This window comes from Centrocercus urophasianus, unplaced genomic scaffold (assembly GCF_019232065.1).
Source record: "Centrocercus urophasianus isolate 14NV4802_14NV808 unplaced genomic scaffold, USGS_Curo_1.0 seq_14, whole genome shotgun sequence".
NCBI lineage: Eukaryota > Metazoa > Chordata > Aves > Galliformes > Phasianidae > Centrocercus > Centrocercus urophasianus.
In genome coordinates this window covers 42656260-42879075 of record NW_024884586.1, presented here as the reverse complement: position 1 = coordinate 42879075, position 222816 = coordinate 42656260, and the positions used below count along the sequence as shown (strand labels likewise).

Sequence of the window (222816 nt, the reverse complement as noted above, 5' to 3'; positions counted from 1 at the left end):
ACGCGTGGTTTGAATGGGTTCTATACAAAGCCCCCGGTGCCAGGGCTGGGGGATAGGGGACGCTGAGGGTATGGGTTCGTCTGCGGGGCTCCGCGGGATGGCTGCTGCTCCGGGGGGAGTGAAGCACCTCAGCGGTGTGCTGAGGGAGCCTCGAGGAAACCTGAAGCGGCTGAGGGCAGGAAGCAACTTTTGGGGAGAGCCGCCAGGGCGGGGCACCGGGGTCACCTGACGGAGCGGGGCGGTACCGCGGGCGCCCCCTGGCGGCAGGGCGGGTAGCGGCGTAGCGTGCGATGAGACGGGTCCGGCCGAGGCTCGTAGCAACGGCCGGCAGCCCGGCCTCTCTTCCCGTCAGGAGCCTTAAAGCTCGTCTCGGGGCCCGCACCCCATTCCCCCCACGTTCCCGTTGTGCTAACGAGGCCCCGCTGCGCCTGGCAGAGCCCAGCTGCCCGTGGCCTGGGAGCCCGGTGGGACACGGGGGATCGGGGCTGCCGCGAAGTGCCGTCCCGTAGCCGCACGTGAGGCTGTGGTGCTGTTGGGCCGCTCACGTGATGCTCCCAAAAATTGGGAGGGAGCCCACGAGAGGCAGCGGAACGAGCAGCCTCAGTGCCCGCTTTGTCCTCTCCTCCTTCCCTGAGCCGCCCATTGAGGCGCCCCATGCGCTCTGAGCGGCGTTGCCGGGGACCCGGGGCCGTCCCGGCATTGGGCGCAGCGCACCAACTGCGGGCAGCGCTGGGCCGAGGTGAAACAATACATAATCGTGTAAAGCAGCTTGCGGGGCGTGCCTTTTATTTGGATTTTAACTTCTGTGGCAAGTTGTTGGTTTTTTTTTTTTTTTAATTATTATTTTTATTGGCCCACGCAATTAAACCTGCAGTCTGACTGCAGCGGTTATCTCCTATCAGACAAACTGCCCCGGCCGCTCCCCTCCTCCCTCTGCCATTTTAATCCAAGAGAATTTGCACAGGGGGAGGGGGAAGCGGCCACGGGCGCTGCGGCTCCGCACGGAGCTCTTCCTGCGCAGATCCCAACGCGATGTCGGCGTCTTGGCAGTTCCTCCTGGGGGGCCGCGCTCACCTCCGCCGGTCGCATTCTCCGTTAAAATCAGGAAAATAAATACGTGTGTAATCATTTCTGAAACGCGTGTTAGTTTATTTCGGAGCGGTGACCTCGGTATTTACTTTCTCTTCTGCGCTCGCTGTGCACCGTGTGTGCACACTGACAAATGGGTGATCGGTTCCTTCTGTGCACGATACATGGGCACATGAATATTAAATCGACATGGTATTCATCTACTGCACACACACACAAGTTTATTTACACTCCACAAGTATAACTTTTTCTAGCTCACAAACCCAAACTTTATGACAGCGACTCTTGGTGTCACTACCTTAACAAATATCAGTTCTAAATCAGGGGATAGTGATGTCCTTAAACCCCAGCACTGGCAGCTGCAAGCATTTCCTGGTGCAAAGTGTATTGCTTCTTCAGTGCGGAATATGTTTTTATGGTACACAGAAGTATAAGCATGGCAGAATATTTGTTCTCAGTCACTGTGCCCTGATATTTCTGCTCCAAAAACCGCATGGTCAGGAGGGGAACACTTGATTTTTCATTTAAAATTGAGCCTCAGTGACAAAGATTCAGTCTGCCCTACAGGTCCCACCCGGAGCCAGGCTGACATGTATCTCAGCCTTCAGTTCAGGCCTGAAGCTGGAGAACAGCTGTACTCTCACTGAGACACTTGCACGCAGCTTTGCAAATCAAGGCCTAATTTTGGGCTTCCTTCACTTCCTCCTCCTTTGCTCATAGCTGTCACCCACTGAAGCTTCAGAATGAAAGTCTGCATCAGTTGCACAAAGCATAACATGACTGCAATGTTTGAGTTGATGAAAGCAGTGCATGGCACAGACCTCTCATGCATTGTCTCCCTGAAGGCTTGTGCCACACACAGTTCTCGTAGGAGCAGGCTGCATGGTGATAAGAGCCACCACAGCAAAGCCATCAATGGGACAGGAGCACCCTGCTGCTCCCCAGCCTCACTGCTCCCCGGGCAATGGGTTGGGAGATGCCCTGGCACAGGCAGACCCTGTCCCATCTCACTTGGGTGCAGGGATGTGTGTGTGTGTGTGTGTGTGTGTGTGTGAGTCACAGGGCAGGAAGTCCGAGGTCTGTCACATTACAGCCACTTTGCATGTGTCACAGCCATCGTGCAGGCTAACAGCACTGCCTGCAGTCTGACGAGTTTCTCTCAAGCCTCTCTGCAGAAGCTGTGAACTTTGATGCTGATGAAGCTTTTTGTTTCTAACCATTGAGAAAGCTTTCACGTTTGTTTGTGCTTCCTTGTAAACAGCGCTGGGTTTCTTTCTCATCCCAAACCCTCGATGCTCTGCATGAGTGTCCTGACACAGCGTGGCAGATTCAGCATTTCTCTGGAAGCAAACTGAAAAATTCTTTTCTGGCCATAAAGAAAACTCTGCACCAAGTGTAGGCGACTGTGTACACAGAGCCTGTACACAACACACAGAGTTGTATTTTATTTTTCAGCCCCAACAGTGAACACACTTTCTGCAGTTTCTGAATGCTGCAAATGCTAGAAAAGCAAGGTTTGAAGCAACAAACCCAGCCCCCCAGCTCACCTCACTTGCTCTGGAGATACCTGATGTTTAATCTTCATTCTTTTGGAGCCAATGAGGAGGAAACCCCATGAGCAACGAGAAACTCTGGTAGGTGCAGGGTCTTGCTTCCCTGCATGGATCCCACCCTTTGGCCACGTCCCTACAAGGGCCTGCATGTATCATGAGGCTTGCCAGGCTCCCTAAGGCATGTGGGATGGCTGTGAGGAGTTCCATATCAGCACTGAGTCACCTGAATCCCCTGAGCTTGACTGGGGCTCTGGACATAACTGTAACTGAGTGATTAATCTGCCCAGATATCAAATCAAATGGGGGGGAAAGTGCAGTGTTGTTGCTGTATGTTTGCTGCAGCCAAACAGGTTGGACCAGGCAGGACTGTCTTTTTAAATAATTTACTGAAATTCGGTTATCTTTGTCAAGGGAAAAGCTGCTTGCTTTGCCAACTTTTAAATGAAAAAAAACGTTATGGCCGTTAACCCTCTGGGTCCTACAAGTAGAACACAGCTGGAGTAAAACACAGCAGGAATGCCTGGCAGTGAACAGATTCCACACCCCGGACAAAAAGCAAAGTGTTTGCTGCTTATTTCTTGCTTTCCACCCTGACCAGATTAGCTCTGTCTGCACCAGGACAGCATTGCTCTTGGCACAGCCACCTCACTGACAGCTCTCGCAACAAAGGGTTACAAAAAGTAAAACTGCTCCCCTTCGTTGGAGTGGTGAAAAGCAGCTCTCACCTCTTCTGAATTGTGTTTTCCTTGAGAAAAGGCACATTGAAAATGCTTACCCCAGTGAGAACGTACGTGTGTGTTTACACGGCTGTATACAGATATGTATATGTACATATACGTATGTATATACAGATGTATTTGGTTGCTAGCAGCAGAAGGCACAATTAATCACCCTCTGGACTGATTGTTTTTAATACTGGAAGGCTGTTAATCAGGAAAACATGACCCTTAGAACGAGATGTTCATGGAGCCAACAATGTGCGTGTGTTTTTTTTCTGGTGCTGAACTGCTGCTAAAGCAGAGCAGAAATCAGGTTTACAGTCTTTTACGTTAGAACTTGCTCCAAGTTTGACAACAACTTCAGCTAGAATTTGGAAGGAATGTACAGGAGCTGATGTCCAGTTCTCTTTGGTTTCAATGGAACTTTGGTGTTCGAAAGTCTGGAGGCATTTAGATTCCTGAAGATATGAACAGTTACTATGTGGAAATTATATAAAAAAAAATAACACTTCTGCTGAAAAATCCCAAGGGCCATCTAATTTCATTTTAATGTAACTAAAAGACCTTAAAAATCTGTCCTTAAATCTCCTGCGCTCCCCTGAAAATTCTTCCTTTCAGCCTAATTTTGGAGAGGGAGCAATAAAGGCAAATTTTAATCCAAATTTTTATTTCCCTGAGAGAAAGGCTCATATCCTGCAGCAAGGCAGAAGCTGGCAGAAACAAAAAAACAAACACAAGGAGGGTGGTGGTGGGGTGAGAGGATGCAGGAGGAGGGCCATGTGGCAGCCTGCAGAGACCAGGGGTCTGCAGCAGTGGAACAGCGTGTGGGGCTGGCGCAGCTCCTGGCTGACCCCAGAGGAAAAGCACAATGGGCTGGCACTGGGGAGGAGAAATGCTGCATGGGCAGTGGCTGGCAATGCCAGGAGGACGGAGCAGACGTATCTTGAGGAGGGCAGAACTGTGAAGAGCTTCCCATCCAATCCCAACCCAGTAAGGTGTAAACAAAACCCCCATTATTTCATTTTGGTCACGAGCTTTCTCATAGCTCACAAAACCAAGGGGAACAGGAGTCACACATCTGTGCACTGAGAGCTTCCTCAAGCAGGGATCAGGTTCCCAGGGCATATGGCCTTCCCTAGCACCCTGTGTTGCTCTCCTTTCTCTTGGGAACATCTCTCTGCTAATTAAACATGAGGTTGCTGCAGAGCCCTGTTTGTCCTTGATGCCCAAAAGCAAGCTGATTTCCTTAAGGCTTTGGAAATGCACCTCCTGTCTGCTCCCCACCCCACACCTCTGAGCTGCCAAAAGAAGAGAAAGTAGAAAGTGGTGACAGGGTGACATGGGAGCATTAACCCCCCATAGCTGGTGCCTCCTTAGAGAAACTGAGCCTGTATTACAAGGAAGGGCAGGCAGACATTCTTTTCCTTCCTGAGGAGGAGGCACTTAGCAAAATCAGTGCAGAAAGCCTTGGATAGCCGATGGTTTTGCTCCACTCCATTCTGTGTCTAGGTAGAGAAGATCTATATCAGAACAGGAGCATAAGTTGCAAAGAGAATCATCATTCCTTAGAAAAATGAGGGGATGAAGATTTTTGTTTGGGAGCTGCTTCATCATAGCAGTGACTGCAGTGAGTGCAGAGCTGGTCCGGAAGACACCACTCACTTTCTATAAACTTCTTCAATTTCTCTCCGCCGTCATCTCAGCAGTGAGGCAGCTGGTGTGGTTAGATGTCAGGAGATGGTGTTGTGGGGGACAGCTGCCATGGTATTTAGGGTGACTGGAGTTTAGAATGAGAAGTCCACACAATCCCCTCCAGGGAGCTCTGTGTCACAGGACCCACTGGGAGAAAGATTGGATGCCGTACAGTCCGGGGGTTAACAGTTAATGCTAAGGCAGGTTTTTTTGGTTTTTGTTCGTTTGTTTGTTGTTGTTGTTTTTTAAAAAAAAGGTTCACAATACAATTCCTTGCACTTCAGCATTTAAATCAACATTTTTTGGAGTGGTGGAAGCAGCTTTCCTCAGGAGCAGTCTGGCATTCCCATGGGAAGGGAAATAGAAACTCACCTGCAATTGCTCTCCTAGCATGTAGTCATAGCTTCAAGCTAACCTCTCTAAGAGAGAGTAGAAACTCAGAGCTCCAACCTTTGATGTAATACGTTCTCCTCCATTTATTCCGCATGTAATCTGGATATTTCAAATGCTGCTGATGGCTGGGGGGAGGAGCAAGAAGTCAAAGCTCATTCTTCACTGCTATTTATATAAAGAAACACTTCAACACATGAAAACCTGGAAAAGAAAAGAGAAAATCAATGCAACCTCAATTTGGCAGCAAGTGAGGGATTAATCAGCAACTAAAACAATTTGAGAAAATGCCACGACTTCAGTTGCATGGGCGTAAACCTTCAGTATACAGATCCAAACCTGCTCAGAGGCACCGGGTGGCTCTGGGTTAATCCCGGCTGAGTTCCAGGCACAGGGAGCTGCCCCCCCTGTCCGTGCCTGCAGCACAGGAGCGATGTTAGAAATGACTGTTTCCACACTGGCTGTCATGACTTAGAAGGAACAGCCGCGGCCTGTTGCTTAAATGTGAACAATGTTCTCTCTTTTTGAATGTGGATTTTTCATACAAGGGGAACTAATGGCTCTCCCAGAGCAGTTCTGGTCTATCTTGTCAATTTGGTTTCTAGTCATGCGTGCTAAGTGAATTTTTATAGCTGAGCTAGGAGTCCTTAAAAGCAGGCCTTACACTGGAAATGCAGATGTGCCTTGCTGTGGGTTGTGATAGGAGAGCATCCCCACCCCTGGGGAACCAGAGCCTGGAAATCAGAATTCCCTTTTTCGGTGCAGAGAACGTGACTCCCTGGCGCTCTTTCATCTGCACTGAAAGGCAGGAAGGAGAGACAGAATTATCCCCTCATTACAATAATGCTCCTCACACTTTCCCCAGCTACTCTCTGCAGGCGTTAGCAGAGGGCCCTGGCTGCCAGAAATGCCGAATACCTACAGCTCCAGTTAAAAGCAGGCAGAAAGCAGAGAGCTCAAAGCTCTACAAATCAGACCCACAGAGAGTTAACCAAAGGCTTTTGTAATAAAAATAATTAATTAAAAAGAAAAAAACAGACTCAACTTTATTCTTTACTGAGTGACTTTATTCTTTAAAGTGAGAGCTTTGTTTTTGAAATAAAACTATATTTTACTGTCTGATTCCTCTTATGGCCTCCCCACTGTAAGCTGAACAGCACACAGACACACATCAATACATTTACCTGCTTACTTTGCTTCTGGAAAAGACAACAAACAGTCTCAGTCATCTTCACATCCAGCAAAAAAAAAAGTAGCTGACTTTTTCCACCCATTCAGTGCCAATTAAGATGTGAAATGCAGATGATCTGCTATTCAGTAAATGTCCCAGTCAGTCGTGTTGTGCAGAGTGGATACACGCCCACATTCAGTGGCAACCTGAGCCTATTCTGACACTGGTAAAAGCGAGAGAGTAGAGGCTATAAAACCTTATTACTTATTTATTTAAACAGCGTAGCCTTCCTTCATCTCATGTCTCCTTATGGAAAACCCATGTGACATGTAACTTCACAGGACGACACCATCCGCAGGCACACCGCCTCCACGGGCATCACTGCCTTTGTACTGATGTGCAGCAGCTGGGGATCTACCGGAGCATTCCGGGCAAGCGCCCACCTCTCCAGGCACAGCTCCATGGCTCCCAGCAGCTGCCCCACGCCCTGCAGCCTCCCCGTGCCGCAGCAGCATCTCCTCCCTCCTGCAGGTCCATGCCGAGCGCCCACTGCCCGGTGCTCGCGCAGCAGAGAGCCAGACCTGCACCAGGCCCTTCGGATACTTACAAAGGAAAATCTTAACAGCATCTGTGAATAGAGTTTAAGAGAAAGGAACAAAATAATACCACTTATGTTAACAGATTGAAATGGTAGCTATGGTGACCACAGACAAAGAACAAACCGTTTTGACTGAATTCAGTCAATTCCTTCTGACAACAAACTGCAAGAAAAAGCAAACTTTTTAAAATCCATAATGAAGCCGTTACAGCAAATCCATTTGTCTCTGTTTGTCTTTTTTTGCATTTTACCTTTTACTGTCAGCTATTGCACAAAACCTGTTAGTCATGAATATAGTCAAATGCATTCAGTCTACCAAAAACGGGGATTTTCTTACTGTAAAAAAAAAAAAAAAAAATTCATTGTCTGCATTTTCAAAACAAAAGGCAAGGAATAGTTACTGTAAAATGACAGACATTCATAATTCACAGCATGGGTTTTGCAGAATCAAGGCTTGTTTGTAACAGCTGGATTGCTTTCCCTGTCCTGATGTGCAACCAGTGCCTGGAGCCACTCCCTGCCCTAGGGGTGTACTCTTGTGCCAGATTTCTCCTCAGCCTGGTGGCTGCCCTTCTGGCCAAGCCTGGGGGAGTGCAGCTGAGCTGGGAGAACGTGGGGAACAGCAAGGCAGGAGCTGGAGGCTGATCCAGTGGCAGCATAGCACAGTTCTGGGAGTGATGTGGAGCTGCCCACGTGCTTGTCAGCTTCCACCCTGAGAAGCTACAAGGGGCCAGCAAAGGATGAGGAGGAAAAAGAGGAAGAGGAGGAAGAGGCTCTGGTGTGAACATCAGGATGGAGGCTCCAGATCTCGGGGAGACATCATCACTGCCGATCCATCCTGAGACCACTTGGGTATTCCCAAAGCTTGCTGCCGGCAGTGCAGAGCTGCTGTCAGCGCTGTGCTTAATCTTTAACTCACTGTGCACAGTGCCTTCAGCAATACCTTACAGGCTGCAACATCCACCCAGTATAGATTTGTAACATAGCCGTGTTTTTGATGCTCAGGAGCAATAACTAGATGTTTCTGCAGTGTGCTGACCCTCACAGCCCTAAGCCAGCATTTTCGTCTGCTTAACTTCATCATTCTCTAAAGTACACCTCCCAGCAAACCAACAAATGAGCATAAAACCACAAACATTATATCTGTCACAGGGCCAGACGGGGCTGCTGCCCACAGCAAGACAGCCCTACAGCCCCACTTAGGGCCCCATGTCGAGGCCTTGCATGTCTTCAATTTCACTCTCGCCTGTTCAGAGGGCAGGTCTGTGGGGGGAAGGCAGGCAAAAAGGAAAATACCACTGCTCGCTCATGTGTCCCATTTTTTTACAGAAACAGTAAAAAAATAAAAATACAAAATAAAAAAAAGGTTCCTTTGATTTTATGTGCAGTAAACCCTCACTAGATGGCTCCTTACAGCAAGCGAATCAGTCCCCACAGAAACAGCACCACCAGGAGTGATGGGGACACAGCAGGCCCAGCATCTCCAGCACACCCCAAACGCCTTTCCTTATTGCTCCTAACTCAGCCCATTTCACATTCAGCTTTCACATTCATCCAGGCCCTGTGCTGCTGCAGGTGGACATCACACTCCTCAGAGAGCTCAGAAATGCCCCTAATAGTGCAGTGCTGTTTGCAGGGTGCCCCCAGCTGCCAGCAGCACTCAGCCTCTCACATCGCTGCGCACTGCAAGGTTCGCTGGCTGTGCCCTCATTAGCGAGCAGCGCTAATTGATGTCTGTCCCGCCTTGAGATACACATGAGTACTGCGTGCTAGAAGTCTGGCGTACAGATAGAGCGATTGTAGCTTTGCTGCAGTCCCTGCAAAGTGGTGGGGATGAGGCCAGAAATGCGGCCCGCTCTGCTGTGCAGAGACCTGCTTGGCTTCTTGTTGCTGAAAATCAGCACAGATAAACGCAGTGAACCAGGTCATAATCAACCCTAATGCAAATACCCGGATTAGAGAACTACAGCAATTACGGTAAATAAATCGCTGGAAGAATTTCATTATAAATGCTCAAAAGAAGATGCTCGCCATCTCGCAAACAAGCAAGAACCACGCCACACCAATTCAACAACTCACTAATAAAGTCATATTTGATCATCTAATTAATGGAGCTGTTATCTCTCCATAACAAATTGGGACTTTCAGACAGCTAAACATTTGTCTTCTGCTAAGGATGGACTTTTCTATCTTAGCATTCCCTTGAAACAGTTGTTTAACTCAGGCCTTAAAGACTGGATTAGAAGAGAATATTGTTTGCTTCTCATCATGCATACAAGTTTTACCGCCGACATCCTTGCCGCTAACAAGCTATTTAACAGACTCAGTGGTGGCAAAGCCCACAGATTGCCCAAGTGATGTTGCCACAGCACCCAGGGAGGAATTTTTACAGTATTGGATTCAGCCGGCACTTTATGGCTGCAGCCCAGGGTGTGGGCAGGGATCCTGGTGACGAAGCTGCCGTTGCCCCCCAGCACAGAGAGCTCCCTGCCATGCTCTTCCTTGTCAGAACAGGGAAGAGGAGAGGCCTCTCTGAGAACTGTTAGACCCAGCCACGTCCCCGCGGCAGCACCTCAAGCACTATCGGCCCCTCCATCCTTCCTCCATACAGTGCACGCAGCAGCAGGGCATGGGTAGGGCTCTTATCTCAGCTTGCTGCAGCCCCAGCCCTTCTGCAATCAAATGAAAATAAACAGAAAGAAAAAAATGTTCAGCTTCATAAGCCTTTTTTTTTTTTTTTCATGTGTAAATTATGTATCGCACTCATTACAGGAAAAAGGAAGATGTAGACTTGGAAATCAGCTGTGGGCTCCTCCATTTTCCCTACAATCGTGCAAGTGTTACAGCTGTACACACAGGAGACTTTCTTTTTTTTTTTTTTGTGTGTGCAGCTTTACACCAAAATAAAGGCCACAGTTGTTCTCGTTGGTGATTAGGCTCAGTTCTGTGCCTCTGGGAATGGGGAAGCACCCAGACTCAGAGGAGCACAACAGTTAATGAGTCCTTTCTTTGAAGAAGGGAAATTTTTTCAAAGTATTTTTTCAGAGCTGGGGGAAGCAATGCAGAGGCTGTACACACATTTTCTGCAGGAGGAGGCAGGTAAAGCATCACCAGCTGTGCCTGCTGAGCAGCAGCCCCTCACCGAGTGCTGGACCCTGCACTGGCAGCTAGCAGCACAGGATCTGGGCCGGGGCACCGTGCCGGACCTCAGCAGGGCCTCCAGCAACTTCTTTTTTTTTTTTATTAATCCTGAATTAATACCCAAGCTTCAAAGGCATGGATTTAGAGGGGGGGGTCTCTTCATGCAGATACTGTGTGTCCTGGAACAGATCCTTTAGTTTTGTGATGAGCTGGAGTTGAAGATATTTGTATTCAAATCCTCATTTAGGCTCTAATGCTCTTTAGTGTTGGATACAGGGATTTTAGGTTGGAAATGGCACATTTGACTTTACTATCACCCCAAACAGACAATCAGAATTTAAGCTGCTGTTTCTCTCCAGCCTTTTCATGCTGCTCCCAACAGTCTCCCAGAAATTGGAGTGACTCTGCTGCATTTACTCTACTAATAAAATATATTTTGCTCTATGTTCTTCCCCCTACCTTCTCCTCAAGTCTAATGCTGTCAAATAAAATCAAGGTTTTCGTATGTAAAATGGTTATCAGCAGTTCAGGTTTTACTTACAGTTCCTCAAACAGGCTGCAGGGAAGCTACATAGGAAGAAGTATAAAATAATAGTATATGCTCCAGTACAACCTGCAAGCATCATGCTGTACAGAGTGTCCTTTTAGTGTTTTCCATCTTTACTGATGATAACAGCAGTGTCTCTATTCATTTTGCTGGATGTTAAAAATAAGACTGCATTTTGCTGTTATGAACAGTGAAATTACCTGGTGTGGTGCTCGGGGTAATTCAGAATGCACCCACATCTCAGACAACCTGGCTGCTTTCTGTGTCCACTCCACTGCCTGCGGCCCCCAGCCTGTAGCACCAAACAGCCCTATCCACAGCCCTCACCACAGCCTCCCAGGGCTTCACAAGCTCACATTGCACTCTTATGTGTCAGCTCTGGGTATGAAATAGCTGAAAATTAGGGCAAAGTACGACACTGGATTGCTGCAGTCAGGGGCTGGTGGAGCTGTGGTCCAGTCCAGGTGCATGACAGCATCCTTCTACATGTGCGCTGTAGGAAACCTCCATCCAGAGGATGCAACGCACTGAAATCCTTGGCTGTGCACAAAAGATGCACAAAGGATTCGTTTGGAACTCACTCATAACTCTGCTCATCTCTTTTATTGCTGGTGGCTCTAGGAACAGCAGCAGCTCTCCTTAGCTCTCCAGTAAGGGATTCATTCTCAAGCACACACTCTGCACAGCCAGATCTGTTGTGTTCATCAGACACAGACTTTTCCCCCAGATATTCACAGCTGTGCTGGACACCTGATTTAGAAGCTCTGGTTGTGCCATCAGCAGCCAGAAACATCCCACTAAATCATCTTGTCTGCTCAAAGCAGGTGTGTGCAGCTCATGGAGCTAACTGCTCACTGTGCCATTGCACACCAGTGTTAGTGCTGGCCACTACTGAGCCAAAGGAATGCCAGCACCAGGGAAGGTAAGGGTTTGCTTGCAGAAAAGGCACAAATAAGAAAGTGAGTGTGTATGTATGATTGGGGGTTCCCTCATATAAATCATTTACCACCAATTGACCCAGCCCTGGATTTTAATTTATAATTGTCCTCTTGGTGTGCTCCACATAGAGGAAATGTTGGTATTAACCAAAGGTAATTCGCGGCACAGCTGGGAGGGGGATTATTTTGCCAGTAATAACTTCCTTTAAATATGGAATTGCGATCAAAGCAACGTGGTTCTGATTTTTCCTCTATTTTTAGCTTTGTAGTATGTTTCTTCTTAACAGTAAGTTAACATTATAAGCATGCTGTGAATTTCCAATATAGCAAAGCTTTAATAATTTGCAGCAATAATTATTCCTGCTTCTGTCTCCAATTCAATTTGGTGTGGAATTCCCATCTCCCACCACAAAGCTTAGCTCAACAGTATCTGTGTGAGACAGGCTATGAAACGAGTTTGCTGTAATGGACTTCATTAAGGGACAGCCAAATTACTTTCATCTGTAATCTATTTTAAATGGCAAAAAGGGCTTTTCAATAAATATTTTTCCTTCCAAAGTTATCCATCTCAGTGGAAAACGGGGAATGGTTGTTCAGTTGTTTTTTTTTCTTTGTTTTCATAAAAAGGTTTCAAGATGATTTTCTGGATTTGTTTTGATTTGTGATTCCTTTTTTCTTTTCCTGAAGCACCAAACCATGCCAGGAGTGCTTGTGTTTTCTCCTGCCCCAATGTCACCTGCTGGGTGCCAGCCACTGCTAGACCTGGGTGGCCACCAGTGTGTGGATTTGGTGGCCTCAACCCACTTTCACCAAGCGCCCAAGCAGGGATCCACTCAGCATCAGCACATAGATGCTATCTGAGGACCCATTAGCCCCAACCCAAACAGTGAACACACATGGACCAATAACAAGCAGTGGGGAGAGTCTTAGCCAAGCCCTATGCACAAGGGTGTATTGCTCCCCCACCAAATGAAAGCCTTTACTTAGTATTTAGCTTTGTAGCAGGAAGCCTCTTCGGCCTGCTCCTAAAAGAGATGTTACAGTTAATTTAGTGTAAAATTATCACCTGCTGTACAATAAAACAACAAACTGCAGTCAAATAATCTCTTAATAAATGAAAATGTGTAATAAACTGTGTCAGCACCACAGAGAGTTGGCAAGGCTGAATACCCTAAAGGTACCAATCCAAACAAATTCGCCATACAATATATGGCCTGTGTCATTTCTGGTTCTTATCAGGGATGATTCATCTGGGAATCCTTGGCGCTGGTTTTTACATCTAAAGGCCAGGCAGTTATTATAATGATATCATTTCTGCTGCATTAATTAAACATAATGCATGTAAGCCCCTTTATAGGGGTCCATAAATTCATTGTAAACATATGCTGTATGTGCAATCTATGAAATGCAATGAAGAGTCTCATGATCATCTCTCTTTTCCGGAGTTTGAAGGGAGGTCTAATGATTGGCATTGAAAAAAAAATAAAAATAGCATAAAGGCAAGCCTAACATTGCCCTGCAAACATTAAAACTATGCCTATGGATGGAAACCCAGGTGCCTGTCAGTGAGGGGGGAAGCAGGAGGAAGCACAAGTGCAGGTTTGAGCTGGCCATGGAATCATGGGAACAAAGTACTGCTTTCCCTGCTGCAGGCTTGGTATATGCAGCTGAAAAATAGTCTGTGTTGTTCTCAGTACCTAACTTCATGTTAAGTACCACTCACTAGTCCCATCATAATGCAGTTCCCGCTAGTACAAACAACCCCAGCCCATCAGTTTCTGGTCTGGTACCATAGGCAGAAGAACAACCCTTCCAGTCTACCACCTCACACATCTTCCAAACTAGTCCTCACATCTTCAGGCAGAAGGCCTCAAAACCCCTCAGATCCCCATCTCTCCATGGTGCCCTCTGCAGAAGAGCTGTGGAGGAGTCCCTCCGGGGTTCAGGATTGAGGGAAGGAGACTGATACAGTCAGAAGGCTCTAAGAAGATCTTATAGAGGCCTTCCAGTACCTAAAGGAGCCTACAGAAAGGATGGGGAAGGACTCTATTGAAGAGAGTGGTGACAGAACAAGGGGCAATGGCTTTAAAATAAAAGAGGTACATAAATCAGACACCAGGAAGAAATTCTTCTTTATGAGGACAGTGAGGCCCTGGCACTGCTTTCCAGAGAGCTGTGGGTGCCCCATCCCTGGAGGTACCCAATGCCAGGTTGGAAGGGGCCTTGGGCAGCCTGAGCTGGTGCACCCAAGGCAGGAGGTTGGAACTTGATGGTTTGTAATGTCCCTTCCTACCCAAACCATTCTAAGTTTCTGTAGTTTTGGCTGGGCACCCAGAGGAAAAGCAGTGTAATTCAGTCTCCAAGACAACTGGCACCATTTGGCACATCCAATTTCCCAGCTAGCAGGTAGTCATGCCACCCCTTAGCCCCCATAAAGACCCATAGAAGTCTGGGTACAGGGGAAAAGGTCCAGAAGCCATAGGGTAACCACAGTGTCCACCCTACATCTCTTCCAGGGCACACACCACAGAAGGCAGCACTGAGGGTGAAAGGAGCTCCTCTCATTGCTGCCACCTCACTGCCTTTCATTAAATGGAGGATCCCACCAGCAGATGGGGAGTCACCAGACCACCCCATCTGTGGCATGAGAGCCAACAGGGTGTCCATGGAGCAGATCTGGAGGCATGAGTTTGTTCATGGCACTCTGTCACAACTGCAAAATGCATGTCCAGCATCTGTGTGTTGTCCCTGAGAGGCAGAGACCCATCACTCACACAGAGGAAATTAAAATGACAGCTAGAGATGTCCCCTGCACCCAACTCCCTCTTTAGGAAACTCCCCTTCCGCGCCAGCTCTCTGAGTAAACATCCTCCAACAGCCTCCATCTCTGCCCTTGCTGGACAACTTCCTCACCAGGCAACATAAGCAAAGCCTTTTCTTCAAATTGGGTTAAAGTGAGTAAAAGATAAATAAAGCGTTTTTCCTCAGTGACATCAAACACTGTTAATAGAATTGATGAGTGGAATGCGTGAGCCCTGCCCAACTGCAGGAGCAGGCTTCACACTGTCCCCATTCCCATCTCAAAGAGATGAGGGTTGGGGCTGAGATGGCTCATGGCACCTTTTGCACATATTTAGGGATATTTTGTGCCCTAAACCCCCAGCTCCTGGAGTTATAAGAACATTGAGAGATATTGCTCTTAAGAAAAAAAATGAGAGAGGCTTTTAGATCTTGTCCTTGCTGAGAAATCCAGGAAAACAACAGACAAACAATTCCTGAGCACATGAGATTTGGCTCAGCAATTTCACCACTCAGAACAGCAACCAGCACCGTGAGATCCGCCTCATTCATCCTCAGCCACAGGGACCAGCAATAGGACTCTCTGCTGGGCTGCCCAAACCCTGCCAGGAGCACAGCAGCCACCCCACGGGTTTGATCTGGATGGAGCAGCCACGAAGATGCATCCAAAGGGGTGGAAGAAGGAAGCTAAGCAGTCCCAGATGCCACTGCTCAGCATTTTATCCCGGTGTCCTGGCACCACGACAGCCAGCGGACTCCGACCCTTTGCCGGCGCCACAGCTGCGCCCATCCCAGTGGTTGTCCCCATGCCACGCAGCTCCAGCCTGCTTTCTCCTTCAGCTCTCACCTCTCAGATATATGTGAGATTACTGCCTTTTCCATGGACAGGGTGATCCCAGAAAAAGCTGGAAAACAGCCAGCGCACAAAGTGACAGCTCAAAACAGCAATGCATGGGAGAGCCTTGGAAGTCAATCACGGTATGAGGTTGGAAAAAGCCACTAAGGTCATCTAGTCCAACCATCAGCCCATCACTGCCATGCCCACTAACCATGTCCATTGGGGTTTGTGAGCTCCACAAAGTATTCTCCTTCTGAAGGCAGAGGGGAGGGATGAATGACACAAACTTGTTGCTGTTACGGTGGTTCTTGGACACAAAGAGCCCTTCAGCCCCACGCCGCACACTGGCTATGGAGATGGGCATCACGCAGATACCCATAGCTGCTGCTCAGCAACAGCCAGCACCTCAATGCTGAGACAGCACAAAAATCACTAAAAGATGGACGTGACAGAAAACCTGTCCCCACCCAGAACAGCTGAGGTGACAACAGGGTCACATCACCTCACCGACCACCAGGACAGCGCTGCAGCACAGCCCCATGGGCAGGAAGCAGCCAAGCTGGGAGCTGAGAGGCCCAGTGCCACTGCAGCTATGTCCATGCAGGCAGCAGGGCTCCGTGTGTGTGTGTGTGTGTGTGTGTGTGTGTGTGTATGCGTGTGTACAGCATGTGGCTCCACATCCTCTCACTCCTCTGCATCTGCCTGCTAGAACAGTTAAACTGCCCAGCTCGCTATGGCTGCACTTCATCATATATCACACAGCCCTCCTTGCGCCTGCATGCTCTGCCGAGGTTCGCTTTCCTCAAAACATCCCTCTTTACTCAACTAGAAGAAAAAATGTAATTCAACTGGGGGATGACGTTTGGTATTTTTCTATTTGGCTTTCTATTTCTTCTGTTTTTTCCCCTCAAGCTAAATCAAGCCCAGGCAGCAGAATTACTTCAGCTTACAATTAATTCCTTTATTAACTCTTTAGGGGCAGGAGAGAGGGAATGAGAGTGGTCTGGAGCCCTGAAATGACGAAGGTCAGAAAGAAGGGGCCATGGCCCCCTTATGCCAGGGCTGTCTGATAGCAATAGGACAAGGGGCTTTAAAGTGAAAGAGGGGAGATTTAGATTAGATATTAGCTGAAACCTTTTTTTGCTCAGAGGGTGTTGAGGCCCTGGCACTGCTGCCCAGAGGGCTGTGGGTGCCCCATCCCTGGAGGGGCTCAAGGCTAGGCTGGATGGAGCCCTGGGTGGCCTGAGCTGGTGGGGGACAGCCAGCTCATGGCAGGGGTTGGAGCTGGATGGGCCTTAAGGTCCCTTCCAACCTGAGCCATTCTGTGATTATGATTCTCTGTGCTATGGGAATGGCCATTAATAAATAGGGTTATTATTCCTGCTGGCACTTCAGTTGTATGTGAATTTAAGCACTAGGTTTGATACTGAACCATGATGTTAAAGTCATTAATTAAAGTTAAGCAAAATTAAGTAGAAATGGGGAAAGAGTTTGAAGCAAAGCATTTTTTGAAATTTTCAGGGGGGGAAAAAAAAGCAAAAAAAACAACGGGAGTTACTCAGTTTTAATTTCCCATAGGTTTCAGCCGTTCTGGCATCACTGGGTTCTTGCATGCACTGTGAAAGAACCCCAATGCTCCCACTATGAGCTGCAAGGCTGAGACAAACACCAAAGGTTTCACTCAGCCTTCCTCTGCCTCCAGATCAGCTGCACCCCCTGCTGCAGGCACTCACCTCAGGGCAGAGGTGCGGGAGGGTTTTCTCACACCGATCCCCAGGCAGGAGTTGCTGCACAGCTCCAGCTGAGCGCATGGGACTGCGCTGCACTCCCACTCCCAAATCTGCAGCCAGAAGCCCACAGCTGCATCCCGTCTTTCCTAGCAGACTGTTTTTTTCCTCTCTGCTGACTGCAAGCCTTGCATGGAACAAAAGCTAACCAGAAGCAAAACCAGAGAAAATGCAAAAGGCCCCTTCCCATCTGCACTTTGCTGAGCTACATGGATATTTCTCATTCTATTTTACCCCAGACCCAGTTATAGTAGGGAGCAAAGGGGAAGTTTAAGTGATGTAGAAGCTGCTAAACATTTTCACCAGGTCTGGTGAAAATGCACGTACATAAAATGAAAATCACAAGAAAAAAAAGCAATAAAATAAACATACACAGTGCAGCCTACAAGGCAGCCAGGGCAGCCAGCCATCAGGTACAGGGAGAGCCTGAAAAATTAGGACTTCTTGAATGAGCCCTGAGTTCCCCTGCTCACAGCCTGCAGCAGCACACAGCACTGCTTTGCAAGCTGGGAAAAAGCAGCAGCCAGGAGCTCTGTACGTGACACAGCCACCAGGACACAACCAGATTGGCAGAACTGGAGACATAGGTGCTCACTGGTGTCATCTGCCTACAGTGGGTCCCACTCCGCAAGGCTGCCATGCTTTGTGTTCTGCACTGAATTTCTTTCCCAGCTGCATCTAGGGGCTCCGCATCCCAGGCACAGAGTCATTAAAGATGGAAAAGACCTCTAAGATCATCTAGTCCAACCATCAACCCATCACTACCATTTTTCCTCTTGGCTAACACTGCTTGTCCACACCATTTGAGTCCTTAAGCCCTGCTGTGGGCCCAAAACCTGACCATCCCTTAGATAAACACTCTGGTGCAAGGCCAGGTAGGATGGCGTCCCTGGGCAGCCTGATCTGCTGGGGGCAACCAGCCCACAGCAGAGGCATGAAACCAAGTGGGTTTTTAAGTCTCTTCCAACACAAACCATTCATGATTCTGTGCTATTTTCCCTGATTTTTTGCAACTCTCACAAATTTCCCAAGCACCTCCTATGGAGCTCCTGCTGCCCTGCAGCAGTTCACTTTTCTCCTGCCAGCGCTGGGGCAGAGCACCACTTTCCCAAGAGCCCCCCAGCAGACTCACCTGTTGGGCTGCTCTACTGCCCTCAGGCACAGCAGGGCTCCTCCTGCTCATCACAGCACGTTTCAGCTGTGCTTCTTCATGAGCAGCAGCAACCGCCCCAGCCAGGAAAAAGGGGGAATTTCCAGCAGCCAGCTGCTGCAGGGAATCAGCAGTGCATATTCTGGGGATGAGGCAGCAGCCTAAGAGGAAGCAGGAGGGACAAGAGCAGCAATCCTTCCTTCTTAATGGCGATGATTCATTCACAAAAGTTAACTAAGTGAAGTTTTTCTGGAGAACGCAGCAAGGTTTGTCCCTGCTTTTAAACATATACATATATAGTTTTCATTCAGAAAGAGCTGTTTCTAAATTTTCCATTGGGTGTTTGCAGTTTCCTTGGGGCCACTTTTCCCACAAAAACCTTCAGAAAGGCAAAGGGGGAGGGAATGACAAGAGAAGGCTGTGCAAAAGCTCCCGCAAGCTAACAAAGTCACTACATAGCTCTGCAATGGAAACAGCATTTTTATTATTTTCTAAAGATCTCACGCTACCTTCTCGCTTCATTGACTTTTAGGAAATTTGGGCATATTTCCATCTGGGCCTGTTTCCAAGGAGCTCCAGCAGTTGTTTACAGCATCAATTTAGGCCTAGGGAGAGGCCAGGCCTAACGTTCCCTTCTCCAACATGGAACTCACTCCCAGGGGGATGCACATAGTTTGCAGCATCCCCTGCTGAGCCCCTTGAACCCAACAGATCATGTCTGGTGCCCAGAAGTGGATGGGGAGGTGGGATTGGGAACATCAGCCAGAGCACTGCAGAGCTGTGGGCATTGGTTGTGCCTTCCTTCAGCTACTCACAGCTCTCCGTACCTAAGATCATAAAATAGGACTAGGCTGAAACACAGCACTCTCACCTTAGCTCCAGAGCTTGCAGCTGAACCTTAACTACTCCTCCCAGCTGTAGATCATAAATCAGCCTGTCTGTCAAAAGCACACAGGTTGGGTTGAAGTAGAAATTTCTGTGCAGCCAAATCTGGAGGAGATGAAAGTAAAGAAAAGCAAACCACAGAAGGAAAATAAAGTACATAATGCACTGAGCTGGAATTAATGTTGCTCTCCTGGCAGCCTTCAGGAAGGTCTCCCAGCCCCTCAGATCATTCCCAAGGTGCTGCCCAGGAGGACAGCTGTAGAGTGGGAACACAGCGCGTTCCACTGAAACCTGGATGGAGAGGTGGCTGTAAACGGTGAAACTGCATCTGGAGCATATAAAGGCTCCAGCTGTCCTCCTGCTCGCTTTTTCTCCTATGGACAAAGGTCACATTGCTCAGTCACGGCAGTGTTTGGGATATGAGGTGTGGGATGGTATTGCTGCAGGACGAGGACGCTGTGGAAGGGGAAGTGCTCACAGAGCAGAAGGGTTCAGATTGCAGCCAAGGAAACATGTCTTAGAGCTTACACATTTTATAACCACACCACACGGTTGCTGGCCAGCTGCCACCACAGCTCACTAGCTCTGACCTCACAGCTGGCAAAACCCTGAGCATTTCATTGATAAGTGCCCACCTCCCTCCTCACCTCTCCCCACCTCCAACAGGGCTGTTCCTTTCCTGCTCTGCCCAAGCCGCTGCAGCTAAGCGCAGGCTATTTGCTACCCCTTACACCCCTTTCAGTTTTCACTTTTTAGTGAAAACATGAGTGAGCCTCAAACCAGAGGCCACCAGGGAGCTGCTCCTGCCCTGCCACTGCCATCCCCATCCCCATCCCACCCAGAGGCCTCTGCTCATCCCCACGGCCATCATCCAGCATTGTGCCATTTCCTCACTTCTCCCTCTCCCACACCAGATCATGTTGCCCTCTAGTGGATTTAATATTATTAAAAAAAAAAAAAAACAAAAAAAAAAAAAAAACAATTTTTTTGGGTGGGAAAAATAAAAAAAAAAAAAAAAAAAAAAAAAGGCAGCCAAGTGCCTGTCACTGCTCAGTCCCATGAAAAGTAAAGCAGGTTTTACGGTAGGGTGAATACAATTTACAAGCACCCCACAACACAAGACAGAGACCTCTGACACATCATCTGGACCTCCAGTGCTTCTAGGGCTGAAATCTCTGTTGTCCACAGGCTGCTGTCTTTTGTACAAGCAAGCAACAAGAGATGTCTCTCCTCTCAGCAAGGAGAAATTTAAGTGAACGGTTACCAACCTCTAAAATGCAAATTTTTTTTGAGGAAAGGAAACACTACAGCTATGCAACCAATGTGGTGGGTTAGAAACAAAGCAATTGCTGCTCACTGCTCCAGTCTGCCAGGGGGCCAATTGCACTGTTCCCACACTGGCATCTGATGAAAAAAAAAGCAAAATATCCCCACTCACAAAAAGATTTCAAAGGATCTTGCGTGAGCCACAAACCACTGGGACGCCAGCCCCTGTCTTCTGGAGTAGCAGCATAGCTGAGAGCTGCCAGCTTCACCCTCTGGGAACTGAGCATGCCATCCCAAGACCAAGCCCTCAAGCCATGGTTCAGACCTGAGAAGCTCAAGGAACAGCCCCTTCCCCAGCCATGTTTTCAGAGCAAACTCTATGGGACCAGGTCAGCCACAAAATGCAAAAGGCATTTGCAGATAGATGTGATAGATGTCCATGGCCCCAACACCTTGATTTCCTTTGATAAACCAACCCCAAGTCCAGTAATGGATCAGCGTGGATCTCAGCACACTTACTGCAGTAACTCTGAGAGTTACTTCAGCAGAGAGTTAGGCTAACAAGTCAGCTCTCCACTGTGGTCACAGGTCAGACTCACCAGGGCTTGGTGGAAAATCAGCACAAAGGAGAGGAGAATCAAGCCTTCATGCGACTCCTCCGCTCAAAGGAATTAAACTAAAAAAAACACAGATATTTCCACCCCACAGTTCAGCACAAACCAGTATCCTCCTGCACACCAAGATAAGCCTCAACCTCCCCAAGAGATCACTGGCCATGCTGGGAGCATCATCCCGTTTAGCTTTGGAGAGATGGTCACAGTCAGAAGACTTCGGGCCTCTTGCAGGTCTCCCTCTGGATGCCATTTAACAATTCTGATCAAAATATCTTTTCCTGTGGGGTTTGGGACATTGGATGGCTGTCACCAAATGATGACTGCAACTCAGAGTAATTCATCATGAGTATTTGCTGAGGGGAAACTCATCCAGGCTCAGACATTGACTGGAGCTTGCTGGGGTTGGCACCAACTTTTGACATGAGGATTTCCCCCAACACTCCTCCTGAGGGGACTCTGGGCATTACCAGCCACTGGACATCAGCTTCCCCCAGGAATCTTCCCATCTTCTTTGCTTACTCCAGCACTCCACTTGTTCCTCCGCCGCCCAGGTCAGAGCATACTGGAAAATCAGTGTATTTTCCATCACATACTTAATAATAAGGAATAAGTCATCCCTAAACTTCTCAGCCATTCTACTAGTGCTAAGTAGTGACAGCATTTATCTCCAAATATCCTGAAAGCAAAATTTTTAAGAAGTCCCAGACAGAGCAAGAATTCAGCAGACATATGATATCTGGGACACCGAATCTGAATTTGGAACAAATCAGTTGCCTTCCTGCTTGCCCTTTGCAATCCACTTTTCCAGAAGTAGCTGCTTGCGTTTCCAAGACAACAGGCAACTTTTCTACATCTCTCATGATGTGAGAACTTACATCAGCTCCTGTGGGAGATCCGACAGAAGGAACAAAGGCCATGGAAAGGAGAAGCATTCCCTTCAATACAAGCCTCAGAGGGCACAATCAAGGATGGCAGTGCATTGGCAAAGCTGCCCAGAGTTGTGGTGGGGTCATCGTCCGTGGAGGTGCTCAAGAACGGTGCAGATGTGGCACTGAGGGACATGGTCAGTAGGCATGGTGGGGATGGGTTGGACTGGGTGACCTATGAGGCCCTTTCCAATCTTAATGATTCTATGATTCTATCCACAAGTTGAGAAGGAGAATGCTTTTCTATTTCAGTCCATTTTATTCAATGAAAAGTTTCCAAACACATTATTAGTCATGAAAACTTTGATATGAATTCAACTAGTGCCTAGTTAGGTCTCCTAAGCCATGGATAGAACCTCATTTCATCTGATCATTACTTGCAAAATTAGTTCTGTGGGCATACCGCCTCCTTGGGGAATCAGACAAGTTGAGAAAATTTCCCTCAAGGGAATCACTGGTTGAATCTGAATATTAAATTTTCTTCTCAATTTCTGCTCTAACTCTCTAGTGCAGTTTGAGCACACAGTTGCAGACATGAAGCACACTATATTTATCATCAAGATGAAATTTAGATTTTGTCTGGGAACTCACAGTGGCTGAGCTGCTGGAAGTGTGCTTTCCTTCCCACCTCAGAGCAATGGCCCATTCCCTTCCTTACCTTGAGGGCATCGTGCACATACATCGTGCATAGGGATGGTTGCATAATGCCCATAATGCCCAGGCGCTTGGCAGAACAGCTCCCCACACAAGTGGTGCTGTTGGGATGCCAAGGGCTGTGTCTTCACAGCTCTAAATTGCAGGTGCCCTCAGGTAAAGCCCAATTCTGAGGCTAGATGAAACAACCAACTATGGCTGTGCAGCTCCAAGAGCAGAACTCACCTCAGAGGAGCCCCTGGTGAAACCAGTAGCAGCTCCAAGAGCGAAGCACATTTTTACACACACAAAAGGCATAAAACACCAGCATTTGCTGAAGAGGGATGAACTCACCTGTGCCAGGGCACTTGTCAGTGCCCCAGCAAGAGGAAGGATTCCAGTCCCCGGGGCACTTAATCAGGCATTTAAAATAATAAATCTTATTACAGTAAGCACATTACTGTTAAGCCTTCAGCTGTTAGCATTCAGCCGTTGTTGGAAGGGCCAGATCAGCCACACATCAGCCTAAAAGCAATGCACCTAAAGCAGCAAGACACTCCATTGGAGAGCAATAGTTGCTCCGGACTCAGCTCAGCCAGCACTGGTCCCTACAGCAAGCAGTGCCAGCACCACAGGAACTTGTCACTGTGGGAGGCGTTCTCTAGGTCCATCTGCTGCAAACATACCTTCCCTCACCCAAACATCCACCAGCACACCAGCTCCACAGTTCCCAGTTCAGAATAACCCAGATAGGCAGGTTGTCCCACAGAGGGAAGCATCTCACACTGCACTCACTGTCATTAAGGTGCACAGAGCTCCTCAGTTCTTGGACATCACCCAGGCTCTGCTTCTCCAACACTGGAAGCACACTGAGGCTTTGCCAGCCTTAGTCTAGGCTCTTACACCTCTGGGAGATGGAAGCACACCTTCATCCTCCAGGCTAGACAAAGGTTCCTTACAGGAAATGCTCAGCCCTCCAACAGAAAGCACTAAAATCCCAGCTCGCCTCCAGCCCAAACCCCAGGATGGCCACCCAGCCCCCTGAACATACCAGCACCTCCCCACTAGGAAACCCAAACCAGCCCCCCCTTCCTTTGGGGTGTCCTCTATAGCCAACAATAATAGCTTACAGCAATCACATGGGGGCCCACCTGCCTAAAGGAAAGCTTTGACCACCTGATTCCCACGGCTCTGGTGAGGAATTTAGAATGAAAATATCATTAAATTTGGAAAAGACCACTAAGATCATTCAGTCCAACCCCCATCCAGCCCTGCCGTGCTCACTGACCACGTCCCTCAGTGCCACATCTCTACAGAGCTTGAACACCTCCAGGGACAGTGACTCCCCACCACCCTGGGCAGCTGTGCCACTGCATCACTGCTCTTTTGGAGAAGAAATTTTTCCTAATACCCCACCTGAACCTCCTGTGGTACTACTGGAGGACAATAATCTTACAGAACCAGGCAGAAATCCTGTGGGTTACACTCCCACCACCTATTCTTCCTTGTGTCGAGGGTTGTTACTTATTTTCCAAAAGGTTTTAATGTTGGTCAGCCTTTCATGTGCCATTTGTTTAACACAGAGGTTACTGTGAATGTTCTTTTTGATACTATCAGCTGTGATTCTAATGCTTCAAGATAGCATCAAATTATCTAATGTTAAGTAAAAAATAATGTTTTGGGGGGGGATGTCTTTTAATTTCCATGTTTTGCCTTTCTGGAGCAAAATTATAAGCGAAAAATTGAGAGCTGGAGCAGAATTTAAAATAAAAGCTGAGCTTTTAAATACTGGGAATGGAGATCCTGGGGCTCAGAAAAGATCCTTGAATACTTGAAGCCAGAACAGCTTTACAAGAACCAGCTGTGCTGAAACCATTCACCTCACTTTTTGCACACAAGGTAGGAATCTGCATTTGTGAAGCATTGTATGTGATGTGAGCACCCAACGGGAAAGGAACAAGAAAAATTCAACCCTTATTGAGTGCGAGGAAATGCAAGCAGGGCGTCTGCTGATTGACTCAGCTTGTGACGGATGCTGTCATCATTGTCACTTACTTGATTTCCTTCTCTCCCCATAACTTTAAGCTCTGCAGCTCTGCAGAGAGCTCTCTGCTGCTTTTCTAGAGAGGAATGACACTTCATTTCCACAGGAGCTGCTCAGGCAAAGGGCTGCTTTATGGCAGGGGGGGGCTGGTTTCTTTACATTTCCTCTCTCTTGTTTCACAAGGGACAGAAGAGATGTGTAAGGGGTGAGTGCCAAGAGGGCCTCAGAGGCTGTTACCCATCCGTGTGCTCAGATCAGCGTGAAAGCTGCAAAACATTGCTGGCTTCAGGAGTGAGCCCACTATGAGAAACAGCTGCCTGCTCAGTGTGTTGGAAATGGGCAAGTAAGGTGAGACCCATGCCATAGAACCATGCAGATCCAATTTCATGTCACTGCCCAGGATGTCTCCTTCCCTAGCAAACAGGCTGAGAAGCTCTCCTTGGTTTCTTAGCACCGTGGCTATTCCTGTTGGGGAAACCTAGGGAACCCTTCTGTATTGTGTGCTCTTAGTTCTTACTGACAGCCCCAATGGCAGAAGGTCCCCAAAATAGCCCTTGCAGTGCACATGTGCCTTCTCTCACCCTGGGAGAGAATACCCACTGGAGCCAGCAGGGGCGATGCACGCAGCCCTGACCCCACTGCCTTGCCCTGGAGGAACCTCCTGAGCCCTACAGCAGCAACAGGGCTGGCAACAGTGGGGTCTCTCCCAGGGAACCTTTCCCAGGCCATGTGGGTCAGCAACAATGACAAAAACAGCTCAGTCCCATTAAGTATGAGTCACACATCCTGTGACAGCCTCCGTGCAGTCCCTCTGGGAGACAGAACTTTGGGAAACACCACCTACCACTGGTTCCATAGCCCCCAAAGCTGTGCCACTCAGCTGAGTGCTGCCCAGCAAATTACTCTGCTGAGAGAAATCTAGAGAAGCAGAGTTGGTTGGCCCCCAAAAGCAGAGCCCAGCCTTGTGCTTACTTCACTGGGAGCTGTTTTATACACCATCGTCCTGCTGGGGAAAGTCCCATGCTAGAATAAGAAGTCTGATGTGAGGTAGTACTGGTGCTTGCAGGCTGGGTTTGAGGGTTCTGAGATGTTCACTGAAATATTTTTGCAGTGCATCGATGCTACCTGAGCAGCCTGCAGGGTGCAGAACTGTTTTTTAGAAAGTCTCCAGCTGTTCAGGATGAATGAGGCTATCAAAACAGCTTTAGTGTATGTGGTGTTCAGCCATTTGGAAAGGCTGAATGAAATCCAGCAGTGAGAAAAATCTTGATTTCACTTCCAGTTTAGCACTTTAAGGACTGATACGGGATTACTCTACACGAATGTGCTGGTATCAAACGCTTTGGCTTCAGGCCCTTCCCTGAGCAATTGGTGTCTGCAGGCCCAGTTCTCTTGGCCACACCAGGCTGGTATCACAGACTGCTTCTGTCCAGCTCTTCTCCCAGAAACACATTCCAGCCCTGGCCTACATGGGTGAAATTCACATGCAGAGCTGAAGCCAGGCCAGCCTGTTTGGGGCTGGCTGTGCTCCTGCAGATCTACTCCAGAGTGCTGTTCTCAGCCTGTCACTGCAAAGAGCACATAGGATTTGGGGATCGGAGAGAGGAGATGGCTCTGGGACCACTGAGAGCATGTGGAGATACGTATTTGTGCATTAGTTAAAGCCAAACACATGGAATAAGTGAACTCTAACATGAGTGTGTTTTTTTTCCTAGAAACCTAGGAGTTTTCTACGCAAAACTTTTCTGATCATGTTCAAATGCAGGTACCTCATATCTGCTGTGCTCCCATCCTTTAGTACAGTCAGCTGGCATCCCAGTGCAAAGCTCTGTTTCTATAGGGTCGTTCCACTGTGAAGCCGTTTCCAATAGTTTAAAATTAGTTACAGATTTATAAACAATCACATATTTACGTAAGGAGAGGGATATTTTTTTTTAAATAAGCATTTAATAAGACACTTGGAATATGAACTGGCCATGTTTGAGTATTTTGTTCATTTTATGGTGTTTCTGCCCATTTGTTTTACGGGATCTGGGGAGTGCAAGCTAAAAATGAGGGCTTATAAGAGGTTATAAAAGAACAGAATGGTCGTATTTTTCATGGCAGTTTGAACAGGCTGAAAAAATAACAGCAGTGCTTTTTATTTGCATTTTAGCCAACAGTTTTCAGCCAAAGGTAGAAATAAAGGCACACACACCCCAGCCTGATCTTGCTGAGCATTGCTTTTCCTAGCACTGTTCTGACTGTCCTCTCCCAGACATCACACAGGCCTGAAGCCCATGTTAGCTGAACCCTCTATGGGTCAGGTGTCCCAACACCACTGTGCAGATGCACGTGGCACTTCTGTCCACCGGATTCAGGTTGGATACTGGGAAAAATCTCCTCTCAGAAGGAGCACTGAGGCATGGGAACAGGCTGCCCAGGGAGGTGGTGGAGTCACTGTCGCCAGAGGTGTTCAAGAATTGTGGAAATGTGGTACTGAAGGATGTGCTCAGTGGGTATGGTGGGATGGGCAGCTGGTTGGACTGGGTGATCTTACAGCCTTCTTTCCGGCCTTCATGATCCCATCATTCTACGTTTTCAGGTCTTCAGCAGGCACCGTAAGAACAAAGAAAGCCCACGTCTATTGGTCACCTGGGGACAACCATAGCAGGGGTCTCTGTGGCCCAGACACAGACAAGCACAGACTGGGAGGACCCCACTGTCACCAAGGGCTGAGCTCGCGGGCAGGCCAACGCTCAGGCTCCTCGCGTGCAGTCGGTCACACGTCTCACACGGCAAAGTGCCGAAAACAAGAGAATTCATTGTGAGCCTCGTGTTTGTAGTCAGGCCTGTCCTCTTGTTTGCAAGCAGGGTTATTGGTGCCACTAGGAGCCATTCCCCTGATGCGGCTGGAAACAAAGGCTCCCTTTTCAGGGCTGTTTATCCAAAGCAAAGAGGGATGTGGGAGGAGGTGGGGAAGGCAGGGACAGGACATCCCCCAGGCAGGTCCTCCCATGGGAGATGAGGTGCCTTTGGGCTCAGAGGACTGGGGAGAAACAGCCCCAACTCAGTTTGCCCCACAAGCTCTCCTCTCCCACCATGCCTTCCTCAGCACCTAGTGGCACATAATATATTTGTCACAGTACATGTGGAGACAGGGGAGAGGTTTTGCAGGCTTGTTTTTCCCAGGATAGCATTAGAAAGCTGCTTCCTCCCTGTTAGGGCCCCTGTCTGCTCCATGCGAGCTGAGCAGCATGTGGGCTCCGAACAGACCCAATGGAAATCCACCAACGGGTGTGTTAGACCATGCCTGGACACTTAATATAGTGGGAGAGACAGTGAACATGACATTTAATTATGGGAAAGAAAAACGAAGTCTTTTACCCTGCATTTGGCATTCTCCCAACACCCAGAGTTAATTGTTAGGAGGGTATATTAGAAGGCAATGAAGGAGAAGATTGAAAACCCCGATTAAGCCAAGTTCCTGAAAATGCTGTATTTATTGAATTTTGCATGAGAATACAGAGACTGGGCCTTGCCAAGGGCCGTGCCAGCATCCCACTGAGAGCTCAGGGCTCTGTGTTTGTTGGGGGCACGAAGCTCCGAGCCCCACTCTTTTGGTGGGATGGACAAGCCTTGCTGCAGTCCCAAAATGGGGCAGGTTGGGTTGGGTCTGCTAGGACAGATGCTCCTGAAGAGTGGGCCAACCCTGGTGTGGGTGATGCCCAAGGCCACCACTTTGCCCAGAAACTCAGTTCTCCAAAAAAGAATCTTAAAGCAGGAGGAGGACCAAATTTTTACAGTCTGACAGTGATAAAACAGGGCAGCATCAGATTCTATTGGAGCAAGTAGCTTTTAAGCAGCTTTTTTCTCGCCTTCTTGCCTTTTTTTTTTTTTTTAGCATGAAAATCCACACCAATAAATGCAATCCGGCTCGTGCTATACCTGCAGTAGCCTTACATTTACTGCAGGGGGTAACCTTCGGCTGCTGATGCACTGCTCCTGCAGCAAAGCAGGTCGGAGCAGACATCAGGAGGAAGCTCTGCTGGAGGAGCTCTGGTGGTTATAGCTCTTCATTTAACGAAAGTGACTGCTGGTTATCCTGGTTTCAGATAGCGTAAAAAAATGATCGTGACATATTAAAAAGGCAGAAAAAAATCCAGTGTTTGGAGTGGGTAACTAAAATGATTATCTTGCAATAGATTGCAAATTAGAACATCTATTTATTGAGGAGCCCAGAACATGACATCACCCTGAGCATGACCACAGGAGCAGCCTGCTGTCCCCATCTCCCCACTCGGCCACGACCCCAAAGAGCACAGCAGTGTGGGCACAGCCACAGGCACATGCTGGGATCTGCTGGGAGCCTTACCACACAGCACACAGTACCTCCCTCCCACTTCTGTCATCTTACAGAACAACAGAGCAACACCCAGAGCCCACAGATGCCAGCAGCAACTTAAGAAAAACTGCTTTTATTCTATGCAAGTAACCAAAGACCTTGAACCCTTATCTGACACATCACAAGGACAACAGAGAAAGGTGCTTGAGCACTGGCCAAACTGTAGGTCTTTTCTGCTCCATAACGCATGTGGTTTGCAAGAGCAGCCTGTCTTTGCATGAGCTGTATGAAACTCTGGGAACTTCTGTTGCTTGCACAAAATCCCACCCCTGGAGCTATATGGAACTCACCGTCAGCACCTTTCCTGCCCCATCCCATTGCTGTGACATTTATAAGGAAGGACTGTGCCCAGGTGCCACAACCCCCACGTGTACCCCAGCACCGCTGCTCAGGGTCACAGGACAGGTCAGGGAGTGGAGCCGACCTTTCTGCCATGCAGCAGCCAGGCTCGGGTGTTTCTCAGCTCGCTATTTATACCGGGCTCCTGTTTATAGCTATTTTGGTTTTGTCACCCATTTCTCCTCTTTACGTAACCTTTTCTGCTCTCTTGTATTTCTGTTTTCTGTGCTGGAGGCACAGCAGGAAGCAAAGAATGCCATGAAGTGCAGGCAATACCTGGGAGTGTGAGCCCACGGCTAAATTCGGGGCACAGCACAGCGTTCCATGACAGCCTCTCGATAAAATGCATACACAGAAGCGCTGGGGGAATTCTGGCAGGGATAACCATGTCGTGATACCTCAGCCACTCACTAAGCCACGAAAAGACAAACGAACAGGCAAATCTGACCAGACAGCAATGATAATTTCAGTGGCAAAAGCAATGGAGAGCTGCATAAAATGATGTTACCGCAGAACCCTGCAGGTAAAAGACGCTGCCACCTGGATTGTGGACGTCTTTACACACAGAAGATTACCTTCTCATCTCCACATAGAAGACAGCTACTGATTTAGGAAAAGAAATATCCAAATGAGGAACCCTGCTGTGAGCTCTCTGTGGTCCAACCTCCTGATTATACTCGGATTTGAAAATTTCATTAGAAAACAATTACAGAGAAACCGGAAATATCAGGGAGGCTTAATCAACAGACCCGGGGGATTTCTTGGCAGCAGAGCAGCCCCAGGCACTGCTAGAAGACTTCTGAGTGCGTTTTTATGAAATGAAAGGGGAAGAAAGATTTCTTTTAAGCAGCACTTCACAGCAAAAGGGCGTTTGACTGATAAATCAATATTCTTTTTCAACATGAAGCAAGCAGATTTCCTGTTTCACTGCGCATGATGAAGCCTACAGGTGCTGCTGGAGCTGCCTGCAGCCTCCTCCACCAACAGGAGGAGCCCCCCAAAGCACTGGCCTTTCCCTCACCCCCCTTTGTTATTTCTGCAAACCCGATGGCAGCCAAGAGCTGAGAGAATGAACAAATGGGAATAAAAATAAGCCCTCAAAGATATGCAAAGCATCCACTATTTTTTTTTTTTAAATCCCCCTGCTTGGCCATATATCCATCATGTTTTACAGTTCTAACAGCAGAAGGATTTAGACAACAACAGCAGCCCAAATGCAGGCCTGGGGTGAGCATGACGACACATAGACCTGCTTCTAAGTGGAAGAGCCATGGCCTCTTCCTAGACCGCAGCACCTCATCCTGTGCCCAGCTATGAGGCCAGAGCAATTTCAGTCCGAACAGCTGGATCCCTCGTGGGCTGCAGACGGCTGCAGGCCCACCAAGACCAAACAGATGCTACATCAAATGCAGCGAACCCAAGTGGTTCAGGCCTGGTGATGGAGCGGGTCATTTTGGAGCCCTGCTCACATCCCTGCTATAAAAGCCTTGGGGTTAGAAACGATGGGTTTGGTGAAAAGCATCTTCAAGGAGCGGTGGGAAGATTTCTCTCTTCCCGGCTTTACCTCACTGCCACCAAACCTCACCTAGAAAAGCAGACCCACCAGCCCTGACAAATTGAAGGTGCTCCAGAAAGTGGGGGTCTGTGAGCACACGGCTCACACTGCACACCTCTGTACCCCGCGGCATCAGCGTCCCTGAGGGCCCCAGCAGGCTGATAACCACAAGTTTCATCTGAGCCAATTATAGCACATTATAAATAGAGGATCCTGCTTGTTTGGGAACCGGCAAGAAGCAGGCGGTGGGTTCTGCTTCTGCAAATAGCACCTGGACCTGGGGCGGGCAGGCGGGCTTCAGGCAGGGAGAACAGCAGTGAAAGTGAGAAGGTCCCCGGCCAGGAGCAGGCGTGGGCATCAGCAGGGCTCTGCTCACTGCTGCTGGGAGCACTGCTGGGGAGGGCCCGGCCTGCCTCGAGCCTTTCAAATCAGCACATTTGAATAATCACACATATACAAGCAGGTGCTTTTGCAGTATTTTTAGGCAGGTTCATGGTGTACAATGCAGAAAGCAAGCAACTTATTGGTCCGTTCCCTACAGCTTGATTCCCAGGGAACCAGAGGGTCACAGATTCACCCTGAGTTCAATCAGGCTCTCACTTGGAGCAATTTCCCATAGAGAAGGCACCTTCATTGCAAAACGCTGCATCCTTTTTCTGGCTTTTTAATATGATTGATTTCTTTGGTGTTTTGTCTTTCAGGTGCAGAGAGAGAAATGCCCGGCGCGATGTCAGCATCCACACACCACAGGTGCTCTTTCCAAAAGCGGAGCACTAAATGCCCGCAAAGCACCAGCTGGGTGCTGCCAAGGTAGCAGAGTCAGGCTGCATTTGGGGCAAGGGAGGCAGGAGCTCGACCACCCTTCCCCCCAGCCCTTGGCTTTAGCTGTGCCAAGGCCGGGCTGCTCTATCATTATGATAAGGGTAATCCAGTTAGGCAAACACATCAAACAAATAGTCATTCATGATTGCAGACTTTGTCTAGGCAAATGTAACCCCAGGATAAAAATGTGCTGAACGTACAGTCCTGTGGCACGGACACTGACCAGGGGCACACTGGGGTCCCTTGTGCCCCAAGACCCTGTGCAGGGCTGATCGAGGCTCAGGGCAAAGCCTGGAAGTGCCCCAGAACCACCCCAGAATGCCCTTGTCCTCCTTCCCCTTCACTTCTAGCACAGAAGAGGACAGATGACTCTTATGTCAGGCTGTTTTGATTCTATATTTATGTCCTGCCTTAGGCTCACAATGTTCAGCTCAGATGCAATTCAGTCTGGTCATATTAATACAGCTGGGACAATATTTTTAACAAGCAGCATCAAGCTGATGGCCACAGCCATCGATGGATGCCAAGAGCCCATGGACCCCAATCCCTTACACAACAGAGCTCCCCAAAAGACATCCAGCCCCTTTGGTCTTCTAAGGGACAGGCACATTTTTAAGCTCCCCCTCCTGTAATAGATTGGGTTAAATTCAGTCTCAGCCGTGGTTCTGTGCTGGTTTCAGAAATGATGAACATGGCTCACTTATCACAGGTGACAAAATCAAGGCTCAACAAGGAGTAGTCACTGACCCAGCCAAAAAGGATGCCCGTGGCCTGTGACCAAACCTGAGGGCCTGAGATTGCAGACAGACATGGAGGACCATCTCCTCCTCAGGCTGGCTTAAAAATAATGGGTTTCAAAGCCTAAAATCTGGGTTCTGCTGAAGAACCCCCACCCAGCCAGGCTGACGTCTGGGAGCAGCTTGCCTTCATGGCATGGTCTTCACCCCAGAGCTGGGGGAGCCGTGTCCTGGCCAGAACAGGAGGCTTGGAGCTGTGCTCAGATTCCCATTTGTCTCTGCATCCCAAGGATGCAGGTTTTTGAAAGGGCGTCATATCAACAGCCAGGAAATGAAGGTAGTAATAAGAGTAGGCTTAGTAATAATAGTAATAATAGTAATAAGAGAAGGCTTGTTCACCCTGCTGTTCCCAACACAGGTTTTCTTTCACGCTGTGGGTCAGGAAGGAGCTGACCCCAATCCTACCGAAAAGAAAGCAACCGGGCCAGGATTACGGGACTTCAGGCTCTGTAGCAATGATTCACACCGAGCTGAGCCAGGAAGCAGAACAGCACAAAGGAGTGAGGAGGAGACTCTAGGCTGAGGGAGGGAGCCATGGTTGATGCTTTCGGCAGGGGCTCAGGGTCAGCAGTGATGCCACGACAGCCGCAGCCATGACACAAACACAGGCCGCCGGGAGAAGGACAAGCAAAGGGGATGCTGCTGGGAGGGCATCCATACAGCTGCAGTAGGAGAAGGCCACACAGCATGAGCATTGCAGCCCAGCAGCTCCCTGCCAACCCCTCACCCGCTACTTCTCTTCAAGATGTTGAAGTTCAGCTAAGCAGGACGCCAGGTTTCCGCCTGAGTTGTTGACAAAGCCTCCAGGGGCTTAAAGCAAACCTGCAGCTCTGCCACTCCAGCACTGCGGCCTGGGGGCTGTGTCCAAACACTGCTGAACTTTGGTCCTGAGCCTGCTTGCAATAGGGGGAACTGGTAAACGTTCAGCACCAGACTAGCTCAGAAAGCCTGACACCCGCATTGTTCTGCCTCTTCAGAACTGAGGGATGCATTAATCGCCCTTTCTTTATCTCCTACTCAAGAGCAATGCTAAACATTAACTACGTTCAACAACGTCGTTCACATTGGCTATTCTGATATTGCCCTTAATAACATCCACAATCATGCCCATTAAGTCACTGGCCAATATGTTACCACAGGTAACACACAGCACCCATTGCAGAGCTTTCCCCTTTGTGCCACGTGGGCCTTGGGGCAGCGAGCGGCCTTATGCTGCTCACTGGATGGAGGAATCATAGAATCATGGAATGGCCTGGGTTGAAAAGGACCACAAAGATCATCAAGTTTCAACCCCCCTGCTATGTGCAGGTCACCAACCACCAGAGCAGGCTGCCCAGAGCCACATCCAGCCTGGCCTTGAATGCCTCCAGGGATGGGGCATCCACAGCTTCCTTGGGCAGCCTGTTCCAATGTGTCACTGAGTGAAAAACTTCCTCCTAATATCTAACCTAAACCTCCCCTTTCTCAAACCTTCCCTCTTGTCCTATCACTATCCACCCTCATAAACAGCCGTTCGTTCCCCCTCCTGTTTTTATGCTCCCTTCAAGTATTGCAAGGCCACAATGAGGTTTCCCCAGAGCCTTCTCTTCTCCAAAATGGAAGGCTCGATGTGCTGGAGGAAGGCAAAGGAGAAGGAGCTGCAAGAGGACGTGTCAGAGTTGTGCTGACAACCAGTTGTGTCTCCATCATGTGCCAAGCAACCTGCGATAAGCCCTCTCATAGCCAGATAAGTAATAAGATCAGTTACTTAATCCAAAGTGATTAAACCCAGGCGGGAATGCAAACAAACAAGCCTGTCCATGCGTCCACAGGTAACATACACATCATGGTCACACTCAAACCGGGGTATCAGGCTCTGTCACTGCAGGCTGTGTCAGGGCGCAGGTCACACTCTTCCTCCGACACAGAGCAGTCCCGGAAGGGGCCGCAATTACCATGGCAGGTTACGCACGGCGCGGATGCGTCGGGCACACCCGGGCACCAGCAGCCCCCCGCGAGGCCTCAGCCGCAGAGCCGGGATCCCCCGCCCCGCCCCCTGCGCTTCTCCCCGCCCCCGGCCGTCCGCGCGCCCTCCCAAGTTTCTTGGAACTTTGCCTCCCGTGACGCACGCGGCGGTGCAGCGCCCCGTCCTCTCCCCGCAGCCAATGGGCGCTCGGGGGGCCGGGGCTGCCGCCAATCGGCGGCGGATGGACAGTTCCCGGGTCCTGACCGACCTTCACCGCCCGGGGCGGGGGGTGGGGATAAAAGGCCCCGGCGGCGCCGCGCCGCGCTCTGGCCCCACCGCGACGCGCCGGCACGGGACTCGGCGGCGAGGTGAGTGCGGCGCGGAGCCGGCAGCGGGAGAGCGTCCCGAGCGGCGGGGGTCGGAGGGAAGGGGGGCGGCGGAGAAGACGCCGGGTTCCCGCAGACGTGGGGGTGGGGGGGGTGTTCCGCTCTCCGGGGTGCGGCGAGGCGGCCCCGGCTGCCCGGCTTCTCACGGCGCTCCGCTCCCGCAGGTCGGTGCCGATGCGGTCTCTGCTCGCCGGGCCGGGAGGAAGCCCCCCGCCATGCCTTGGAGCCTGCGGTGGGTCGGCGGCCGGGGCGCCCAGTCGCAGAAGCAGTGCAAGAAATCGTCCTTCGCCTTCTACCAAGCGGTGCGCGACCTGCTGCCCGTCTGGTTCCTGGAGGACATGCGGACCATGGAGGTCTTCCACTGGGAGGACGGGGGCAAGGTGAGCCTCTACTCGCCCTCCGAGGCACTGCTGTACGCCCTGGTACATGACCACCAGCCCTATGCCCGGCACCTGCTCGCTAAGTTCCCTCAGAGCGCACTGGCCGTGCCCAGCCAGAGCTTCAGCTGCTGCCAGGCCTCGGCCCCTCACCTGGCCATGGCCGTCCGCTACAACCGCGTCCGCATCCTCTTCCGCATCCTCAAGGCCGTGCAGGCCTTCCCACCAGCAGAGCGGGCCGCCCACCTGGACCGCCGGGGCTGCAGCCGCGTGGAGGGTGGCAAGACGGCCCTGCACCTGGCCTGCGAGCTGGTGCAGCCCGAGTGCCTGCTGCTGCTGCTGGGGCACGGCGCATCGCCCTGCCTGCGTGACGCCGTGGGGAACACCCCCCTGGACACCCTGCTGCAGCAGGTAGGCCAAGCACCAGGGGCCAACATGCGTGCCAAGCTGCTCTGCCTCGACTGCCTCTTCCTCTTCGTGCCTCAGGACCTGCGGTTCGCTATGAAGCAACAACTGCTGGATGACCGGCAGCGGTGGCAGGACTTGCTGGGGGAGAGCCGGTTCCGCTGCCTGGTGGGCCTGGCTCCCTTGTCACTGTTTGTCGGAGCCATGCGTGTCTTGATCAGGACCATTGCACCCGAGCACTTCCCCGAGGCTCTGGACGATCTGCCTCTGCCGCACTTCCTAAAGCCTTTGGACTTGAAACTGGAGAGCTAGAGGGGATCTCCTGCCCGAAAGACTCGTGCTGGAAACGTCCCGGTGTGCAAAGCTGCCCCTGCGGCAGCCAAGTACCTGTTTTAATTGGAACTGTCTTTTTTAAAACAACTGTATTTGGCACTTTACAATATATTTTATTTAAAGATCCTTTTGGTGAGGTGAGGTCTGTACTGCATTTTATAATAGCATTACACAGCCTGTACAAACGGATATGGGGGAGAATATATTTGTAAATACGTCTAAATAAAACAGCAGCAGATATGATCCAAAGTATCAATCAAGCAGCTGAAAACTCTAAAATGGCACGTGCCTGCCGACAGCACACGGGGAGAATCTGCTAGTTAGGATTTCCCTGTTACATAAGCTGAGCAGTCCTGGAACAGGATGACTCCTTTTTAGCAGCTCTCCTAATACATCTTGGCAGGGATGTGGGCTTTTTCTTTAAAGGCACAGATGAAAACTTCCTAATCTTGTACACAAAACTAAAGAGAAGACACTATTAAAACCTCCTTAAACAAGGCTGGCAGGGACATGCAGCTGAGCCAATTGTATCTTAAAACAAGCACAAATAGCAGTTGGCTTCCTTGCAGTGTTCTTTCTGTTCCTTGGGGAGACCCATGCTGAGGGCAGGAGCAGAGAAAAGCTGGCCAGAGTTGTTCCTGCTCTCACAGCCAGGACTAGAAAGCTCTCTCTTCCTGCTGCAGGGTGAAGTGCCATCACTTCAGGGCAATGAGGAGGCTGGCATGGGGCGTGCAGGAGGGTCAACCTCTGCCCCAATGAGAGGGATTTACTTGGATGTGGCAATCTGGCAGCTTTTCATGCAGATTCCAACTCCCAGTGCCTGTCCCCCGAAAGTGGTAATGACTCTGGTTCAAATACCCCTTATGAGATGCTCCAAGGTATGTGAAATGCCCTCACAGCTGCTCCAGATAGAAAACTCCTCTAGGGGCAAGGTCCTGCTGCAAAGCTTACGTCCCGAGTAAAGGGTGCAGCATTAAATTCTTTGCTCTGCAACCTTTACTCTGCACAATCCTGGGCAGCTGTGCTGCTTTGCTCCTGTAAAGCTGGCACTGCCCCTGCCTGCTCTATGGGAGTGAGCTGTGCTGGCTCTACCATTTCCATGATGGAAATCTCTCCCAAGCTGCAGCACTGCCTCTATTGTTGGAAGGCAGCAGTGAAACTGTAGGGTTTTGTTTTGATGCTTCAAGTTGTAGCCACGGAGCAATTTGCCACTTGAACTATTTTAGCAGTGCAGTTCCCTTCAGAATCATACAGAACTGATGCACTGAGGGCTAAGAGGCCACATTCAAAATATTAGTTTCTTTATTCATGAATTCATCTTGGTTAGAAAAAAATAAATTATAGAATGAGGTGCTATGTTATTCTTTCTTCAGCAGAAGAGCGGTATTTCATCACTAAAAAATATCTCCATACTGCCCACACACTAAAAGATTAGCCATACCTCTGAAATTTGAGATGTAAGGAAGAAGATTGCTATTCTTAAACTGATAGCACTGAAAACGCTTCCTAGAAGAGCAAACGTTCCTTGGGAAGCCAAGAAATTCAGGCTCCACGTTGGAAAGCATGTAACAGCTCTAACTATTCTCTCTTCAGCTAACGTGTTGGTGATAAAAAATACAAAACTCCAAGGAACTTATCCCTCTCTTAGCAGCTTAATGAAAAAAAAATCCATGTTGTTAAATTTTTCATTGGAGTACATTTTCTCCAGCGCTTTTGGAATAATGCTGTGGAACTCTTCCAAGACCAATGAAAAGTGCAGCAGTCAGAGCTAACTTGCACATGGAAAGTGTGCGGAGGTCAGGGAGGAGGCAGAGATGGGGGGGCTGGGAAGGTCCCACCAGCTTTCAGGTAATTCACTTTAGCAGACTAATTTACTTTAGCAAATGGAATGCGTTCCCCCCTCAATAAGGTGCGATGGGTCCAAAGTCAGCTAATTGCTGTGCCCCTCCTGTTATTCTAGGACAGAAGTCAAGCCTGTCGCTGCCTTGCTGAGCCCATGCTGGGATTACTCTGCTGAAGGTCACTGACAGACCTCACCACGCACGCCTTGCCAATGTGTCTGGTATGCTTCATCTAGCAACGTGGGCAAACCGCACCGGTGACTGCACATGTCACTCACCCAGCTGGGTCCAGGCTTGCCTTCAAACAGTCACAGCTTGGAAAGAGGCTGGGGCTTCTCAGCTTTGGAAACAGAAGTCCACTGTTTGGCCGCAGAGCAAGCAATAGCAGCAACAGCTCATCTCACAGCGACTTGCCAGCGCGCCTATCCTACACCACCAGGCCCCTGACACCACTGTCAAGCTGAATAAAGCAAACTGGGGTGGTCATTTCATCTCTGCAGATGAGCACTGCCAGTACTAGAGTCAGAGAGCTGACCACAAAGTGAGGGTAAGGAGATTCACCACGTCCTAACACCACAACAGCCCACAGGTAAGGACATAAGATCTTCTGTGTGACCTCACAGATTAATGCAGGCACAGAAGGCATTTTGCTCATCTGTGGGAAATGCTTTCAAATGCATACGCAGCTATACAGAGAGCCAGTATTCTTGAAAAGCTTAGTTATAGCCAGCTCTTCTGAAAAGCCTTCTATCATGAAACAACAGGAAAGATAACAAAGAATTCCCATGTGTTACACTTTAAAATAAGAACATTGCTACCCACCTTTTAGTACAAACCGATTTTATTTGCTAAGAAGGCCTGAAACAGTCTGATTCTGAAAGAAAGGGGAAGAAGCAGTTTTCCTCTTTGCAATCAACACCTCTCTGCAGCTCCTTTAAGTATTTTGGGAGTCACAACATTTGGCCTGCCCAGCACCTGCCAAAGGAGCTCAAGCCTATTTTGATTGTGCACAGCTCAGTTAAAAGGTGGATTTAGGATCTTCAACAGTCTTCTTTTACCCAAAAGATTAAGAACTTAAACTGATGAGAATACAAAACTGGGCAGCTTACTGTAAAGGGTGTTTTTAAAACTACATAACATCTGCCTCAATGCAACTCCCTGATGTATTTTTCTGGTATAAAAGCAGGATTGTACCATAGGCTGGTAGGAGTGCTGCCAGAGGCAGGCACCTTCCACTCAGCAGAAGATGCAGGTGTTACACACCTGAAAATAACTCCCCTCATGAAGATGCACAGTAATGGAATATCACGCTCCAAATCCGCTTAACACAGCACAATGAGAACCCACTGCAAATAGATGAGCATTTCAGAGAGAAAGAGGGCTGTTAATGAACAGGCTCCTCCGTGTGGACAACTTCTGCAAACTGAACCAGACAGGCATCCAGTTGAGAACAGGATGCTGAGCACAGACAGCTGCAGGCAGAGGCCGTGGCTATGGCAGAGCTGTAGTTAGACTGCTTTGAAATGAAGCTGAAAGTAGGAAGCACAAAGATCCAGTAAAAAGGCATGTAAAGACAGTGACAAGAAGTGGGACGTGGTGCCAGGTTTGTTTCCTAATCTCTGTTTGTCCCCTGTCTACCATTCAAGTTGTACGGGTTTTTGACTTGCAATGTAACAGATTTATTGACATCAGCACATTATTGGGCATTGCATCAGCCATCTTCAGATCAATGCCCCTAACAAGACAAACAAGGCACCCAAGCCTTGTGCTTAATATTTAAACTGTAAATCCTTGCAGACCAACTTTCCTAACACCTTTGTGGCAGTACCTCCATCACTTGCTGATGCCAGAAGCTCTCTGAGGTTGATGACTGATAAAGTGGTCACTCCTCCACCTGTGCATGTGAAAAAGAAACTGCCAATTCCTTGCTCAGACCACATATATCCATCATGTACTGTCAAATGCAAGAATCACATCTATAATTTTGCAAGGCTGCAGCTTGCACTGATTTATTCCTGCACCTTCCATCAAGCAGGTATGCATACATGAACAGCATGAGAATGGAAGGAGCAGACCTCTCTTGCAAAACACATTTCATCATTCACAGCAGGAAACAGAAATACAACAGTTTGCAAACAAGGAAACAAAAAAGCACACACTCAAAAAAAAAAAAACAAAAAAAAAAACATCCCAAAACAACAGAGATTGTTCACTGCTACAAAAAGAAATTCAACTGGGATAAAAAAGGTTTCTTATCCTCTCATTGGCCTCTGAAAGGACTGATATCTCTTTGCTACCAATTGATAAATAGAAAGATCACATAAATCAACAACGCAAATCTTCAGGAGCCTCAGATGATGACAGATTGGTCACATTTACAGATCATTGCTGAGGTCTGTGGGTTTTGATCCCTGTATACAAGTCCAGTACAGTCTTAGATGAGCTCTCCCCTTCAGGAGAAGCATTTAGCCCCAAAATTCAGGCCTGATGCAACTCACCCTGACTCATGGTGAAATACCTACATAGCTGGGACATGAGGCAGGACCATGGACCCATCTGCCCTTCCCTATGTTCCCTATTCAGGGCCAACATGAGGGCAGAAAGCTCCACAGATCCCAGCAGGGAGGTGAGCAGGGAACCAGGCCAGCCAAGCTTTCCCTTAGGCACCTCTGCTAAAAGCAATGGAAGGAGGCCAAAGGAAGAGAGAGAGGCCATCACTTCTAGGCAGAAAGCACTTGGCTGCACATTTCTGCCAGGACAGGCAGCAGCCTTCCAGCTCTGGAGAGAACATCAGGGAACTGCTGGGCTCTGATTCAGCCTCAGCACCACAGCTCAACTTCTGCAGCCCAATGGCTCTGATGACAAAGTGCCCATCTGCCCATCTCTTCTCACACACCAGCAAACAGGCAGCATCTTCAGACTCTGGTTCAATTTGGAAGACTGAGTATGCCCATGTTCTCTCCATTCACACAGCTTCCCTGTCCATGACTGCCCCTCTGCCCCTCCGTTCCAGCCATGGTAGTAATTACTGTTTTGATGTAGGGTGTTCTTTTGTCATTCTGCTGTTAACTCTTTCAATGGTCCAAGTTACAGTAAACATGTTAGAGCATTTCACACTTATATTTTTAATGCAGTGTCAAATGTTCAAAGCAGAATTTTAGAACAAAGCCTAAAAGTTTAAGTAATTTCTAACTCACTGCAATCGAGTCCCTTGAGCAGCCGAGTTCTGAACGTCCTTTCCTACAAAACTATCTGCTAGTGCTCCAATGCTTTCTCACACTCCTGTAACAAGGAAAGCTATGAGTTAGTGACTCAAAGTGAAAGGCAGAGGGATGCAGAAGCTCAAACTTATTTCAGTTTGTTGTTAATGACCACACAGGCAGGACTACAGTCAACAGCAGGCTGACAAAACAGTCTTGAGCTGAGTGAGGGAGGTGACTTAAGTGGCTGCTTGTCTTAGGGCTGGGAAGCCACCGCATCTGCAAGGAGACAGGACAGACACAAATATTTTCAGGCTTGCCCAGCAGGAGGGATGCTAGGACCTTAGGGACCACAGAGCTAAGGAAATGCACTGACAACACCACAGGGCTTCACTTGACAGTGAATAAGATGGATGGGTAGACCTCTGCCAGTGATAGCTGCAGCAAACACCTGGCCCCAGCAGTGTGACAAGAACCATCAGTGAACTCCAATGCTGGAGAGGGAAACATGCTAACAGAAAAAGAGCAGCATGCTGTCAAGTTTGTTGTCTTCAGATGCCCAAGGTTTGACTCAGCAGCAGCACTGGGGATGTGGTTATACCAAGAACGCCTGGGCAGAAAAACACCTTCTGAGACAGACGTGAGGTAAGGAGTTGCTGGGAGACAAGACCAGTGAGTCAGTTGCTGATTCACTCATTGGATAGAATATTTCAAGGACAAAACCTCAGTGCTGTTTGTGCATGTATTGCTCAGGTTGTCTCCCCTATGGAGAAGTCGAGAAGTGGCTGTCCTGTTGGAGCTCTGTACAGCCAGGCAAACCACGGGGCCAAGCACCACAACATCTGTGCTGTGAGGACCTGAGGCCTTCATCTTTTGGTACCACGCAGTATCAGCTATGCTTTGGTACCACACAGCTATCAGCCATCACATCTCCTCCCCTACCAGTTTACTGAGTACACAAAACAGTTGCAATCCCAGCTCCTCAGATAGAGCTTTTTCCTCAAGTGATGTCAGCAAATGCTGTTTATCACCAGAGGTCTCTGGCTCAATAATCACCCTGCGGTGGCTGGTAATCTTCAAGCTGCACACAGCAAGCTGGCAGTCTCATTCTTGTCCTGCAACAGTCTGGTCTATGCTGTCCCTGCAAACAACATTTTTGCTTGTACAAGTCAGAGAGCTGTCAGGCAAACATCTTTTCCTATTGCCCAGCTAAGCCTATGGGGGCAGAAAAGAGTCACAATTCTCTGTGCTCTGTTCTAACAGCAAGACTAAGTTCCAGCTCTCTTTCTACTTCTGCTGAATGATGGGAGGTGAAGAAAGGAGCAGCAAATTCCTTTGTTGCCCTGACATCGAGGGAGTGCCAGGCAAAAGGAAGGAGTAATGCAGAACTTGGCTCTGCCCATCTCCGACTCATGGGAAAAGTGTTGCTTAGAGAATGCTCCGCTTTCTAGGGGATGCTAAGCAGCACTGAACATTCACTTCGGGAGGTGACAGATCCCAGCTGGTAGTCTGGATCTGCGTGCATTCACCTTTTCAGCATTTACAGTTCATGCATGGAGAAGTAGTACTGCACTGTGCCAAAGCTTGGGTATTGAGCTGCAAGGGGATTCAGAAGTCTTTTGTTCCAGAACCGAAAGAAACTCCTTCCTGCCCACTGCTTGGCATTCGATGCTTTAGAAACTGGTTGCTCAGATACCAAACAAATCTTGTGCAGGCTCCCTGTTAAAACAAAAGCAGAGAAATGTATGTAACCATATCCCTGCTTTAGGCTGTGACCATACCAAGTTCTATTTGTTACTTTAGGCCACAATGAAGCTTTTCTCAGACACAAACCTGACACTGATGCAGTGACTCTGCAGGAGACACTCTTTGCAATGGGATGCACACTGAACCTTCACTCTTACAATGGGATGTTATAAGCAACACAAGTATCTCTGATGGCCCAGGCATTAACTATAGCGTGGCAGAGAGACGTGTGCCCTACCTTTGTTAGCTGGTCTCTGTGAAGAGACAAGCCCACTTAGCTATCTGAGCCAATGGCTTTTAGTTTGGCTAGTGGGCTGTGCTGTGAGAGCAAGACTTGAGCCCAGAACCTACAGGGAACCCATATCCTTTCAAAACATTAAGCTCTAACATGACTGTGGCATTTTTGGCTGCCTTCCTAGTTTCCTCATCTCTGCAATGGGAAAACACTGCTTTGTTGCTCACTCTTTGTTGCACACTGTAGAATGTACTTGTCCTGACTGTCGTGCTGTCCTCAAGCATACACCCTTGCTGTAAAATGCAAGCTTGACACTCAGCTGAACTTCTGGTTAATGAGTCACATCACCCTGCTCACCAACCAGGTTTATGCCTTTCTGAGTAGTGTTTGGAAACCACTCCTGAGGACAGGAAGTCTGTCAGCAGCAAACCTTCAACTTCTACTTTCTGTTTGCGTGCCCTCTCTCTTCACCTGACTATAGGTAAAGACAAATTGTTTGCTTCAGAGAGCGCTGCTGCCCAAAGGAGACATGGAGAATGATGTGATGGCTCACTTTGGTGCAAAACAGAAAATAACAAATAAAGGGTAACATGACATAGCTCAGGCCTGATGAAAACAAAAGCTGATGCTAGACACGAGCATCCACTTGTGGAAGGCTAACATCTGGGAAGAAAGATTATAGAAGCTAGCACCTAGAGCCTGCCAAAATGACATCAACGCGAGACATGCATATTCTGCACCTTCAAAGGCTCTTTCTGCTAAGGGCACTTCCATCTACCAAACAGAACAAAAAGGCACAAATACTTAGAAAAGAAAACAAAATGACACTATTTATATAGAAAAAGAGAACAACAGTCAAGCAAAACAAGAAAAGATTCAGTGGCTTAATGGGTGTTCTCACCCCTTGATATCCTTATGAGGATTGTTTCTTCCCTTTATCCAGTGCTAAATGACTCACAGAATGGAACTGCCACCATTTCCTATCAAAGACAGTAGCAGAGCCTAAATAGCAGGCCTATTACGAGGACATATTTCCTGCCATTAAGATTCTTCTTTGCTCACTCTTCTTCTGTAGGCCAGAATTATTCTCTTTAGCATCCCCTGAAACCATCATATCCCTACCCCAAGTGGCATCCATGTCAAAACTTTGAGTCATTGCCAAGAAGAAACACTTGGTACCTGGCTCTCACTTCAAACAAAGTAGATGCATTTATTTTGCAAACTCTCCTGCCTGGGATGGTTTCCAAAAGCATCCTTTGTTTGGCTGAACACAAGCAGAGCTGCCTCTAAAGATATCATATGGTGATATTACCTTAGATCTTACTAATAATGTTCCCAAAGCCATATTCATGTCCATGGTAGTGAGAGCTGTCCCTATAGATTTATATAAGGCAAAATATGAAAGACAAGTGTTCCAACATTCCCTACTTGTCTGGCTGTGTTTAGGCCCTAATAAGAACTGGTCCTAATAGATATGACAGCAGAACTCAGGGACTGAACAAAGCAGACCTTTTTAAGAGGAAACTGAACTCATCTTGTTCCGTATGCTTTGAAAACCTCATCTGAAAAGACATGGGCTCTCTTGCTCATTAAAAAAAAAAACAACCAAAAACACACTTCACTTCCCATTTTAAAAGTTCACTATTAAGATCAGGTTTAAGATGCTACCATATTGCAAACAGCCACTGGTGAACACTGGTGAAAAGTGCTGCAAAGGACTATGGACAACGGTGCATCAGATCATGGTTGGACTAGATGATCTTGTAGGTCCTTTCCAACTTTGTGATTCTATGATCAGAAGTATCACAAAACTGTATTGGCATTAACTTACATTTACACAATTAGCAGAGCTTGAGGAGGAGCAGCTCTGCTGCCTCCTTGAACCTTAACTCTTGGTGCAGAGCGATTAAAATAACAAGATGGGAAGGGAAGGCCACAAACAAAACACTAAGAACAGCCTCTACAGAGTCCTGTGTTCTCCTCCCAGACTGTGTTGTATGGGCACCATGTAATCATGCAGTTACGCATGGAGGATGGGAGAAAGCACCCTGTACCGGGAAAGAATGGGATGAAAAGAAGTCAGCAGGTTTTAAGAGCAACAGGATTCCACTCTCCAATTTATCTGTTCTCAACACAGACAAACATTTCAGATTTCTATTGTTGTTCTTTAGAGTGAACACCTCATGCTGACAGTACATTGTTAAGCAGCTAATTAGAACTGAAGCCTGAGATCTTCCCTACACAAGTACCTCTGGCATCAATGTTAATATTTAAGAAGGTTGGCATTATTATTACAATAATTGTAAAGTGAATTAACAGTGGTAAACCTGTTATTTCAAAGCATTTCACCAATCACTGCCAGTGCTCTCCCTAACTTAAAGTACTTGACTTCCACTACAGCACAGTGGAACTTGGTGCAGATCTGCTGGTTCATGTTCGTTACCCCAATTTGGAGTGCTGGGCACAGCTCATGGAGGGAACAGACTACACAGCCCATCTGTTGAGGCAGAGCACAGATTCTGCAGGACAAGCGTGGGAGCTGAGCAAATAAAATCTCCGTCATTCTAGCACTCACCCTACTTTGCACTTCAAGTGATCAGCTGGCTGCTCTGTCCCCTCTGACAAGCAGGGATTGTGGGGTTCCTTGCTGGCAGCTGCATTCCACCCCCTGCAGCACAAATGAATTCATTCTTTTTCAGACATGCCCCGGCTGCTTCCCCAGGCGCTTGCAGCAGGCAGCCTGCTGGGCGCTTCCCTGGAGATTCCCTCCAAGTCTTTTAATTTTTCTGATTGTGCTCTAATTAGCTTGACTTTTCATCTGACCCAGGTGAGCTTTGCTGAATTTACCCAGCACATGGCTAGGCAAGATACAGCATTGTAACAATCTCAGATAGGAATCATCCGCTGTGTATTCTTACTTTGTGCTTTACAGACGTAACATCTCTACCATTTCACCATTCCAATACAAGATAACAATAATGCACATGTTCTTCCTGGAAGAGGCTCACTGTACTGATTGGGTCCCAGGTCTACAACACCAAACCAAAGTCAACTTGTGGAAAATCAAGATGGTAAATACAGGATGTTGATGAATTTCTGTAGACATCTTTTAGCATGAAGTCTTCAAGCACAAGCGTTGAAAACTGAAGACTTTTTCCTTTTGCTGTATCTGCTGTAAGAGAATCTCAGCTAAGGTCATGAAAGATGTATTAGAAAAAAAAAATCACTGATTAATTCTATATTGGATAGAAAGAGTGAATAGTATCTTCATCTGGCACTGTTCACATGTGCACTATTTGGTGCCTCTGTCAGGCTACAAAACTCAGCACGTTTTAGTCATTTCTGAAGGCCAAAAATAGGGCATTTTTTAATCTGGGGGAACTTATAACACTACAAAATATCAAAATCATTAGCTACTTATTTAGATATTTATTATCATTAATGTCAGCTTTTAGAAAACTTAAATATATTTGATTTCTAAGTTCACATTTCATTGGAATATAACGTTTCTCAAACAGATCTTTACTACCTGTACAGTTTTTCCCCCACCAGCATCAAGTAGGATTTTAATGGCTAGTGTAACAGCTTTAATAGATGTACTGAAACAGCCTTTGAGTCAGACAACCTCAAAAACCAAGCAAATCATAACAGTGATTTCACCTAGCTTCCACTGTGCCACGGTCTGCAACTGAACCCCAAACCTCTCTATCTTCATTTTGAGTGATGAGGAAGCCACAGTTATTTCTGTGATAAACCTGGATATCACCATTCAGCAATGCAGGCAGATTATTTAATTTATTTAGATATGTTAATTGTTATCAGTAGAGCTCTGGCTACAGTAATTCACAGAAGATAATGACTGCAACTCAACTTTCACTTTCCACTAATTAAAATCCAGTCCTCTAGATTACAAGTTCGCTTCTGTTCTGGGAGAGTGCCATGGTTATTTCTAATTGGAGTAACTTAGTATCAACCAACCAGGGTGATCTACTTAGTTTGGCAAGGGATAGCTCTCTTTGCTGATACTTGGTGCCATAATATATGCCAAGTTTTACTTTCAGGAAGGCTATAAGGGGAATAAAACCTGCACCTCACATTCTATACTTTAATTAAGTGTCTTTAATTAAGATCTTTTTACTCATGAAGGCAGGAATAGGATATGGATAGGCTGGTTAATGGAAAAACTAAGGACCAGAGATTTTTCACCAAAGTAATTAGTAGACCTGCATATCTTCACAGATTATTTATACTTCTGTAATGGCTAATTAAAAAGGCAAACCCACAGGCATTCAGGCAACTGAGCTGCAGGCCTTTACATTCATAACATAATTTACTGAAAATCTACCCAGGACTCCAATAGAAACAACCAGCTCACTCATTAAGGGAGCATTTGTGAGGAAAGCGAAAAGATAAGCCAGAATGCCATGCTAGTCTGAAATAAGCCACGGGTGCCTTTGAGACACCTGAGCACTCAGCTGTCGGGAAAGGAGAGTCAGAGTTGTGATCTCCTGATAGTCACACGTCTGGGAGGAAGTGGGTTTCTTGTACATTGCACCAAAGATGCTCTTTGCAGAGGTGTACACACTTATTCCAAATTCTCTGTGCCTGTATAAATAAACCTATCTTTCAATGATGACATAAAGTCATAATTAAATATCCTTATTATCATTTTCTTAGCAGTAAACAGCGTTTCCTAACAACTGTATTATCTCACTTAAGCAATTAAAGTATTGTGACAATTTTAAGTGAAAAACTTGCTTTGCACCATGTAACATTATTTCATTCTACTTTTTATTGCTGCAACACAGAAAAACCAGTGTTATTTATGTATCTACACGGGTGTTTCACACCAACTCACCTTGGGTATCTGAACTTCCGTAAGTGCTGACATAAGGATCATTGCTCTATAACAGAACAGGCTGATGCTGTAAAGAAGGCTAGAATTTCCCTGCAGGAACCAACAGAGGCAGATTAACCAGTTTGTCAAGATAAAAGCTATGGTAATTAGTAAATACACGGCCATCAGAATTTGAACAGGATTCTTATAGCTGGAAGCAGGCATCAGCATCAGAATTGTCATTAAGTATGACTATACCTTCTTGTGAGAAGCTACACAGGTCTGGGCTCTGTCAGAAAACAGCTCTCCTGTGTGGGAAATGAAGCCAGGGGAGCTTTATGTGTCTCAGAAGCAGTTACAGTTAAAGGCCAGAATGACAGGAAGCCTTCAGGTAAGCTCTGATATTGTAGAATGCAAAGAAGGGTATGGTTACAGTATCAGGTACAATCACCTGTTTTCTGCTTGACCATTTTTTACCATTTTATCCTGGGTAATAGTAGGATAGAGGTTTCATAAGCAGGTCTTTCTTCAGCAGCAAGACAGCTTCCAGACAAACAGAACTCTTTGCGAACCATACGACAGATGAGTCTTACCACAGTACTTTATTTCTTAAAAATCTAGTTTATTGCACTTGTCTCAAAGCACAAACAAAACAAAAAAACTAAATACAGAAAAAAAGGGAAAAAATATACCCTAGTTTTATTAAAGCTACCCTAAAAAGTAGTCTGAAAAGAGCTCTTGACACCAATTTAATATTAATGACCATAGCAAGATACGGTATTATACAGTAAACAAATAACTAGCAAGCTCAAACCATTACTAAGATGACTTTGAATAATGTAATAGAAAAGTGTCACTATTAGGTAATGCCATTGTACTTAAGCACCTGGAGCTTGGCAAGGTGCAGAGAAGTACTTATATTTCTGCTCCAAAGTGGCTGACATAGGAGCTGCCAAAATATACTTTTAAGGTAAATTTCAGCATCTTTGGGGTCCTCAAGATACCAAGCTGTGCTTGCAGAAAACAGACTGGGTTACTTCATGAATCAATCCATTACCATCCACTGCCAGACTGGCTAAAAAAACAAACAACAAAAACAACCTTCTGGAGTAATCACCATGTATAGATATACTGAGGCAAACATCTAATTTGTAAAAGGGAAATAAATCCTTCTTCCCTGTAAGACTGTAAGATCAGACTGAGACCTCACAGCCAGTATCAGAAGTGGTACTAAAAAAAATAACAACACAACGTGACACAACTTGGCTCTCTCTCCACAGATGTACATTCTCACCTTGCACCACGTTTGTTCCAAGTTTAGTGCAGTACATGCACGACCTATTCTGAAAAAGAACAGAGGTTAAAAAGAAAACATCCTTCTCCATATGTGCTAAGTTCTCAAAACAGAAACATCCCCACAATTTAACACCCGGCCTTTTTCTGAAGCTGGCTCATTTACAGTATTGGTTAGCAGCTGCTTAAACATTCTGATGATTTGTATGCTTAGAACAAATAGAAAATAACTCTTCCACCTACTTACTGAACTCAGGTTCTCTCATCTATAGTTCTATTGCTTAAAAAAGATGAGGTATCTTTCAGAGAAGATTTAAAGAAAAATAAACTGCAATGACTAACTTAGGTTACTTCCCAGTTCATTACATACTTCTGCTGCAACATCTGTACGCATAAGACACTTCAAAATTTAGCTAACATAGCTAAAAGTTACAATATTGTTAAGTATTTTCTCACAATATCTCAATCTTAATGGGATATACAGGTAATTCTATCAATTACCATTTTACTTTTAATACATCTGTGTTTGGTACTCAAAACAATTTGAGTCCAGAGGTTAAAGCACTGGCTGGAGGCACAAACGTAGCACAACAGGTATCATGAAAGCTACTCTGTACATTCCTACTTTGTACTAGAAACTCAACATGCAACTTTCTTCTTTTCCAAAGTGGGACTTACCCCTTAAAAATTGTCAGCTCCCTGATGGCTGCATGAAATGGGGAAAAGTTCCCTTGATATTATGTGCAATCCAAACTTCTCATGCTAGAAACAAAATTTCTAAATGCTGAATGTTAGTATAGCCTTACAGACGTTTACATGGAAATGGACCAAACTAAGCTCATTTCAACACTGTGAAATCAGGATGTTCTAAGATCTCTCTAGGAAATACCTTCCTTTATTTTCTTCCATGCTGCAAGAGAAAAGTCATTCTAAACATATACAATAGTTGAAGAGCATTTCTAACAGTTTGGAGTTCCACATAAAAAAAGAAATTGAGAAATATTTAACGTTTCTGATGTAGAGAAATATTTAATGCAATAGAATTTCTTCTCAAAGTAAGTACACATGTATTAGTGTGCATGCTACTGTGAAATAGTCACTTTCACTGCTAATCAGATTAAGTTAAAGAGTTATGTTTTCCAAAGGAGCTGCTACAGTAGTACAGTATAACTGCAGTATGCCACATCTAAAGAGTCTCTCAAGAGAGACTGGAACAAACATCAGAACTCACAGCTTAGAGGCTATTTAACAGGTCAGTTTTTTAATACAAAAGTGCTAATATCACAAGGTCCAGTATGAGTGGCTTTTACATCCAACATTCTGTACATACATTACAGAAGTTCTATATGCCCTTCTATTTTTTTCACTGCTTCACAAGCTTGAAGGACTTCATATCACTTCCCATTCATCTTCAAAATCATCAGGGTGAAGCAGAACAGAAGTATCATTTTTCTGCTGGTTATGGGAATGGCTAAAGGTCTTAGTGAGGCGCTGGAGAAGGGATCCTGAAGTACTGATGGCCCACAGTTCATCCAGAGGGGTCACTGTAAAGCATGAATTAGACATCTTATAATAACAGTAGAAGGGTCCAGTAACATTAGGTAAATAACATTTAGATATTTTTTTTTTTTCTAATTGTACCTAGGGAAGGTTTTTACTGATGTGATAAAAGCTCCTCGATGAAACTGCCAGGCCATGAAGCTCTCCCTGCTTATGGTCAGCTTGAACACCATCAGGCAGAAATCAAAGCAGACATCACAATGCTTTTGAATTAGCACATAGAACCCACTTGCCTGTTAAACGTGCGACACTTCCAGGAATCTTCTTCCAGTAGTCACCTGCTGGATTCTTGTCAGTAATACCGTAACGACGAGCCACATCTCCGTTCGGACAGCGTGCCCAAACGGTCCTTGTACTTACAGCCAGCTCACATGCCTGCAAACCTAAAGATAACCATCAAAAGGCAATAATCACAAGCTTTCTTCTGTACTAAATATACTCACTGAAAAGCTTAATAGGACGGCAAGACTGTAATATTTTTATATCCTCTCACATTAATATTAGAAAGGCACTCTCCGTTATAAAAGGCAGACAGAAATAACTAAATTTCCCTGTACGCTTCCTAAGAAAGGATTGGCAAGATGACAATGCAGGACTGCATTTTTCCTTCCGCTAACTTCAGGGGAGCAGAACAGAGAAGCTTCAAATAGCATCTGAGCTTCTGGCCCTGTGTAAACAGAATATAAGAATGAAGGCCACTTGCAGTACACAGAGCACTTACAAAGAAGAAGGCTTTTTCATTGTGGACTTTGTAGACATGGCATCTATCTACTGACCATACTGATCTCACAGTGTGGATACACTCTGCTCTGTGGCCACAGCCAGAAGCAATGACCAGATAGTCTTTACAAACCTATTTCTGGAACCTCCACTGTATTTTACTACCAGATGGTAAAATCTGAAATTTACAACATTAGTTTGCCTAAAAATGGTTAACATCATAGACGTTGTGGGCATCAGCGTTTGGTTGGTTTTGGTTTTTTTTGTTGGTTTTTTTCATTCCTCCTCACAATAAAGCAAGTTCTCTGCAACTGAAGTGCCATGCACTTTGAAATATCTTTACAAAGCAGACAGCATCAACAAATAGTTATTTAAAAAGGAGCAACTAAGATTTAATTTTACATAAATGCAAGGCAAAAATATAATTACTTAAATCAGAATGCATCCAGAACACAGGATTAACAGAAAGATGTGCAAAATAACATTAAGTTCCTGTTAGCCACATCTAGATGGAAACTCCTGTGTTATATCACTTTTCAATACAGAACTTCTGAAAGCACAGTGGTTTCCTATTGCTTAGGAACACTACTTTAATCCTAACTCAAAGGTAAATGTGGCATTTATTAATCCAGCAGCAGCAGCCTGAAATAGCACACAATATAAATTCATGCCAGAATCAGATTTCTCTTCAGTTAACTATACAATGTGTTTAAGTAAAATCAAGATCTTCTTTCACAGACAATCCTTATCAAATGCTTCACAGACGTTTCTATAAATAAACATACATGATTGCTGAGAAACATCTCTGATTTATGCATTACTACCAAACTGAAAACGCAACATGGATAAAAAAATCACAGTGAGCAAACAGCAGAAAGCACAAGGAATTCATGCCTTAGGTTTGGTTTTTTTTTTACCTGGTACATGCTCCCAGTCGGTGCCTACAGGCATTTCCTCTGTAATTCCCACTCGTACATGGACATTCCATTTGCTGTCAATGGCCCACAGCATCTGATCGTTTGGACTTGAGTGAATGCTGACCAAGTTGATTCCTACTGGCTATAAAATTCAAGTGCAATATTTAAATTTAGTACATATATATATATACATATATATGTAGGTCTGAATGTCTCATCTCAGCAACGGTACAGTGAACTGCCCTCTTCCCCATATGTCATTTTATAGGAATACAACTGTGGAATTCACCACAGCCCACTGCAGTACTGGAGCAGCCACACCTGTAGAATATCCACACCATTATCTATTGGCAAGCCCAAGTGACACGCTCTTCCCATTCTCCTTTATTCTATTTGCTCTGATGGAAATCTGTCTTAACTACTGGCAAAAATCAGTTTTACTGACCAAAGAATTTTAAAGAGATCAAAACAACAATGATAATTTCGTGGCTGATATATTTAGCTAACAGGTTTAGCGAATGCAAATATCCCTTTGGTGGTGGGGAGGGAAGGGAAAGCCACACACTTTAAATAAAATGCAGGTAAGAAAAGGATTTTTCTCCCCGTCAGCTCAAAAAATGTTCCACCAGAGACAACAGTAAGATGCCCCGAAATATGTCATCATCTGACAGAAGCACTGCATTTCTCACAATAACCTCACAGGCCTAAGCTCAACAGCCAGTGTGACAAACCTAAGAGCAAGCTGCTCTTTGTGCATATTAACATACAAAGAGGAATACAGAATCATAATCTCTGTGTTTATAAGAACACGCAACCCAATGCCAGATGGCCTTCTGTGTACATAACAGTTACCTGCTTTGTTCTTGCTTTTGAAATTGTGCTGCTAACATGGGTCTGATCCAGTTATAACTAAGTTTGACTTGAAACTCCAAACCAATCCTGTCTATTTAGGTTTTAAGACCTTTGACAGACTGTCTTCTTGTGTTTGTGCTCTCATCAGGTATTTGCACATGCTGGAAGCATGGAGCTGGTAGAGACTTGAAGAAATGTTTGCATTTCTGGTCACAGTAAATTGACAAAGGCTGCAAGTTGAACACTTACAGAAAAATGCTATTTGTATTGAACAGTAAAGAATACATAGAATATATAATTACCTGGTTACTTTCAAGTTGTTATTCTGTCATGTCACAAATAAACTACTAGATTGCAAAAAAAAAAAAAAAAAACCAAAAAAAACAACCAAAAACACCAGCAGAAAAAACAAACAAAAAAACATCCTCCAACACCATCACCAACCCTCCCCCCCATCTCCCATGAGCTGACATTGAAAAAAGGGAAAGAAAAAAATAAAATAACCCATGGAATATGCCCTGTCTTGCTGCCTCTACACCTGCAGTCATCCTCACACCTGTTTCCCTTCCTCTTTTCCTCCCTCTTTTCTAATTTGTCTCTATGATTACTTTGATTCTGGCTCCTTCCTTCAGCTTGCTCACCTCCCCACATCACTGCCATGCAGTGCATCTCACCACAGTGCTGTTTCCATCTTCATCACATCACTCTCTGTATTTCTGATGTTGTGGTCCCTGCTTTCAAGGAAGCTGTGCAATTAGTAACAGCTTATGCAGACTGAGTACAAACTGTGAAGAGCAGCCTGGTGTGACCCTTGTTACTGATCTGTTGGGATCTATGCACCTTGCTCTCCACTCTCCCATATCAGGAAATCATTCCTCTCTTCCTCTATCGTTTGCCTAAAGGAGAGCTCCCTTAGAAATAACTGGAGGAATATTTTCATCCAGAAAGACTTATTGAGTGCTTATACCTAGGTTCTAAGCCTATGCATTACTACAGAATTGCTGGTACTACAAGCTAGGTAAAGCAAATAAAGTATCCCAAAGGGGTTGCATGAAAGGAGTTGCACCACAGAGAGCTAGACAGCTTCTGCTTCAACTGCAGGCTTAAGTATAATCAAACTACCTCTACCCAACCCTGCAGCACTGATGTATCCAAGAAATAAATGGAATTTATGGAGTCCTAATAAATCTACAAGCTTGGACAAAAATTTTTGTCATTCTTTGGCTTTCTTTAAATAAACTCCTGTTCTCTTTTTGAGTTTTCCCACTTCTCTGGATATTCTGCTTTTGGTTACTTAGTTCTTTCTGACAAACTTGCATCAAGGAAATAATCCTCCTACTCACTGTCATTACAAAAGATCCAGGCAAGACTGTGATGGCAGCATTCAGTGCTCTTAGAAGAGAAGCCCCTACACCAGTGCAGCTTTCTGATGTGCCACTGGCAGTAGAGGACAGGACCTATAGGACAGCTGGTGATGTGGTGATACCCAATAGCTCTGGGAACAAAGCAGTGACAAGACACCGTGAAACAGGGACAGGCAATTCTGAGAGGTGTTAAACACACCAGATGGCTACACATCCTCCACAAACACACATCCTCCTGTCCTCTGGTCTTGCACCTTACTTACAAGAACCTCAGTCTCTCTCCATCTTTTGCTAACAAAGATTTCCCAATACATCATGTACTGCCACACAAGCCAACTATGTACTTTTCAGTTCTTCAAGTTACATGCTAAGAGCTGTGAATATCTTAATTGTCTGCTATAAACAAGAATCATGAAAAATAGTCTGCTAGCACTAACATGTCTGATGACAAAACAGTGCTGACAAAATGAAGTAAACTTGAAGTTGCCCATTAACCTTGTAATTCTACACAAATCATTTCCATTCCTTTTGCAGACCACCAAGAAATTTTCAGTGCAAGCCCTCTGTTTAAACAATGGAATCAAATAAAATCTAAAATAAAAACTAATGCAGCCTTCCGTCCCTGAACTACTACTCAGAAGTCCCGTCTTGCTGTAGTTGCTTCAGTCACAGATGAACCCAAAACAGTTCCCTGTCAAGGAGAGTGCATGCATCACCAAAAAGGCATCAGAATGCATTCCAAGTCACTATTCAGACATATATTGGCAGGCCTCCACTATCTCTTTTCTACTGCAAATACCCAGGATGAGAAAGACTAAACATAATATTCTCAGTCTCATTAAGTCCCTTTTCCCTCTTTTTTAAGATAATGGTTTAGTGGTTGCAAGCAGCATGGGTGTTCTACTCGCATTCAAAAGACAGAAAAACCTTCAGATCCTCCAAGGCCAGGATGAAAGAGTATCACATCTGAGATATTTCCCCCACTATCAAGCACTATCCGTAGATCAGACTAATATGACTATTTTGATTGCTAACAGACATCCAGACCTTATAAAGTAGCATGACAAAGAAAGAATACAACTTAGATTCTGTAATATAAACCTGACTGCTGCACGTTATTTTCAGAGCTTCATTTGAAAGATAGTGAAAATGTTTTACAACCACTAAATATCAAGAAAGCACAAGCAATGTGAGAGCAGTACCAAACAGAATGGTTTGCACTCAGTCTTCAAGGAGAGCAGATTGCTAAATTAATTACCTCTTTTTTTCTCTGTAGAAAAGTTCAAGGCAGTATACAAGAGCAGGAAAGATTACGAATCTATGTTTAGTCTTCCTGGAAGCCACGTGTTTTTCAGTAATGCTGCCATAGAATTGTCAGAGATTATTTATTGACTCGAAAACTAGAGCATTCTTTTCCTCGGAAGCCTTACAACAAGCAGCATGACTCCTTCCTCCACTTTTAGACTTCAGTGAGTAAACAGACCACAGTCTTAGCTCCATACCTCCAGTTAACGGCTAGTGCAACCAAGAAGAAAGGGCAAGAAGGCATGGAGTCTGTTCTCTTGACGTTGGTCGACTTTTAGTTCTTATCCCAACCATTTTCTCACAGAAATATGCAAGAGACTACAACACATGGCATCAATTCCTAGAAAAGGTCACATCAAACCCATGTGACTATTCAACACACTAAAGCTCCAGCAGGTCCATAACATGTTTCCAGAATATTTAGTACAACAGCTGCTTCTTACAGGCAATGAAAATTATTATAATAACGCAAAGCATTACAGCACTAGCTAAAAGAAACACAAGCTGACTGCAAGAGCTCAGATTTGAGGCTGCTAGTGGTATTGAGCAACTGAAAGCATGAAAAGGAAAGCTTCTCACTGTTTCTGTTTCAGTGTTAGTTAAGTCTTGTCAGAAAGCAAATAAAGATTTTTATTTCAGAAGGATTTGGAAAAATCGTCTGCTCGGTTTTCTGAGTGTGTGTCATTTTGTGTATCCTTTTAGTGCACCAAGGCTTCTGGTGCTGATAACAATTGCTATCGAATGTGACAGGCTACATGTGTGCTTTCCTGAACATGATGATAGCAATGCCTTAAAACAAGTACCAGAAGGCTCCAAAGCAGTAAAATACAGTGAAATACAGTGACAACAGTTGCTCCTGACTTGCAATAAAAAGGAAGACAGTAAGCACCGAACAATGGACATGAAACAACTTTAGTAAAATGCTTAAAGTGCATTTCTGTAATGTACAAGAAAGTTGCATGTCTATGGAGAATAGTATATATTTGAAGTTAAACACTGTGGCATTCTGAATAAGCTAAGCAAAACACTCAGCAGCAGGAGCTTTGATCCCATATGCTTATTTGCAACCCACCTCAATACTGCTAGTGTGACTGCTGCCAATTGCAGTTTTCCTTTACATCTTCTTGAAAACAGTGGGGAGAGGATTTCCTGGAGGAATGGCTCTGGGAGGCTTCGCATGAGTAAACATATATGGAACAACAGACCAGTCTTGTCTACAGGTAAGTAGAAGGCCTCATGTTTTGCATCTCAATCTAACTATAATTGACCTAATGAAAGATAGTTCCTGTACAGCTCTCTTCTCAGCATCACCCCAAAGTAGAATTCACAGCAGTGCACAAAGACATCTACACAACAGTTAAGCAGAGCAAGCTATTCTGTGCTAGCAAAAACAGTCTGGAAAGAACAGTCATGTGGATTATGCACCAGAAATAATAGTTTTCCACAGCAAGTATTTTCAACACTAGTGTGGATGATTCTGAAGTATAAATGACAAAGCATTCCCAGCAGAAAAAATTCCTCACCCTCCTTGCATAATTGTTTCAAAAGAGCCCCTATTACAGTTCAGCTTTGATTTTGGCATCTATTAAAAAAAAAAAAAAAGTGCTCATCACTTCCTCCTGTGAAGCACGACTTAACAGAGAACCGGCCTTAACAGGAACCTCACCAAAAAATGCAACAGCAAAGCAGGGAAGAAAGTCTCCAGATTAGTACTGTGTGTTCTGTACGGTAAGCTGAGCTCAAAGATAGGAAAGGAAACAAAGATCTGGCAACCATTTCTAACTGACATTTGTAAGGCATAACCACTCTCCTTATGCTGAACATAGATTATGAAAACTGAAGGTTTAGAAAAGAAAGGAAATCCACTGTGCACTCATTTTTGCACACAGACAGAATGGCATAGAAATTAGTAAAATTTCAAATGCTATTTCTAACAGTTGCTCCTTAGTTTTAAGAATTTTTGAATAACAGTGAAAGGGTGAACAATCCATAACTTAGCTTTGTTCCTTTAGTGTGTGTATATGGAAAAGATAGAATCTTTACTGATCTTGGGGAAGCTATCTGCTCTCAATTGCGATATCAAGCTTAAAACAGAAAGGCAATTAGTTGGCTGTTTATGGGAACAGTAATCAACGATTCTCTAACTTGAAAAGTCTATATTGCAAGAGTTCATTTTATGGCAAACTGAGTTAAGCAGCACTCTGCTGCCGACCCCGGGAGCTACAAAGAATCAAAAAAGCTTTATGCAGCAGTTGAGCAGCAAATGTCTTTTCAAATAACTTCCTTCCACCATTTGGACAGATATTTAAATAAGCCTCTTGATTTAATAAAAGAGCTTTTACAATTTCATTTTCTATAATATTTTGCTTATGAAAGAGCACGGAGTAGTAATTAAGCAAATTGCAATTAATAAAATGTTTATTTTTAGACTAAGATAGATTGTTTACAAGAAATAGACTGCAACTCATTACAAATATTTGTCCTCATCTTTGCATCCATTTCCATCCATCCACTCTTAAATAAAAGTTCTACTTATCTAACAGAACCCTTACTGTAGATTTTAAAAAGCATTTCTCAAAATCAGATTTTTCTTCAGCACCTTTTTCAGTATGTGCCCAAAATCAAACTCCAAACTTATTAAGAACTACTTTCAAAGGGACCTTCAACTTTTAGAGATCTGTCAAAACAATGTTTCAGGTGAAAGTAATTTTTAACTTCTAATCAACCTGTGCTTTACAATAACCCATGTTAGTCTTACTGACTGTATCAGTCTTTTCTCTGGTTTCTGACTGTTTCTTTGGATGACAAATTTAAAAAGCATTACATTTAATGAATATACGTGCAGCCTCATACACACACACTCCATAATATCTATGTTAATATTTATGCTGCTTGCTCAGTATTTGTATTTTATTATGTATTTATGTTACTAATTATGTATTTATGTAACTAAATGTGAATGTAAACCTTTTAAAATGACATTTATTTATAATTTATCATATATTTGTATCATGGCATTTATTTATACTAAATACAATTACATTTAAAGTAAATGCAGACAATGGTTTTATTTTGAATATTAAGAGTGGAATGAAAAACACTTTTAATTTCCTAGACTAAAACCATTTCATCAAGGAGTTTTGATCAGCTTTGTCAATGCCTTTAAAGCTGCTTCCGAAAAGCAGCTTAACTACATAATTTTGACATTTAAACCACAGAATAAAACGGATGAAGTGCAGAAGACTACAAGACTATATAACTACTACTGTTCACGATACTGTAGTATCATCAATCACTTCTTTCTCTCATCCACAACTTCAGAAGACGGGGAGCAGAGAACACAAAACGCTGCTTTTCATGAAGAGATACTGCAGTCAGGACTTATGAAGGGAGCAAAACAGTGAGAACAGCTCCGGTCCAGATTTTGAAAAAGCCATATGGAATCACAGAACAAAAACTGAACTGGAATTATATTCACTGTTTTTGCATAAAATCTAAACAGAGCTATTGTCCCTGAGTACATCTGTGAAGCTGTGCAATAGCAGATGCTGCTCAATTACAGCACTCCTCAAACAAGAAGTGACACTGTGCAAGCAGAGCCTATAGCTGCTCACGAGTCATGAGATCTGGGATATGGCAAGTCACATCAGTTTTGACATTTACTAGGGAACAAAATATCCGCAGTCGGTTTTAAATTATGTTATTTGAGAATGCTCCTGCACTTAAAGCAAGTGAAAGGTAATTTCCATTTCCTTCTTCAAGCAGAAAATGACCGAATCGCTCACAAATACTTCTTACAATCCTTCTGCTGTTGTGAAGATAAAGTGATGCAGCATGAATTATGTCAAAGTCAATTAAGGAACAGATAGCAGCTACTAAGAAGCAAATATTCTTCACTGAACAGTCCACTTCTCAGTCATTTGTTGTATATGTTATCCAAACACTGAGCTAGGATTTGGAGATAATTTTCAAGTTCACGTTCTCTTATTTTGCATTTAACCTTTGCAAAAGCATGGATGGTTGCTCCCTCAGTACTTTAATGATTTGTTTCTATGTGCTGGAATTGTCTCAAAACAAGCATGTAATCCACAAGTTTTCATCTCTGCAAGCAATGTTTGAATATTTGCCCTTTTATATTGACTCATTAGAGGTTGCAATGTCAGGAATTGGCATGATAACAAAAAGAGAATGACAGTGCTCCAGGTGGCAGAAGGTTATCATTTTGGAAGGCAACATCCAAAACGACTGCCCGTCTTCCTCAGCAAGCTGAAAGAAGTAACCTGATTTTCAACCTTTTCCAATTAAAGACTTTCTCCATAAGGAAATCACTGCTAAAGCCAAAGCAAATCCCACCTTCTTGCAAACACCTTTGCATTGAGCAGTTTAACCAATTTCTACAGATTAGAGAATGCAGTCAGTACAGACAAAATAGTGTCACTGTTTTAAGGTTTCATGTTATTTTCCTGGATAAACAAATCTCTGCTAAGAAGATACTGCACAAATTTATATCTCTGCCTCTCTGCAGCTCAATTAAGTGGAATATGTTCCACCCCCTTTTAAGAGTATTATTCTTAGCCTCCACTTCCTGCTGCCCTGCACCCTCTTAACAAGCAAACAACAAACATCCATTCTCCAGCAGTTAAATCTATCCCTTGTTGTATCACTTAAGTCATTTAATACTTATCAGCCTGTTCTGTTATTCTGCAAAACAAGATATAATTTCTCTAGGCTTGATTGACACATCCCCAACACAGAACTAGCCTAACCAGTGCTGTGCTGATGAGGTGCAAAGCTGCAGTTTCATGTCCTGGCCCCTCTTTGCTGCTATAACCCAAGATTGACAGAAGTAACTTACTTTTGCTTATCTCCTAGCAGCCAAAGAGAATGGTGTTAAAAAAACCAAACAAAACACACACACACAAAACTACTGCAACTACACTGCCAGAGACTTACTTTTATGTCTTAGTGTGATCTTTTAAAAGTACCACATATTTCAAAATCTTCAGAAGAAATTCTGTAACACTACAGAATGTAAATCAAATGTGCAAACAAGTCTAGTGCTCCTAGATCAGCAGACAGCTCAACTGATTTTGTGCCAAGGAGCAAAGAATGAAATTGGTACTCAGAGGTCAACTCTCTTACAGCAGTCCCAAACCATGATACAGAATTACAACCATTTCACAGCTTGACTTCCTGAGCATTTGAGCAGCACTGAGGTTTAAGAAGAGATTAAACAAGAAAACAGACACTGGAGAAAATTATTTTGTCCACTCTGTATTCAGAAAATATGGTCCTAGGATACTTTAGAAGGCTTTTTTCCACCCTGATCCTCCCAGTTGGCAGGTAGAAAGGATCCCTTACTTGCATGCTCTGAGAACAAGGGAGGAAAAGAAATGCAGTTGAACTGAACAGTTCTAACCACTGGGTGATAAGAAAAGTCCCTGGATCCAGGCACTGCACCCTGGCAAGCATCCCAGACTCACAAGGGTGAGAATAAAGGATGAGGCAGGAGGCACTATGCCATGAGCAAAGCCTTCCCACACCCTCTGCTTAATGCTGCTTTCTAGTCCAGCCTCTTGCCTAGCAAACAAGAAGGTATTCCATACACACTTCAAGGTTGCATTTTCCTACATGCCTACAAAGCTGCTGCATTACTATTAGAGAAATTTTTGGCTAAGAAAAAAAGTTTCCACTTTCGGAAAAAAGTGACTTGTAAGGCTTAGATGCATTTGTAATAAGGCAGCACATTCAGAGTACGTTGTACTGACTCTTCGACTGCAGGGTTGGTTCTCTCTTGTGAAGATAAGTAAATGTTGAAACTGAACATGTGAGGCAAAGGTTTAAGACATACCATTAAAATCTGGCCCTATTGTTTTCCTTAAGTGTTAACTTATTCCTTTTTCAAAGGCATAGGGCTACAGCACTGTGTTATAAAGAATTCAAATCAACATTTTACCTGTATAGGCGGCTCAATCATTATCCATGCAGGAAGCATCAAGCTCGGGTTAAGAGGTTGGGTTCCTACACGGAAATAAACACCGCCACTGGTGTCACACGCCCAAACGTGCTGATTTCCACAGGCCAGGCTGATCAGCTTCACAGCTCCTAACAATAAAAAGGCTGTTAGCAACCTGGCGTTTTAATTTCACATTCGGTTAATAATGCGCACTTTCATTACTGCATACAATGATGAAAACCAAGCGGTACTACACGTGAGGTATTTTTCTCTTAAATTTAAAAATAAATATCTATAGTCACAGGATACTGCCACCTCTAAAGCACACTGTGAGTATGCTATTAAAATAATCGAATTCAAGCAGAGGAAAAGTTCTGTAACAAATGTTATCAGTGTCTAGACAAACTTTCACATGACCTAATGTGAACTTCTCTCTGTATCTGGCCATGCCTATGTATTTTTCACAGTGTTCAGCCATACATTCAGCAATGAACATTCCTAATGCTACCAGTACTTTAAAAAATACAAGAGCACATGGATCGTACATCTCTGTGTTAACATTCCAGTGTCACATTTCTAAATAAAGGAGCTGGTTTTCAAGTGGGTTTATATTCCATGTACATATCTGTTATTTATTACATCTATGTCAGAAGCACACCAGTATTTTAACTCTGTGCAAGTCAAACACAATGAAGACAAAGTTCCCAAATAAGTAAGTTTTGGAATTATTATTATTATTTCTTCATAAACAAATCACACCCATCAGTCTTGTTACTAAAAGTTGGTAAAGACAGAACTGCTAGCTAAGAGCCAGCTGGAACTCTTTCACGTTCATTTCAGAATAGCCATGTGATGTAATATATGTAACACTTCATTTATTTATTTGTTTTCTTTATTTTGCCTTCCAGCACTGGGACAACACAATGCTAAGTAATGGAAAACATGTTCTACAGAAAGAGAGACTCAACCAGTGCAGATACACCACAGAAGGAATGCTCTGGTCGCACTCCAAACTAAAGACTAAAAATAGGCCTTGCTGGTTGATTGAACATGCCAGCACCTCTTGGGGTATCCCATTCTTGGTAACAGTTTTCTATTTTGCGATGTGAATCTGGGAACAAAACCCTGTAAAGTACATCACTCAAGGAGAGGGTTCGATTCTATCCCATAAGAAGGAGTTTAAAGACTTATTCATGCAGAAGGCAATATTCAGGAAGGCTTGCTGGGGCAAGGAACAGGCAACAAACAGGACTACACAGCTTCTATCCTTTAGTCAACTGAAATTCTAAATATCTCAGCATCAACCAAAATTACTTAACTTTCTGAATCAATGGAATTTGAATTATCTCACCCTAGAACTCCCTTTCATCGTCCATCTTCCTATTGGGGAATGGCATATCATACAAAACCATACAGACAAACTTCAACTGCTTTGGGTAAGAACGTTCAGCACAACTTCCTGCTGCAGGCAGAGGCTTCACACTCAGCAACAAAGTCCAGCTTTTATTTAAAACGTTATGATTCCTTGGAACAAAGTACAACTGCTAGTAATGGCTTTGCCACATGATGTCTCAGCTGTTGAAGTGTTCTGATCCAAACAAGCCCTCAGACATGGAATCACATATCACCTACTCGGCATAGCTGATTTATTTACGTCTACAGTACAATTTGATATTCAAAAATGCAGTCCTTATGTAAATGTTTTGGGGTTTCTCTCTCTTCCCACTTACTGCTTTTACATTAGGAGAAGGTCGTGCTAACCACATTCAACCACTGTTTAGGAAAAAGTAGTGCAATTCAGAGACATTTTTTATAATTAAGGCCTAAAGGTCACTCTACTGTGCTTAGAAACCTTGACAGAGGAGCCCTAATCAATTTACTAGATAGTACTCCCAGTACATAGCATATAGGCAAGAGGAAGGTACTACCAACAGAATACTAATATTTACATGTAACTGATGGCAACACGATCATTTCCACAGAGAATTCTGAATTTCACTTTACAGCAACTTGCTCTGCTTTTCTCAATTTACAGTCCTAACATTTCAGGAGTGAGAACAGACACACATTTGAACTATATATAAGTAGCAATAATTCTCTGGATTTCTTCAGTCCCATTAGTGCAATACAAGTCTGAGATTACAACAGTGGCTATGCAGCAGTGACCTACCAGATGCAATTAACTGGAAAAAAAGCAGGAAATTTTCTTCATACTTACTAATTAACCCACAGTACCAAGTTAGGCAAAATGTCTGAATTATTTCCTGGCCCCAGATTTCCGCAGTCTCACCAGAGTGTGCCACAAAGCTATCAGGAACAGCTGAATGTGATGGCTGAACCCCAGAACTGCTGAAGTCAGTACACCAGGTATTACAGTCTGCTAGCACTGACTGCCTTTACCAATGTTTTGAGATTTGCAAACAACATCAAGGAGCTATTACTTCAGTTTTGCAGCTATTATCTAAACTGCTGGAAAGCAATGGCATCTTGAGGAAAATTCTAATCTCTACTGAGCAAGATGAGAAGGACGGTACAGACAAACCTACCCTGTAGGTCAGTAAAGACAAAAGGTGTCAGATATTGCTTAAATTATGGTAAAATCAGTGATTTGGAACCCATTTATCAGGTCTGGAGAATATGTTTTATGACTGGTAGATAAATTCTTTTTAAAAGATGTTATTAGAAAAGTTTCAGGTGAAGTATACAAGTGATAAAATTGCTTATTGGGACAATCATGAATACTGCAATTAAAAATGGAAAAAATACAAAACAGCTTAAATTTATTCTAGCACAGAGTCTCCCCTTCTTTTACATTCTCTTGAAATAGGAATGCAGGTTATCAGAAAGAGAAGAGAGTATTCTAACAATCGAATTATCAAAGAAATAAATCCAATTAGAATACAACTGGTGAAGCTGGCAAGTGGCCAGAACTACTCTTAACTCTGATGCAAAGAGCCAAACAGTGAGGATATTTTAACGATCAAAATGTAGTCAGACAACCTTGCTCCTGTTCCTAACCAAATAAAAAGGGCAGTTAACCAGTAGCACATTCTCAACGTTATGCTGAATCATGAGATCACTATCAACTCAAACATAAGAGTGTCATCAGCTGTATCATCTACGAATGATGCAATTCTTACAGCACAGTTTTTCTTTACCAAGATCCCAATGAAGCTCTGGTCAGTGTTAAGAACGCATTTACCCACAAAACGCAGGGCCTTCAGTAGGGAACTGCCCAGGGCCATGTGATTATGGGTACCCTGCTTATAGCACAAGAAATATTTAAAGCTGCTGGTATATCTGCACAGCATGGTGTCAGGCTGAATGGTCTCAAACTTTAAAATGGTAAGTAGCACAAAGGCATAAAAAGTATCCTGCAAACAGAAATCATTGTTTGAAAGCATTCACAGATCGGTTATCATGTTCTTTGGCCCTCTGCTGCAAAGCAATACTTTATGGTAAAGTACTGTTTAATCCAGTAAATGTAATATTCCAGATCAAGAAAACAAAGACATACCTGAAAGAAAACACTGTCTTATTAGAGTTAATAGATAGCCTACTCAATAAAAATGCCATACCTAGTTGTGAGAGATCCAGTTTTGTCCAGTGCATCCCTGTTGGACAGCTGGACGAAAGAGTTCTGATAAATATCTGCCCAAGACTGTCCAAACCCCAAATGGCATCCTGGCAGGCAGAATAGTGCACCATTTCAGTCTCTGGTGGCAGCTGCACCGTAGAAGGACGAAACTGAGGACTCTGATCACTGACACAAAACAGATCCTTGTTGCTTTGGCACAGCCACAAAAAGCTTCCTATGGTAAGGAGATTTCTGTTATTAAAATCATTCCTAATCTACTCTGAGAAAGTTAATTCTTCCTCTGAAAATGATCTGTACATTTGAAGACAGAAATAAAGATCTTAATCTAAGACTTCCAAGTACAAATAAGCATCCTAAGTGCTTATTTAGGCACTGAAATACTCCCCCCTTACATCAAGTAAGTTGCAAATGATCTCACTTGAAAAACCTTCTCACATGAAAAAACTAAAATGGAGAAGGCACACATAAGAGTGCACTGTTTTCCCTTCTTTTTTTTACTTGCTTTCTTGGTAATTGCTTTTGAAAAGCCAGCATACCTTCCCAGTTCTATATTATACACGTTTGCCAATAAAGTTAGTGTATTCAGCTGCAATTGTTAGCAACTGCATTACCCAACAGCAGAATTCTTTCATGTCAGCAGCACAGTTTTACCAATAAAATGTCAAGCTCTGCTGCAACAACTGCACTGACAGGAAAAGTAGTTGGTTAGCACAGGCACTGCAGCAAAGCATGTTCCAGGATTTCATACCACAGATTCTGGCAATGCATGCTGCAGCAAGCTACAAAGCTCCTGTTCCTAAAGGACTACTTATTCTCTATTGGATGTCACTGCACCAAAGTCAGAATGATATAACTTCATGTCCACTAGTTTTTCAGATCATTCCCATCTTACTTCAAACATTTTAAACCCCTGTATACAAAAAAAAGGCAACCAAAACCTGAGGTAACTCAATGTATTTGATTACTTACACTATCAATTCCACTCTAATTAAAATTAGGCCTTACAGGCCCACACTGTTGATTCACTAACCTTCTTTAGATGAAGCTGGGGAAGCCAACACAAAAACCCATTTTGTGGCTGAAGCAGTACCACGAGGCACAATATTATTCCAGTAAGTGCCTGAAAGGAAAGAACAGCGTCATTAGTATGAAAGTCAATTTTCTGTTACAATTCAAATATCACCTAGACACAATTTTCTGCACCAATCTTTCAGTAGCTGTTTTTTGGAAAGAAAATTGCCTCAACACATGCATATTGCTTATGGTGCGTTCACACAGGATTTGGATTCAGGAGAAGAGAAGAGAAAAAAAATCGATGGTCTTCAACAGGAGACCAAATGGATGATGAGTTTAAATAGACAGTAGTACATGCCTGTCCTTAATGTTTATCTACTTTAAAAATGTACTAAAAGAAAGTTCTATTTGGGGAAATATATCTGGAAAAATAAAGTATTGCTCCATTATTGCTGTAATACCATAACAGGGCTGTTCTGTGTAGTCACACTGATCCTGAACTGTGATCCATTATGCCTACATATAACAGGAACAGTAGCGTAAGACTGCCTTCGCACCCAAGAGTAGAGACAAACACAAGTACTAACAAGAGTAACTTGTGTACAGTCCATTTGTGTACAATGAATTTGTCATGAAAAACATTTCCCTTTGGATGGGAAAGCATTCAGACTGTTTGCTAAAGATACGGTTTTCAAACATGGAGTTGCTTTGTTGAAGCTGCCCTGACTCCCCACGGATTACTCCTGTGGTGATCGAACTGTAGTTTAGTTACTTTCTCCTGTTTATTTTTTTTAATTTGGAAACATTAGACTCAAATCACACTAACCTATTAGGTTTCCCTTTGCCACATGGAATTCATTTTTGCCTGAAGAGATCCAGACTCCGCTGCCATTAACTCCAAGGAGGCTGGGTTGACACTGAAGCTGCTGTGACCAAAACGCCATTCGAAGTTTGTCAGCCACTTTCTCCACAGGTGCCTGAGCTGCTGTTGCCACTGAATGTGTGGCCTGGATAATTGTCTGGAACAGGCTGCACTGGTCAAACACTACATAATCAGTGATGCTTACCTGGAAAAGAAAAATGTTACTGATGACTAACTAAGCTTTGGGGTGAAAGACAGAATATTCCACTAAATTATCAAATATTCCATTTATTTGAGTTTGTTTTCTGTACAGGAAATCTATCACAAGATTAGAAGACTTCTAAGTGTTGGAAGAGAAAGAAATATATGGTACACTCTGATTAAGCAAGTCTTGATAATAAACCACAAGCCCCTCCTACCTAACAATCTACTTTAAAATCTGCACTTTAACAAAGTCCTACATTTTGAGATGACTGAACATCATCTCTCTCCAACTAAACCTCACAAATTAAGAGGTGGAATTCCAGTTCACCAAAAGAAAGAGAGAAACCTGCACAGCATAGCAATTTAAGTCACATGGCAAAAACCAGGTAGGAAGAGGTCTAAATGATCAATTGCATAAGTTTTATCACGGTCAATTAGGATGATAATGTCTGGGTACTCCCAGAAAGGAAAGAAATGCTTGAGAGCACAAGAAGAAAAGCAGTCTAAGCTAAGGTGTCAAGCTACATGTAGCACTGATACAACTTGGCAGACCACTTCTTGTATTCTTGAAAGCTACCATGATGCTGCTCTGGATGACCATGGAATACTTGTTTTCCTCTTTTCTGTAACATGAAAAGGGATTTCAGCCACAGTCATCCTGAAGCTTTAATACAGTGAATAAAGAATACTTTTATTTATTGTGCAATTCATTACATTTTATGCTTAGAAACTTGTGAGAAAACAAACCCTGGGCAGAAGATTAAACTGAAAGCAAAATTAAAAAATGAAGTAAATAAATAAATGCCTACTTGCCACCAATGGTTGTCATCTCCTTGGGGTTTCTTTGAAACTATACCAGTTCTGAACCACAGATTTCCATGGATATCCAAAGCCCACAGTGTCTGTTGATCTCCAAGGGTTATACACACTGGTTCCAAAGCTTGCATTTCACTGGAAATGCAAATCAGAATAAAATTTAAAAACTCCGCTTCAAATTTAGGCCTGTGGTGTTTTCAGGAAGCTGCTAACAGCAGTTCAAACTGTAAAAGCTCAAAAATACATTTGATTTCAAACTTTCAGCTATTGTCACGCAAACTAATAAATTTGAATGATCACAAGTAAAAACCATTCAACAACAAAATACAACTCCTTTAAAGATCTTTAAAGATTGAAACTCCAAAACATAACAATAAGACAAAAACTAAATTGTTCAGTAGTTAATTAAAAAAAACAGCTTAAGTTTTTGGTAAAGCAGCTCCATGAATATATCTCCTTCAATTTCCTCACCCTACTCACAGATCAATATTAGCAGTTCAGGTATCATAAATAGAAAACTGAACCTAACTACAAAGCAGAGATAAATACTGAGTTGGACTGCAAGTTTCCTGCAAAATAAATCATCTTTAAGTTCAGAAGGTCAATGGTATCAGATGATCTTATCAGGCATTTAACAAGTAGGCAACAATGCCATCTCTTTCTGAGAAATTTTCTCGAAAACTTAAAAACAAATATGGATTTCTTTCTGCTATTTTATTATGAAAAAGAAGAACATTAAGCATACGTAAGTTGTAGGCCAAGCAAACATCTTCTTTAAGTAAACTGACTAAATGATATGCAAATTTCAGATTTGAACAGGACACTGAATGTATCTTTAGTCTCTTCAAGAAGAGTCAAGTACCAGATTGGGAGGTAACAAGTTGGAACTTCACAACAGGTTATTCAGGAGGAAATAAAGTCATATGACTGCAAGAACTGGAATTTCTTTCTATACTTGCTTCATGCTGATGTTACAAGAGACTGTATTCCTGATTCTCAAAGCCAGCAGTAAACACTTGGAGCTTTTAAATTTATCACAAACTACCTACTCTGAACACAGGACCAACTAGGAAGCAAAATAACAATTACCCAGAGTGTCTGTAAAAAATTTGTGACTGGAAAGTAGAAAAGCTGTGGGCAAGACAATGCTAAGATTCAGTCTCTGAAAAAAATAGCTCAGTACATTAAAAAGTACATTAAAGCCATTAGAGCATAGATTAAAGAAAGTATTCCATCAAAGAAGACATGTTATCACACATTATTAGGAGTCTTTTAAGCATTGTTCTCACTTTCCTAAAATTTCTTTTAACTGAATTATTACTTCTGTTTACAGTGGTTTCTTTCGCTGCATAAAAGCCATTCATCAGACAGAAAAACACTGGATACATCTCCACAAAGACTGAAAGGAGATACGTGTGCATATATACAGACATATAATACCCACATGCTACCCACAGCCAGGTTCAGATAACAAGTTTGCAAACATCAAGGAGTTCTAACACTTCCGTGTTTTCACAACTGGTTTCATTCTGGTTACGAAGCTGGCCTGCTGCAGCACCGTTACCTGACAATATCGCTCTTCCACTGCTCTCCTTCAGGACAAAAGCTGCGGACTCCCTCCCGGTAGAGCAGGGCCCGCTGCTCACTCAATGCCCACACAACATTATTTCTGGATGTAACCTGCGACAGTGGATAAGGGCAATCAACCTTTACTGCTCTGGCACAAGGACGATCCACACTCAGGCCTAGAAATCAGAAAAGGAGGATTGCTTTACAAACTTGGACTTTTTTGCAACTGAAAGAGAAAATGCTACCAACAGGGAAAAGAAAAAAAAAAGAAAAAGCTGGGGGAAATATCTCTGATGTTAACACCTCTCATTTGATCACTGTTGTCTTGATAGTCCGCTCTTTTAATCAACTATTAATCACTTCCTCTAATATCGCTGGATTTCTATTTAAAGAAATAAAACATTGTGCATCCTTCAACATCTTGCAGAGCCTATGAGTCCTGCGCCACCATTTCTGTTCCTTTTCTCCCTCTAGTGTCAGTATCAGGAATTTCCATTTACGAAATGTGTTAAGACTTCAGAGAAGCACTGAAGACAACACCACAAGAGTTTTTTGCCCCAAACGTGCCAAGAAGAAACAACCTGATCTGCATAGAGGCAGCTGAACAATTTCAGAAGAGCCTAGCACAGCAAGAAGCACTGAAAGGAGAGAGGTGCTGGTAGATTACAGGCAGTTTGCATCTTTAAACCTATAACCTGGAGGAACGCGCTTCTTTTTTACAATTACACTGAGGACAGATTTACACACCTACATGAAACAGCCTAGCAGATCAAGCTCTTGCTTAGTCTTCTCATGCTTCTAACTCAAAAAGCAGATCATAGAACAGACCCTCCTAGAGGCCCTACTAAGGCACATGGAAAACAAAGATGAGGTGATTGGCGGCAACCAATGTGGATTCACCAAGAGCAAATTGTGCCTGACAAACTTGGTGGCCTTTTATGATGGAGTTACAGCATCAGTGGATAAAGAGCAATTGATATACTCTACATGGACTCATGCAAAGCATTTGATCCATTCACTCGATGAGGAATTGGCTGGATGGTCACGCTCAGAGAGTTTGGTCAGTGGCTCAATGTCTAAGTGAAGACAACTGATGAGTGATATTCCTCAGGGATCAGTGCTGGAACCAATGTTATTTAACATCTTTGTAGGCAACATGGACAGTGAGACTAAGTGCACCCTCAGCAGTTTTGCAGATGACACCAAGCTGAGGGGTGCAGGTGACATGCTGAAGGAAAGCGATGCCATCCAGAGGGACCTGGACAGGCTCGAGAGGTGGGCCCATGAAGTTCTCATGAAGTTCAACAAGGCCACGTGCAAGGTCCTGCAACTGTGGCTATCCCAAGCATAAATGCAGGCTGGCAGAGAACTGCTTGAGAGCAACCCTGAGCAGAAGGATTTGGGAGTGTTGGTTGATGAAAGACTCAACATGAGCTGATAATGTGCACTTATGTGAACTCAGAAAGCAAATGGTATCCTGGGCTCCATCAGAAGAGGGATGGCCAGAAGGGACAGGGAGGTGATTGTCCCTCTCTACTCTACCTTTGTGAGGCCCCATCTGGAGTACTGCATCCAGGTCTGGGGCCCCGGACACAAGAAGGACATGGAGCTGTTGGAAAAGGTCCATAGGAAGAACACAAAGATGATCAGAAGGTCGGAGCACCTCCTCTTATAGGGAGGGGCTGAGAGAGCTGGGGCTCTTTAGCGAAGAGGAGGATCCGGGGGGACCTTATAGTGGCCTTCCAGTACCTGAAGAGGGTCTAAAGGAAAGCTGGGGAGAGACTTTTTATAAGAACATGTAGTGACAGGACAAGAGGAAATGGCTTTAAACTGGAAAAAGGTAGATTTAGACTAGATTTCAGGAAGAAATTTTTACTGTGAGGGTGGTGAGATACCAGTTGTCCAGCGAGGCTCTGGCTGCCCTCTCCTAGAAACTTTTAAGGCCAAGGCTAGATGGGGTGCTGAGCAATGTGGTCTAGAAGGAGGTGTCCCTGCAAATAGCAGGGGGGACTGGAACTAGATGATCTTAAAGGTCTCTTCCAACTGAAATCATTCTACAATTCTATGAAGAAGGAATAGACTCATAACTGTATGATATTTTAGAATAACAAGACAATTGCTAAATTCCAAACATCCATTAGAGTGCGGGGAATGAAAAGATCCTAAAGAAGCAACTATCATCACTAGTTGCCTCACATTAACAAGACATATACTGAGAATTTATTTTTGGCAATGATAAATTTAGAAGCCCAAGAATAGCAGAATGCAAGCTGATTTAATCAAACCAATCTCTCACAGGGAAGCAAAATATTGATTAAAACCCCTACAGAGCCCTGTATGACTGGCATCGAGTTCACTCTCTATCACTGTTAGCCATGCCTATTGGCAGTATACATGTGACCTTGGGCAGGCCACTTGACTTCCCTCTAACTACCAAGCACACTAAAAGAAAATAATTTAAGAGCAGAATGTATTTGAAATAACGCTATCCAATTTTCTTGATCAAAAAGAATTTCAGTATTACACTACAGCAAGTAAATCTACAAGAGAAATTAGAAAACAAAAGCTAAATGGAAGATAAGAATTTTGACAGCTACTTAGAAATATTATCCTATATTAATATATTTTATTGGTTTTTCCTTTACTCATCGTCCTCTTACTTGTACAACAATTCCTTCAGCACACTGTTTGTGATTTTTCTCTATCAGCTCACTTCTCTGTGCAAATTCCCCTTGCCCAAACTTCATCCTAGAAATGGACTTTCCTTTAGCTGCATGTATCTAGCCTGAATGCTCTCTGCAGAACATCTTCCAAATGTTTTCTCCTCTTTGTGTTGAAGCAGATAAATCTAAGGCCATCGCTTCAAAGCTCCTACTGCACTACCACTATCTGATCCTTCCTCATTCATAGCCAGTGACAAAGCAGCTCTAGACAGCTGCTCCCTAGCCCCTTCCATTCCTCCACGGACCATTTCTCAACACTTCTGAATCCATTCATGGTCTTCCATCGCACACTACCTTCCTTTCATTATCAACTGGTGTATTTTATCTCCAACAGATTACTGTTTTCAAAACAAACAGCTTCTGCTTTCACTCGCACTGTCTCCCCTACACTTGAATTTCTTGTCAACATCCATACACTATCTAATTTCATCTCAAATTCCTACTTAAAACCGCATTAAAACCCTTCAAGCAAGCAAACAAAACCCACTCGAGGATCACTTGTTTTAGTGCACCATGCCATCTTCAAGGCAAGAAAACTATTTCAATATTTTCTGCAATCCTTTTTTCATTTATCTGTATCCACCCCATGTCTCTTTTTTACAAATCCTCCATATCACATGTACTCCGCTTAACAAAAAGAACAAGTGGAGATGAATTGGTTTACTCAGCAGCCCCACATAAAATCTCACAACTGTTTCTAAAGACTTCTTAAGATGAAAAGGTGTTTGTTTCTATGTTTTGACTGCGAATAAAAGTTTAAAACCAATTGCAATTGTTTAATAGACTTGAGCACTAGAATTTTAGCCTGCAAAAATCAAAAAGTACCTGTTTGTAGATACAGATCTCCATTTGTTCTGATAATCCAGGCAGTGTCATCACTTAAAGCTACAAATACAGCCTGAGGTAAAGCCTCGTACCAGTGCCGTTTTCCTTTTATAGTCACTTTTCCACAAGCAAATGCTTTATTAGTCTTCTGTTCAATCTTCCAGAGAAGAGCCCCTGTATGAGAAATAAATAGAGAGAACACAAAATCACTAAACAATTACCACAACAGAGATGCTGACTTGTCCCACCCACACCTTAACTGACGCATAGGAAAAACAACTGCTAAACTAAAATGCAAGATTTATAAACCCATGCAATTTCTTTTTAAAGGCAAGAGCAGAACCAGTAGCCAACTTCTCTAGAAATTCCTGAAATGCATTTATCATTATAGATTCCACGTGATTTTTAAGTGTTTAAATGAAAATCACTTCTTAGTTATATACACTGAAAACTAACAACCAAAACTTCACATCAGGATAAAATGAGCCCACTATTAAAAGATTAAGCTTACAGCCTGTCTCCCCACTAGGTAGTATATCCTTGGCACATCTACAGAGACACTGATAATGTCTGCAACAAATCCTTTCACAAAAACTGTACTTCCTGATTTCTAAAAAAGCATATCAAGAGGGGATAATTGTACTCCTCCCACTTTTCACAAATACTAATAGTTTTAGCAACCCAAATTGTAACTTTGTTGGATCGGTGACAAAGACCTGAACAGGCTGCACCATGCCATACACCAGTGGGCAGTGCTATCACCTGTCTACTTCTCAGCATATCACAAGTAGACAAAACTCAAAAACACAACTGCACGAATCCATCTTAGGTGCTTTCTTCAATTAGAAAAAGAAAAGCAAATGAAATTCCAAATTTAACTACTGCTTAGCATCCATGCTGGTTCATACCAGAGTAATATATTATATTAACTTTCTTTGAATAATTCCTGAAAGCAGGATTTGATTCCATTTTGACTCTTGTGTTAATACGCTCATGTAAATATATCCAATTCCAAAATTGTGAATACTAGAAATCCACATGGGCTCAACACTGGGCAAGTTCCTGGAACTGAGGGGATAACAGATTGACAGAAATGGTTAGGCCACCACCAACTGCAATCTAAAACTACTGAGGGCAAATGTCAGACATGCTGGCCCTATTTCTTTCCTGCAGGCATCTGCCTTTGTCCAGTTTCAAAGACATGATACTGAGCTGGATGAATCTATACTCTCACCTAATACAGCCATTCCTGTATTTTTTTTTCCTAGAACAAAAGCCAACTACAGGTTCAAAGAAAAAAACCTTTCTTCTTAAACCAGACAGCAAATCTTCTACACAAAGCAAAGACTGATTTGCTTTTAGAGATGACAGAGGAGGAAGAGTAATGGCAGAGCAGGAAGTCTATAGTTTAGAAAATAGCAAGGGAACTTCTGTTTGCATACCAATCCTGAAGTAATCTGAATAGCTAAAAATGATGCAAGTTCATCACCAAAGACCACCAGCTAAATTAAGCTGGTATGCAGATGTACTGAAGATGCAACCATATGCTTTGAGTTTTTCCTCATCTAATCAAATAACAGCTAAGTATTAAAACATTAAAAAGCAAAGGGAATGCACAGTTCTATTAAGGTTCTGTATTTATGAGGTTACAGTGAAGTACAAGCCAACCAACCTGAAGGGGAAACTGCCACCTGCTGGACTCCATCTTCAAACTTCTGCCACCGCAGCCCAGCAGCTGGAAGTGCACTGCAATACAGGCTGCCTCTGTAGTCCAGGCACCAAATATACTTCTCTGAGACGGCCAGGCTCAAGATGCCATAGCCAGGGCCAGAGTATCCCATCCAGCTCTCTGCAAACTAAGAACTGTACAGTCAGCACAGTGGCAGATGTCTTTCAACTGCACAAGAAAATGGCTGTATAAGCACGAGCAGCTGCCATGTTGTTGATTTTAAAAAACACTAAACTTAAAGTTCTTATGTACCTTAATCAATAAGTGCCTAGGGTAAAAACAAAACTACATTTATCACTGTTTTCTAACATACCATGTACTGCAAACTAAAAATCCTACAACAAAAGTTATAGCAAAAAGAAAACTAGATCATAGAATCATACAATTATAGAATGGCCTGGGTTGAAAAGGACCACAATGATCATCTAGTTTCAACCCCCCTGCTTTGTGCAGGGCTGCCAACCACCAGAGCAGGCTGATGCTGTCATCTGCATATGTGACCCGTATTGTAAGCATCTACACAGCATTTCTAAACATTTCAGAATATAACAGCCCAAAATTAATTCAAAAAGGCAAAAAAAGGCTTCTGTACTTTGGGCTGTAGCTATGACTAAATAGGATGCTATCAACTTAAAACTCATTTCTTGACAAGTATTTGGTCGATCTCAGCACACGGAACAATTAAGACCTCTGCTAAAACTCCTTGTGGTTTTTTTTTGTTTGTTTGTCTGTTTTTTTTCCGTTTTACAGACTTCACAGTTAATTTTTGTACTTCTCTTCCATAATCTATAAGAATATTCCTACTTCTATGGCTATTTTTAAGTCATAAAATAACAATTAAGAAAAGAGGGGTAACAGGAGAAGGAAACACACCAGCGTTTAAAATAGCATTAACTGCTGTCTGTGACACAAAGAAAGATAAATCCTCATTCTGAGTATTTGCAGGCAAAATGAACATTAGCCAGATCCATCCATGAAAGATAACCAGCATTAAATTCCTAGCAAAGTTAATGGAAGTTTGGAGCACTATCTTGCAGGACTGGGACTACTGGAGGCCTAACAAAGAGCAGCCTTTAAGCATGACTGCTTCTCACTCTTTAATGGATGTGCTTGTGACACAACTTTTTTGTCCAACTGGAAATCACAATAATGGTTATGAAGACAGTACAGCTTCTCCAGCTTCTAAGGACTCATCCACCATTCGGAAGTCTGATACATCACATTTCATAAGAGTCATGACACATATTGCTGCTTTGGTTTTATGTTTTACTTGTTGAACTAAGCAAAAAGAAAACTGCCTCCCTAAAGATATAAAGAATAGTCATCACATGCAAGTGTGCTCTTTTTTTTTTTTTCTTTCTTCAAAATGTTGAGATTTAAAATATTTTTAACTAAATTGAGAACATATACCTGATCAGATTTTGACAGCACCATTTCATCTAGGCTTATCCTGGCTGTATCCTGGGAACCAGGCTCAGCACCAACTTCAGGCACACTAGTCTCTGAGGATGAATATGGTAATCCATGTCCATAAATATCCTCTTCATCACTTGAGGCAAATTCCTCCTCTGCCTTACTTTCACGAGTGTTTGTTATCCACTCAGCAGTGCTAGTACTAGATTTAGCTTTGATTACACTTTCAAAATTCCATCCAGAAATGGAACTATGCTCTGAATCAACACCTTTAGAGATGTCAAAGTGGTGAACAGAAGGAACTGACAGAGCACTGTCTGTTAGAGAATGCTGCTGTTGGTCTTCCCGACCAGTTTCATCACTTTCATTCAGCGTTGGTGATGTCTGAACACCAAGTACACTGCTACATTCCAAAAGCATTTGGTCAGGCTGTTCAAAACATTTTTCACCATCCTGCAGCTTCATTTTATCTAGATTTTCATTTAATTTACACAATGTACTAAAATCCTGTTCTTCTTGGCCTAGCTTTCCAAGACAGCCTTCACTGCTTGCAGAAAACACACAATGGTTATTTTCAGTGACAACAGTGCTTGTTAAGTCTTCTGTGAGGATGGGAGGAGAAACAGATGTCAAAGCATCTATAATTGTGGATGTACCCATGCCACTGTCACTGTTGGGAAGTTTCTGTAAGTCAACTGTATCTCCATTTTCTTCATTAGATAGTACAGTTGCAGACTCGGGAGACTGTAGGACACTAAATGTTTCTGACCCGTTATCTTCCTGCAGGACTGTATTGGACTCCACGCTGAACATGCTTTCCTGATCTGGAGACCCAGTACTCAAATGATCAATGCTTCCACTCATGAGGCTGGATGTCATGGAAAATGAATCTGCGTTCACTGAATGCGGGCTGTCACCAGAAAGCTGACGCTCATAATTGGGTGCACCTTCCAGGGAGATGTGGTTCCTCTTGGCTCCACTGTCTGTTCTCACAATAAATAAAAAAATTTAAAAAAAAAAGGAGAGAGGAGGAGGGCATGAGTCATATTAGTAAGATTTAATTAATATTTTTATTGGTGCTAAGAATAGAATTAAATCTACATTTTGGCATACTGATTAGTTTTTCTACTTAAACACTAAATGATACACACAAAATCAAAGACAACTGAATAACAAAACATTTTAAAATTACAACATCCACATAAAAAAACTCTCAGAATATTTAACTGTTTACACTCTCTCGATAAACTAAAAAAGAATGGCTGAGAAATAGTGTCAAATACTTTTGGATGAATAGGTATTACACAAATCCAACAAAACTGGAAGTAGAATCCTACTGTATATTACCAACAGCTATATCTTACAATATTAAGCATGTTTACATAAAGCAAAACAAACTTAAAAGGAATAAAATAAACAGATCTGAAAAGAAAGGTATCATCAATGTATTGATTTCAAAGCAGGCATTCGTCCTAAAAGATAAAAGGCCCACCACAACCATTCCAAATATGTCAGATCTTAGATTTTACATGAGAATGCAAGATAAACAAAGCACATCTAGAATGCACTCGCGTGAGATGTACCAGATGTGACATTTTCTAATAATGACCAGAGGCAGGCAAAGTTCTGCAAGGCTTACCTTGTTTCTTCTTCTTTTTCTTTTTCACTTTAATTGGCTTTACAATGAGTTCCTGATCAAAGTCTTCAGAGCTGATAGCACTGAACCGTTGTGAAGAAAGCTGACATTCTCTCTGAGCTTCCGAAAATTGGTCTGCACATATCATAAAACTAGAGCCACTGTCCACAGAATTTACTGAACTGCTCCTGCTTCTTGATTCACTTGCTACAGAGCAGCCCCTTTTTCTTGTTTCATTGCTCAAGTCTCCCACTCTATCAAAGCTTTTTTCCAATATTGCTGGAGTTTCCAGATCATCTTTCACTGAAGAGTCTCTTTTATCACCAACAGCTGAGGGAGAAGTAACTATTTTTTTATCTGTTTCCACTGAAGGGCTGGATGATGCAGATGCAACAACTGGTATCGGCGTCAGCAAATGAGGACTTGAATCTGTTGAAGGATTCAGCAGTTTTGAACTCCCATCTGAAACTGACCAAAAGAAAAATAAAGGTATAAACACTAGGGTGTCAACTTGGTTGGAGAGTGCTCAGAGAAGGGAAGCTTCATCCAAAAGTATTTCATCTAAATGCACAACATTTCAATTACATATACATGTACAGTGTAAATTTCATGCAAGTAAATCTATATTAAGTTATGTTAGTAAAATCAATCCTCCAAAGTCCAAATCCATCAAAGCCTTATTAGAAAATTCTGCTTTTATGTTTACACAAAGAGAATGGCTACAGGTCTTTAGAGTGGAAGACCTAACCGTGTTATGTACTGAAGTACCATCACCTATTTTCAACTTTTTCAAACATTCAGTATCTTGAGCAAAATAAACCTAAACAACGATAACAAACAAACAAGAAACAACAGAAAACATCCACCAAGATCAAGGAAAATTGACCAGATCAAATCACTGTGGTAATAAGAAGAAAATATGTTTCAAGAAGACTCTTCCCAACTATGCTTGGAAGTTAAGAATAGAATAGTAAACGGTCCCTAGAATTTTGTGAGTGTTGAACCACTTAAATGACCAAAGCTATCACTAAGCATGAGGATCAAACTAAGTCCTCTAGCATCTCTAACATCCAACAGATCTTCACAGCATATCTGCTAGCATTTTGCTAATAGAAAGCCGAGACAAGAGATTTTTAAATACATAAGTAATCCTTCTGTGAGTCTAACATGCTGGATAATGTGTTTATATATATACTTTTTTTTTAATGAGGAGAAATCAGCCAGCATCATCATTAAGGAAATATTACTAATCCTTTTTACAGAGTTCTAGGAACACAGATGCTGAGCTCGGATGTCACCAAATAAGAAAAGAAAGCCTTCAAATTATTTTTGGAGATTTCATGAATATTCTTTGGGTGCTTTGCCAGTTCTTTCTTAGTCATTGCTGGGAAGGCTGATATTTCCTCTGGAACACAAGTGATGACAGGTGGAACAAAATCATCCCACTCAATTATCGCCAACCCAAACAATTGAGTAGGTAGATAATCAAGATTGTGAAAGCAGATTGCTCAAGAAACACTGTTGAGAATAAAGATGCTTGGTAAGGAAAATATTGATCAACTCTCAAAAAAATACAATTAATTTCTTAATGCCTTCACTCTCAAGACAATAGAGACAGACGAGCAGATAAATCAGAGCTCTAAATACAGTCTTCTGGAGAAAGAAAAAAAGAGCAATTCCAGAGAAACTAGTAGGTTGGGTTGTTTTTTTTTTCCCAGTAAGCAAATACATACCAACATAAAACCAACCCCAAAGGTATGACAGACATCACGTTCCACAAGGCACATACTCAAGTTTGCTACGTTGTACAAACCTAGTGATGACAGTCCTTCAGGTCTGCTTGAAATTCTTATGATGTCTCTATCTCCCTTCAAGAGAAAAATCTCATTGCTGGTGCAGGACACAGACACAATATCACCATATCCTTCCAATCCACCAATCAAAGCCTATAAGGAGTTACCAAATACAGAAATAATTGGCTACAGTCCATTGTTACAATACATATCATATCATACAATCCATCATATCATACAATCCATTGTTTGGACAAGATTAGGCTCTTAACAAATTGTTCACTGAAATTTAACTGACACAGACAGTTAGAGGATGTTAACAAAAAGAAAATAAAAAAGAAACAAGAAAGCACGTTGCAACTCTGGCATAGCTCAATTTTTGTACTCATTTCCATTCTAATGCCACGAGTTTAATCACTTCTGTCTCAATTAGAAGCAATCAATTACTTCAATAATACATAATTCGGTGGCAAAAAAAAAACCAAACTACTCGTGTTTGATATCATTTATACAAAAAGATATTAGCTTGCATTCATTTTCATATGCATTTTTAAAAGACAAAATAGCAGCTTTTTTTATAGGAAATAAAATCTAATGCTAGTTTTTTGGCTGACACCAACAGTTGTAGAAAGGAAATAAATAGTTCCAGGCATATCTTCTAGGCATAAAGTTTCTTTTTGCATGAACTACTACATTTTATATTTATATATGCTTTTCTAAGTTAATATCTGGCCTGAAAGCTTTAAATACATTTTTGTTACATTTAATATACAAATATTGTGAGTATATCCTTGCAACGACAACCTGAAGAGGGAGAAAACCTTTTTAGGATTTGGCATGAGTCTAAACCATAGGAGTATGAGGACACAACCCAAAAAAGTCCCACAACATAGCATGAACAAAAGCAAGAAACAGAATATGCACCCATAAAATTCATCTACCTGGTTCACGGTGTCTAATAAATAGATGCTGTACTCATTCCAGGTCAGCACCCATCCTTCTCGAAAAAAGCATGAAACAAGGCCAAGGTGTTTCTCTGGGGAGCTGTAACCTCCTCTGTCGGGTGGTTCCAAACGAGGATACAATTCAAAAGTTTGTATTCCTCCAGCAAATAAATCTTTCAAGATGAACGTGGCCTGAACAGTTCCATGAACATCAGATTTCCAGAGGCGAAGCCCAGGTCTGGCAGCAAACAGCGTCAGATCAGTCTGCTTACAGAGGCCAGGTATAAAACATGCTCCAAATTTGCCACTGCTAAAATACAAAACAAGAATGTATTTTAAAAGCTGTACACACAACACGGAAACAAATGTTAAGACTAATAAACTTACTCATAAATATACAACTGCAGGTTATCAACATTAAAAATGTTGTTCAATTGAAGTATTCCATCAAATGTCTGAAATACATATAAAACAAGAACTGTACTACCAAGTAACATGGGTTTTCCCTCAGTTTGAGGTGTCAGACATCAAGTCTGTTAGACAAGTGACCCCCCCCTCCAACACGACTCACAGCCCCGACACCACTCTGTCCATCCTAGAAAGATCCTACTATGCAGCCATCCTTCTCTCAGTATTGATGAAAACAAGCAAAACTCCACTACAGAACGCTAAGAAACTGACAACCTCTATTTGCAAGGAACAGATCTCAGCTGTTAAAATCTTTGCATATAAAAGCACTATCACTGAAAAAGTAAAAAAGTAAGAGGGTCCTTGGTGTTCATATCATTATCCGTACGAAACATTTGTTATAAACCCCCTCTAAGGAGTCACTTTCCAATGTTTCCAGATGCAGTCAGTCATGCCGATCCAATACCAAGTATCCTCTTCTTCCATAACCCAGAATGATAACACAATAAAAGATGCCAGGAAGCCATACTAGAAGTTCCTAGCCTTAAGTGATTACTATACACATTCCTTTTAATTCACTTTGGGGTGTTAAAAAAACCCAGAAATTAAGTCACTGACTGCATTAGGTAATACATCATCCACGAGACAGACCACTGTTTACAATGGTTGCTCACCCCAAGCCACAGTGAAGAGTGAGGGACTGCAAAGTTTAACAGTGCTTTCAGTTTAGACAAGAAAACACCTTAAATAATTTTTGCATTGCAAACAAAAAGACTGTAATACATTTGCAACCAACTTTCTAAGTAAGCAGAATTGTCATTTCACGTTTGAGCATACATGGCTAGTCTAACTGCATTTTTTGTAAGTGGACTGCTCTGTTCTATTAATTTCACTGCTTAGGTCACCCCTTCTATAATCCATCCTGAAAAGCTAGAATTAACTAATGTGCCTGCATCAAGATTTTATGAGGGTTACTTTTTTCTGGGCTGTGTTCCAACTTGCTTGACAGATCTCTCTTCCGTGTAAAATAGTATGGTTCGTTGTAAAGTGGAGACAAGCAGCACTTTCTGGTTGTAATCCAACTGGACAATCGAAGATGGCTCTTCCAGCACAAGGCTGGAGTTGCAAACACCCTTTTAAAGATACATGAAATTAGTAACAGTCAAACTTTCTAAAAAACATACGATAATAACAAACGCTTTAAGCAAAAGAACACACCCAAAAATGTTAAAACACGCAAAAAGCGACTTTTGGCCTGCTGTTCCATCATGTTCACTTATTGAACACAAAGTTACTTTATGCAGACAAGAGAGTTGTTAGATAGCATGCGACTGCTGGTATGCACAATGAAATTCAATTTCCCTGGGAATTTAGCTTATTTCATTTGAACTCAACAGAAACCCTCAAATATGTATTTTCTTTCTTCTCCTCCACTGCCAGGCTACAGGAAGCAGTGACAACTGTTACGTTTGGTGACATTAAAACTTTCTGTCATATTGGTCATTGGCAGTCCTAGCTCACCCAAGAATCACAGATAAATCAGGACGGCTGCTGTTTTCATATGTGCGAAGAAAAGTTTAAACAAGTTAGTACTTGTTATGTTGACATCCCAGGTCCATATTAATTCAAAAATGATCAGAAAAATCCCACTCTCTGGTAACACAGTAGAGCCACCCAGTAGAACCCAATCCTGTTTTCATTCTACACCTCTAGACTGAGATGTTGGAAAAAACAAAAACTCCAACAATCCAGTGAACCAGCAAGCTGCATCGTTTGAGTGTACTCTTTCCAAGTAAGCAAGGAAAAATTATTTGCTGAAATCTGAAGAGGTGTACAGTTGTTTCAGAAATAAAAACTAAAAATACTGATCCTTCCCATTTTATATTTCTTAAAGCTGTTGCAAAGGATTCCCACTGGTCAACTTCACGGGTGCACGCACAGCTGCCTATGAGTTCACACACCAATACAACAATCCAACTAACCACATGACATGAAGCAATTCACTAACTGCTACGTATTTCAACACAGAAGCTTTTTTCCTTCCCCCAGAAAGTTGTAAATTAGAATAAGGGTCTTTTACGTGGTCTAGATCGAGGGCAGAGTAGACAATCTTCCCTCTGTCATCTCCGGAAAATAATTTCATTCCATTGGGACTCCAAGCTAAAGCCGTAATGCTACTTTTGTGGATACCAGCAACATCGAATCGCCGAAGCTGTGAAACAATACCAAAGAAAGACAAGAATGAAGGGCAAACACAGACACAACGCCTACTTGGTGACTCGGACTGATAAATCAGAGCTTCAATCCAAAAATGCAAGTCGTTCCAATTTCTGTTAGAGCAAACAAATAACAAACAACTCACCACTGAATAGCTCAGTCAGCTACTACAGATGAGTACAGCAGAAGAATTTTTGATTAAGTTCCTTTTGTAATGAAAAAAATGTTTTAAGATCACTGCTTTTCTAAGCTTAACATACGAAGCATAGAACATTCACACTTTATCAGGCAAAATTCTCTGTTTTTCACTATTACAAAGAATCCCCATAATACTCTACTAGGATTCACCATAACCAATCTCACAGTTTAGCCAAAAGCAAAGATTTACCTGTTTATTTCTTCCAGGCAATGAAGACACAAGCTGAAAAACTGCAACTCGACCCGAGGCTGTACCAACAGCAACTAGATCATCAAAACAGCTCAGCAGCTTCACAAAAGTTATAGATTCACACTTCCCCTGTTGGAAGAAACCATACATAAAACTTGCAGAGTTACTGAGAGTCAAAGAACCAGTTTTGAATAGCCACTCAATTCTGAGCACCTTAGCACAGATAAAAACTTGATTAGAAGGAACGCAGTTAAAAGTTTGTATTTACCTCAAAATTATATTTCTTCATCTGGTTTAAATGTCTGCAGTAGAGATAAAGCATTCCAATGCTGCTTCCCACTGCAATGTAGTCGCCATTGGTATCAAGTGCCGTGAGGTACACCACAATAGAGCGAAAGCCTTTTTGGATCTTTGTTGGAATGGCATTGAGTAGATAATATAAGGGACAAAACTCCTTAAATAGAACTGGTGAAGCCACAGATGCCATAGCAAGCACTGGCATCAGTAATTTCAAGGCTGAAATAAACACATATACTTCATGGCATAAGGAAATCTGAAAGACAAAATCAAAAGATAATCCATTAACTTCCTTGGAGATAACAAGTAGTTAACAGAAAGTCACTGCCTAACAAGTAGGCATGCAGAAATTGTCAGATTTTGTTTAGTATAAAAAACCAAAAGCTTAACTCTCCTAGGGGACGTAAGCTGTTCTTAGAACACTCATTCTTTAGAAAAAGCTTATTTTCTTCAGTTCAGTAATCTAAGGATGCATGGTAACTGCTAATTCTGGGATAAGCTTTTTTCCTTGCAGCTTATCAAAGTGGAGAAGATAGAGTAATTTGAACTCAGTTGGCTAGTGAAAGATCTGTATGGGCTGTGCCTGGCACAGAACAATCCACACGAACATTTCTTCATCTGTCTGAAGATTCTCCCCTCAACCTTGCCAGAAGTGAGAGCACAGGATGTTCACTGTTTAAGCAGGCATAGTGAGATCGAAGTGTCAATCTAGTTTTTATGTTCAGTTCCCCATTCTCCTTGCCCCCGGCCTCAAGAAATCATTTGCTACAAGCAAACCCAATCAACAGAGTGGTTTACAGCTCCACAAAAACAAATGCAGCTTTCCAAGAGGAGAATTGTGGATATCTGGAGAGAAGAGAGCTTTCTACAGTTACTTAAGCAAGCAATGTTAAAGACTTTCTTTAGCTTCAGCAGTTGTAACTTCCTTAAAGAAAAAAGAAACAGAAGTACAGCAAAACACAGAAATGCTGAAAATTGTTCTGAAAAATATTCCTCGTGCAGTCTGCGTGGTATGTCCTATTTTGCCTAGTTAGTATTGCTCTAAGGATGAACATGGTATTTGTTTCACAGCTTCACGCGTTGCTTACAGCGTATCTCAACTAAATTAGAAATAACATTGCTGCACTCGTTTAATATCTCCACTACTGTGAAAAGCTCTGATGTCTCAATTTCCAAGCTCTGTCACTTACTGTGCTAGAGGATTCGCCGTGCTGGCTTCGTGCCCTGCAACACTTGCTGTCAACACGCAACTCCACCAAATCCAAGGGATTACTTCTGATGCACTGCCCATTCAAGCCCATGTTAGACAAGACAGCAGAAATTGAGAGTTGTTCCTGAACTCCTATGTTCTCAGTTACAAAAAAATAAACCAGCCACTGAAAAAGCTAACAGCAATTATCAGATGTTCCTAACTGTGGTAAATCTTACTGCTTGATGGAAAATAATTCCACTCTGGCACTGTTCACAACAGTCGTGACACCTATTTCATAACATATCACAGGGATTAGCAGATGAATGTGTCCAAACTGCTTCTCAGGCAAGAGTTCTTTATGGAGTTGTTGACTAAGTCACAAACAACCTAATCACCACTTTTATATAATATTTACGCACATCTCTTCCCTATCTGTATTTTAGAACTCCTTTCCCCTAACATTTTCTACCTTCTATCCATACAGACAACTAAACATCAACAAAATCTACTGCTGAAGTCTCCTGCTTGCACCCCTAGCCATGCTGCTTTGCTGGTTATGCAATTTTAATGCCTCCTAGTTGACTTTCTGTTTGTTTTTTTTTTTAACTGAAACCCAGACTCTGCCCTGAGTCCCACACAAAGCTTCCTCTAACGTAAACTTCTGCCATAAACTCCCCAATTACTGCTTCATGAACTTCACGTTTATTTCTTTAATTCCTCTTTGTCACCTCTTCAGCTGACATCAGCCTCTCACCACGCTAAGATGCTCCCGCACCTGGAACCACTGCACATTTCCCAGCTGCCAAAGGACCTCACAGTCCTTAAAATTCTCTCTCTCTCTCGTTTTCCATCCATTACTCTTACAGCTCAAATGCAGTTGTTGAAAAAATAACCTATTACAAACTACAGAAACTTCTATAACTCAGAAAAAAGTGTGCTCTCCTTCCTCCTACAATAACCCTACCTCTGTTTTTTTCTTTGTTTTTAATATAAATAGAAAATATATGTATATATATATATATATATATATATATATATATGGAACATATATATATATATATATGGGAAAGTATTTGATAATAATACGTTCTCCCCATCCCAAAGCACTGTACGGAATTATTTTTTGTTATATACTGAATTAAACTTGAAAAATGCAGTCTGGTTAGGGGTCTCATTTCTCCTAAAATTACTGTACAACATTATCACTCTTTCCTCTAATGAAGAAGTTGTAAACACTAATGTTTATTTTTCTTTTCTATAATTTATTCATCCTATACAATTGAAATTGTCTTAATAAACTGTAATTTCTTGTCAACAAAGAAATTAGTTTAATCTTGAGTACTTGCACTGTTTGTGTAAAAATATAACTGGAAGCTCCAATCATCACTTTACTAAAAATACCGCTAATTAAGCCAAACAAATGTATAAGGGAGCAGGGAATTACAGCACAACCCTACACACTCAGACGCTTTCTGTAAACGCAATCATTCTCCTCTACAGTCTTCAATCTCCAATTACACCTACACATCATATATGGTTTCCTATTTACTATCAAGATTCTATTTTATCTTTGTTAACCAAAAGCAAGCAGAGGGCTGTCTCTGCAGACAGCTGTTGGCTCAGCAGCACTGTGTCAGCACTCACCTGGAGCAAGCACTAAGCAGTGGATGCAGAGCACAGGCGACACCTGATGCTGCCCATTGAAAACCAGATCAGAATCCTCCCTTGGCAACTTGCAGACAGCACTTAGGTATTGTGTTAAGTGAACATTTTGAAAAGCAGAGCTGTTGCTGCCTTTCCTTGCAGAGGGCTCAGCGTTGCCTCACAGGGACGGCCAGTGTGGGGGATAATCCTGCGCTCAGACAGACGCTCAGCTGGCTGTGTGTCACAGACTCAGCACGAGAGGCCAAAGCTGTCGCTGCTTTTCTCCGAACCAGGCATCCTCTGTATACAGCTCTGCTGTTCAGCTCTTCGACAGAAATAAATCCCGTACATTCACGCCCTTTGGAGAGGGACAAATTCTGACCTCGGACACGTGCTGCCAGCCACAAACGCTTTTTGTTTCAGAACTCACGTTTTCAGGTAGCTATCACCGAATTACGCACACACGGCTCTGAGCTACCCACGAAACGCTGCATTTCTGGCGTTTCTTCAGAAGGCGGGGGGGGGTGGGGAACACAAACAAGAAACAACGCTGGGTGACAGGGGCTGCGAAAAGGCCGATCCGCGCTGCTGCCCGCACACACCGGAGCACAGCACGCTCTCGGGGCGAACTTTCTCCTCCGACCCTCGCCGCGCCGCGCCCCGAGCTCCCCTCAGCCCTGCAAAGCTGCGGAGGAAGCGCCCGCCGCGGCCCGGATCCCCTCAGTCGCCCCGCGCACAACGCCCGCCCGGCGCCGCCGCCCGCGCCCACCGCAGCCTTCCTGCTTGGAAGCGGGCTTCCGTCAGGCGCTCGCCCGCGTCCCTCTCCACGAGTAGGGGAAGGAGACGGGGAAGCTCCGCCGGCCGCACCAGAGCCGTTGGCCGCTCCACCGCGGCGGCAAACAGCCGAGACAGAGGCCGCACGGAGACGCGGCGGCGCTCACCTGCTCAGGAGCCGGGAGCGGTCACAGCTGCCGGCGGGGCGTGAGGAGAGACGGACCGGAAGGAGGGGATGCTGCTCCGCTCGGGCCCCGAGGCACCGGCGGCGGCCCCCCAGCCTGAGCCGCTCGGCGGGGCCGGGCCTGGGCGGGGCCGGACGTGAGCGCACTTCCGCGGGCGCCGCTATGGCGGGTGAGTGAGGGAAGGAGGGAGCGGGCCGGTCTTGTAGCCCGCCGCTGGGCGCCGCCTGCCTGGATTTAGAGCGGGATGGCAGAGCAGGGGGGCAGCGGGGGGCTGCGGGGAGGCGCGCTGAGACGCTCTGAGACGCTCTGAGACGCTCTGTGGGCAGAGATAGGAGTCATGTTGTCCGTGCTAAAGTATCGCATCTCGGAATACGCTTTTAATTCGTGTAAGTAGTAACAAAACTGATAGGTGAGGAATGTAACTAATGTGGTTAACGTAAATTGCGTTTTCACTGAATCACAAAATCGTTTGAGTTGGAAGGGACCCTTAAAGGCCATCCAGTCCAACCCCCTGCACTGAACAGGGACACCCACAGCTCCACCAGGTGCTCAGAGCCCCTCCAGCCTGACCTTGAATGTCCGCAGGGATGGGGCACCCTTACTATAAAAAACCTTTCCCTCGTCTCAGCCACACTGATTTATTTCCATATGTTTTCAGTGAACTTCCCATTTTTTTCTTACATAGCAAAAAGCCCTGCTGATGGGACTCCAAGAAGACCTGTTCTATCTGTCAGTGCAAGAAAAATTAAAGATAATGCAGCAGACTGGCATAACTTGATGATGAAATGGGAGAGACTGAATGACAATGGATTTTCTACTGCCAACAAAATAGTCAACATGAAGATCAGTGAGCAGTAAGTATGCTGGTAACATATACAAGTAAAGACAGCATGAGGATTGCCTTACTGAGAAATTAATCTGTTTTCTTCACTACAAAATTTTTTGGAGACTGGTGATAGAACAAGTCTGAGAGGATGAGTGAATTCTTAACTCAGAGGCTGCATTTTTTGGTTCCATAAAACATTCAAATAAGATGTAAATGTCTCATAAATGCTAAAATAATCTCTTAAGGTAGGGGCATTTGCAAGAAACAAAAAATGTTTATTACACATACCCAAGCATAATGGCTATTTAAAATACTTATGGAATGTACAAAATTAGAACCAAGTCCTACAAATCTGTGCCTACGCAGAGATTTGTGACAGAGATGCAAGTGTTTCTTTACTCTTGTATATATTGACACTGACGCCAATATTACCAAATTTTACTTTAGTCAAGAGTTCAGCAGATTTTAAGAAAAATAAATCTGTGTTTTCATATGGTCAGAAGAAGTTATAACAGTGATGGTTTGGGGAAAAACAAAACAAAACAGTAAAATGATTTTGGTAGAATTTTGTCATCGTGCTGTGAAGAAAAACCTTCCAACAATCAGGGTTTTGAGAAGTAGCTTCTGAAGTCTGACAGGTGAACAGGGTTTGTTTGATAGAGTTCTGACAGGCTCAGGAATATTTTGCTGTAAAGGTCTCAGATGTTGCTTTTTCTCTCTAGCACCTCGCTCTGCTCTGTCAATGTTTACAGGAAAGTAAAGCAAGAGAAGTGGGAGAGTCAGCAAGACAGGACATGTGCCTGCTCAGTAGCTGCTCTGGTTTGCAGTTAAATCTTATGGCAAACTGTCAGTGAAAGTGACTGTGGGGAGGTACCAGGCTGTTGGCTGGGCCAGTTGAAGCCTGGCATGCATTCTCCCCTGTCAGAGACAAGGTGAAGTAGAAAAAGGTGTTATCTTAACATTTGTGAGTGTTTTGGGGTGTTTTTGAGCACAGACTCTAAAGCAGAGAAACCCCATGTTCTTCTGAAGTTTACCAGCCTTAATTGCTGATATGGTTAGCTATGTTCCTTTCTGGTTTTATATAGAAATTCTCATGAACAACCTCTGAGAGATTCTGCGGGACCAGATCACATGGACTATAAGTCTGCACAGCTTGAGTAAACCTTGACTTACGTTTCTGCTTCAGATTTCAAGATAACAAACTGGAGGTAACCTGTGACAGCAGTACCGCAGAATCTGAAAAGCCGTCTCCAAAATACAATGAAGAACTGGACAATTGCTGCACAGAGTTACTGGAGACCTTAAAAAAAATGGTAATATTCATTTTTCAGTCTTAGTAGTATCAACAGTTTTCAAGTACAACATAAGCACATGATGTTAAGTATCTGTTGTAAGCATAAAATCGGGGATTTTTATTCATGCTTCATTGCCTTCAAACCTTAATATAAATCTAGCATGCTCCATTTGTTTGATTGCTTGATGGATTGGAAAGTTGTTTTCATATCTACCTTCTGCTTAAAATTAACTCCCCACTTATAATGTTATTTATAATGTGATCCTCTGAAAACAAGTCATATAATAACCCATTCTAAAAATGCACTTGATGTCTGTTTTCTTATCCCAAATATCCCCTCTGTTTAGAACAAAGTAAACACCAACTTAAAGCACAGAGTAGTGCTTTATCTGCCGTGATATCCATTGCAGCTATCTTTGCTCAGACATTATGCAGTTACACTTTCAGTCTGCCTACCAGTACTTTCTGTGCAGAGCTCATTCTTTCTATAAGGAGTAGAGAAAGATCACTATTATTCTGCCCACCTTCTTTCTGGATACATTGCCAGGAATTAATGTCACATTCCAGTTTCACACTTCAGACAGGAAGTTTTTGCTCAGTACTGAGATGTAAAATTTTTGATGAAAAACGTGACTTTTACAGCCTTTAGCCATTTTGGAGGATCATTAAAAAGATAACAGATAGGCTTTTTGTACAAACAGGCTACCAGACCAGTATTTAGAATAAGCAGGAGCACTCAGATTTTCTTCAGATTGCATTCTGTGGGAAGAAGCAAAGTAATCTGGGTGTTTTCCTTTTTATGCAAAATCAGAATCAGTAATTATCTGCAGCATCTGAAATTTTAGGGTATTTCATTAATTCTCTATGTAAGTTCCAGCTTTGATTCCTAATTGGAATTAAAAAAAAAGTGAGTTAGAAATGCTGAGACTAAATAGAGTCTTCAGAAAGTGTTTAAAAAATGCTGAAGACTATAGTGACTTAATGTTCCTGAGATACTCATTAGTTTTATGTATTCATTGTTTTCAGACAAAAATACATCTGAAAATGGAAAGGCTCTCTTCGACTACCAAAGGAATCTGTGATTTGGAGAAGTTCCACCATGGAGCTGGCAGTTGCACAGCACCCCTGTTTCACACATGGCCCACAGCGTACTTCTGTAAGTAAATTATTGATCATTTTAGATAAACGCACTCTGTCGTTGAAGTCATCCAACATAGGACTGGAAAATACACCCTTTTATATCTGTTTATCCTCCCTTGGAGAGAGAAAGTATGTGAATCAGTCTTCTTTATAATTGACTAATCGATAAACACACAAGTGCATTCCTTGGTTTAGGATTACTGCTGATGACTGCTTGTATGAATTGCCAAGCATTGTCTGACATGCAACAATTATAGCTTACAACTGAGCTTGTCAGCAGCTTCCCGTGCCCAAGCTGCAACAGCCACATCTTTTGTAGAGAGAGACAATTTTGCAGTTTGGTAATGTTAAGCTGTTGGCTACAGACAGACCTGTTACTTGACACCGAAATAAAATCCTCGAATGCAAAGAATGAGATACTCCTCAGTTAATTCTCAGGCAAACAAAGAAAAGTAGCTCTTATCACAGTATCAGTCCAGATAAGTAAAGAATGTTGTTTCTGTCTTCTGTTACTATCAATCTTCTTTGGATTCACTTGGTTGCAAAAGGTAGTTTCCTAACTGCTATTCTAGTGTAGAGAAGCCTAACTGCATGCAAACCAGCTGGCTTCTCTGTGCAGTGAAAGTCATGCCTTGTGAAAGTCCTGCTTCTTATTTCACTACCACAAGCCAGTGGGAATCTTACATACTAGTTCGTCAACATCAAAGGTTAAGAATGATGATGACAACCAAGCACTGTCAAAACAGTCATTGTGACTGAATCATTTAGTGATGGTCTTCTCTTTGGGAAGAATAAATCCTCTTAAAGTAGCAATAGTTCAGATTAAGTTAGAAACAAAAATCAGTCTCTTTACAATGAATTTATGTGGCGACTTTTTTTTTAGAAAATCAATCAAATAGATGATTATATAAATGTATTTTAAAGCCACTATATATATTACCAGTGTAACTAGTAACAATATTAGCTTTTACATTATGCACTTCGGGTTTGGTCAGTTGTCCTGTTTCCTCGTTATTCTTCACTATTGGTGTTTCTTATTGGCAATCATGCATTGCTGAAGGGCTTGACAGCCTGCGAGGACATTCTCTGGATTAGATAAAATCAGTGATGACTGGAAGTTCCTACATTAAGATAGCATTGCAAAATCTTAAATAGCATTTCAGTTATTTAAAAGAATGGCTATAACAACTGCCCTGAAAACCAATACCACTGCTTGTTCTAGAATTAAAAGGGGATGCATATCAAAATCACTAGTGTTTTAAAAGTAGGTCCAGAAACTGACTAAACTATTCAGCATTTTATGCTCCAGTATACAACGTTATTGACTGTGTAAGAAAGAAGATGTTTAAATGTGGGGAACAGCTTTTGTTCTTTTAGTGATCGATAGTACGGGTGTAATTCAGCACTAAGCAAACTGCTGATCTCTTACCATCAGTGGGCTTGGTTTTTTCAATCCATTTCAGATGAGGTTTCTCTGAAGCTTTCTGAAATGTACAAGAAGGAACTACAACTCAAGCAAACAATCGTACAAGAAATTGCTCATTCTGCTAACCAGGATCTGATGATGGTCTATTTATCATCATGGTTATACCAGCCTTACCTTGACAACAGCAGCAAACTACTGCTTGAAGCCATGCTTCTGGAAACAGGGCACAGACAGTGCTAGAATTTCAAATGTTGCTCGACTTGCTTCTAATGATGCTTACATGAAACTGAAATGACAAATGGACGAGGCTCACCAAGTAAATTAAGTTTTTGTAAAACTTATTAAAAATATTTTTTGTATTTATTACTTTGTCTCAGCTGATACTCTTTTCTTCACGGACAATCTGGTTTTGGTTGCTTTAATCCTTTTTAAGCATATGACAGAGGCTATGGGTAGGAGGTTGTTTAGATGCTTCATGGTACAAGTGCTCCATAATGAGAGATGAGCACTTCTGTAGTGGTCTCAGGGAGGAGATTCAATGCACATAGATACCTGGAACAATTAACTACTTTCCAAGTCTTGATGTTCTAAAATATCTACATTGTTGCTCTTACCATAGAAATTCACTGCTGCTTGATGTGTTTGGTGGTGCTTTTTTTTGTTGTTGTTGTTGTTGTTAACATGGCCAGTGTTCTTTTTCTAACAAGCACTGGCAGCTCAAATTTTTGCTTTCCTTTTTTTGTGCTGCTTTCTGCCTTTCTTGGAAAAAGAGAGTAGAGAGTATGTTTGGGAAGAACAGTTACCACAAAAGCTAAATGCTAAAAGGAATTCAATACCCTTATTTGCTTTCATTCCTAAAGACATAATAATCCCTTTGCATACCACTGCATCAGACCTGGATGGCACAGAAAAGCTGTGACACTCACCAAGCCTTTAATAACTGTTGGCTGTTCTTTCAAATTAGCACTTTTCAGCAAAGTGTATTACAACTTGGAAACTCTGCAGCTGTTCTATCATTAGGGTTGATGGATTCTAATTCAACCCCTGATATTTTGTGAATTTAGGCCTTCTTTCTTACTTAAGATTAATAATCCAAATTCCTCCCTCTTACTGATTGCACGTATGACCTGCTCCTTATATGAAATGTTGCTTTAGGTCTTCCGTTTCACACCGTTAAATAGCATTCCTAGGTGCTGTTGAATCATTGCTGTGCTCTGAAAGATGTTTGCCCTTGATTTCTCCCTGAAACCAACTATTTGAACTAAAAATAATGTGAAGTGCATGCTGCTAAGAAATGGCTATAGCAGCTGTGGTTTGATACGACAAAAACCTCATTAACAGAGAGCGATTCTGGCACAGATTTGTGATAGGAAAAACAGGGTGATTTGCTTAGCTAGTTCCAAGCTGAAACCTCATAGGCTTGGTAAGGGAAATGCAAATGTTGCCTGCAGCAACCAAATGGACATACATGAATTAGAAGAGTGTTCTTCTGTGTTCAACAGAAGTTGTTTCTGACAGCTTCATAGTGTCCTATTCTTAGCCCAACTTTCTAGTGTCTAAAAAGAAATTCTACTGTACCTCAAGAATGCAATCAATCAGGGAGAGCTTTGCTAGTTTTTACTGTTTTTCTTTGCAAGTGTCCTATGCAGCAGCTGAACAGCCACCTTAATTTATCTGAGTAGGGCCAGACCCTTGTCACTATGGAAACACTTTCATAGTTGGAAAATATTTTGCAAAGAAACAAAGTGGGTTCATTTACAGAATTGCTCTTTTAAGATGTGCGTAGGTACGTTGTATTTCCTACCATGAGCAGATCAATAGGGTATGGAAACAAGTTCTCATTTTCTGCACAGGTGGAAATTGTAGTTTGTTCTTATTTCTGAGAAGAACTAAGCTCTTCAGGAAGGAGACTTAATATTTGTGAATCCCTTTGCTCTTTAGTTGCTATAGGACAGAAGACTGCTGCAAAATCATCACTGCAGAGAAGCTTTTATATAAAGTTCATTGTTACATTTGAGCCCTCAGATGTAGTTATTAGACAGACAGTATGGAAGATTAGTAAGAAGGAATTGCTTACTGCTATCAGTGTCTTGGAAAGGCTGACAGAACTGCACTTTGCATGGTATCTTCATTACCTCCTTTGTAAGGCAACGACCATTATTACCTCCTGAAAAAGAAAACAATAAATCAAACAAAAATAGCATCACAAAAATGAAACCAAAAAACCCTCCATAAACTTAAGAACCAGACAGGATCTTACAAGCACTAATGACATCTTCCACAACCCTACAAGTGCAGTGTTCTGCCCAATCATAATTTGACCTTCTGTTCAAGCAAATAAATAAATGCAATATTATAGGGCAGACAGTTTAATCTCTAAATTGTCTCACTCTCATTTGGATTCCACGTTAGTATGTTTTTCCTTAATTGCTATGAATATTTGATTTAAGAACAGTTCTGCACATAATAGGTGCTTTTAGCTGATTTGTCCAATTATCCAAAGTAGTTTCAATAAGGCAACAAATATAGTGTATCTTATCAGTTTTCATTAACATCTGCAAGAGTTTACAAATAAAATTCAGATAATGGTCATTTAGGGTTAATCCTTTTTACCAGATAAGCTTTTTAAAAGAAAAGTCAGTGGCTTGGACAACAAGCTCCAAGAAAGCATCCACCAAAATATCATCCAAGCATTAACTGCCACTTCACTACCACACAAGATAGCAGAAGGTAATAAATAACATGAGAACTTTTAATCTCTGCGTAGAGAAACAGGAATTACAGTCAAGGCTAAATTTTTATTATGATTAAACAGTACAGAGCAGTGTAGAATAACTGCGAAGGCCAAAACTTAGAATTTATGAGATGGAGGAAAAAAAGTTATAAATCTAGGAAAAAGATAATACAAATCTAAGAATTAAAAGAGACCACCAGGCCCTAAAAGTTAAAAAGGATTTGTTATCCTGTTAAAGAAGTTCAGTAGTTTTGAACCTTCCCATTTCTGTCCAAGTAGCAGTAAGTGTTGAATGCACAGCTGACCATTAGGAAACATTAGTGAGAATACTTGAATACATTGCCAGTAGTTCAGTACAAATCAATTCTTGTGTGAGGCTATTTTTGTCTCTAACTCAGTGCACACACAGCCTAATGCTATTTAAATAAAGATCAGTTGGGCTGTCACATTGTTCCTGGAGTGCACAAGCATGGATTGTATTTGAAACCCCCATTTTTCCAGGCGGAGCTGTGCATGCCAAATCTAGATGCTGATGTATTCAACCTAGCTTTAAGAAAGGGCAAAACAGCAGTCTTCTTGTAATCTCAACAGCACAGAAAATGCATACTTTCAGATAGCTTTTATTTTACCCATACACAGTTTGCCAGTACACAGCACATCACTGCCAAAAAGCAGTACAACTTACTGCATTTTTAGATGTCTAGAGAGAAAAGGAATTGCCTAACAAACGGGAATAGTGCAACAGCTTTAGGATTGCCAGATTTCCACTTTCTACCCACCCCCCCAACATATAAAGCAAGGAGAACAATGTTAATTTCAGAATTTTTGGTTGCAATTGTTTTAGATTTTTATAAACATAAGTTATAAAAAGTATAGGGCATAGAAACAGTTTACAAATAAGTTAAATTTCAGTTATCTCACTATTCACATTAGAAAAATATACATTTTATATAGTCGGTCTTTCCCAGAAGAAAGACTGTGTAGTATTCTGATTTATGGCTCCAATTCACTCTGTGAGAGCAGAACATCTTCGCTTTGGCCATCTGCTTCCATTGCCAGTAGTGCTTCCACAGTTTCCAAAGGTATCCCGTCAGGTGTGCGGATGTGCATTGTAGTACCATCAGAATCAGTTACAATAACAATACCTTCTGCCTGAGACAAAACAGCAGCATTGGGATGAGACAAAATAAGCCCATCAGAAGTCTGAATAAAAATCTGTTCATGTCCCTGAGTCAAGAAGTCATGGCTCTCATCAGTAATCTCAAAAGCTACAGTTTGATCTACAGTAACTGCATTCTCCAGCTCGTGTTGTTCCTCTGTCCCACAAGAAAATTCACTCATGTTATTATAAGCGCAGTCATGGTTCACACCAGCAGACAGGGTGGTTTCCTGAACAGGATTCTGGTGCAACTCAGCCTGAGCACCGTGTGGATAATTTATTGGCACATGTGTTGAAAAAGCTTTTTCCATTTCCTGCATCTCAGCCATACCAGCGTCATGAAGTTGTTCAGATTGTCCTTTCACAGCAAAATTCTGGTTTTCTTCTTGCGGTGTCTGACATTTTTGACTGAGACCATTTTCCTCACTCACTGCCAAGTCAGTGTTCCGAATGCCCACTGCATGCTCTGAGACAGAGTTGCAGGGTTCAGCAGCTGACGGTCCTCCCGCTGTGTTTTGACTCACCAAATGTACTTCAGCTAATTCTGGTGCACCTCCCGCTTCTACAGGCAATACAATTTCAGTATGTAGCAAAGATGTGTCAGCCGAAATACCTGGTCCCTGCCCATCTACAGGTTGGGAATACTCGATCCTCGTTTCCACAGTCTGAGAGAAGGTACCTGAATTTTCAGCATTGATTCTAACTTCTGAATCAACAAGTAAATTATGTTCCTCCTCTGCAGGTAATATGCTTCCAGTTGTGCAGCAAGTGACATGTCTGTCTTCTGAAAGCAGGATTTCTCCATTTAATGGATTAAGACCTGAAAAGTTGGAAGAAATATAGTTTTGTTGGGTAGTCTAACACTACTTGTCCAGAATATTATTTTTTCAGTGATAATTTTGGAGGAAATGCTAGACTGCTTTCCTCTCTCAAATTATCAACCTGAAGCATTTTCTATACAGTTTCAGAGCACTTTGGGGTGAGGGGGCCAGCATTACAATACTCAAGGTATTTTTTGGATAGTGAAATATTATTGTGTATTTCAATACGAAAGAGCCTTAAATAGAAGTAGCATTTTTTCCTGTTAATCTTGAAGACAGCCTGGGGTGAAAGTCAGATTTATCTTTTTTCCCCATCTGGCATACAGCCAGTAACATTAAGCAATAAAGAACATGGCGCAAGGTTGTCAGCTGCTCATCCTCATAAGCATTAATAAACTGACTGAAGCTTTTAAACTTTGATTAAAATTCTGTTGACAAGTCAAGCTTTTGAAGATTCAGAGAAGTCAAATTAGTGTGTAGCTAATGAGTTGTGTTAGCAGATTCAGGACCACACTCAGCCTGAGACAGAAAGGGAAAAACAACAGGAATTTAGTTTGTTTTGCCACTTGTATGACTTGGACGAAGGGCTCTCAAGCACAGCAGGGAGCTGAACAATAACGGCTAAGTAGCAGGAGATTGAGCTGCCTGTTTTTATAACTGAAGATCAAAAGGAACAAAGGTAATTTTTGTTATGGAAGATATCATGGCACAAAAAAGGAAACCTAACAACTCTAAAAGGATTATTTTAACTTTTTGTACTGCAAACTAACAGAAGCCTACCAGCCTGTGCAAGTGAAACAGAATTCTTTCAAAACAAAAACAACCTAACCCACAACCTCATAGCTCAGAAGAAAACTGTATGATAAGGAGAAATAAGCACTGTCATGCAGAGAGCCTTTCAGAGAAACAAAATTAAACTGAGGGGGTGAAGTGGAATGGGGGAGCGGGTAACAACACAAAAACAAACGAGAAAGCAACCACTAACAAAGACACGCAAAGAGCAAAAGAAAAGCAGCTCATAGCAACATCAAAAAGATAGGTACAAAGCAAAGAGATGGAGGTGGTACACAGTTTACTAGAGATGGGTAAGGGCTGGAATCCTTCAAGACAGTGAACACAATGCCTCTGAATAGTGAAACGCTTTCAGATTAAAGACCAATGGAGTGTGGGGAGATTACAGGTGGCAACAATCTCGCTTTCTTCTCTAACCCACTGTTTGCCTGCCAACCTGAGGAGCCAGAGGAGTAAAGACAAAGAAAGGACATGTGCCCAAAGACCATCACAAAAAATACTGTCTTAGTGCCAGTCATTAGCTCCTGCACCTGCCTTGGGATACAGGATAACCTCCAGTTCTTCCCCTCCCCCAGGTCCACAAAGCTCAGATGATTCCACCCCTGCAGTCCACTCAGGCAGCAGGAAGGACATACACACTGCTCCTCTTCTACTGCTCTCCCACTGCTAACACAAAGGTTGTGCACTGTCACCACTCTAAGGGACACTGCAGACAGGAAGCGGGCAGGAAGCACATGGCAGAAGAAAGTACTATTCTCCCAGTGCTGCAGTAATATCCATGTACACATTACTGTGCATTTAGAATTGAGCTACTGCTGTGCTGTGCATCATTCTTAACTTCCCCTCTTGTCAGTGAGGACTTCCCAGTAAAAAAGCTGCTTTTGAAGAACCTGGGAAGCAAGCTGAGAAATGAAACCTTAGGACAAAAACCACAGTAGTTTGAAGAACAAAGATTCGTTCAGCTCCTCCGTGAACACAACAGAATTGGAAAACATGAAGAGGTTACCATCTTTTTCAAAGAGTGCACATAAATTTCCACTCTTTTCTTTCACTTCATCTTGACTGGAATAAGCATTATTCACATTCTCCATTACGTCTTCTAACTTGGTCCTTTTGGCTGATGGCAACAGTTCCTCCCCTGAGCTCTGTCAATACAAGAGATAATTAACTGGCTGCCACCATAACAGCTCACAACATTGGAAAAGAAAACAAGCTAACTAGGCACTTCACAGCAGTACTATCCTTGAAAACAAGATTTTGCATTGAAGTAAGAACTTCCTGAGCAGAAAGAATTTAAACACAGTTCTCATACTTTGCCAAACTACTACTGATAGATTTTGATATTTGGTAGAAACAAACCAGCCTAGTGTTAATATCACAGCTTCTCTCTAGGCTTTGGGGTTAGCTGTATTGCATGACACCTGCCATAAACTCTCTCTGACTTCAGTAAACAGCTGTGAACAACTTGTCCAGCATTGTTGGCTTAATGAAGAACAGATCAGCTCTAATCTAACCACAAGCAGAAAATGGAAGAGTACTAATCTTGTTTGTCTGCCACCAGAAACAACTCCAGATTACATAGAACAGTTGAGGGAAAGGACCACAAGGATATGACTTTCAAGAAAATGAAATAGAGCACAGCCTGCTCCAGCTTTCAAGAAACCAAATCTGGTAAACTGACTTGTTAGAAAGAAAGCAACTGTTTTCACGCACCTCTACCAACCAATTATTAGTGCAAAAGCTTCCCCAGTGCCCGAACCTGCTATAGGTAAGATCTTATTGGTAAGAGAAGTTATAGAATCTGAGGATCCTTCTTACCATGGGGCCCATTTACTGCCACATCAACAGGATTCTTCTCTGTATTGTGGTATTACATGTTAACCTTTGAGATTCTGTCTCCAGTATTACAGAGCATTAATGCAAAGTACATCTTTAATCTGCTAGTTCACATGCTCTGCTGTGACACCACAGTAGAATATTCACTTGAGTATTTACAAACCCTCGCTTTAATACAGGTCAGATAATACTAGTGTGATTTCTAAAAATGTATCTATTTCAACAAGCTTCAATTTGTTGTGGTTCCATTTTTAGTTTTCACAAAAGCATTCCATACCTCAGCTAACCGTTTTTGTCCCAGTGTCTCCACAGGCACTTGCTCACTAACCATTTTAATTATACACTGTGAACAAGAGTCTACACCGTGCATCTTTTGTTCGCCAGAGGTTATTTCTGTAATTCCTAGAGATTCGGCAACCTGTACAAACAGTTACAGGAAAAAATAAGTGACAGTTAGTCTCTCCAATCTCAATATATTTCTTCAAACTGAACTACAAGTACAGAATTTCAGTCTGACAGCTCAATTAAGTATTTAACCTGCTATGTTTTCTACTAACTTCCGGATTAATAGAATATTTTAAAGTGAATATTAACAGGTGAACTCAAAGACACTGGTTATATATAGAATCCAGGAATGGTTACTAAGAGCAGAGCTTCATACAGAACTCTGTGTAGGCTCTTCATTACTTAAAAAAAACAACAACATTTATGTCTTCCTATTTTAAAAGATCTGTTAGAAGCTTGTATGTATTTTCCACATTCTCTTTTCATCTTTATGTAGGTATGCTATGATACGACCTCTCTGGGCTGTTATCTTCTAAAGAGCAAATTCTATATTAAAAAGGCATGTTGAAACTGAAGAAAACAAGAAACAGGTTCCATTTTGGGACTGACAGCACCAACAGCATCCTTTTACTCGGTGCACCTTCACTACTGCAAACAGAAACATCAGTGGTAATCAGCTACAAAACAGCCAGATGAGCAGGCAGTACATCTAGGAAGTTTTTCAGTACATAGAGTGAACATGGTGACTAATTAAAAAAAGAAGAAATACTAACTGCTACTAACAGCCCACACAGGATTTCACTTCTTAACTGGGATTATTATAAGAGCCAGCATTCTCTCTCTGCCTCTTCTACTCTGGGTTTTCTGTATGTTCGCTCATTGTGGTTGCAAGTTCAGTGCACAGGTACCCTAACAAACACATCATTAGAAATCGTGTTGGAAGCAATATGGAAAGTAGTGTTTTTGCTACTGGAAACAGAGAAGGGAAAACAAAAATACATTAAGTACAAAGATCTATTTTATTCCAATCAGAAGGAACACAGACTAAGTAAAGGATAAACAGATCCATATAACACACAAAAAAAGTCTTTCTAGACACAACTGCATATACAATGAATCTGCAGTTGTTGAAATAGCAGTTTGTAATTTTATTAATTTATTCTCTAACTTTTGTATTTGCCAGTATGACTGAACTGCACACAAGCATTCAGTTTGTGCTCATTTTGCAATGAAACCACGGATCCTTTTAAATCAAGGTCGCCCATTTTAAATACAGCCCCTTCCCTCCTAACTAAATGTCACAATATACTTCTAATGTTGAACACACCCTGCAGTGATGTGCAGCTTCATGGCACTCTAAATATACACAGGTATCAGAAATCAGCACTGCTAGAATTGACGTTATCGTCTTATATATATTTCTAGTTATATATGTTGTCACATATTAGAACTGTAGTTTTATTATGGATTTCTTTTTCTCTTTGCTTGGTTATTGTACTTTTTAAACACTACCACTTTTGCTCATCAGAAAACATGCTTTGTTCAAGTTTACCAGGATAAAAAAAATTTATCAGAGAAAATATAAAAAAATAATCTAAAAATAGACAAAAAAAAAATCCCAGTTCCAAGGAGAACATTTTGTTACCTTAGCATCTTTTATTTCAATTGGCTGCTGGCAGCTCAGAAAATCAGAATTACTGAGGTAATCATAAGCCATTTTCTTTACCATATTATGTAACTCTTCAAATTCTCTATACACATTAGGGAAGTAAGCTTTGGCTGGACAACCTTTTTCAACCTGGAAGAGAAGAAATGTGTTGTTTCCCCCTATATATTTCAAATAGCATGAAAGAAAAATCTTTTGTTTTGTTCAGTGTTTAAAAATACTATCAGTCAAATCAAGACTATGGAATTTTCAGAAACACCACTGAACCAAGCAGCAGAGTTAGACTTTCAATAAGACCCATCAACATTTTGCCTGTGTAAAACTGAAGTGATATCTAGAACATCTACGTTCTGCACAGTTCTAACTTAGAAAAACCAGATGCATTACTCATGGAATCTTTTTCTGTATATCAATGAAAGCCTCCCTAAAATAATTAATATTTTTACATTAAAAAGATAAAATAATAATCTCACCTTCATCAACAGGAATTCATACACTGTAACAAGCTCTGTAAGACGTGGGAGAACCAGCTCCATCAAATCTTCATTATCACATTGTTGTATTAGCTGTCAAAAGCCATAATGAGTTTATTGAAGCAAAGTAGCCCACAAAGGTAATGCAGCCCACATTCAGAAATAAAATAGTGCTGCTTTTCTGTAGGATACACGAAGTTACCTTCGTCTACAGCGATTTCTTTCTCTGTTTCAAATAGACAACAGACAGACTCTCAGTCCCATAAAGCAGTCGCTATTAAAAAATGCAGCCTAGAAGTAGGTTTGCCTTTTGGAAAAAGGCTGGAGGGGAGGATATACATACTGTATGTTTATGCAGCTTAGAGAATAGATGCAAATGTAACACCAAAAGAGGAGATGAGAAATACCTCGAAACAGTTACTACCCATGTTTACAGATAACACTCAGTCCCATAAACGTTGCAAACTCAGAAAAGGAACAGAGGTGATGCACAGTAGCAGCTAGCAACTTCTTCAGAAGAAATTCTTCAGAAAAAAAGCAAGAGTACATCTACATGTCAAAAAGACTTTCCACAGAGTTCCCATTTTCCCTTTTTTCTCCCCTTAAAAGCCATTATTAATATTTTCTTCTTAGAAAATGCCTTAGGCTTTTATCAGTGAACAGGAATGCCAACTGTCAATCCTTTTGAAAACGAATCTTTGCACTGATTCAAAAACTAAAACCAAAACGACGGGGAAAAAAAGATGCTTATGAAATAATTGCAGAAGAGAACCATACCTCTTTTAACCTAGCTCTTCTTCTGAATACACTGCGCTCTGTGGACACACCACTAAGGGACTTTGAAGGGGACTGACCAGGTCTGCTAAGCCTCCCAGAACACCTGGATCTTCCACCCACCCTCGGTCGACCGCGTCTCTTCGGTCGTCTGGGTCTTCCAGGTCCTTTTGCTGTCATGGGCCCCCGCTGTCCTGAACTGCTTTCATTCTGTTGTTCTGCCAACAGGTTTCTGCTTTCTGCAGACTTACAAGTCTTAAATGAAAGAAAAAATAAAAGCCTTTTTTCATCATTTTAAACAGTGCTTTAAGTACAGCATCATTTTATAATGAAATTCTTAGTCTGGGCAAAAAATAAATAGGATATTAAACAAATGCAAGGCTGAATACAAGCACAGGTCTCATTTGTTTTCCTCTACCTATCTGTGTACCAGCTTTGGTAAGCCTGATATTCTTTCTAGAAAACCTCTTTGCCTGAGCAAGAACACTGTTTAAAGCAATGAGTTACAGTACAAACTTTGAGAAATGGGGTTTTCCAGCTAAAGACTGCAGGTACTACAGCAATCTAGCAGTCAGTAATAGTACTGAGATAGTCTGAAGGAGATTTTCCATCATCTTGCATGAAATGAATGCTGCACAGGGAAACAAATACATAATAATGCAGACAACTGAGTTCAGTATTCTGTGCTTCTCTCTTTTTCCAAAGATGACAGAATAGTGCAGGGAATGAGGGTTGTATTTGCTGCACTGGAACTCTGACCTGCAAATTTTCATATTTCTGACAACTTCTGTTTTACCAATAAAAGTAAAAAATAGGACGCTGCTACATCTAAAAGATTACACAACTACATCAACAACGGCATCAGCTATTGCTACAAACTGTTAGTTGGGAGGTAACTTCACTTGGAAGAGGAGCTTTGAGTTGGCAAGCTTAAAACATCACAGAAAAAATGCCACTGCGGTGGCTTCCAGTTCAGAGAGTCAAGATGAAAGTACTCAGTTCACAGAGGTAAGCTAAGCCTCACTTTCAAGACTTGCTCTAGGAAGAGTTGCAGTCCACTCTGATTCCAAATAAGTTTCACCACAGAAAATCCTCTATTTCAGTAACAGAAATTGATAAGGTAGTTGATGCCTTGCTGTCTGCCATGCAAAAAGCACGATCAGTGTTAGCATTCTTCTCTGAATAGACAAGAAAAGGCTATTAATGCAGACCTGCAGACCGTATGTTGGAAATCCAGTAACAATCACGCAGGGAATGTTTTACGTGCCTCTGCAGGAACACTATTCCTGATGCAATTTCAAAGAAAATGAGCTGTCATCTCTTATGAGCATTTTAATCAGCAGTGTGTCTAAGTTTGCATATTAGTAAATATTACTGAGCAGTACTGACTTGTATGTTTCACTAACAAGACGTACAAGTGAATTCACATGTATTTAAATTTCTACCTTCAGTCTTAAAAAAACACTGTTGTCAGTGGGAACTCAGATGAATGACTGCAGTATGCAGCTATTAAACTGCCCTTCTGATTTCTACAAAACTGACAGCTGTAACACACTTTACCTGTTCAACCTGTGAGCCAGCAGTTTCTTCCAAATTGGTAGGTAGTGCGTTTTGATTATTTAAAGTGACAGCAATGGAATTCAAATGCACTGGACTCATAATTTCCTCTCCTATTCCGCAGAGATTGTCCACAGATATGCTTCCATTAGGTTTATTTAAGGGTGTTTTTTGAGGTACAGACTCCAGCTGTCCATGACCAGGGTTAAGTTTATAATGTCTTGCTAATCCTCCTTTTCCTATATAGGACTTTTCACAAGTCTGACACTTAAACATTTTGGGTTTCAGATTATAATTTGAAGAATTGAACAATGCATCCTTCCCCTTCACCTTTCCCTCTTCATCATCTTCTATAATCAGCTCAGAGTAGTCGTCGGAATCAGACTGATGACTATCAGCCAAATCCTCCATTTTAATGAATTTATAATCTTTAGCCTTGTACTTTGGAGGGCGTGAAATCCGTCCGGAACGAGTTTTCACTTTCAAAGACTTTTTTAGCTTGTCATCTTTCTGTTTTTTTTCAAGGCATGGCATCAGAGTGTTTGTTGAGCTGGCTGCAATATTTGAAGACCTCGCAGGTGATACTGTGGCACGTGCAGTTTTCTGTCCGTTTAGCACCTTACTTGTAGGAATCTTGTTCACAGGCACTGATCCATGAGACGGCAAAGGTTTCTGCATAAGCAACTGAATTGGAGACTCAGAAGAACTATGCAGGAAAAGCTGCTGCTGCTGCTGCTCAGGTCCTGTAACAGGCTGCATCTTAATTATCTGGGGATTAATAATGCCAAGTCCTGGCATGCTAGAATTTCTACCAACAGACTGACTCAGCATTACAGTTTTGGACTGGATTGGTGCCAAGGATGGCACTGGCTTTTCTGTTTCCTTCATCTGTCCTGGCTGAACTTGAACACAAATGGCTTCCAGCTGCTTTTGTGGAAAAAAGGAAGAGCTGAGATTACACAAATACCGCATTTGTTAGATGAACATGGTATTTACCAATATGACACGTATATACCTTTAAAGGAAGGCATAAAGAAATGAGCACACATCATTCAATTTCCATTTCAAAGCATCAAAGCACTGATTTAATGTCAGAGCACAGATTCTCTTCCTTCAAGCTATGGCTTTCCTGCATGTTCAGCAATGTAACTGCTGTCAACTAAAGTATGTAAAGTCTTCTCCCAGGTCACACCGCAGCACTGTTTGCTGCAAGCAGGCTGGTTCTGGGACAGCAGCACTGCTATCACCCAGGCACATCTGTAACCTTTACCAAAACAAATGCAGGAGAACTACAGCTTGTAACATGATGCAGGCCGAACGCCAGACCCAGAATACACAGCAGTAAGTGCTCTGTTCAAGAAAACTTTATGACGACCAGTGCAGCACACTTCATGCTTCCTCTTATCCCTTCCTTCCTATTCTCCCCTCTTCTAAGTTCCTGCCTTAGCTCTGCCCAATCTCCACCAGCTCCTCTCCCCTAAGGGAGCAGGCAACCACCTGCCTTACCCTGGAGTCAAAAACCATTAAAACTGGAGATGTCTTAAGACCATCCAGTCCAACCCCAGCCCGTCCCCGCTGACCACGTTCCTCAGCACCACTTCTCCGCGGTTCCCGGAGAACACCTCCACGGACGGTGATTCCCCCACCTCCCCACGCAGCCCGTGCCGCCGCATCGCCGCGCTAAGACCTCCTTCCCGCCCCAGAGCCAGGCGGTTCCTCGGAGCCCTACCTGCCGCGGGAGAAGGCGGGCTGGCGCCGGTGCCGCGCCGCGCTGCAGAGCCACGCGCTGGGCCACGCTCCGCAGCTGCAGGGCCGCGTTCTGCACGACGGCTGCCGGCGGTGCGGGGGGCGCGGGGACGCAGTCCCGGAGCGGCGGCGACGCTTCCCGCAGCTCCCGGGCCCTGCTCACCCTCTCGATCACCCTCCGCAGCTCCGCGGGGGCCAGAGGCGTGGCGGAGTGGCGGGACGGCGAGGGCGGCTGCTCCTCCGCGCTCGGCCCCGCGCCCTCCGCCCGCGCGTAGAGGACGGTGCCGCCTTCGTGAGCGGCCGAGCTCCGAGCCGGCTTCTCCGGAACCGCCCGCAGCTCTGCCGGGGCCGGGAGGCCGCCGCTTTCCTCCGCCGCCGCCGCCGCGCCCAGGGTCTCCTCCCCGCAGGCGGCTCCGGGGGGCTCGCCCTCAGCCGGGGGAGGAGGACGCGGTGGCGCCTCGGTGCCCCCCTCCTCTGGAGCCGCCATCTTGGCAGGCGTCAGCGGGCGGCAGCCGCATCGACCCCCCCGGGCGGCTCTCGGAGGCGCGGGGCGCAGTCAGGGCATCGGCGGCGCACGGGCCAATGGCGCCCCCGGGGCGGGGCCGAACAGTACCGACGGTGGCCTCGAGGGGGCAAAAAGCTGCGGAGGCGCTTCTGGAACCTGATTGACGTGCGAAGGTAAACGACGACGGCGTGACGTGGAAGGGGGAGAAGAGCGCACGCAGCTTTGAACCGAAACAGTACCGTGGGGGGGGAAACGTAACAAAAACTCTATCACCTTCTGGCCCGTACGGGGATCGAACCCGCGACCTTGGCGTTATTAGCACCACGCTCTAACCAACTGAGCTAACCGGCCCGGCGGTGCAAATCTCCTCTCCCTCAGTCCCCAAAGGAATTTAGCCCCTAAGTGTGTTCAATTCCTTCTAGTGGCTATATTACAGATGAAGACTTCTTTCAAGTCGAAAGCACGGGAGAGAGATGCGCAGAGACCCGGGTGCCATAGATTCACCTCCCTAGGAAGCATGGAAAACACCGAGCGCTCAGTGTATTTTTTGCAGTTTGCAAGCCTGTGCCCCCCGCAGCTCCTTTCAGCAGCAATTGCTTCGTATTTAAGGAGCATCCCTTCAGGGTTTGTCAGAACACTTGCGTTGGAGGATGCGACCAAAGAACGGAGCGCGGGCGCTACGCTCGGTACGACTCGGTGTGAGCCGGGCGCCCTCAGCGATGCCATTCCCACCCACTGCGAGCCAGCGGCGCGCACACCTGTAACGGGCTGCGTTCTACAGCCTGCAGTGGCAGGCGGGAGCCGCTAGGGATCAGGCGGCCATCGAAGATAGATGCCGGGATGCAAAGGCGAGGTAGCGCCCTGCACAAACCAGAGCTACAGGTGCGGCATTCAGCATCAGGGAACGCCTTTCAGCTAGAAGCGAGGGCTGCGCAGACCGCTCACAGACTCCCTCCATCCTGGGAGAACGCCTGAGGAGAAAAATCATCCCACAGAGCGGCACATCGCCACACGGAGCAACCTCGCGCCCGGCCGCCGCCCCGCCTCCTCAGCCCTGCGGCGCACGCGCCGCCGGCGGGGCAGCGCCAGCCGCCTCTCGCACTGCGCCTGCGCGAGGCCGAAGCCCGGGGCGGGCGGACGGAGCCTGCGCGGTTGCCAAGGCGACGGGAATACAACATGGCGCGCTGAGGGAACGGCTCGGCGACCCGCAGGCGAGCGCAGGATGAACAGTAAGAGGCTGCGGGGGAGGGCGGCGGGATCCGCTCGACCCGAGGGCGGGAGGCTCCTCGCGAATCGCAGCGCGGGCTCGGGCGTCTCTGAGGCGGCACCGCCGGCAACCTCTGCTAAGGGGCCGGGGCGGCGGCGGTGCTTTGAGGCCCCGGAGGCCGCAGCCCCGAGGTTTCCTCGTCTTGCTGCTGGATAATGCTGTTCTCCTGCACGCCCAGCCTGCTAACGAACGTTTCTGCAGAGCTGCGACCTGCCCCTTCCCAGTCTCTCCAGTTGCCTTTGCAGAAATCACGAGTTCCCTCTTTCTTACCACGATCTGCAAGCCGTGCCTTCCATTGCTTGGCATCAGTCTTCCTTATGCCATGTCACGCCCCACGCTCTCAGCAGGTCACTGAGTGCCTTAAGTGTCACAGCCTGCTGACCGTGCCCGAGGGCAAGCTTTCCATTGCTGTCTTCATTTCTGCCTTCTCACGTGCCTTAACACTACACCTAAACACCATGGCTTTTTCTTCCTCAGCTTCATTTCAACAGAATATGTGCCTTAGGTGTTATACTACCCTACTGACTGCTGTAGTGCTGTCTTTTCTGTCACTTCACAATGGATTCTTCAGTTCCAAGTTGAAGGTGATTTTCTGTGCTCTCTAGATACAGAGACATGGGCCCAGACTTTGCATTCTATTACACAACTTTCATTGCTCTTACTTTCTGGCTCCTGTAGCTTTTTGTACACCAGAATGCCTTTCTAGTGAAGGATTGCTTCTCTGCCATTCTCATGGTACAGCTCTGGTGTTAGACTAGTTCAAGTTGCCATAACTTATTCTTGTAAATAACTTGTGTATCCTAGTCCTTATTTTGTTGACTTGCATGGAATTTTATTCCATTTTCCTAATCCTTGTCTGCCTTCTCTAATCATTTGAAGCCTCTCAGACTCTACACATGCTGAAATAGCCAGGAAAGAAAAGTTAGTGAGCGTCTGCATTGCTACAGATGCCACTTAAAAACAAAACAAAAAAAAAAAAAAAAAAGGAATTTGGGATTAGGTCTTCTGCCTTTCTTGATGTTACATCAGCAAGAGAAACACTGTTTACTTAATTTAATCCTCAAAGTAGTCAGTCTTAAAACATTCAGGAAATTTTAAAGTCTTGTCTCTCTTCACCACAAGTTCAGCTAAACTCACTGGTAGCTTTGTTTTGCAGCTGTATTAAACATCATAGCTTAACACTGAAATATTTCAACCTGGTTATTCTATTTCAGTGTTTGCTTGAAGTTACTATAATTTACTGCTTAATGGTGTCTGTCGTTAGAGGCAGTGAAACTGCTGCTGCTAAGTTCTTTGCGATACCATGCAAAACATTATTAGGAATATCTATAATTACATACAAGAAAAAGTTGACTTACCCAGCTGGTGATGAAGATCTCTGGCTATAGACCACTTCTAAACAGACAGCCCTCACCCAAAAGACATTCTTCCTTCCAAGGAAAGTTCTTAAATGAGCCCAGGGAGGTGTGGACCCTGGGTCCACCTCTTCCAGTCACATGGAAAGCACAGATGAATCTCTTGCACCTGTGCTTCCTGGGCCAGCCACCCCCTTCACCAGGTGCCCAATCATCATTTTGGGCTGTGACATAACAGTTCCCCTATAGACTAGTTGCCATCTAGTCACTTTTGAGGAATCGGTTATGTGGAAGTGAATGTTTAAGGATCTTCATAAATCTTGGCTTGTGGACTTCAAAATTGGTGTTAAATTGTTGGGATGCTGCAAGTCTAATTTGTTTTCCTTCTCAATCTGTAAAATCACACTATTATTCTTATAATGTCTGAGTTCCTCTCAGTTTCTCATTAAACAATAGCTTGTTGTGAGATCACTCTCCCATTTCCTCCCTAGGAGAAAGGCTCTCCCATTTTCAGTGACTTGCTTTGTTAAGAGTTTACATGCTAATTTTATGCATCAACAAAAAAACAACATTTTGACTAATGCCATTTTCATTTCTGATTCTCAGCTGTCATTCTTGTCACTGGTGGAGAGGATGGCTCTCCAGTCTTTTCCTCAGGTGTTTGTTATTTGCACGTAATCTTTTTTTGCATGCCTTGCAGCATTTTATTGTAAAAATAAGTAGACCTGTGGTGGTTTCAACCTAATGGGCAGATAATTGCTTCAATTACTTTATCGTTCCTGTCCTCAAAGGAAGAGAGAGAGAAAAGGTGATGGAAAAGTGCTCAAGGGTCAAGATAAGGACTGAGTATTAATCACAAATTGCTATCATGGGCAAAACACTCTCAGCATAGGGAAATGAATGCAGTTTGTTGCCCATTGCTAACAGACCAGAGCAATGAGAACCAGAACCAAAACTACCTTCCTCCCGTCCACCCTCTTCTCCCTCCTTCCCTGGAGCAGCACAGGGAATGCAGGCAGTCCATAACACTCCATCGCTGCTCCACCATAGGCCTCCCCTGGGCTGCAGGGTGCTTCTGCACCATGCCTGGAGCACCTGCTGCCTCACCTTGGTGGCAGCAGAGCTGCTTCTCTCCCTCCCCTCTCCCGGCTGCAGTTCCTCAGCTGGTTTTCCTTCTCTTAAATCTGCTCTCCCAGAGGTGCACCCAGCATCGCTCATGGCTCAGTTGGTCAACACATAACTTTTATGGCTACTTGGGTATTTTTTTTGCCACGGAAATTGGCTCTGCTGCTGTATGAGCATGTAGCACAGCCATTGTGTTTGGTCTTAGTGGAGATCAGTTGCTAGCAAAAACTCTATTGATAAACCTTCTTTAGAAATGTTGGATTTAACTACTTTGATTTTATGACTCCTGTTTTATATTTAGCTATTTAGATGGGAAATTAAAACTTAAGGAGGGCATGTGCTTCTTGCTTGTGGTCCTCAGAGCTCACGAAAGATTAGAAATCACTCTGCTTGAAGCACTGCCTGCCCAGTTTCTGCTAACAGCCACATGTGCTAAACCCCATGGTCTCACCCATACTTTGGAGTCTCTGCTGTTGTCTCCTTTACCCATAATGGTTTTCAAATTCTATTTCTGCTTCTAGTAATTGTTCCATATATAATTCTGTAGAGAGCATTAGACTGTGTGATTGGTTTTAAATTGCTCTGTTTTCTCTCTTTTTCTAATTAGAAGGCCTAATTTGTGAGTTTAAGGGGAAAAGGGGAGGAAACAATGTAGGAAATGAAAAGACTGTTTGAATTTATGGAGAGGACTGGGTTTTAAAGAAAATCTGGGCAAAGAAATATATGTGTTTTTTACACTGGAACAGCATGAAGTGTGATAATCAGAAAACCTCAGCAGCAGATGACAAAAACAAGACAAGCAAATGACAGTTCTCCCAGAAGCTTCTTTGTTGGAGAAAGGGGGGGTTGCGTGGGGACAGTTTCTGCTAATTAAAATGTAAGCACTTGCATCACAAGGTAAGAAGACTTCTAACAAATGCGAAGCTTGGGGAGGAGAAAAGAGGTGAAGGCAACACAAACTGATTGCTAGTTGGAAAACATCATTAGAATGTCTCTGCCTAAGTGACTTTTCTCTCTGCAAAATTCCTTGGCAGGCTTTCTCTGCTGTGAGGCTGTATTTATACTTGTAAATTAAACATATCTGGAAATCTTCTTGGCCACAAAGAGCAACTGGCATGAAATGACCCACATCTACACTAGTAAATTCCCTTCTCCTCCAGTCCAAGCAGCAGGACAGAATCTGATCGAGGAGTGACCTTAGAAGGAGTGCTCCCAGCAGGTTAGGAAGGCTTCTGGGAGGGCAGTGTCGCAGAGCACATCCTGGCTCCGTGCTGTCATGGCAGCTTATGCAGACAGCTGCACTTCCTTGGAGTTACTGCTCTGCTGCTCGACTCCCCAGAGGGGCTCAATGGGGTAGAGGAGGTATCCTGCTCTGCCTCCCTGGGTTTGGATCTAGCTCAAAAGCAAGAGCAGCGTAGAGCTTAGCAGAGTTGGGTTTTGTGCAGGTAAAATAAATGGAAGAAGTATCAAGGGTAGAATCTGTGGGTGCTATAAATAAAGGGAAACAGGAGGACAAGGTGGGTGAAGAGAACCAGTCAGTGGGATTGAGAACAGTTGATTAGAATGCTGGAGGAGAATAAAGGAGGAAAGAAGTGTCAGTTCTGAAGGAGAGCAGAAGAAGACTGAGAATATTTAAGTAAAGCCTTATTCTTGGCCTACTTGGATACTCTTGACTGAAGACAATAGGGGAATAAAGCTTTAAAACCAGTAATTACTTTTCTTTAAAAAAGAAAAAAGTGAAACAATGCCAAGGTACCCTTTCAAGAAAATGATACATTTCTGAAAGACACAAAGCATAAATGCATTCCTCAGTTGCTAATGCACTGTAACAGAAAGAAAGGATAAGAAGTGCCACGTGGAGAGCATCGTGTCTCTGAGCGAGGAGGCACGGTTACTCCTGAACCTTGTTAGTGTATTTCAGGAACACAAGTTCATGTAATGTGAGCAGCAAAATGTTTTCTGTTATTCCTTATATTTCCTCTCAAAGAAGTTTTTTTCTGTGCTAACAGAAAAAAAAAACCAAACAAACAAGCTTTTATTAAAAAAAGATTCCAGTAGTCAGAATTTAGCAAATTACTCTGGGTCACTATGCGGTCGTTGTAACAATTTCTACTGTAAAGTGAAACAATGTGTTTTTGTTTTTAGAATATAAACCAGTTTGTAAGATAGGAGCGGGAACGTTTTCTGATGTCCTGAAGATGTTGAGTCTTAGAGATGGAAAGTACTATGCATGTAAATGCATGAAACAACATTTTAAAAGGTATGCGTAACTAATTCTACTCCTGCAGGGTATCTGACTGAAATCTAGTGGGGAAATGAAAAATAAGGATTAAGTGAAGGTTTTTGAATACTTGTGTAGTAAAAAGGTTTGCATGCAGTGTAGGAAGAGATCTCTGCTGCTTATTATGAAGGGCCTTCCTATTTGGCAGTGGGGTTATTACCTTGAGTACTTGAACTGTTGTCCTCTACTATAGCAAATGCTGCCTGAGCACTGCTGGATGGAAGGTTAAACAGGAAAAGTAGGGGCCGCGTGGAAGCAGAGACATTCACTTGACTTTCTGCTTCAAATATGTATGCACCCAACTCTGCTTTTGTGGGTCACTGACCTTATTCTCACTTAACTCTCTTAACTTCCTGCTGCTCGCAGTGGGAGTGACACGTTGGTACAGAAGATGTAAATTAGGACATTTTGCTCTGAAATGAAACTTCACTAATGTCAGCGGTTTACTGTCTCAGAACTTTAGAGAAGGAAAAGTGGAAGTGTGAAAAAATTACTGTAAGCTCAAACAAACACAAAAGAACCCAAATATCTTCAATTAATGATGTGACTTCTGATTCTCTGCCGTGTTAGACAACTGTTGGGTCATTTATGCATTACCTACTACTGACCAGACTTGTCCAGTCTGTGATCAAAAGAGTACTGAAACTACCTGCTCAGCTACATCAAGATCAGGAGGTATGCAGTTCAGTGGTAGGGAATAACAAGCCAACTTGTGTTCTCACGTAGTACGGTTTTAATGTTGTTTAGGCCTTTAACCCTCTGGTGAATTGACAAATTCTCTTGGTAAACTCTTCGAGAAACAGACAAGTGTTCTAAACAGAACAAGCCCACTCAAAGCATTTCTCCTGGTTTCAAATTGGAAAATCATGACTTGGTGTTTAGCTTTAAAGTCATGAAAAAGCTTATGTCTCTTTGTTTCCTCCTCCCTCCTCAGAGGTTCTATAGCATTTAGTTTTGTTGTTTATTATAGTTTAGGAAGGCAACAAAATAATTAATCAACAGCTGAATAGCATATATTTTTCATGTAATTGCTTAACGTTCAAACTGAATTTTAAATGTTAAATTTGGCAAGGCTAGACTGTCACTTCCAGCAGCATGCTGAGCAATAATTGGTATGATTTAATGTTTAACGGCAGCTTAGAATGAACTGCATCATATTACGTGTCACAGCATTCCTGCCAGCTATGTCCATGGCACAGCAGCTGGTGTCTAGAGCACAGTACATGACTGATCATGTTAAGGTAAGTCCAGCTGCTCTGGACTGCAAGAAGGAATGGAGCCAATAATCTGCTGATTATTGATTTGTTCCATAAAGAAACAAAGCAGGCAAACAATTTATCTGATGCTGCACTTGTAAATTCAGTTTCAGAACTAGTGTGAAGTGAGTTTTGACAGTCGTGGCAGGGGAGGACAATTGTAATCTGGTCTCTGATTGCAAGTCAGTTTTCTTTTTCTTTTTAATTCAACTTTAGTATTGAACAAGTGAATAATCTGAGTGAAATACAAGCCCTGAGGAGGTTGAGTCCACATCCTAATATCCTTACGTTACATGAAATTGTTTTGTAAGTATGGTTCATTCATTTCTTCCTTATTTTGTTCAAGCAACATGCGGTAACTTCTGGATCTAGAGGCAACCTGTAGGAGCTCAGCCAGCCTTTCCTTCCAGCAGAAAGAAAAAACAGCAGATCTGTCAAATTCTGAAGTCATTGTGGTTTTTTGTTAAATGAGAGCTCGCTGTCTTTTGCAGCAATCTGAAAAACACTTCAACATCTGTGTTAAGATGACAGGCTAGATGTATTTCTAGCATACCTAAACTTCATGTTGTAACATAGAATACTTTGATGATTGGAACCCTTGTCCCAAACCCACTGAGTTACTTTAACTACACAACACCGAGTCTGCTGGAGACTCTTGGTTTGGCAAACTCAGAGCTTCTTTGCTGAAATATGCCCTGATACTTCAAGGATCTTGGTTTGGCCTGGCGGTTTGAAGTCAGGATCCAGAGAAGCTATTTGGCAGCATCATTTTGTAGGGAGGTTTACAGATACTCCTTTGCAAATAGTACATGAGAAGCTGGTAGTCATGTCAGCAGCTCTCTGGAATTCTCAGCTTCAGCTGCTGTGATGTTAATGCAGTGTCATCCAGATGGCCAACCAGCTCACCTAGCTCTTTCTCAGTCTGTCTGTGAACTGGATTGCTGATTGTCCCCTCTCTCAGTAGTTGTCAGGGTTAACAGCATTGCAGAGGGGTGTGCTTTAATGCAATTATCTTCTTAGAAAAACGGAAGGCCAAGAGACATCTGCCTCTACAGGGCAGTGAAATGGAAAATAAAGTATTAGATAGAGTATCATCTACCTAAACTGCTGTGAGCAGAGATTGCAGTCAGATGCTTATTTCCACTCAACACGCTACTGATGACCAAGCTAGAAAGTATTTTCATGTATGGCATAGTGTGTTTTCTACCTTGTTGTAAGGTTGTATCACTTCAATTTACTGGAAATTTCTTGATACTGAACAGTGTTGTGTAGCTCAAAAAAAGCATTCCAACACCTTTGCAGAGTAAGTCAGTTAAATTCTGCAGAAGGCACTATGGATAGTGCAAACTATAAGTATGAGAAGTCAGAGCCTAAGCTGGAAAGCATGAAAGCATCAGCTGAAAGTGTCCATTTTAGTACTAGTTAAATTACCTTTTCTCTACACTGTATGGAAATCAACATGTACATTTTATTTCTAGTTTAAAGTCTCCTAATTTGTTTCTTCAGTGATAAAAAAGCTGGCTGCCTTTCACTGATATGTGAACTTATGGATATGAATATTTATGAGCTGATAAAAGGTATGTGGCATATGCTTAAGCAGACAAACTCTCCTTGTGTAGACTACAAAGTGGAATTAATTATATTCTCTTCACTCTTCCACGTTCTGAATTTTGTAGTGAAATTTTGTGCTGTGCTGATTTACTCTCTTTCATCTACCCAGTTGTTTAAAGCATGGATGCATGCCGAAGGTTTCTAAAGAGTCAGGTCAGTGCCCCTCTATTTCTGCAGTCAAACTTTACATGACAACTTGGAAATGACCTTGACTACAAAAAAAGTGGCTTTATATAACAAAAAATGCAACCTGAACAGGCTCTTGTTAGGTCAGGACTGCAATGAAACAACTTGAAAATGATTGCGGTTTGTTTCAAACGCCGCTCAGTAACGCTTCTCCACTTTTCAGTGAACATTTTTCACTGGAAACACCCATTCTGAAGAATTCTGAAAGTGGCTGTGAAAGCAGGTGGGATGCCACAGGGCTTAAGGAAGCATTCCTACAGAAGGAACAAAAGCTGATTTAAGAAAGGATCTGTAGACACCAAAGGAGTTGGTTACAATAACCGAGTGGCACTTACTTACAATTTCAGTAGTCAAAGAGGATTTTTTGGTGGAGTTATTTAAAATTTTATTGTCTTTACGGCTGGGTGATTCATTTAAGTAACTCAACACGTGTGTTCTGGTTTTAGTGTTTGGTTAATTAGTTGGTTTTTTTGTTTCTAATTTTAAAACTCAGTGTGTGGGGGTATCAGTGACAACCAGCCTTGCCTTTGCTTCCATCAGAACAATTTGGTCATTTAAAATGAGGAAGTAAATAAGGCTCAGAGAGAGGTGAGGAAGATATTCAGAGTAGTAAAGTAAAGACTTGCTCTCACATTGCATCTGTGACACTGAGTGTTCAGATCGCTGCAGATCTGAGATTAAAATAGAGTTGTTTGTCTCCACTGATCAAAGAAACAAACATGAATAATTGCTGGTTCTATTAAGGCTTTTTTTCTTTTTTTTCCATGATGAATTTTTGAAGTTAAGTCAGATGAGTAGCTGAGTGCAGGAAGGAGCCCTCACTGATATGAAGTTAGTTCAGCACATTAACAACAAACTTCCTTTTTCCCCCTCTAGGAACTATACTACAATTGTGGAAAAAGTGAATGTATGGATTTGCTCTTTAAATGCCTTTATTTTTTTCTTTACCCCAGAGCACTTGCTTTCTCTGTGTGTGTGTGTGTTTTTTAATGTGAAAAACCTGCTATATTAGGCATTGAACACAGATGGAAATTATTTTAGTGGTTTCAATGTGTTCTGGTTTTAGTGTTTGGTTAATTAGTTGGTTTTTGTTTTTAATTTTAAACCACCAAGATTGTTTTCCAGGTAGGTTTTCTTTGTTTGTTTGCTTCAGAAAATAACTTTGGTGTTTCACAGTAGGCATCACTGGTTTCCTATGGAGCAGAAGTGGAGCCTACCATTTCGTTCCCTCTGTTACACTGACAGATTCCTGTTAGTTCAGTTAAGGCTGTTTGTGTGTACATGAAGCCATCGTTCTCTTGCTCTCAGTGTGGGGGTATCAGTGACAACCAGCCTTGCCTTTGCTTCAGTCAGAACATTTTGGTCATTTAAAATGAGGGAGTAAATAAGGCTCAGAGAGAGGTGAGGAAGATGCTCGGAAGAAAAATGACTGCAGCTTCCTAATGCTGCCTTCTTATGGCTTGCTTCGTAATGGCTTCCCAGTAAGCTTTCTGCAGTGATAAATCTGAAAGTAGAAGAGCAGCTGCTCCAGATTTTAGTAGTGACCTGTGAAGAGGAAAAGACAACTGAGCACGACTTCTTTTCATGAAGGTTTGGTTTCTTAAATACTACCAGTAATCAGAGTTCGTTTGAATGGCCAAATCTTTTAACATCTTTTCTACTGAAGACAGCAAAAATCCTGATGTTGAAACACCATCTCTTTCCACTGGGGTAAGAATATGACATTCCTGATGTAAGTGTGCTCAGTTTCCAGCGCCCCGTGAGCTGATCCCGCTCAGTGCATTACGGAGGCAGACTGGAGTCCCCACCTCCTGCCCCACCTGTTACCCACGCTGATGGCAGAGGGCACAGGCCTACCTGCTTTGGTTTGCAAAAATGTGATCACTTCTGCCACTGCTGACAACATTGCAGCATTATATAAAGGTATTACAGTGAGATTAAAAGGCCTTTGGAGCCTATAAAAGAAAAAGGCCCAGTAGTTACTATAGGGCTCTGTAAAGTAGATGCATTTTATAACTGTCATTATGGTGCAACAGCAAGCAGTATCTGGGTTAACCTGTAATTTGCAAGTCAATGGTGAATCACAGACAATTAAACATCACGCTAATTTGAGGTGATGGATAGGAATCATGAACCTGAAGGCCTGTAACTTTTTTTTAGAAAGGAAATCAGACTTTTAGAAGTGAAATACTGGAGTTCTGTCAGAATTTGGAGATGCAGATAATGGAAGAAAAACAGGCAGTAAAAGTTAAGGCTGTTTACAGACTAGAACTGACAGTTATGTTAGCCCAACTACTCTGGTTCTCACTGAAATTTAAATTATGCCTGAATTTGAGTGGAAAATGGATTACAAAGCTAGCTTTAAATGACAGAAATAACATAACTGGAAATGTAATGTCAGTGCATTATTGGAAGCTGAAGAGTATTTCCTGGTATTCTCTTGTTTGCTAAAAATGACCTGGACAACTTGACATTTAATTCCAGGACGGAGAAAGCCATTATCTGAGAAAAAAATAAAGAACTACATGTACCAGTTATGCAAATCTCTTGATCACATACATAGGTAAGAGACCAGGCGCAGCAACACCTTTGCGGTAAATGCATCATTCACTGATTTTGGGGTCACTGCTAAGTAGATCCACACAAATACCTGAGGCAGCAGACTGCTGCAGGGTGAAAAAAGGACACTGCCCAGGTGCAAGCTGGTGCCAGTGCTTTGCCAGCACCTGAGGGGAGCTGCAGGAAGCCCTTCTGGGAGCGTGGGGGCCCTTCCCATCCTTTTGTAACCACGAGAGCAGAAGCAGAAAGCTTGACCTCCCCTTCCTCCACTTACCCTTTCCCCATTCCCATACCTGCAGCTCTTGTCCCACTGTGGTGGTAAAATTAACTTTTTACCCTGCTGTTGGTAGGGCTGATGGAAGTGTTAGTTACTTTATGGTTGATTTGCTTGGTTGGTTTTTGTTTGTTTTACAAATAAGTGGAAGCACCGATAGTATTTATCTTTGCACTGAACTCTTCTCTCTGATGTGTTTATATTGGTACAGAAATGGGATATTTCACAGAGATGTGAAACCAGAAAACATATTAATAAAGGTAATGCATTTTGTGTGGAGAATATTTAACTGAAAATGAAACGTATTGGTGTATTTTTGTTTATGCTGAGAAAGTAATACTTCCTTAGGAACAGAAGCACAGTTTTTATTTTATATATATATAATGTTGTTATATATTATATAAGTAATTATATACTTACATAAGTAACTATATATGATCTTATTATAATATTTGTATTATATATAAAAATATATAAACATTATATAATTCATATTAATTACATAAAAAGTTGCCTCTGATGCTTCATCCTAATCTAGAAGAATGAAGGAACAAGCACAAACCTGAGGCAGATCAGCTGTGTTAGAGCCTCCTGTGTCCGTGCCCATGTGTCAAAGCCCTGAGGCCAGGCTGGATGGGGCTTCGAGCAGCCTGCTCTAAGGGAAGGTACCCCTGCCTCTAGCAGGGAGGTTGGAACTGGATGATCTTAAAAGTCCCTTCCAGCCCAAACCATTCTGTGATTCTATGACAATTCTCTGCCAATCTGCAAAATGATCCTTAATCGTGTATATTTTCCTCTGTGTTTATTTAGAGACGAGCAGTGGGGTTCAGTTCTGCATCTCTCTTTCTAGGTTTAATCTCTAAGTGGAAGCTACTCCTAAGGAAGAGAGCAGAAGATAGTAGCTTTCAGATGATTTCTTCATTGAAATCTATTCTCTCACCAGTTCCAGAATGTTGTTTTGCTAATGTCTGAAAAACAAGGATTTTATAATCCAGTTGATGAAACTTTATTTTCTGGAGATATTTCTTTTTCTTTTCTATATCATGGAAGCATACAGGAGAGAACTGTTGCAAAAGGAAGCTGAAACCATCCATTACATCACTGCTAAACGCAAGAAGTCAAAGAAAATCACTTAATCCAGATGTCCTATTTAGCGGGCTTCCTTTCAGTAATTGTCCATATGCTTTTCAATTAACTCTTAGGTCTGCCTTTTAATGAGGTAGAAAAGCAGTTCTTCATACTGTGGGACACAGATCTCTTCGACTCTTGGAGCTGTGTGCTATTTAAATGCAGTTTTACTGCTACAACACTCCCCTTGGGCTTTTTGATATTTTATTCTTTAAGTAATCTGTGATTTCTTTTATAGCGACTACTTCAAATGTGTCAGGAAAATCCTTGCCTGAATATTTCCATGTTTCTAAATTCAAGATACTTTATTTTTGCAGCAGAATACCCTGAAGTTAGCTGATTTTGGATCTTGTAGGACGATATATTCTAAGCAGCCATACACAGAATATATCTCCACACGCTGGTACCGAGCACCTGAATGCTTGCTTACAAACGGCTACTATAGCTACAAAATGGATGTATGGAGTGCTGGCTGTGTTTTCTATGAAATCACAAGGTACTGTGTTCAGTGGAGGGTCTTGCTTATTGATATCAGGAAAATCAAAGGTAAATAACTGAAAAAAGGAGCAAATGGTAAAGATAATCTGGTCTTTGTTTCCACCATTTCGTGGAACTTTACTGCATGATCAGTCTGCAGGGCTGATGAGGCAGCAATCTTCCCTTGTCTGGTACTCTATTCACCTTACTGTGCCAGTAGTAAAGCAGCAAGCTGTTTGGGAAAACATCATACCCATTACAAAATAGTTACAAGGAGAATAACGTTGAACAGTCCCCTGCTCCCAGGCCTCTGTCTTCATATTTGAATTTCACAGGACTGTACTTTATCTGCCGTGTCTCTGAAGTACGGCTCAAGTCCTGGCATGGGTATCACTAGTTATCCTCAGCCTTTGTTCATACACTTGATGGCAGATTTTCCCCTTTTTTCATGACTTCCGTGAGCACAGAAGATCAGTGAAGGCACTCCCTTGCACAACTAGTTGGTGTAGGAAGGGTCGTTCAAGACCCTTGAGCCATGCCAGAACCTTCTGTCCTGGGATGTTTTCAAGTTGGGTTCCAGTGAAGGAGGTCTTCAGAAAACAATGGATTACAGTCCTATAGGATTATCAAAGATGATAAAACCATAACTCAGTGAAATTGTCCTTGGTCTTCAGAAAACAAAAAACTAACAACCACCATGACTATTTCTCCAGTATCTCTGTGCCATAGCAACAACAGCAGTTCTCTATTCTCCTCCCACACTGCTGCAACCAGGAGTGGTAACATTTGCTTTTCTCCTTCCTCCTCCTCCACATGGCAGGCGCAGCTGCTGCCATCACATTAAATGACAACTCCTATGCTTTGGCTGCTAACTTGCAGAAACAGTCCTCGTTCGCTCAGAAAACTGTTAACTGAAAAATTCCAAATGCGGTGGTTCTCTTGCAAAGTAAATTGGGAACAAATGTTTTAAAAATGCCGTGTTTTCCCATTCCAGTTTGAATTGATGTGCTTTGAAGTTTTGCAAGAAAATTACACACTGCAAATGAGACATTTCCTCCTAATTTTAGCTTAATGTAACAAATTTCAGTCTTTGCAACCACTGCATATTTCCAGAGACCCAATAGATGTGTTCAGAAAGAAATGAGGAATGTTCCTTGGAAATAAGTGAATTTTCAAAAGTACAGCTTTGCCAAGCTGAAGGAAGTTATGGACAGGTTTGTTTCTTCTTAAGAGGATCTTGCAGGTTTTGCTGTTGAACATTTGCCAAAGTCTACACTTGAGACCACATTTTTGGAAGAATCTTTTAATTGTACTCAGTCACATTTGTCTTTCAAGTCTTCTCCCTTTCTCTACTCCTCATAAACCTGCGGTCCTGGATTGCTGAGGATTCCTTCCCTTTGTGCACTTGTCATTCCTTCAGTTGTAGGTTGCACTTCGAGATGGTGCATTTTTGACATTTTTGTCATTCACACAAAAGCCACTCCCACTCCTGCTTGAATTGTGAGATACAGCTGTGCAACGGGAATCAAATCTCTTTTTCTCCTTCCTCTCAAAGCCTTACAAAGACATTCAGAGAGGTGAGCAGACAGCTGTTGGATTGAATTTACCAACAGTTAATAGAAGTTTTTCCCTTCTACAAAGGGAGCTGAATGTTTTGCTTTCAAGAACCAAGTGGTGCTAAGGAGGAAGCATTTCTTAAAATTATGTGCCAAAAGAAATGTTCTGCCTGCATGGAAGAAGGGAACATATGCAAGAATTGAATGTTAGTGGACCTAACTTGTTGAGTCAGATTGCTCTATTGATAACAACGTTTTCAAGGACTATTTGCAAGTTTTATATTAACTGAGGATAAGGCTCAGGAATGTAGTTCAAATTACCATCTCTCCAGTGCTGCTGCTTGAAAAGAACCTGTGTGTAGGAATGGAATGTTTCTTATAAATATGTATTTCTTTGTGCATACACAGCAAAAGGGAATGCTCGGTTTTGCTGACTTAAAAGGAGGAAAACACTCTGTTTTATGGGATCTGCAACTGTGCTAGAAGAAAACAAAATCCTATATGCATTACCTTTCACAAAGAGGGATGTTGTCCTTACGTATTTCACCCCAACCCTGTGAGGAAAGGACAACTATAGATTTCTGTTTAATAACGCAAACTTCCTTTTCAATTGAAAAATGCAGCTGTAGTAATGTGCTGCTCACATATTGTCCTGTAATTGTTGGCTGGTATTAAAACTGTTCACAAATAAATAATCCTAAAGTTTATCTTTCTCTTAAATGGAGGAGAAAACCAACAACAATCGGTGACAGTGGTGTCACTTAAACTGGTTTAACCAACTGTGGTGTAATGCTACTACCACCTCTTGCTTTGCAGTTTTCAGCCTCTCTTTCCTGGATCTAATGATCTAGACCAGATTTCAAAAATCCATGATGTGATAGGCACTCCTGCCAACAGAACTCTCAACAAGTTCAAGCAGTAAGTATGCATTCTCATAGTTACTAATCTCAGTGGTTAAATATCCAAAATACAGCTGTACAGCTGGGATGTTTCTGGGCAGAGAAGCGCCACCAAATTCTACTTGTGTTGTGACAGCTGCTGACCAAAGAGCGTTGTCTTCTTTCTACCCCTCTTCCCCAGACACCGTCACACATCTGTGATCCTTGTAGGCACAGCAGAAGAAATCTGAGCTTAGAACAATCTTATTTGGCCTTCTTTTCCCCCACACTTGCTTAAGGCCAATGACATGACCTGTTAGGAAAGAAGATGTTTTGTCCAATATTACTTATTTTCCCCTAACAATTGATTTCCTAACGCTGATTTTTTTTTTTCAAGTGTAAGTTGCAATTTTGCTGCGAATATTTATGAGTAACTGTTCTCAACTTGCTTAACACAGGTCAACAATTTTGAATTTTCATTTCCCTTTTAAAAAAGGAAAAGGGATACCTCCTCCAGTGCACAATTTATCTGCTAGAGGATTAACTCTCCTGTACGCAATGATAACATACGATCCTGATGAGAGAATTGCTGCCCATCAAGCATTGCAGCATCCTTATTTTCAGGAGCTCTGGCAAGTGACTTCAAATCATTTCAATCTTGAACACTAAGATCAAGAAGTGGAAGAACACTGTGTGCTTATTATTTCAGGTGGATTGAAGTGAACTTTGCTTATGGTGCTGATACTTAGCTTTTGCAATACAATGAAATATCAGTCAACATAAGTCTTTGCACTAAGTCTGAACTTCACTTAAAGCATAACTGTCATTTTCCCTCTTTTTTTCTTCTTTTTGCCCCAACCTTTTTAGGGCAGCTGATACACAGGCGTTGGCCACGCACAAAAAAGTAAGATTACTAGAAAATACAGGAGGGCAAGTGCCTCTGCATTTGTGGCAAATTTCAAAGGGAAGTCAAGGAGAGGTAATATTTACATGGAAGCATTGACAGTCCATTTCGAGAAAGTAATTTGTGAGACTGAGCTTGTTAGCTAGAAACAAATGTTTTAGTTAAGCTGATTACTTGGTTTTACTCAGTCTGCCCCAAACCAATCTTCATTGGGTCTGGAGCAGAACCCCATTCCCCCAAGCCCTGCAACAAATGAGTTAGAATTTAAAAGCTGTGACACAGCATAATGCCTTTGACAGAGAGTTTTCATAGGTGCTGCTATTTAGGAAGTCAATGCCTCATTTTTCAAATTATGTTCTTCATTTTTTCCAATTTACCCCTGAGTTTAAAACAAAAAAGTTTTTCAGATACATTTTCTGTTCTCTGCTCAAACTTTATTTTTGCCTTTCAAGGCCTTCAGTCTGCATACGTTTTTTTGGTTGTCTTCTTTTTAACAGTGTTATTCCATGTTCAGCTGATATCCAGACAAATCTTGAACTTATATTCGACTCAGAAAATCAGCAAATTAAAATTGGATTCAAAATTCTGTCTACTAAAACTCTGTAGTCAAATAACGTGAAAATGCCCAACAAAAGGGCTCTTAGAATTCAATGTATCTGAAAAGTGAGACAGAAATTGGTACTGCATGCAAAAACTCTCAAGTGCAGCTTTGTCACAAAAAAAAAAAAAAAAAAAAAAAAAAGCAATCATTATGAAAATATCTGTGCATCCAATATTGAAAGCTTTAGTTCTTCTTCCATAGCATCAGACACGTTTTTCCACCACTTTAGTTCCTGGGTTAATCAATGTGAGCTTTGTGAGAATTTCCATAAGGAAAAAATTGCACAAAGCATCTCATGGGGTAGTAATTAAAAAACAAAAATGAACAAACAACAACAAACAAACAAAAACACCAAAATAGTATTTGATTTGTTTTGTTTTCTCTAAGATGTTCTGAGAGAAATTAAACGTTATTTCTCTGTCCTAAAAGCATTCTCTTAGGAAAGCCCAGGATAAAGCAAAACGTCAGCATGGATTTCCTTGTGGAGAGCTACCACTGTTAAGACCTTCTGGAGCAGCTAACTTGCCTTCCCTTCCTACACCTACTTCGCAGTCAGTTTTTCCTGCAGCTAAGAAAAGTGGTGCAACCTCTGTGCTGCAGTCTGTTAGATTTATTGGATCCAATATGGAGGTACAGATTCTCACTTGCTCGTTAAAGTATAACAAGATAGGTTTTATGGAGCATATTTTAAACTTCTGTTGTTTCTTCAACAGTCTGAGAAACAGAAGACCCTTAAGTCTTCCCTAAAACATTACCACTTACCTGCTATAGAACGAAGAGGAGAAGGTTACTGGCCATTTTAAGGTATTGAGAGTGTGAAGAAAAACAAGAGTATGCAGTGATCACTGTTAGAGATCCAACAAGAACAACAGTGCTTTATTTTGTGTTTTTCTGACAACTGTCAGAAACCTCCCAGAGCTATAAAAGGCTGCTCACCTAATGCTTTGGTGTTCTGCTACCGAAGATGATCGATGTTTAATTAAACACTCTGCACTGGACTTTCTAAATATATATATTTTTTCCTTTTAGAACCCGACAGAAGAAGGAATTGGTTAAAAATAACGAGAGGATTTGATGAGGTTCAGTATTAGGAATGGAACGTTGCCCACAGAATACAGGGTTTCATATTAGATAATAAATGACTGCTAACTTCTGGAAAGTATTTACTTCCTGTATTCAATGACTTCAACCTCAAGCTTTACCGAGAACTTGCAGATTATACAAACATATGTTTGATTTTGATCAAGTTAGCATAACTGGTCAACATTTTTATATACCCACCAGTTAAAAGGGTAAGCAACTTTTTATCTGATTCAAGAGCAAGCCAGCTAAGACTCTGCTCACATACTTGTCTTAGCGGAGGAACTGCAGTCCAACAGTAGAACAGAGAAAAGGGAGACTCGAACTGCAGAATGCAACGGCACAGGTAGGTGCTGTTTCTCTTTTTAGTTGAAAGTCGTACTGAGGAAGGTCATCTTCCTCCTACTTCTAAGTAGAAAATAATTCCTAACCACGATTATATCAGAAGTGAGTGTGAATACGTGAAGACACGGTGACCAGCTGAGTTATACTGTCCTGCTGCTGATAGTCATCTTTGTGTTGAAACCAAACAGGTGGAGAGCTTGAGCGGTAATAAGGCAATCCAATATTTGTTTGAATTTCTAGCATTGGTTTATATTAAAAAAAATAATAAATTAAAAGGTGTGATGCTAAGCTTAGGAAACGGAATGAAGGACTGCAGCTCTACAGGCAACAAAGTACAAGCAGTAACCTCCAACGTTTTACATTTTCTGCTCTGAGCTTATCCGGTGGTTTGTGCTTTTTTTCCTCAAGAGCAGATGGTGAAAAAAGGTGCTCCGACTTTGTATATCACAGCAATTTTCTCTCACATCAGTATTTGAGGCTGTTGGCCTGTTAGAGTAAAAAAAAAGCAATTCAGCAGATTGCTTTTGCTATGAAAATTGGGTATTTCATATGAAGCACCACTGTGGAATGTTTTCTTCATTTATTTTAAGCTTTCAGGTGGATCTTGCACATTTGGGCACATACAGCGCTTCATGGACGTTTATTTAATAGCAAGTTCCTTACTATTCTTCTGGAAACCAAATATAGTTCTCTGACTGTTGGACTGGTGGGCAAACTTGAGTTTTCCCACTTGCTTTCTAGTTAAAACACATTCAACTTTAAAATATAAATTGGCAAGCAATCCTTCCAGCTAAAGTTCTGCATTGAGACCATCTCTTTCATTATTTAATTTGCTTTAACCTACAGCTATTTTTTCCTACCATGTTAAGAGCTGTGCTTTTTATAGAACTCTACATTATTTCCAGGTAAGTTGTTTTCTTTTTCTTCCTAAAATCAGTTTTCCCATAGTGAAGAAAGGATGGGGGGTGGAGGGCTTCCAGGTGATTGCCCAGTGGTAGAGATACTGCAAAAAACCAGAAGCACACACGGACTCCTTCTTTGCTATTCAACTATGATTTGTAGCAGGACGTGCTCTGCAAACAGGTATGTAAGTAGCTGCTGTTATTACCCTGATGTTGGATGCTATGATCCTTATGGTACTGTTGTTGGTTTTTTTTTTCCTACAGCAGGTAAATTACAAAAAGTCCTTTAAAGGCCTTTATTACATCTTTTCCTCAGCTGTTTCACTTTGACTCAAACAGTATGAAGCACTCATACAAAGAACTCTCCAGGGAGGTAACTGCATTAGTTTTTAGTGACAAGGTTTATCTGTATTTTAACAGCTAAACCCAATACGTTAATAAAACAGAACTTCTGAACAATAATGCTGCTCAGTTTCAGTATTTTCCCCATTCCTTCTATTTTAGAAAACCCCAAGTATATTAGAGTTGTAAAGTACAGTTCTGTCTTTAAGTGATGTAGACAATCCAAATGCCAGTTTATAAATACAGCTGGCACTTCTTTATGTGCCAGCTGCATGACGAGAATAAGAGATGTAGTTACAAGCAGCTATGCAGTTGTTTCTCTCCAGGTTTTCATTCATCTCCCGCCTAAAGGTGCCTAATGGTTACTTGCAATTAAAAGCATTCCAACCCAGCTACGTGGCTGGGAGCAGGACAGGCAGTTGGTTGCTGAATTACGGCCTCATGCACAGCTCCTGCCTACTGTCAGGCACGCTGCACTCTCAGGCTTGTGGCCTCAGCTCTGCTCTGCTGACCCAATGCCCATCTGCAAGACTGGCCAAGAGGCTGCGTGTTTCTGCTCAGCACTGAGAGATGCCAGGGATGTGGGTCATTGCTGGGGCTTGGGATGAAACAGCAGCTCTCTTTTTTTCAATCTTTGCAAGAAATGCCAAAAAACAGTTGAAATGTTCTGTTGCCAGTGACTTAAATTTGTGTTGAGACAAGCAGCATTAAAGTGTACATATGCGTGAGGTGCATTTCCATAATAGTTATCAATTTAAAACTGTTGAATTGTAAACGAGATGCCTCTAAGAGGGAACAACAAGTTGTCTCAAAACCATGTCTTCTGCATGCTGACATCATTTTAAGTTTGCCAGGTCAGAAGGTGGCTGTGTCTGCTCCCGCTGGATTATTCACTTCTAACCTCCCAGACAAACAGGCAGCATTACGGGATTACAGAATCCTCACCCCACAAAGCTGTCTGCGAGATTTCCGCTGCCTGATGTGCTTTGAGATCAACCATGAAGAATGAGAACGGACCAAAGTTACTTCGTTTTCCTAGTCAAAATTCAACTATATTAAACATGAAGCAATGTTCCAGGTGAGATTTTTCAAAAGGAATTTGTTCTACAAAGTTTATATTATATTTCTGTACCAAACATTTAATTCAACAAAGGATTGATTACATCAAAACGGATCAAATTTGAACAGAAAGTAAACAAAAATGCATATTCAAGATAGTTTAATATGTATTTTCTGAATTAGAAATATCACTTTCTTAAATGACTGAGTTTCTAGTGTAATGATCCATTAATCCCCTCCCCGTCACTGAATTACATTATTTATACATATAATACAGAGCTGATTGCAGTTGGAAACAACAATATTAAAATAAATGTTTAATAGATACAAAGGATCTTCTCTCCACAACATAGTTTTTCTGGTGTTTAGACACCGATTTTAAAGTAATTTTCTATTAGCATTAAACTATTTAAGTGCAAAACAATTCTGTTTTAAAAATCTATGATTGCAGCATCCATCTTCCTGAATAACATTTGAAGCCGGAAAGTAATGACTTTCATGTTCTATGAGTGCATTCCAGGCTGTCCTCTCGCCACCTCTGGTTAAAAAAATCAGTGCAAAATAAACAATGGTGAAGTACTAATTTAACCATTGAACTTACTTCAATTTAAGAAACATACTTTATTTTACACTATATATATTTTTATTTATATATTTATATATATAGATTAAATTACACTGGACTTCAAAAGTATAAAGAAAACCAAAAATGTTACTATATTTTTTACCGCAGCACCAAAGGAAGCTTTTTTTTTCAAATGAAAACTTCCTTGGGTGAGCAGCTAGCAGTATTAGCTGTAATAAGAACTCATTACATTATTCCTTTTCAAATTACTATGTGATTCACATAATTCCATGTTTACACTCTGCCACATTATAATTTGTGATGCTCTTTGCCTGAAGAACGGCTCCTGGTTCCATTGCCATTACTTCTTGTCCTGTGTTCAGAGATTTGCTAGCAGTAGTGTGGTGGCTATACTACAGTTCCACTTGGAGAATTGGCCTGGTTTTGGGATGACAATAAACCCTGCAAACAAAGCAGTTTACATTAATCCAGCAAGAGAACCTGAGAGTACTTTTATAAAATTATTAGCCTGAAGCTAAAATTAGTACAATTTAGTTTTACCACCACTTGCTTACTGAAGGTATCAGCACCTCCTTCCCCACAAAAGAACCTCAGCCACTATGGTATCAGTCAGCAGCACACAGAAGAGCTTTCAGTACGTCAGGATACGTGTGCGCTTCAGACGCGTGGTGCACAGGATTCCAGCACTGGGTTTCAGTCTGCCTTGCGCCCCAAAGATGGTACACCAAAAAGCGATCGTTTTGGGGGTGTCAACAAACGAATCTGGCTCAGGAGCAGCAAGGTTGACAACTAACCTGATACAGGAGAACGTTCAGTCTCATATGCTATTGAACATTACAAGAAACAGAAAACTAGATTCTCTAACCGAATACTGAGTTATTCATGTCATCGTAAGGAGAAGGACACACTGAGTCAGAGTTCAGTGAAATTTCCCATTACAACTTAAGCTTGTGTTCGGAACTTATTTAATCTGCAGTGCCATTCTAATAAGATGAGACTTTATTTCAAGTGTAATTCTGCTCCTGTGTGGCAGCCCTAGCTCAGCAGGGGCTACCGTTCTGAGCTAAGGCAGCCATACCAGGGGCAAAAGACCCCACTTTCGATGTATGTGTAGTAGTCCCTTTTTATTTATTCACATAAAAGGAACCGTACACCAGTTATTTAGGAAAAGCTTAATATCTAATTACAATTTCATTTTCTTGCATTGTCACTATTTACTTAAAACTGCCAGCAGACTCACACAATGGCAGCTAAGCTGGAAGCACACCAGTGACCATCGCAGTGCCACTTGCACTACGTGGTGGGCATGATAAATGCACTTTTACCAATTCCTCTCAATAGCTACCAGCTTAGTTTCTTACCTCAAAAATAAAGTTCCTGTGACTCATCAAAGCCGACAGGTTTGGGCAGCAGTTAACACACAGTGCAGAATTAGGTCACATCTTTAGAATCTACAGGAGCTCTTTCTTGCTTGGGCTGCAGAACTGAAAAGTCACTACTGATGGAGAAATATCCTGACCACAGACAGGGGTGGAAAGGGGACTGGATGGGCTGGGTTCAACTCAGAGACGCTGCATTTTCAGTAAGAAGAAAAAGTTTCATTATTATTATTTACGGAGTAATGAGAAGGCACACTTTTAAAAGCAAACAAGCTACTGAAGCACTCCTGACAGTTTTTACCAAGAAAGGTTTCAAAGCAAGGAAGACGAAACACAACTCTACAGTTTGTTTACCGAAGCCTTCTTCAGAAGTCAATTATATCCAGCAACAACTGGAATGTCTTTCTTGCAAGATTACATCCACTAAGCAAGTTTCATGTACCCTGGAAAAAGATGTCCAAAAAGTATTATTGTAAATCTTTAATAAGAAGGACAAATGGTTCATATGCAAATATGAGCTTTACAAGCACACAGAAAATAGTAGGGATCTTTCAGGAGGATCAAGCTCAAGCAAAGAGAAATAACCACTATTCTAATACTGCATTTGTAATGCAACCATAATTGAGAAATGAAGAGTCATTTATTTTCCCACAGCTCCTGCAGAAACTGGTAGCAAGTGCTGAAATGCAGTGCGGTGCCTGATTCCCCAGCGACTACAACCAGCTCTGGAACACATAAGTTCCAAGACCAGGCACACAGATTCTCTCAGCCCTGGGTTCATCTTCCACGCTGTGCATATTCCCTGCAACCAAAGCCCACACAGCTGGCACACGAGCAGCCCTTGTTCTAAATGATTCCTGCATCTGTGAGCAGGCAGGGCACAGGGACACCAAACTGCAGAGAACGTTATGATCGATGCGTGTACACATCCTAAAACTCAGCAAGTATCTTCTTCAAACATGACCAAGTTACAGCAATGCAATTGCTATCCCAACATTCACTTCTGTGCCACTGGTCAGTGTTGCGAGTTCCTCTGAACACTTAGTCTTCCAAAATCATCTCAGACCACGGATGTTCATACAAGGAAAGCAAGAAGGTCAGGGCTTCAGGTGTGAAAGTTTTATAGAGGAAAGTAAGAATTTAAGAATTCCAGGTAGGTCCTGAGTAGCAAGAAAGATTCAATGGAGCTCTGCCACAACAAAGCAGCTTTAGGAAGTCTTGTTTAGAAAAGCATGCGACAGCTCCCAAAAGTTTTGGTACAAAAACTACCATGTCAGACTGCGATCTGTAATACAAAGGCTGTGGGACTGCAATATTTCAACTGACATTCTCCAGGAAAAAGGTTGTAACAACCTCAAAGTTCCCGTGTGGAAACAAAGGATGAAGGGATCAGAGCACAGCGCTTTCTGTGGTGAAACCACCCAGCCTGGGCAGGCGGGTGCTGAAGCATGGAACAAAACCTGCAGCACCTCGTTAGAGCAACAGAAACACTGCTGCTTAATAGCTGTGACAGAAAAAGTGAATAATGGAGATAACACAGCTTCAGATCCGCTGCGCCGAAGAGCACATAGCGCACATCAGCTTAGCTTAAGAACAAACAGACCGTACTCAGCATGCAACACAGACAAATCAAGAGATTGTTCAGAAAAGTTTTGAAAATAAATGCAGTCTTTTATTAGCACTGTTATTCTGTCAGCACGTGATGTTGGCAGGGGGCGAGAAACAGAGCAGTTACGAAACTCAAGTCAGGAATTGGATAGGACCACCTTCGTCAGAACCTCAGAGAGAGCCCCAAGGAGGTGCTGCATCATTGCTGTTCCACTGGGCCTCTTTGGCAGAGGGCTGGGTTGTTTTTCTGCCATCAGCAACGTGGGAGCATCACACGTGCAGTCTCAGGGCACGCTGCCACACCACATTGATCCACACGTTCTCTGGCTTCCCGAAACACACAGCGCTTTGTGTATTCAGTAAAAACTTTGAAGGCATCAATAGGGTTGCATGGGAATAAAAAGTGTAACAAACGCAATCAAAATGACCATTTCCATCCAAATGCACAATGCTCAGCCCTGTGGTCTGCTCAGAAAGCCCTGCAGAGGCCAGCCCTCGCGATTCCTGAGATGGCAGGGAGTTGTTTTTAAGATCTGTTTTTTTTCCTCAATTACACGAAACACAGTTTCCTAATAGAAACTCTGTGAATAGTGTGAAAGATCAGGATGAGACAGCTGATGGGAAAAACACATCAGGAAGACACAGCTAATCAGAATAAAAGCTATCAATAGCTACAGAGTTGATATTTTCTTTATGTAAATTAGAACAGCGCTAATTGGAGCCAAAGGTGTCACTGATGTAGACAGCAAACTGCACATTTGGACACATGGTCAAGTCACCGTAAAGCTGCTGCCTATGTGTGAATGCACAGCTCTGTTACTGGATGCTAACAGCAGCGACTGGGGAACTCGCTGGATGGCAGAGCTCTGCACAATTCTGCTTTGCTTGGAAATTGAAAAGTAGGTGAAAAAAGCAGCGAAGCAAACAGTCGAGTGCAAATACAACCAATGTAAAACTTTCCGGACGCACAGAGGCCAACAGGTCCCACAGTACACGTCACTAATTTGCAATTAGGCCAGCAACAAACAATAGCGGAGTTAACGAACACCCATGCAAAAATGCCATTGATCTGTTCTGTCATTGCTGCTATTGCCAATATATGAAATAATAATTACTGGCAGAGCATTGCGCACACATTTCTTGTTCAAAACTGTGATATTCAGAGTCACCTGAAACAAAAAGTCGTCCAGACTGAGCGCTTCACTTGACAAAAGTCCCACGGCCTAATCCCGCGTTGGAGCAATAATATGCTCCAACAAAATGAGATTTTTCACATCTGTTTAAAATCCTGCAGTCAAATCAGCTGAATTGGATTAAGATTAGTGTGAACAAATGGCCAACAGATTCTTATACAGATGAGTCAGCATTTATTAGCTTAAATCACTGAACTGCATATATTTACTAAATCAGATACTTTTTAGTAAATCAGTCTCTGACAGAGTCAAAATTTATCACTGAAGAAGGTTAAAGAAGTTCCAAGGCAGTGCTTGCTGAACAGTAACAAAACCTGCTACAGAGAAACATTCTGTATGGAATTCAGCTATCAGTTTGGCTCTGCCCTCCTATCTTTACAATCTGTATACTGTAGAGTTCTAAATGTTATTTGCACTTGGTTGGCTTTGTTTTATTCTAGTAGCGTTATAGAAAAGTATAACTTGAACCATTTGGCAGATCAGATCTCCTGAAAGCATGTAGTAGCAACACTTGCCCTTCACTTCTCCATATCCAAAGGAATTTTTCTTGTAACAGAGATGCATCACCATTTTGCTTGCCATCAATGAAAAGCTGTTAGAAGACTAGCAAAAAATCTTGCCTGTGTAGCAGTACAAGGTATGGTTACCTCAAGACTAGTTTTTGAATGGCAAATGGAAGAATTTTTGCTTCTTTCCTGTTGGAGAAGAGTAAGGTGCAACTAAGCATCACGGAAAGCACAGAATGCTTTTGCCAGCAGAAACCTGATTTCACTCAGTCAATAAGAACTGCAGCTTCATTCAGGCAGCGACGGCTCACATGGCCAGAACACTTCTCTCTCCAGCCTCTCCAAACTATAAAAAGCCAGTTAAGGTTTTAACTTTCTAGATTAGAAAATAACGCAATTGAAATAAACCAGGAGAAAAACTGGGGGAGAATCAGATGACTGAAGGGAAGCTCATCTTGGTTAGTTGTAGAATAAACATGATCTCAGCATGACAAGAGATGAAACAAAGGAAGAAGCACCTACCTAACATCCAACTTGAAAAACAGAAAATAATGTGACCAAGCAAGTTATTTCCTTGACAAGTTTGTGCAACGTCATTAAATAAAGGAAGGTGTCTTCTCGCTTGCATGTTCCAAGTCATCTTTTGTTATCTTCTGTGACTGCAGACCTTGTGAAGTTGGTTTGGTTTCACACACTGACGGTAGAGAACTGGTTTGAACAACCTGTTCTTGCATCACATGATGTAATTGGCCCACGTCAGCTTTCGGGACTGATTTATTTGACTGATTTATTTTGTTTTTCCATTGGCCTCTGTTCTTAAATACACACATTATACACAAAGTGGCCAGTTGGTACCTTCTGAAGTATCAGTATGTTCTCAGGTTCATTTAAGAGAGAGCATTTCCTCAGTTGTAGTCTACAAATGACTTCCCTAAGAGGTGAAGAGAGCCCTACCTCAGTCAGACAGGAGTGACACTAAGAAACTACTCCACTGAAACACTGCAATAAGCATCACTTGTTTGCTTCCTCCAGGAGTTAAGAGCTATGGCTGCAGGGGTGAAGCCACCCTTAGGCCACCCAGATGAAATGCAACTTTACCTAAAGCGATTCAAGTTCAGATGAGCTTATTTCCAGACTAGTCAAAGCTTTCCTAGACTAAAGACGCATGAATCATCTGAGCAAGCCATATCCTCAGGGCTGTAGATTCAGCATTCGTTAGGTAAATGTCATTAGGTAAATGTCAAAGTCTAACACTGGAATAAACAACGTACCCTGCGCTAGAGTCCACAGAAGAAAGAGCTCCTGGAGAGTCCTAGAAGGAACAGCAAATGCCCCGGCCCAGCTCCTGCTTGGTGGCTAGGCAGAACCAGCCTAGAAACATCCATGTCTGTGTTTTATTGAATCTGAGCTTAAAGTTCATAAATGGTTTTATAAATACTCTGTTACTCTAATCCTAAAAATATATATATGTATATATATCAGAAGACACAATCTTATCAGCAAGATTTAAACATCAAAATGTATGCATTATCTTGAGCTGGAGGGAAACATTTACTCAGAGCTGGTTACAGGATGCGCTCAACTTACTTTAAAACATGGCAAGTTAACAGTTTGCATTGTGGCCGTTTGTTCAGCACAGTATGAAAGCAAAGGACCACTACAGACTGCAAGATAAATTAGAACTCAAACATGGAAAAGGACTATTGAAAGTTATCTACATTTACAGTTCAATCACACATTTTTATTTAACATCAGTATACAGAGGACAACCCCAGCAAGTTATTTTGTAATGTCAAGTATTTAGTAAAGTTCTTCAGCTGTAACAGTGACAATAGAACAGCTAAAAATAAGCAGTATGAAACAAACATAATTTCCTTAAAATTATAAATATACCAACAATACTTCTTAAAGCTTAATTATTGCAACAGTTAAATTAACAATAGTTCATGTTAGAAAGGCTCTATGAAATTTATTCAAGTTGTCAAGAAATTAGATGGAAGTGTAAAAAGGAAATACATATGAATTTTACTTTCGATTTTCACTAAAGGTAGTCAATACAATTTTGTACAGTATCACCTAACATGGCAATCTTTAACAAACTCCAGTATACAGAATTCATAAAATGCAGAAAAAATATTGTTTAATTTTTACATGTAAATCGACAGTGAATTAACTGACACAAATTTTATTACTGTAACATAAGCAGGCCAGCATTTTAAATATTAATTTAGAAGCTTTATATTGTTAAAGGGGCAGACATATACAGTCATCGCAAGTACATAACCAAATTGTAAGAGGTGATAATTCGGAACACGGGTCTTCTAAAAAGCGTTTAGTAAAAGTCATGTTATTTCCTAATCCAGACATCTCATCATAAAGCCTTTGCAGGGCCGTGGTCTTTCCTGGCTGGGCGGAGCCGCGCCTCCTCTCACACGCGCACACACACACCTTGCTATAAATATCACGCCAGTGTACTCGGTTTAAGTTCACCCTGATAACGCGGGTATGCTCTGTGCAACTTTGCCATTACGCACGTTACAGAAAGCCTCAAATTTCAGCACGGTAACCTGAAGTCGTAGCTGTGTTTCAGTTCTACTAGAGTCATCCCTGAAGTTTATACAGATACCGTATCACGTTGAAAGAAATCTATTTGATAGTACTTAAATACCAGCAATTGAACTTCAATTGTAACGATGAAATGCTCCTTTCCACTGAGGAAGAATTAGTATGTATAGCTGCTCATCTCACTCAAAATATAGTGCATGAATGTTTAAGTACTCTTACTAAAACAGAAGTCATACTAAGACATGATACTGTACTACAATTGTAGTTAACTGGAAAGTTCAAGGATGTTATAATTTAAGTCTAAGTTTTCCTGTACAATAAGTCAAATAAATACATTCCATGTGCATTTGTTTTACAAGATGGTAACGTGTTTGTCTTGCTAGGTTATACACTGCCATTTCACCTGGTCGTGGCTCTGCCCAATCCTACCTTGAGCTTTCTGACAAAGGAAGCAACTCAGCAGCAGTTTCATGTCAATAAACTGAGCCGCCGCGCATGGCAGCGAGCAGAAGTCACAGAGGGCTCCTCTGGCCGTTCAGCTCAGAGAAAGCTTGTTGTGCATCTCTAGGCCCCACTTCACTCTTTGTTTATGGGTTTGTTTTTAGTGTTTTCCTGCTTTGGTTTTTTCTTCTCGTTGTTGTTGCTTTGCTTTTTAATTGCTTCTGCAGTTCCTGTAATTCAGTCTGAAGGAGCTATAAAGGTCAGACACGAAGCCTACCTCAGTTCCTCTCAGATTTTTTTTCCCCCTGTCTTAAGACAAATACAACAGCTCTATAATGCCATTTACATTTTCTGCAGGGCTGGGAAATAAACGGGGAAAAGGAGACAGTTAATTGTCACCATGTAGTTGAGGAAGTCCATACTCTTGTTAAGGCAACCTATTTTTCTTACTACCCTGAACCTTCTCTCAGAAACAGGCTAAGAAAAAAGGAGAGTAAAAAATTTTAATGAACCCTGAGTCTCAATCAACTTGTTTCTTATTAAATTTTTTCCATTTACTTGACCTTATTCTGATTGGGAGCTAGCATAATAGTTCTGGGAGTGAGATACAAGCATGGGATAGCCAGTGAGGAAGCTCAAGGTATGATTATGCTGTACACGTGACATAGCGATTTGGAGAGCTTGTTTACAAACGGCGAGGACGCTGTATGCACTGTACAGCCTATCCTAAGGAGCACAGCTGAAAAGAAGTTTCTGGATTTGTTTTTTTCCACTGACGGCAGCACCAGAGCAACCACAGAACTCAGACCTTGCCGTGCACTGTCCAATTATCCAGCGTGTCTTTTGATGGCTACTAAAAATGAGGGAAAGGTAGCACTGGCTCAAGGCAAATTATATTAAACGCTGCAAGTCTGCTTCAGCATTCCATCCAATTCTTTCTTTAGGCTGGCAGTGCCAGGAATTTACAGAAGGCCTTTTGAGGCAATGATGGAAGAAGCAGCAAGATTCAGAGGCTTTCACTCTAGAGTTGGCAGACAAAAGAAAAAAGTGACGGAGTTTTAAGATCACTTGGGGACCCATATTTCAAAAGGAAGACTAGAAATAGCAGCTTTAAACCCCGAGTCAAGGGACAGCCTAGGATAAAACAGGTGGCGAAACAAATGAATGGTATATAACCCAGTAAGAAAGACATTACCATGAGTGTTTTGTACTTTGACAACTCTCATTAAATAAAATTAAGTGCTTTTCTATAAACAAAAAGAATGCTCATAACGTCCTTCTGGCACAAATAGTTTCCTATCAAACCCCTGTAAACATGCCATCAAAATTCAGTTTTGACCATCAGAGTGAGCTCACTAGAAATGCAAGTGATATCAGAAAAACAAGTTCATTTGAAAATTTCTAAGTAAATACTTCCTAAACAATATGGCATTTACATCAGTGTGCAATATTAATTTTGAAAGTGATAACTTCAGCATGAAAATTACTTACCTGTAATTAAAGTTTTCCATATTGGCCAATACATAAATCCTGATTTTTGGTACTGCATACTTTATCTCTGAAATATTTGAAATGTCACATTCCAAATCAAAGTTAATGCACAAGAAAGAATGTGTTGAAGTTATAATCAGCCTAACAAAACCCACTTCAGCCACTGAAATTTAACACCGTAGCATTTAGTGCTGCAGAGAGGAATTTTAGAACAAGAAGAAAAAAACAGCTCAATAGAAATCTGAGGCACTGCTGTACATATATTATGCTAATTCTTAAGACTTACTAATTGCACTGAGTCACAGGAAGGATAACTTTTAGTGTTTTCATTTCATTCAGTGCTAGAACTAAGTAGCTCAGGTTAAGTTGCTTTTGTTTTGTTTTTTTTTTTTTTAATTAATGCTGGAACTGTAGTTCTTAAGCAAAAAATACTGTTAGCTATTACATTCCACTTTTCTCTTCAGAGAAGGGCTTGCAATTCTTAGTTATAACCCTGAAAAACGCACTGCAATGTAGAGTGGGCACAGCTGTCTTTGAGTACAGAAATAGTGACAGATTCTAGAACACCTCAAAGAAACCCACATCATATGAAATGTTTTAAGAAAAAAATCTCGAGCCTTACCTAAAATTTTACAGCAATGGATGAGTGGTGTTTAATGCTAAATGCCTACAGTACCTCCACTCCAAGAGTGAGACTCACAGAGTAGTTAAAATATTACAGCCATCAGATGGCCGTTTATGCTGCCCAACATCGTGGCACTATTTGGGCGCTGGCAGATTTCTTCCCTTCAGGCGATGACCTACATTTCACAAAACCCCAGAAGCTTTCATGGAAGTAATGGCCCTTTTTGGTGGATCAGCTCTGGCAATGTTTTCCTAGCTGTACTCCTTTAAAACACTGCTGACAAACAAAGCCAACGTAGCACAAGGTGCTTTTTAATAAAATAAACACCACTTTTAGCTTCATCCCAAGTTTAGCTGGCTGTTGAACACTGAGCAGAAGAAAAATAAGATTTTAACTGCATTTAAGTGCATTAACGGTGAAAGTTAAAACTAATAATATATTTTAATGAAGGTTCAACTGATGGTTCAGGTGCTATCAAAAAGCACAAGCTTGCGATAACCAAATTCAGCTAACAGAAGTGACAGTAACATAAAAGTGAAGCTACGTAGAGCAAGCTCGCTCTTTATTTTCCCTAATTTGATGAAGAATACATAAGTCAAGACCAGCTAAAATTAGATTTCCTTGACAGTGCTGATTCACAGTTTCAAAAGCATAAACTACAGTCAGTAATGGGCTCACAAATCTGCTCGTAGAATGGCCAACACTTTAATAAGAAGTGGCTTTACATTAACGGCAGACCACCACAGAAAAGTATGGAGGAATAAAACTTTGGTTTTAATTTTTCAGAGGCTCACATTTCTTGTTAGACTTGAAAGCAGCAGCTTTTATAAGCTACTGCTATTGGGAGTGCAGTTATTTTGTAGAAAACACTTGAAATGTAATTATTTTAGTGACTGACATGTTTTACTTCAATTTTTACATAAATAGCTTTCGCCATACTGTGGTTACGCTTAAGTATAAGAACACTGATCAATAGTTTAGATGCACAGTATTTATTTCTTCTGCTGGAAGGCAACTATACTTAATAATTGTATCCAAGACACTTCAAATCATTCAGAAATATGGCATGCAGTATCCAAAAGTATGGCTCTGAGGATTTTTTTTTTTTTACATTAAGCATAAAGAAATTTTATATTCAACATTCATTTATATCTCAAGAAAACTACCTATTCAGAGTTCTAGTTCTTTGATGCAGCATTAAGGATTAAAACTTACCACTTTACCAGGCCTTGCCCATGTGCAAATAAATCCCTCCTGACAAGCAGTGACTATACAGTCTTCAAGAAAAATTAACACAGTCAGTCTTTCATGTGCTATCTTTTTACAGATTAGAGGCTCTAACAAGGGAACATCTTCCATTCTGGGACAGAGAGGTGTTCCCAAAGTTTTAGCTGGGTCCGTTTTGGTTTTAGTAACTAGGTTCAGTTTGTCACTGCTCTTGCTAGATATATGTCCCATGCTATGATTTCTCTTGTGATCTTTTTCATGGTGTCTTTCCTTCCGATCATGTAGTGATAAGGTTGCAAATTTACTAACACCAGAAGCAATGGCACCATCCATGACACTGCTTTTACTGCCAGCATTTGAGACTGCAGAGTGTGGAAGGCTGTTTGACCGTGGAAGAGGAGGGGGTACAGAGTTTCCAGGTGTTGTGATACTGTTTCCGTTACTTCCTGGGTTAGCTCCACCACCTCCAGCGGGTGGACTTGTGGCATTCATGACATTGGTGTGTGTCCTTGCTCTTGAGAGAGGTTGGTGGGGGAAGAGGATATCTTCTGTGAGATCCCACAAACAGAGCTGCGTGTCCTGGCCTACCGAACCAAATCTATACGTAACGCTTACTGGACGACTGTCTGTAGAGTTCCTTTTGGATAGCCTAGATTGCGTGCTATTTGCTCGATCTCTGCCAAAATGAAGGTCTTGGAAATCCTCATCGCTTCCGCTAAATTCCATCGGGTCGCTCTCTTCTACGCTAGTGGTATAGGGATCAAACGCAACAACACTGACCCACGATTTATGTCCGTGACCTCTTGCTATTACTCGACAGTCCACAAAAGACCAAACTGTTACCAAGTCATCCTCTCCACCCGTCACTATGTACTTCCCATCGGGACTCCAACACACACACAGCAGTCCTCCAAAGTAGCTTTTCATTGTACCATGCAATTCCACGGAATCAAAGTTAAAGACGCGAAGAAAACCATCCTGGCTCACACACGCCAAGAACTTTCCATCTGGGGAAAAGGCAAATTCATTCAGCGCACCCTCACCTACTGTCCATTTAAGCAGAGGGTTTCTTGTGGATTTACTCTTGCAAGTGTGAACTGCAAAACTTTCTCCTTGTTTGAGTAGCTGGTAGTGCGGGGCTGTGGTACCACAAGTGTGCTCCACGTTATATAAGTACATATTGCCACTGGAATGAGCTACTAGGAAAAGGCTTTCCGAACCTGGTACCCATTTTACACAGGTTACTCTGGACTTGTCTATTAGTCTCTGTGAAAAACAAAGAAGATACACATCAGAAAGTCTGAAAAGTAAAAGTTTTAATGATTAACTGTAAATGTGAACTTTCTGGGGAGAAAGAGAAGAAACTTGAAGCAAAGTCAACTCAACTTCCTGGAAAAGAGCTACGTTACGATATTCACAAACACTTATAAGATTGTCAGGCAATTAACAGAAAATGATTTTTAGAGAAAGTGCTACCAAAGGTTATTGCTGTCCAGTCATATTGCAAAGAACATACTCTGATAAAGCCTATCTCTTGCTATGAACCTCAAGGTAGAGTCCTAAAGTTTACTTTTCACTGTGTAGGTTAAAGGGTATGAAAAAATAACAAAACACCAACAACACAGAATGAGCTAAAGGGCAAAAAGGCTGCTACTCATCTGTGCTACAGAGCAAATGCATTCGAAATCAGCAGCAGTAAGTTTAGACTCAGGTTTTATCTGAAATCACACACATAAAAATCACCCCTTGAAAGGAAAAAAAAAACCTTGAGGAACCTTGACCAGCTTACTGATTTATGGAGCAAATGCTACACAGTGTCCCCTGGTTGGAGAGTTAATAGTCAGATGCATGTAATTCAGCAAATTCAGAAGGCACACATCCTCTTCACCTCAAAAACCCCATCCTTCAACTCCCTTCAATTCCAAAAAATTAATTAACCAAGAATCTATCTATACTCTCAATTATCACCTGATTAAGCAGCTTCATTTAAAGGAAAACATTTTCATGAAGTCCATCATCACAAAACAATGAACACATCAAATAAACATGCCCAACTCATGTCTTCAACGCTCCAAGAACTGAGAGGTAAAGTCAAACTCAGGGAGTCAAGTGCAATTCCGGTGGGCTGGTCAACAGTCAGCCATGACATCACTCAACTGAAACTTGGAAACAAAATTCTTTACAAGCAAATGCAAGGTCTGTATTTGGGACAGACCGATTATAGGCTAAAAGGAGAGCTGAGCTATACAAGAGACAAGAACACAAATACGGAGAGTCTGAGGAAATACCAGAACAAGTTATAAAAGCCACCCTCCCCTTCCCCTCCCCCTCCGCCCCCAAAAGAAAAGAAGAAAAATCCCTTGCTATGCTGTTTATCACAAAATGAAAACTGATGGATAATACACTGAGTCTTATCAGTTCTAGGCCTGTAACCATCAAATGGCACCTGGCCGTTTCTTGTTATAATCTGCTTATAATCTTATGCTGCTATCAAGTTCAGTATAAGACCAGGCATCCTCTCTTCCTTAACTTCTCATTCTGTACTTGAGAGCTAAGTTAATCTGTGAACTTTTTCTTAAATGTGGTAGTTTTAAGAATACCATCATCTTCTCTTCTTTAATAATATTTTAAATAATTTGTCACATGCTCATTCAAATGGGTCACCTGCATCTCAGTAATAACGATACTAGATCTGTTAAACAGAAAGCGACTTTGTACATAACTAAAAAAAAAAGACAGGGACATTTGCCAGGTCAGCCCGCTTGAGGCAACAGCTTCCTGGTTACAAAGCTACCACTAATACAGCACAAAGTGAAACTGCTTGCTTTGCTGTACTACAGCAGCTCAACCTGACGTACAATTCCTACTCACAAAACACTCAACTTTTGTATTGGAAATTGTGTTTTAAGTTCACAGTCATGTTGAGCTACACAGCACGGAGCACTGCAGAAGAATTCTCCAAACCTGAACATCTTTATTTCAAAGATGCTCTGAGCAAAACAGGATTGCAATATATAATAAAATCAGATCAGTCTTAAGAAACAACGTATATAGCAAATGACCACAACTCACCCCTTCTCAACCAGCAAAGCTTTAAAATTCAGAACAAAGATTCAGATTTTGAAGTTAAGACTTTTTGTCTTGAAAGTTTTTTGACTGGGTTCATGCATCTGGAGTGAAGCAAAATAAGACCTGAAGTCGGTATGATGCAATAAAGGACAGAATGAAGCACCAAACAACTTGGCAGAGCAGCTGGGATAAAGGGCTTGTATTCAGTTTGGTGAAATAATAGTAAACAAAGGAGCTTCAGCCATCAGCCAGGAAGATAAACTCTTTCTGCCTGCCCTTTTGAACAAAATTATAGGTACAGGTTCTGGCACAGGCCAGAAGGCAGAAAAAAATGGAGGCAAGTAAGGCTTTTGCATTAAGGTTTGGCAAAGAGCTCTAGCAACACAAGTAGTAGAAAAGTTTATAAAGAAAAGGTGCAGCTTAAGGCTTTGGTTTAAATAAAAAGATGATAAAAAATACAATAAAGGAAACCTATTTCAGCTGGCTACCTTGAGCTGCCAAGTACTGCATGGAGACAACTGCATCTGTAAGGCACACTTGGTTGGTTTGGGAAATAAAAAAAGAACACATCACTAATTAGATTCTGACACAACTAGAAAGAATGCTGTTACTGATACAAGTCGTTTTAGGCAGGCTGCCACAAACTACACAGTATCAAGCACCTGAGCTTTTCAAGTTTTTCTTTTAACTCTTGATGTAGAATAAAGCTACAAGGCAAAAGGCAATAGCCTTCACTTACTTCAGCTCCCACACAACCTCGTGTCTTAAGATGTTAAGCAATTTCACATATCGTTTATCATTAAAAGCTATCCTGACTGCTTTATCACAGGTGATAATCAGAACAGAGCCTTGGGCTGCCTGTATCACCAAGTGACTAACAGGATGAGTGGAGTTCTATTATCTCTACTACTCTACCAGTGCTACATCTGTCAGAAGATGTAAACACTCATTAGACCACCTTCTGGCCAGGATGGTACATTTATCTTCATATACTGTCTAAAGTCTAAATATATTCTAAAACCAACCGGCACCTTCATTGTGAAGTAAACGTACCAACTCAAACATAAACACTCACTAATGTTTCTCTGAAACGGTTTTTAGATACGAGATAGAACTTCTAAACATAGCCATAGCAAATTTCAGCACTGGAACTGACAGATTAAAAATAGACATTTTGGAGTTGGTTGTAACCACAGATGAAAATCAGTGCAGGAAAAAAGAACGCGCCTTCTAACTCTACCCGACACATGAATAAGACCTGGGAGCACCAAGCAAATCTCTGCTAGAGTTGTAGGAAAGAGGTATCATTTAATTTCCACCAAACAGGCAGAAGATGCATTTGCATCACAGTGAAGTACTGTTGGTGATAACAGAAAAGGCTGCTTTTCGTAATGTCCGATTGCTGCAGTGTTTCTATCACTGTTCAGGCTGCAACGCACCTCTACGCCATGGAAGTTAGACAGTAAACATCAAAGCAAGTAAACATGCATTTGATCTTTACAGAATGCATTTTAGCAAAAGTTTTTCCTTAAGACAACTACAGATCAGCCAAAGAGTGGTAATTGCTCTGTGAAAGGCTATTTTAGCTATCAGTTTTCTACCACCACTTTTAATTCTTGTGCTACTATCACAGAAGATTACACCAGAGCTGCGTTAATTTGCTCACATCCACGTAAGCACTCCCAGTGGTGAAGCTGTACCAATGCTCGAGTTTGGTTTTCTGCGATTGCTTTTTGTTGTTTTTAAAAGGACAACGTTACAAGGAATACATACAGTGGTTTCTACCAAAAAGAATGTTCCATGCAAAATTAGGAGGCTCTCCAGCACTGTTTCCCATTCTACACAAGCAAAGAGAACAGGTGTAAAAGGCTTGGGACAAAGAACACTCCTCTTCTGATCCAGTTGTAGCTACTTTTAGAAAGTTGAGAAGGAATTAGACAGTTCTAATTATAAAACAACCCCATTGAGAACAATACTTCAATTTTCTTTGCACAAAGACAGAGAAAGAAAACAACTCCTGAGGTTGGAAAGACACTCTTTCTCAGTCTGAAAGCTGAGCAAGGCTTAACTTAATCTGCAAAGCTCTTATCCAGATTTGAAGTCTCAGGGAAAAAAAAAACAACAACTCCAACAACAACCACCTGCAAAGCCCTCTGTGATGACCTCATGCATTACCTGCAGTTGGATTAGAACATAAAAAGCAGCAATAAATAATCTCTTGCTTATCCTCTGCAGAAAATGCTGTCCATGTTTCATCAGTCACAGATCTCTTCCCCTGTAAACTTACACTTACCTTTCTAAGAATACCAGTTTTACCAGGCAATGAGAGCCAGTGGTCTTGCAAACCGATCTCAGTTCACCACCCATCTTAGCACTCCCTCTATTTTTTTCTTCTTCCTTATGGCACAGATGGAGATTCTTTCAGGAATGTCACAATCTAGACCTTGTGAGCATTCTGCTTCCCCTGTGCAACATTCAGTTTAATATCCTGGTCTTCCCTGGGGAAGCCCGTAGGAATTCTTGATACAGACAGCTTTCTGACCATACAGAACTGTATTTTTATCTTAATTAAGATTTAATATTTTGACTTCAACATATTAAAAAGGGCTCAAATGTTTTCTTCTCCATTTGGAACTAAATGCCTCTAGAAACATCTGTAGGAGAACATGTAGCAACATGCAGATGTGAAGATATTTTTCTATTAAGCTAACTGACATTAGTTCCATTTACAGTATCACCAAAGTAAGAAGTCCTGACTTTTTCTTTTCCTTTAAAACATGACAACCCCAAAAGGTTCCTTCACGAATAATATTGCTCAGTAAGAATCTAAATCAACAAAGCATCTGGAAAACAAAAGGCAGTGATTGAATGATGAGCTGTATAGGCAAACAAAGCCACCTATAGCAATGTGAGGATCTTTTATATCAGAAATATATTGCATGCAACAATGTTAAGATTTCTACTTACTTCCTCGTTAAATAATTTGCTAGTTTCTTTTTTAATAGGGTCTATAAGCTGGACCTGGCCTGCTGAGAAGCCCACTAGAAGAGAGACACTTTCTGCTGTGGCTGTTAAGTGATTGAAGTCATGGCATGTAGGTTGTGTTCCTTTGTATATCCTTTTGTCTATTGGTTTACTCAAGTCCGCAGCCTGCAAAAAGAGCAAACAGAATTAAAACAGTTTATCACAATGTATACACATGCAAGTTCTATCTACAAATAGCTTTATATTAAGCAACAATTTATGCAGTCGTAAAATCATACTTTAAAATGCAGCTCTGTATTTACTGAATACTTTACTGACATCAAAATACGTCGTTAAAAGGTTTATCTTTTGATAAAATGTAACACTTTCATGTTTTTCAAGTTTGCAAAACACTACACCTACCCAGCCTTTGGAACTGTATCATATGACAAACTAATGACAACCAATGCGCTCAGTAACACAAAGGCTCCAGTGAGTCCTCAACATCAACCCACTCCCAGAAGGCTTTTCTTTCAGAAGCAGCATCCCATCCCTGAAAAAAGGGACCTTCTATTTCTCTAGTAGCAGCTTCCTCAATATCAATTACAACCGGTTCTGGTAGTCAATTAAAAATAGTACATGCTAATCCTTGTGCTATAAGTGCATCCTCTTACAACAGGCAAAAATAATCTTGGTATCAGTATTAAAAAGACTGACTAGTTCCAATGAGAGAGACTTCTAGGAACAGTGACTTGGAACGTTGATACCGTGACTATAAAGCACTTCACTGTTAAGCTAAAAAATGATTGTGATTCTAACACTGACTTATGAAACGTGGAAATACTTTGCAGCACCTGCAATCAAAAATCATTTTATGTGTCAATATATCAATTTTACTTACTCAATAATCCAGACAGACATTAGAAAGTGCCAACAAAAGAGAAGAGCTTCAACACAAACAAATGAAGATCTGGCACTGAAGTGCCTGAAGAATCACAAGGAAAAGTAATTGAAAACGCTCTCGGTTGTGTAACCCATGCTTATCCCTGTATCGCTTCTGAACAGGCACTCTAATCTTCCATCATCCTGATTATAACCCACACATCTACTATGCACCATTATATACATCAGGTTCAGGTTTTTTTTCCTTCTTTTTTTTTTAAAGAAGAAAACCTCTCTATTTACAGAGCCTGTAGTTACAAAGTTCTGATGCAGCTGTGATTTCAGTCTTGGTTTCTAATTCCGATACGTACTTTTACAGTATTTTTAGTCAGAGGAAATCAGGCCAGCAATAGAGGAAATAAAACTTGTTTGAGGAAGAGGACAAGCTTCGCTGAAAAGAAAACTGCTTGCATCTGGGAGAATTGTTATCCTTAAATTAACATGTAAGGATAACAAATCCACTGCATGCACAGGGTTACACATACAGAAACAGACCTGTCTGTCAGTAGGTAAAGACCAGGACTAGCTACACTGCGAATCACATCACGTGAGCCTTTTCCAAGGCAAACTTACCCATGGGATACATGTGATTGGGAATATATACTACAGCACTGGAGTTGCACTTAATGTTTTGTAGAATATTATAAATCAGTTTAATCAGGTGTATGGCATTCTGGTTGAAAACTTCAAAAGGAGACAATATATTCCTCCTTCTGAAGTCAGCAGATTATGAAGTGATTCTCCAGAGCCCAGAGATCCATTATAAGCTAAAAAGAATACTAGCAATACCTCTTCAAGGAGAACTTTAAAATAGAATGCTAGCCCTACTGGGACCACAGGATGAGGCACAGGCCCACCGAGGCACATTCTCAGGCATGTAAATCCGTACATTGAAACCAGAAAGCAAATCCTAGAGGCCACGCAGTTGGGCTCCCATATTGTGCAAGATTCTCTTGTCCTAAATGTCCCAAGTGATAACGAGAGATAACACACAAAATGGTGGCAATGTTTTCATGTGGAAGGCCATTTTACAGAAATGCATCCCTCTGCACCTCACGGAAATGCCGGGAGCAAGCAAGGTACCGTGCCTCCCTGCTTTCAGCCAGGAGACTCCAGGTATGGCCCCTGGCAAAACTTTCACCACAACGCAGCGCCTAAAATCCCTTCCAAAATAAATGGAACTCAGCCTGAATCATGCTGAGAGATCAGAATGGCCGACTCTCCCATTAGTGGAAATCAATTATTTCCAGGGTCTTCTATGCCTGAATCCTTACTATTCTTTTAAGTGGCACAGAATCCAGACATCGCCAATTACAGCTTGAAACTCGTCTGCTCAGAGTTTTGCACCAGTGCTATAATTTTCCTTGTCCAAAAAACTTACAGTGGCTAAAGCCTTCTGAAATTGTGTGATAAATCTAGCAAGACATGAAACTCTGATAAATGAAATCAAAGCACAATTCACTGTGCTTGTCCTACCTGCTCTCTGGGAGCCAGATGGCAGTGACAATCTGTCTGAACTTAAATGGAGTGCAAGTAAATTAATTCAATTAGCAGAAGATAGGCTTCTAATGACAGGGATGCCTTACCTTTTGTTTGTTTACATGCTGCTAGTGTTTTCAGTTATATTTATGACATAGCTGTCTCCTGGAGATCAATCAAAACTACAAGCACCAAAATACTTTTCTGGTCTTGTTCTGTCTTCACTGAAAGACAGGACAGAATCAATGATCTTGAGAACCAAAAGCCATTTTGTCTCTATTTCTGCACATTTGAAAACTGCCATTGGATTTTTGATAAGAACAAGAAAAGCACTTACTCATAAAATTCAATAGGGCCTATGACTCAGCATTTCATTAGCATTCCATTAAGTCCATTTGCTATAGCTCTGCTGTGGAGGACATGATTCTCAGAAAAAGAGAAACCCAGTCCACAGCTGTGCTGGTATCTGACACGACTTACTCAGAAAGGTGATGTGAACTGTCCTTATTTCAAAAACACGGTGATGTACTCTGAAGCAGAACCAAAAGATCTTGGGTTAAGTGTTATCAAACACAGCAGCTACAAGCACATAAGGCACCCTTGCCTATGCTTGAGTTGGTAGCTAATGATTTTTGTGCTTTTTGTCCTAATTGTTGTGAATTTTTCTTCTGAAAAAATACTTAGGCTTGACTAAAATTAGATCGGAACATTTAATGCAAGGTTAAGGATTAAGACTGTTCTCCTTTGGAATAAAAGTATCTACAAAAGCCATTGAAGGATATATTTATTAATCAAGTCTCATTAACAGCATTTGGGCCAACTGACACCTGCACTAAAAGTCTGTCCTTTACAGCACTTGTATTTCAAGTACCCCCTGAGCAAAGGAAAAACAAATATCGGGTATAGGGCAAAAAAGAGCAAGAAGAATCTCACTCAACACTTGTCAGAAGTCAGTGATGCAGCTAACAAAATCGGTGTACCTGGGACACCAATGGTTCCCAAGTTCTGTCCTTGTACAGATCAAAGTAGTCCTTATAAAATCCTACAGTTACATGCAGAAAAAAAAACCTGACAACATTGCCAGTTGGTTCTTTGTGGTGTATTCTAGAAATAAACATGAATCATGCAGTTGTCTTGGGGACATCCCAGCCCCAGTTAGTGAATTCACACGTCATACTGGGTTAGGGAGAGGGAAGGGAAATGTATATATTTACATATACGCACACATTAATACAGAAAAGTAAGTTTTTTTTAAGATACAAAAGTGTGTATGCCTATGTAATTTGCTCATTCACCTTGAACCGAGACATCCAGAAGAAGGGCAGTTGAGCAGAACTCTTAATACTGGGAGCAGAATGAAAGAAAACACCCGTTACTTCAATCTGAAGCAAATATTAAGTTCTCATATTTGGACACTTGAAATGTCTGATTAGGATGGGTACCAACAACCATTCAGAACTCTAAGGTCAAAGCCAGATTAATTTGTCTGAGATTCATTCTTCTGATGTACTACTGATGTAAGACTTTAGCTTTCATACTAGTTTCACAAACACTGAATCACATTACTTCAAATCAGCATTTAATCATGCTCTTTGACAGATGCCAAGCTCTTCCTGCATCTTTTTCCAGCTTCCATCTGCAGCTTTCCACACATTTTACATGAAATATAATAGCTATTATACGTCCTGCAAAGCTAAAAAAACATCTCCAAGAACAGACAGGGAAGGATTTATTTATTAATTTCTCTCAGACAATTCCATTAGTCATTAAAATGTTTCCTTCAGATACTTAATATTATTTAATACCAGATTTGCCAGTACGCTGGCTTTCAGTGGGTTACTAGAGTTACATGAGTTTGAGACAGAATAGCAGGTCTTTAAGGCTGGAAGTAAGAACAAACAGAAAACAAAAATTTCACTTCCAAAAATCCTCGTAAGAGAATTTCCCTAGTCCTGAGAATCGTCGTGGCTGTCAGGTGAGGCCCCGGATGACTGGAGGAAGGGTCACGTCACTCCCATTTACAAGAAAGGGAGCAAGGAGGACCCCGGAACTACAGGCCGGTGAGTCTCACCTCTGTGCCTGGGAAGATCACGGAACAGATCATCCTGGGTGACATGCTTGATCACATGAGGGATGCGCGTGTCATCCCTGACAGCCAGCACGGCTTCATCAGAGGAAGGTCATGCTTGACCAATCTGGTGGCCTTCTATGATGGAGTGACAGCATCGGTGGATAAGGGAAAGGCAAGCAATGTCATTTACCTGGACCTGAGCAAGGCCTTTGACATGGTCCTCCACCACATCCTCATCTCCAAATTGGAGGGATGTGGATTTGATGGCTGGACCACTCGATGGATGAGAAACTGGTTGAAAGGCTGCAGACAGAGGGTGGTCATCAATGGCTCTATGTCCAGGTGGAGTCCGGTAACGAGCAGCATCCCCCAGGGGTCTGTCTTGGAACGGGTGCTCTTCAACATCTTTATCAACGACATTGATGTAGGAATTGAGTGCGCCCTCAGCAAGTTCACTGACGACACCAAGCTGAGCGGTGCGGTCAACATGGTAGAAGGAAGGGATGCCATTCAGAGGGACCTTGAGAGGCTAGAAAGGTGGGCCCGGGTAAACCTGATGAGGTTCAATATGGCAAAGTGCAGAGTTTTGCACTTGGACCGGAGGAATCCCAGGCATCCGTACAGGCTGGAAGGAATGGTCCTTGAGAGCAGCCCTGTGGAGAAGGACCTGGGGGTCTTGACAGATGAAAAACTTAACATGAGCCAGCAGTGTGCCCTTGCAGCTCGGAGGGCAAATGGTATCCTGGGCTCCATCAGAAGAGGGGTGGCCAGCAGGGACAGGGAGGTGATTGTCCCCCTCTACTCTGCTCTTGTGAGGCCCCATCTGGAATACTGTGTCCAAGTGTGGAGCCCCCAGTACAAGAAAGACAGGGAGCTGTTGGAGAGGGTCCAGAGGAGAGCCACGAAGATGATCAGGGGACTGGAGCACCTCCCCTATGAGGACAGGCTGAGGGAGCTGGGCTTGTTCAGCCTGGAGAAAAGAAGGCTGCAGGGTGACCTCATTGCAGCCTTTCAGTACCTAAAGGGAGCCTACAGAGGGGAGGAGAATCAACTCTTTGAAAGGGTTGATATGTGTAGGATGAAGGGAAATGGTTTTAAGTTGAGGGAGGGGAGATTTAGGTCGGACATCAGGGGGAAATTCTTTACCCAGAGAGTGGTGAGGTGCTGGAACAGGCTGCCCAGAGAGGTTGTGGATGCCCTGTCCTTGGAGGTGTTCAAGGCCAGGTTGGATGGGGCCCTGGGCAGCCTGGTTTAGCATTAAACATGGAGGTTGGTGGCCCTGCACGTGGCAGGGGGGATGGAGATTCATGATCCTTGAGGTCCCTTCCAACCTTGGCCATTCTGTGATTCTGTGATTAACTATCCTGAATGACAGATTACAGGTTGGCTATACACACACAGCTATAGCAACAACAGAAAAGGACAAATCCTACACTTCTAAAACAATTTTTCCAGAGTTTCTGAAGCTTGGAATTCACACCCATTACCTGTAGCTTAGTATCCTTAGTACCTCTTCAGGGATTTAATCATCCCAATCTATAAACACGTTATTTTGGGAAAACACTGCTTGTTACAATGCTTACAATAACATGACAAGTCAATTCTTGTAATTGTTACTAAGAACAGCCAAGAAGGCCAATGCTATCCTGGAGTGCAATAGGAAAAGTGTAGTCACCATACTGAGGGAGGCAATCTTCCCCTCTACTCAGCCCTTGTGAGGTCCAGCGCTGGGTTCCTCTGTACAGGAGAGCTCTGGAACTACACAGAGCCCAACAGAGAGCCACCAAGAAAACAAAGGGACTGCAGCACCTCTCTGATAAGGACAGGCAGAGAGCTGAATGTGGTCAGCCTGGAGAAGACAGATGGTTTTATCCATATATACAAGTACTTCCAGTTAGGTTGGTAATGAGATGATGGCCAAGCTCTCCAGCTGTGCCCAGCAACAGGCTAAGAGGCATCAGGCACAATTTTAACCACAGGAAGTTCCATATGAATATGAAGAAGAATTTCTCTGCTGTGCAGGTGACAGAGCACAAGCAGCTGCTGCCTGGAAAGGCTGTGGAATCTCCTCAATCTCTAGTGATACTCAAAACTTACCTGGATGCAATTCTGTACAGTGTGCTAAAGGTTGGACTAAATGATCTCCTGAGGCCCCTGCCAACCCCAGCTGTTTGAGTGTGTGTCAGTGGTATTTTTGGCACTTCTGTAGAATTTTCTGGTGAAGCCTATTCAGTGCCCCTGCACATTATTTTTTATTTTTCTGGTAGAAATACTAGTTTGAACGCTTCACACTGGTAATCACTTTATATACTTCAGTAGAAAAGGAGTAGGTCTCTGGAATATTTTTGTAAAACCCCAACACGTGACGCTTCAGGCTGCTCTGACCTTCCCACTGACTGCTGTGGGCAGAAGTTGAGAGCAGAGGCCCTTAGAGATCCCTTCCAACCTAAAAGACCCTGCGACCCTATACTCAGGACCAGCCAAAGCAACAGCAGTAGGGCCAGGCCGGCTTACTTAACAGGTCTGGTTTATGTCTTAAAGGAAACTTAAGCTGGAAGAAAACTACAGGTCAGTTGACTACCCCTATAAAGATTACTGATGTAGAGCAAAAGTTCTGCTTAATTTATACAACATACACAGCATGAACTCCAGGCACTCACTGCATACATAAAGCCCTAATAAAACACTGTTTGGTAAAGATGACAGTACACAGCCAATCAGTAATAAACTGCTTTCTACAAACACAGCCAGCAGTCAGCAGCTAGTGACTTCTGGGCAAAAAGCACAAAGTCTGGCAATCTCACCTCAGTCCTAGGAAAGCCTCTGGGAACTTTGTAAAAATGCAAATATTTCAATTCTCTCTAGAAAGTCAGCAGTCGCCATTTGTAAAGTCGCCCTATGTATACAGTTACACTGTAAAGACAGTTTCTTAAGTAACTAAGGACAGTTGAGCTGCTTTTCCCATACCTAACTGATTTGTTTAACTGTAACAGTTGCATAATGGGTGTTTTTGTGCGTAACTAAAGACCAGTTCTGTCTCCTAAGCCTTGCAAAACCACTGATGCTAATGAAATTATAGCCTTTATTTTGCAACATCACATTCAATGCATCAGCTCTACATAACTCATAACTCTGAAGTTATGCTCAAACACATACAAAACATTATTTCATTTTTACTTTTGCTTTTAATATTTGCCTGAACTTCAAACTCTGTGAACATCAACAGCTTAACACAACTGCACAACCCGTGCTGAATTGTTTGCTGCCAATTAAGAAAAGGGCAAGAACCAACTAACACCAAAAACAAGCACATAACCACTTTCTCTTGTTCTTCTCTAATCAAAAGGAAGAGCTTGTGAGAAAGTGATGATGATTATTGCACAGGACAACAGGAAGTTGGAAAATTGGAAACTAAGAAACTAAGAGAAAAAAACAACTAGCAAGGGGGAAAAATCATCCGATATTCTTAACACACAGCCTGAAAGACATTCCTTTAAGGTATTTCTCCACAGACTCCTTCACTCCAAGGAGACTTCAGAAAGTGTAGCTGCCAATCTGCACTAGTTTTACTTTCTGAAATTCTATAGATTCTGTAGCAACAAGGGCACATTTTCTGATATATTCTATCTACTACATACAAGTTTTTGATGATCTCACTCAAAGTACAAAATAACTTGCACTAGCTCCAAGCAAAAGCAGTTCAAGATTTATTTCTACTCAACAGAACATTTACGCTCCTTAATATCACTGTTCCTCATAAATGGGCTCCTGTATCTTTGCAGGAGGCTTGTGCAAGTCACAAAGCACTTCATTAAAGCTGAACAGGAACACTTCAGGTACACGACGGAGTTTCTAGGATACTGCTTCAGAACAGCTCTGTAAGTAAAACAGGGACACCAAGTAATTTTACTTAACCTATTTTTTTTCCTACATAAAATGTTCCACACAACTTACCCATAACAAAGCCTTAAACATCAATTTTGTACAAAGCTGCCTGAAAATTTGGGAAGCTACTTGATGCTCTTCTTTATTCAGATTTAACTTCCACTTGGGGGCCATACAAGCTAGCCATGAATTCCAAAAGTGAAGCATTACTTAACAGGCTTCCAATGGTTATTCACATAGCAGACAACTCTGACCACGTAAATTGCGATGAAAGCTTTAGTCCAGACAGCTGGACATAAATCTATTTAGTTTTCTGGAGCATCCAATAGAATTATCATTTTCTGCTTCCAGAAGAATTATTCTAAGCACTTGAACAGAACAAAGAGCACGCAATGGTTTGAAATAAATATACAAGACAAACAATCTATGACAAGATTAAGAATATGGATGTGAACACCATAAAGAGACAAAGAATTACTTGATCTGCAACCACCACAGCACTGTTAACTCCATTTCATTAAGACTTGAACAAAAATATTTATCTACATATCAACCACATAGTATAGACCAGCTATTGGGACATCCTATTGGGAGTATTTAAGGTGCAAGTACTGGCTTATCAATACCACTGAGCTTAAAAGAGCTCAAAAACAAAACAGAAATTAGAACAGGCTCCCCATCCTCAAAATATTGTTTTTGTTTGCAAATCACTTTTCACTTCACAGGTGCACACAGAATCAGGTTACCCTTTGTTTCCCTTTGGCAAAGGGCATTAAAGTAGGACAGGAACATTAACTCATTAGCACCAGGGAAGTTGAGTGAATTGAAGAATTTTGATACTTCTCCCTCCCCATCCCCCCCAAACCAAAAACTGTTGCCTGCATTTGTGGCATGCAAGTCACTGCAACTGTTGCTTTACAAATTTAAGGGATTTTCGATTTCAACCTGTTAGACACTGGTTAGGGCTGACGCCCAACCCAATACTGCTGCTTTCCAGCAGAAGAGCAGAAGCACAACTTGTGACAGGCTGCTTCCAGAGCCAGCTCAGAGCCCACAGCTCCCGCAAGCTGAGCGTGACCCAGCACAGCTCGGCAGAGCGCTCCCTGCTCAGTCCCAAAGGGGGCCGTGAGCAGCGCGGAGCTCCTCCGAAAGGAAAATAACAGCCAGGAAGTAGACTGGAAGCACTCCAAGTAACTTGAGCGATCTTCAGCTGCTCTCTAATCAAACCATTCAAGCTCTGGGGAAATGACATGACATTGTAACCTTGCTTTTTGAAAGATGTTTGTTTCTATATATTTTTGTAAGTTAATTCTTATTATTCCTGCGGTTGAAAACGTCACCTTCCTCTCCAGAAGTGCCTCAATCCTTTCAGTCACTCTTTCCACAGTACCATTTTACTATGCAATACAGAAAGTGGAAGAGAGCTTTAACTTCTTGAGCTTCTAGTCAGTCACTCGTAAACCAGCTAATGAAACTAGTATTCCGCAGACGTTAAGTTCCTTTTCCAGCCTTATGCTTATCGTGTGCATCAGCTAACCACGCACTGCAGACAAAACAGACTTTGATTGCAGATTACAGGCTTGGTCACACCAGATCTGTAAACAGGCTACTTAAACAACTTGGAATATAGTCACTGTATCAAACACTCCCAATAGGCATGAACTGATTTAGATGTTCTATTTTGGTTTAGGCAATTAGTTGCCTTTTGTGCAATTTTTTTAAAGGGAAGAAGTGAAAAGAAGGCACGATATTGGTACTGTCTCTTCCCTGTGGCTGTTCTACAGAATTTTGGCTCAAATGTAGTTCAGCCAGCTGGATAAAAACCTCTGAAGCAGAAACCCAGTTCAGAATCACGCACGTTCTGCATGCAGTGCAGACACCTTCCTCCTCTTCTCCCCCTACTCAGCTCTTTTTAAAGAGGAATATAAAAAAAGATCTCGCTGCACAATTTCAAGTTCAAAACAATGATCTTTCAGGGCTATAATTAAACCACGGGTGAAAGGTTCGCATTTTTATACTGGTCTCTACTGTAACGGTTTAAAAATTAAGACGTAGATTTAATAAGTCATGGAACACAGACACTTCATTATCACAGAGCTGGACCACAATCCAGACTTTTTGTTTCAATACCATTCCTTCAGTGCTGGGCAGAAACATGACCCAGGAGAGACAATAAATGAATGCAGCTTGTTTCTTATCTTCCATCTAGATTTCTTCTGAGTAGTCATTTGAATTGCAAACATGGGAGTTTAACAACACTTGATGGGATTTGTTTGCATTAACAACTGCACAGACCTGAGAATGTCACCAGGTATTGTTTTAATACCTACTTTGTTGTTTATTATTTGCTTGGATGATCGAACCAATGCCTTTCAGTCAAGTGAAATCTGTAGAATAAAATATAATTTCTGAATTTTGTTCCCTTCAGAAATCACTGAATAGTTTCCAGATTCCAAGGAAAGACAGCACTGTCTAATATTTCTTACATACACAGCACTTACATTGCTTATTAAAATAAGCAGTCCCAGCCTTTTCTGTAGTTTCACAGATGTTTTAAGATAACTATATTTTCACTTCTCTGAATCTTTGTAACAGGTCCTTTCTTAGCTACCTGTGAGCACTTTGAGATCAAGCTACCAATTGATACAATGGAGTATGATTTGCTTCATCCTTTTCTCACAATAAGGAAAAATCAGCACTCAAGTATTGATCAGTTTTAAGGCTGAATCATTTACAGCACCCTCCCTTCCTTTTCTGTGCAGTGGTACCAAACTGATTTGAGTTTCTTCCTCCACTGCGTGCCACCCAGCACACAGTGCTTGCGCTCACTCACCTAGCACAACATCTCTCTTTGCCTCCTGCCTTGACACTTAGGCAAATCAGACCAACTGCAATTTCTTCTGTTTTTCACCATTATTACTTTTCTTGGAAGTTTCAGATCTGCCAGAGAACTTTAAATTCTAGTATGCTAAGCTTATTAGGGCAAAGTTACTTAAAGCTTTATTTAATGTGCCCAATAAATGGCAGCAGTTCAAGTCACCTTTCTCTGAACTACCTTAGTATAATCTCCCAGATGTTTTCCCATTCTATCGTGTCACGAAGCAATGACTGACCCTTTCAAAAAGGCCTGCAAAAAGAACCAATTAACCTGTAGTCCAGTGTAACTGTCCTATTTGTAACACACCTGCAGACCAACCTATTTATTCTTAAACTCACCAGAACTCCTGAACACCACTTCAGCCACAGGCTGACTTTTCTCTGCAAGACAGCTTCCCCTCAGGGGGATGAGATTTTGAAAAAGCTATATGTAAATACACATACTGATTTGCATTCAGAAAGAACACTAACTGCATGACCTGCATGCAGCCATAACAGTGGAAAAAGCCATGCTCAAAAATTTCACATTTTGCCATAATCTGCTGACATAACTGACACCAAATACTGTGCTCACAGGCAGACAGTTGACTGAACAGGGAGTCAACAAATTGAGAACCACATCAACTAAAACACCAACTTACAGACCTCAGTTGCAGTTAGCCAGCCTTAGGACAAACAACTGTGACAAAGCAAGTTAAATTCTTCAACAGCATTACCATACATACATACATACATGATTCAACAGCTATCCTCATCACACCAGTTAAATATGACAAGGCACACTGAAGATACATAACACTTGATTACTGTACTGAAGTAATTTATCCAGCTCCAAGAAGCTATTCTATTCACTCAATGCCCTTACAGTTAGAGGGCAAGCAAACAAAGAATGCCACTCTTCCCTGCTTGAGAATATTGCCTGCATTGTGCAAAGCTCTGGACTGGGAATTAAGGTTTCTTTGATTAAAAATAAATTACTACCCTTTGGAAAAGGCATCTGAAATTACGAACAACTGCATTTGTTCTCTGACATGACTATTTTGGTTTAGAAGTTTTCTTCCGCGTATCTTAGCTTCCAAACTTCGGCATGAGTTTCCTACTGTGTTTGCCATGGTAACCAAGCAGGCTGGGCGTCTACTTGAAATTCTGTTTTACTGTTTAGTGTTGCATATTAATCAGGACACACTAACACACCCTAAGTGCTTCAACCAGCAAAGCCAACAGCTCTCATACTGAAGCAGTACCCTTAAGAATTACAAACCTCAAAAGATTCTGTTGTTGTTTAAATGGGAGGGTAAGAAGGACACTCTGTTGCCAAAGATGTGCAAATAAACAGAACACGTTCAAATGTGAGGCACAAGGTGTATTCAATAACTACAGAGCTACAGCAGAACACAGAAGAGTCTCTATTTGGCAGTATCTTCTCTGCTGTGAATCAAGATTTTACATTCACAGCAGAAAGGAAGATGTATTCCAAGAGTGTATTTAAGACAGTTTCCACACATCAAAGCTCATAGCCTGGGGGAAAACGGTCCTGCTGCTCTGATGCAAGAGGAGCCAGGTAACTGGCTCACTTACTTGAAGCTCTATGGATAAGCAACAGGGCCAAGCCAAGCAACAGTTACCAGCCTCTGTTAGTTTCCATTTCGAAGAAAGATCCTTCTTCAAACATTCATTTCAATTACAGAATCATGAATATGAAAACACCTGACTGGGTGAGCACAAAAGTCTTTCCTAATTCCTGGAAAATGCATCAAATGCTTTAGTGTAGTAAAGTTCCAGACAAAAGTAGGTAACATTAGGAAATCTTGAAATAAAAAGCAGTTTACTGCTTAGTTGGTTAAGATCCCCTACCCAAGAGAAGAAATAAATGCGTATGTAGTTCGTCACCTCCTAATAATAATAATAAATTAACAGACCCACCACTACATGATGTTACTATTCAGGAAAATCTCATGCTTACAGACAAATCATTCTGACCTTCAATGCCTGCTGCATAGACTTACAATACAAGAAAATCTAAGGAACAAACCTTCCTGAAGCTTGCTTGTAAAACTACTGAGATTCCACAAGACATTGTATGTTCCTTCTACAGTATCTGCAAACTCAGCTGTACTCCCACTCTTTCATTGGGCTTTACTGTCCCCAGCCTCCTCTGTGTCTTGCATTTCATTTCCTCTTCTGGATCTAAAAGCTAGTGAGGCAGTCTCTCTGGGTACCACAGATAGTTGGACTCGTATCACTATAAATACATTTTCTTCACTGCTTTCATCCAGCTGGGCTGTAAGAAGCTTCTGGATGAAACGCTCTGCCTGTTCTTAAAAGCTGTTCTGTACTTCCCATGGAGTCTATAACCTCTGACACCGCACTATTTTCATTACGCAGTTGTTCAGCTATTAGCAACAGCTTACAGCAGGGTTGGTCAAAGAGCAGAATCCTTCTGAATTAATAGCAAATTTTTTGGGATTAGGATTTATGGCAGATCTGGCAATGTCTCTCAGACATCTCAGGAGGGTTTTGTATTATTTACTCTCCCCTTCTTTCCTCTCACAACTTAAGAAAGTGACTGCTTTGCTAGGCTACTTGAAATCACGTTCACTTTTTGCCAGCGTTACATCACACACTACCTTCTAACAGCAGCAGCTGAAATTCATTTGCATCAACATGAGTCACTAAAATTTTATACAGTATTGAAGACAACTCTTCAATGCCTCGTATAACAGCAAAGACACTTCCCTATTTCTACTGATAAACTCATTTCACTGATCTTTGAGTTACATTTACCTCCTGCCTTCAACAGCTGTACTTCAAGCTAGCTCAGCTTGATAACCACGCTGTAATGTCTACATCTTCTCAAAGCTTTCAGGCTGAAGCAAATAGTCCATAAGTAACAGTCCATAACTCCAATACAGTTCCTCATTGGCTACAGTTCTGATAGTGGCTTGTTTCTCCATATAGAACATTGAAAACAAACAGTGCTCCCTCTCAACTTTATTATAAGAACTCTGTTTACTATTTTCATTGATGACTTAAAGACAAAAAGATTTTGTCGTTTCCAAAATCACTGCTAAAATACCTCATCCTGAGGTTCTCTTCCCAACAGCTGTTACAGTCCTTTCTAACAGCAAGGCACGCAAAAGGAGATCAAGAGTTGTACCGATTCCCCATTTCACAACAGAATGAGCTTAGGTTCTAGATCTCCCTCAGTTCAATATCTAATAGATGAAACCAGAATTGACAGTTCAGAAAAGGACGGGGATTGAAGCGATGCTTGAAGCTAAATGTCATTCATAACTTTGTTAAACTGAGATACCAGTGCAATGGGCATTTCAACACACAGTGGTGAATTTCCAAACTAAATAATGATGGTTCCAATCCTCCTCTGCTACAGGAGTAGTAAATGTACATAGTGTAGTCTCTTCAACTGCGAGAATTACAGTTTACTGAAGCAGCTATAAAGTAGTCAAGGAAAGATATATAATTAAGCTTGACAAGATTCTCTTCAGATGTACATTTAGTTAACCACAATCCCTTCCTCAGCAGGTTATAACAAACTCACAGCTGTAGGAAGGTTACATTTCTGTTTCTTTCTCATTCTTCACACTCTAGTAGACCCTTTCATTTTCTCCTAATGCTGTAGTCTACCCACACGACTTACTGCACTTATAAGCAATCCTCTCCCACCTATTTTTAATGCTAAAGAAGTTCAGACAACCTGTACAAAGATACACACACACACACTAGATGTGAGAGACAAAGCAAGGAAAATAGGTACATAAATGTTAAATGGATTCCACATAAAAGCACATACATCCAATTCAGCAACTGCTGCTCAGTGCTCTGGCTCAGGAGGGATACTTACAGAACACTGCAAGTTTCTTTCACTTGGAAAATGTTTAAATTGGTTATCACTGTTTAAATTGGCTAATCTCTAAGTAAAACTTACAAAGTTGTAACTGCTAGAAGTGCTGTTTATTTAAATTAGAGCAGGCTGACTGCTCTTCGGTGGCCCCTGAAACATGGAACAAACTGAAAACATCACGGGACTTGACAGCATCACCCCTTGACTTGTTCATCTCCTGAGCACACACAGGGAAGTTATCCAACCTGTTGGACAAGAGTTCTGCTCAAGTCACACCTCCAAAGCCTGGACTTTCCCTGGAGCTTTGAATTTATTTTATTCTTCTATTCCCAAATGTGAGTACGATGTTCTGCTACCAGAAAAAGAAAGACACTGCTACCAGAAAAAGAAAGACACTTCAACAGAACATACGTATCTGTGAATGCTGTCTGTTGGCACTCACTTTATATTGCCACTGTTTTTGGTTCTTCCTTCGAGTGCTCAGACAACCAAAGTATCCTTAAAACACATTACACAAGATTAAGTTCCCTGCTGAAAGACCAAAGCAACAGTAGCTTCTAAACCACAGCTGTTCAAATGCCATTTCTTCCGATTTCAAAAAGACCAAAACAAGTAACAAATAGTTACTTCCAAAAAGTGGCTTTACAGGTGTGCTTTGTGGCAAAAAAAAAAAAAAAAAAAAAAAGTTGTCCCTTTATAAAACCCTTGTATTTCCCAGTGTTAACATTGAAGCCTGCAGTAGAACACTCCTCTAAGGGCATTCACAAGTATCAAAACAAACAAAATATGCAGAGACTCCAAACATACACAGAGCAACAGACAAACCAACAAACAAGAACCTGATTGATTTATAGAATCAATATCAGCATTCAGTTCATTAGGACTAAACTCTATTAGCCAATTTACTCGTAATCTCCAAGCTGCTATACGATCATTTTTATCAAATTAAAGCAAGCTCCATTTCATGTAAACTTGTCAACAGGTGGAAGTATAAATTCATACCGCTTAACAACACATCCATTATAGCTCTGTTATACTAAATAGCCTACAGGCAAGCAATATTAAGTTGTGTTTCCACCAGTTCACCACTCTAGTATTTATCTTCTCATGTTTTTCCCACCTCTCTTGTAGCACAAAAGAGGCCAAGTTATTTCTTTAGGATTTAAAAAGAAAAAGCAGCAGCCAAAGAGCTCAGGATTATCCGTTGCTATAACAAACCAATGTTTTAGTCCAGCAGCGTAAATTCACTGCTTGAAAGAAAAATTTTTATCTGTTCCAGAAAAGCAGCCTGAATAATTGTAGCCCGCATTGCACTGTTGCTATAGAAACTTATTTCACTGTAGCAGTTAATTGTTAATCAATTTATGGTTTTTTTTTTTCATTACAAAGCTCAGTAAGAGTCAAAAACAATATAGAAATGTCTGTCCAGCAAGTCAAAGCTGTGTCCCTTTCTGGCTACTGTTGGATTTTGCAAGCCCTACAGGAATGCCAGACATTTTTCGTACACTATTTTTATTAAGCCAACAACTCCCTCACGTTGCAGCAAGTTAACAAAATATTACTAGAACAAAGCCTAGTTACTTCTGTACTAAAAATAAGATGCAACTCGCTGTTGTTCTTACAGCCCCAGAACAGTTCTGCAGAAGGTATGTGAATAAAGTATCTACTAAATATATAATCTATGCTCCCATCCAGAATGAGGCCCATTGGTTTATACTTTCCGTGGTTGTATTCAGTAACAGACAGATGAAATAACACATCTGCCTTAACTCTTTGTTCTGACGTTAATTTACAGTACTGTATCTTCCTTCTGGGCCTGAAGACATTTCATAACAACCCAGGCCAATGAGGCAAAAAGTGCTGCTGAATAAGAATAAGAGGCAGGCTACTAGAACACATCCAGAGAACCAAATCCCTGACAGATACGCTGCTGTGAACTCAGATTTTCCATAATCACACACATACGAGGTCTGGGATATCACCTAGGTTGCAAACCAGAATCCTGTTTTGGACGTTCGAGAGCAAAAGACTTGATCTGATCTGGGCACAAGTTTTCCCAACAGCCTTATTTTAAAGTACGCGCAGTACTGAAGATACTCTAAGTAGCAACGAGAGCTGACAACTCCAGTGGCACAGATATTAGGTGAGGGGGGAAAAATGGCACTTACTAATCGTGTTCTTTAAAAATTACCATGAAAGGTCTGAAAGTGCTGAATTTACCAAATGGACACACAACACTGCCTCTTTCCTATGATTTTCTCCTGAAGGACAGAAGGGAGCCATCTGCCTGCTACTTGTCACTTACTGATCTTCCTGCACGCAGCTGTGCTGGCCACAAGTAACTATCCACATTTCCAGCCTTTTGCCAAAGGTCATAAAAGCAGCCTGCACTAGAGCATGGAGCTGAACAGAGCTCAGCTGTTTAACCATCCATCCCATTGATACGGGCATACGAATTCTACACGTGCCAGGGACTTCTGCTGTCAGAACCATTCCTACCTTTCAACCAGCCCAGTTCAAATACTGCACTTTGGATCAAACACAGAACTTTGTTTGGCTCGGTTGAATCTATCCTGCCAACTCTGTTAGAAGGTCACAAACTTCACTGAGAGGAACAGCACATTACGGCTTTGCAGGAGTTTGCTACAAGTTATTCTGCACAAGGGAACACAGATTCCCTGCCAAGGTGAGAAAGGAAAGCCATGGCACGTGTTAGGCTGACACGAACATCACTGGACAGTTTCCTTGAGAGCACCCTGTATTTCTGACAGTCTTCTTTGGGGGAAAAAGCAAACAAATTTAAAAACATCCACCTGGATTAACACAGCTGCATCGGTAATACAAGTAAGAAACACTGCATTTTCAAAATATCAAACTTTGAAAGCTGTATTGCCAAATCATGCAACTATTCCTGCACTCATAAATCACTTTTTCATTGTGACACCTTCAGTGTACACAGCTAGCTACTTAACACTTCTGGCCCACACTCCTATTAAAAAGGTCTAAAAAAGTCATGTTGCTCATATTTATTGTTATCCTTGTGACTGTGCAGGCTGAAGTGTCCACAAGGCACCATTCCAACAGCTTATTTCACAGTACTTCTGGGCTTTTTAAACACAACCTCAATATATATTGACATCCACTCAGTCTCCTTTTGTCACTGCTTCCTCTTCCTTTAGTCAACAGGGAGCTTTAAAACCATAAGCTGGAATCCCATGGAAATTTTCCATGCTATCACTTTCCTAACAAACGTATGCAAACTCCTAATACAGATAACAGGAATTACATCTTGTTTTCTAGTAGACTGAGGACAATAACTTTGCTTATAACATCCAATGTTCATGCAGCTTCTCCTCCTTACTCCGGGGCTTTCTTTAGTTAAGAGCTCTTGCTCAGGCCAGCAGTTACTCTAATACAGCATTTCACATTCTCCATGCATGCAAAGATGAGGATTATTAAACAAGGATCTGTTTATTAACCACTTTTCAATCCCACAGAGTTACCAACAGAAAAGCATTACTACTTCGACCACTGCAGCCACCTGTGAATTCCACAATTAACTTATGAAATTAAAGACTGATCACGGTCGGTTTGCCAGAACTGAAATCATTTTACAGAAAGCATCACTTAAAGATTTGTCACTGCATTATGAACAGCTTTTCTGAAAAACGCAAGAGTAAATTCCGACTCCAAGTTATGTCACAGTCATTGGAAAGACTTCAGTTGCAGTGCTTGGTGGTCCTGCCCACAAAAACTATAGGGCTATGTTTTCTACCAGCAGTCTGCTAAACAGGAGCTGAAACAAGAAAAAACAGCTGCTTTAGTTTAAACTACAGGAGGCAAGAAATTGGAGCAATTTAGGTGCTGGAAGATGGATCGCATACACATTTGTACTTATTAGTAGAGTGAGGTAAGGAAGGAAAGATTGTCAGTCCATGAGGACATAACAAAATATCATTACTTCAACTTACACTATGGCACAGTTATTATTACTGTTTAGTTTCCTTAAGTTTTCTTGAAGGAGAATGGCATTATTAGGCTGAAAAGCTTTGGCTTTCCTTGCCCATTTTCAAACAGCATCGTTTCCAAGTGTGTCAACTCACAGTTGGGACAACTGGACAGCAAGTGGCCTTTGAATACATATCACTCAAAAATAAGCATTTCAGATGGCTTCTTTCACACAGACTTGCAATACTTCAATTTAGGGCACTAAATTTGATTTTGCAATGTCAAACGCCAATTACAGCCTGTGAGCCAATCAGAGATAAGATTATGCAAGGCTTAAATAGAGTCTGAAGCACCTTCAATATTCATTTTAATTATTAACTGTCAGATGTCAAAGCATAATGCAAACTCCTGGCAATCTAAGCACAACTCCTTCGTCAATATTCTGACAAAGCCGGCCCACAAAGTTCTCTCCAGAAGCAAAAACGTTTGTGCTAGAAATGATCATTATTTGCATGTGAGGCATTATGACTAAAATGTTGTTGGCCTGCAAAGATTAAGTACCACAATGAATGGTTTTATATTAGTTTAAATTCCTCTGACTTAGCGTACTAGAAATATACTTGTAATGCCAAACAAAAATTCTACCTGCAGTGGCAAAAAATCCCTAGTTACAGAATACTGCCTACCAACATAAGGGTTTGGCCAGCAGGGCCCAGCATTGACACTAAAACACTGGTGCCATGCAGGCAAATAGAGATGAACAACCTGTTCATCTCCTTCCCAGCACTTGCCGCTGCAACATACAGCTTGCTGAAGTCAGACAGTTGCAATGCAGGCTGGAAGCCTGGACTTGAGCATGGACTAGAGAAGCTGAAAGCACTACAGACTAATGCTACTACCTACAGAACAGAAGCAGCCCCCAGAGAATCATCACCTTGCAGGCTTCATCAAGTGCAAGTATCCCCTTCTCTTCCACAGTAAGAAATGTTTAATAGGGTCATTTTAAAACAGCTATTTATTTGTCAGGTTTTCTCTCGAGTCAGCCCTAATTGTTCTGTATGAGCCTCGTGACAGAGTTAACCTGTTAAAACTACCTGTTACCCTGTAACCCACCACTAAGTCTTGGCTATTTCCCTCCTAAGTGTCATTGAAAGACATTTGTTGAAAACAAACAAAAAAAAAACTTAAAAATAAAAAAAAAACTAAAAAAAATAAAAAAAAAAAAAAAAAAAAAAAAAATCAGATCACCAGAGCAGTTTGTAACAAGTCCTGGCAGTCCTTAGCATGGGGTCCAGCTAGAATCAAAGAAAACATCCAGCTACATCACAGCACTTCAGTTGGTGAGTCTACCTATCCATTAAAAGCCTGGATTTTCCAAAAGTCTTTCAAATACTTTCACAAGCACAGATCTGTAGGAAGCCAATTAGTGATCCAGCCACAACACCTCCACAGGACTGGTGAATCCAGTTTGAATGCAACTCTTACCTACAATGCAAGGAAGAAAAACTCAGAAAGAAGTTGAGGGATCTCTCAGGACACACACACACACACACACACACACACACACACACACACAGAAAATAACCATATAAAAGCACATCCAACCAAATCTGCAATGTCTTTTTTAAAAGGGTTAATAGTGCCACATCCACAACAACTGAATAGATGCAGCCTACACAAGCCCTCATAGCACAGAATAGAAATATTTACCCAGCTACAGGATTGCATCAGACACCTTTGAGGAAAGTTCTGATTTCGTTTCCACAATATTTCTAGTAGACAAAAACTTTGTAGTAGAATTTGACAGTTACAGACAGCCTTTTCTTGGTATGAAAAATACCGCAGTAATATCTATAAGCAGCCGGACAATCAGGGGAAAATTCCACAGATGGCAAATTTGCCAAGAGTCAGCATCAAATCAGTCTAATTGTATTCTGAAGAAAAAATAAGAATAACAGGACTATAAGAAAAAGGTCAGCAGCAAACACAATGCCTTGACATTAGGAACACTTCTGTGTTCATATGCCCCATGTGATGCCTACAAGCAAGCTAAGTATCATGGTTTTTAAGGGTTTTTTTTTAAAGGACAAGAAAACACACCAGACTTGTGAATAACAGCAAGATTAGAAGGATTATTTGCAGTATGCAGCACAGAATTGGAAATAAAAACACCTTTTAATAAAGCAAATACAACAGAATTCAATGAATATGCCATGTGACAAATTAAAAGAAAGCACGGAGGAAAGAAGCGATAAACCATCCCAGCAAGTCAATACCATGAGAATAATTCGAGGATCTCAACATTCTTCAATATGGTAGCAAGAGCATCAGGAGAATGACACAGGGAATTATTCTCCCTTTTTTCTGGGGCGATATCTCCTTTAGGTACTGCAGATAATGCTAGCTAGTTGAAGCTAACAGAGAAGAGCAATCAAACACTTAAAAGTCACAACATGAGAAGAAAGGTTAAAGGAGATCTAGATTTGTTGCCAAAGGCAGTCAGTTGTTCTCCACGGCCCCAGCAGAAAACAGCAATCAGCTTCCTCCCCCTCCCCCCCCCCCCCCCCGAGAAAAAAGTTTTGTTAGATGTTAGGAAAAAAATAGGAACGCTATTCTTAAGTGATGTATGAGGGCTGTGGCAATCTTATTCTAAAACTGGTCTCAAAGATGTAGGTGCACCTCACTGTGCTTCAGAGCAAGTGTATCTAACAATATCTTCACAAACCTCAATATTTCCACAGCTCATATACGCTGTTGGAATGCACATCTTTCTGGAGGTCTGATACAGCCTAGTGATGCCTCAATATAAAGTAGTATTAACTCACCTCCCCACCACAGTTTGAGAAAATGTGCTGTTTCTGCAGATTCCAGCTTCCAACCCAGAGCTGCTGAGCACTACCCTTCCCAGAGGAAGCAATATACTAAGCACGGTGACAAATGCCACCCATTATCGTTCCATCATTAAGATCCTAGATGAACATTCTATAGAACAGAAGTCATCACCAAGTATAATACTTCTCAGCTGGACAGTAGAGATCCCAGTAAAGACATATTTAAGAATTCACCAAATGGACACACAACACTGCAATTTAGAATAATTTAGAATAATGCAAAGGAAAGAATCCTACACGTCAGCAGTATTTTTGCTGATAACCAGGGATTACCAGAATGCTGTAAAAAACATTAAGATATGAGCTTACCTTCATCTTAGTATAAATATAATTATTTCTAAGTCAGTTGTTCAATGTAAGGTTGAAAAGACAGCACACAGATTCCACCCTCCACACCTTCCCCAACCTGAGCTCACCAGCTACCTGTTTTTCACTACGATACCATTATAACACGCTCTAACATCACACAGCTATTGACAGACTGCTGCCTTCAGTAGCTGAGGAAAAGAAATACAACTGAAGACATTCTCTTTTGGCAGGAAAGAAGTTCAAAATAAACAAGTAAACCAACAACTACTGTTGGGAAAGCCTGCCACATGTTAGCAAAGAAAAATTAATATAATAAGTTGAATGGCATTCAAATTCAGTAACAACCCAATGTGTGGTAAAAACCAAGCCTGCACACAGTGCCATGCTGCTGCTAATATGCACCTTCATGTGACTGTATTGAAGCCTCAGCTGCATGCTGACTTGCCCAGAAGCCTTTATAATAAACAGAGAGAATACACTAATTATAGTGGTGGGGGGAAAGGGAAAACGCACTAGTTTCCTCGTAAAAAGGGGAACAGATTTGGTAGTTAAATGTCAGCAGTGATCTAGAAAGCCTTGTCTTGTCAGTCATTCCTATGACAAGAAAGATGATGAAATAGCATGCTCCTTCTCAAGCTTAGTGAATCAACTAATAAACCATTTTGCAAAACCAGACACAAACCAGACAGACGTACCTTGAGACTGTCTCATCAGCAAGACTCGAGCAGCAGCCCTCACTCCTGATGTGCGTTACAGAAAAAGGCAGCCCATCCAAAGCACCAATGCATCATGGCTTGATCAATCATTTTTGAATTATTACCTTATACTTCTACTCCATGAAACAGAAAAAGCCTCCTCTATCATCTATAACTCTCAAGATTAATTCAACAATCCCTAAAGAACAGATCATTCTGAATCTGAACTTAAGGCAGCAGTAAAGGCATTGCTCAGGTGAGACCGTCAGGCAACGAATCCAACCCGACAGCCTGGAGGCAGCTTTGTTCCTTTTCTCTTCACCCCTTTCTTTGCTCTCACTGTGCTTGCTCATACCTGAACCCAAGACAAAATGGTTCAACTCACCAAATCAAAATTAAAAAAGCACATGTACTGAACTGCTAGCTTAGCAAGCTAAACTTTGTCAAGCTAAACCAGCTCAAACTGAGGCTGAGCACAGCCAAAGCTAGCAAGGATATAGGGAGCACACTGCCAAGAAGATACCTGGCTGCTGTACCATCATTTCCAGCAGTCACTAGATCAGTTGAGTTCACAAAAATTCAACCTTTCAGTTTAACAGGAGATCGTATCTTGCCTTAATGTCAAAGTTAAGGAGGACTGTAAGGGAAAGCCTACTGACACTCAGCATAGTTGAGAATAATTATATACTTACATATGTAAAGCAACCACCTCTCAATCACAGTTCAATTTCTCCTTTCTAAACTATACACGCATTTCCTTTTTCAGTGGATACAAACCAAAAAACAATAGTTTTCTGGAAGCCTGCACTACCTTATTAGCTAAGGAGAACTGATCAAGTTTTTGTTAGCCTAAAACACAAACAAAATAACAGACTAGAAAAAACTCACAGCAGTGGTTCACAACTGATGTCCTTTCACTGCCATGGAATACACAGCAATTTAGTGATACATTTCGTGGTAATGGCAATGCTTTATGGTAAGAAAGAAGAAAAGAAAGTAAGCTGAGCTTTTATTATTTTAAGGAATATTCATTTAAGAATGAATTTGTGTGAAATACATTTTTTACTTTTTAAGGAATAAAATCTCTCTAGAGATTCTCTAGACAGCTTGAAATGCTACCAAAGCTCCCTTACTGCTCTTCCTAACTATCATCATTATTTGTCTGTATTCCAATCCCAACACTGGACACTGTTCCTCAATCAGGCTTCTTAGAAAATAAAACAAGCTTAAAAAAAAGTCTTGAAAAGGTTTTACTTTCTATAGTTTAAATATCCTAAACTGAACACGTGTTAGCAGCGTACTTTAAAAAATGATTCACAAACCAGACATAGCAGATGCAACATATTTAGGATTTAATGGAAACTAAAAGAAGGAAACTTAGCATCACTGATTTCAAGAAACATCTTTACAAGTGGTACTTTTCACTTAATATTAGCATTATCTATTATTTGTGGTTTGAGTGCAACTCCTGTTTGACATGTACTGATCTGCAATAGATCACTGATACAAGAATTCTCCCAGCATCAGACAGACACTTCTCCTTAAAATAAAGTCCTGGTGGTTCTTTCACTCATTTTAATAGAAGTATGACATTTAAAGTTTGCTCCTATTCTTGCTCTGGAAAAGTAAAACAAAAGACACAATCTTAGCTACCTGATACAACACAGCTTCACTAACTTCAATTTGTACTCTATCTTAATGATTTCACCAAGATGAAAATCACAGTCTGAAAATTATCAGGGAGTGTTTTAAAGAGACACTTTGATAACTGTGAAGTAACTCAAAAGAGAAGTTGTTAGCATTTGTGTTATGCAGAGATCACAAATTTTTGGGTCCCTCACCCAACAAGTGGAAGCCATGCAAAGTTCAGTTTGTCCAGTTTAAGACATACATACTATCAACTTAGGTAACAGTAGCTCCTTCCTGCAACCATAGCCAGAAAATATGTAACCTTTTATACCAAAAGACCCCAATCATCAGTTGAAAGCGTCAGCCTGTTCTTCTCTGAACTTCGTACACAGACAAAAGCACCTTTCAAATGAATAGTTCCAAAATAAATTCCAAAGAAACAACCATTACAAGTTTAAGACAGCCTGGCTTCTCTATTCTCATTTTAAATATTTCTTTAGCTTATTTCAGCTATTTCTCTGGATTAATTTTACGGAACTTAGCACATTACATAAAAAGATTTTGAAGTATATTTTCATTTGTTAGTACCATAAGAGCTCACTGAAATGAATTCTGAACAATGCATTTTATACTGCTATGAGGAAAACAATACGCAGTGCTGTAACAGGTTAACACAAAGCTCATAAGTTAACAATCTGACAAACTAACACTTTCTCTGTTACCATGTAGCACAAAAGCTGCTTTTAGCAGCCAGGAAAAAAATACATTGGAACACTAATCTCAAAATCCTTTCTACAATTTGAAAAAGTCATTCAGTTCCCTATTCCCAATGCAGTTCCAAGCTTCAGATTTCATTTTCTATTTATTTTAAGCATGGCAAGAGGTGACTAAGACGACTTGCAAGAATCACATGTATCATAACTACACTACATAAAGGCTCATTCTGTAACACATGAGAGAACTCCACAGTTACTTTGTATGGAAAAAATAAACTCAAGATATAAGAACACAAACATGCCAATAGTTTAAATGCTAGATTTTCAGAGATACTGTCATAATATCTTGTAAATAGGAAAGAAAGCAACTGCTTAAATGTTTGATAGAAGAACACTCATGACACGTTTCAAGAGACTGTTGACTAAGGATTATTCAAAACAACTAGGTTAAGAAAATCCACTGCAGTGCAAAACTAAAATCCATACCATTATACAGAACATATCAGATCTGTCAAGTCACAGTAAACAGATAACGAGGTAGACTTAATTCTCCAGTAGATGCTCACATTTTACAGAGGAGCAGTGATTTGGGTGTTTGCTTAGCAGCCTGCAGGCCCAGTTCTGACTCCCTCCTCACCCACAGGCTTTCTGCACAGTCCTGGGTGTATTGCCAGTTCTCCACCTCCTTATCCATGTTACACGGTAAACTAAAGGCAGGAAGGTTTCAAAGGACTCACCTTATGGAAGCTAAGTCTCAAGTATACGAGATAACAAACCCCCCTTTCTTGAAACAGAAACCAGAAGCCTAACGATCATTATGCCTGTGTTCTCATATACTGAGTGACATTCAAACAGCACGACAAGTTAGAAATGCTCTTCTAAATGCCATAAAGGCAACGACCCTAAGAAACAACTAGTAGAAGGGATTTATTCATAAATATGGTGACCCAAAACATCAAATGCACACACCACTGGTCCTGCATCTAACGTTAACCATTAGAAGTCTATCTCGAGTTGCACCAATGAGCGCCTTCCGTAAAAGCAACTTTCTCCGCATTAATTACCTGATGTTTAAAACTCAGCTCTCCACACCGCTCCCATTTAGGAACAACCTCGAAACCAGTCCGTACTTCAAAGCCGTAAGAAAGGCCTAAAATTACAGCGAATACCGCAGCCCTCCGACCACAGCTCGGAAGCCTTCCTCTGCCCTACCGGGGATTTGACACCGCGTAATCACGCCCGGCGTAGGAGCCCGCCAACCTCCGACCTGAAGCAGCGAGCGAAGGAGGCCCGCGGTTTCCTCGCTACCGAACACCCAGCCCCCATTCCCGCACAGCAAGGAAGGCCCAAGCGATCCCACCCCTCTCCACCTCCCCACGCACCTACGGGTGCGACACCGAACGCGACAGACCCCCGGGAAGGAGCGGGCGCCGGCTCCCTCACGCAACCCTCCCATCCCAGCTCTCCCTCGCGAGCGGCCGAGCCCGGCCCGGCCGCCGTCAGCCCCGCGGTCCCGCCACCCCCCGCCCACGACGCAGCCCCGCGCCCCTCGGCGGGCGGCCCCTCAGAGGGCGGGCGGGCGGCGCGGAGGCCCCGAGCTCCCCGGCGCGGCGGCCGAGCCCCGGTACCTTGCGGACCCCCTTGTAGATGTAGAAGTAGAGCTCCCGGCCCACATTGAAGCAGAGCCGGTCCCCGTTGCCGCTCTGGTCGTTGACGTTGACGAAGGAAACGCGGACCGGGTTGGAGCCCTGCGAGTTGAAGGGCACCCGGTTCGGCCGGCTGTACTCCGAGTGGCTCAGCAGCTTGTACAGCCCCTCCCGGGTGGTGAACTGGGTCTTAATCTCGTTCATCTCCTTCCCTCCTCCCTCCGCCGCCATCTTGGAAAGGAGCATTCATCCTGCCCCAGTGCCCGGATGTAGCTCCACTGCGCAACCGCCGCCGCCGCCGGCGCTCGCGCGGGTCTGCGCGGAGGCGGCCACGCAAACGGCGTAAAGGGGAGGAGCGGCGGCCGCTGTTTACTGCGCCTCCGCGCACGCGCCGGGCTGCTTGCACCTGGGCGGGACTCGGCGGGGAGGGGCGGGGCCGGTGAGCGGGGGCAGTGGGGGCTTGCCGGAGGGGCGGCCGAGTTGGCGGCGGCGGGAAGAGGGCGAGCGGGGGTTCGTTCTGGGAGCTGCCTGTGGTGGGTCTGTGAAAGAGAACGCGCCGCCGTAGTTGGACGCTTCGAGTCGACCCGCCGCTGACTCGATTCTATGGTTCTGTAAAGAGAGACTGCCTAAGGTGCCTGCCGTGCGCAGGGCCAGGCTGGGGTGTTGGCCCAGCTGAGCGCTAACTGGAAAAACGGGTTGTCACGTAACCCACGTTGTTGTGAGCCAGATCTGCGGTGAAGCAGGTCAATGTCCTCCTCTGGTTTAAGGGATGAAGTGAACAGAAACTGAAAGGGTTACTTTCCCTAGGGAGGCAAAGCTGTTTCTTCTGATTACTGCATCAGCCTGGTCTGCTTAAACTAATTGGAGACTGATCTCTAGCTGTAGAAATGCATCTGAGCTCTCCGTCTTCAGGTGCCTCTTTCCATTGCCTCCCTTGCATCAGTTCCAGTAATCATGCAACCGAAGGGTGAGTCAGATCAGCCTGAGAATCACCCTGCATGAAGAAATGACAAGCAAGTTGTTGGTTGGCAACCGAGCTGATCCCATCATCACAGCTGCTAGAGCCAAAATAAGGAAGGAGTTGGAAGTGTGCAGCTGCTGGAATCAGCTGCTGATCAGCACAGAGTCAGACTGCCTTGTAACAATGTGCTTTCAAGGTTATTCTCACATCTAGCTGATTTGCTCTGATGTAGCTGCTCCAATAGGTGTTGTCCTGCTCCCTCTTTTCTACTGTCAGTACCTTTACCAGCTGTGGTGTTCATCTGACCTTGTAATGAGCCATTTCTGAAAGATACATGGGTACCCCCTTCAAATATAAGGATTTAATGAAAAAGTTTTTGTAAGAGTGAGGAACTGGAACAGGTTGCCCCAAGTTGTAGTGGATGCCCTGTTCTTGGAGACACTCAAGGTCAGGCTGGACCAGGCTCTGAGCACCTGATTGAGCTGTAGATGTCCGTGTTTATTGCAGAGGAGTTGGACAAGATGACCTTTGCAAGTCCCTTCCAACTCAATTGATTCTGTGATTCAAAGGTGAAATGCGTTAAATGAGAAATGCTTACTATATAAGGGAGAGGAAACAGGAAATGCAGAGCAGGAGGGAAGCAGGACCTCGCTTTCTTTCCACTCCATCTGTTCAATCACAAAAGCTCACTCAGACTCCTGAGGTCTAACGTTTATTTTCAAATCAGTTTAATCCAAGCTAAATGCTGTCTTGTTGTTGATCATCGAGATATGAGTACAAAGTAGCTAAGAGACAGGAAACAGCTGAGGATCTCCAGGTTAATACATATACAATGGAGTACATAACTTAGTGGATATCTGAACAAGTGCAGATAATCAAACTGTGGTGAGGCCAGGTATTGAAGACTTGCTTGAAATTCTTAAGATAAAACCAATCGATTATGACCAGTAGATCTTGTCACTTTATCAGCCAGCTGCCAGACTGTATTGATGTACTCCTAGAAGTATGTGAAGTAGGCGAGCAGAGCTGCAATTATTTTAAGAGTTTTCATCTAGAGACTGGTTCTTTCATGCAGAAATTTCATGAATGGACTTCCGGAGAGAAGGTCAGAATGTTTTCACTCATAAAAAGAAGAGCAGGAAATGCAAAGATCTCTAAATGATAGTAATACTAAAAACAGACGTTTTTACCCCCCAAAAAAGTTGTTCCAAGTTGACATGCTCAGTACGTCTTATTCACGGCACACTGACAGTATCGAGTAGAACACTTCAAGAAACTAAGTAGGAAATTTTAACGGAGGGGTTGTGTGGAATGCAAACTGTACTAAAACCATAGCAGGCCATCTGTCACCTAATGGAATGAGTGTGATCCAAAGAATAAATGAAGTGAACATGTACCTGGTTATCAGCAGTACGTGATTGTGCAGAAAGCCAAAGAATTGATGCAGTGTTTAACATTTACCAAGAAACGTCAATAAAAGCTGCTGAGAGATTCCACAGAGAATCCAAGACAAATATTCATTCAAAAAACACAGCTGCAAGTCACAAGAACGCTATTGTACAGCCCCATCAACAATCCTTACCAAATAGTTGTTTAAAGAATGGGAAAAAAGATTACAGTGATCAGCCTTATGAAAAAGTTATCTGTAGCACTTGTAAACTGTTCTGTTTCAAGAGAACCAAAGATTATAGTTCTGAAATGATCCCATTAGGACACCCATAGATGTGTTGTTTTGTATGCACAATCAATGAATAAAAGTCAGTCAGAATCACTGCTGTATTGTGCCTGTAATTCTTGCAGATGTTTTGGTAAGTTGGAAAGCAGACATGAGCAAAATTCACTAACATTAATAAAAGAATATGGTTTTCTGAAATTGATGCATAAGTTGGTTCTACAGCTTTTCATGCTGCATTATAAATAGTGCATTTACTGGCCTTGAGAAAACGAGAACCTTAAAACTTAGGTGATCCAAGCATAGTTATTAACAAAACTTTTCTATGTTTGAATTTGAGTATCGTCTGTTACTTCACTGCAAGTGCAACAGCTGAGATCAGTGGTCCTTTCAGTGATGCTTTTATCAGCACTATTGAGGGGAAAAGAAAAAAAAAAAAGGTGACTACACCCTATTCCATCATGCTAAAAGCATCTCTTCTGGTATGCACTGCCAGCAGATTATGAGGCAGAAATCAGGAGCCCATTTCTGGAATATTTATCAACTGCAGTATGTCTGTCATGTCTTGCTTGGACTACTGATGCCAAAAAGAATGTAGATACTTAATGGGTGACCAACTTCAGAGTATCAAAAACTTTGCATATGTTACTTCTTACCAAATGATTGATGTGTGTGAATTACTAGCAGGCACAGGTATACACACGTATGTAAGCAGCACATCTGAACTCTGTATTTGTGTTAAGAATTTCTTCATAGCTACCAACTCTAAATAAATGTGATAATGCATTGTGATATGTATTACAAAACATAAGGGTGTTGGAAAAGCATGTAGGTGTTTACTCGGCTAGAATACATTGTGGTTTTGTGCTGTTGTTTCTCCCTAAGAGAATAAGTATGTGAAAAAAAAATATGTTTTCATAGCTTTGGGGGTTTATTAATTAAAAATAAATGGATATCTAAAGAAAGAAAAAACATTTATGTAAAAGAAGAGTTTGCTTTGCAGTTGGATCTGAGTGACAGTGAGATCTGTTGTGTCTCAGAATGAGATCATTTTGGTGTTTGCAGTCAGCTCCCTGAAAGTTAGCTCCTAAACAGACTAGCTTACCTCCATAGTTGAGACTGCTGTTCTTGACGAAAACAGTTCTTATCTTGAAGTCTTAGCTACCCCCTAAACTATGTTCTCTGAAGGCAAGTCTGATATTAAGAACTTAATTTAAATTCTGTGGAATGCTGGAAAGACTGGTTTGATAAGCCTGCAAATAGCTGTGTTTGTAAAATGTGCTGCAGCATAATGTGCTTCTCAAAATTCTCTAGATATGGAAGACCATTTATCCATACATATGGTACTGCTGAAATCCAAGGGAGGAATGACAGAGTTGTGAATAAGCAAAGTCTGATCATTGTTCAGTAGCAATAACTGAGTTGCTTACAAAACTGGTATTTCTAGACAGTGATGCTTATCATTGCTGTAGTGTGAGAAGTTAGTGCCATCAGGAAGGCCAAGAATGTGCCTAAATTGCAGTTTGCAGTAGCCACTCATGTTTGTAACTAAAGCATCAAAATATTCAGTATGTAAATATTGTTTCATTCAGCTGGTTTTTATTGAGCAAGTCTTCTTGGTGATCGTGTTGTGATTGTACATGTTTATTGATAGGTTTTGCATGTCAGCCAAGCAACTTGCAGTTGGCGGGAACAACAGTTAGTTAACAGTTAGTCAGCCATGCAAATTAAAAAGAAACCTGGCTGCCATTGTGTGATTTAAATCTCCTTTAAGCAGAACAGGAAATCTGAGAAAGGTGTCCTTGGAAAGAACAGACTGTAACAGCAATGGAAAGGGAAGCATTACAAGCAGGACAAGGGTAATGGTTTTAAGTTGAAGGAGGACAGAGTTAGGTTGGATGTCAGGGGGAAGTTCTTTACCCAGAGAGTGGTGAGGTGCTGGAACAGCTGCCCAGAGAGGGTGTGGATGCCCTGTCCCTGGAGGTGTTCAAGGCCAGGTTGGATGGGGCCCTGGGCAGCCTGCTATAGTATTAGATATGGAGATTGGTGGCCCTGCCTGTGATGGGGGGGTTGGAGCCTGATGATCCTTGAGGTCCCTTCCAACCCAAGCCATTCTATGATTCTACGATTTGATAATTACCAGCCTAAAACAAATTTATTCTAGGTTCCCCAGTCTCTCCAGGCCATTTACCTAATTGATTATGAGATCTTTTTAATAGCAACTCCATGGTTCTTCTGTCTCAGTTTTGCATAATAGTGCACATTTTCAAATAAGGCTTGCTTGTTAGAGGATGGGTTGTCTGTCCTGACTACTCAACTGCTTACTGCCTAGGTTTAGTACTTTGGCAAAAGCAAAATTGTTGTTCTTCTGTTTGCTGGCACTCAAACTTCATTTCTGAAAAAGACTGAGGAGAGGATTAATCTAGAAATCCACAAGCTAAGAACATCTTAATGGAGCTGTTTTCTTGGTGCTTTGGTGTATTTCTCAAAGAGGATCTGAAAGCTTGTTAGCATGTTCTGCATTCTTTTATCATCTTTTTCACAAGACAGTGTTTTCTCAAAATAAACATGCTGCAAAGATCCTAACTGAAAGAACAGCTATGTGCTTTCTCTCAATTTCTGAAAGATTCTTCATCAGTGTCACCACTGCTATTTCAGTTCCATAGCCTGAATGACTGGCTTCAAATTGTTTCAATTGAAAGACTGAAATCTTAGATAGATGATATTCTAATGGAACTTTTTATGGGCCCACTGAAGCAAAAGTGCTTTGGATGCTGTATAGCACAGGCTGTTCATTCAATACTAGTTGAATCATTTCATGTTTATAGAAAGGAGAGCTCATTTCTCTGGATTATGTGCTGACTTCATTATGGTCATAATTATGGTCATGCTCACGACTTTCATTACTTTCATTTGCAAGGCAAGGTCGTAAGTTAAATTCACAAGTCTTGGACATCCACTGTGTCCAGAACTTACTCATATCTGGGACCTGGCAGATTGGTGAGTAGGACTGTGTAACTATTTAGACAAAATTTCCCAATACTATTTTTACATCAAAGTGTAATTATAGTTTTTATGGTAGGGATTTTGTGATCTACAAGGCAACGTGAAGAGGGATTGGCTGAAGAGAATGGAGATTTCTTGCTATGACATGTATTCTCATTATTCTCATTAACGTATGTACCTTACAATTTTAGCACATATACATTTTAGATCATACAAAATTATCAGCACTGAAGCTTTCAGCACTGTAAATGTTTGTGTAACTGGAAGTCTGACTTGCTCCATGTGTAGTGAAACTTGTTCAGTTTCTCTCTTACTCTCTTTCTCCTATTGTAAGTGATGCGATTATTGAAGAAAGTACAAGTTTGGAAGCTACCTAAGTAGATGAGGCTCTTGGGTTCCTGCTTTTCTTGTTCACCTGAAACTACCATCCTTATTCAGATCATACATTATATTCTTAGCTAAGATATACTTATCAGTAATCATTAATCAAGTATGCACAGTAATGTGATATTCCTTGTCTTTTACCTCCATCTTTCTGTGACATGGTGTGACATAGTGACATGATTTATGTCATTTGCCAATATTTGTTCAGTAGGTTGAGTTAAATGCCATCTGAAGTATATTTGCTCATTGTTATTTTCGTAGGTAGGTTTATCATACTAAAATCAAACACGGGATAGATACATGCTAGATTTTAATGTATTTCTGTTACCACTGATGGCAAAGCCATAGAATCACTTATTAAAGACATGGCAGAATATAAAGAATGGCAGTCTGACATAGGCAAGTACTTCAGTTTTCAATAATAACATTCTGATTTGATGATGTGACATAGATAAGGTCATTTCAGAGATACAGTGCATGCAGGATTTTTTTTTTTTATATCAGCTAATTAAAACTTTACTGTGATGTCTAAGTACGTTCAGAGTCTCCATATGAAACTGAATCTGAGAGATGGACTTAGAAGACAAAATCAGTCATGCACCGTATCATAAAGGAAAGCCATATGGATTTATAAGCTTGAACTTCCCTTCTTATATTTGTGGCTCCGTAGTAGTTTAGAGATTAATATATATATATATATATATATTAATAAGAAACCTACATATTTCCTGAGTCAGATATTGGTGGTGGTGAATTGTTGAAATAGTTAATTTGTTAAAAAAAATCAAATATTTTAAATTATCAAAATAAAATATCTGTTGTAAATAATGAATTCACTATGAAGATTAACATTTTTTAAAACAGACTTTTGGAAGGTTGTAACTGCTGTGCCATGTATGTAAGTACATACGGTTTCTTCAGTATGACTTGACTTCTATAGAGAATATTTATATTTGCTCTATTAGCCCCATCTGGTGAATTCTAACTGCACTGCAAACCCGACAGACTTCATGCTGAACTCCCACGTTCCAGCTCTTAGGTAAGTGGTGGGACATACAAGGAGACCCATATTCCTTTCTCTCTTTGTCACAGCAGCAATAGTGCGAGCACCAAGAAGGAATCCTCATTAGTATAGCATTAACATAGTTTCTAAGCTTTACTTCTGTTTAATGGATTCATCTTGCAAGTGCTACTATCTTAATTTGCATTCACAAATATGAACAGTCCTACGATGCACTTTAGCCATTCACAAACAGATGCATCCTTCTTTTCTTTTCTTCGAGTGCTCTTCGAGCTGAGATGATGGGTGACAAAGCAGAGTCTGTTCATCTATCTCCACTGCTGCAGCAGAAGGTTTAGTTTTAAGTATATTTCTTGGACACAGTTGTGATCCACTTTGTGTAACTGAGAAGGAATGACAGCCATCAGTGGGTTCCTTTCAGAGGAGCTGCTGTGGTCCTGGGCAGCCTGGTCTCAGTGATCCTCCCTGAGCAGGGAGGTGGGATGAGATGACCTCCAACACAGTTCTTTCCATCCTTAACTATCCTGTGATTCTGTAAGGTTAGCTTTTACAGAACTACATATATTTATGCAAGACTGATGTAAGTCAACGTTATTTTTAGTATGTAGCCTTTTACATACCTGCTGTAGGCATAAAAGTTGTTTTGAAGTGCAGAATCAGGATGTTTGTTTCTAGATAACAAATGAGGAGGCTGCTTGCTTCTAACACATGGGTTAGAAAACCCAGTCAGCCTTTGATATACAGTGTATCAGATAAATGCATGCTAAGTACTTGTCCAACTGGAAGTCTGACTTGCTCCATGCTTAGTAAGTCTTATTCAGTTTCTCTTTACACTCCCTCTCCCACTGCATGTCTCAAGCAAGTGATGGACTTATTTAAAAGTGTGACTTGAAGGTTATTTGCATAGAGTAGACTGCAGAAAAATGAGTGATAACAGTCAATCTTTTACTGCCAGACCTGGCTGATGAAGATCAGTTGCTCTGCTAAGGCAAGTTGAAATGTGACTACAGTAGGTTTCTTTCCATTAATTCCCTTGGAAAATTCAAACATAATCTTATCATAATATTCTAAATCATTCCAGATAGCCTAAACCGTAACGTGTTCCATTTCTTGTCTTCTCACAGCTGTGGCTGGAGAGAACTGTGGACAAAATAGCACTCGCTACTGGTGAGATGTAAGTCTCTCACAAACTTTGTTCAAAAAAGGTGAATAAAGGAGACTTTAAATATACCTTAAATTGGAACATTAAATATAAACACATCCTAAAGGGGAAATCTACACATTTAGACACTTTCAGAGGTAGTTATCTTTAAACAGGAGGGATTTCACTGTGTGGCGTATCCCTTCAGGAAAATGTTTCCTTGCAGTCTTATTCTAACTTGAGTGGAATATTCATTATAGCAGCTAGGCCAGTACTTCTTATTCTCCCCCAAAATCTCACATGTTCATTAAGTTCAATTACATCAGAGCATTCCAATACAGGTAATGTTTCTGCTAAAGGAGACTGAGAAGAATCTCCAGTGTCTGTTTTTCTGTAGTAACTGTAAAATTTAAACTCTGTAATGTCCCAAAATGGAAATGGAAATTAATTAGTGGTAATAAGCCAAATCACATGATTACTTTTCTTGCTTTATGACATAACCTGACTACATAAAAAAGCTTGCTAAATTCCTCCTGATTAAACAATTATTCATTTTATGCTGCCTTTACCTTAAGCAAGAAATTAGAAATCAGAGAAGTCCAAAATATAAAGTATGAATAATACATCTGTAACAACAATTATGCTCTTCTTTCACTCTCAAAACATACATCCAAAATTATTTGTATTTTTCCAGTCAGTTTAAGAAGTTGTACGCCACAGTCAAGTTTGTATGTATATACACACAGTGAGTTTTCAGTCCTGTTTACCCTATTAGCACTGAACCTGCACAAACTCAAGATCAGCCAGTGGACGAAAAGAGAAAGACTTTTGCCTTCCAGTAGATGCTCATCAACACTTTCTACTTCAAAAAGGAAGCTTTTTGGGGGAGCCATTTTGCAATGTATTGGATGTACTTAATTGAGATATTATTGTGACTCAGCTGGTAAAATACAGCTGAATTCCTATGCATAGCCTGAGAAAGCTCAAACCTGATTTTGTTGTGGTTTCTGAACCAAATCAGACTGGTGGCCCTTATTGATCTAGACCAGCTGGGTCCTGGGCATGCCCAACTCAGTGAGCACAACTGTATTCTCACCATCACGTAGTCAGGCACAGGACAATTCAAGCCCGCTCCATCACTGCTGTGAATGCTGGCACTAAAGCTTTCGTAGAAACATTTATTGTGCTGATAGCTCCGGGACTGCTCTGTTTGAGCTTTGATTCTTCTCTGCCTTCCTGACTACAAATGTGCTGGGGTCACAAAGCAAAACGATAGGCAGCAGTATATCACCTTCAGTGCAAGGCTCTCTTGCTGTCATTGTTAATAATGATAAACGATTGTGAACTGAATTCATTGTTCTCCATCTCGTAGCTCATTAATGTCAAGTTTGTTGCAAAACAGCAGCGGGAGCACAGGTGCACAACAGAACAGCAGTTCTAACTTTAGCAGCAAATTTTGCTGGGTAACAACCACTGACTGAAATTCGCATAGCAAAAGAATAAAGATAGAATCACACATTACAACACTGCTGCATTTCAGTTTTACTAAGTCTACCATCTGAAGAAAAAGGTCAAGCTTAATGAACTTCTCCCATATCACATCATTTTTGTTGTGCGCATGTTGCTGTATGCTGCTGCACTTCATCAGGATTCTGAAAATTGAGGGAAAGTGAAATGCTGTACTATCTGCAGTTGTTACGTTTATTGCATCACAGAATAGGTATACAGCATCAGTTCATCATCCTCAGGGATATTCTCATAGATTTCATAGCAAGAGAATCTTGATCCTTAATTTCAGAAAGAATTTACTGTTTGGCCACCTGTGCCTACTAGAACTTTCAGGTTTCATTCAGGGGTTACCTCTCTGCTGCATAACAGAGATTATCTTAAATCCTAAAGAAGACCAAAGACAACATTTGGAAGAAAGGCAAATCAAAAGAATTGTGAAGGAGCATTCTCAATTCATCAGCTATCCAATTACACTCTCTGTAAGTGTCTTGTTTGAGATGCTAATAGTACACACTTGGAAACACTAGCTGAATACCTAATGTCCTTGCAGCATTCCCAGATGCTATTAGTAGAGCAGTAACTAAGCTGTCTTTGTACTGTTAGCATTAATGTTTACAAGAAAGATTCTATATTTTGTGTGTGATAATTTCTGGATTTTTCTTCCTAATGATCACTTTAAGACAATTATCTACATATTTATACTTTTTACCAGTCTATCTATCTTCTCACTTCACAACTTAGAGGATATCTTATAAAACTAACATTAATGCTGGTGAGTATAGTCAGACACAGCTGGTACTTTTGTTAAAACCTGGACTATTTGACCATGAAAATACAGATTAGTAGCTGAACATCCTAATTATGTGGGTAAAGTAATAAACTTTGAATATATATTTTATACTGATATACCATAGAGCTGTACATTTATGGCCAAAGAAGTCTGGCTGACACTGACCATTGTAGTAATTACGTCTTTTAAACAGCAAGTTTATAGTTTTAGCTCCAAAACTTACAAAAGAGGAGCAGAAAGCAATTTAGAAAAACATTCTGAATACCAGGTGAGTCAGTATTATTTTTCATGAATGAACTCCATGAAAATGCAAAGTGGGGTTGGAAATGCTTCTCATATGACCTGTAATGACCCATAGTCCTAAAAAAGCATTGACATGCAGGGAAGTCAGTGAAGATGGAAATAACATGCAAATTAAAGAACAGAACAGGGATGTGAATGCAGAGGTTCCTAGTGAAAATAACAGACCACTGTAATACTCCATCTTAGACAAGTAAGGAGAATGGAGCCAAATCATTCTGGTTATATTTGGCATAAACTCAAAACTGCATTTCTATCAGACAAAGAAAGTTGAAAAAGTTCCACAGAACTATGGGTAAGGGACAGATACCTCATTTTGACCAAATGATCTGAGGAAATATAATTTTAGGTAACTCATTAGAAAGAACAGCTATGCCCTGGAAAAGAAAAAAGATGAAAAATCCCTTCTACTATCCCAATCCTTTACTACTTCTTCTTGCAACTCACATTTGTAGATTTACTCTAAAAGAAAAGCAAGGCACAGAATATGCATTTGATCATCAATGTTTTATATTTTTATTTTATAATAAAGAACTGTTCTGGTTAAAGTGAACTTGCCATTTTTATTTTGAATACTAGACAAATTTTTAAAGTAACTTAAATTTAACAAAGCAAACTTACTTTCACTATTCCAGACATATCTAATCCAGATAATGTGGAGATATAGCTTACCTGGCCATTCAGAATCTGAAATGACTTTTTTTTAGTAGTCTCTGGGATAGAAAAAAGAGTCAGAACTATCTACTGACAAGTACCAACCAGCACTGCTCTGATTTACAAATAACCTGGTGACTTCTAATAATTCTAGTCTGCCCTACTTTTATAATGTAAGGCACTGTAGAGCAGCTGCATTATACTGACATTCACATTAACTGGCTAAGAATACCCTCAGCTCATCTGACAGCAAAGCAGGATTTCAGTATAAATGGCAAAGTTACTGCAGGAGATTTGCCTCACTGTGGCATGAAACATCACTTTGAAAGAGATGAAAATTGACTTTCCCTGTAATTCACCATGCCTGTTTCCTGTAGCATAGCCTACAGATAAATGTATATGTGATTAATCAAGTACTCATACAGTTCTTGACAAAATTTCTCAAAGTTCCTATTCATAGTCAGCTTTAATCAAGATTATCTTACTGCTGCTTTTTTGTTTTTTCATTTTTGGAGAGAAATCTGACATTCAGGGCTGTCCTGTTTCACTCTTTCCCCCTAAGAAAGGCATCTTTTGATCTGACAGAAGAAAAATAACATTAAGCAGCACATAAACACAGTGTTCATCACAGGCAGATGTGAAGACTTAACCCATTATTACCTGAAGTAGTCCATAATTTTAGAATCTTTTTTCTTTAAAAGTATTTGCAGTAAAATGGAAGTTCCAAGTCTGAAATGTGAAAAAACAGAACTATCAACCAAGTGCTACAAACTCCTCCCAGATCCTGTCACAAATTTAAATCAGTTTTTCTTAAAAGTATAGAATGATTCTAAAGATGATATCCCAAGTCTGAAAGACTAAGAAGAATCAATTTTACGGACTTCTGTTGTAAATGCTAACAATGTCCCTTGTGGAACTGAGCTTGCACATTTTTAAAATTTCTGTCATTTCTCAAAGCTTTGTAGAAACTTGCATCTAAACGATAACATGTGCTGTCACACTGAATCCAGCTTTTATAATCTGAATATGCACAGGGAAAAAGTATCGGGTTATTTCCACACTTCTTGATAAGGCTCTGCTATTTTTCTAGAGGTGTGACTTTCCCACCACAACTTTTTAGTATCTTCATGGCAAGTCCAGAATTCTGTCCGAAGCTTCTCAGCCAAACCACCTGCTCTCTGGAAGAGGTTTTTTTCCTCCAAGTTTTTTCTCCCGAGTTAGGATCTATTGCAACTTTGGCCCATAAATGGGAAAAATAAAAATAAAAATCTTAACTGTAGCTATATTAAAGCTACAGCTGTGACCATACCTCTTGTTACAAAGCTAACATTCCTGCTCCTGATTGCATATTGCTTTAAAGGTGCTCCGATGGTTATGGCATTCTATTGTCATTCTCTACACCATGTAAATGTATGTACTGCTTTTTTTTGTCTCACACTGGACAAGACAACACACATTTTAGAGAACAGGTACTGCAGTCCTCTTACATTGCTCTTAAAGAGCAGAAACAGATAGTGGAAAGAAGCACTTGTAACCCTGTGGAAGAGTGTCCTTTGTGTTTTCATAGATGTAACTCTAGGTTTGTTGTATGTGTATGTGTTGTATGTGTAGTTACAGCTAGAAAGTGCATCATTATGCACCAGTTCTGGGAAAGTGTAAATCACAATATGGATATGTGGTGTAAAACTCCAACACATTATTTCTTTTTCCAGTCACAACGGAATGCAAAGACAAACCTAAAATATTAAATTATACTGATTAAAGTCTATTTATTTTGTAAGAAACAGCATATGAAGTGGTTTATGTTAAGATTAGACAGTAGTGCTGAGGCCTTTCCACATTCCATGCTCATTCTCTCAGCCCTTCTATGCAGCTGAGCTTTTGTAAGTTACGTTTGGCACGTATTAGCACTGGAAATGTTGACTCTTGTTACAACCAATGTATTCTTGAACAGTACAAGTTCCTTCAGAATTCCTTCTGAGAGCAACAACTGGCTGTTATCACACTCTTACCACGTACTTTAAAAACCATACACTTTTACAAGAATGACGCCCGTTTCCATACATGTTGCCCTTGTTCCATACAATTATTGCTGCCATCTACAGTTCAGAAGCACGACAACATTTTAGGAAGCTATTTTCTTGTCTGCCTTTTAAGAACCCTTCCACTACAAAAAATATGAAGGTGATGATTGATACTATTTCTGCTACAAATCACTTCTTTTGTGACCTAACGATCAGCTCCCAGTAAGGCATGAGAAAGTAGGAAAGAAGACAGCCTGACAAACAGTTTTAAGAAAGCACGGTGTTTTGCTCAGCCGGCAATCCCTAGCCAGCTTTGCATCTCATTATGATAACGCAGGTTTCACATGCGTAATTCCATGCGTTAAAGAAATCCAGACACACATTTCCACATCTTTCTACTTATGTCAGTTTTCTGAAAACTACTGTATGGGTGATTTCGATGCTGCAGTTTTGTTTTCTATTAGGAAAAACCCTGAAGCACTGAGATAACATGACGAATCTGTCTCAGAACTCAGACAGAATTAATTTCAAAAGCACTGAGACTGCAACATCAAGCACTCAAGGATTAGTTAAATGTTGGAATTAAAATCCTCTATGCAGATTTCATTTAATTTCTTTGTGGTTATAAAAATAATATTAAAAAAAAGTCTTATTCAGCAACACCAAAGAAGCCTGTGGGAGAACCAACAATAAAACCCAATTTTCCTGAGTGTTATTTCAATGCTTTTAATATTAAATAACTTCCAGCATGTTTTACTTTGTTCTTTGTTAATTTTTAAGTTCAATAAAACTATATAATTAAATCCTCTAATAAAACGCAGTGTATTTAGGGAACAGGTATGGGGCTTATCCTTAGAAAAGCAGCAAATGCAAGACTGCAGCCTTTGCAGACGGAGCAGCAACGCATCGCAGAACCATAGAACAGCCTAGGTTGGAAGGGAGCTTAAAGCCCACCCATTTCCAGCCCTTGCCATGGGCTGGTTGCCCCCCACCTCAGGCTGCCCAGGGCCTTGGGCACCTCCAGGGATGGGGCACCCACAGCTCTATGGGCAGCAGTGCCAGGGCCTCACTGCCCCCTGAGTAAAGAATTTCTTCTTAACATCTAACCTACCTCTTCCCTCTTTTAGATTAAAGCCATTACCCCTTGTCCTATCACTATGAGACTGTTTAAGAAAGCTGGTCCCCCTCCTGCTTATAAGCTCCCTTCAAGTACCGGAAGGCCACAGTTAAGTCTCCCTGGAGCATTCTCAAACATTACAGCATGTGTTGTTGGCATGGAACAGTTCTGATTTTAAAAGTTTTTGATTTTAAAATACCTGGTTCTTCAATATTTGGTTCAAATCTGAACCAAATCTGAACTTGCTCAGATTGTGACAAAAAAAAAAAAGGCAATGATTTGCCTGGGATTAGATTGAGTATTGTGGTTGTTGTCTTTTCCTTGTCTTTGCATTTACAGTAATGTTTGAAGCAGGAGATCTCACTGAATAAAAGGCAGGTCCCCCTTGTTATTTATTTTAGTACCATATAATTAAAAAAAATAAGGAAAAACAAAGAAAAATCTGTTCTCATTCCTCAAATGCTGGGTACGTCTGTTTAAAAAAAAAGAGGGGGAGAAGCAAAAGGGAAGAATTATTTTAGTCTAGTTTCCTAAGGCAATGAAACATGCTGTAATGTTGTGGCTGTCCATCAATCCATTCTTAGTAATCTTGACTTATTTAAGCAATTCAATTTAAACTAACAAAGGAATAGAGATCATAGAGATGTTGAAGTCCTAGAAAATGAATAGGCAGGTAGCAGAGATGCATCCCCTTGTAGGCTCTTTTGAAGGAAGGTACAGGAGTGTCCAGCTTCATCCTCGCTGTCTGTCTAGCCTAAGAGCTGGGAGGCAATGGCCGGCTGCTCAGTAAGCACATGTGTGTGGCAGCCACAGACCGTGCTGCTTCTTGTCCAGGCTGTAAATCAAAGGAGAGATGGATTTGGGACAGTGAGAATGGCTGGGGGATGTGGAACAGAACAAACTTGTGTGTGAATGTGCCAAGAACAAAGGACTTGAAAACATCAGGCTTCAGCAATGTCCCCATTACTAGAACTGTTTGTTAACACACAAAAGTATACTACTCTCTTAGTTAAGAAAAGGGAAATATTTTGAACAGATCTTCTCCCCAAATTAACTGAACTGGCAGAAACCAAGTCTGTAACACTTTAGTCAAAATCTGAAGCAATATGAAACTGTGATCATTTAAAATAGAAGAACCACAAGAACAAAATGTCAGTCTTTACCAGCCCTCACTGTGTAACAGAAGAAGAATACAGAACTGTTCAAAATTCCTGAAGAAAATATTAACTTTATACAGGCAGACAGGGACTGGTGTTAAGCAGAGCTTGGAAAACTCCGATGAGTTGTTATGAGATTACTTTTCCTATTGGTTTTGCCAAACAATTTTGGAAAGAAAAAAAAAATCAGTCTGCTTTTGAAAGCTAAATAACACAATAACCAAAGAAAAACAGAATTGTTACTTCAGTCACGTTGACATCAGACCATGTGAAGGCCTGTGATTCCAACCACAAGTAAAACCTTCCACTGGTCTTCATATGCTTAACATGAAGTATATCCCTAGATCTGAACGACTGAATGCATGTTAGTCAAGAGATGAGAAGGTAAAAGACTTAAGAAAAACATGTTTAATATTTTGTTAAAAGTGGCAATCTTAAAATTTTGGATATGTAAATAATTTTAGTAGGACATTACACAAAACAAAAGAACTGGAGAGATGTGCATAGATGGTAATAGTTTAGCAGTTCACTAAAATACCTCAGTTATTTTGATCCAAATACAGGCGAGGAAACATTTCAGTTGATGGAATCCGAAAAGAGTTTCAACCTAAAAGGTATGTCATATAGAATGCATACCAGACCAAGACAATTTTTTATCTAAGAAAAGCATTAAAGATACATTGGGTACAACTGTCACACTTTATTACACAGTGTATAAAAGCCATTAAGCTGCTTTAAGGAAGCAGATGAGTAAAGCAGTTGAAGTATACCTGAAAGCAGTCACTGTGCAATGGAAGGAACATGTAACTCTCTAGAAAGGATTTTGGATTGTATTGTTCTGTAGACTTCGGCGTTCAAGAGAAAGAAAAAGTAACGCATTAACAATAACTGCAAAATCAGAGCTGAGGAGTAAAGCAAAAAAAAAAACAACCAGTGTAAGCACCAAAGAGATGAGGTGGCCTGGGTGGAACCAAAGAACTTTCTAGGCTGGGCATTGGCTGAAATCCAGCTTTAAACTGAGTAAATAGCTTCACTCTCACTGTTTGATTTCTCCTGTGTGCTAACCAGCAGCTAATGTTACACCATCTTGCATTACTGTTGACATTACAATTAATTTTTACTTCTAATTAAGGCCATATTTTGGCCCTCTATTTATGTTGCTGGTATAACATCTCTGCTCAGAAGGGCAAGGTCCTCTAAGTCATTGCACCAGCGCAGATCCTGATGCAGATACTGCAGAAACTGCAGTGAAGCGAGCCCTAATTTTAACTCCTCATCTAGTCTTGAACATAGTTACTTAATAAGATACTTAATGTATCTTCTTGTTTGTCAGAGAAGATAACAAAATGGACTGAAAATTCCGCGAGAGACACAGCTCTCAACAAAATCAAGCCTGTAGGCCCCATTTCAATCAGATGTTTGTTTAGGTCGAACTGCAGGATAAAGGATGCAAAAAAATCAGACTCAAAGCTTAAGGACCTTCAGTTAGATGCATTCATAGAGCTAAGCATCATAATGTCTAATTCACAGGGTGTGCTACCCAGCATAATTTAGGATGCTTAACTGGAATAAGAGCAGGTTATGCATACAGAAATTAGATTCTCAAGCCAGTCAGATGCTGACCTAGATAGATGTTTGGAGTATGCCCAAGAGACAACAGAAATGCAAAAAAAAAACAACAAAAGAACAAAAAACCAACTGGGCCTGGGATGAATTTTGCTACAGAAACAGCATCCTTTTTATTCCTCACATAAATAAATGGCTGTGCTTTACAGAAATGAGATTCTCCTTGCAGAGATGCTTCCATCTCTGAACAGCTTTAACATGTACATTCACTTGGTATTTATATCCCCAGGAGTGGATCAGCTCCAAGAGGAAAGTTTCAGAAGGCAGCTTGGAAGACACTCGATGCAGATTCTTTTCCTGAGACACAAAGGCCTGCATTTGGTGCCTCGCTCCCAATCAGGTTGTTCGGGATATAAAAATAGCCCCCTTGCTAGATGTGCTCATCTCGCTGTAAGGAGACAGACACCAGAGACTTCACGCATAGTGCATAAATGGAGAAAGGCCTGCCATCTGAATGCCACATCTTCCCACTGACAAGCAGCAATGACCGCGCACAGCCTGGGAACCTCAGTGGGTTTCAGGCTTTGGATCTAACAAAAGCAACAGCACTGCCTATCATCTGCTGTTACAGCTCAAACCCTGAGGTAACCACATCGCTATGTAGGCCTTCTGAGCTTCTCAGAACTGATCCCTCAGCTCTTTTAATCCCACAGAGGTCTACGTACTGAGAGGCACAGCCTCGCTCAGCCTTCAGACCAATATCTGCTTTGTGAGGAGCTGCTCTGCTTTCTCCATTAGGCGAAACGCTTCACACAGCACCACCGTGCTGTGAATCACGCAGCCGGCCCAGCAGCCCCAGCCCGCCTGAGGGGAACCGCAGCCACCTGCACAGCCGGCTGAGCGGGAGCCGCCCGGCGCACACAGAGTTCCGAGACAAGACGGGCGGCTCCCAGCCCGCACCCCACTCCTGGGCTCTTCTGAAGGCGGTGGGGGGTCGGGGAAAGGTAAGCGCAGCGCCTTCTAAGCCCTTCTAGAGCCCGCGCCGGAGCAGCGCGCAGCGCGGCCCCTTCTAGGACATTCCATGAGGAGCGGAGCTGCGATGACGTCACCACCGCTTGCACAACCGCCCCGAGGCCGACCCCACCCCCCTCAGCGGCCACCTCCGCACGCGCACGCGCCCGATTAGCCCCTCCCCGGCCGTAGGGCCGAACCGCCGCTTGAGCGAATAGGGAGCGCGCGCACCGCCTCACCCCTCGCTCCGCACGCGCGGAGCCCGCCCTCACCCCGATGGCTGAAGTAACGGCGAACGCCCGCGCTAACCCCGCGCTCTGACGGCGTCCTTTCGCGGCCCCTTGCTATTGGCTGAGCGAGGCTCTGCCCCGCCCCGTAGCGGCGCTCTGCCCCGCCCCCCCGCCCCCTCCCCCGTGCCTGTCAGTGAAGGTTCCCGATGGTTCTGGAAGGAGGCGGCGCCGGCTGTATATAAGGCGGGCGGGCGGCCGGGGGCGCGCACTAGTGGAGGCGCAGAGCTGAGGGTAGAGAGCGTTTGCTGATTCTGTGAGGTGACCGACAGCCCATCCCTGCTGCTGAGGTGAGCGGCGGCGGAGCTGCAGCTGGGCTGCAGGGGGGGCAGCAATGACAGGGCGCTTTCGTGCGGCGTTCTGGCGGCGTCTGTGTGGCGGCGGTACTGCGGGCTGGGGGGGGGGGGGGGGGGGGCGCCGCGTGGTGCGAGACGCTTTTTCGACTTGTCGTTAAAACGTGTGGTAGAGGGAGTCGGGAATGTACAATGGAGGTGGAGCGGGGAGGTGGGGTGTGCTGCGACCCCTGTGATACTTTATTGCTACCGACGGGGCTGTGAGGCGAGTTAGGGCATGGCGGGCAGCGCCTGGCGGGCATTTCGGCCACTGCTGGAGGAAGCGTTTCCCTAAGGGCTCTCCGTGCAGATAACGCTTTCTCTCACCGGGGCGAGAGCTGAGGGCGCCGGGAAGGCGGTCCAACCCAGCCGTATAGGCAGGGCGCTGCGCGGGGTGCTGGAGCCGCGGATGGCGGCATTGAAGGGCGGGCGGGCGGGCGGGGTGCGCGCTGCGCCCCGCTGCCGGCGGTGGGTGGAGGCGGGGGGGCGGCGGGAAGGCTCTGGCAGTTTCTAGAACCTCCGCTACTTCCGGCGGGAGCCTGCAGGGGGCGCTCAGGGCCGGCTGTGCCGCCAGGCGCCGCGTCCCGTATGGAGGCGGCTGCGCCCGTAGCGTTCATCGGCGCTCGCTTCGCTGCTGGTGTAGGGCGGGATTGCCGTGCTGTGGTTGTTTTCTGTTCGTTGTACGCCACTTAAAACGGGGCTGAGGTTGGGGTTTTTTTTTGGTTGGAGTTGTGTTTGACCTTCCTGCGAGAAAGCATCTCTGTTCAACCGGGTAATGTGTTCATTTGGGCTGAATGTGTTCAGTATGTGCTGAGTGCTGCGAGTCCTGCGAGCCAGTGGTCGTAGTTCATTGAGCAGAACGGCAGCTCGGGTGAAGGAGAGCAAGTACAAGTCGTAATGTGAGATGCCTGTAGAATAGCGCAGTTCGCATCCCGAATATCCGGCCAGGTTTTCAGTTCCATTTTTACTCCCTGTAATCTACTGTAAAATGGTAAAACTGCAAGCTGAAGCGTACGTTAAAAGCATGTGGTTAAAGCCCCATTTAGTTTTGCATTTTTTCAGAACTCTCGGGTTCTTTCTCTGAGTTCCTTACTGCTACAGTAATTAAAACTCCATAGCTAATGATTTGAATTCAAAGTACCTTTAAGTGTGTATGTGCAGCAAGCTAGAGTTGTTAAGCATTGAATTTCACCTTTATTTCTTCACAGATGCCGGAAGCTGTGCAAACACAGGACCAACCAATGGAGGAGGAAGTGGAGACTTTTGCCTTCCAGGCTGAGATTGCTCAGTTGATGTCTCTGATCATCAACACTTTTTACTCTAATAAGGAAATCTTCTTGAGGGAACTGATATCCAATTCATCAGATGTAAGTATTTGGGCTCTTGGACTGGTTTATGTTTATAGAACTGCCAAGATTTTTAGATAGGGGATGCTAAAGCTTGCCTTTTCTTTGATAGGCTCTGGACAAGATCAGATATGAGAGCTTGACTGACCCAAGCAAGCTAGATTCTGGAAAAGACCTGAAAATTAACTTGATTCCAAACAAGCATGATCGTACTCTGACCATTGTGGATACTGGCATAGGGATGACCAAAGCTGACCTTGTCAACAATCTTGGTACTATTGCCAAGTCTGGTACCAAGGCTTTCATGGAAGCACTGCAGGCAGGGGCTGATATATCCATGATTGGTCAGTTTGGTGTTGGCTTCTACTCTGCCTACCTCGTTGCGGAGAAAGTGACGGTGATCACCAAGCACAATGATGATGAGCAGTATGCTTGGGAATCATCAGCTGGAGGATCTTTCACTGTCAGACTCGATAATGGTGAGTGTTTTTGCTCAGGTCAGTTCTTGAAAGGTTATTAGCAAATGATTCAGATGCCTGCTTACTCTGTGGAAGAAAACAGTTATATCAAGTCAGATTTATTTTGAGTAATTGTTAACATGTGCTAGGGGAATGTCTGGAGTAAACAGTGTGTGGTAATGAGGGCTATTCTAAAATTACACATGGAAATGCTTGTGTAGGTTTGGAAGATGTCAGATGAAGAGAGTAATTATTGAAACATCAGGAATATGTGCAAAATGCTGAGTGCAGTAAGATTGTGTCATCTGTAAGCTTGCTTTAGTATAGTGTCTTATTTTGCTGGGGATAAAGAAATCCTTGGTAGAGGAGTATGGTGTTTAAATCAAATATTTGTGGGGTTTATCACAGCTTGGTTTGCTTCTGTGTATTACCTGTACATTTCATTCCAGGTGAGCCTTTGGGCCGTGGAACTAAAGTTATCCTGCACCTCAAAGAAGACCAAACTGAATATCTGGAAGAACGGCGGATCAAGGAAATCGTGAAGAAGCATTCTCAGTTCATTGGCTACCCTATTAGGCTCTTTGTATGTACTTTGAAATACTGTATATTAAGGAGCAGGAGTTAGAAAACATGTTTTTTAAATATAAATGGGCAGTCTGTATACCACATTGCTCTGCTGCTGCAGATTCTGCATGGGTGTAGCTCTTCAACTGATGGGATGCTGTTAATTAATGGACTAATTTTACAAGATGAAGCTAAAACAAAAAAACGGAGCCAAGTCAGTAGCATCACAGTTTCCAAACAGTTCAAAACTTAACTGTGCTTACGTAGATTCTTAGTGGAAAGTAGTTACAATGCATTACAACAGCAGAACTGCCATAGAACCACATGTACTGAAACACTGCCAAGTAATGAAATGCTGTGTTTGAGTCTAGGACAAAAACTGGGCATTGTGCTTGTTTGTAGATTTAATTGCAGTTTGCTTACCTACTTAGGCTGCAGTTCATTACTTGCTTTTAATGTGACAGGTGGCACGTGAAGTCCAAGTGATGTTCTCTTTCATAGGTGGAGAAGGAGCGCGATAAGGAGGTGAGTGATGATGAAGCTGAAGAAAAGGAGGAGGAAAAAGAGGAGAAGGAGGAGAAGACAGAAGATAAACCAGAGATTGAAGATGTTGGCTCTGACGAGGAAGAGGAAAAGAAGGATGGAGATAAGAAGAAGAAAAAGAAGATCAAGGAGAAGTACATTGATGAGGAAGAGCTCAACAAGACCAAGCCTATTTGGACCAGGAATCCAGATGACATCACCAATGAGGAGTATGGCGAGTTCTACAAGAGCCTAACTAATGACTGGGAGGACCATTTGGCTGTCAAAGTACGTTCTTGTTTGTCTTTTTATAAACACTACTTTTTTTTGCCACTAAAGCCAAGCATCTAAATTGTTTTGAGTATTGTAGCAGTTGCTTACTATTAGGAGTGATACTGTTCAGAGTGCTTACATTGTGAGATGCTTGTGCTACAGCTGCTCAGGCAACTTGTAAAGCTTGTGTTCAGCATCTTCAACAAATACATTTGGTTCTGTTTATTGCAAATATAAATGCAAATGTTTTCTTAGTTGGAAAATCCATTTACAAAACTTGAAAGTGGATCTCAAATAGAAACCTAGCTGTTGTTTTGGTTTGTACTTCAGTTTTAAAAATGGGAGCATGGGTTCAGTTAACCTTTCCAGGCCTTCATGGTTTAAGGTGGTGCTGCACAGTTCACAGTTGTTTCACAGCCTGGCAACAGCTGAGTAGAATCCAGATGATGTTTTGGAGAACATGCTCATTTTTCTGACCAATGTCTTGCTTACTGCATTTAATGTTGCTTTTTTTTTTTGTGGAAGGAGGTCAGCATTACTTAGAGACAAATTGCAATTCTATAAAATGGTCTTTTTTTTTTTTTACAGCACTTCTCTGTGGAAGGTCAGCTGGAATTCAGAGCTCTCCTGTTTGTCCCACGACGTGCACCTTTCGATCTGTTTGAAAACAGGAAGAAGAAAAACAACATCAAGCTGTATGTGCGCAGAGTTTTCATCATGGACAACTGTGAGGAGCTGATCCCCGAGTACCTGAGTGAGTGCTGCAGAAGAATATTTCTGAAAATACCTATAGAAACTAGCAGTTTATGTTCAAAAGAGGAAAATGGGATGGAGAAAGGCAGAGTCTTCAGAGTAAAAGTATCTGAGCAGTTGAAGAAAGCACTGCTTGATTTGTATGAAAATTCAGTAGAAGTCTATTTCAAATACAGAGCAGCAAAGCCACTTCGTAGTGATTGTAAATCTTAGTTCTTCAAAACCTACAAAGCTAATTGTGATGTTTTCCTTCCAGACTTCATGAGAGGTGTTGTAGACTCTGAGGATCTACCTCTGAACATTTCTCGTGAAATGCTGCAACAAAGCAAGATCCTTAAAGTGATACGGAAGAACTTGGTGAAGAAGTGTTTGGAACTTTTCACTGAGTTGGCTGAAGACAAGGAGAACTACAAAAAGTTCTATGAGCAGTTCTCCAAGAATATCAAGGTTTGTAGTATTCCTTTATCTTGGTTGTAAACGGTACAGATTTCTGTTAGTACCACATTCTGAGCACCCCACAGCTTAGTATTTATTTAAGGAAGCCTTTCAGTTGTACTTTCTCTTACTTCTATAGCTTGGTATTCATGAAGACTCCCAGAACCGCAAGAAACTCTCAGAGTTACTCAGGTATTACACTTCTGCGTCTGGTGATGAAATGGTTTCTCTGAAGGACTACTGCACTCGCATGAAGGAAAACCAGAAACATGTCTACTACATTACTGGTGAGTTGGCAAGAAATGCTCTGTGAAAAGCAGTTAGGTAAGGTTGTTGGGATAAGATGCTCATTTCTCTTCTACAGTTTTTAAATGAATTCTATAATTGATGTTAAAAAAAAAAAAAAGTCATTGTGAAAAGCTGCAATGCTTTGCTCGTGATTACTTGTCAGTTACGTAGTTGGTTGTGATGGAGAAATTCTGGCATGTATCAGGAGAAGATGAAGTTTGCTGTATTTCTGTCATACTGGCTGATTCCTTTAGTGTTTCTAAAGCAAGTAAATACTGCCATGTAGAATGGGATTGTAGTCAGTAGCTTATGGTGTGTTAATGAGCACAGCTGGGCTGGTTAGAAGTAATGTTTACTAATAGTGCAGACTGCACTTCCAGACTTCGCAAGGTGTCCTAGGATGCTTCCTCCTGTCTAACTTGGGCTAGTTGGAGAATTAACTGCTCCTGGGGAAGTGCAGTGCAGTGTTGGTCTGCATTGTTATAGCTACTCTTAAAGCATTGCCTTAGTTTTGAAATACGTTCATTGTCATTGCTTCCTGGAAGGTAAGGAAGAACACATTTAAAACTGGCTTTTTGACAAAGCTAAGGGTGTACAGTGCATTTGCACAGCTAGTTTATTTTTTCCCCTGTGAGCCCGGAAGGGTTGGAATGCCAAACATCTTTTCAAATGAAAACATTGCTGGGAAGGCTTAAGTCTCACCAGGCTAGCAGGATTGCTACCGTGGTTTGTCATAATCTGTAATCCCTGGTAAGAGCTACTGAGCATCATTGGGTTGCATAGGCTCTTCCAGAATACAGTTGGGTATGTGACAGTGCTGAGGCTCAAACAGAACGTGACATTCATGCTTCCTGCAGGTGAGACAAAAGACCAGGTGGCGAACTCTGCTTTTGTGGAGCGCCTTCGCAAACATGGGCTGGAAGTGATCTACATGATTGAGCCTATTGATGAATACTGTGTGCAGCAGCTGAAGGAATTCGAAGGCAAGACCCTGGTTTCTGTAACGAAAGAGGGCTTAGAGCTTCCAGAAGATGAAGAGGAGAAAAAGAAACAGGAAGAGAAAAAAGCCAAGTTTGAAAACCTTTGCAAAATAATGAAAGATATCCTTGAGAAGAAAGTGGAAAAGGTAATGGTGGTGTTTTGTAACTTGCACTTTGACCAGACGGTGGGGTTCTGCTGCATTAGAAATGTTGAAATGTTAAGCTAAGAACTTAAATTTTATGTACGCTTTCCTAGGTTGTTGTGTCCAATCGCCTGGTAACTTCTCCATGCTGTATTGTAACAAGTACATATGGCTGGACTGCCAATATGGAGAGGATTATGAAAGCACAGGCATTGAGAGACAACTCCACAATGGGATACATGGCAGCAAAGAAGCACCTGGAGATTAATCCTGATCATTCCATCATCGAAACACTGAGGCAGAAGGCAGAGGCTGATAAAAATGACAAGTCTGTGAAGGATCTTGTCATATTGCTGTACGAGACAGCTCTCCTGTCCTCTGGCTTTAGTTTAGAAGATCCCCAGACGCATGCCAACCGCATTTACAGGATGATCAAACTCGGCCTGGGTAAGTTGGAAATCTTTTGTTTCCAGTAAGTTCTGGGTATGTTGATATTTCCATGTCTTCTGAGCACATGGAGCAGTGGGGGGTGGTGTGAAAACCTTCAGGCCGTAGAAAGTTCTGTGGAGGCAAATAAGGGCTTTGAGTTCCAGGATAAGCATTCATGGTCCTCGTGTTTGTTGTGCAGGCATTGATGAAGATGATACTGCTGCAGAGGAGGCCAGTCCTGCAGTTACCGAGGAGATGCCACCTCTTGAAGGAGATGACGACACATCACGTATGGAGGAGGTGGATTAAAACAGTTTACAGGAACTCACGAATGTTTCCTTGGCTAATATGAATAAGTTATATTTTGTATATTATGAATGTTACCTGCCAAAAAAAGAAAACAAAAAAAAACCACAAAAATCTTTGACACTTTTGTCTGCATTCCCTCTTTATATTTATTTTCAAAGATGTTATACCTTTATTTTTGTTACATTGCTTTTTCAGCTGATGGTGAGATACAAATGCCATTGAGGGAGTATTTTCTTTAACTCTGTACAACCCTAGACAGGCAAGTAAGGAGTAGTTATTTTTGTCTGTATTAGCTGGTTTGCAGGTGGCAGGGTTTTTGACTTATTCTTAATTGCCAGAAAAGTAACAAAGACGGTATGACATCTGGGTGGTCAAGTTTTGTTTAGTGTTCTACAGCTCTTCAACTCTGAATATGTCTAACATAGAGTACCTAGTAACTAGGTATCTATGAGAGCTGACACTTGGGGAAGCTTTAACCCTTTTGCTTCTAACAAGGTCTTGATGTTTAAAGTTGTTTTTTATACTGTTCAAGGATTCTGGATTGCACTCTACCATAGAATAGAATCCACTGTAAATCTCTATTGTGACTTATGCAAATCTGCATGTACAGTTCAAACCTAGAACTGTAAGAATAAAAGTGTTAAGAATGAGTTGTTGCTGACTTGTCTGTTAATACTGGGAACAAAAGCTGCTGGTCAGAATGGGTGTTTTGGATTTCGAGTATCAGCTACCCAGAGTTCATTTTGCATGTTTTGTACTGCCACTACAAACTGGTGTCACATGTTGGAACAGTAAAAGTAGAGGCTAAGACTATTTTAATCTCTTCCAAGCAGTGCTTAAAATTAGGTTGAATAGATGTCATTACCAGTACTTGTAAGGCAGAAACAGGCTCCTAAAACTGCAAGCCTTGTTCGTTGTGTTGTACTGGCAGTGAATTTCACATGCAGCATTAGGCTGTCCAATAAATTGTACAGGTTTGGTAATCTCCTGCCTATTTACCTTTTAATAGTCTTAGCATCCCTTGTCAAGTTCAGCTCTGTCTGTGCCTTGAGTTTCCTAATAGACACTTGCAGACAATGTCCCTATATTTTTCCCAGGTAACACAACTCTGCTTCTACTTCCTGTACCCTTCTGCTGTATTCCTCAGTTTAAGCTGCCAGTCCTTGTTCAGCCAGGCTGATTGCTCACCTCCTGTGCTTGATTACTTCTGTTGAGTGGGAGAGCTCTTGCAGTTACAGAAGGGTGTTAAAAAGCTGCCAGCTCTGTTCTCTGCCTACAAGGGCAGTTTGCCAGGGGATCTCATCCAGCAATTCCTTGAGCATCTGGAACTTTGCTCTTGGGAAGTTCAGTGTCCTTACTTTGCTTTTTGCCAGTCAGCATTACTCCAGATGACAAACTTCACCAGGGTGTCGTCGCTGCAGCCCAGGCTGCCTTCAATCTTAACCTCTCTGATGCTTTGCTTTGGTGAGCACCAGGTCCAGTGAGGTTTCACTTCAGGTTGTTCCATCTGATACCTGGACCAGGAAGTTTCCCTCTACAAACTCCAGGAATCTGGATTGTCTGCCACCCACTGTGCTGCTATCCCAGCAGATAACTTGGGTGGTTGAAATCCCCCATCAGGACAAGAGCCTGTGAGCTGTGACACTTGCAGTTGGAGCAAGGCCTTGTGGAGGGACTGCTCTCGATGAGGTGTTCTGTAGCAGACCTGAACTGCTCAATGCTCTTCACTGCACCAGTGCCCTTGGTGAGGAGTTCCTCACTTTTGCTGCTGCTGATGTGTGCTGTGAAAGTGAAGTGTCATTTGTTCCTCATGTTTATGATAGAAACAAACTTTCAAAAGAAAAGAAGTTCTCCACTTAACAGTGGTTGGTTGGTTGTTTGTCCAAAGTTTGTAAAGCTATTTTATTAACAGCTAGATAAATCAGTAATGGTTGGATATCTGCAGCTTGTCATAGGTGAGGCATTTGGCTTCCATGCCTGTATTACTTCCTCACTGCTTAATGTCCAAAATGCTTGAAGTCCCAACTATCTCAGAAGTCTACAGGTAGTTACTGTGTTAGTGAAAGGGAGGCAAGGCAAAGATGAGAAATGCCAAAGCATAAAACAGGCCATGCGTTTCTGCTCTCCTCTGCCTAGCCTGGAAATGAGACAAGACTCGGTGTGACTATTTCTATTTAAGATTCAACCTTAAACAGCTTAAGATGAGATCTTCCATGGAAAGAGAATGTAGCAGAATGCATAGGAATGGATGTGTTGCTATAGTAGTGACTATGACATCAAAACAGGCCCTGTCTTGGCTCCTAACGTGTCCATCAGTACTGAGTTGCATTTTCTACCATGGGTAATACAAACTGATCAAAAGGTGAAGGTGCTTCTCCTTAGTGATCAGATGTTCAGAACTGTGTTAAACATAGATTTCAGTCCAAGATCTCACTGACATGCAATCTTAATGTTGTACCAAGGGCTTAAAAGTGCTTGAATTTTAAGATATCTGTCTTAAGACTAGAGTCTATTCTACAAGATCTTCATTAAAAAAAAAAAAATCTTTTTGTTAGTAAATAAAAATGTAAAATTCATAATGGAGGAAGGCTTTTCCCATCAAATCTTTTAAGCTTTTACCTCCCTTGGAAATAAGTTAGAAACACTGCTTGGAGTTTACAGATTGATGTATTCTAAGCAGAAGTGCACAACAAAATTCAGCAAGGGCAATCCCAGGCTGGATGTGGCTCTGGGCAGCTTGGTCTGGTGGTTGGCGACCCTGCCTGCGGCAGGGGGGTTGAAACGAGGTGATCATTGTGGTCCTTTTCAACTCAGGCTGTTCCGTGATTCTATGAAAAGGTCAGATGTCAAAATAAAAGTACTTCTGCTTATTGGAGCTTCAGTACAGTGCAGCCAACCCACTGAGTAAGTGATCACAAGGGAATTCTTTTTCACAGCTTGGCCGTACTCTCCTTGTTTAGGGATTATGTTGCTGACATTCAAGTTCTGCTGACATTCAGAACGCTCTCCTGTTGATGCTAGACTTTTTGTTATCAAGCTTAAGGCATTAGGACGCTGCATTCAGAAGTATGTGACTCCTCTGCTCTCAAAGTAAACTGGTCCGTGTGTTCGGGATTTTTGAACCTTGGCTGATGTTCCTGTTCCCCTTGTGAAGGGCTCACCTCATTGCAAGCAGTAAAGCCCAGAGTTTGGTGGCGGAAGAAAAGTAACTCATTGTCTTAGGAGCTGACAAAAACATGAACTCCGTTGAGTTCCAAGCATCAACTGGATTTATGAAATAAAGTGCATTTCAAATATACTAATTGATAGACTACAGATATGAACACTGTTTATATAGTTTTCATGAGTAGTGATTTATCCTGCAGATGAAGAGTATTTTACTTACCAGTTTACAGCTGATCTGAGATCTTCATTCACCTTCTTAATTTGTGCTTGGAGATTATACGAATTCTACACCAGAAGCTTTGGCAAATTCATCATTTTGGGCTAACTTCTACCTGTGAGTAAATCAAACTTCACTTTTTTCAGATTTCCCTATTCCGGATTTCTTTAGGGTGAGGGCACCCTAAAGGGGGTGACATGAACATCAAATATGATCAAATGTTCCTGATAGTTCATTATGAAATAATGTTTAATAGTTCTTCATTTAAAACAAACTAAACCTTACACTGAAAAGCAATTTTAGGCCAAGATGTATCTTTATGGTGGTCAACTGTATAAACATTGTATTTCTTAAAAAAGTTAAGGTCGAGAAAATGCCTGGCAAATAAATCTCCACTGCAGTATGGCTGGTCCAAGGAGGAAGAGGTGTATCAGAGCAGCGTTCAGTGCCTTTAGCAGCAGCATGAAGATGAGACGGAGGCATACGTTCTTTCATACCAAGGTGCAGTTCTGATGGGATGGTGAGGAAGAGGGTGGGCAGTAAATGCCGTGTGTGTTTTTTGCCCCACTGCACAGAATTCTGATTTGAACTGTTCTGCCATTAAAACAGAGGCAAGCTTTTATTTATTCTGTGCTTTAAAATACGAGAGTACAACGTCCAAGTGGATTTCACTTTTTTCTTACCTCTTTCTGGTTGATTCTCAATTATACTGCCCAGATGGTGAGAACACACCTTACTGAAAGTCATTTTATTTCAGTTCTTAGATGCTTACTGCAGTTACCCAGAAGACAGCTCACACTACTCAAACTCCAGTATGAATGTCACTAGTGGTAAGCGTCGCAGAGGAGTTAAACTTGTAGCGGAGCAGGGCCTGCCACAGGCAGCAGCTTTGAGAGATGCCATCCCTTCAGAAGATCAACAACAGTTTTTTCCTTCTCCTGGAAAGGCAGTCCTGCCAGCTAGAGAGTCCCACAGCGATATCTATATGGCACCAGAAGATGGTTTTAGAACACCAACGGAAACAATTGCTGAGGAGAAATCTGCTTTATCAGCATTCTTGATGGAACTGTGTGAACCATCTCAGAAATCTGGAGCTAGTACAGAGGCAGTTTGGCCCCAGAGGCCTGACTGCTCGTCACCCATGGATATCGAGCCATCCGAATCTTCAGCATTTCTGGAGAACAGTATTACAGCTGCTTTGCTACCAGAGTGGGACAGCAGTGTGTGTGAACAAACAACAAATGTTTCCAGTTCTACCATGTACCACTGAACAAGAAAAAAAAAAGAAAAAAAACCCTTCATGTCACCTAAACGAGGCTCTGCTGTATTAATAATGTCTATAGTACTTTGTCTGGTCTTTAATGCACTGTCAGAAATATTTATCCTAGCTTCCTTTGGGCAGTGTTGGAGGTTGTATAGTAGAATTCAAGTTTCAAAATCACAACATCCCATTTTTAATTTTTCTCCTACAAGTTGGACAAATCTGTACACAGCACCTTCGTTCCCCAGAGCTCGCAGCTGACACGAGCTGTTCCTGGCACTCGCTATGGTAAGAGATGGCCACATCACTCATTTACTCCCTATGTTTTCCAAGAACCAGTCCAACTAAAGATACCATGCTCCATTCCTTAAGCAAAGAAGTTATAAGGGACCACCAGCTTCAAGTACAGCAGGGCCAGTCCTCCTAAACATCTGCCGTAGAGCACAGCCAGTGCCTTCTGTTCTGCTTGTGAGGAGAGTGCAAGTTATTCTTCTTGATGGCACAACCAAGCAGCATTTCAGTAATTCCAGGCCCAGAATGTTATGGAACAACTCTGGGAAACAAAGCCAAATGTTACAGTTATTGCACAAGACAAATCCCTGATGGAGGGTCATGCTAGTTCAATGAAGACATTCTTTGCAGATACTGATTTAGGCACTCAGCACTGTCAGCATGTACTGTAACAGTAGTTACCAGGTGCGTCCTTGCAATCTGAAATTAGATCCAGAGCAGCAGATGGTACAGACTGCAGCATTCATGGAATGGCATCATGAGAACTGAGTTTTCTCCTTGCTCAGTTTTCAGTGGCCTCCTGTTGCTTCATATCTTGATGCCACTTTTGCCTATGCAGGACAGGTGGATTTTGAGATCCACAGAACTTTGATATGTCAAGATAGGAGCAGGGTGCATCTGTCCCGTGCTGTTGCCTGAATGCTGATTTCATCTTGATGTCCCATCACCTGCAGGATCCCACAGACCCCTGCCAACATGGGTGATCTCTAATTTTAAGATGAAAGCCCTTCATATTTAGGCTGTTGGTAACAGCAATGACCATGAGTCTAGCCTGAATACAAACATTTCACCAGGAACTTTTCTATCTCTGCAGAGCATATGTATTAAGCTTGATGTAATGCTAATAGTTTGTTGAAGGACTATGTATATTCCTGAGGTAAACAGATTCTGAAAAGTTTGCTAAAACTGCTCATCTAGTCAGAAAAAAAACCAAACAGCTACACTGCAAGAGCTCCTTTGTCCTCTCTCAGTTTACAAAGCCCCATTCAGATATTATGCTGTCCACCATTCAGTCTAATCAGTGCTATGACCATAATGTCGAACAGAAAAAGTGAAACTGCAAAAAAAGTGGCAAATTGATCCTTTTTTTGTTCTTCCAATAATTTCAACATATCCCTTGATATTCAGGCATGAAATCAGTTGGGAGAAGCAATTGAAACAAGCAGTATGAATTCCCAGCACAGCCAGGCACGTATTCAAGCAAAAAGAACTCCAGTTTTTTTTTTTTTTTTTTTTTTAAGCATATTTGTTATATGCAAAAGGATTTTAATAAGAGGAATCTACATATCCACCCTCCCATTGCCTTTTTTGCCTTCTCAGCATCCTAAGTGCAAGAAGCTGAGGAAGTGACAAGCAGAACTGAGGCAGCCAAAATACCATCCTCTCTCTTCTGACCTCAGAGAGCAAAGGGGATGCAGGCACTCTTGGAGCACTACATCTTCAGAACATCATCTGCTACCGAAGAAATGTATGGGTTACTAGAAAGCCATATTCCAAGTCAGGCAAAATACTTCCACTCTGGTACTTGTGAACAGACTTGGAAGTAAAACAGCAATAGCCTGGCCAGCCTTTAAAAATTCCTTCTCTGAATGGAGAGGAATAGTGTGGCTTTCTGGCTTTATGTCTTTGCTGCATCTACTGTGAGGATGGATCAGTGCTGTCAAGCAGTGCTAATTCATTCCATTTGTGAAATCATTTCTGCAAGATAATGAATTCAGACAAAGAAAAGTCATGAGCACAACCTGTGTTCTCAAGCTCCTGGTTCAGGTCTCCAGCTTGTTGCTGCCTCGAAGGACCAAAGAAAACCAAGAATCTTGAAATCTTGTTGTTTGTATACCACAAAGTACCAGCACTGGATGTGGTCCATAGGGACTATTTTGTGGAGTAGATTGCTCCCAACTGCAAGTGAAATAGAAGCACTCTCACTACAGTGCACTCCCATAGTGTGTTTCTAAAATGTTTGATGCCTGGAAGACATGAATCTTAATGTCACGATTTCACCTTAGCAGTTCTCCCGAGTCCTACCTGGTAGGGAGTGACTGCTAACAGCTGTTGCCCATAGAGCATCAGCAGCTATTTGGGGCAGGCCTGTGTAGAAGGAGGGACTCTGAGCCATGTGTGCGGATGAAAGGTGATGGCTATTTGCACTCATTGAAGTCAGCTGGTACTACAAGTACTGACAGAACTCCACTCAGACCCTGCTTCAGTGGCGGGAGAGCTGTAGGAGTCTTTGCAGGCCTCTTCCTGATAGAAGGGCCTAGCTGTTGGATGGCCTAGGCAGATGAGGTAAGGAGCTGGAAAAGCAGCAACTGCTGGGGGAGAAAAGAGGTGTGTGCAGTTCAGCTGGTGGCTAGGTGCAGAGTGGGAGGCTGCTGTGGGCTGCTCTGTGTCTCCAGGGTCTGACTCACGGAGCCTTTTTAGACTGGCAAGTGGTGGTGGGCGTTTGTTTCGTTAAGGCCTTTGCACGCTCGGGGCTGCTTCCTGAGGGCTGTGTGGCTGACATGGGGCTGCAGAAAATAAATGACTGCAAGCAGAGGGGGAAATGGAGTGTAGCACTTCTGGCTGTGTGTGCTTGTGTGTAATTGTGCTCTCAGTATTAGGAATGTGAGTAAGGTATGTGAGCTGCTGTGCTATTTTCTATAGGCTTCTGCTGTAGGCCTACGTGCAGTCCAGTGAGCTTGGTTTGAGGAGGGGTCTGGAGCCTTCAGCTGTGGTACAGAGCACTTTTGCAGGAGGCCTCACTCTCCTCTTTATGTCCCTTTTTAAGCTGTCTTCAGCTGGAGCTGAACGGAGAGGCAGGTGTGAGCTGGTGCCTGGCAGCCCAGGCACATTGAGCTGCAGCAGGATGGCCTCGCTGGAGAGAAGGCAGCGGCCAAGGAGGCAGCGGCGGGTGGGGCGGTATGCAGAGGGCCTGGGCGGAGGTGAGTGGGACCCCGTAGGGAGAGCTGGGTGCAGGACTGGCTCTGAGCATGGCCTCGTGTTTGCTGGTCTCATGTCTTCAGTACAAACACCTCTTTAATGGTTCTGAAAACTTGTGCCTTTTTAAAAGCATCTGAAATCCCCTTGTGGAGTGTAAGCTTCTTCAAAAGCTGCCGAGGGAGGTGGGGGGGTCACCATTACTGGAGGTGTTCCAGAACCATGGAGGTGGGTGGTAAGTGGGCATGGTAGGATGGATTGGGGTTGGAATAGATAGTCTTAGTAGCCTTTTTCAACCTTAATGATTCTATGATGTGTTTTCCTTCCCTTCCCCGTTCTGTTAGATGCTCTGGAAATTATGGATTCTGTTAAAAGCTTGGACTGTGTAGAAAGACTGGCACGTAAATACATGGTAACTTTCTTCTAATTGCTCTTTCTTCCTGTTAAATTACAAAATAGACTGTGCTGGATGCTTTGGTACAGGGAGCTGTGCTGAAGAACAGCTGATGAGAAACATCTGTGAATAAATTGATTCAAATGGTGAATAATCTAATTCACCTGCAAAGAACCAAAAAAAAACCCCCTAGGGAGAGCAAACTTTGGGGAGGGGAGAGAAAGTCTGCTTTCCATGGTGTCTTGCCCTGCACAACCCAATCAGTACCACAAAAGTGAGATATTTGAGAAGCTGAGCAGCTTCCTGTGATGAAAACTCTGACACAGGACTTTGGGCTTGTACAGGGCCTTCAGCCTCAACCCAAAGCTGTCTGAATTTCAGCTACAAGTGGTGCTTCTTTCCCTTCTTCCTCTGCAGCAGAAGTGTGTGGTGGAGTCCAGCACGGAGTCAGAGTCTGAATCCAGCGTGGAGGTGAGGCCCAGATTCTGAGGTGTTTCCATGCTTAGAAGCTCTTCTCACCCTTTTGCTTTTGACAAGAAGTGCCAAAGGAGTGGTTGCTGGAATTAAAGCTGTACAGAAATTTCAGGGAGAGAACAAGCAGCAGTTTCAGGTTATACCAAAATGGCCTCATCAGTTCTCTGTGAGGGTGTGCTTGCAGCAGATCTGGGCTGTGTCTAGTGCTGGTGCTGGGCAAGGTTGCTGCAGGAGCTCTGCTGAATGCTCATTTCAGATGAGATGGAGAGAACAGAGCTGTGGCAGTCGGCTGTGAACATTGATAGGTTCCTGAACTGGCTGGCAAACCAGTGTGGTTAATATCAGTAGGAAAGAAACCAAATGCATTCTGGAGTAGAGAGCTGGCTTGATTTTTAGTTTCGCACCCTTCATACATTCCTGTCCATAACGTGTAGCTGAGCTCTGGTGAATTTGTTCTGTTAGCCTCCTATATGTCAGGAGCTACAAAGCACAGCAGAATATAAGTGAACTTGCTGCTGTGAGCTCTGATCTTATTGTTCACAGTGACTTCATATAGATAAGTGTATATACATACAGTGAGCATACAGAAATGCTGTGTGTAACTGACTCTTGTCAGATCTTACAGGTGCAGTGCTGAGGGTGAGCACTGCAGATCTTATGAGCACCTTGGAAGCACTGAGCTGGCCAGGGCCATAATGGCAGCTCCTGTGCTGAGTCGTGTAGCTCAGACTTTTGCTCTGTTGGGGATTTCAGTGTAGTGGTAGTATGCCTCTAATGTCGGAGAACAAGAAGTGACCTAATTTGGAAGGAAGCTCTCTAGCCTCCAATTGACAGCTTTTCTACTGTTAATTTGTAATTTATTTTTTTGGTGGTGAGATATACAGTATCATTCTCTTCATAGTCATGTCTGAAGTGCTAAGACTCAGCAGGGCTCTCCTCCCTCTACTTCAGGTTTTTTTTTTTTTTTTTTTTTTTTTTTTAAACCAGGCCTGTAGAAGTTAGACTGACACACATTTTTATTGTCTTTTGAGATGATGGGACAATCTGGCTTCTTTAGGTTTTTATCTGCTTTAATATTACTTTAAGTCATCAGTGACTCATAGGAAGATGCCTTATAAACTTATGTCAACTTCACTTAAACAGGTCTTGCATAACCCACTTGCTGAAGGACTCAGGAAGGCAAGAGATTCCAAGGGACTGCAAGTAAGTTCAGCTGTTACACAGCAGCTTTGTTCTCAGTGTTCACTCAAAAATTAAAATGGAGTGGGAATGTGTGGATCAACGAAACTTCCACACTATGCTGAAGTGTTTCTTAACCCTGCTGTACACCTCTGTATTTTTCTTCAGACAAATAAGTGTCCTCCGTGTTTAGAGAGATCTTTGTTTTCAGTTCTTAGATCCTTATGATGGTGATTCAGAAGACACAGCCACTCACTCTGATTGTAGCTTGAGTTCTCTGAACAGTATAGAAGTTGCACCGTGGATGAGCAGTGCTCCAAAAGCAATGGCTTTTGAGGATGCTGATCCTTCAGGGAATGGAGAGTCCTTCCCTCAACCTCTGGACTGCTCAGAAACTAAAATCAGTGATGTTCACAGCCAGGGAGTAAATGATGGCAAATCTCCCCTTGAACTACCTAGCCAGCAGAAGGATTTCCCAAGAAGCCTGCTGCAATCCTCTAAGCTGAGGAGAGACACAGAAGTGCTTCCCTCCACGTGGCTGATGCCTGACCCTTCCTTACTAGTGGGTGTTAATCCTTCAGCCCCTACTCATCTCCTTGCAAGTGCAGGTGATAATTCTCCACAACCCCTGCTAGCAGATGACTGTGATGGCACTGATGGCACCAATTCCAGACAACCACTTATTAAAAGAAAAGGGATCACCATTTCCGAGAGCGCTGGTGAGAAACGAAGAAAGAAAATCCGGGCCATTTGATTTAAGGTATGAATTAAGTAGTTGGATGAAGTCTTTCATTCTAGAAGTCAACCTGCTAGGTTTCTTTTGCAAAAGCAGCTGAACAAGACTTCAGATTGATGCTTGTGTGCTACTTCAGTGTCTGGGCACCAGATTCCTGTGTGCTGTGTCTGGAAACATCTGTTCAGCTTTGGAAGTATTACAAGGGTATGTTGAGGAGGGAAGGAAGAACGACTGAATTGCAATTGATTTTACATAGCTATTGCTCTTTGTGTTTTTCATCTGCTGTCTCTATTTTCCACAAAAATGGACTGTGTTCCTAGAAGTATAACTGTCTGAAATATTTTGGTACCAACTAGCTGTGACAGCATTCATTCTGTATGACTGGCACAGAATAACATACAGATTTTCCTAAAACTACTAATAAAGGTGGAAAACCCCTTGCAAGCTACAAGCTTAGTAGTATTTTACCATTCCACTAACCTTTGCATGATAACTTTTCACATGCATCTCTGATCGCTTCTTGGCCCAAAGAAAAATGAAATGGGAGCCTTCAGCCACCATAGAAGCAGCTTAAGAGGAATGCCTCTTTTTTCTGCTAGCCTCCCCCACAGGAATGTTTTCATTAAAACAGTACAGCTTCTGAATGCATCCCAGCAGCGTTGTAACAACAGCTTACTTAACCAAGTTTAAAAGTAATTCACTTGTTATCAGACTTCATAGGAGATGACATCAGGCCCTGTGTCTTAGTGCATTAGAGACTTGTCTGTCAGTGGTCTTGTTTCTATGCTTTAGTCACAGAATTAGCTGAGAGAGCCCTGTGAAGATCAGCACTAAGCCTGAATACCAGGTTATTAATTGTTATTCCCTGGAGAGACTGTAGATACAGTTCCTCAGATCAAAGTCACCATAATAATTCCAGGCAGTCAGAAATCTTGCTTATGGGTTTTATTTCCTGTAATACTACCAGCAAATCTGCTTGTCAGTAACCATCTAAAAATCTCATCTGGTATTCCTTCAAACAAACCTAGCCCAGCAGCTTTCAAACTACCGCTCCCCCCTTCTTCCAATTCAACTTCACACAAAACCACCTGACAACCTATCCACATCAGCTACATCTAGATGAGGAATACACAAAAGAGTGACACTTATTACAGTATTGCCAATTTGTAAGCTTTTCACTCAGTGCAGAGAACAGCAACACCGCGCTCGTAGAAACTACGTGGATCTTCCTTGGTAGCAATTTCAAAATCGACCGTGAAAATCAGATCAGCACGAGTGAAGTTCAGGTAAACGGGTAACGTCACCTGGGAGAAATGTGAACACAGAAGAGTTATGCAAGGTAGGTGGAGATGGGAAAGTTCCTGTGCTGCTTAGTGGTATTTATACAATGCGAATTCAGTCAATACTTACAACATTCGCTTTTTTATCAGCGTTTGTCTGCTTGATCCAACGAAGCTGTGTAATAGGTAATACAGTTGAAATTGCATTTGAAAGTGACAGCTTGTTGTTGCTGCATGTAGCTCCTTGAAGCTTCAGGCCTGTAAATTGAATTGCACTTTAGAGTTCTAAGAGCTTTCTTACATCTAAGGAAAGTAAGTCTCCCTCTGCACTATTTAAGGGCTGTGATGTTACTCCATCAAGGTCTGCAAGAATCTATTTTAAACTAGGTTCTCCGCTTTGTCCATTAAGAGAGCAGTAAGTATTTCATGCCCCAAATAGAGGAGTCACAACAGATACTCTATGGAATACTGCTTAAGTATATATTGACCTGAGTTTTGATGTTTATTACCATGATAAAAGATATTAATAATAGGAAAGTATTTAACAACTTCAGAAAGTGTCCAGTAATTCCTGTAGTGATACGACTTTCTCATAGGACACCCATTCAAAACTAGCACTTTGTGGAAGTATTGCAGAACAGAGACCCCTCTTTCCAGAGTGAGTTTTACCTGTGACTCCAAAACTGCACGCATCCAGCACAGCATTCTGTGTGGTTGTAACATTGACCTCAAGGCAGAGCTCCTCCAGGGACCAGCTGTTTGCCTGTGCAACATACTGCCGTGTAGCAGTAATGTATGCCTCGGGTACAAACAGGCCACCGAGGCACACGTGGATGTTCTAATGGAGGAGGGAAGAGGAAAAAGAATAGCAACTGTTATAGCTATTGCTTCATCAATCTAAATGTATGTTAAAATCTTCCTGCTGCTGTAACATTGTGCAACTGTGTTTTTTTTCCTTTAAGTCTACGTTATCTGTCACTGTAAAAATTCTATTTTCCCCTCTGATCTACATGTTAGCCTGCTGCCCTCATTATTTTGGTATCAGCAGATACTTAACAGCATTTACAAGCACAATTAGGAAAAACTGATTGAAGCTATTTTTTCCTGAGGAACCTCTAAGGAGTCTTGATATGAAGACTCCATAAAGCAGTTATGCACCTAAATCCAGACGCAATCTCTAGCTGATACAAGCATAAAGTACCTTTAGTTCCTTTGCTCCGCCAGAGGCAGCTGCCTGGGAAATATTCTGCAGCTGTTTGATGCGTTCACTGAAGTCAGACACCCACTGAATCACAGTCATTCCAGCTGGCACTGTGTAATGAGACCAGCTGCGAGGCAAGATACCTATGGAAAATGTGATTAAAACTAAGATTTGTGCACTATTTTTCCACTATCAATTTTTCTTCCTTTTCCAATAACCATTCAGGGCTTGCATCAGGACACAAATGTCTATTACAATGCTTCTTAGTAAGTAAAAGCATTTATTTAAGAGAGCCTCTAGGTCTAGTACTTAAAATGCCATTCAATTACAGAAATCATTCAAAAAGAACTTCAGTTACAAGCATCTATAAACTCTAATAACTGATCTTTATGTTTTCTTAAAGATTTGAATTCCATAAAAAGAATTGGTCGATTTACTGTGCTTTACCCACTGTTTTTGTTCAAAACAGGTGTCAGAGTGCTACTTCAATAACAGATCTTCAGTTATTATTAGAAATACAAGTTTACCTAAAAGCTTGAAAGAGAAGCTTAGAAAAATGAAGAAATTGCTAGATGTGATTAACAGTGATGTTACTTTGTGCTATAAAACTTTGTTCCATTGCCATTTAGAGACTGAAACAATCTAATAGCACTAGAAATTAAGCTGCTAATGTAAACTATCTGAAAAAGCCTAAAGTTACTGACCCCAACTTGAAATCTCTTATTAAACTAATTGCATTTCTATATTTCTATATATATTTTTTATTTCTATATATTTCTATGCAATTCTACTCAAAAGGGATTGCCTGTCCCAAAGGGTAAAGCCAATCCTGATTTCCCTGCAGTTTCTTTTTTAAGCTGCTGAGCTTAACAGCCTCTAACTTACAGAGTACAAGAGGCAAACAGAGCACAGAGAGATAACAGTCTTAATTCCCATACCTTTCACCAGTTCATTTATGAGTGTACGTAGGTAGTTGGTTTGTTTCTTTTTCCCTTCACACACTTGAACCACATCTGCAAGGTCCTGACGCACATCCTGAAGCAGCTTAGCTCCCATTTTCACCTCTCTCTCAAAGAACCGGAACAAAGGATCCTGATCATCAGAACATTTGAAGTAAGTTGCAGATCAACATTTAATGTTCTTACTGGAAAGCTAGCAGAAGACTTCTTGTTGAGCAACAAATGCAGACTGTGTGCTGCAGCTCCTTCAAATCATTCCTGGATTGCTTTTGATTAGCAACAAAAGGTTCTCACCTGCTGTCCCACAGTTAAGCTTTCTGAAGCAATTAGGCAGTCATGGACATCTTAATCTGAGGAGCTTACTCCAGAGTTAAAGCTTAGGTTAACTACTGTCTAGACCCCAAGAGTTTCCCTCTGAAATGTGTGCTATAGCTCAGCAGAAGCTGCTGCCTTATATTCCTTTACTATCACTGAACTTCGATATTAATTTGTGTGCACTAGCTGGAAAGGCAGTATGGTAAGTAGCAGCCAGTGTGCTACTTTATCACAAAGAAGCTTCAGAAGCAGTTCCTGTGATTTAAAGAATTCCCTAAAAGCACGGAGCCAACTTCTAAGAGCATTTCAAGAAACTCAATGGGCCGTGATATAGCTGAGGCAGTTGGAATCAGCACCAACACAACTTCTGCTGTCCAAAAGAACAGCTTAATTGGTGGTGCTCAAAATGACAACGCACTTTCTCCAATACATCAGAACTTGTGCAGCTCCTATGTTCACATCAGACAAAACTTTATTCTTACCTTAATGTTTTCCACAGTTCGCTTCAGATGATTTAGAGTTTGTGGGATAAGATGAAGCCAGTTAGAAGCTGTGGTATGCAGTGTTCTCATCCAGGCTGGGCGACCATCTGATGTAGAATCAGTTCTTGTCTTCTTCTCAGTTTCTGCATAAGCTAGATCATCTTCATCTTCCAGCATCTGCATTTTCAGCATTTTACTGATCATATCTATGCCTAAAACACAGAAAAGGTACACTGTTAGTCAGAAAAGAATTGGCATTGAGACGAAAACATCCTACTACATGCAAGAATCAGGGCTTATCTCTCCCCCAGCTCTAGACCTAAGATTCAGAACTGTCTAGCTGCATGGGGTTCTGGGGCTGAGTATTAAGTTTTCTAGAACTATGGGAATTTGACATCTGGAAGGCTACGTGTAGTCAGCTTTTGAATTCACAGAAGCCTCTTGGCAGTTTCTGGGATGCTGAAGCCCTGACCCTGCAGAAGTTAAATCAACTGTTGAGAGAGGAGGGAAAGCTAATGTTTTGTTCTTCATCAGGACTACAGTGTCTCATCTCTTTTCAGTTACACTGTTGGTCTTCTAATCTTCATAAGTAATTGCTAAAGTTCTGTTTTTACCTTGTGTGGTGAGAAGAACTTTTTCTGCATTATTTGGCAGGCCTAGCCACGATGGTGTTTGAGTATCTGGCAGCATCTCAACCCACTGGACAAATTCTTCACGTCTGCAAGTAAGAATTTTGGTTAGAAGGCCTTCCCTTATTAGAATGGCAAGGTAATTATTTGTCCAAGACAAATAATTTCTGTGCTGAACACCAGCACAGAAATACAGATGAGGGTTAAGTTTTAGTTTAAGAAATGCATGCAGAAATCTGCATAGGAAAAATGATACCTGATCCCATCTGGCATCTGAATATCTTTGTGTCCATCAACTTTGCAAGCCAGTTTGAATTCACTGTCAAAACTCAGAGTAGTAAACAGACGTTCCAAGAAAGTGTTTAACAAACGCTGATCAAATTCATTATCGATGCGGCCTCCGTAGATAGACTGTGCCATCAGGGTCTTTAAGGCAGACCAGGGGATTTTATCAGGTGAAATGTTCTGGCGGCCCTGTAAGAAAAACACACTGCAATCAGCAGGAAACCATCCTCCTCACCTCTCCTCTGCTAGAGGAATCATACTCAGCAGCTAAGTTGAACTGCCAGCAGATTATTTAAGCCTTACTCGTCTAAGTAGCTGAAGGTTTCCAGAAGAGACTATAAGACTGAAGAAGTTAAGTAATCTAAATAATACCTATGCCTAGGGTATAAGACTACTTGCCTTTGCTGTGTCATCCAGCCACGTATCTACTGTGTCACAGGCAGATCTCAGATCAGATTCTCCAAATTCATACTTCTTGGACCAACCCAGTGGAGCATAGCGCAAACGCTCTTGGATAATGGCATGGAACCAGGCAAGCAGGAAATATAAACGAGCACGTTCATTTGGAGACTAGGAAGTAGGGGAGGAGGGAAAAAAAACTTTATTACCCAAGTGAACTGATAAAGAAAAAGCCTGCTAAAAGGCTAGAAAATAGCACATTTAGTACTAGATTGCTACCAAAACTGAGTATGTTCTATCAACAGACGGAGCAACTACTTTACTTCTGAATGAACAAGATATTCTACATATATTTTATAAGCTGAGGCTTTGTCAGATTTCTAAAGTACAATTCTAACAAATGCATTCTGACATTTTCCTTTCATCCACAGAAGGCACAGCCTTACCTTGCACATTCTAGATACTGGAATGCTACTGAAAGTCCTCAGCATGTTTGCCTTTACGCCAGGAGGAGGTTCAAACACAAAGATTCGGCCAGCACGTAACAAATTCACTGGCACCTAGAAAAGATCAACAAGCTCAAATCCAACTCCTTCAGCCTTCATTACATTACATCCCTTTAATAGCATTAATGTTAGATTCAAAACCTCATTTTGAGGTTTTGACACAGTGAGTCCTGCCTTTCTTTGGGAAGGTGGGGTCATCAGTGGAAGGAATTATATGAAGTTTTCAGGTAGAATTAAATTACTAAAACTAAATCCTGCCAGCATGTGTTCTCCTTTTGCGAAGGGAGAGAGGCAGTCATGAGAAATCCTTCCCTGGGCAGCATTCTTGGTTCTTCAAGCCAGTTACTCTATCAAAGCATCAACGTTCAGATCAGCATTACCTTTGGATTGATCTCCATGGTAAGGAAGAGTCTGAAGCAAGCATGGGGTTGCAGGGAGTGCAACTTCTTTTCCAGCTGCATGAGCCAGCCAGGAGCCAGGTGAACGTTCTTCAGCATTACCCACCTATGAAGTTTTGAAACAGAAGGAGTGTTTATTAACAGCACACTGCTCAAGGATCCTGATTACTATCACAAGAGCAACAGAATCTGATATTAATGCTACAGGCTTTCTTCCATTTTTTAAACCCTTCTATTATATAGAATCAGATACTACTGTAAACATGCTACCTATCCAGTTCTGCAGCTACAACCCACCTCTCCTGAAAATACTTCAGTTGAACAGCTGTGCATAAATTATTATAAATTTCAGGTGGCATTCTAGCTGAAAAATAGATAGAACGTACCTCCCAGATTTCACTGCTGTGTTTATTGCTTTATCTGCTTGGTTAAATCCTTCAGCAGAACCTGGAAGACAGAAAGTTGCTAAAGCTCTTACTGCTAACAATTTTATTTATGCTTAGATAATGAAAAATATTAAGTTCTTACCAATAGCAATGGAAGTAATCTGTGTATTCTGCTCAGCTGCAAGGTCTTCAACGTGACCACTGGCATCATAACCAGGCACTGAACACATCAGCACAGGAGTATTGGGTTTCACCTGTTGTGCAATAATTTGAAATAAGATGAAGCAGTCCCTGCGTGAACACACGAACGCATGAAGCTCAGTCTTTCCTCCCTCTGGACAGCTGAAATCATTATGCTATCCTCATTTTCCTTCCAATAGGCAAACAATCCGTTCTTCATACCACAGGCAGAAGGGTACAGGAAGAAATGTTCTGTGAACAACTTTACTTGCTGTGGAACTCCCATGAGGCGGCACAGAGCATTACCTCAGGATTTTACCCTTTCACAAACAGGAAACTTACCTCTGTATCTACAATGTGTGTCAGATCTAAAGGCTGCTCCATAATGGACATGAAAGACTCTCCCAGATTTGTTGAAACAAACGTATGTGCCATTGCCAGTAAGCGATCTGGACGGAAGGCCTGGATCAGAAGCAAGCGATGAATGGCCTGTCCAATAGGAGCTGGAGAGGGGAACAGAATTAGGGGGACAGGTAAGAAATTCAACTCTCAGCACCTTCTTTTCCATCCTCCATTCTCTTTTTCCTATCTCACTCCAAACACTAAATATTTACAGAGTAATTATCCCTCTGTAAGATCTGCTGCAACATATTAATGGAATGCTTATACTTGGTGTTCACCCTAACAGTAAGAAGAAACGCATCAACTTCGGCTGATTTGTCTTCTGTGACATTTTAACTACTTCCCCAATTTCTTATGCTGCAAGCCTTTTAAAAGTCCACTTGATCAAATGCTTCTACAGAAACGCTACCTGTTCACAAAAGCTATGCTCCAGAATTGCCATTGTGTCATTTTAAACTTTCAGGGACAACAGATCTCTTCCCATTATCTCCCTAATTCAATAATCTGCTGCTCCTCAGGACTTCAAAGTATTATATACTCGCCCAGCATGGACAGGATAGGTAACATAAAGTTGCTTCAGTTAATGGTGAAGCAGCCTTACAGTATCTAATAAGCTTAGAAACCTTAGCATACAACATTGCCTAAAGGAATGAGCCTTGGATAACCACAGATGGCAAGCACTTCCTAGCACTACCTTTTGGATAGGAGTAACTGAGGGGCACTGGTTTCTTCCAGAGATGCAAGCAACGCTTAATAAGTTAGCTCTCATAACTACTGCAGCAAGAATTCAGACTTCATGCTTAGCTGCAACTGCAGGAGAAAACAGTATAGTAAAACAGACCTCTCCTCAGAAAATACATCAAACTTGGAGCTTTTTAGACTACTGTGCTTCCTAGAAGTCAAAGTGTAGATCACAGAACAGGGAGCAGGAACAAAGTATAGTAACGACTGCCTACAAACACTGCCTACAAAAGTGGTGTTTTTTGTCTTTATTAAGAACAGACCAAGTTTCTTCCGCAGTCTTAAGTTTGTGATTTTCCCATTCCAGCTGTATTCTAGGATTATTCTAAAATCTCCTCAGTTCTACTTACACTGAAGTCAGTACAGTAGGACTAGTGTGGGCAGTAGTGCAACTTAACTTACTTGCAGGCTTTTCCTCAGTCCAAAGGTACGGTACAGTCTGCTCTGGAGAACTGCTATCCAGCCAGATACAGAATTGCTGTATCGAAAGAAAAGGCAAAGTATTTACAGAAATGGCAAAGAAATGGAGTTTCACAGCACTAAAAGTGTGCTGCATGGTCTAGGTCCTCTTCATGATGCAACAGAGATCTCCCATTTCAGCCTTTAAATACATAATTTAATGTACTGCAATATTCAGCTACTTATAGACTTAGGGTAAGAAACAAAAGACAGTTATGGTAAAGTTAAACTTCACAGAGGCCAAGCTCTACTAGCCCTTCATTTGCAAAATCCTCTGTAGATTTTTAAAAAATTTTGTTAAGTAGTTAAGTGTTTGGTTAACATGATGTACAACTTGAAAGATATCTCCTGTTTAATGCTCCTGTCCTATCACCCATCTTCAGAATAAAAACTTCACGTACTAAAACAAGAAGTCCACACCTGAACCCAAATTATGCTCTGTGTGTTATACTGTCTCAGTTGTGCTCAGTTGTTTCACTGATATTCCCTAATACCTGACTGCCTTCAGCATACCCTGATTCTGCAGCTCTGTACCAAACCCTAGCCCAAAGCACGCAGCATTCTACCCTAGGTGAAGAATATTTGCCCGAGATAACAATGAGAGTTCAGCTCTGAATAGCAGAGCAAGGCAACTTGCTCTGCTATTAAAAAAATAGCAGGCAAGGCAACTGAGCTATTGATGATACGGACATTCTGGAACATACAGTTTCACAGGTGGGACAGTGCTGTAATTTTAGAACACTGGGGTTGTATCTTCAATCAAAAGAGCACACCGTTCAGCAGCTGACGATTATCCAAATGTTCTCCAGTATTAAAATGCAAGAGCTCACCATAATGATGGCCAGGTATATTCCCCACTAATTCATAACAATCATGTAATAGTGATACAGTAAAAAAGACACGTAGTATCAGTTTCTGTCTGCAAAATCTGACAAACACCAAGATGAACAATGCTGATATTTACAAATCCAATGTCACAGCTCGTATACAAATGAATAAACCCATTAATTTTCACAAAGACCACAATACACTAGGAAAACTTACTTGTAGCATGAAGCTCTTATAGATCAGAAAGCTATAAAGCTTAGCTGAATAGTTGGGTGCAGGGAAACAACCCAGCCAACACTTACCTCATCAGCTTGAACTTTAGAAACAAGGTCCTTGAAGGCAGGAAGGCAGCTCAGCCTCATCATTGCTTCTGTCTGCTCTACAGTCAAACCATTGATTTTGGGGAGAGATGCAGTGTTCAGTACAATCTCCTTTCCTCTCAAGAAATGCTGGAATTCTGCATCATATGTAGGCTCCCTAATGTTAAGGGAACAGAAAATTTTAGCTCAATGCTGTTTTCAAAACATCCCTCCCTTTTTCAACTGAAGAAAGCACTTACCCAATAGTGCCTTTCAGTTTAATCCGGGCCAACAACATAGCAAATGTTATATGATCCTGATGCAGCATGCCACGTGCTACTCTATTGAAAGCCACCTATTCAGAAAAGAGTGAAGTTAGTGGCATCAGGAGCCTTGAACTCCAACCTTTCAAAAACTATTAATGTATCTACTCAGTAAAATACTGAACCTGGAAGAGATCCTTTGTGATAACTGAGAGACGATGGGTATGGTCTGTGATTCCCTTCAGATTTGGGTTCTCATATAAGACATTGTGATAGATGTCCAAGAAAAACTGGAGAGAGTACTGGTACAGGAAATGTATCTGAAACACAAAAGAGTTTGGTTTCCTCTCTCGAATCCTGCTGGTTCTGTCAGCCAATGGCTTATGCCTACAGAACTGTTACACTGCAGCTGGGATTGCAATTATGCAGTCCCAAATCAGCTTTGAATAATAACTAGATGAGGTTTCTGGTATGAAGAGCTCATCCTACCTGCTTCAGTGACTCCATAGTGAAGTAGATACTGCTGCATGCTGTAGAAAGGGGTAAGTACTGCTGTGAAACAGTCTCCACTTCCTGCATGACAATATCAGTCTCTTCTACTTTTCTAGTAACCTCTGCTGCTTCTTTCTTCAGGTTCTCAAGAGTAGTAATGATGGTGTCATCATCCAGGATACGTCCCTTCACTTCATTAAGAGCCTGCAGTAGGGATTTTTCTAACTGACGCAAGCGCAGCTGAAATTCACCTTAATTAGAAGAAAAATTAGGTTACATACTGCAGAAGTGTGGTAGTTTTTAAGGATTAAATTTTGCCACTGGCCACACAAAAAAAGCAAGGCCATCAAATATAAAAGTATTTCATTGTGTATGCCTACAGCTGCAGTTAAACCACTGTATTCTTTGAGAGCAAGAGGAAGTTGCTCTAACTTTGGTAACCATACCCTGAAGCTTGAGGAGGTCCGAGCGCTTTTCATCAACATCTGGTCTTTCAGCTTTCAGGACTTCATTCAGGCACTGGCTCTGTAAGCTGCTGCGAGTTACTGTAAAGTTCACAAATGTAACACGAGAGCAGAGGTCCGGTGGGAATTCAACCTATCACAGAAAACATGAAAAACCTTCTCAGCTCACTGACACACCATTTATACCACCAGGAAAGCTCTGAGTTTTGCTTACTGTTGGATCTCTGGTGGAGAGGAAGATAACAAAGGATGGTGACAAATCAATATCTTGGTCTCCCAAAGTAATCAGAACTCTGCCTCCAGTTCTTCGGACTTCACGATTCAGAACAGGATTCAGAACTGGATCATAGCTCTCCACATCCTAAAAGCAGAGATGCGTTACACAAACTGTTACTTACACATATCTCTAGCTAAACTCCTGATCCAACTAAGGCTCGGGCAGCATTCAATTTACAGCTAGTTGGGAACAGAGATCACATTCAGATTTCCATTTGTAGTTGAACAACACAAGCTCAGACTTTATGCTACTACTATACAAGGCCTCAAGTAGAAGAGTACTGTTAATGGCCTAGGTGCATCAGTTTAAATGCATAATAGGCCCCATTCTAAGCGCACAGGTAATAGCTGCTGATCTCATCTGTGAGCTAACATGTTTTCCCAGTTCTATGCTAGGAAACAGAATCTCAGAAGTGAAAGCTAACCACTACTGACATTTCCTCCCGCCACTCAGAACAGATTAATTCTGCATAGCCAGGCATATTAGCCATTAGTAACTATGACTAGAGAAAGCATATGGAATGAAGGAAACAGGCTGCAAGTCTGCAGAGTACAAAAAGATCATCTGAAAATAAAAGCATCTGACCTTAAAAAGGTAGAAAGAGGAAATGGCTTCTTATAACTGCTTATCTCACTTCTCTCACCACTAATACTTCATGTACTACTCTGTACTGATTAAATAATACCTTGAAAATTAGATTACTTGCATTTTACTAACAGAAAGACTGCAGCTCTTCTAGTAAACAGCGAAGAATTTAAGAATTGCAAGCAGTTTCTACAAGATCACAGAACCAACCTGAACCAGGAGCGGGTTTCCAAATCTCAAGGCACTTTCCAAGTTTTTCCTGAAAGCATCATCCAAGAAACTAGTCCGAGTTATCTTACGGTCTTTGTACTCATTCATGATAAACTCTGTAGCTTGCCCAGAGGGATCAATGATCAGTGGATACCTAAGTTAACAAAAAACCACTTTCATTATTTGAGTTCTGATCCAGATAACCTCTAAGCAGCTTTTATGAATTCAGATACTTTGAAAGAGTTCCTATGAATTCTCTGATGGGTACAAAAGCCTGCCTCCTGTCAGAACACTTCTAGAATTCTGAATATAGGAGTTAAATACCTATTAAAACGTTTGAGCATGATGGCATTCTCAGTGCACAGGTCATCTGCGGGTAGAGAACTTGCTTGCCAGCGAAGTCGCTCGTCTGCATTGGAAAGGTACTCTGTCCTTGCAATGTCTGTACGGAACTGCAAGAAGCACAGACTGTTAGTACTTGACTAGAGACTGTCAAGACCTTCTGGGTAAATGCAGCTCTGCAAATTATACTTCTCCAGTAGTCCCATTCTTTACTTAGAAATCTTAGAGCTTTTCGAACTGTGACAGAAAACAGACTTACGACTGTCATGATGTTGTCTTTACCTGGATATTTGCTTGCTGCAAATGGTGAGACCATGTAGTGAACAAGTTCTGACGCATCTGCTGATCAAAGTAACCAGCATAAGCAATAAAAGCTCCTGAAAGTAAGCAGTCTCCTGCAATAGTGGACATCTGGTTCTTGAAGGTTTCACTTGTCTTCTCCCATCTTTCACGTTCAGCAGAAAGACTCTTCAGAAGAGCTGTACTACGGTTCACCTTGGAGTAAGCAAAGCAGTCTCATTAAACAATGTATAATTACAGTATTAAAAGTTCTAAGGAACACCACTTACACTGATTCAAGCTCCAATTTAAACGCAGACACATTGAATGAAATTAAATTTGTGTGTATGCACTCCAGCATCAATTCATTAGGTTGGTATTCATCTTGAAAAGTTTAAAAGGTTAAGTACTGGGTAGTGATGTGCTAGTGATTAGGTCAAACTGACTGAGGAACTCTTGCAAAAACATGAAGTCCTGTTACAATATTACGCTACATCCATGGCTGTTTTCCCAAGGTTTCAGCTTATTTTAAGCCTGATGTAAACTTTCTTGTTATCTAACTGGCAACAGGAGCTGGATATTTCTAACTCTAGCCAGGTTTCAGTAGCTTAAGAAGCTTTGTGAGACCCAGCAATTAAACAGATAGCTCAGATGCACAGAGGAAGCAGCTCAGTTTTCTCAGCATAATTTTGAAGAACGCTTCAATTTCTGACTACCAAAGGTGAAACAATGGAAAACTAAAATACGTGAAGTCTTACTTTTGCTTCCACAGCAGCCAAGTCTGCCTTAATAGCTTGAGCCTCTGAAATGAGTACAGCATATTCTTCTTTGTAACGAGCAATGCTGGCCTCAAGATCACGAATCATCTGCTCCACTTCATTTGCTTTCTGTTGGTTATCTTTGGCATCATCCTCCAGCTTCTGCAGTTCATTGCGTAGAGGTTCCACTCTTTTCAACATATCCGCATAGTTAAGCTGTTAACAATCAATAGGCCCTTTGTACTTTCCACGTTAAAAAACCCCAAAAACCCCAGTGTTCAGGTACACACTATCAGTTTCAACTTTTCAAGCTGAAGTACTTGCAGCA

The 222816-nt window shown here is 42.2% G+C and overlaps 8 protein-coding genes, 1 long non-coding RNA gene and 1 other non-coding gene across 19 annotated transcripts in view; 4 read left to right on the top strand and 6 right to left on the bottom strand.

Moving 5' to 3' along the window:
* Positions 1-34975: 34975 nt before the first annotated feature.
* ANKRD9 (ankyrin repeat domain 9) lies at positions 34976-36366 on the top strand. The gene is made up of 2 exons (XM_042814158.1): positions 34976-34990; positions 35173-36366. Exon 2 carries the CDS (start codon positions 35224-35226, stop codon positions 36100-36102), a length of 879 nt encoding a protein of 292 aa, XP_042670092.1. The 5' UTR covers positions 34976-34990; positions 35173-35223; the 3' UTR covers positions 36103-36366.
* Positions 36367-50277: 13911 nt separating this feature from the next.
* Positions 50278-88270, bottom strand: TECPR2 (tectonin beta-propeller repeat containing 2). 3 transcript variants are annotated; one of them, XM_042813328.1, is made up of 21 exons: positions 88163-88266; positions 87222-87579; positions 84357-84641; positions 84089-84217; positions 83564-83695; positions 82459-82616; positions 81073-81385; positions 80152-80284; positions 78342-78806; positions 76700-77685; positions 75233-75416; positions 73561-73734; positions 70008-70188; positions 68437-68578; positions 67388-67628; positions 66578-66667; positions 65528-65761; positions 61950-62098; positions 52473-52614; positions 51069-51218; positions 50278-50819 (listed from the first exon to the last, which is right to left on the bottom strand). In XM_042813328.1, the coding sequence occupies exons 3-21, from the start codon at positions 84588-84590 to the stop codon at positions 50665-50667; spliced, it is 4392 nt and encodes a 1463-aa protein (XP_042669262.1). In that variant the 5' UTR covers positions 84591-84641; positions 87222-87579; positions 88163-88266; the 3' UTR covers positions 50278-50664. The 3 variants fall into 3 exon arrangements, with proteins under 3 accessions (XP_042669262.1, XP_042669261.1, XP_042669263.1); XM_042813327.1 differs by lacking the exon at positions 87222-87579 and having other exon boundaries at positions 88163-88270; XM_042813329.1 differs by lacking the exons at positions 87222-87579; positions 88163-88266 and adding an exon at positions 85576-85668.
* Positions 88271-88317: 47 nt separating this feature from the next.
* On the top strand, positions 88318-93229 carry LOC122157775 (cyclin dependent kinase 2 interacting protein). 2 transcript variants are annotated; one of them, XM_042813843.1, is made up of 5 exons: positions 88318-88349; positions 88866-89034; positions 90193-90319; positions 91327-91456; positions 92904-93229. In XM_042813843.1, exons 1-5 carry the CDS (start codon positions 88343-88345, stop codon positions 93104-93106), a joined length of 636 nt encoding a protein of 211 aa, XP_042669777.1. In that variant the 5' UTR covers positions 88318-88342; the 3' UTR covers positions 93107-93229. The 2 variants fall into 2 exon arrangements, with proteins under 2 accessions (XP_042669777.1, XP_042669776.1); XM_042813842.1 differs by lacking the exon at positions 88318-88349 and adding an exon at positions 88483-88566.
* A 1649-nt stretch (positions 93230-94878) lies between these two features.
* Positions 94879-107196, bottom strand: ZNF839 (zinc finger protein 839). 3 transcript variants are annotated; one of them, XR_006168020.1, is made up of 9 exons: positions 106693-107196; positions 104967-105890; positions 103410-103661; positions 102633-102725; positions 102139-102291; positions 100486-100626; positions 99379-99517; positions 96544-97579; positions 94879-95033 (listed from the first exon to the last, which is right to left on the bottom strand). XR_006168020.1 is itself a non-coding variant. In XM_042813840.1 (8 exons), exons 1-8 carry the CDS (start codon positions 107194-107196, stop codon positions 96594-96596), a joined length of 3192 nt encoding a protein of 1063 aa, XP_042669774.1. In that variant the 3' UTR covers positions 96205-96593. The 3 variants fall into 3 exon arrangements, 2 of the variants coding, with proteins under 2 accessions (XP_042669774.1, XP_042669775.1); XM_042813840.1 differs by lacking the exon at positions 94879-95033 and having other exon boundaries at positions 96205-97579; XM_042813841.1 differs by lacking the exons at positions 94879-95033; positions 106693-107196 and having other exon boundaries at positions 96205-97579; positions 103530-103661; positions 104967-106625.
* Positions 107197-107491: 295 nt separating this feature from the next.
* TRNAI-AAU lies at positions 107492-107565 on the bottom strand. Its single transcript has one exon. It is a non-coding gene; the product is annotated as a tRNA-Ile (tRNA).
* Positions 107566-108376: 811 nt separating this feature from the next.
* Positions 108377-134512, top strand: MOK (MOK protein kinase). Its single transcript, XM_042814469.1, is given in 13 exon segments — positions 108377-108443; positions 113107-113221; positions 114715-114804; positions 116005-116075; positions 118780-118858; positions 119340-119388; positions 120574-120752; positions 123106-123207; positions 123626-123799; positions 124035-124146; positions 125102-125336; positions 125339-128419; positions 131020-134512. Coding segments are annotated over 12 exon segments (1350 nt in total). The 5' UTR covers positions 108377-108436; the 3' UTR covers positions 125476-128419; positions 131020-134512.
* WDR20 (WD repeat domain 20) lies at positions 128368-173305 on the bottom strand. Of its 5 annotated transcripts, none has more exons than XM_042814463.1 (4): positions 172987-173304; positions 146058-146240; positions 140010-141287; positions 128368-129427 (listed from the first exon to the last, which is right to left on the bottom strand). In XM_042814463.1, the coding sequence occupies exons 1-4, from the start codon at positions 173248-173250 to the stop codon at positions 129374-129376; spliced, it is 1779 nt and encodes a 592-aa protein (XP_042670397.1). In that variant the 5' UTR covers positions 173251-173304; the 3' UTR covers positions 128368-129373. The 5 variants fall into 5 exon arrangements, with proteins under 5 accessions (XP_042670397.1, XP_042670399.1, XP_042670400.1 ...); XM_042814465.1 differs by lacking the exon at positions 172987-173304 and adding an exon at positions 172423-172529; XM_042814464.1 differs by having other exon boundaries at positions 128546-137699.
* A 17149-nt stretch (positions 173306-190454) lies between these two features.
* On the bottom strand, positions 190455-191386 carry LOC122157916. The gene is made up of 2 exons (XR_006168067.1): positions 191032-191386; positions 190455-190754 (listed from the first exon to the last, which is right to left on the bottom strand). It is a non-coding gene; the product is annotated as an uncharacterized LOC122157916 (long non-coding RNA).
* Positions 191387-191789: 403 nt separating this feature from the next.
* HSP90AA1 (heat shock protein 90 alpha family class A member 1) lies at positions 191790-199086 on the top strand. Its single transcript, XM_042814234.1, has 11 exons — positions 191790-191894; positions 193145-193303; positions 193395-193761; positions 194190-194323; positions 194806-195114; positions 195688-195853; positions 196109-196299; positions 196427-196574; positions 197433-197701; positions 197812-198145; positions 198327-199086. Exons 2-11 carry the CDS (start codon positions 193145-193147, stop codon positions 198434-198436), a joined length of 2187 nt encoding a protein of 728 aa, XP_042670168.1. The 5' UTR covers positions 191790-191894; the 3' UTR covers positions 198437-199086.
* Positions 199087-209999: 10913 nt separating this feature from the next.
* DYNC1H1 (dynein cytoplasmic 1 heavy chain 1) overlaps positions 210000-222816 on the bottom strand; it is a 42512-nt gene continuing 29695 nt past the window's right edge. The window contains exons 54-78 of the mRNA XM_042813440.1: positions 222489-222704; positions 221734-221946; positions 221434-221561; positions 221110-221263; positions 220252-220398; positions 220020-220170; positions 219571-219824; positions 219267-219401; positions 219079-219173; positions 218822-218996; positions 217635-217710; positions 216432-216592; positions 216052-216163; positions 215910-215970; positions 215506-215629; positions 215066-215179; positions 214620-214790; positions 214192-214409; positions 213921-214024; positions 213307-213518; positions 212489-212642; positions 211551-211693; positions 211019-211187; positions 210480-210607; positions 210000-210373 (exon numbers count right to left, since the gene is read on the bottom strand). Coding sequence (XP_042669374.1) covers positions 210245-210373; positions 210480-210607; positions 211019-211187; positions 211551-211693; positions 212489-212642; positions 213307-213518; positions 213921-214024; positions 214192-214409; positions 214620-214790; positions 215066-215179; positions 215506-215629; positions 215910-215970; positions 216052-216163; positions 216432-216592; positions 217635-217710; positions 218822-218996; positions 219079-219173; positions 219267-219401; positions 219571-219824; positions 220020-220170; positions 220252-220398; positions 221110-221263; positions 221434-221561; positions 221734-221946; positions 222489-222704 — 3744 coding nt within the window. The 3' untranslated portion in view covers positions 210000-210244. The remainder of the gene's footprint in view (positions 210374-210479; positions 210608-211018; positions 211188-211550; positions 211694-212488; positions 212643-213306; positions 213519-213920; positions 214025-214191; positions 214410-214619; positions 214791-215065; positions 215180-215505; positions 215630-215909; positions 215971-216051; positions 216164-216431; positions 216593-217634; positions 217711-218821; positions 218997-219078; positions 219174-219266; positions 219402-219570; positions 219825-220019; positions 220171-220251; positions 220399-221109; positions 221264-221433; positions 221562-221733; positions 221947-222488; positions 222705-222816) is intronic.

Coding starts and splice junctions, on each gene's coding strand:
- ANKRD9 (XM_042814158.1), top strand. CDS start 35,224: ATGCCTTGGAGCCTGCGGTGGGTCGGCGGCCGGGGCGCCCAGTCGCAG.
- TECPR2 (XM_042813327.1), bottom strand. CDS start 84,590: ATGCCAGTGCTTGCTATGGCATCTGTGGCTTCACCAGTTCTATTTAAG. Junction 80,285..81,072: donor TATTAGACACCGTGAACCAG/GTAGATGAATTT, acceptor AACTCCTTATAG/GCTTTGATTGGTGGATTGGA. Junction 67,629..68,436: donor ATGACAACCATTGGTGGCAA/GTAGGCATTTAT, acceptor TTTCTTTTCCAG/GTAAGCATCACTGATTATGT.
- LOC122157775 (XM_042813842.1), top strand. CDS start 88,518: ATGTTGTCCGTGCTAAAGTATCGCATCTCGGAATACGCTTTTAATTCG. Junction 90,320..91,326: donor TGGAGACCTTAAAAAAAATG/GTAATATTCATT, acceptor CATTGTTTTCAG/ACAAAAATACATCTGAAAAT. Junction 91,457..92,903: donor ATGGCCCACAGCGTACTTCT/GTAAGTAAATTA, acceptor AATCCATTTCAG/ATGAGGTTTCTCTGAAGCTT.
- ZNF839 (XM_042813840.1), bottom strand. CDS start 107,196: ATGGCGGCTCCAGAGGAGGGGGGCACCGAGGCGCCACCGCGTCCTCCT. Junction 100,627..102,138: donor TTGAAATAAAAGATGCTAAG/GTAACAAAATGT, acceptor CTGTTTGTACAG/GTTGCCGAATCTCTAGGAAT. Junction 97,580..99,378: donor TGCACTCTTTGAAAAAGATG/GTAACCTCTTCA, acceptor CCAACTTTTCAG/GTCTTAATCCATTAAATGGA.
- WDR20 (XM_042814463.1), bottom strand. CDS start 173,250: ATGCTCCTTTCCAAGATGGCGGCGGAGGGAGGAGGGAAGGAGATGAAC. Junction 146,241..172,986: donor TCTACAAGGGGGTCCGCAAG/GTACCGGGGCTC, acceptor CTCTTTTTGCAG/GCTGCGGACTTGAGTAAACC. Junction 129,428..140,009: donor GGGCAAGGCCTGGTAAAGTG/GTAAGTTTTAAT, acceptor CTTTGTTTGCAG/GGTTTATTGTCATCCCAAAA.
- HSP90AA1 (XM_042814234.1), top strand. CDS start 193,145: ATGCCGGAAGCTGTGCAAACACAGGACCAACCAATGGAGGAGGAAGTG. Junction 193,762..194,189: donor CACTGTCAGACTCGATAATG/GTGAGTGTTTTT, acceptor ATTTCATTCCAG/GTGAGCCTTTGGGCCGTGGA. Junction 197,702..197,811: donor TTGAGAAGAAAGTGGAAAAG/GTAATGGTGGTG, acceptor ACGCTTTCCTAG/GTTGTTGTGTCCAATCGCCT.